Source organism: Pectinophora gossypiella, chromosome 4 (assembly GCF_024362695.1).
Source record: "Pectinophora gossypiella chromosome 4, ilPecGoss1.1, whole genome shotgun sequence".
NCBI lineage: Eukaryota > Metazoa > Arthropoda > Insecta > Lepidoptera > Gelechiidae > Pectinophora > Pectinophora gossypiella.
Window position 1 is genome coordinate 7,048,390 of NC_065407.1, and position 288,358 is coordinate 7,336,747.

Below are 288,358 nucleotides of genomic sequence, written 5' to 3' on the forward strand. Positions count from 1 at the left end.
TTAAATTGGTAATTCGTTGAAAAATGCGCATTCTTTTGTGAATGACGCGATTGTTTTGTGACGCACATTAAACCTGCGTTTTGGAGGGGGATTGAGAAGCGAATCGTGTGGTGAATTCAATATGCTGACACTATACCCACGAATGATCACGCAGCACAGCAAACACTCTATTGACTTATAGATGCTTTTAGTAAAAACCAAGTAAGCGCCTTTTTGACAAATCACATTCTCACGTGATTCTCTTCCACAAAACCTCGATTTCTTTCAATTTATTTTAATCCAGGTAAAAATTGAAAATTCAAAAAATCTATTGCAAGGGTGTTAACAAGAATCACATGAGAATGTGATTTTTCAAAATGGCGCCTACTTGGTTGACAAGTACGGCCACGAGCATTAATATGTATACACTTTGGTACCATGTCACATTAACTTTTTTGACAAATTGAACTGTTAAGTCTCACTAATTGGCAATTATATGTAAGTGTGATAGGGTTCTAAAGTGGGTACAGGTGATGCTCATTACTGTATGCCGGATCTCTATACACAAGTTTTTGAATGACCCAGTATTTTAACAATTAGATAAAATAAGGTGATAAGTAATTTAAATATATAAAATAAGTGCGATAAGAAAATAATAGTCATTATTTAGTTAAGTTACTACTTATTTTACTAGTTTGAAAGTAAGACGCTCTTTCAAAAGGGCAACTTAATAGTATATTGCTAAATGTGATATGAAATGTGTGTTGTATTGTTATATGAAGACAGTATTATAATAATGCTGATGTTATGTTTTGTGTCAATATGGGTTCCTGTTAGTATAATAATATTTCAAGGAATGCGTAGAGAATTAGTTTCATGGTAAATTAAAATACTTAGTTAATTATGAAGGTACTGATTACAAATTAAATAAATTATCATTAAACTCAAGTCTTTTATAGTTTTATGTGATTATTGCCCGACTATGGCGTAGCCAAATGGAGGGTTATGTGTTTGACTGATATGTATGCATGTACGCATGTTATTTATGTGCATATGCACGTATATTCCGGCCACGATTATTTTTTCTTTTTTCAAAAGTAACTTGGAGCGGTCTTTGTTTTATTTTATTCCAGTTTACTCCCTCAAAACTCTGATAACTTGCACTTTAAACAACTTCCAAAGCTTCTGAATCCATTCTCAGAATTGTGGCGTTGACAACGACACCCGAACGGCGATTCCCGCTACGGCGAGTTATAAAATAAGCTGGAAAGTTTCCAATAATATTATGAAATTAAAATGAACCAAAAATCCAAATATTTCAGTGGAAAAATTATTGTATGTAGCTTGATTAAAATTGTGTTTTGAAATGTACAAGCAAATGGCAGACGCGACGTCAAGCAACTAGCCGTAGCGGGAATCGCCGTTCGGGGAGTCGCTGTCAACGCCATAATTAAAACACATAATAACGGGTTTTTACCGCGTTAAAATCAGCACTTGAAACAGCGTCGAAATATCGGAAGTCTCATATCCCTGATTTAAACTCGGTAAAAACGGTTTTAATTATGATAATAATCGCGTAAACCTAAAACAACGCCATAATTCTCAAATTCCATCTAATTGGGATATCTCTCCGGTAGATAAGATCCTTTCTTGCCGTATTCCCAGCCACTTATCTATTCGAGAAGTGCATTCTGTCTCCAGTTTTCTCAGTCCGCCCATTGGATAACATTACCTTTGTACTAATGGTTCTCGAAGTCATATCACTTTAATGACCGATTGTCTTTTTATTTAACCTTGCGTTGTCCTGTTACAGGATAAATACCTGTTAGTTATAAGATACTAACTTTCTGCCCGCGACTCCGTACGCGTGGATTTATGCAACAGCAGCATGTTTATACCACCCTTAAATAATGTAAAAACTATCCTGTGTCCTATCTAAATGTCTAATATATCTCAATTTTATCTAAATCATTTCAGTAGTGTTGACGTGAAATCGCAACAGACAGACATTTATAATATTAGTATAGTACAGATAATAAGGATATGGAGAGTCTAACCCATGTTGAGGATCTTAAATGCGATCGAAACAATTGGCATCTCAATAAGGTAGACTCGAACGAGCGATTGTATGGCCATACAATCGGAAAGTCGGAACATTACTACACGAATTGAGCTATGATTGCTAGAGTACATTTTGCAAATAGATTATTACAAGGATCGTGAAGCTAAAGTATAAAAAACCGTCGGTAGAAAAGGAGGATACCGACGAAAAAATATTTTTTTTTTGGAAAATATATTCATATGTGAAAGAAAGGAAGAGAGGCCTTTGCCCTGCAGTGGGATGCCGAGGGCTATTAATAATAATTGATACATAAGTGAAGATAAATTTGGAAACCCAAATTGTAATTCGCTGTGAACTTTTTATTTTTAATTGATGAATTATAATCACTATTATGAAACATGTAAGGTAGATTTTGGTTTTGTTTACCTTAAAAATTGGGATACTATTTAGCGACATTACGCGCCAATGTTTTCTCATGGCGTCATCAGTATTTTTAAAATCAATAAATCAAAAATCAGCCTTATTAGTTTTGTAATTATGAATATTATTATAATTCCATAAAAAACTGAAAATGCTGACAGCGCATACGATTCCAAAGAATCCCTATCTGCTTGCACCGTTAAGCTCCGTGATAATAATTGCAAAACCTGAATGCTTAAAGCATTTCACACTGAATTAATTAAAACAGATCAATTGGAATTTATTAGCGGATTATTTCATTTATACATGCATTCTAGGGATAAAGTTTTGTGGTTACATAATTTGAACTGGTTTGTGTTTGTGTCGTTTTATCGATAATATAAATTATTTTAACAATATAGGCTCGCGATTGACCACAATCTCACCTGATGGTAAGTAACTATGTTGTCTAGAGTAGATCACGCTTGAAGATGGGAACAAATTCATAAAATTGAAACATCGAACTACATAGTAGGGTCTAGAACTCCGTTTAGAATGTCCGTTTTATCGTCTAGCAGTTACGGAAGCTTTCAAAGAATTAGTCTGTCCTAATTGGTAAGAGTTACGGCCGCGCCGTTTCAGACCACAGCTAAACAATTTGAAACTATGTGCGGTAATAAACACATTAACGACGCCTATTCTTCACTACTTACTATTTGTTTTTTTGACATGACTTATTGTAGATTTGATGGCATATAATCTACTTGGCCGGAGAAATGGGAAGCGTTGAAGGTTCTCCGGTATAAAATTTAAGACGACAGGCCTAAGGATGAGTTGGGTGATAACCTCGGCTCAGGGTGACGTCATTGAGGATTATAATTGAAAAATTCAATCGACCTAGTGGGTCGATAGCGGTAAGCGCTGAATTAGAGAAACCGTCCGCCACGCCGGCGGGGTCAGTATCGGGGTTCTGAAGTCTTTGATTTCGCGAGCTGATCGGCCGCTTATATGGCTGGAGTAACCGGGTCGCCGGTACACTATTTACTAGGTTTCTATAATATGTCCTAGTGTAGAACCACTTTGGTTATTATGAAAGCATACCTCAATTATTTTTCTTTTGTACGTTTTATACAACTGCATATATTGTTCTAGTGAAATAGGGCACTTTGCCTACTAAACCGGAAGTCCCGGAGTCAACTAGGCAAGCGAACTTTTTCAAATTGCCTCAGGTCTGAGGGTTGCCTTGCATTGAGACGTTACCGTCGCGTAACAGGGTAATCCCTGCGATTGTATTTCGCTGAAAAATAAATAAAATTTGTTGATAATTCTGACCAATTAACGCTTAGGTTGATATCATAACATATTTTGAAGTCAGATAATAACCCCTGTTCCAACATATCTAGGTATTATTAGCAAAACTTCGCTTATTTCAGCAAAAACCGTTCGTGTGGGAACGCTACACGCTAAACAATTTCGCTAGGGTTGCATTTCACATCGACATGTTTGCTTGCTACCTTAACTTTAATACCCTTACATTACAGTCGGAAATCCAGTGAATACTAGAACTTTGGATTTGGTTCAAAAAAGGCTGGAATATGTCGAGATCTGGAGATACGACGGCGATTGCGGTGAACTTGAAAATTGTATTGTGCTTAACGAAGATTTATCGTATTACTTTATTTGTAAACTGCCTTAACTGCAGCCGTACAAATTCGCGTATTTTTAGTTAGGTACATGGTATGGTCAGGGATTGAAAAGTTTTTTGTGTTTTTTCACTCTTTCTTTGCTTATTACCATAAGGATGACGAGCTTTTTATGAGAATTACATTTCACTTTTATATTTTTTCGCGGAAAACGTAGCTCAGTTGAAAAGAAGGGAGGGACTGTGCGTAGAAAGGGATTTTAAAGGTACGGTCTCAATAAAATACAACGAACGCCGAGTGAATAGCCGGGTACATTTGGCCGCGCACCCTTTCTACATGAATTTAGGTAAATTTTCTATTCTCCGACGTTTACAAATCGGAGGAACCCTTTTGATACATTTCGTGGGCTCTGCTGACATTAAATTGTTTAGCCATATTGGGCAGTTTGTCAATGACCAATAGGATCAGTGACATCTTTCAATCTAACCCCTTTCACTCGCTGAATGGTGGTTTATATCCAATTATTTGATGGTCTTTTAATAGCTTGTCAGTTTGTTTGCGTAAATATTTTTGTGTTTTGTCTTAATTCCTCTGGAGTACACGAGTGAATTAACCGTTGTTTGCACTTAAAGTCAAGTTTTCTGGAGTAAATAATGCTGCTTATCATCTCAAGCAAGTCTGTATGAGTCGGATAACAGATCGTGCGGCATGTCTGTATGAGTTATGTAACAGAAACGACGTGCTACCGGCACAGGCGAATGATGATGATAAATATGCATGAAGCAAGTTTTTTTTTTTGACGTAACTTGTTGCCGCATTAACTACTTGGTTGGCCGGACAAATGGGGAGCGCTGAAGGCTCTCACCCGGTACAACGTTTAAGACAACAGCCCTGAGGGTGCCCAGTTGGGCGCGAACCCCGGCTCAGGGCGTCGTCTGAGAGGAAGAATATTTGAAAGGATTAATGGACCCTAGTGGGTCGATAGCGATAAGCGCTGAATGAGGGAAATCGTCGACCACGCCGGCGGGGTCGGTATCGGGGTTCTGCATAAAGCAAGAAAAGTGCATCAATTCTATAGTATATAATTCCATTTGCTTCGGTTCTGATGCTTACCCCCACGGGAAATAGACGTGAGGTTATCTATGTATGAACGTATGTGAACTACCCTATTATACTCGATACCATTATGTCGTCTATCTTAAGACGCTAATACAAATATTGTATCTTTCTCGTAAAGGCACGTGGCCCTGCCCACGTTCATAGAAAATAATAGCTGATGTATTTGTGTTCAAATATAAATAAAACGTCAACATTAAAGGGTTTATTAGATAAGATGTTAGGTAATCGATATCATGTAGTTTCCAGGATTTGTGCCCGATTAATGGCAAAGGCTCGCCTTACATTACATGGAACTAAAACTTACCTGACGAGGAGTGGGTGTATACACTACACACATATTTCTACCCCTTCGGTATAGAAGCGTCATGATATAGCTACGAGTATTAACGATCGCAAAGAGCTTCTAACAATACACCAAATATCAGTAGGCAACTGAATAACTCGATACTTCAGGTACTTAAACGGCACATTTAGGGCACATTTCTTGCGTTCAAGAACCACGTCACGTAAGTAACAGTGAACTACGATCAATTTGTACGACGTTACTACGCCTTAGGATTCGACAGCCGTCCCTGTATGGATGTTACTGCCAAGGGAATTTATTGCACGCACCGGTATGATTGCTGGGGTAAATGTACAGGTGCTTTGGATTTGAACTATTTGAATCTTTTAGCTGTAGACTTGTAGAGACATGACCTAATAGATATGATTTTAAATAACTGTAGATTATCACTATCGACCAGCTAGAGACGATTAATTCTTTCAAATATTATTCTCTCAGACGACGCCGAGGTTGGCATCCCACTGGGCACTCTCAGGCTTTAGTCTTAAAATTTTGTACCGGATGAGGACCCTAGGCGCTCCTCATTTATCCGGCCAAGTAGTTGATTTTGCGGTCAAAAAATATTGATTGTCATAAACTTTTGCAACTTGGTTAAGGTCCTTGTACATTTTAATATAATGGCAGAAAATTATGCGCATCGGGCTTTAAAAAGAGACAATTGGCGTGTTTCTGATTTTATCATGCTATCAACTTATAAAAGCTACTCACGCCTTTGAATCGACTAATACAAACGTTGACGTCACAAAATATATCTTTATGACTGGCGTAATGTAGAAGGTCCGAGAATTATTATCATAGGCGCTTTCCGTCGTCATCAAGCACAGGGCCTTAGTCGCAAATAAACAAACTAATATCGCTGTACTAGCACAAACACACCCCAACGGGAACCATTGACCTTGCAAGGAACCCAGCAAGGTCAGGAAACAGAATGAATATTACAGACAGACAAAACCCAACGCTCCCCTATCGATTTCCAGTGTTAATTAACTCACTGCCCTATTCGTGGTACATTTACCCTGTGGAAACAGCGTCTTGGGATGAAATGAATTGGTTGAGATTGTTTTTGTTTAAGTATTTCATGAACATGAAATTAATTTTGAAAGTAGGGTATGTTACAGTAATGTGTAGTAAGGTCTGGGGGGTTAAAAAGGCCACATCGACGCAATTCATCTAAAAAAGCAAGATTGCTATTTGACTTTTGTTTGCATTGCGCACTTACTTTTATATGCGCAAATGTCAAAGTGCAATATTGCTTCGATGTGGCCTTTTCAACCCCCTAGAAATATAATATTGTTGTATTGGTATTGCAAATGAGGCGCGGCGCAATTGAAAGCATTTGTACGTTTATACAATCCGTGTCTACGTTTATAATTCAAAAACCAGCAAGTTAGCTAATTACCAAGTAATTTAAAAAGTAATGACATTTTCTGTGAACTCGCATCGTGCAATGCAATGTGCATCAAGTAAATGCTGTTTTGCGTGACACAAAATTGCCGCAACTTTCATTCCAGTTCCCAGACCGAGATGCGATATAGACGACACTTACATTTTTATTTAATATTTGTCCACCATCATCAGCCCATTAACGTCCCCACTGCTGGAGCACGGGCCTTCCCTATGGATGGATAGGGAGATCGGGCCTTAAACCATCACGCGGGCTCAGTGCGGATTGATGGTTATTAGCGACTGCTAATGCAGCCGGGACCAACGGCTTAACGTGCCTTCCGAAGCACGGAGGAACTCGAGCTGAACACTTTTTTTTTGTGGTCACCCATCCTATGACCGGCCTTTGCGAATGTTGCTTAACTTCAACAATAGCAGACCGAGCGCATTTACCGTTGCGCCACCGAGATCCTCTCCAATATTTGTCGAGTCAAATACCAAATAAAAATCACATCAAAAACTTACTTATTATTTTCCACAAATTTAAGTCGTAATTCAAATTCATTATAGATTGAAATACTTACCAAGTGAAATTAAAATTCAAATTCAAAAATATCTTTATTCAGTAGGTAACATAGTTAAACTTTAAATCGTCAATTTTTACATAACGAACGTCTCATCCGCTTAAAACTACTGGCTAGAAGCTATCTTTGGGTGACTTGTAGCTCTGGCCATCCTTAATAACAATGCAGCCACTTCTGATCGGAAATTCTAGAATGAATGTGATAAACCGTGGTGACAAGTGACTGATAAACCCTTGGTCCATATAGTCGCCTTACAGTGAAAATCACGTAGGCACCTTTTTGTTTTTTTTTTGATACCAAACCTCGCAGTGGGCAAGTTAGTTATCCAAGTAAAACAATGGGGCTACAATTTTTACTTGGATTGAAATTAGTTGAAAGAGATCGAGGTTTTTTAATGAAATTGCATTAGAATGTATTTTATTTAAAGCGCTTACGAGGTTTTAAAATGGAAACCCAATTGTTCAATTTCTCGATCAATCCCTTCGTTCAGCAGAGAAATTTGTTTGCCTCTAGGTTACCGGGTTTGACCGGGTTTATTAACCCGGTCATAACCTAGAGGCAAACAAACTACCTAACTTATTAGTACTACTACTTAACTTATTAGTTAATAAGATTATGTTAAGTACTTATATTTTCGCTCCTAACTTTGCACGGAACATCTTAAAGGGCAACGAGTCAAACTGTCTAGTAGCTTGTCAGTCTATGTTGGGCTTATAATGGCATTTTTGAATTTTATGGCTTTATGAGCTCTGGTACGGTAAATAATTTTATAACTATCTAAATTGAGTTAGCTAAGCATTGTTACTAAGAAGTTTATGTCTCTAATTGGCTCCTTATGAAATGTAATGAATATATTTTATAGTTTTCCTGATGGTAGGCCGTGATAAAATTTTATCACATTTTGAAGTGATTGATTACGCTTTTTAATAGCTCAAAAAATTTTCGTGTTCATATTGTGTAATGTGTTCCTTTATGTGTCGTGATCGTTTTAGATGGATATTTTAGGGTTTGTTCTGAATTCACTTTTATACATAATATAAATCAACAAACATAAACTCACGCCTATTTCCTACCGGGGTAAGCAGAGACTATGGAATTCCATTTGCTTCGATCCTGATACACTTCTCTTGCTTCCTCCACATTCGTGCTTCATCAATCGTTTCATACACGCACGCCGGTTCAGAGTAGATCGTACTAAACCTTTTCCAAGGACATCTCCAATTTAATATAAATCAAGAGTATGAGTATCTAACACATCAACTTTTCGAATGGACACTTACCGACTGCAGCGTAATTTTGCTGCAGCGCAATCTTTTTGCTTATCAAGTTTTCTTTTTCTGGCTTTTTGGACGTATGCTATATTTAAAATTTGAAATATGAATTTGTCTCCATGGTTTGTTTGTTTGTTTCTTGACATTTGAGAGATATTCTTTGTGGCTGACTATTGGTTTTCTTGTATTTTATCTGGAAAATCTAATTTAATGTTCTGTATGTGTTTTTAAATGTGCTGTTTTAATTGTGAAACGTAAAACGTAATTTCTGGTGATATAATTATAGTATTTCATTTTCCCTGGTAAGTTCGTGTTGGTTTGCTCTTCTTTCTTCTTTTTCTTTGATTCCTCTTTTCTATTTTATTATTTATCTTTGTAGATAAGGGAAATCCCCTTGGGTTTTGGTTTTTACCTGGAGCTACATCGTGTGCGAAGCCGCCCCATCCCCACGGATCCTATATATATGATTCGAGTTGCGACTGCGAAGTCGCTACGATCGCTCCGACTCTGCGGTTCCTGTCACTTGCCGTTACCCGTTTCCTGACCCGAAGCTGTATCGCTTCAACGGTCCCTACAAGACGGACGGATCGACGGAATAACTACGGCTGCGAAGAACCAAATTGCTTTTGTGTTTCTTTTTATATTCCTGAATGTTTTTTTAAATATTATTTCCGCTATTTGTAAATATTTATTTAGGAAGCCTTTTCAAAATTCTTAAAGCCCCGCGCGGCATCATTTCTGAGATTGGTATTCCATTTGGCATAATCTTTAAAACTTTCGTTGATCAACGGAGGTAGGTGAGGTTCGATTCCCATTTTTACCGTTGTTACCTTTTAACTATGTTCATGTTAATCTATAATAATTTAAATTACTTAAATTGCATTTCCTATTAAATTTATTTAATTGTTAGCGACTCCTCTTCTTTATCGCTACACTACCTAGGATTTTAACAGCTGAAAACCAATAGCATTTAACCAGGGTTCGATCTCAGGAAACCAGGGTGATAAGGTTGGTCATTCACCCGCACGAGAGAAGAAAAGTGATTAAAAGTATTTACAAAAATATCTAAAATGTTTTTGTTGTCTTGGCCGATAATTTTTCGTATAATTGTTTGTCTTATTCATATTATTATGTAAGTTTTCTTTATTTAGAAAAAATACTATCTTAATATTTTCTTGTACTTACTAAACAGTCTGATTGCATCAAAACACAATTTATTTCTCTCTAAATAAACACCAACACCCGACTTATCCGCACCACTTACCATCGAAGTATAACTTATTCGACCAAATCCATTGGTCGTGTGTCGTCACGCGAAGGTTCACTTAAGATTTTTTTACCATTCGCTCCGTTCCCCTAAAGAAAAGTATTTTACCGTAGCTATTTTATGGAATTCCTGACATGGCATCCGACCATTAGATTTTCGTTGATTGCCGCTTCTACGTGCGTAACAGTAATGCTACGAAACTTTCATGTACTTTGCTTACGTCAATTTTAGTTTTGCTACGAGTTCGTAGCTCGTAACTGTAGAAAATCAATTTTATAGTGAGGTTGGCAATGTATGTCATGGTCGAAACTAATCACTACCTTGACGTTCAAGTAGTAAAAGAACGAAACTATAATTTTGATTATATTAATACTGTGGAATTAGTACAGGTAATGGAGGCGCATCCAGTCATAGCATCGGCCTTTACTTATTAAACGTACGTATAACTAAGGAGAAGTGGAAAGGTTGCTTGAGCTAGAAGATTCAAAAATAGTACCTAAGTTTATATTTATGAGGCAAGCGTGCAGTGTACCTTTACATATAATCGATAATTTCCCAATACATTAATAATAATCATATATCCAGAAAGAAACGAAGCCCATAATATACCCTACTAAAATAGACCACTTGGCTTCATAATCTTCAAATAAACTATCTACAATAATAGTGATCATTTCGTCAAGTAACTGTGTCACTTCCCACGGCCTGTCCTCACCCCAGCTAGAAAGGAATACTCCAATAAAATATTCAAATATTACCTTGTCACTGTGAAACTGTACACGCAACATTGTGGCCAATCATAGGCAATAATATATTTAAAGAAACTTTTTTCTTAAGACGCCACATGACCCCCGGTACCGGACTTTCTCTAATGAGATATTCATTTATGTAAAGTCAACAGCCTCCGTGGTCTAGTGGTTAGAGCGTTAGGCTCAAGATCTGGAGGTCCGGGTTCGATTCCCGATGGGGACATTGTCGAAATCACTTTGTGAGACTGTCCTTTGTTTGGTAAGGACTTTTCAGGCTTGAATCACCTGACTGTCCGAAAAAGTAAGATGATTCCGTGCTTCGGAGGGCACGTTAAGCCGTTGGTCCTGGCTATTAGCCGTAAAAACACCTCCACCAACCCGCATTGGAGCAGCGTGGTGGAGTATGCTCCATACCCCCTCCGGTTGATTGAGGGGAGGCCTGTGCCCAGCAGTGGGACGTATATAGGCTATTTATGTTATATATGCAGTTTTAACTAACTCAGTTGGCTCGACCGTTATAGACGGCGATACGGCTCACCACTTATCACGTTGGTCTGACAGAAAACTCGGTGAGGTGTGGGTGGTTAGTTCATTTTGTGATAGATATACAAATAAAGAGCAAAAGTGTAGTCAGTGAGCGCAACGAATTATTTGTAAACAGTGGTGAAATTATGAACTATTGAAATTAAGATAATGAATGCATGAGATTAACTATCTGATAACCAATGTTAGGCAGCCAAATTACTGAATTGTATAACATTTTTTTTAAGAACGTCTTGGGCCTTGTGCCGAGCTTTTTCTTGCTGCTTCTTTTCCACGGCTACATAGGTTGTGAGAAGCTGCAATAATTTTAGGTGCATAGGACGTTCGTTATGTAAAACTTGAGATTCAAAGAGTAACTATGTTACTGACACCAGGGTTGATGAGGTTGGTAATTCACCTTACAACCCACACTAAGAAGAATACTATGTTACTCACTGAATAAATTTATTTTTGAATTTTAATTTTAATTCGGTATTATTATCGTTGGTCGAAATATATAATTAAGTAAGTTTTTCGAAGTAACAATCACAACAAGACATAAAATAATAGGTTTAAGCTAAATGTAATAGTAACGTTCCAAACTTGTTCTCTATTAAATAATAAATAAGCACGTCTAAGGAGTTGAGGGCAAGGAAATGAATTAATTATTAAACGCTAATCATAAAAAGAAAGAAAGTTTTAAATGAGAAATTACATTCCCTTTTAGTAGAGTTATTCATGAATTTTAATTAAGAATTACGTAACATTAAGTTAGATATTATAATTTTATAGCGTTATTTTTCTGACACAATAATAGTTTCATTAACATTTTAATTTAGTAAAAAGTTGTGATATTGGTCGGTAATTATTTGATTTATTTTACATAATTCACGCTCGTTATTCGAAGGAGGGTGGACAGAGCCAGAAGTTGCAAATATTATCCTACTCCTAGACGGATATAAATGACCTACATTTTAATAATTCACCTCATTTGGAGAGGACACAATCTGTCATAGAAGCAATTTGTTGCAGTCTAGCAGAGAAGCCGTCCACACTACACTAAGTACTTATTGCTCCCATACATAAACACGATACGTCGCGGCATAAGCTGAGTGAGGACCTCTTATTCGGGACACCATCCACTACACATGGGTAAGCCGACATGACATCACATTTAATTTAGGTATGTTTCCGACTTCGTTTTCAATGTTCCTATATAGTATCCTTTTTCATGTGTGCGTTGTCTTTTGATGTGAAGTAATTGTAATGTTTATTACTTAATAATGTAATACGCGTCTGTGGTGTTCTAAATAATAAATGTTTCTTTCTTTCATGCTTTTTTTCTTTCTTTTTTCTTCCTTTCTTTCTTTCTTTAGAAGCTAGGTACTGAAGCAGCTACTTATGTTATATTTTCATATAATAACGAACGCGTTCTATACTATTTTATTAGGATACTGTAGCAAAGCAATTACAAAATTCATCGCAATCAATCAAATAGTTAAAAGAAGACCGGCGTGAATTCAATAAAGGAGCCTATTAAGTGAAACAATGGCGGAAATACTTTTTCCATGCTATACCTATTATGTACGATCGCGTGATGCTCGTTATTTGGACGGTCAACGACCTTTGACGCGGGTTACTTTGGTAAGCCTATACTATACCATAGAGTAAACAGTAATACTACGTATAGAAGGGACACTCTCTGCCCCGCACCACTACGAGATTGGAATGAACTTGAATAACCTTAACCCCCGATCATTGTAGTCTATTTTAGACAAGCTCTTAACTAGTAAGGGAGCCCGCGCGAACTGATTGATTTTAGGGCTTTCAATTAGGTACAAATAGACTACTTTCCAACTAGTCAAATCAGTTGCTTTTTACTAAACGTCTTTTTTTTTTGACGTGACTTATTGTAGATTTGCCGCAGATGGCATTAACTACTTATCTGGACAAATGGGGAGCGCTGAAGGCAGTAAAGCGGTACAATGTTTAAGACAACAGGCCTGAGGGTACCCAGATGGGCGCGAACCTCGACTCAGGGCGTCGTCTGAGAGGAAAAATATTTGAAAGAATAAATCAACTTTAGTAACTAAACGTCAAAACACGAAATTACTATGGAATTTGTATGGAATTGCACACTGTGACGTCATAGAGAAACGTGATAAAATGTAAATGTAAATGACTTATTATTACTTTTTTTTCATAATTAAAATTCATAAATAAGATAAATAGAAAATGGAAATGTTTTTCGTTAAATCTTCTCGAATGGCGACCACGTGTCGGATGACGCTCAGTGGGTAGGCCCGCTATAAGGTGGACCGACTATCTGGTGAAGGTCGCGGGAAGCAGCTGGATGCGGGCAGCGCAGGACCGATCGTCGTGGAGATCCTTGGGGGAGGCCTATGCCCAGCAGTGGGCATCATACTCATGATGACTTTTAAATCTGTCTTTATTTAGTAATCAGAATTTCATAATTTATCTTGAACCTAGTACACGACCCAATTAGTCTTCAATTACCAGTTTCACACACAGCCTCCATGGTCCGGTGGTTGAGAAGTCTCACATCCCGGGGTTTGGGTCCCAGGTTCGAATCCCAGTGGGGTCATTTCACAAAGATCACCTTTTGATACCTGGTTTGATTAGGACATTACTGACTGATCACTTAATTATCCGTGCTTTGGAAGGCACGTTAAGCTGTTGGGTCCGGTTATTAGTTACTTACGTACATAGTCGTTATTATATGAGCCTTGTAAGGGAGTTATTGTGGCTCTATAATAACCTTGACACCAGGGTTGTTGAGGTTGGTAACAACCCACACGATAGAAGAGAAGCAGAATCCTAGTTACCAAATAACCAATAATTTGAGTTCTGATGGTAAGTGTTTCTGCCCATCCTTATAAGGATAGATGATCCATCTGTTTCGCCATAATAAGATTATTTATACTTTAGTTTACAATTTTCATCTAATTCATAATTTACCTCGTTCATAATTTTTTACAACCAAACATAACAGTTCTAAAGTTTTGCACGTTGCACACAATGGGGAGAACAGCTGATGAATTTTCATTGTGTTGTACGTAATATATTACGAGGTTGGGTTAGATTGCTTCATCTTGTATCTTGCATACGTACATTCTCGCATTCGTACAAATATGCGCATTACTCGTATATATTCGTACAAGTACGTTTTCGTATAATCTACCTTCTGCTTCAGTCGCAGCGATGTAATTTGCTTTTTCGTTAATTTGAAAATGTTGGTAAAATTTCTTTCATTTTTCCATCTTCACTTTAAGGTTCCCTTTTATTTTCGTAGGGCTATTCTGAGAAGCCACCAGCTTGTCACTCCATAGTCGATCGTATTAGTAAACCTGCCGGGTTAACATACGCACCATGATAAAATTATCGATCGATTCAATTTTTTTTTTTCGAAATCTAAGAGTTGCATTAGTTGTATATAGGAATATATATTGATTGTTGTAGTATATTTATATGTAAGTCTACTTAAATTTATTGTTTCTATTTAGTATTATTATTTTTTGTCTATATATTAGTAAGTACAATTGTTACAATACAATACAAATATACTTTATTGTACACAACATACAAAACAAATTTACACAAATGATGATAGATTAGATACAGTATAATCTGGCGGCCTTATTGCTAAGCAGCAATTTCTTCGAGGCAACTAGTTGCTGTTGTTTTTGTAATTTCATAAGATTTGTACGCGTATGTAGGTATGTCTATCTGTAGTATTCTCCTTATCACGTAGGTCAGCTGGAAGAAATCTCTTTCTTAGAGATAAGCTTACCTGTACTGTCTGTTTTCTTTGTGTTCTATGGTGTACAAATAAATAAAATAAGTATGTATTATTCCCTTAAATGCGTGTCACGTGATTTTGTTCGTATTTTGACAGATCAACGTGACTTATTTTGGTTCAAATATTAGCACCATAAACGACATAATATCGTCAGAATCGATAAAATGACCGTGAGAAATTTTTATTCACGTTGCGCGTGTTAGCTCTACAGGACATAATCTCTTAGTCAACTTATTGACTGTTCGGGTCGATTTTATGAGTGTAAGCTCATGTTTGGATCATAAATAATTAATATGACGTCGTTTCTCAGGATTTGTACCCATAATACATGGGACTTTAATATAGCTGGCTAGTAGTGGGTGGATGTGGGTTGATACACGTGTGATGCCATGTTATGTTGGGATGATAAGCAGGTGAACATATTGTTTTTCTTTTTTTTCTTTTTTACCCACGACGGAACGGAGCAGGTATATGCGTTTAGGGTGAGAGATGTTTGTGTGTGCGTTTGTGCAAAGTAATGTTACCACCTATCTTTTAAACTAATGATCCGATTTTGATGCGGTTTTCAATAACGGGATTGTGTTTGATGAGTTTATGTTCTTAGACAAATGTCATGGCTGTAACTCACTAGGGGGCGCCACAATATTAGTGCAAAACAATGTTGCAATATAATCAAAACGAAATGTCCGATTACAATTTTGTTTTCAGCAATGTGTACGTGGTAGCTTAATGCATGTTCCCAAATAATAAAAACTACGTCTTTAACTCACTAGAGGGCGCTACAATATTATTTTCATTAAATACGCTCAGCAAAGAAGTAAATTATTAAATCCACGTAGCAAACACCTTACAAAAGAACCATTCCAGAAAATCCCCCGGAACGTTCCCCAGTGTGTTGGCAAAGTGTGTACCTACGTATTTATTAAAAAACTTACACAGCAACCTGGAGTGTGCAAACAATCAGAAAAGTGTTCAAGAAAGTGCCCTATATACAAAACAATGTAAACACACGTTGGTTATGAGTTTGTTTTCGTTCAAGAAACAGGTTAGTAGGTAGAATTTGGCGCCATACAGATATTAGCAGTATGGCAGTTTCACTTCAAGCGTACGATTAGGTACTCATTTTTTTTCTTGATAATGGATGAGGCAAAAGAGGGCGTAATGTAAATTGAATGTCGTGTGAATAACCTAAATTGAGTGTCATCTTTTATTATAAATCCGTGTTCTATCTTTTTTATGTTTTTATGTTTATAAAATGCCTAGTCAAATAGAGCGGCTACTTGGTATATTCATATTATGTAAGTAGGTACCTACTTCATTTAAGAAACAATTATGTTTTACCTACGTGGTAAAAGCTTCTTCTTTCCCAGCACATTCTCAGCCAGCTCATTTTTTCGACCAAGTAGTTAGACAAATTATGTACCTACGCCAAAAAAGAAAAACAATATATATAAAGCACTTAATCAGAGTTTACTCCCAGTAAAAAAACTGGAACAAACATGTTTAAAAGGTATTCGGTTCCCAGGTGAGCGGAATCTCGATGCAGGAAGTTATTTACGACATACGGGCATTTCAACCCCTTTTATTGTATTGTAGAGACGTGTTGAAGATTAGCCTTCAAAGAATAAAGTAGATATATTGTCGGAAAATACTTGTCTAGTATGTTTTTATAAACTTACCAAACGCTTCTAATCTAATCTAATATAATCTAGCCTACAAGATCCCACTGCTGGGCAAAGGCCTCCCCTTCCTCTTTCCATTTTTCGCGGTCCTGTGCGTACTTCGGCCAGTCCCTCCGGCAAGCATCCAAGTCGTCACGCCATCTCTTTCGAGGTCTACCACGACGCCTGTACCCGTCATGAGGCACCAAACGTTTATGACTGATAATTGGAAAGTTGATTTGTTTTGCGTTAGGTAGCTTTCTGCTGAGCGAGAGAGAGATAGCTCAGGTTAAAAAGTTTTGTTAATTAGAAATTTTCCCATCTTGCGTTTGAGATTTGGGTTTATTTATTTTTTGGCGACGCATGGCACTGGAGATGAAATAGCCAGCAATGGCGTACAAGTCATTTATGGAATCTTGTCTCTGTTAACGTGAAGGCTGTAGTAGTTCGATAGTTGTAAAACTATCTCTGTCTCTTTCTTGAACTTATCGTTAAACAAGGATAACATTATTTTTAGAACTATAAAGTTGAGATAAGTTTGTGTCTACCAGTATATACCGATAAAGATAACTATAGTTATCTTAAGACAACAATAATACCTGCAAGTTGTCTTCTGACTGGTTGCCTTGTCTATCCCTGTCTTTGACGAGTTAAGGCCTTATACGAGGCCATTCTATATGCAAAGCTACCACACTGTTTATATTGAAGTTGTGTCTGCGGCGAACTTTCAATGTTTTTCTTATCGGCCGGATTATAATGTTAATGAGAGCCGAACACTGGTTTAATATGGCTGAAAGTCGTGCTTATATTTTACCTATGTTTCACTTTATACGCTTATGTTTTGCCTATTATATAAGCTTAGTTTTGGCACTAACCTAGAATTTTTTTTTTTTAGTAAAAGTAAATAGTTCATATTATGATCTCACTGTTCATATTGGCTTCTGTTGTCCAGTGGTTGAGCGTTGGACTCACGATCCGGAGGCCCCGGGTTCGAATCCCGGTGGGGACATATATCACAAAATTCACTTTGTGATCCCTAGTTTGGTTAGGACATTACAGGCTGATCACCTGATTGTCCGAAAGTAAGATGATCCGTGCTTCGGAAGGCACGTTAAGCAGTTGGTCCCGGTTACTACTTACTGATGTAAGTAAGTAGTCGTTACATGAGCCATGTCAGGGGCCTTTGGCGGCTCAATAATAACCCTGACACCAGGGTTGATGAGGCTAGTATTCCACCTCACAACCCACACGATAAGAAGAAGAAGACTGTTCATATAATTATGTAAGTACTTTTTACTCCATTTAACACAGCTTACCCTACTACTGTATGATTATATAGTAGACTAGCTTTTGCCCGCGACCTCGTCCGCGTGGCGTGTTATAAAAGAGAGATCTTTGTGTGTGTGGGTATCTGAGCATCTAACTTATGCAGTTTAGAATTTTTCATACAAATGTTTCTTCCTTCTTACTCCCGTTTCCGTGGGAATTTTGCAATATCCTGTTGCAACTAAGCTTTAAGTAAACTAAGGTACCTACATGCCAAATTTCAAGCGTCTAACTTAAGAGGTTTAGATTTTTCATACAAAAGGATTTTCCCGCTAATTCCCTTTCCCGTGGAAATTCCGGAAATTCCTTTCCTATAGCACCTCTACGGTACCGTTTAGGCTGTGCGTTGATATGTCAGTCAGTCAGTTTCTCCTTTTATATACATATTTAGATAAATTACAGAGTAAAGTCAACCACGCAAAACTTACTTAAATCTTATTACAACCAACATTAAACTAATTATTATATTTGTAATGTTGTTGTCTACGCCTTACTAAATTAATGTTACGTGTACTCATACGAAATTACATACTTATAATTAAATTCACGTTCGTAATCACTAATGGGGTGGGTTGAGCCACAACTAATAGGTAATCAGAATACAAGTTGCAGCTACTTTTGAATAGGAGTCTGGTGAAGCGTTGGTACTTAGGTCATCTCGCGGCGGATGTACATCTGACTACTCCAATGGGGTATATTCGGGACCTTATGTAGGAAAGTGAGAATACTATGGAAGGATAATTAATGGAAATTTGATTGTTTATGGTATGAAAGGAGGATGGTTAATGAATGGGACGTAAGGCAGTTTTAAAAAGTAAGAAAGGCGAGTCTATGGTGCGATGGCTGTCGGGTTAGAGGATTTTGTTAAAATATAAGGAGTAAAGATATTTAAAATATCTCGTGTTATTTCTATATCCCACACTTACGTTATGTTAGGTATAGTTATGTTATATATGGTGACAGCCTCCGTGGTCTAGTGGTAACAGCGTTAGGCTCACGATCTGGAGGTCCGGGTTCGATTCCCGATGGGGACATTGTCGAAATCACTTTGTGAGACTGTCCTTTGTTTGGTAAGGACTTTTCAGGCTTGAATCACCAGATTGTCCGAAAAAGTAAGTTGATTCCGTGCTTCGGAGGGCACGTTAAGCGGTTGGTCCCGGCTTTTAGCCGTAAAAACACCTCCACCAACCCGCAGTGGAGCAGCGTGGTGGAGTATGCTCCATACCCTCTCCGGTTGATTGAGTGGAGGCCTGTGCCCAGCAGTGGGACGTATGTAGGCTATTTATGTTATGTTATGTTAGATATAGTTATGTTATACATATATGGTGACAGGTAATTATTAGGTCCTCGTCGAATACATACTGCCACCAAGTTAGAACACAATCCTTCATAATTAGTCAATTATTACACATGCCAGGGAAACAAGCAACTGAACATGTTCTACATTTCTGCTTTTTATTCGTTGTCGGTCACGAACATGGGAAAAAGTTATCTCATTTTAGAAAAATATTATTATGTTTGACGAAAATATTGTGGTAGATCGATAGATGTTTCAAGGACTTTCACGCCATAATGAGCTTTATACTAATGCGTTAAAGGCCACCCGGAACCGCGGTCGGCTCTCGGGTCGGCTTAATCAAATTATTCAAATACGGTTCGCTTGAAGAAAAAATATTTTTCAAAAGTAAGTATAGGATGTTAGGGGACGCAATGGGGCAACAGTTTTGGCAGTATTAGAAGATTTTTTTGTCGTTTCGTCGTCGGCATTTTCATCGAATTTTGTTTCACCCGACTGCGGCAAAGCAAAAAGAAGGCTTGTGTATTACTAAATGTGATATTACAATGGTGCTAATTCCTGTAAATACCATCTAATTTTATTTTAAGTTATATCTGTCATTTTCTTATCCGCCGAAAAGGAATGGACAAGCATAAAATTTATGGACCACACGTCAATTTTAAGCACAAATCTAAACCAACCGTCTAAAAATTTTACATCCGTCAATAACCCGACACAGTTAAGTAGACAGCACGTCAAACGGATTGCATACCAGCGACGTACCTTTTGATTCGCCCGGGTTATTCATTCATTTACTCATTCTTCCTAAAATTAAGAGCTGTGAATCATCCGTCCCTTTCCTTTTCGACGGATATGAAAATGACGGATATAACTTAAAATAAAATTAGGCGGTGTCTGCAGGAATCGGGGCCATTATTAATTATATGACGATATTTGTCTCTTATCCATTTAAGAAGTGTTATTTTTTAATAACAAATCAAAAATGTTACAAAATTACTTCTGAAAGTTAATTTATAACCGTCACCCACCCAATTGACATCGTTGTTCCTTTAACGAGGAATACGAGGATCTATTTGTATGTGTTGAGCTGCAGTTCTTTTTGATCGTATATAAAAAAAAACGGTTTTATTGCTTTGGCTTTTTTGAGAATTTCGCTTATTGCATCCAGCAATATTTCCTCTTGAGAGCTTCTCATAGCCACCTTCCTAGCGAGACTTGTCCGCCCCGCCGGCGCCGGCATTCAACAAATACTTGTATTTGCCGGAGACAACTTGTTCGGATTGCAATCCTGGCTGTGTACGCAACTACGTTTGTTTATCTATTCCAACTGTTGTTATAGCTGTGTTTTTGTAGCCATCTATTGCCCATTATGCTTATTTTTGGTTAGGTTGTATCCTTTCCCGAAAAATATCATTTACAACATTTTAAGACCAAATTACCCCGTCATTCTTCGTTCGGAGAAAACTGGCCCAATTTCATGAGTTGATTACAAAAAAATATAAAAAGTGTAAGTGTTTTTGATTGAAGCGGGCGCCCGCAGTTTTCCCTTTAAAATCGTAATAACGAATTTCCTTTTAAATATAAACCCCATTGTTTCTGGAAATCTGTCTGGAAATCTCGACTTTAGGTGGTTAAGATAATGAAAAATTTCAAGCGTGTCGCAATTTGCATGTCGCGATTCTAGCACAAAGTTTAGAAAATCACGTGCACATCACACACAGTCGACATACAGTGTCAACAAAACAGGATGTGACCAATTGTCGTAATTTACAGTAGTATTATGGCCACAAACAACCACAATCTCAAAATACTATGAAGTGTGTCACAGAAATAACAAAATTAGACCCTTCGTCGTGAGTCGCGTTTTAAGTATAGTTTCGAATGTTATAATTCAGTATTGATGTGTGGTATATTGATTAGCATGCTCAACTCACACATTTACTTACCTACTTTACCTAAATTGGTTTATATCTCAGTAATTTTGTATCAGAACGTGTGATTTGAGTTACAGGTATTTCGAGACTTTTTATATGTATTAATGTGTATATCTAATTATATAATAGAGTCTGAATTTAGTGTGTTATTATTCTCTGCTACATTTTTAATACATAATATCTGGAGAAGATGTAGTAATTTAAGGCGGATAGGAAGTTTGATGAAAAATATAATTTACATAAAAATTGTCGATTCAAAGTGTAACGAATACCACGGTACATGTTACGTCATTTTATCGATTTCAAAATCCTGCGTAACTTATAACAACCCAATTATCTTATCAACTAAATTACCTCTCGGCGGCGCGCTTACTTAGACTTTTTAATAGACATCCCTTTAAAGTAACAACTCCCCATGCGACGATATAATAAATCATTTTGTCTCAAATTTCATGACCCCAAGTACGCGTAAATATTAAGAACATTTTAAAAGGGGAGCAGAGGTGATAAATATCAGTGCAAATAAAAATATACACAGCCATAAAATGAACAGTAACATTTCCTATCAGGGAAGTATGTGGGTAAGTTTATAGTTTGAGAGGGTAAGACATCGTGATAGGGTAAAATTTACCCGTGTTCATATTTTAGTGAATTGAAGCTTCGGGAATGTAAAAGGATTTTTACAAGTAAACTTTTTGATTTGTTTGTTTAAAAGTATGATGAAACTAGACACGCTTGATTTATTATTTCAAAAGTATATTGTGTGAAAATCTCTAAAAAAAGGCCTTTAAGTACTTGTTCCGGCAGACGTTTTCCCAATTTTCGGGGACTTCAGCGTCCATCGTAAGATACAATATTATGATTTTAATAAGAGTAGGTAACGGCATCCTAATTATTTTCTAATTAGGTACTGACTTGACTATTAATTATGTTTTTATATCCATAACATACCTACTTCAAAGAGCCGTGGAAGCCCAGTTGGTAGAACGCTTGCGTCTCACTTTGAGGTCGTAGGTTCGAATCCACCACAAGCCTAAACCAATGGTTGTCGATTTATTTTTCGAATTCATGTTTGGATCATAAATGATTATCAAGTGCTGAGCGGCGAAGGAAACCCACATTCCCGAGAAATGCATTTCCTGAGGTATGTGACTTAACCTGTATTGGGCTGGTTTTCAGTCGCTTCTGTAAAAAAACGGACCTGTCTAATCTTCAGGTTATAATGCTAGGGGGATGAGACATACCTACTTGAAAACTGTCTAGTAAAGTTAATGTAAAAAAAAATCTTGAATATAATGTAAAAGCCTCCGTGGTCTAGTGGTTAGAGCGTTAGGCTCACGATCTGGAGGTCCGGGTTCGATTCCCGATGGGGACATTGTCGAAATCACTTTGTGAGACTGTCCTTTGTTTGGTAAGGACTTTTCAGGCTTGAATCACCTGATTGTCCAAAAAAGTAAGATGATTCCGTGCTTCGGAGGGCACGTTAAGCCGTTGGTCCCGCCTATTAGCCGAAAAAAAAGCACCTCCACCAACCTGCATTGGAGCAGTGTGGTGGAGTATGCTCCGTACCTCCTCCGGTTGATTGAGGGGAGGCCTGTGCCCAGCAGTGGGACGTATATAGGCCGTTTATGTATGTTATAATGTAAGAACCTAAATTCTGAAGTCGCAAATATATACATAAGGTATGTACATAAGGGTCGATTTGAGAGCCTCCTTTCTTTGTCGTCGATTAGAAACTGAGTTGGCAGTCAATATCCTGAGCAGTATGAGATGCCATCACTTAGAAGAGTGCAATTTAAAATAAATAAAATAGATCCCAGTAGTAATATTGAAGCTTTTTCTTCCCCCGAGGATTGTCATCTCACACTTCAAGGGGTAAAACTTTAGTTATCCATAGTCGTTTGGCATACACCCCAATTTTTCTCGCTCAGCCTCCACGCTTTCCTTGAATCTCGTATTATTGCATACCCATATCTTGAACAATAACATCAGGCGCCCTTTGACCCTTCTTTGTCGTAATTTTATGTGAATACGTCTGAGTGTAATCTTAGATTTGATATTGGGGACGCTTTCTTGCGTAACTTTTGAATTTCTATGACATCCCCCTCTATTGTCACATTGAAATGGTTATTGGTGAAAAGATATAATGCGATAACGAAGTTATTGACGAGGGAAATCTAAATATATAAAAGGAGAAACTAACACACTAGCACAGCCTAAGCGGCTAAACGTAGGCACTTGAAATTTGAAAGGAACGTAGCTTAGGTACCGTAGAAGTGCACTAAAAAGGAATTCCCGAAATTCTTACGGGAACGGGAATTAGCGGGAAAATCCTTTTGTATGAAAAATCTAAACCGCTTAAGTTAGACGCTTGAAATTTGGCATGCAGGTACCTTAGTAAACTTAAAGCTTAGTTGCCTATTTTATGACACGCCACGCGGACGAATTCGCGGGCAAAAGCTAGTTAAGTATAACTGAGTACGTAAATGTTTGCTCTTATCAAATACTTAGATTGCCTTTCTTGTTTTTATAAGTACCTTTTATAAGTTTAAAGACACAAACATAATAATTATGACCCACATAATATGTGTCGTACATAATTATTACACTACTAAGTAGTGGAATCATACTCATTAAGTTTCTACTTCATTATTAATAGGCTTCGTAGTAACAAAGACAAAAAATCTCATATGTTCCATTTTACTTTCAAACGTGAATGGGTTTTACCAAAATGAATTATCTATGTTTTGTGTACTTATTTATGTTTTACTAACGTTTATATTTTTAAAAGGACAGGAGGAAGACCTGGTGCAATGGTTATAACGCCCGGCTTAATAAAAGGTGCGGGTTCAAGTCCCGTCCGAGGCAGAATTTTTTTTCTATTTAATTGTCTTTTTTTGAGTTTCCCTAAGTACGGGTGAGTATTATAAAATCAAAAATCATTTACAAAATAGCTAAGGTGTCATCTTTACGATAAGTTGAAATCTACATGTAACTGTAGATTTTATCGGTCTAAGTAATATTAGTACTCAATATTTTAGATAGATGGCGCCTGAAGGCGATACATAGAGCGAAAGAATTTCGCATGTACGGTCACGAGCACTTTGGTACCATGTCACATTAACTTTTTTGAGAAATTGAACTGTAAGTCTCACTAAATGTCAAATATGTTAGTGCGACATAGTCCTAAAGTGGGTATATTATATTGCTCATGACTGTACTGAAGGAGGACCCGGTGGTGTAATGGTTAACACGCTCGTCCCGGCTTGACAAGAGTTGCGGGTTCAAGTCATTTTCTCTTTGAAAGAGTTGATAAGTATGAAATATGGGTGACGTAACTAAATTAACGACAAACTTTGACATTTTGACTCAAAATTCAAAAATTCAGAAATATTTATTTTTCAAAATTGCCTTACAAGGTAGCGCTTTTTGAACGTCAAAAAAATTAAATTACATATTATGTAACTAGCTGTAAAACTACTGACACATCGGAATCTGTAACGCTGAGGGAAAGACGTAGCCAGAAAACCTCCCAGCACGGGGCCCTAGTCCTACTGTTTCATGTTTTCCTTTTTCTTTTTTTTTTTAATCCAGTTTGTATTACATAATTTATAGACTTAAATACAATGGTATTCTAAATACAGTCGGTGGAAGGAAAGTGAAAAATAAAGAGTTTATGTGACTTTTGTCCCGCTCATCAAGTTTTATATAAATTTATAACTATTGCCGGAAGTAATTGCTGTTCGTCATTATGTTAAAACGACCGTTATATCATGCCGCTTGTTTACCTACTTACACTACACAGTTCATCATAATTCATGTAAGAATTTCAGTATCAAGTGTAGCTTCTAGACTCTGTATGTACCTATTCAAATCAGCATAAGTAACTTCTTCTTATAAATTCAACTCATACATTAATTCGCTATCTCTAATCTGCCAACGGCAAAGGAAATGATTCCCAACAGAAACAAAAGACGTGCGCGTCAAATTATTTCGAGTTCAAACATTGCGACGCTCAATAAAGCAATCATTCCATCTTTGCTTCATAACAGCGAAGGGCGTTTTCACATTATTCGATTTTAAAATTTACCTTCAACGTGTAAAAGGAGAAAGTGGCTGGTTGTCACAGTAAATAAAATTACCTAAATAGGTGATTTTCTAAAAGTAATTTCAGCGCTATCCACATGGCTTAGACTGAAACGTTTATCACCTCCATACATTTTTGAACTGATATCCTCAACGCCAACGCAGTGTTACTACACCTCACTGCCTTAGAAAATCAAAACCCAATCGTAAGTAATCTGTTTCCCAGCTGACATTGCTATTTAAAATTACATAGTAGGTAATTTGATAAGGACACGTACAATTTTCAATCTTATTGTATGTGGAATTTTGTAATGGCCTTCCAATTTATATACTTTAGTTTTTGTAATACTATTAAGATACTGTAAATTTCCCAAATAAATAAAATAAATAAGTACTTAACTAAATTTTGATGATATTTTCCTACATACATATATAAACATCCCAATATACGTACGTCCCACTGCTGGGCACAGGCCTCCCCTCAATCAACCGGAGGGGGTATGGAGCATACTCCCCCACGCTGCTCCACTGCGGGTTGGTGGATATTTTCTTGATCCTTGCCACCTGGGTATGCTTAATTAACTCTATTCACTCTATTCATTCTTTTTTATAATGTAAGTAACTTTATATATGGCCCATTCTTACTAGGACTTACAAAACAACAGTCGATGTCGTGATCGCGTCGCCAAGTATAAAATTCCTACATCGTGGCCGTATAATACCCAGGGGAGTCAGGGGCAAACTGTACTTACGTCAGCAGAGATAAAGCCGTACGTTCCAGTTTGGGGAACGGAGCAAACAAAATTATATAGATGGCACTGCTATCGAGATTCAAGGGAATATCTTCTTACAAAGTTGTTTGGTATGTTCGGTACAGTCACATTCGTGTGTGTATAGCGATTGTTTGAGGAAAAGTCTAGCTTACTATCCGATTTCTTTTCATTTATCAACATTGCTTTCTAGGTGAAATTATGAAGCCGCGGTGGCTCAGTTGGTAGAACGCTTGCCCACTGTGAAGTCGCAGATTCGAATCCAGCACAGGCCTAAACCAATGATTGTCGAATTTTTTTAGAAGTCATGTTTGCATCAGAAATGATTATCACGTGCCCAGCGGTGAACGAAAACATCGTAAGGAAACCCACATTCCCGAGAAATGCATTTTCAGAGGTATGTGAACTAACCTGTATTGGGCTAGTTTTCCCTTCACGGGTTAGAAGGTCAGACAGACAGTCGTTTTCGTAAAAAACCGGACCTGACGAATCGTTAGGTTAGGTAAGCAGACCCTGTGAGAAACGAAATAATGGTAAGGAGAGGATGATGCTTTTTAAGTGAAATTATCGAATTACGAGTGAACTATTTTTATTAGACTACTAATGCTTCTGTGCTGGAGTGGGACTATTGGGAGGGAATAAGAAACATAATAATAAACAGTCGTTTATATATTCTTAAGTCTTACACCTACAGGTTTGCCTCAGATGGCAGTAACAAATAAATCATAGGTAGCATTAAGTTGGCACAGGAATAGGGTAGTTTTCAACTAGTCAAATCAGTTACTTTTTACTAAACGTCAAAACACGAAATTACTATAGAATTCGTATAAAAAAGTAACCTGTGATGAAAACGTGACAAAATGTCGCACTCTTTATTATTATTATTTTTATTGAAATTCATTAAATAGAAAAAAGAAAACGTTCTTTGTGTTTGTCAGCTTTAAATCTATCTTTATTTAGTAATCATAATTCATAATTTATCTTTGACCTGAGAAATTACCCGCTTACATTTGATGATCGCTTGTCTGACTCCTGACACTATGCGGATCATCAAATTCACATTAGGGTTTCATAACAACCTGCATGTCTATTGGTTTCTTGAGGTTCTGCCTATCTCGCTAAGAATTACCGACGTGATCTCTGTCTGTAAAGTAGCAACAGCACTCAATCTCAATCAATATCTGAGAATGAAAACGTATTTTGTAGACATTCCATCAGTGAGAACTAAAACAATGCTCGACTTCGTTGCGTTTCAAGTCCCAATGGATTTCCAAGGTTACGCTTCGAGGTTGAAAGAGAGTGCTCTAATACGAACTCATATTGTTCGTTTCCATCGTGTAATGTGGATTTTGTGTTAATGTCTAAGTGATTAGCAATTTGATTTCAAATCCCGGTGGGGACAAATCACTTTGTGATCCGTAGTTTGGTTAGGTTAGCTGATCACCTGATTGTCCGAAAGTAAGATGACCCGTCCTTCGAAAGGCAAGTTAAGCCGTTGGTCCCGGTTGCTACTTACTGATGTAAGTATAAAGTAATTACATGAGCCATCTCAGGGACCTTTGGCGGTTCAACAGTAACCATGGCACCAGGGTTAATGAGGTTGGTAATTCACCTCACAACCCACACGAGAGAACCTGATTGTCCGAAAGTAAGATGATCCGTGCTTCGGAAGGCACATTAAGCCGTTGGTCCCGGTTTTTACTTACTGATGTAAGTACCTATATATTAGTTACATGAGTCTGACACCAGGATTGTTGAGGTTGGTAATCCACCTCACAACCCACACGATAAGAAGAAGAAGACTGATTTGTAGGGTAAATCAATTTTATTTATAAATTGAGTCTTATATTTTAGAATCGGTGAAAATGATTAAATTTAAAAATTGCTTTTATTCCTATTAACATACATACATAAACAACCCTAATGTGTGAAGTGATTATTAATTCTTTCAAATTATATGCCCCACCAGGCACACTCAGTATTATTGTTTTTAAATTTATACCGGTGATAGCTCTCAGCACTCAAAAATGCTATATGGGACAAATTAATCTTTTTCAATAGTTCTGTAGAGAAACCGATTAATGTGGAACCCAAAAACTAAATGCTCCAATCCATCTTTGGGTCTGCTAGACCCAAAAGGGGTATAACATTTAAAAAAGTAAGTATTACGTAATCCAGTGGGGTCAAGGTTTGTCAGAGGTCAACTTATATTGGTAACCACTGGAAACGATCCGTCTGCCGAAGTAAATAAGTTGACACTTTAATTTGTGCAGTAAAAGGTTTTCTACGTTATTTATCTATTAATGGCTTCCGCAAAGAAATATTGGCATGCTCCATAAAGTTTTGTTGTTTAGAACTACAGAAATTGATAAAGTTTTGATTTAAACCCTTTAGGTGGTTTAGAACCACAAGTATTATAAGTGACTAAGTTTCAAATTGTCCACTCTTGGAAATAGGTGTTTGTTGAAAATTCCCGCTACGGGTAATGAGTATTTCTGGAAATAATTAGGTAAGTACTAAGTACTTCTGGGACTGTAAAGAGACACATTGAATGAAGGGTTATATGTTTGATCGCTATATATGTATGTATGTATGTCTGCGTGTAACAGCCTCCGTGGTCTAGTGGTTAGAGCGTCAGGCTCACGATCTGGAGGTCCGGGTTCGATTGCTGATGGGGACATGGTCGAAATCACTTTGTGAGACTGTCCTTTGTTTGGTAAGGACTTTTCAGGCTTGAATCACCTGATCGTCTGAAAAAGTAAGATGATTCCGTGCTTCGGAGGGCACGTAAAGCTGTGGTCCCGGTAATTAGCCGTAAAAACACCTTCACCAACCCGCAGTGGAGCAGCGTGGTGGAGTATGCTCCATATCCCCTCCGGTTGATGGAGGGGAGCCTGTGCCCAGCAGTGGAACGTATATAGGCTGTTTATGTTATGTTTATGTATGTCTGTGTGTATGCACGTCTGTTCCAACCTAAACCACCTGCCAGAATTTGACACATGAGGTGTCACTTAAAGCGTCTTAATTGTACGGTGCCTATAGGCTATGTGACGCCACTCTAAATTCAACGTGGCGCTCTCTAGAGGACGTTACCTGACGACGAAAAAAATATATTTTTTATAATAGTAGTGTCTTGGGTATCAAATGAATGGGCTTAATTTGCACATTTTAAACAATATCAAAATCAAATCATTTATTTTGCAAAATAAACAGTTATAAACCATGCAAAAACACACATTGTATACATTACTAGCTTTTATCCGAGGATTTGTTTGTATTTACTCGATAATTACGTTGACTTGGTACCATGTCTAATCAGACATTCCGGATAGCTTTCATCTCTAAATATCGCTCTAAATGTCAATGAAGACCCCAAAATAATATAATAAAAATATAAGTTCTTCTTCTATCGTGTGGATTGTGAGGTGGATTACCAACCCCATCAATTATTACTGAGCCGCCATAGGCCCCTGACATGACTCATGTAACGACTTGGTACTTACATTAGTATTACATTATCAGTTAATTTATCGGTTCTTATGAAACAAGAATATACCTATCCTATACCTATGGTCTATTTTCCTATGTTCTGCCTTTCATTAACACAATTTCTGCCCAAAATAAAACAATATTTACATAAAAAAGATATGAAATAAATTACGCCTCAGGTCGTTAGCAGAAGAACCATTTTCCCTACGCCCTTCATACAATTATTATTACAGACAAACCTACAAACATAAGAACGTTTATTATTTACTCTTCCAACAAAGTTTCGTTCACGAAGTCCTTTAGTTCTCGTACAATTTGTATAAAGCCTATGAGTCTTCACGTTTCAATAGTAGAGTTACACGCAAAGTCCCGCATTTATCGTATATTTTGTATGCAATGCTTGGGTCTTCGTGTAAGAAATTTGTTTAGTATACGCGTCACGTCGGAATAAGGTTCGACGGTTGTACTACGCTTTTATATTGTTTTTCCCGTTCCCCCTTTAATTAGTAAGAGTTGGCTGTTGGAATAATAAATAACAAAGGTGCTTTTACGCTTAAAATGTAGATCTTTTTGTTTAGCACGTCAGTTTTGTCAGTTAATCGATTTGTTAAAATAAAGTAAAGGTACGTACCTAATTCTATTTCAGAAGATAGGAATACGAACCAAATACTACTACTACTATTAATGAATTTTAAAGCATATCATGGTTAATACTTTATTCAAAAACTTGCAGTATTTGTATGTGTGACTCAATAATAATTATGATCCAGGTATATTTTACTTTCTCTTCTCATCTTCGAAACTTTGGTAGTCCTGGGGAAAGTGACCAATCGAGACCAGAGTGATCTCATAAGGGACATGTTTCTCCTTTAAAGGTCCGGAACCCTAATATATCTGCACGGACGCTTCTCATAGATTCAACATAAATCCTTTTTAATTCACGCAAGTCATATCTTTAAGTAAACCCTGATCTAGCTATAAGTGAGACTTTCTACCACATGAGTATAACTTGATTAGCCCGGGAACCGAACCGACGATCCATTAGCATAATGCCAACTGATGTCGTCTCAAACGGAAGGTCGCTATTTACATACAATTTGAATTTCCTTTCTGTAATAGTGAATGGGAAAAATTGTTTTTTTTTCCACTCGGCAAGAAATGATTGAAAGTTTCCGAGAAATAGTGAGCTTTTCTGAAGCAATTAGTTTTTGTTGAGTTACAATTTCGTAGCATTCTTTTGGTTGGCGGAAATGGAGGGAATGGTCGTTCGAAATTGGACAAAGTAGGTGTTCGAATTTTGGGTCATTCGCAGTTCTATGTGCCATTAGGACGAGAATAAAAACGGGCCATATTTCACTAAGACAACGCCACCACGGTTTTGCTACCAACTAAATATGCGCAGTTGACACCTGGGGGCTAAACGGGTCGCATTGAAGCAATTCATCTAAAAAACAATGTTTGACATTGCATTTTTAGATGAATTGCTTCTATGTGGCCTGTTTAGACCCCCTGATGAGGTAGCTTTTATGACGACATACCTTTTATTAATGGTGTCCTACAAGAGCCTTTAGAATATTTTGAGTTGCTAATCATCCAAACCACGGAATAGAAGATAGAAGTTGGAAGGGCCGAGGCCACGCGCACCATACAAATATGAGCAACTAGCTCATAAGTACTTCAACTTTGCACTCCACTCATCCGCAATCTTTACGACGCACGGAGTTTTGCGAAAATATATTCGGTCGTCTTGTGCATTATATTCTGCAGGGCACAGAGTCAAATATCGACTATCAAGCAAAGTGATTCTTTCTTACAGGAAGGGTAAAAACCGTATGATCGGCTATTTATCAAAAAATTACAAAAAGCAATGAGCTATGCATCTATAATAGTATCACATAAAATATACATTGGAATTTGAGACGTAGTGTTCTGTTAGTAAAAGAGCGTGGGGCGAACCGGCGACAGACGTTCTCATACAAAATCTGCGTTAGGGCCTTTCTAACCTTTTTCTTCTATTCCGTGATACAGACTATGTTGTCGAATAATGAAATATGTCTTCTGCAATACGACAGACTATATCCAAAACCGTGTGATGACAAGTTGCCAAAAGTGTCACGATTTTAGATAGAGGGGTCCAATCGGCTTCGGTCATATTTAGCATTGTGCATGAGATTCTGAGAGATTGATTCGGGAATATCATATTTTTAAGGGCATATTTTTCGTAAACTAATTAAATAGAACTCTAGCAATGAATCAATTCAACTGTAGCATTAAGACCTACCTTTTAATTGTATAAAGTAGTTTTTAACTGTTGTTGTGTCAATCTAATATGCGCGATAAAGATTTTTCTTATCGCTACAATGTACGAGGAAATCTTCCTAAAGCTCAGCAATAAAACAATAGCACTGAGTTTTCCTCTACCGATAGTTTAGCTCGCCTCCCAATGGAGTGTTAAATATTCACTAAACAATATAGAAGCTAGCTTTTTCAATTGTTCCGATAATCTGATTACTTCAGTGCGGTGGAGCGTTCGTAATCACGTTAGCATAGAGTCGAAAATCGTTAGTATTGTGGGTTTGGGGATATAAAGGGTAATGAGGCGACGGTAGTCACATTGGCTCATTACCTTTTCAGTGAGAGGTTTATGTGTTGTAGTCAAATCATCCATAACCCATTTTGGTGTCAAACTTAAATCAAAGATATTTAATTTAAAGTTAGATTTTATCGGATTACAGAAAACCTTGAAATGGTTCAGGGCTGGAAACTTAAAACAATCAATGGATTCCGACGGTGTTAGATTCTCTGATAGAAAGTTAGAAACTCAAGTTAATTTAGTGAGTATTAGGGTTGGGACGTGATGGTTTGTCGATATGTTGGGTACCTATTACATGGACGATGTTACATGAATACCTCAAGTAGCAACTACACTTGGTATTAAACTCTTACTAAAAATATTTTAAGGACTTTTTGTATACGCATAATTGGTGCGGGGCGCAGAGTGTCCGTACTATACGTAGAGTTATTCTTTGTATGGTGACGGACTAAGTATCTACATTGGTGATGGACTGGTACCCAGTCACTATATTTATATTTTGTTCGCGATGATTGACTTTCCTTTGTGGAGAATAACATTAGTGTGTAATTTGTGGTGATTAACAGTCTTATAAGTGAAATTCTGTTAGAATCTTCGTTATCCCCATTCATTGCGTGTGTTAGAGTAGGACTTAAATGTGTGACAGAGACAGAGAATCATGTGTGAAAAGGACCTGAAGAGCAGGATAGACTGCTATCTTGTGATTGGTAGAAAATAATTTAGAATAAGTTTGTTTTTGTATTATTTTGATACATTTTTTACTTAGAGTTGTAAGGTTTTTGTCTAATTATTATTGTTTACGATACTTGTTTACTTAAGATAATGTTGTAATACGTAGCTCTAAGTGTGTACTTTGAAATAAAACTTCCTATGTTCATGTCTTTTATTCTCCTGAGGAAATATAATTGAAAAGATGATCCATTTTAAGGAGCTTCACTCCAAATTAGTCCTGAAAAATGTAGATTAAAGAGACAATTTGGAAAGGAAACGCTATTTATGATGTGTTTTCATTAGAAAAGATGAGGATCATCAGTTTAGGATAGTTTTTGTTTATATATTCCTATTAGAGTACTAGATTTAAGAGGAACTATGTAAATCTCATAGTGAAAAATAAAGGATAGAGAAGTGAGGTACATCAAGGAGTTGAGTAGGTACATCATTGATAGATAAGGACGTCATTTTCGGAAATTCGTGTCAGTTGGCTCTATTCGCGCGCGCGTTCTCGTCGATTCCGGGTTCTCCTTCGGTGCCTCACTCCTCGCTCTAGAAGATTGTAAGAAGCATTTTTATTTCCTTGTTGCGGCGATCAGCCCCCCCCTCGGTGTAGGGCGTTCATGGGCCTTGGTCAGTTTCAGGCTGGCCATCTAGCTCATACGTCCAGCACACATTTCATGTCCATTTCGAAACTCCAATTTCAAAAGCAAGATGCTTTCTAACTAGTAGGTTACTTTACGTACCTACTAGATACGTTTTACCAGTAATCCCATCACTGTGCTGGTAAGTACGTGAGGTGATTGGTTTAAGCGGACTACGTGCGATTTGCTTAATAGTCGTTGGTAATGGAACTCTCTCGGTTGTAATCATGTTTAGACACAACTCAAACCTGTTACTATCGGGGTAGTCAGAAGCCGTGAGAAGATAACTTGCAACTATACTTCACATATTGGAGTGTTTAATGGATATGATGAAACGTTCCGTGACAGGTCACCAACCTATTGTCGGGAATAGCACCATGACCAGTGATCGGATAGGTATTTGGGCCATTTGCGAGATTTGTCTTAACATGGATATGCCTTGCAAATCTTGAATCTCAAAACACAATATTCAAATTCTTATAAAACATTTATTTTTATTTAGTGAATTATTTTATTAATTTATATCTTACTTATTTGTGTTGTATTTATTATTTGTTATTTATGTATTATATGATAATTGTTTGTCAGAATCAACAAAATTTCACAATATTTATAATTATTAGTAGGACTGAACTTATGATATTTAAAATAGTTTACTTTTATTTAATACCAAAAGAAAATAATATACAAATTTAACGTAAATATTAAAACAATAATTTGTATTTCATCATTTATTTTATTTACAAAATATTAATTCGCCAAGATCTACATTCAAATAAAAAATAAATAATAATTGTTTATTTAAATTCATATTTTTAATTTAACGTAATCTCGGAATCTCGAAAATCCCGTGGTTATATTATATACCTATCCCAATCACTGACTATTAATTATAGTGTTGGACTCATTTCGCCTTAATACAAAGCGAATATTAAAAATATTCTGCGAAAGAAGTCCCGCGGCCGCGGGTCGCAGATTCGCAGATGTCGCAGATTCAGTAGGTATAGAATTATTATGACTCGTTAATTAGTTCCATTAAAATCCGGGGAGTATACAACTTGGCATTATAATTAAGACTTCGTTTTGTAACAAGGTGGAATGTCTTTAAAATCATAAGTAACCAAATGCATCACAAGTAAGGAAATAATGAATTTATAACTGAAACCATGTAAAATATTAAATTACACTAAAATTCTTAACGATGTCAACGTGCTTTAACCACGGCTTTTACCAAAATTTAGTTAATAAACAAATACACGGAGTCCCTAGATCATTTAAACAAAGTAATAGAAACATTACGATTTGTTCCAATCCGTAATTACCATTTCAAACAATGACGGTGACTTTGCTTTTAACTAATTGTTGTTTAACTGTCCCATGACAATTACGTTTTCATGCGTATTTAATTATGTACCCTCAATTTTGTTTTGGATGTAGTCACGAAGACAGGGCTGCTTTGAGGACCGCAATTAATGTTATATAAAATATCATTACAGCGGCCATCAAGGAATTTTCTTTCCGCCATCAATCGAAATCCTTATTACGGGATAAATGTTATTATAATATAGACGATTTTTTAAGTGATCGTGACCTGCATACTTGACCTTCTTATTTATTATTTTAATTACTTAATTGTATTTTGTTAAATGAGTTGTATATATTTTTTTTAATTATTGTTTTTACTTGACATCTTTTATATCAACAATGCTATAAATAATTATTTGTGCATGCTAGTTTAATGAAATTTCTCTTTTTTTATAATACAATTACGATGTCAATTTGCGATGCCCTATTAGGGTTATGAACTGATACTGTTATTAACTTTAAGATCTTTTACATAATGTACATGATGTAAATAAATAAATGAAATGAAATGTTATTGTGTCATTATATTTTTTACACCATAAACGAGATAGTTATACTACAAAAGAAAAACATAAAATGAAGATATAAAAATAAAATTAAAAAAATATATATTTACAACGGTAAGTAATTACAATTAAGATAAGCCTTAGTCAAAAAGCCCACCCAAATTTTATCTGGCGCCAATGTATCCATAATGCTGGTTGCGTTTCCACATTGTATTATTAGCGATATGCGCTGCATCAGTACGATTCTGAGCGGGGATCCACATCACTAATAAAACAATTAAGGTGAGGACGGCTGTCGAATCGCTTCTGTAGAAAAAGACTTTTCAATAACATAAACATAACCTTTACCTTTCTCATTGCCACTATTCTGTGACGGCGTTATATCCAACTCACCTTTCAACTCGCATTTATACTCAAATATAAATAATTACAATTTGTGTCAATTATAAACTCAATATTAATAGGTTCACTGCCTTTTTTGTCTACCTTACAACGCCAAGACTGTAAAATGTCTACGACTTTGATTAGCATTAATACGTATTATTAAAAACCACAAACACAGTTATCAAAAGAATCAAAACCGCAATTAAACTTAAAATCAAGCTTCGCGCGAGTACGCGATGCAACAAGACATCGCATGGAGACATATTATATAATACATATTATAAAAAAAAAAAACAAAAAAAAATTGTCAGTTTCATATTTTTGGGACGGAAAATTGCGTTTGATATCAACTCAGTCGTGGTCTGAATCACTCCTCAAAGTTTTCGTTTCGATGTCACTAACACCCTGTATGTTATACGTGCGCAGCACATGCTCACATACATACATTGTGACGGATGCGGCACATGGCGTGCGGGGCACATGCCGTAATGTTTGTATTCCCCTGAAGATTTTTCAAACAGAAGCGTTATTTACTTATTTATTACCTACTTATTGGCGCCGATTCAAAACTTATTTTTTTAGTCTAACAACTTTAAAAATTGTGTTGTCTTTCACTTACGACGAGTAAAATACAGAAAAATATATTTTTACAACCGTCAAACTAAGTTAATATTAAGTTAGTGTGTGCCAGAATCAGCACTTTTCCCAAATAATAAGGAGATTTCATACATATTTATTTAGCCCCATTTTCTAAAAATATCTGTTATTATGTTCAACTTTCCGAACATTTATAAAACCTAACAATATCAAACTAGAGTAATCTCGAATTAGTACCTACTTAATGCAAATACTGATGAAAAGTTAAGTTAATTTTCTTCAATTCAAGTAGGTAGGTAGGTTTTTTTGCATTTAGTTCTGTGCAATAAAGTATACTTGATTTGATTTTGATTTGATTTTTGTTTTCCTCATATATTTGCAATAGTAGTTTTACGTAAGTTTGTATATTATAATATTATATGAAAAAATATTTTCGAATGCTCATTGATAGTTTACTAGGTAGTGAATGCCTATCACACTAGCTTTACATAGCTAGCGTCACATATACAAAAATCATTAAAACTGTAAGTAAATCTTTTACTCAAAGTTCAAAAGTTTCTTGCAAAGTAAATTAAAAACATTGGTCGTGGGTAATATATTTTTACGAAATGGCAAAGCAGTGTGGGATGTCTTGACCTTGAAATATTAGCTGTCACTTTTGAGCATACCTGGTTTTCTTATACCGTGGAGGTAAGTGGGGATTCTACGAAGAATACCTATGTATGAATGTCCGTACGTGTATACCTAGTATTATATGATCTGTGGTTGTATGACGTGAGGCATCTGTACGTTAGTATTATATGATCTGTGGTGTATACATATAGTTGTATAATTACTTTGACCTCAAATCAAAGTCGATAAAGACGTACCGATAATTTGAAGAAAGTATAAAAATATTCCAAATAAATCTAAGATGACAAGGGAAGTATGGGGAAACGAAAAAAAATCCCAAAGAAGTACGACCGACATGGAGGCAATTTGATATTATTTGAAACTCGAAATGATTTTTTCCTGTTGTTACATAAGAAGAAGAAGGAATGAAGGTACGCAGCAAGAAATTTTTATTTAGCTAAAAAATCATAATATTTAGAATGAAATATATTCTAAATTTTTATTGTATGTAGCGTCATTATAACAAACAAATGACAGACGCGTCGTAGAGCCACTTGCCGTAGCGGGAATGGACGTTAAGGAAGTCGCAGTCAACGCGATTTTGCTAGTTAAGTAGGTACTTTATTTATTCTGTTAAATTATAAGCGACTCAAGCCATCTTTGATTGGGAACAAAATACCCATTAGTCTTCTTGGGGAAGGCACGATCATAAAGCTACAGAAGACAGATTAAAATTTTATTTCTATACTATTTAGTATGTGTTAATATACTTGCATGGAGCGCATAATAAATTATATGTGTAATTACAAATAAGTCTTTTTTGTATATGGAAATCGAAAATTATAAAAAAAATGCAATCCTAGGACATAACGCTTACCGAGTTCTTCTAATAGCGTGATCAACATTTTTCAAATTAAAAAGAAATAAATATGTAACGTATCTGCTGTGTTTATGCTTATATAATTCCAAATACAACTGAAAATTTTGACAGCGCATACGATGCGCGAAAAAAATACGCATACCTTATTTACCTAAGAGAGAAGTTCATAATACTTATGTAGTAGGTACGAGAAAATACACATGAAAAATATAATTTGAGGAAGCAGTAATAAATCGCCTATTATAGCAAGTCACGCGGCCAATTTGGTGAAACGCTGATGATAAGAGGAAATTATGTTTGTACGATGTAACATGGGGTCAAAGTATTATAATAATGTCTATAAGAAAACTATCTTTTTATACTGGGTGTTAATGACATCGTAACTAACGAAAACTTTCAGGGATGATTCAGGTCATGATTCTGAGTTGATATCTAGTGCAATTTTCCGTCGCAAAAGTATGGAACGGAAAATAATTTTAAAAAGCACTAATATTTTCATGAATTTTCCAACGGAAAAAAATATTTGATATCAACTCAGAATTAGGAATGAATCATCCCCCTCAACATTATATAAACAGTATAATTATGGTAATGCTTCCCACCACTGGATACACGCTGTTCCATTGTCTGCTGTTGGTGAGGGATTATACATAAATTAAATATATTGATATATATATATATCGTTTCTTATATGTATTCACATATACTCACTCTTATGTATCTACTACATACGTTTGTGTACATTTCTCTCTCTCTCTCTCTTATATATGTACTCTTTTATTGGATCAACTTTACCTATGTGCGTAATATTATAATGGTGTTTAAAAATAGTTTTAACATATGTCATATAATATTAAAATTTATTTTATATTATTTCGAATGGCGTAAATCTGTTGATTGATTAACTGATTCAATTTCAGCTATTGTTTGTGTATTGAAAGTACGGAAGGCTTTTCGTATGTATTGAGGCTGGCAGGAAAGTTTTTCAATGAATTGTTTTGCGAAGATAAAAGTATTAAAATTAACTCATGTTTACATTATAACTTTGGTCGTGATTTTGTTAGTATTAGAGTTTAATATCAGCAAAAATTCTAGGCTCTAATCGACAGACGACAACTTGCAGTCACTTATGGCTTTGAAGTAAATAGGTAGATGGGTAGGTAATTATGAACTGCATGGTGACAGAAGATTCATTTTCATTCAGAGACAGATAGATAGTCATTATCTCAGCTCTCTAGCAATATCCCGTTGCTCCGAGATCCGCTTACCTAACCTGAAGATTTGACAGGCCTATGTTCTTACAGAAACGACTGCCTGTCTGACCTTCCAACCAGCGAATGCATACTTCCGAAACGCATTTCTCGAAAATGTGGGTTTCCTCTCGACGTTTTCCTTTACCGATGAGCACGTGATAATGATTTATGATCCAAACATGATTTTGAAAATCATTGCTTTTAGCCCGTGCTGTGACTTGAACCTGTAACCTCACAGTGAGACCCAAGCATCTTCCAACTGGGCTACCACGGCTCACAGCTCATTCATAGTGTTTTGCAACAATACCACTTATGAAAAAAAAAAACTGACCTAAAATTTCATGGAAACAAAAGCTTTACAACTACACAATGCGGATCGATAGCGTGTTATGACGTCACGGCGATTGTTCCAAATAATATTGTAAAGTTTCGGCCATTAATCACATTAAAATCGAGTCAATGAAGGAAAAATCATGACTGTCGCCATATCGTGACGTCATGGCCCGATGTGGTCAGAATTCCAAGCTTTTAACATGCTTGGGGCACGTGTTTGTTTACATTTTATCAGTAATGTAAGTCTACTGACTTTGGTTACGAAGACCGTCTTCATTTTGTTTTTTGCTTGACTTGTATAGACGGCGATACGGCTCACCACCAATCACGTTGGTCTAATCGAAAGCGACGTGAGGTGTTGGTACCTACTACATCATGACTTGTGATCAATGTGCCTACTTCTGACTACTTATACGTTTAATGTTATGTTATATTGTTTTTGAATAATTCCAAACTTGAACTTGATTTGTTTAAAACATATTATTATGATATAAAATAAGCTCACTAGTCAGAGGTCACTCACGCCTATCAGGTTGGTCTAACTGTTAGACTCTAACAGAAAGCTCGGCGAGGTAAGGGTAAGCACCCTTACCTGAACTAAGCAGTAGTGAACTAAGCAGTTCATATTGCGATGGATTTGTTTAAAACCTAAAGTCATTTTTGCAGCTCTCTCCCATTTACAAAGTCACATAATAATAAACAATATTTTCAACGAATTAAGTCTTAAGTAATATTTCAATTCGTATCAATGTCATAATATCGAACCCCACCTACAACTTGATGGAAACCTTTCGCACCCCTTCTATCGTGTGCCACTCTGTAATTTCACCGACCTAGTCGTGCGTGCAACAAATATTACTAAACAACAAATTTGTATTGACCTCCTACATTTCTTTAACCTTCAAAGTAGAATCTCTGACATTTTTTTTTTGTAAATATGCTAACAGTTGGCACAACTCTTAGTCATCTATATTCTGCTATACGCCATTTATATATTTCTTTTGTTTGATTAGGGATTCTCCAATCTAAGTAATTTCACTTTTTCGGGTAATGTGTTTTAATTTAGATATATTTTTAATTTAAATACTTATAGTCAATACGTTTCTGAAAAACATCTGATAACTGTATGCGTCATTATGACAATCATTTGTGCTTAAGTACATTTGAACCTAATAACCAAACAAAATTATGGATCTGAATCTTTTCACTGCGAATAACGGACTGGAAGAGGAAGGGGTGGCCTTTTCTACCGAGATATTTTGAAAAAAAAATAAAAGACAAAATTACTATCAACTGAGAAAATCGATCCAATACGCTAATGTACTGTAATTTTCACAGGCGACGCGAAATGGTAGGGGTCTTCCTTAACTGGCAGCTTAGATACGATAATGATAAAATACCCTACGTAAGCACCTGCGATTTTACTACACTTCCTTTGGGAGTAACCGAAATATCGTTCGTTAGCTTTGTTTAATGTTTGGTATGTTACTTCCTTACTCCTTAAAGACATGATTTTTTGTCTATTGCATATTCATGTTCATCATCACTAATTTAAGAGCTACGCTCTTGTCGGTGTAGTATTTTCCATGCTGCATTTTAGGGGAAAATAGGGCAGTGGTTTCCTTGACTTCCACCCCGCAGTACACAGTACGCAGTATATTCATGTTCATGGCAGCCTATATACGTCCTACTGCTGGGCACAAGCTTTCTTTCCATCAACCGGGTGAGGAGCACATGCGTGCTACTTAAGCCTGGTGGTGTTTACGGCTAATAGCTGGGACGGCCTTCCGAAACACGGCGTATTAAACTGTCCTAGAGATCATTTATGATATACATGGACGACATGACGCGCTCAACGTCTATAGTATTAAATAATCTGTGTCTATACCACAAAATTAGTAGCTGTTAGAAAAAAATACAACTTCAGGTCACTAAATTGGTATTAGTCCCTATTTCGGTACATACAAAAATAATGACAGCATGTTATTTTCTTCGTAAAAGGTTAGAGCTAAGAGGTATTTCATTATGCTTGTGCAATCTGCAAAATAAACCCGCCATTTTCTATCACTTGTCATTTAAATAAAGCTTCTTTGAATAATAGGAAATTTAATAATAAATACTTACTTACGGAAAATTTATCCAAACCAAAACCACACTCCCTGTCAAATTCAAATTCAAATTCAAAAATATCTTTATTCAGTAGGTAACATAGTTACACTTTGAATCGTCAATTTTTACATAACGAACGTCTCATCCGCCTAAAACTACTGCAGCTTCTCACAACCTGTATAGCCGGGGAAAAGAAGCTGCAAGAAAAACCTCGGCACAGGGCCCTAGACGTTCTTTAAAAAAAATAAACATAAAATATTGATATACAATTGAGTAATTTAGCTGCCTAATATCAGTTCTCAGACAGTTAATCCCATGCATTCATATCTTCTAAATAATCACTAACTTTATAATAACCTTTTTTGTAAAGTTTTTGTTTAACTACTGTCTTAAAGCAGTTGAAAGGCAAATTTTGAATGTCAATGGGTATCTTATTGTAAAAACCTCCTTTCCTTTATAACAACTTTTTATATAAAACGATTACAGTCTTTATTACGTGACGTCATTCCTAAAATCACTGATAACAATTTCTGTACATAGTTCCCGTTGGAATAGGCAGAGACCACGGAATACTACTTACACATCAATACATCCATTGACACGTCACTTTTTCTTCTTCTACTGTCATGTAAGAATTTATTATTGTAGTTTAAAAATTAATATGGAGAGAGGCGCTGATGGGTGCCATCGGTACGGCAATGCAGGACGGAAGGGGCAAGTCACAGGGACTGTAACCTGGAACCAGACAAGAGGGCAGCAGTAACTGTCAGTACTTCCTGACGACTAAGACTATTCAGGGCGCTATCCCACCCGCGTCAGACAGAGTACTGCGGGGCAGAAGGCAAGAGGGAAACCACTGCCCTATTTTACCCTAAAAAAGTAGCATGGAGAATTCAACACCGACAAGAGCGTGGCTTTTAAATAAGTGATGATGATGAAAGAGTTATATGTGCGTGGGTTTCATATATACCAAAAGTGCCTATTCCTATTATAATACACTGGGCTTTATATTTCCCTGTTTGTCTTCATTTTCCTTAAGGATCTGCCGCGTATTTGGTACTATTTGTCCGCAAACAAAAAGTTTCCCACTCACAAAATGAATCTGTTATGCATTGTTTGTTACATTTTTCCTGTCGTTTTGCCTCTTTGAATGAAAAACTTGCAATTGGACGCCCGTGTCTTAAGAAGTTTGATTTGGTCCACCCACTCACTTTGTCTTATGGTCTCAAGAAAAGTTATATTGTCGTAATAAATTAGCTGGTGTGTTATTTATTAAGTACGAGATATTTGCCCTTTATTTTCTGTTCTTTTTTTGAGTAATACGAAAAACAGAGATGAGAATTATTGTTATAACTGCTACTAACTCACAAAGGGTATGATTACTAACGGTTTACACTCGGTAGAAATAGAAATCACGCACGTCCTCGCTTTTTTTTTTATTAAAAGGTTTGAGTGCGTTTGGCCTCATTCCAGCCTGGTCTAAAGCAGCGATGTGGTCTAAGGTGGAGAACGCAAACTCAAGTCGTCTGATGAAGGAAAGATGCAGGCGGAATCAATGTCTTTTGTAGGACGCTAATGCCAGAGTAGCAACTAGGTGTTATTTTACATTCATCATCATCAGCCCATTAACGTCCCCACTGCTGGGGCACGGGTCTTCCCTATGGATGGATAGGGAGATCGGGCCTTACACCATCACGTGGGCCCAGTGCGGATTGATGATTATTAACGACTGCTAATGCAGCGTTTTACATTATATTCTACATTATATATATTAAGTCCTTTCAAACATGATGAATTACTGTTTGTTCATGATGTTCAATTTAGAACTTGTATAACCAATTGAGACTATTAATTGTCCATACTCTTTATACCTTGATTGTATAATACAGAACATTAATTATTATTATATATAAATATAATATTCCTAAAAAATATCGCTGAAAGAAAACACAAATATTTTTTTAAAACTTTATTGTTTCTTTATAATGTTTATTACACATGTAATTTATACCGTGCTCACCGCACCGTCAGTTACATACAACAAATTTTTATTTCTATTGTTACTTGTATACAATAATAAACTTTTGACATAATAATAACTGGTTATCATAATCAAGATCTGCTTCGATACCCTAATTCAAGTAAACACTTAAATGAAATAGATTTCGTTTCATTTACATGGAATAGCTGAGCGAATGTTGGACAGCACGAAATATTATTATACAACTTTAGTTTTCACTTTCTAATGTGTAAATGTTTTTTTTCTTTCCTTTGTTTTATTAATAAAAATAATTAAAACATTCTAAAATCCGATGATAGAAATACAATCTATGAGCGCGATGGTTGGTTGGCATTGTACAGTACTACAAGATAGTAAAAAGTATAAAATGTGCACATAAGGTACACACTTAAGGATTGATAAATCATTTTACCTCGACAGTAAGCCAAATTTCAAAAGTATATGCCATTGATATTAATAAGCTAAATCATACAATAGAAAAGAAGGCATGCAAAACATAGGTATGAAATAATGTAGTTAAAACAAAAATTAAATTGAACCATTGAAAAGTAAGAGCACAGTTAATTATAAAATATACTAAGTGGCATGCCATTGGTACCTATAAAAGTAATTCGAATAATACACGGTAATTCTGACGAAAATCATTTACACATTTAAGTGTCTCTTGAAACGTGAATACAGAATTTATTAAGTTTTTAACGACAGTATCTGTCTTAAAAGCACTTGAATATTATCTCATTTTATACAAGAAATATATTTTATGATTAAAATTATAGCGGGACGGGGAATGAGGCTAAGTTTTTACATCGAAATTATTATTTGATTAAAAAAATACATTTGCATAATGTTGAAATATAAGCTGTTATCTTTATCATTAACTTTCGTAATATCATATATATCAAAGTGTATGATATCATTACAAGATGTTAAATGAATCAAGAATCTGAGGATCAAGATGTGTCATCGAGACGTATAAGTAGGTCTTGATGATGAGTTTGTCAAAAACGCATCTTTGAAGATGGGTTTAAATATTTAGCTATCATAGCTTCTAGGTTTCTGTACTTATAAAGTATTTTTGTTTGTTCTATGGTTACTCCAGATATCAATAGGTATTAACGTGTTTAGTCATCATTGAATAGGATTCTGATTTTCAATCTTCGTACATTGTTACAATAGAAATAAAGATAACATCCTATATGAAAAACAACTAAATATATATGATTCTATGGACATGAAAAAAAGTTACGTATAGTTTTTCAAGGAGTTCAAAGAGTATGCTCCAAGGGAAGAACTTTTATATTATAAACGGCATATTATAATTTAAATCAGAATTCCTTTCTAACTAACCTGTAAAATTTATATCTTTCAATTCTAATTACTTTTATCTTATATCACTACCCTATTGTTATTAAATGTAATATAATATGTTTAATTACAATGAGGGCTTATGTCACATGTTTCTTTGTAGTAATAAAATAATATTTATCATCAAATGACAAAATATTAATGAATATATAAGTTATTTTTTAAATATTATAATATTTTATAGTAAAACAACGATAAAAGACTTAGATTTAAAACAAAAGTTATTAATTTAATTATATAATATATTTATATTACTATTATTATATTTAAAGATACACGTGCAACAAACCCTCTTAATACATTATTATTTACAATATTTTTAAACCTAGTTCCACAAATATTTACTGAAAACTTACAACATTTACATTCTTATACTAAAGATAAAATGATTCGTATATCTTTTAATCGTACAAGTATTTACAAATTCTTCTTTTCTAATCATCTGTGTTTTTAAATTTAACATAGTATTGTCAGCTGTTTTACATTCCTGTGTAACTATCTTTGTTATTCTCAATGGCTATATATATTTCGTCCTTTTTTGTTGCTAGTTTTCTAATTTCATCAAAGATGGCAAATGATTATTTAAAATCTAATTCAAATGTTTTTCTCGATAATATTTTCCATTGAATTTTCTACAGCGGGAATGACAACAGGTTTAGGAAGTACTGATTCAGATCTTTCGGAGATGAAACTTAAACAATAGTGATTCACTAACTTAAATTAACGGTGACTATTAGCTTTAAAGAATAAAAGTATGCCTTATGATACATTATATACATTCTATGAAACAAGCATTTAACTACTTGCCCAGGGAGTTATAAGGTATTTATATTGTACAAAACACAACCCACACTATAAAATAGCGAATAATTTAAACTGCCTTCATTTACATCTGCATGTCTAGATTAATTATTTTTTCTAAGTACCTCAAACCACTCTAAAGATCTTAATTATTCACCTTGACGTGCATAGATTCATCGCATTTCATTACAAGTTCTTCAGTTCACCTGCAAGAAGCTTGTTGCGCCTTCACGCGAAAATCTTGCAAACATAAATTGGTAGGTATTTCAACTTCTCAATTGATCTAGCTAAACGTAGGATCATTGTCTGAGAAAATTATCGTTACTTTTACTTGCCATGTTACTGCTATTAATTTTCATTGCTCCACGAAAAATATCGTAATCAAACACCTACCAAATTACATTGGCAAGACTTTTCGGTTATTCAAGTTATCACTTTCAATCACATCTCTTTCGACTTACGAGAATCTTTAGCTTTCGCCACTAGTTAGTACAGAAGGAAATGCAAGCAGTTCCATATAAAATTCTCTATTTACACATTTATTGTGGGTATATGTCAAGATAGAGTCAGGAATAGACACGTGGCCAGCACGATGCAATGCGTCGGTGACGTCGGGGCGAAGGCCTGGCCGCCACGTTGCATCGCCGCAGGGTACTCTCCTGACAAAGGAAAAATAGAATTTGCTTCTTTGGCAAACATTAAAACTGCCTCTTGATAAAACATGTAGGGATGTTCATAAAAAAATGTTAGAAGCAAAGGTTGTTTTTGAATTCGTGTAACGTAGCCCAGATAACATCTCTTGATTCTGAAACATGTAGATGTGCAAATGGAAAAATATTTTTGCTAATCCTGCTCTACTGCAAGTTTTTTATTCAACGAATCACAGCACCTCTTTGGATATCAGAATTTTTTACATAATATCATACATATATCATACATATAGCTAAGTACACTGGAATTGTATAAATAGTTAACATAAAATATAAACTCTGCAATCCCAAACTGTAGTCACTTGATTTATAGAGATCGTTGTTTTAATGATAATGGCCTTTATCCATTTTTATTCTCCGTGGGATTTTAAAAAATGTATATTATATTTCCTTTCTGCTATCTCACGGAGGTCGTTTATCAAGGAGTTTGGGATGCTTTTTACGAATAATGCTGTCAAGGGTTTAAATGATGGCGATTTTAAATTACTTCCAAGATGTTTCTTGAATATTTAGCCGCTTGGAAATCAGATTGAGCCATATGGGGCTCCGGTTTACCGAGCTCATCTGTAGATTTAATTTTATTTCTAAAATACAAAATAAAGAGACGGTTTGAAATAAATATTACATTGTTTTCGTCTAGCGAAGTTTTTTGTTCTGAAGCTACGACTATCGAAATTACTATTTGTGTAGAGATCGAAGGTCAACTCACCATTAAGCACATGTACCACGATGCTCTTGGACTGTGCGTTGCTCGGGTTGCATTGGTAGGTCCCCGAGTCTGATGGTCTTGCTTGCTGGATGAGCAGGAATGAGGTGGTCGTTTCCCCCTTTTCTGTCACTACTGACACGCCTCCTCTAGGCGAGTCGTAGCTGATAATCTGGTGGAGAATATGGGAATATGTAATTGGTGTAGGGCTGGGGAAAGCAAAGTGAAAATGTGAATTTTAATTATGCAAACCGACTAAACAAAGTTGAAACCTCACACGAGCGCGCACCCCCGCAAATCATCACTCACGCTTACACACACACTTATAGCAATTGCTGTGAAACTATGGTGGTCAACATTGTAAAAACAATATTAAGTATTTGGGCTTTTATCATTATGCATAATGCAAGTAGCAAAGACGTATTGGAATTATCTTGGTGCTCACTGCGAGTCTCCATGAGACGCCTGTACTGTCTGCGCCATTATTTCTCACACTATTAGGAATATTTCTGTCTCAAAACACACCACTTGGTCTTCAACTCTATTCGAATCATTATGATCACAGCTATTTTGGTCCCAGAATTCTAAGGTATCAAAATCGATTCCATTTCATCCTTACCGCATCATTATGATTCCAAAATATATAGGCCGGTGGCTCCGGCGAGTACAGAACTACACAGGTTAGGTTGATGGTACTGCCGCGGTCAATGTACAAATCCGGTCCACCGATGATCTCTGTTGTGGGTTCTGTGGACAAAGTTGAACGGTCATGCCAAATATGATGCACACACTCGATTTCCGTATTGAGTAGGATATAACCTAAGGTAAACTTATTTCAAATGTTTCAAATTAAAAAAAAAATAAATTTATATTCAGTAGGTTACACTTTTCACACTTTTCATAGTTCGTTATGACAAACATGTCATCCTCTCAAAACTACTGTAGCTTCTTATAACCTGTATAGCCAGAGAAAAAAGAAGCTGCAAGAAAAGCCTCGGCACAGGGGCCCTAAACGTTCTTTAAAGAAACATAAAATGTTGTCACACAATTTAGTAATTCGGCTACCTAATATCAGTTCCCAGACAGTTAATTCTATGCATTCATATCTTCTGAATAATCACTAACCTTATTTTACCTTTACCTTTATTTTTACAAAGTTTCTGTTTAATTACTGCCTTAAAACTGTTCAAACGTAGGGTAGTTTCCAACGGGTCAAATCAGTTAATTTTTACTAAACGTTAAGACACGAAATTACTTACTAGGGAATTTGTACGAAAAAGCAACCTGAGACGTCAAGGAAAAACGTGACAAAATGTCCAATTATTATTACATTTTTTAATTAAAATTTATAAATAAGTTAAATAGAAAAAAATGGAAACGTTTTTTGTTACCTTTAGATCTGTCTTTAATCAGAATTTCATAATTTATTTTTGACTTAGGAAACTACCCAATTCTAATAATAAAGTTAAGGTTGTTAGAATAATTTGATACACAGTGACATTATGAATATAGAACAGCAGCAACCCTAAACTTAATAAAATAAAGGTTCGAATACAATTATATTGCAAGACATCTTAGAGCTTTTTTATTATTTTCCGCCGTCCTTCTCAAGCCAGGAATGAAAAGTTAATGAGCGAATTTTTATAAGAGACAATCGCAATAAAATCACAGAGCACAGCCCTTTTTCTCATAGCAATTACTCCTTCTGCCAGAGACATTTTTTATTAGAAGCCATGCTATCTCTTGGACTTTTATTACGTTATAATAAACGTCTGTGATAAACATCTTTCCTTCATTAATTTGCCAAATTGAATTGCATGAGGCGACCAGCCACTGGGCAAGGGTAGACGGGTGAATAGTGGCGGTATTAGCATGCATTACATGCATAACTCACGCTAACAATCTCTATCGGAGTGGGCAGAGCGCCGTCAGAAAATTACTTGCAGCTATATTTGGAGTCTAGATAATGAACGGTTTTTATCTTGTTTTAATTTTGGACGCCAGTATAAACGTGACTGATAAGTACACTTGTTTTTAGGTATATGATATCACTTTCTAAGCATTTTACGTATGTTGTGTTTTTGTATTGATTCTTGAAATTATTACACAGGTAAAGGCCAAATTTGATCTTAGGTATAAAACTTGGCACTTCGCACTTCAATATAAGAACTCGCAGTCATGCGAGTAAATAAAATAAACTACTTAAACGATGAAAATAAAAGAAAAACTTAAATTATACAACTCTATATGAATCACGTTCAGTCTGTAATAATTCAGCCAATAAAACTCTGTGCAATAACGAGGTGCAAATGAAAACAGAGCAGATGATTCATACGAAAGTACCCATTAAGGAAACTTTCTCGAACTTTCGCAAAATTTCACCTTATGCCTTGTTTGGAATTGCAAAGAGTCCAAACTTGGGAATTAGGCGTTTGGTATCAAAACACCGCTTTGACGACTCTAACTTTAAACGAGCATTCTTTATTTGAATCATCATTTCTGTGCTAGTATAACCGTCTCGTAAGTTGATTACGGGTTTTGAAGCTTTATTGAGAGCTCTTAACCTTGTTACAATTTAACCGACTAAAAGTACTTATAAGATTGGTACTTAATACTTAAGTTTTTTCTGTTTTTATTTAGTCAGGTACATGACGCTTATGTGTCGGACTGTTTTTGGTGGAGTCTTAAATCTACTTTTGACTTTGGACAGCATTTTAATCTGTCGTTTTTTCTAACCATTACATATTCGAGGAATTTTCCCTTATGTCTTGGATTTGGAAAAGGTCCCAACTTTGAAAGGTATTTTATCTAAACTCCGCTTTATTGAGACAATTCTACTTTATAAACGGCCATAATTTCTGTGCCAGTAAAACAGTTTCGTAAGCTGATTTTACGTTTTTGAAGCAACTGAAAAAACTTTACCCTGTTACGGTTGTGGAGCAAAAATAACCAATTAAGTTTAGATACCCCATTACCTGTCTAGGGACACTAAGATTTTGGTAGACATTTTAAATGTAGTTTCGAAACTATTACGCATTTCGAATTCCTTCTTGATTTAGAGAACATGTTAAGCTGTCAGTCACAGTTTTAGCTCACGGCTTGCACTTATTGTGAGGTTGAATAAAGACTTGGCTACTATGGGATTTATTTTTTGTGTGTTGTAAAAGTTGACTGAGATATTTATCCTATACAATCTATACATGGTTGGTGATCTCTCATATTGGGATACAAGGAATATTCTGGTGAATTTTGGCTCTACATGCCTTTAAAGGAATTCCAAATTGTATTTTATGTTTGTGTAGAGTTTGATTTTCCACTACCACTTCAGCTCAGTAATAATAGTATATTCACCCGTAGCATAGCCACACTCAAGCTTACAAAACACGGACTTTCACAAACTATAAAAGTCAAAATAATTACTACCAAACAAACGTAGTAAATAGAATCGTTTATACTTTCGCGTGTATAAGTGAGGATAATAATTACTTCGTAACTCAGTCGGTTTCTGTTTTTCCTTCGCAAGTTGCGTGCGTGTCTTTAATATGCCTTACTTAATTAACCACGTTAAACGTAAATATTTTGTGTCGATGAACTTACTACTTGAACGTTCAGAATTTAGACAGGGTATTGTGAACTGGGGTAAATATTCGTTTTAGGGAAAGCTTGGTATTTTGGACAATGAAATTGTATGGGCAGTAACTAGTCCTGCACGTAAATCAAACCGAAGTGGACCACAGAGTAAAAAATAATACTTTATTATAGGTCGGACAATCTCCGCTCCGCACCGATTCGTTACGGTGCCGAGCTAGATATACCTTGCTGCACCCCCACTTTCTCGGTCTCCCTTTGGTCTAGATGGCTGTAAATCGATAAGGAGTAACAGAGCCCGGACTATCAGTCTCGCTCACACTTACGCGGGTAAAATGAGATTTTTGTAGTGTCCAGAGTGCGGCTGTAGTAAAATGAGAAGGAAAAGGAGTTGAACGTTGGTGGATATACCAATTTAAAATACACAGAATGTAATTTTTGTACGGAGTGTCTGGGCTGTGCTTACAGGTACAATTTGGCATCGAGGTCTTATAATGGTTACTATAATAAACCAGAGAAGTGATTCATAATCTTGCAAACAGATGAAGCATTAGGAAAGCTAAGCATATAAAAATATGAATAAGTAAGTACTTTATTGATTTATCATACTTACCGACAACATTCAAATGTATAAAATGGCTCATGTGAGGCGTGGTTGATATTTGACACTCGTAGATCCCCGAGTCCCTGTGCTGGGGATATTTTATCTGTAACAAAATTATTCAATTCAGTGCAGTCCGGAGTTGTTAGTGTTTATTCACTTATTCAGCTATTTCCGCTATATAAACATTGCATTGCATACTAATCCATCTGACTGACTATGTAGGGATAGTTATGCATCCATTTGTGATTTATTATCCTTCACATAATAGCTAGACAATAGCTAAAAATATACAGGGTATTAGTCACATCGTAACGAAAATTTTGAGGGATGAGTCAGACCGTGATTTTGAGTTGACGTTAAGTGGAATTTTCCGTCGCAAAAGTATGCACCTGAAAATAAATTAAAGATCATAAATAAAATTCATTTTCCGACAAGAAATTCCACTTGATATCAACTCAAAACGTTACAAGTCGTTTTTAATAATAACTCTTCATTTGGTACCTACTGTAGTTTTCAATTGTTTTTTTAAGTAAGTACATTAACTATTTACCATCATTTATCTTTTCTTTTTCTCTTAAATTTTGACAGAAGAATGTTTATTTAATCATCGCACTTAAGTTCATTGTAATAATACGATCTAATTTTATGGGCCGGTGAGAAAGGGATAAGTTTTTTTTTCTTGTTTAGGACTATGTAATAAAAACGGTAATTCAGGTAGAGTAGCGCTCTGAAAACATGGCACACGTAACATTAAGGTAAAATAAAAAATTACAGGGCCTAGGAAAATGGAGTTGCGTATTTTTTTCATAAAATATGATACGTTGGTAATGGCACAGGCTTATATTAAACAGCCAATTTCTCGCTCTCATACACTTTGTAGGTTATGTTAAAAAGCCTTGGATGGACGGAATTTACAGAGAGATTATCTCTTAACCAGATACCTGAGTGTTCTTTTCCAGACGTTGAGCATGAGTGCTTACGCTACTTTTTCAGGTTGGAATAAAAAAAAAACAATACTTACCAAAGAATGCATAAAGAACCTACTTGTACAAATAGTTTCTTCTCCTTTGAGCGTTGTATGGATTTTAATCTAAAATGACATGAGTGTTTGTATTTTAATATCAAGTCTTAGCCCAGCGCGGCCTACGCGTGACATCCCAACGGCCTAGGCGCCTCCGGCCAAGTAGTAAATGCTATTTGCGGCAAATCTACAATAAGTCACAAAAAAGACCTAGGCGCCAGCTTTGTGATATCGGCCTGTACCGCGACGGCTGTGTGCCCACGGCTTAGTTTTTATAGTGCGGAAGAATAGCCTGGTGAGTCGTCCAGCCTAATTCTCATAACGTTTCGGTTTACTCGTAAAGCTTACACAACCAAACGTCAGTTAGACTAGACTTCACTGAACTTTTATAACGTAAAGTACGTACGTAATAATTATATTTATAAATATTCTAAAATAAGATTTGTTTTTTAATTAAAACTAATACTAAACTGCCGACTCAAAGTTTAAATTACCTTTAGTATTTTCATAACAGTCGACATTTAAAATTTATGTTACCTTATAACAGAAGAGTTATGGATGAGTCTCTTCTCTTTTATGAATATTTTATCTACTTCATTACAATCAATTTATAACATTATTAATCCTGTTTTTCACAATAATCAGTGTCTCTATTTAGGCCGTTGCAGAGGCGGAGATGGGAGCTATTGGTACGGTTTTGAAATAGACTATTGTGGGCGTCAGACAGAGTACTGCGGGGCGGAAGGTAAGAGGGAAACCACTGCCCTATTTTTCCTTAAAAAGTAGCATGGACTTCTCCACGCTACACCGACAAGAGCGTGGCTCTTAAATTAATGATGAAGATGGAATTTTATTAAAAGAACCAGTTTTTAAGGTTATGATTACATTGAATTGGATATCAAAGGCTCTAATAAATACAATTTTATATTTTGTTTGCCTTTTCTTGTTAACAAAACAATGAAAAAAACTAAAAAAAGGAACGACAAAATTTGAAAGTTTATTTATTGGAAGGTTCCGGAATGGGGTATAACAACAAGTACCTATCTAGTAACACGTATAATTTTAAAAATATTCTAAAATATGTATTTATAATATCTACTGTGTGTTTTATAAGTTACTTCTTTCTTTTTCATCATGTTATAATTAGTTTTTTTGGCTGAAATGGCAAATAGGCTCACATAGTTATATTTATGTATTTTGACATGACTTATTGTACCTAAGTAGACACCTCATCATTTAGACTGGGACGAAAACAAAAAACATAGCAGCTTTTCGTTCCGGGCGTGTAGCCAAAGTCAACAAAAGGGTTGAGTCCAAAAAAAGCATCAAGTTTCGTCATACATAACTATCTATCTTTTGTATTAACTACCATACCGTGCGTTGTTAATACCTACCTACCGATAGATTATGGGTGTGAGTTATTTGTACTTGTATCATTTAAGATTTATAATATAAATTTTTACACACAAAATTGACGCGGAGCTGTACGAACTCTCACTTGGTTGCAGTGTATTTGTAAACGTCTTACTTCAGACAAAATGCTTTAGGTACCCTAAAGTCTTATTAAGGATCGCTTTACGTCACTCTTAAGCGGCTGGATTGTCTCCTCTGAGTTGGCCTATCAGTCAGTTGGGCTCTTCCAAATCCCAGATAATAAGGGAAAGAGAATTCCATTATTACAAGGCTGTATACAAACAGAATTTTGGGAGCTATCGTTATCATCAGGAGTTTCCATCTTTTAAATGGAACTTGGCGCAACCACTGTCACCAACAAAATATGATATGAGATTGACAAGTCACTTTATGTTCGTATCACAGGTTCATACATTTGTATCACTGTCACTTATCATAAACGTTAACGACCTCTGTGGTGCAGTGGTTGAGCGTTGGGCTCACGATCCGGAGGTCACGGGTTCGAATCCCGGTGGGGACACATCACAAAAATCACTTTATAATCCTTAGTTTGGTTAGGACATTACAGCCTAATCACCTGATTGTCCAAAACGTAACACGATCCGTGCTTCGGAAGGCACGTCAAGCCGTTGGTCCCGGCAACTACTTACTGATGTAAGTAAGTAGTCGTTACATGAGCCATGTCAGGGATCTATGGCGGTTCAGTAATAACCCTGACACCAGGGTTGATGGGGTTGGTAATTCACCTAACAACCCACACGATAGAAGAAGAAAATTATAAACTTTTGCAACTTGGCAAACGCCCCTTCTGTCTTGTTGATTGTGCAACCAACAAGCGTTGACAAAACTGTAACTATGTGTTGGTGGCGTGACCTTGGTGATGCCACCATAGAGTCCTAGTTATTGATCTATCCACCAATGATACATTTTTATCCTACCATGCAAATACCGTAAAAGGAAATTATAGTACAATTCAAAGAGTCACGCCAAAATACGTAAGAATTTATATCGCTTATAATTATCACTTATTTAACTTCGTTAATTAAATTATTATGAAAACGTGCGTGGCAATTGAATAGCTACATAATTATACTTATTAACAATACTTTGAGATTAAGTAAGGCGCCGCTGGTGGTTTAATAACCTTGATACTTGGGTTGGTAATGTTGATCAGTAGATTTTACATTGTAATGAAAATTGTTACCAATATCAGAAAAAAGTAATTTACCTGTAAAGTCCAATCCTCAGAGTGAGGCAAATGTATCGCCCTGAACCTCTGGTCGCTCGTGTAGGTGTACCGGCCGACGGTCAAAAGGTGAATATCCCGATGTCGTACCCACGAAACCTGCATGTTTAACTGCAACAAAATGAAGTGAATGTTAATTGGTGCATTTTTTATTCAGTCTAGCTGGTGTGAAAGGTCACTGAACGGAGTATGTGACGTCAATACCAGTGTTTATTTAGACTAGACGTGTTAAGGTAAGTAAACTAACTTGTAGGAGAAAGTAAATGCCTGTGTGATTACAAATAACTGGGCACTGACCTCTCTTTAGTAAATAGCTCTGCATTTAAGTATTTTACTAAAGTTTGTTCTTCTGAAAAGCGACCTTACCGCCCTTGGATTTGTGCCCCGTTAATGACAATAGGCTGGTCATAGTTTTCTTTCTAGGCTTATACTCTAAATGTGTGATGAAGATGGTACATGCTCATGTACTGCTGCAAGTAAATATATAATCGTCTTCGGTTGACACCCTCGCATAATTGGAATCAAACATCACTTAACAGGTAAGTTCGTTTGAGTCCTAATTATACGGGACTAATGAATAGCTGAGGTATACAGGCATGATGCCATGTATGTAGTAACTTTAGGATGACAATTCATCATCATCATCAGCCCATTAACGTCCCCAATGCTGGGGCAAGGGCCTTCCCTATGGATGGGTAAGGAAATCGGACCTTAAACCATCACGCGGGCCCAGTGTGGATTGATGGTTATTATCGACTGCTAATGCAGCCGGGACCAACGGCTTAACATGCCTTCCGAAGCACGGAAGAGCTCGAGATGAAAACTTTTTTTTTGTAGTCACCCATTCAATGACCGGCCTTTGCGAAAGTTGATTTTCTTAGCTGTCAGTCTCCTCAATATCATACAAGGTTTAAAAACAGTCTATAGCGAAATCCGTTTTTTTTTGTAAAACCGTGAAAGACGTTCATAAGTCAGACATTGTAAATAATCTATAACTATCACAAAAATAAGATGTTTTAAAAATAGTTAGCGAACTATAAAGTTACACCTCTTCAAAACTTGCAGACGTTTTCATTATCCATCTTCATTACCTAAAGGGCTCCTTCATTCAGTTTTTTAACAGATTTGACTTTGAATTCTTCACTTGGAAGCTTTTGTCAGCAACTATTAGATAGAAAATGCAATTAATACTGTTTTCTTTTTTTACAAAGAGAATATCAAATTTTGTGTTGAAAAATTAAATTAAATTAATATAAAGTGTGCAAGATATTCGTTATACATTGGTAAGTATATTAAGTTCTCATTAAATAATTATATTGTCTTGCACAATAAATATCCTTCACTCAGCCATGTAGTGTGCGAAGAATTAAACTATTTTGATAACATTAATACATTAAATAACATATTACAATGACGCGCGACGACTTCGCTTGATTGAACTAAGAACCCATGCTTTACTGAGGGTTTTTTTAAACAAATGTTATTAGTGGTGAATATATAATTATTATACTTTACCACTATTGTGAGGAGCTGGGTGGCGCCGCGGTTAATGCGCTCGGTCTGCGATTGTCGAAGTTAAGCAACTTTCGCAAAGGCCGGTCATAGGTTGGGTGACCACAAAAAAAAGTTTTCATCTCGACCTCCTCCGTGCTTCGGAAGGCACGTTAAGCCGTTGGTCCCTGCTGCATTAGCTGTCGTTAATAACCATCAATCCGCACTGGGCCCGCATGATGGTTTAAGGCCCGATATCCCTATCCATCCATAGGGAAGGCCCGTGCCCCTGCAGTGGGGACGTTAATGGGCTGATAATGATGATGACCACTATTGATGCAGTACTCCAAAAATAACTAGGTACATCAAACCAAGTAAAGGGAGTTTTAACACGTTCTCTGTGTAACTGAAAATTACATATCAGCGCCTCACATGCATTCTTATTTTTCGATAAACACATTGGAATTTATGATACTTACTCGTATAGACACACTATGGCGAGGAAAAAATTGCCCCACATATTATGGGACATGCACGTAAGTTATATGTAGTTCATACGCAGTGAACGTGTTAATCATTATTTTGTATCTATTTATTAAAATTATTATTTTTCGTATAGAGCTTTCCACTCAGTTTTATGAAAATACAACCACTCGTGATGCTGACAGATTCGGATTCGCTTCTTTTTTATCTTAAATCCTAAACAGGGGTAAAATTACTTTCCGAAAATTCACCAAACAAAACGGCAAATAAGTTGTCGAATTAACAGCCAATATTGACGAACTCCGTAGAAATCCGCTTATTTCAAACGAGAATTCGCTTCTGTATTCGCTTTTCGCCTGGCCAGGTGACTAATGAGACCGAGTCATCAAAACTCCTCAAGTAATTATTTCCAAAAGACAAGTTTATTTCGTTTCCAAAACAAACATCAGGAAGATATAATTTTGGCCTGAAATTTATTGCTGCAAATTCAATCAAAACTTCCACAGAGATCCTTGATTTATTAAGGTTATCAGTTTAGGAACTTAGAACCGCGGCTCTTAAGTCGAAATTTCAGTAACACATTTTTCATTCATTTCGGGTTTTAAATCGCTTGTAAGTTTATTAATATGTACATAAAAAGGATTCTTTGACAAACGGATGAAACGCTGATTGAATGAATCTTTGGTGAAATTAAATAAAATGGAGTTTTATTTTCATTTTAATACTATTACGTTTTTAATCAAAATGGACATGTTTATTCTCGTTTTTTACACCTTTTAATGGATATGAGTGCTCATGTTCGTTCTGTAATTTATTTTTACATACATGTATAAAAAATGCGTTGGAAACGTACCTTCTGGGTTAATTAAAAAAAAATGTTTTCAAAATAAGATATTTTTGTTTTACTACAGATTTTATATTTATATTTAAATTTTATTTTTAGCTTACTAGTGAAATATAAGTATTATATTTTGACACATAATTCTTAATTTTTTACTCTAGTCTAAATTTGAATAGTGCATGCACCAGCCAAGGAAAAATAAAGTAAGCAAGTCTTCTTACTGTTACTAGAATTTTTCCTTAAAAAGCGTTCTTTTTAAAACTAAACCTAGGGTTTTAAAAACGGAACGATTCTGTCTCGTTAGCCCCACACAATATGAGACTAAATGGTACCTTTAATGTGGGAAATGTGCAGTTTTTCCCATTTACACCCAGCTGAGCATTACCATACTGTTTCTAAGCTTTGAGTTCTCATTTGGCCAGAATTTAAAGCAGTTTAGGTTTCATTATGAAAAGAATTGAATGTTATTATTTAGCGAAATCTTGTAAATGTGAATGAAGGTAGGTACTTTGTTAAAATCATGCGTGTTGAAAGTCAATTAAATGCACCTTTTATGTATAAAAGGGTGGTTACACCCTATAGGGTGTAAGTGACATCGCAACAAAAACTTGAGGGATGGTTCAGACGATGTTTCTGAGTTGATATGAAGTGGAATTTTCCTTATTGTCATTAACTCAGGAACATGGTCTGAATCAACCCCTCAGTATTCGTTACGATATCACTAACATCCTGTATAATAAATGATATAAAGTTCATTTGATAAAAAAGTAACAAACAAACTTTTACAGTTTTTCATCCACAACGAACAATACCGTTGATATTTCCACGGCAAAAACCGTCCACTGTAACGTAGTCAATCCTTTTAGCGCGTCTCAAAGGCATTCGATACTGGAATTGACATATGACGATCGGAACAATACAATGAAACATGGCGCCGTTCACAATATGATACGCGATGATACATTGTATACGTATCACGTGAAGCTATGATACACGAATGTATCAGATTCATGAGCTCGACTGTGATAGGGAAACGCGTAGGAAAATATTGTGAGTTTATTTTATTGACGGAAGCAGAATGTAGTTATGTAAAGAAAATATTGGTTGAATGGTTTGTATGAATATGTTATAATAATAACATGAAGGGAAAATAAGGCTGGAGCAACGAATCTGCTTATTTATATAATACTTGTCGACAAATTAGCATCAACTCTATATTTCTATTATTATCTTTTTTTTAAAATATTAGGCTTTTTGTGACATAACGCCGAAGCATTACTGTTGAACATTAACAACATTACTTATTTTAATGACTTTAAAATGTATAAATTGCTCCTCATAAATATTCTATAAATTACAATTCCGCTCGTATTTTTTCTTTCTTTAACTCTTATTAATTGACTAGGTACACGCCGTAAGCAGAGACTATGGAATTCCATTTGCTTCGATCCTGACACACTTCTCTTGCTTCCTCCACATTCATCAATCTATTCAAGTAACTATGTTAGCTACTGAATAAAGATATTTTTTTTGAATTTATTGAATAAGTTACCTAACGAAACCTACCTTGTTACTACAGAAATGTAAACTGGCCTGAAATAATTTACATCTTGGTCCTAAAGACATGCAATGTTTTAATCCAAATTGCTTTATTAGTGTAGCGAGGGAGTAATTTTCATTCGTTTCTCGCATAGTAAGTCTTATTCAGGATTTTAGATAAAAGGGGAAAAATAATGTAAAAAAATTTAAATAAAAAAAAACAAAAAAAGAACTGACGTATGTCAGTGTTGACCGCATGGCGGACAAATGTCAGTGCCTTTGGCATGTTCGTTTTGTAATCATTGCACCACCCCCGCCGCTGTCGTTCCGTTTATTTGTGACCTAACATGAGTAGATACTTTGGGACTAATGAGAGCAATTACAGAGCACCACACTCCGCCTAATGTTGCCGGATTTTCTAGTTCAAAACTTTGGTGCAAAACTAAGTTTGTGACCAAATTACTAAGTTTTAGTGTAATTTTAACCGACCAAGTTAATATGTCTGACGACAGAAAAGCTCCAGTAACTAATAATCTACCTCTATTTCAAGGTAGCTTAGAGACTCGAAAGTATGCACTGTATTTACATAATTAGTATAAATACACTTTTAAGCAGCTAATTGTTTGTTTGAGAAAAACATAGCCCTAGAAACCATTATGTACGCTTCAAATCTATTTAATGCTTTTCCGTTTTTGCCGATGATTTATTGGGGTTAAATAAAAAAAACAATTATTAAGCTTGTAACTACTCGTTTTTTCCACCAAAAGTAGAGATTTAACTCTACCAAAAGCGTGAATATTCGGAAAACCAAGCCCAACATGAGTAGATACGTTTGAACTAATGAGACCAATTACAGTGCTCCACGCTCCGTACAATGCCGGCTCGGATTTCGTGGTTGCAAACTTTGGGTGCGAGCGGTAAAAAATAAAAATGGCTGCGATTTTTTTAATTTTCCACTAAAATATTTTTTTTAACGATTCGAGTTTTAATTTGAAATTCACATACACATATAAATTAGACTCAATCAACAAGAGCGTTTTTTTTGCACAATTATGATTACTAGTATTATTATTAATAATTACCATCACTTTAGCGAATGCAGTGCAACACCCTCTCAGGTATGAAGAGGAGAGAAACAGGATCAAAATTGGGACTTAAGCATACAGCAGAGATCATTGTGTATGTTTAACACTTAAAAAACCCGTCACATAAACACAACATACGGCTCACGCATGTGAGACACAATAATAGACCATTTAACGTCATAATAAATATTATTATGTCGAACAGCATACATATCAGCAGCAGCAGATGATCAATATTATAATAGTCCATAACAAAACTCCCTACAAAATTCAACAACAACACAGAATCTCATACACTTTTTCCGACCGTATGTTGTTAGCAACCGAGTCCAATTTACATCGCGGTCTACCGCAGTCCTGTTAAAATGAAACCCAACAATAGCACAATGCAACTTTAAAGTCCCCATTGTGTAACTTTATAAATAAAAGTCTCATTAGGACAGAGTCACATCTCCCGCATACATACGGGGCTAACGGGGTGTTGTTTGGAAACGGATTTTGTGCGAAGGGTTTTTGCTTAGCATACAACATGAGATGTTACTTTGGGATACTTACTTTCAAAACAGTGGGACGTCAATTTCTAAATTATATATTAGCCTCAGGAAGAGAGATAAATTACAACCACACTAGGTAATATGGTGAAGCATTTTATGATAATTGTTAACAGCATAGAGAAGCCGTGGTAGCCCAGTTGGTACAACGCTTGCCTCTCACTTTTAAGGTCGCAAGTTCGAATCCAGAATAGGCTTAAACCAATGATTGTCAAATTTGTTTTCGAATTCATGTTTGGATCATAACTGATTATCAGGTGCTCAGCAGTGAACGAATACATCGTGAGGAAACCCACATTCCCGAGAAATGCATTTTCGGAGGTACCTATGTGATCTAACCTGTATTATACATTGTTTTTACATTGTTTTAAGTTTACGCGGTTGTTATCATAATTAAAGCACATAATAACGGGTTCTAACCTGTATTGGGCTGGTTTTCCCATCGCGGGTTGGAAGATCAGACAGGCAGTCGCTTCTGTAAAAATCCGGACCTATCAAATCTTCAGGTTAGGTAAGCGGACCTTGTGAAAAACGGGATAATGCTAGGAAGATGATAGTTTATTAAGCCCATTACTCATAACATGTATGCAGTTCGCCTTGTTATTTTTTTCCTAATCTCGGTAACGCAGAGATATTCTTTCCAATTTCCTGTTTTCTACTTAAAGAATTCTCAATAACTGAAAAAGACAAAATGAAGAAAGCTTTAAACTGAAACAAAGACCGTTCAATTACAAACTATTCGTTTTACTACGGCGTACTTTCTTACAAAGATAAAGAGAGATGGAACCCATCTTGGAGAGATGAGAAGAGATATAAGCTATCTGCAATCGACTGATTCTCAGAGGAACCGGGTGGTTTAATCGATGTAAGAGGAGCGCTCAATGGTAAAGATTGAACTAATTTTCTCTACCCAGCTTCGATTTGTTAGTCACGTCAAAACAGATAATTCCGTTCCATTTTTACTGGGGCTTTTCCTATTAATCTTACTGGACGTTTTTACAAGAGAAAATAAGATGGAAAATAACATACATACATACATACATAAACTCACGCCCGTAATCTCTAATGGGGTGGGCAGAGCCACAAGTACTCAAAGACAACTTGCAGCCACTGTTGATGGAAAATAACATAGCAGAGGGAAATCGAAATCTAACACATACCTAACTTAAACTCTGTCATACAGGTACATTCATATGATGAACTAAGTACCCATACCTCACCGAGCTTTCTGTTAGACCAGTGTAGTGAGTCATATTGCGGTCTATTATAATTGTCAAACCAGCCGTGCCAAATCGAAAACAAGCATAAGAATATAGAAATTTTCACTATAGACTCTGTTAATAACACATTGGCATATCGTCATCTCCCTAGCATTATCCCGTTTTTCACAGGGTCCGCTTATCTAACCTGAAGATTTGATAGGTCCGGTTTATCACAGAAGCGACTGCCTGTCTGATCTTCCAACCCGCGAAGGGAAATCCAGCCCAATACAGGTTAGGTCACATACCTCCGAAAATGCATTTCTCGGGAATGTTTGTTTCCTCACGATGTTTTCCTTCACCGCTGAGCACGTGATAATCATTTATGATCCAAACATGAATTCGAAAACAAACTCGGCTATTATGGGTTTTGGTGTGCTGGATTTGAACCTGCGATCTCCAAGTGAGACGCAAGCGTTCTACCAACTGGGTTACCACGGCTCACACATTGGTAGGTATATCAATTAGCCGGAAATACAGGTTTCACCTTCAGAGGCATAAAAGAGCTAAAATTAACTCTACTAAAACGGTCAACACCATTTGTGTGAATCAAACTTCAAACAGTCATATTATGTTCATTCAAGCTTTCACCTGATTAGTAGGTATTATATCTATTTTAGTACCGTTTTAGTAGTACAACCTACACCCACAAAAACTATTGTCTTGAAATCATATGACGTCAGAATTGCTAAGTTGAGTAACGTCACTGGTACTAGGGGTAATTTATGAATGTGTGACTAGGATATACCTCGATTGACTTCAGTGTCGCCGCTAACGACTTCCGTGGTTCAGTGGTTGAGCGTTGGGCTTACAATCCGGAGGGCCCGGGTTGGATTCCCGGTGGGGACATATTATCACAAAAATTACTTTGTGGTTAGGACATTACTGGCTGATCACCAGATTGTCTGAAAGCTTCGGAAGGCACGTTAAGCCGTTGGGCCCGGTTACTACTTACTGATGTAAGTTAAATAGAAAAAAGAAAATGTTTTTCGTTAGTTTTAGAGCTGTATTTATTTAGTAATTCATAATTTATTTAGAACCTATTACAGGACCCAATTGTCCATGTTTTTTGTCTAAATATGCCAATTTATATCGACTGAAGGGGTGACTGGTATTAGGCGCAAAGATTCGTGCAGATAATTATGTACCTATGTATGAATACTTACAGTTTTATTTCCTAAATTCTTGACGCGACAGTTCAGGTACGCCGTTTTTCCTAGTAGCGCGGTCACGTTCTTCGATGCGGCCAGGTCGAAGTAGGGCCCAGTCCGCGGGGTCGGCCGCGGGGCGTCTATGACTGCCGGCCCCGCGCGGATGGCGTTATCCGCCGACCCCGCCGGAGGGGCGGTCGCGGACGCGTTTGTCGGCAACCCCTTCCCGAGTTCTCTTTGGGCTGATGATACTGTGGACAAGAAAGCAGGGTTAGCACTTAGTAACATGATTGGTCTTATTTTGACCTTAAATAATAGTGCCAATTCTGGCACATGCGAGTACGAACAGAATATAATTTGACATATTTTAAACTGGTGCCGTCCTTCACTTTCAATGTGTGCAAGAACGAGATGGAACAACTTTTAATCCTGTAAAATTAAATTAAAAAGTGGTTGGTTAAAGAACTAGTATTCCTCAAAAGTATAGGTAATGGTTGTCACCATTTCTTCTTCTTCTATCGTGTGGATTGTGAGGTGGATTACCAACCCCATCAACCTTGGTGGTAGGGTAATTACTGAGCCGCCATAGGCCATATAATCCATAGACTACGTACTTACATTAGTAATTATAGCCGAGACCAACGGCTTAACGTGCCTTCCGAAGCACGGATCATCTTACTTTTGGACTAGAAGGTGATCAGCCTGTAATGTCCTAACCAAACTTAGGATCAAAAAGTTATTTTTGTGATTTGTCCCCACCGGGATTCGAACCCGGGACCTTCGGATCGTGAGCACAACGCGCAACCACTGGACCACGGAGGCCGTCATGGTGATATTAGAAGCGTTTACACGCAAAAGCATTTTCACATGTGTTTGATATAGGTACCTGATGTACAGTCATGAGCAATATCATGTACCCACTTTAGAACCCTGTCGCACTGCCATTTTTTTTTTTTTTTTTTTTTTTTTTTTTTTTTTTTTTTTTTTTTTTTTTTTTTTTGCCATATTTAACATTTAATGAGACTTAAGGTTTAATTTGTCAAAAAAGGTAATGTGACATGGTTTCAAAGTGTATACATATTAGTAGTCGTGACCGTACTTGATGAACGAGGCCCAACACATTTACATCGCGATTGTCCTCTAATTATTCGATTGGACCGCAACGTCAACAAAACACCAAATACGAACAACCAAACCATACCTACTAGATAATTGTGTCCAAAATTGCATGTAAAACCTCTGTTTGTACCTAAAGCAATGGATCGTGAAATCGTTTGTACAGGTAACGAAGGAAAACACGAGATTATTATTAAAGTTGTTAGGGAAGTATTGTTAGGTTGACTTTCTTTTTGGGTTGGTAAGTCAAACAGGCAATCGCATCTGTAAAAAACCGGACCAGTCAAATCTTCAGGTGAGGTAAGCAGACCCCGGGGAAAACGCGACAACGCCAGGGTGATGATGACGACGAGGGAAGTGTTGTTAGGAGTAACTTGTGAAAAAAAGTTATACAATGACTGCCGCAAACTAAAGTGAATATTTTATATTGGGATGGTACCAGGTGAAAGCCCTAAGCGCTTTCGATTTGTCCGAGGCAAATCTACAAAAAGAAAAAAATGGCATGGACAAAATAACAAGTTGACGATTACGAATCGTCTTCATAATAATTAGATATGAGTAATGAAAACTTAATATATGTAAAAAAACATATAGGATTATTTGCAAAAAATAGCGATCGGCACATTGTTAATACCCGGAATAAAAATAAACTTACTTTACAAGTCAGTCGATTACATAAGATTACTAAATCTTTTAAGGGGCAATGTATACGTTTTTACAATAAGATTCCCATTGACATTCAGAATTTGCCTTTCAACTGCTTTAAAACAGTAGTTAAACAAAAACTTTACAAAAAAGGTTATTATAAAGTTAGTGATTATTTAGAAGATATGAATGCATGGGATTAACTGTCTGAGAACTGATATTAGGCAGCTAAATTACTCAATTGTATATCAATATTTTTTGTTTATTTTTATTTTTTTTAAAGAACGTCTAGGGCCCTGTGCCGAGGTTTTTCTTGCAGCTTCTTTTCCCCGGCTATACAGGTTGTGAGAAGCTGCAGTAGTTTTAGGCGGATGAAAGTGTAACTATGTTACCTACTGAATAAAGATATTTTTGAATTTGAATTTGAATAAAATACTACTGTATTTTCGCTACAAAAATAGAAAGAAATTTTTTTCATAATATTATAATCTATTTTTCTGCCATTGATTTTGTCCGTGTATTCTTACGATCATTGCGCGCAGCTCATTTTTTTATCTACCCCCATTTTCATTAAAAAAAAAATATTATGTTCTTTACTGGGTCTCTTATTAACGCAAAAAGGTACACGTGACATATAGAGTTATTTTTGCACCTATATTATTACTCTATGGATATTCTGTGCGTCCCGAAATCCAACGTTGAGTTCAATTGTCGCTCTATATAGGTAATATTGTTATGTTATTGTCCCTGTTTCCTCACTTGGAAACTCAACCAATCAAGTATGAGTTAACACTTCAGAGCCCGTGATGGCGCGTGATTTTCTTGCTCTACTTGTATTTATGTTACGGAATTTTAAAGATGAACTGACATGAAATAGAATTGTAGATAACGGAAGTAAGCATCCTTCTAATACCGCGTTCCATCCAAATGGAAGAACTTTGCGATGTTTTTTTTTCAACGAGATATATTATAGGTTTGACTCCGATGGCATTACCTACTTGGCCAGATTAACTACTTGACCGGATCTCTGCAATGTACATTAGTACCCCACTACTGAATCAGAGGGCCAAATTTCAATTCCCGCTCAATTCAATTAGGAATTTAAGAAGAAATTTTAAATCACAAAGACAAAACTTAATCGAAAATATCTGAATCGGCTGGGATTTGAACCCGCAGCTCTTGTCAAGCCGAGACGAGCGTATTAACCATTACACCACCGGGTCCTTCTTTTGGCCATGTCTCCTCCTATTCTTCGATCTACGCCGGCGCCGTCTATCTAGAATATTAGTACTCAATATTCTCGGCTTAATTTCGATTTCATTTTCTCTTTGTCAGTTTCCCTAAGCAAGGGTGAGTGCTATACAAAAAATCTTTTTATAATTTAATTTTTCAGCTCCTTAGGTCTATGTTTGTTAAACCTTACTTCACCGCACGCTGTAGTTTATCTATATAATGGCCCCAATTCCTGCAGACACCTCCTAATTTTACTTTAAGTTCATCATCAGCCCATTAACGACCCCACTGCTGGGGCACGGGCCTTCTCTATGGATGGATAGGGAGATCGGGCCTTAAACCATCACGCGGGCCCAGTGCGGATTGATGGTTATTAACGACTGCTAATGCAGCCGAGACCAACGGCTTAACGTGCCTTCCGAAGCACGGAGGAGCTCGAGATGAAAACTTTTTTTTGTGGTCACCCATCCTATGACCGGCCTTTGCGAAAGTTGCTTTACTTCAACAATCGCAGACCGAGCGCGTTAACCGCTGCGCCACCGAGCTCCTCGCTTTACTTTAAGTTATACTTGTCATTTTCTTATCCGCCGAAAAGGAAAGGGACGGATGATTGACAGCTCTTAATTTTAGAAAGAATGAGTAATTGAATGAGTAACCCGGGCGAATCAAAAAGGTATCTCGCTGGTATGCAAACCGTTTGACGTGTGCTGTCAACATAATTATGTCGAGTTATTGGCCAATGTAAAATTTTTAGACGGTTGTTTTAGATTTGTGCTTAAAATTGACGTATGTTCCATAAATTTTATGCTTGTCTATTACCTGTCCCTTTCCTTTTCGGCGGATAAGAAAATGACAGATATAACTTTAAATAAAATTAGATGGTGTTTACGGGAATTAGCACCAATAACATACTGCTTCTAGACATTTCTTTTAGTCACTGAAACCATATTCGCGAGACAACTTCCAACGCTTTTTGAGTATCAAACGGCATCTTCACGTGTCTCTAGGGACTGGGATACCTCAATAAACCTAGCCTCATACCGCTTTTTGCCCAAAAGGGGCCAAGAAAGGCCTAAAGCGCCGGGACGAAGCCAACTCACTCCCCAGGGGACAATAGGAACCTAGACATAACAGTGAACAACGTTAGACTAGCGATCACTTTGGGAGTAACTCTGAACTCTGAAACATTAGTTAGGGGATAGTGCCAGCTTCATAACACGCTAAAGATTATCTAAATATATAAAAGGAGAAACTGACTGACTGACATATCAACGCACAGCCTAAACGGCTAAACGTAGGCACTTGAAATTTGGAAGGGACGTAGCTTAGGCACCGTAGAGGTGCACTAAGAAAGAAATTTCCGAAATTCCCACGGGAACGGGAATTAGCGGGAAAATCCTTTTGTATGAAAAATCTAAACCACTTAAGTTAGACGCTTAAAATTTGGCATGCAGGTACCTTAGTAAACTTAAAGCTTAGTTGCAACAGGATATTGCAAAATTCCCATGGAAACGGGAGTTAGCGGGAAAAAACATTTGTATGAAAAATCTAAACCGCGTAAGATAGATCATACACGCCACGCGGACGAAGTCACGGGCAAAAGCTAGTGTACGTATATGTGCGTAAACTGATATGTGTAGTCGTCTTATACTTATAGTGAGAAACATTTTTGCGAAATTTACACTCGGATGTGATTTTTTTTTTAACAAAACCTTAATACGCACAGGCAAAATTTTGGTGTATCCCGTTCCAATTTAGCCAAACGTTTTGTGAACTTGTATAGTTAGGGCGTCAAGAGTTAGTCAGCCTAGCTAGTAGTTGGTAGTGAGGCTTGGCTCTACATGATATAAAGTGATAAAAAAGATGATTCCGTGCTTCGGAGGGCACGTTAAGCCATTGGTCCCGGCTATTAGCCGTAAAAACACCTCCACCAACCCGCATTGGTTGATTGAGGGGAGGCCTGTGCCCAGCAGTGGGACGTATATAGGCTGTTTTTGTTATGTCATGTCATGTCATGTCATGTCATGTCATGTCATGTCATGTCATGTCATGTCATGTCATGTCATGTTATGTTATGATCGATGTGATCTCTTCTTGGCGCCATTTTACACGAAAATGTTTTTGTTCTTTATATTATGAAAACAAACATGGAATGTTCCATTATACCGCGCTACGAATTATTATTAAATATTTTATACTTATTTAATAAAATAATACAATAACAATGTAGCATCACACCTCTATCTCTGAAGGGGTAGGCAGAGGTGTATTACAGCCACTCCTCGCTGTGAACATGCACGCATAGATGATGATGCTACATAAAATTTTCAGCTACCCATCTTATTAATCTTGCCCAGATTAATAAGACTTTAGTTAGGTTGTATGTCGTACCTTTGCAGCTCTTAATCTTCATTTAATCCTATTATGATAATGAGCTTTGAGCTAAATACATTTTGTACGTAGAGACACTCAAAAGTAAAACCCACACGCGATAATAAAACGCAATTTTATTCTAACAATTCCGGATTTATTACTTCCGTTATTAATTTATTATCGTAGATAAAAATAAAAATGTTAATAAGGGGAAGGCGTTATTTAGTAAACAGACATGAATACATTTAAAGAAATTGTAATGTAGGTAGAATTATGTATTATAATAAGTTGTGAACAAAGAGGGTAATAGTTTATAGTGTCAGTTCGGAATAAATCGTTGAACGAACTAGGCGCGTTTCATTGCTGTTCCCTGTCTGCCCCCAAAGGACTAGCTGGCGTTACCCAGGACATTACATTTGGCGACGAGTGTGTTTACCTACGTGTGTTGTGCGGTTACGGTATATCTGTGCGGATAAAATGTCGATCGGTAAATTGAGCGAGTACAATGTCAAGGTCGGCTCATGGTCGTCGTACGTTGAGCGGTTAAAAATGTACTACAAAGTGAACACAGTGAAGGACGATATGAAGCTGCCGATATTAATTGCTTCCATGGGTGACGAAGCATACGAATTGTTGGAAAACTTGTCAAGCCCGACGAAACCAGCCGATTTAACATTTGAGAAGGTAGATGAATTAATGAGACAACATCTGCAACCTACCCCCTCGGCACTAGCGGAACGGTATCGGTACAGACAAAGGAGACAGAATGCCGGAGAAAACATAGCTGTTTATGTGGCGGAGTTAAAAAGATTGTCTAAACACTGTAAGTTCGAGGCAAATCTATGTGAAAATCTGAGGGACCAGTTCGTGTGCGGCTTACGAAGTGACGTCATACGTCAACGGCTTTTTGCTGAGGACGACACGGTGACTTTTAACCAAGCGGTCAAACTAGCGACGTCATTGGAAGCAGCAGAAAGGGATTCAGCGGTAGTGGAGGAGAATCGAGCGACAGGTAGCGAAGCGGGCGCAGTGCATGCGATTGCGTCATCGCCAGCACGCGGTACGGCGCCGGCGGCTCGGCGTGCGGGCGGGCTCGCTGCGGGCGCAGCATGCCCGGTGGCGGTTGGCGGTGGAACAAAAACGCCAGAGCGACGCTTTTATGGCGGAGACAGGCGACATGGCAACGGTTGCGGTGCTTGTGGGGCTCAAAACCACAACTTTCCGACTTGTCGCTTTAGAGATTATGTGTGTAGCAAGTGCCAACGCACAGGACATTTGCGGCGGGTATGCCCGGAGTGGGGCGCACCGACTTCGCCGCGGGGACCGCCTCGTCGCGGAGCTGCGCGAGGCGGACTGCATTTTGGAGAAGCCGATCGCGAAACAAGCGAGGAGGTCGGCGGGGACATTGAGGAGGAATTGCATCACTTGAGTCTGAATGATTATAAATCTGTAAGTTTACCTGTATGTATAAATAGTACCGTTATTAAAATGGAAGTTGATACAGGAACGGCCATATCCTGCGTTAGTAAACAAACTTATGACAAATATTTTTCAAACATTACTATTGAGAGTGATAATACTATCTTAAAGTTTTATGATGGCTCACAAGTTAAGCCGTTAGGAATTATAAAACCAACTGTCAGTTATAATGGTCAACAGAAAGATTTAGAGTTATTTATTATAAAAGGCGGCACAACATCCTTGTTGGGTAGGCAGTGGTTGGCCGAACTTAAAATTGACATACCACAATTTTCATGTAATTTTGTGCTAGGTAAAAATAGTAAACAAGGGGATGAAGACATTCATTGTTTGATTGACAGGTTTAAGGAGTTATTCGAGGGAGGTCTGGGGCGATACAGGGGCGGTAAGGCGAGCTTGCGTGTGCGGGAGGGGGCGACGCCGGTGTTCCACCGCGCGCGGCCGCTGCCGTATGCGCTGCACGAGAGAGTGGACGCCGAGCTGGACGCCATGCTGCGCGCCGGCGTCATCGAGCCCGTTGACTGCTCCGACTGGGCCTCGCCTCTGGTACCTATTAATAAGCCTGATGGATCCCTTAGGATTTGCGCGGATTATAAAGCTACATTAAACCCGTCTTTGCTGGTCGACCGTTATCCATTGCCAAAAATTGAAGATGTATTGGTAAATTTAAACGGAAATATGTTTTTCAGCAAGATTGACCTCTCACAAGCGTACAATCAGATAGAATTGGATGAATCTAAAAAGTACACGGTGATAAACACGCATAAAGGTTTATTCCAATATAATAGATTAGTGTATGGATTAGCTTCAAGTGTAGGCATATTCCAACGTATCATGACTAATGTACTGAGCGGTATACCTAATGTGCAAGTATTTTTAGATGACGTAATAATTGGCGGTAAATCCCGAATGGAACATTTACAGGCCTTACAAATGGTTTTTCAACGTTTATTGGATAATGGAATGAAATTAAAGAAAAGTAAATGTGTATTTCTGGCCGAAGAGGTAACTTATCTCGGTTATGTGGTTTCTAGAGATGGCATAAAGCCGGACAGGTCAAAAATCGAAGCTATTGTGAAAATGGAACAACCAAGTAACGTATCCGAGTTAAGATCTTTTCTCGGCATGGTTAATTTCTTCGGAAGGTTTGTTAGGAATCTTAGTTCAACATTGTGTCCCTTATATCAATTGTTACGAAAAGGTGTGGAGTGGAATTGGAATGCGGATTGTGCGCGCAGCTACTCGGAGGTAAAACAATTACTTGTTAGCGTAAAAATTCTCGCTCATTACGACCCTAGTAAGCCATTGATAGCAACATGTGACGCGAGCGCGCGCGGGGTGGGGGCCGTGCTGACGCAGCCGGACGGGCCGCGCGGGGAGCGCCCGGTCGCCTTCGCATCTCGAACATTGACTAGCGCCGAACAGAATTATTCACAAATACACCGAGAAGCGCTTGCTATTATTTATTGCATAAAGAAATTCCATCAGTACTTGTACGGGAGGCATTTCATACTGCGTACGGATCACAAACCGCTCGTGTCGATTTTTGGTCCGAATACAGGCATACCTACTATGACGGCCAGTAGGATGCAGCGCTGGGCGATCATCATGTCCGCTTACCGTTATGATATTGAATATGTCAATACTAAGAGCAACTGTGCAGATAGTTTATCGAGATTACCTTTAAAGTCGGTTGAAAATAGTTACGGGAAAGTTCCGGAACAGACTTATTTGCATTTTGCGCAACAGGCGATGTTATTAGACTATAATGAAATTAAAAAGCAGACTCGTAGGGACAACATATTAAGTCGGGTACTTAATTACGTACGAGATGGCTGGCCCGAGCAGTGCGACATTGATGGCTTAAAACCGTATTTTAACAGGAAAACAGAGTTGTACGAGGAATTGGGTTGTCTTATGTGGGGCCATAGGGTGGTCATTCCCGAGGGTTGTCGAGGTAAAGTCTTAGATATATTACATGAGCCTCATATGGGCATTGTGAAGTCCAAGGCATTAGCACGTAGTTACGTGTGGTGGGCAGGCATAGACGAGGCGGTGGAGGGCGTGTGCCGCGCGTGCGCCGTGTGCGCCGCGCACGCGGCCGCGCCGCCGCAGCACGCGCCGCGGCCCTGGCCGTGGCCGGCCCGCCCATGGACTAGGCTACATTTGGACTTCATGGGGCCCATCTATGGTAAACTTTACTTAGTAGTTATTGATGCTATGTCTAAGTGGATGGAAGTTTTTCACGTTCCTAGCACGGCCGCTGGTACCACGGTTGGGAAGCTGAGGGAGTTGTGGGCCCGATGGGGTATACCTAAACAGGTAGTCAGCGATAATGGTCCACCATTTTCGAGTAGCGAATTCGAAGACTTTTTAAAAGCGGATGGAATTGAGCATATTTTTACGGCGCCTTATCATCCATCATCAAATGGGGCAGCTGAAAACGCTGTTAAAACTCTAAAAACAGTTATAAAAAAAGCTGTTTTAGAAGGTGTAGGAGTACAGGAGTCATTAAATACATTTTTAATGCACTATCGTAACACGGAACATTGCTCGACAGGGGAAAGTCCAGCTATGATGTTAACGGGAAGGCGTCTACGTACACGGTTAGATTTATTAAAACCTGATCGAGAATCTAAAGTACAACAAAATCAACGGCGTCAGGTAGACGCAGCGGGAGGATCCAATAGGCATTTTGAAGTAGGAGAGGACGTATGGTATCGACAATACTTAAAAAGGGAGAAATGGCAATCCGGTAAAGTTGCGCACAGGTTAGGTGGTACTGACTATAATGTTACCGACTGTAGTGGAAATGTGTTACATAGACATGTCGACCAGCTAAGGCGTAAGTCTAGGAATTCGTTAGTTTATCCATCAGGTACAGGAGACGTCAGACGAATTAATAACGGTTCGGATGACATTTCCTCGGTGGACAGAGAGGACGGGTCGCAGCAGTCAACGGAGGCGGCGCCCACGGCGTCAGCGGCGGTGACGCCGGTGGGCACAGAGGCCGAAGCGGAGGCGGGAGATGATGAACGTTTTCATACTCCAGAAAAGCAGTTTACTGCTGTAGAACAACCTGCCTCGCCTACCACCTCTGTCCCTGTATCACCTCGGACACGACCTCAGAGACAGTGTCGTTTAAATAAACCTCCTAGATATAAGTTTTGAATTGTAATAGTGTTAGATTAAGTTGTCAATTGTTATCTTAGTTTAAGCGGTTAATTAAGTGTGTTATCATAATTTTAGTAGGTATTAATAGTTAGTAATGATTTAGTGTGGAGGAGTGTAATGTAGGTAGAATTATGTATTATAATAAGTTGTGAACAAAGAGGGTAATAGTTTATAGTGTCAGTTCGGAATAAATCGTTGAACGAACTAGGCGCGTTTCATTGCTGTTCCCTGTCTGCCCCCAAAGGACTAGCTGGCGTTACCCAGGACATTACAGAAATAATAATACTTATTTATAAGTATATTTTTATATAAAATACATTTCACTGTGATTATGAAATGTTTATTCTTAGTAGCGAATGAAAAAGGGTTAATTTTATTAAAGTTTAAAGTTGATATTTCCTTTTGAAATGTAGGCATGCACTAGGAAAGTATTTTACGGATTCCTTGCAGAAGAGGTAGCGAAAATCAGCTAATAAAAAAAGGATAATACATAAGTAATTGTTATACGATCCTTTCGACCCGACATAAGAAAATAAGGGTAACGTAACTCGATATATTGAACGAGCTACTACCAGTATATTACCCTAAATATAATATTTGCTCAACTTTCGCTGGTCTCATAGGAAGTGCCAGCACTTAGGCCGAACAAATTTAGATTAATGTCCAAGAAATACTAGTATTTTTAGGGTAAAAAGGCACTTTACGAGCATTTGTTTATAGTGATATTTGTTTATATAATATCTTTTAGAGAAAGTGTAGAAAATATTTTAGGCAGGTACCTTAAAAACAATTTTAGGGAAGTTCTAGCATTAGAAAAAAATATATCAATCATTCTACCGCACCGCAGTACCGTATCATCAACCTACAGTATTGTAGTTTTTATTGTCAGACAACTACATTTTCGTATTTTACGAAATTCGCATCTATCTAACCTGCCCAATTGGGTCAACTTGTCACTTCGATGAAATACGACTGGGGTGCGTCCGTTCTGTCCTGATGCACCATTATTTGGAAAATAAACTGACCACTGATAACAGTGTCAGTTAGAAGATCTTGGCGTAAAACGCTAAATACGGAAGATTCGACAGAAGCCCTCCTACAACTATACGCTTAATTCTGCTGGTCAGATATTATGCGCGCCATGTGGCCGAACCTTCAAATCGAAGTTTGGTTTTGCTAGCCACATTAGAGCCTATCATGACAACGACCTGGGATAGACATTTAGGAGTCGCCGTCGCCGGACACGGCTTGGACGCGATGATGATGTATTATTATGCAAAATTGGGTGCAAGTTGTCTTCTTATACTTGTGACGCTGCTCACCCTATTAGTCTACGTAGTTATGCACGCGCTATGTACGCGTGTCTACTATCCCATTTCCGGAAAGTGTCATTTCGACTCGATCGACTAGGGTAGGAAGTACCTACTTCATCGTAGTTGACTTTCCTATTCAAACACGTTGAGAGAATGACGTCAATGGGACAGTTTATTTTAATGGTGGACAGACAGGTCGAAATTGAAAACGTATTTGTGAATCAATATGGATAAATAGAAGGTTAAATGGTGAATGTGAGAGAAATGAAAGGAATTATTGAATGGCTTTCGAATGGGAAAATAAATATCAATAAAGAAGTTAAATACAAAACACATAATACCGGGTTCTTTTATGTGACTCCTTAAGTCTCATGTCCGTGATTTTACCGTGATAAGTACCGGGTATTGGTGGTAATTCCTGTAAACACCATCTAATTTTATTTTAAGTTATATCTGTTTTCTTATCCACCGAAAAGGAAAGGGACGGGTAACCAATAGGCATCAAATTTAAGGCACACACGTCAATTTAGGCTAAAATTTAAAAATCCCACCCAAAATTTTATATTGGCCAATAACCCGACAGAATTAAGTTGTCAGCACACGCCAAACGGGTTGCATATCAGCGAGATGCCTATTTTATTCGCCCAGTTTATTCATTCATTTTAAAATTAACAATTGCCAATCATCCGTCTCTTTGCTTTTCGGCGGATTAGAAAATGACGGAAATAACTTAAAATAAAATTAGGAGGGGTCTGCATGAATCGAGGCAATTATGTGTTTTAATTATGATACAAACCGTGTAAACTACAAACTACATAATAAAAACAAAATTAATTGTTGAATTTTTTAGTTTTATTTACTTACCCTAATTCACTTTTGTAATTCTTACCGCGCATTGAGACGATTGTAAATTGTTCTTCTCTTCTTTTTACTTAAGAGCTGCGCTCTTGTATGTGGAGTAATCGCCTTCATTACTCCATAGATAGGGCGTGTAGAACGGTGGTTGCCTCAATCGCCTTCCGTTTCGCAGTACACCGACTAATTTCACAATCGGTGATGTTCTAGCTAGAGCCCTACCAGAATCCATTTCCTCGGCCTCCAAGCAGTACTGATACCGCTGCTGCCCGGCATCAGGGGTGCGGTTTTTAAGTAGCGGCGTCTACTCGCTACATCACAAGATTGTCATAGAACCTAAGTAGCATTTGTAGCGTTGAAATTGTTATCTTATTGAAATATAATCAATAATTGTACTGAACTAGTCGTTCTGTTTTAATACTAGATAGACACTAAATAGTTTCTGTTTCTATCTTAATAAGAATTACGGGCATGAGTAATTTCTGTCCTAGTCCTACTAAAACACAAAAAGTATGGATGTTAGTAAAAAGTAAGTGGAACCCAAGAGATGTAAGTGGTCTACTAAAAGCTTTGGGCAGAAGCCAAACTGCAAAAGTAGCGAACATAAATATACTGTGGCTGATATTGAATCTAAGGGTTAACTGTGGCAATTACTTTGCTCGAAAATTTTATTAGTTTTGGAAAGAAAAATATGCATTTTCAGCACGTGTGTTTTATGACTAGTCGGAGTGATGAAAATGTCTGTGTTGCAATTAATTTCATGTAAAAGACAATTTGTATCAGATCTCAGAGGTATCCGATTGCAGATCAATACCTACTATTTGGCAAATAATATTCTAGTTTTTCTACTCTGGTCATACTGAAATGATTTATATTACATACTGGATCTTACGATTCCGCTCAGACCTAAACCAAAATGATTGTCGAATTTGTTTTCTAATTCATGTTTGGATCATAAATGATTATCACGTGCATAGCAAGGGGAAAACATCGTGGGGAAATCCACAACCCCGAGAAATGCATTTTTGGAGGAATGTGACCTAACCTGTATTGGACTGGCTATCTCTTCGCGAGTTAGAATGTTAGACAGGCAGTCGCTTTTGTAAAAAACTGGACCTGTCAAATCTTCAGGTTCTTCAGGTTCGGTAAGCGGCCCCTGTGAAGAACGGGATAATGCTAAGGCGTAAGATCTCGAGCTTACTTAGTATAGGTAAGCCACCCAAGCCTGGCAGTGTAGCCGACCTTTTCTGTTTTATATAGCTAGCTGTCCCACACACAATTGCTTTTTTACTGAATGCGAGATCTCACCTGTTCCTATTATTATGTATAATTAAGTAGGTGGTTCATACCATGAGACCGAGGCAAAACTACAATATTATCTAGTATATCAAGACAAAATCAAATCCAATCAAATCAATTTATTGGCGAGAACACATAAAAATACAAAAAGGTAGTAAAATTATTTTCATAACAGGGTTGTGATGTACAAATATTAAAAAAAAAATGGTACATTGAAATAAAATTACTTATTGTTGTTGAAAAACAAATCAACGCAAGGGCTTAAATAAGATGTTTTATAATTTCTCACTCCACAAAATGAATTAATTAATCAACGTTAAAGTTTTGGATTTAGAAGACAATTAAAATTTTCACTAAAAACTGAAACTCCGAACTGAATAAAATGTCGTACAATAACAAGTTTGCCACTTTTTTTTTTTCACGTGACTTATTGTAGATTTGCCGCAGATGGCATTAACTACTTGGCCGGACAAATGGGGAGCGCTGAAGGCTCTCACCCGGTACAACGTTTAAGACAACAGGCCTGAGGGTGCCCAGTTTGCCACCAAAACGATCCGCCCACGCAGAGATCTCTCAACAATGAGTTAAAAAAAGTAAAATTATTCAAAAGGTTCGCGGTTCAAGGCTAGGGGTGCTGCTGAGAGATTTCAATTAAAATGTACCACAACGATTATCAGATATTATTCACTGAACTGAAAACCGTGAAAACATGAACCATTGTCACTTGTTTCCAATGAATTTATTATAATAAATTACATTTTAAATATTAAGGATCATTTTATGACGTAAATAAGAGAGGTAACGTCATTACCATAATTATAATTGTGACGTACCTACGGAGTCAAATCTTTTCGTGACTTCGATATTATGTGACTACGTATTAACACTGCTAAGTGCAGATAAATATAGAAATATAAAGCGTCGTAAACTCTCCAATCCTTGTGGCCTTGGCTGTGACGTCAGTCAGATTCTTGCAAATGGCTGGTATAGACTTCAAGTCAGTCGAAGTAAACCATTGCTTGTAAGCATCGACCGCAGCATTCATATACGTAACTACACCTCTAATTGTTACTTGTGTTACTCGATAAAGAGTTTATTTCATGAAGGCGTTTTCCGGAAAGATCTCTTGTCCTAAATATGCCTATTTTTACTTCCTTATCACTAATTTAAGAGCCACGCTCTTGTCGGTGTAGCATTCTCCATTCTTGTCTATCAAAAGCCAATTCCTTCACTATCCACCCTTCCGTTTCTTCTTCTATTTTTACTTAGGTATATGAGATAAATAGAGACTCAAGGACGTCAGTTCTTGAAATATTATCTACAGTCACTGTGGTCCTGTAATTCATCGCCTTGATTCTCAAACTCTACGATTTTGGACTATTATAGATGACGATACGGCTCACCAGCTATCACGCTGGTCTAACAGAAAGCTCGGTAAGATGTAAGTACTTTATTCATCTTACCAAGGTTTCCTCTGAATACCCCAATCGGGATAAAGTCGTTTTGTTATCTGGCTATCAAAACAATCTGCCTATGTGATATTAAGTTTCCAAAACATTTGAAGATCAATATTGTGATTTCCGTAAATGGGTCTATTTTCATCTTCCATTCAATGCAAATACACAGAGGATTCTATGATAAGGGAATTGCTGTACTGGAAGCAAGAAGCTAATAGCGATGCTTTATAATCTCCGCTAGTGGGTAGCTTAATGCTATTAAAATTTCACGTAAAGGAGTCGATAAAAATCCATTTCTACTGCTGTGCTTTATTAGTATATTTTTCAAGAAAAAAAGTAGAAATTTGAAAAAAAAAGTGAAAATAGAAAACGCGAACGAGATAAAAGTATTATAAACACACATTACGAGCCAATGTTGTTGTTTAAGACACTTTTTCAATTGCATCTTGGTACTAGCTAACGATTTGCTAACAGAAAGCAACTGACTTGCAGTGTCCAAACGACCTAAAAATGCCGATGTTGTTGACAGAAGTATTGAATAACACAAAATGGCCGACGTTGGAGGTTCAGATGGAACAAAAACAAGGATCGCTTGCAGAGAAATATGTGGAGTCGTACGTAACCCTAGCGTATTATTTTTATATTCCGTATCAAGGGTGGAATAACAAAGTGAAGTTTACTTTGTGCGATATAATATTCGTGGTTGTCGTGGAGTCAAAGAGGAAAGGTCAAGTGCGATAGCCATCTCAGACCGCTAATGGACCCGTGGTAACTGAAATTGTATTTATTGATTTGAAGCACGTGCAATGGGTATTACTTAGTACATGTACAGTCATGAGCAATATCATATACCCACTTTAGAACTCTGTCGCACTACCATATTTGACATTTAATGAGACTTACGGTTTAATTTGACATAAAAGTTAATGTGACATGGTTTCAATGTGTATATATTACCTATATTAGTACTCGTGACCGTACTGCTTCTAATACCGTATTAATGAATAGTTTCAAAAGAAACATGCTAGCGGTAACTTTTTTTATTCATATTAAATTACTACAGGGAGCATAAAAAGACCATACTTTTACAGATTATCAAAAAAGCAATATTGAAATTTGACGTTCATATTAAAAAAATATTTTTTTTTTCAGTTAAACTTTGAATCGCATTTTTTACATAACGAACGTCTCATCCGGCTAAAACTACTGCAGCTTCTCACAACCTGTATAGCCGCGGAAAAGAAGTAGACGTTCTTAAAAAGAGCATTAAAGTGAATATAAAAGTAAGTCCGCAATGTCATCAAATGGGAAAAAGCAATGTTTTTTTTAAATGAACTGTTTAAATATGGTAATTAATTAGTTAAATATTTATTTAAGAAACATATCTCCTTAGCAGGAAGGAAAAAGCCACATAACGCTAAAATGCCATTAAAATTAGTACCTAATCTTAAGATAATAGCGGACTATGATAATGGTGACATGTCAGGTTTCCAAACCATCGCCTTTAAAAAAATCTATCCACTGTATTAAGAATATAAATCAAAATAACACCAATAACGAATTCGATAACGGTAATTGCTTTCATATTTGAAAATGAATGAACGCATTCGAATTTCTATTGGTTGATTGAATGATTAAATACAAAGAGAGAGACACAAAGGCGATTGATGAAACCATATTGTACATAATTAGAATTCAATCTCTATGATCCTAGATAATACTTTGAAGCATCATTTATCCCTGAAGAGAAAGAAATGATTCTGATATTCTAGCTAAGTCTATGGGCCCCGAATTGTCACATCCTGAAGGGCTACTGCAGCCCATGAAGTTAAAATACAAAGTAGGTATTACAAAAAAAGTTGAACGTGACTCTTCTCTTTGCATGTGGATTGTGGTTGTGACCCCAGAAGCCAGGGAGTGACCTCATCAACTCAGCATGAAAATGAATGTGATGATGGTGTTCCAATATAATTATAATTACCAAAACGGTGTGCTCACGTGCCCTCACTGTGCGCGGGAGTTCACTGTAAAAATAGGCTACATAAGCCATCTTCGGGCGCATCAGCGTCGTGCCGACTAGGAGTCGAAGTGGTCGCCATGACCGAAATCGGTCGGAGAGATCATCATCATCATCATGATCATCATCATTATGCAGGTAAGAAATGACGTGAAACCTTTTAATATTTACTTTATTAAAAAATTTTGTGTAATAGAGTATATTTATAAACTTGCCTATATTGTAGACTGGACTATCAGGCACATTGTTATCACATTATATTTTTACCTAAATACTAGAATTTATGTTTGAATTATTGATTCATAAATTACCAAAGGCAAATGTGACCATGAAGAATGACAAATACCTTAATTTTCTCTACTAAACATTTACTGACTAATCGAATTTCGAACCTATTAACTTAGTTATAGCAACTAAACTTTCCGAAGAATCCAATTAATTTGATGGTTCTTGAGTAGTCATAACTAAAGAGCATGGAAGCAATTCTCGCCCAACTGCTGCTAGAGGCGAAAATTGACATTATTAATTAAGTAAATTAAGGCGGGATTGCTTACAAATTAGGCGAGGATCAGCTTATTTATAGAAAATGGGGGTGTGACGTAGGTGCCTACTGGAATAAGATTGTTGAGCCGATTTATAGGTTCACGTTCCCTGACACGCTATTCCAATAAGGGATGTAATGATCGGACCTCTTACTTTAGCCTGTCTTGTAATGGTCGAACGAGATTTTATTCCATGTTCTATGGGCATTTCAACTCCACGTGTAAGTTATTATAAATAACTCTTTAATCTTCGACAGCGATTAGAAATAATTTGTTGATTTAACTTGGAACAACTATTCGAATGGAAGTTCTTCTGTGTGTACATAGTTATCGAATTAAATATTGAACAAATAATAGGTATTTGTAAATATAATAATCTTGAAGCCTGCCTTATTATTAGATATCTGTTTTAATAGTAGTTTAGGGTAGAGGTAGATAAGGATCCCAAAAGTACCTAAGTTCTGATACAATCAGAGGTATGGTGAATTGGTGATAAATTATGAACTTACGCCAAAGGTGACGTAAATAAGTAAGTAAAAGAATAAAAAGGAGTTTTTTTTATTTATTTGAATTATTTTCAAGAATTAATAAATTTTATTTTATATTTGTTTTAAATACTTAATTGTAAATTAATTGAGTAAAAGAATTGGTTTCTGAATCGTAATAAATATAATAATGGGGTATTTGACTGGATCAAAGATAAATTATAAAATTCAAATCTAGAAATCGAAGCCAGTCTAAGATCAAAATTCAACCGACTTATTTTGAAATTTTATTTATGAATTAAGTAATAATGAGTACGACGTTTAAGCGCTTTTATTGATGACGTTACAGGTATGTTCACAAACTCTAAAGAAAACTTTCGTTTTGACGATTCGTAAAAAGTATCTCATTTGACTAGGTTGTCAAGTAGCCTGTACTGAAACGTAAAACTATAACCTAAAGCATTTAAAGGACAGCTACAGATGGAAAGAAAAAAATAAACCATCAGTATAAAAACCAATTAAAACAAATAACCAAAAGCCTTCAATAATGGTGCCGATGCGAAACATAAGGCGAACATTTACGAGTAACCGAATGAAATAAACGCCGCGGACGGATATTTGCAATAAAACTGACCATTACTGAAGCAAACAATATTAGGGGAAAGAGTCGTAGCGATAAATCCTAGCTTGAAATGCCTCGGTGGCGATAGCAAGCCAAAAATTGTGGTCGTAGGGATGTGCGGGACTATATTGTTTAGTCAACTCAGTAGGAGATCGGTGAGTCAGTTGATCTAATACCACGGTTAAGACTGAAAAATAACAAACTTAGTAGCAAGATTTTGTGTTTATCGATATAAGTAGGTTCTTCATTCAGTTTATAAACCTTTTTAGCGCAGTTCAGTTGAAAATCAGAACTGAAAATAAATATTGTTTGTTTATGAGGTCATCATCACTAATTTAAGAGCCACGCTCTTGTCGGTATAGCATCATCCATGCTACTTTTTAGGGAGAAATAGAGCAATGGTTTCCCTCTTGCCTTTTTCCCAAACAATGTGGAACGCTTCACGATTTTGCATGTCATCCTGTTTATGAGTTAGATGTAATAATTTCGAGTATTGTTCCATTTTGAACAGCCACTGATTAGATAACCTTCAGTGCTTTAGACGGTACCAATCAATGACTTACTCGCTGAACTAGTTCGAATACGAAGGTAACATGAAAGATAAATGTTAGCCTAGTTAGAGGGAAGAGTATTACGCAACCTATATTATTGTCGTAGATTTTTTCCAGCCAAGATAGCGGTTGTTTTTTTTTCTAAATGGAAATGTGCCGGCCCGGGATATCATTACCGAGGCGTGTGCATTCATTTTCTTTCCGGGGTATTATGTCTGCTGGACTACCTTGAAAACGGTTTTTCGGTCCGTCCGTGGCCTTCTCAGGAAAATATTTTTCGAACTAACAAGGAAAAGTATGAAATTATTTCTCATTATTGTTATATTTAGGTTCTTAGGTAGTAAAGTACTATAAGAAGAGAAGATATGTGCACCTATTTCAGATGAAATTATTGACGGTACTGTAAAAGCGAGTAACATTTTATTTAAGTATATTCTAAAACATAAAACACAAGTAGGTATTATTACTAATCTACACTACATAAAAAAACATGTTCGAAGTCAACTATTTGACGACCTAAGTCCTTTATCTATCATTGCCATAAAAATAAATACTGTCAGCCTCTAAAAATACCAAAATATTCAATTTAATGAAACAATACATAAAAGTATCAGTTCAATAAATGACTTTTCTTCTCAGAACTTATAAAATAGGCCAACGAGACATAAACAGACAAACAAAAAAGTGTAAATAGAATTCGTCGAAACAGCTGATGGCCGATATGTTATCAGATCAGGAGTATTGTAAACAACCATGTTAACGGGACCTCGTTTTACTTATCGTAAAATCTTTCCCCTTTCTCCTTTTTGATTAAAACGTTGATGCAATGTGAAAAAGGTGTTTGTTAAAAGGAAATGAATGAAAAAAAAACATTCAAAAGGAATAAGAGATTTATTGCGTGGTCGGCTTTGTCAATAATGATTACTCGTGCTAAAGAAAAATGTCTTATTCGAAATTTTTTTGATATATTTTCTCTCTTTGTAGGTTTCACATTATCTTGAAAACCAAACCGTGCCGACCCAATCAAACATTTTTTGACGAGATATTTTTTTCAACAAGATTTGGAAGACATTCAATGCTTGGTTGGACTTATGAAGCGCAAAAGACTCTTAACCTCTTAGCGTAAGGGTGCCCAGGTAAGCGTGAACCACGAATGATGACATTCTGAAGGGATTGTGTTGGACAGAAACGGCCCGAAATAGACCGATAGCGATTAGCGCTGGAAGAGGGAAACGAAAACCACGGCGGTGCGGCGGCAGAGGGGTTGGTATCAGGGTAATTACTCTTCTATCGTGTGGGTTGTCAGGTGGATTTCCAAACCCATCAACCCAGGTGTCAGGGTTATTAATCAATCGCCAAAGGCCCTGACATGACATGTAACGACTACTTACTTACATCAGTAAATAGTAACCGGGAAAAACGCTTAACGTGCCTTCCGAAGATCATCATGGAGAATCGAGTGGTCAGCCTGCAATTTTCTAACCAAACCAGGGCTCACAAAGTGATTTTTGTGATATGTCCCCATCGGGATTCGAACCCGGGATCTTCGGATCGTGAGCCCAATGCTCAATCACCTACTAAAATGTTTACTTTCGCGATCTGATTGTAGTAATCGGGTCGTCAGGGCCGTATAATATTACGTCCATCAGATATATGACATCAAGCGCTATTAACATACAATTCGAGCCAGACCCAAGTTATGATAGTTAATACGTGTACATTCTTTTGTTCTATTTTGTGTTATTTTGATTTAATGTTACCACTTCTTTTTCTTCACCGATTGAACCAATCAATCAGCCAATAATTGAACTACTTACTTTTAAAAGGCGTTAGCAACATCGTAACGAATACTGAGTGGGATGATTCAGATCATGATTTTGAGTTAAGATGAAGTGGAATTTTCCATCGGAAAAATATGGAACTGAAAATACTTTTAAAACCACTGTAATTTTCATTAATTTTCTGATAGGAAATTCCAATTGATATCAACTAAGAATCATAGTCTGAATTATCCCCCTCAGTATTTATTACGGTGTCTAATACCCATACCTACTTGTATGGTTACCAGTATACACTTTTAGTACTTGTACAATACTTATGTCATCATCATCAGCCGTACGACGCCCACTGCTGGGCATAGGCCTCCCCCAACTTATGTACTTGTATATATATAACGATAGGAATGCAAAGTTGAAGTATGAGCTATTTGTTCATCATTGTATGGCGCGCGTGGTGCGCTCCTGTGCCTCTCCCAACCTTTTTCTTTTATTCCGATAATATCCAACATAACAACATATGAAGCTATAGGCTTGACTACTTGGACGTAATATAGTTATATTATTGGCTTGTCCCAGTTCCGGGCATAGGGCTCCCTTCAACCTACCGAATTTGTATAGCTACTTAAAAAAACTTCATTTCTGTTGTAACTTATTTGTAATGGAGCAAGATATAGGTCACTACTAAAAACGGAATGGTGTTTTGGATTTTTTAAATCTAGTTTTATGCAGTCTTTACGAGATTAATGTTGAAAAATAAGGTTCAAATCTTTACAAAAATACGTTTTTTATACATGCTTAGACCACTATGATGGCAGTCTTTGTGACTCATCGTTTATCGCCAACAGTGGAAGAAACACGGTAAGGGGATTAAACTTTCCATTTGCCTGCCTTGACCTAAATTTGACTGAATTAATTTGCGGTGAGTGTTCAATATTGAGAGAGATTGATTACACGATATTTAAATTTACTCTGAGATCGTATGAAATTTCGATACAATTTTAATGAAACCCAAATTATGAGCATCTTATATTAGTTAGGCCGCGATCACACTAGAGTGACGGGCACGTTTGATGGACACTAAATTTCATGCGCGTTTTATGCAACTATGGGATCTCCAAAACATACCTTCCTCGTGATAAGCTCCATACAATAATGCATTGACGTGGACACGGGACTAGAGACGGGCCGAGTTCGGCTGACTCGAGTGCTGGCTTAAATATACCCAATTGAATCGAATAGTCGCGTATTCAAAAATACAAATTGTATATGGTAATTATATTGAAACACGATTAGGTATTTAATGAAAGCATTCAACACAAGATTCACGAGGTGAGGGTTAACCGCAACACAATTGTGTGAAGATTTTAGATTAATTAATTATACCCCCTCCGGTTGATTGAGGGGAGGCCTGTGCCAAGCAGTGGCACGTATACAGGCTGTTTATGTTATGTTTTTTAAATAAACAATATTCAAGCTTGTGGAAATAATAACGTAATTATATCATCTAACTCCACGGTTCATCATTATCCATCTTAGGACTATGGATCAAAAGTGGCTGCAAATAGTCTTCTGATTATTTGTGGCTCTGCCCACCCCTTCGGGGAACATGGTCGTGATTTTATGTGTGTATGTATGTATCATCTAACTCCGTCTGTATTGATCGAATCTAGCAAGGAATATGCCATGGTTGTGTACCATGAACATACGTACATAAAATGTACGTCGTATTTATGTTTCGTAATGTGTAATTATTTTTTTCAGTGATTGAGAAATTGGTCGGTGTGCTGCGGAACGGAAGGCGATTGGGGCAACCACCGTTCTACACGCCCTATCTATGGAGTAATGGCGTTTACTCCACCGACAAGAGCGCAGCTCTTAAATAGAGAGAGAGAGAGAGAGAATTATTTTTTGAAAAGCAACTGATTCGATTTGGTCTCTTATTATGTACTAAGTATTATATAAGTAATTCAATTAAGTAACTTTGTTTTTCAAGTACTCTGCAAATACTACGCTACATTAAGATTTTCGAGACAAGCATCAACACTTTTCATCACTTACTCAATTCGTTCAATACACTTGATTATCTTAATAAGTAATAAAACTTCAACACATAAATCAGAGACTTAAAAAACATAAAAGCTTTAACTTAATTTGGATGATTTTCATTAAATGCTTAGATTAATGAGTAACTTTAAAACTTTGAAGTAGATTACTTGGAACGGCGCGATAGAGACTTCAAAGTTACGAACGTAAACCTAAACTAAGTTATAATTGTATAATCAATATCTAGATCTAGATTTCTGTGGTAATTATATTAGACTAAAGACACAGATTAGGTAATAGCTACTAAGTAACTAAGGTAACTCTATCTACATCGGTATGAATGCATTATTAACTGATCTAACTGTGTATCTTATATCTTATAGTATGTCTAAAATTGAAATCTACTTAGAAAAGGTATGTCTTAAAATTAGTTAATTACCTATTAAACTTGAATTACGTACAAAAATAAGTTAGTTCTCTCGTGATATTATTTTTTAAATTTTGGTGATTTTTTTTTAATGGGTGCTATAGGTACCCAATTGCTGTATTAAACTTACAATAGTAAAGTTATATTAACTTGCACAAGTTAGATTTGTTCCATCTACATTCTCTTTGCATTTGCGGACAGAGAACTAGGGAACTATGCCCATCGCTTTGTTCGTGACCAAGTGCGGAAATATGCTTTAAATTTATTTTACAGTTTATGGGTATACATACAAAAGATCACGCCTATATCCCGTTAGGGTAGGCAGAGATCACGGAAAAACATTTACTACGATCCTGACACAACCCTTTCGCTTCTTCCACTCTCATCAAAGTCTTCATTCTTTTCTGAACAACAAGCTGTATTTGATCGCGGATCACGGGATTCGAATCCCGATGAGAACATATCACAAAAAATTACTTTGTGAAGACTGGTTTAATTAGTACGTTGCAGTCTGATCACCTGACTGTCCGAAAGTAAAATGATTCGTGCTTCGGAATACACGTTAAGTTGTGTTTGTTACATGAGTCATGTCAGGGGCTTTTGGCGGCTCAATAACAACCCTGGCTAAGGGTTGATTACATTTGTACCTCATAACCCGTACAAAGGAAGAAGATTTAAAATCTTCTCAAAATCAGTTCTCATTCAAACAGGAATCCCTTCTCGTCCAACTAGGCAGTACTACGTCGCAACTAATACTGGTTGTGTAATTCAGTGGAAGGTTGCGAGTCACGCAGAGACGCCGTCCCGCCCGGAGCGATTAACCAAATTGTAGGGAAAGGCTTACAGCACTGCGGCAGTCAACTTGCCTATTTAGTAAACACGCATATACTGCTCAGTAGGAATTGTACTTATAAATGTTTAGAAATGTTTCGTTACAATATAACTAGGTTCACTACGAAATTACTTGCACGGTACTGTTGTTCAAAACTGAAATCGTTTCGTGACACTTGTGATAGTGAAAGTTGACATAACATAAGTTTACAAATATATCCCAATTGGGGTAGTCAGAGGTACATTCATCGCAACATGAACTAAGAACCCACGTCTAGCCGAGCTTTCTGTTAAAGCAACGTGATAGGTGGTGAGCCGCGTCTATAATGGTCGAGTCAACTGTGTTAGTGAAAACTGTACTTCAGATAAATTAATGCTTAAGGTACAAGTCCGGAATAGTGGAAGTTTACTTGATGCATAATTCAGGAATCAATGAAATACTAACAATAATATACTAGAATAAAAAGCTAAAAATCAACTGGAAGTACTGTTGGTTAAATGTTGATTGCTGACCTTGAATACTATGGATAGTTTATATATTGTTTTCTCGCCATACAGCGCATTAGGTCACATACTTCCGAAAATGCATGCCATAATTGTCATGCTGTATGTACTTTCATAAATAAATAAAGTGATCGATAGTTCATTATGATTAATAAAATACTATCATTATACACATACTATTGATAATATTGCTTCTGATTATTGCATTTCGATACTATTGATAGCGTCTCTCCGGCCTGTTGATATTATTATTTTTTGTCAATAAGACACGACGAGTTTATAAAACATCATAGAAGGAAAGCTAAAAGAAAAGAGAGGAAGGGGAAGACCAAAGAAGAGCCATGTGAGCTCTTAACAGATCAAATATTAGATAGATGTCGTGTCTTATAAGGAAGTGAAGGAATTGGCCTTTGATATACAAGAATGGAGAATGCTACACCGACAAGAGCGTGGCTTTAAAATTAGTGATGATGCTCGACACTGGCGTATCTACAGGTAACAATAACTGGGAGACTTCCCCTTAATATCCAATATGCTAGTGAACTTTACACAACGCAGTGTCCAATTACAATTTGCGTTTTTTATTTTCATGAGAACATGTAAATTATTACTTTACAAATGTGCACTCACTCATTGTCATATTAACGTTGTGAAATATTGGAGGGAATTATAAACGACAAGAACAAAGAAATGTAAAGAACCAAGTTCGAATAACAGCGTTGTTATAACAGGAAAAAGTTCTTTTCTTTTTGTTTTTAATAATAATTTGAGTAATTTGTTGTAGCTAACGAGCTATGCCAGTGTCGTTTTATGCTTATGCAGATGATCGGGCCGTCAGTGCGTTGCATTTAGAATACTTAGTTTTATTATAATTAAAGCACATAATAACGGGTTCTTACCGCGTTTAAATGGGGATATGAGACTCCCGATATTATGTGCGGTAAGAACCCGTTATTATGTATAATAACCGCGTAAACTTAAAACAATGTTAGTTTTATTATTATTGTTTTTATGAATTTGGTTTGTTTTTCTTTTTTTTGGATGTATATATATATATATATATATTATTTTCTGTGTACTTATTGATTTCCGTGTGGTTTCTGTCCTGTGTTAAATGTAATGTACTGTCTGTCTGTGTCTGTGGTGTCCAGAAGTAATAAATGTTTCTTTCTTTCTATGTTTAGTATAAAATATGCCTTCTGCAGTTTATAATAACGGCCAAAATGTATAAAATAATATTTTGCAGAATATATAAAATGATTAATTGTGTGCAACCTTAAGTAGGTGTTTATGAGTAAGGTAAGAATTTAGTAGTAGGTATAACATCATCATCATCATTAATTTAAGAGCTACGCTCTTGTTGGTGCAACATTTTCCATGCTACTTTTTTAGGGAGAATTGGGCAGTGGTTTCCCCTCTTGCCTTCCGCCCAACAACAACATAACATAGGTATCCGAATTGGTTCTATTAAGTACTTCTTCATACAGACCGAATGAAATGGGATCAAATCCCAATGGAGAACATATCACAAAAATCACTTTGTGATCCCTTGTTTGATTACGACAATAGAGGTTGACTACCCGATTATCCGAAAGTAAGATGATTTGAGCTTCGGAAAGCATGCTAAGCCTTTGGTCCCGGTTACGACTTACTCATGTAAGTACCTACGTTAGTTGTTATATCAGCTATATTAGGAGTCTTTGGTGGCTCAATAATAACCCTGTTACCAGGGTTGGCGAGGTTGGTAATCCACCTGACAACCCTCGCTTTAGAAAAAGAAATGAAATAAATAGACTTATTTCAAAGTTAAACATTAATTTAACTTAAGTAAATTAATAAAGCTTGCTCTTAAATAAAGAGAGAGAGAGAAACTAATAAAATTAATAGCTTTTTTATTTAAATTAGAAGTGGAACGAAATAATAAATTAGGTATTATTTTACACTCAAATCTACGTTATGCATTACAGAGTTACGAGCGTAGCATAATCTGCTACGGCGTAGCGTCATGTAGACTTAAAAGTTAATTAGTCGTCTTCTCTATGCAATTTATTCGCAGTGTTCCAAGAACAGTATATACGTATTATAAAGTGTGACAAGGTTTCATCTATAAGCTGTTTAATTCCACATACAACCCTTTACTACTGGTCTACGTTGCAAAAAAAGGCTGCAGATCTGTTTCGAGTTGTGTACTGATTTGAAATGTAAGTTGTTTTTATTCTTTCTCTTCTCCTAACCCAAAACCCTTTTTTAAACTATCTAACTGAAGTTACTATTTAGAAATCTGTGACCTAGCTTAGAATCATTAAAATAATATTATCAAAGTAAGTCTTTGACAGGTTAACCATTGGTAATAACTTATTTTGGTCAAATACAATATTTTGAATCTTATCTTGGCAGTATACAATTGATCATTTTATAATGTAAGTAACAAAAATAATGTAGCAATTAGATGTAGCTAATTTAGTTCATAGTGGTATTTATATAAGGTGTTCGCCGGCAGCAGGTTATGTAAATACTCCAATTACAATTGCAGTTAAATAAGCAGTGACACGTGGAAGTCGTATGTTCTTGGTCTGGAATATAACAGCCTCCGTGGTCTAGTGGTCTTCATTATCTCATATGGGTTGTGAGGTGGATTACCAACCTCAGCAACCCTGGTGTCAGGGTCATTATTGAGCCACGAAAGGCCCCTGACATAGCTCATGTAACGATTACTCACTTATATCAGTAAGTGAGTAATCCGGTAACTGGTACCAACGGCTTAACGTGCCTTCCGAAGCACGGATCATCTTACTTTCGGACAATGCTGTAATGCCAGTAATGTCATAACCAAACTAGGGACCACAAAGTAATTTTTGTGATTTGTCCCCACCGGTAATCGTACCCGGGGCCTCCAGATCGTGAGCCCAACGCTTAACCACTGGACCACAGAGGCCGTTGGTTAGAGACTGTCTTTTGTATGGTAGGGACATTGCAGGCTTGAATCACCTGATTGTCCGAAAAAGTAAGATAATTTCGTGCTTCGGAGGGAACTTTATGCAGTTGATCCCGGCTATTAGCCGTAAAAACACCTCCACCAACTCGCAGTGGAGCAGCTTAGTGTAGCTCCGTACCGCCGGTTGATTGAGGAGGCCTGTGTCCACACCTCACCGAGCTTTATATTGGCCAATGCGATATGATATATATAAATATTATATATAATACATTGTTTTAAGTTTACACGGTTATTATCACAATTAAAGCACATAATAATGGGTTCTTACCGCGTTTAAATGGGGATATGGGAGTCTCATATCCCCATTTAAACGCGGTAAGAACCCATTATTATGTGCTTTAATTGTAAGAACCCGTTATTATGTGTTTTAATTATTATAATATGTAATAGACTACTAAAGTTCAATAATAAAAATAATGAGTACCTAAAATATGAGCAAAGGCATCCTAAGCCATATCCTAAAAGACCAGACCAGTCCTATCACAAGTCGAGACATGCACGCTCCGAAACGAAATTGATTGTCAAAAATGGTGATTAATAAAATATATAATTATATTTTTTAAAATAAAATATGCTCGCGTTTGACCACAATCTCATCTGATGGTAAGTGACGATGTGGTCTAGGGTGGACCACGCTTATCTAGTAAATGCCTATTCAACGAAAAATTAACAAAACAATTAAAATAACACTGCTAAACCCCTCACGGGTTTGTCTCGGTGCTATAATCCGCTTACAATTACATACTCGTAGTGCAATTACATATAAAAATAAATAGAAAAAAATATATATTAAAAACAAAAAAGATCGAAACGGTATAATAAAAAATAAATATTAACAGCGGAGGATGTGTGTGGATGTATTGCATGCCGACGTCTAGTTGTCCCTCGTTATATATTTATATAATATACAGAACAGTGTTTCACACAATATACCTATTTGAGTAGGAGCGATAGTTTGCATTCTCGAATGATTCGGTTTTATTATGATGGGTTTCTGAAAGCATTTTCATGTAAGGATTAGTTTGCAAACAAAGCGAATGTGCTGGCTCAATAACGGGTCAAAAAAGGCCTATCAGTGTTGCCAGATTGAGGATATTCGACCTATCGTTTATCTTAAACATCGTCTACAACATCGATAATATTATCTGGTGTGTGGCACGCAATAGATTAAATGTTCACGAATAGTCGATACTATCGACATTATTGTTCCTAACTCATCACCCTAGCGTTATGCCGTTTTCACAGAGTTCGCTTACCTAACCTGAAGATTTGACAGGTCTGGTTATTAAAGAAGCGACTACTTGTCTCACCTTTCAACCTGGCAAAGGAAAACCAGCCCAATACAGGTTAGGTCACATACCTCCGATACGCATTTCTCGGGCATGTGAGTTTACTAGCGATGTATTACTTCACCGCTGAGTTCGTGATAATTGAATATAAATTCGAATAACGATTTCGAAAATCAAAGGTGTAGGCCCGTGCTGGATTAGAACCTGCGACCTTATAGTTTTTTGAGTCAAGCGTTCTTCCAACTATGCTACCACGGCTGCCAAATTATTATTGTCGCTAACTAAACTATCGATAGTTCCAACATACTGTCGAAAGTAAAAAAGTAACTCGATGCTACTGCGTTTATTGGTATTTGGGTCTATCGTCTGGCAACACTAAATCGATTTAAATCCAGGTGCAAAAAACGCTAGATTTTTTTGTTTACGGATGATATACCTGGGGAGAGTTTGATATATTACAATACAGATTTTTTTATTGCCCAATCAGATATAGCAGTAGACGTAACGGAAAAGGCTTCTGTGCTTTAGCACCGTGGTTAAAGCGTTCGGTATTTGACTCAGAGGTGTTTGGTACGAATCCCAGAAGGGACACTGTCAATATTTACTTAACGTGAGCGCCCCTAGTTGGATTAGGTCAAAGCTTCTCCCAAGTGTATAAACCTGATTAGTTAAGAAGTCGGTAAAAAATAGGATAATTTCTACTGATTTGTAGGTACAACTTCAGAACCCCGATAACGACCCCGCCGGCGTGGTCGACGATTTCCCTCATTCAGCGCTTATCGCTTTCGACCCACTAAGGTCGATTAATTCTTTCAAAAATTTTCCTCTCAGACGACGTCCTGAACCAAGGTTCGCGCCTAACTGGGCACCCTCTGGCCTGTTGTCTTAAACAATGTACCAGGTGAGAGCTCTTTCGTCCAGCATAGCATAGCGTTCCGCATTCGTCCGGCCAAGTAGTTAATGCCGTTTGCGGCAAATCTACAATAAGTTACATTAAAAAATAACTTAGCTACAATATTTAAACAATACAACATAAGATGTTTATTCTACTATTACTCTGCACTTGTTATGGATTACTACATTTTTTAGTATTTTATACATTTTGTACTGTTATCCAAATATACTGCGTAGTTTCAATTATAACATATGGTCTCAGACAAATAAGTAGGTTTACACAAAAACTCAAAATAATACACTGAAAACATTACAAAATTGGGTTTCAAAGCCTCAGTCACCTCCACGTAAAGGTCACATATAAAGGTTATTTAAATCAGGTTTGATTCACCTTAAAAGGGTAAAGAGAAAGAAATAATAAATTTAGCTTGTTAACTAAAAGTCATTTGTTATTAAATCATAAAGTAAGTAGCACTTAGAAAAGCGAACAAATTCAATTTTAAAATCTACTAACTGATTTGGAATCCATAATTGATTTAAATTTTATTATCACGAGTAAGTAATACTTGCTTATATTGAGAGATTTTCTAGGCTACGTTTCTCAAAAATAATATAGAAGACGCTGTCGAGATTAAGAGACCCCCCACACTAGCGTCTTTCGAGCGTCGTCTTCGTGCCAGCGTCTGCGCGACGTCGACGCCGCGGAGACGCGTCGCCAGTTCATCGTTTTTTTGCGACAAGTACATTACACAACACAATCAATTGTAATAGTTCGTCAAATATTCGTTTTGGCATCCGTAAATAATCATAAAAGTTATTTTTATTATTTTTTTATAATGTTGAAAATACAATACGAAATAATCGCTTTCCTTAAATCTAACACTACACAGAGGATGTTCCCAATGTTGACGACGATGTTTCCTTTTTTGTTTACGTAATTTTTGGATCAGTAATATCTACAGCAGTGTTTTTTTCGTCGGAATCCATTTTCACACTGATTGTACGTGACAGGACCCGCAGATATGAGACGCCAGCGCCGCGCACGCTTAGCGTTTGGCATCCGGCCAGCGCTGGCGTCGCGTCGCCGCGGCGTCGACGTCGCGTCGACGTTGCCCTGACGCAGGCACGACGATGACGCTCGAAAGACGTTAGTGTGGGGGGTCTCTAAACGTAATAATTAACTGTTTTCTTATTTCTCGGGTACATAATTATTCAAAAAGCAATGTTACGGCAGAAGCATATATAAAAATAATTGTTTTCTACCTAGTTGTAATAACAAGAATCATCATTTATACTCAAAAACAAAGATAAAGGACGTATATTTCTGTTTTTCAGAAGGAAAATCTTTACAGCGCCATCTATATTGTTATTTTTTTTTTGAGGAAAGTAGCTTGGAAAGTCCCTCATTAAATAAGTTAAAAAAACTTAATCCGACTACGTAAAAAGTTGTCACTGAAAATTGCCTTTGACGGCTCAATAATCTCAATCGAAAATCATTTCATAGCCCATACGATAAAATAAAATGAGTATTTTTTTTATACCAGGGACTTAAAGTTTTTACTTCTCAAATACGATATCGGTCACGTACATTTATGAAAGAAATATAAGTACCCCGCACATTTGTTGAAGCCTATAATTGTCGTATTGCGTGAGCTTGCCCGTACCCATATTTTTAGTATGGCCTTAATTATATTTATTGGTCACAAGTTCTTTACGAGTAAGGTAATAAAGTGTAGAGGGCCCGACGTACACCGGGTCGTATTTGATGGTCATTTCTAGAGAAGGTCGCTTGATTTTGATAAATATATATTAGAAAGTTGAATGTTGTAAAGCTGTGATGATTTATTTGTTTAAATATGGAATCATGGAGTAGCTAAGAGATAATTTGCATATTGGCTACTTGATAACAATAAAATATGAAATATGTAGGATAATATAATTATGGTTGTTTATCATTTAATTATCCAATATATTTTTTATAAGATAATTTTTAAATATTTTATTTATTACAAAATTACAATGCCATGGGCGGCATTGAGCTTCATGGGACGTCACTGGGCAAAATGTCACGTGACCAAGCATTTTCGCGTGAAATTTGAAATTAATGAAGAAAAATATGTTTTTTTTCTATTAGGTATATAAATCTTTTTCGAGAACATAGTACTCAGACAACGCCGAGTCGAGACGATAGTTTCGAGTAATACAAAGTCACAACCCGTAATACATAAGCTCCCCTCGCTTCTAGTTCTTATTTACAACTGCGCAAGGTATTATAACTCGCACGATTTCCGAAAGTTATAACAGGCACTTCTGAAGTTGAACCCTACTAGTTTGTATCGGGCAGACTTATGTATACTCGTTTATTTTAAGTAAACATTACATACATACGAAACCGATGACAATGATCCTCAATAACAGTGTACGTGTGTACACACGTACACACACACGTACACACTTACACACTCACACATATACTTACATGTTCACACACCCACATAAAACCTAATACACATTCACCACATAATTAGCTTATATTTTATTTTATTTTTTCTTTTCTATTTTATTTTTCTTGTATAAAATGTTGTTTCTCGTTTAAAGTATTAGCTCGCTGTATGATCATATTATTATCTATTCCGTAATGTCCGAAGGTTGGGGCCTGGTGATCTGTAACACAGGCTTACGCCTATCACAGACACCAGTCTCTCGCCTGCTTTATTAATAAAGTGTGGGCAAAGGCAATGTACCCGAGAAATAACTTGCAGCCGCTTTTGATAATGTCTTAAGATGGACTGCGGACTGAAAATAATTTAAAAAAACACTAAAATTTTCATGACATACTTGAACGGAGCGAAAGTGACATCGTAACAAATATTGAGGGGGTGATTCAGCTCCTTATTCTGAGTTAATATCAAGTGGAATTTTCCATCGCCAAAGTATGGAATTAAAAAAAAAACTCCACTTAATATTAACTTAGAATCATGGTCTGAATCATCCCCCTCAGCATTCGTTACAATGTCACTAACACTCCGTATTATGACATTAACGTACGTATACACCTTTGACTATTCGAGGTATAAAGTTTCAAGCAATATTCGAGGCACTCAAAGCCTTTCAAAACCATCCACTTAAAAGTTTCAAAACCTCTGCCAAAGCATTTTACTTATAATTGAAAATAAACCAATTGGTATTAACGCGAATGCAAATTAATCATGGCAAATCTAATTTTATACTTATTTTATCGTTATTGAAAAGATAAAACTTATAGTTATAGGCAATTTTGACTTGGGCTCACCTTGATGAAGATTAAGTCATGAATTAAGACAGCCTTTTGAATATAAAAAAAGTAATTTCGTAAAACAATTTTTGAAATGTGTGATCAAAGCTAAAAATCGGATATATTACAATAAATCCATTTTCATTCAAATTATAATGAAAAGACAAAACTTCAATAATACTTATGTACTCAACGGCTGCAGAGGCGGAGATGGGAGCCATCTGTACGGCAATGCAGGACGGAAGGGGCATGTCACAGGGACTGTAACCTGGAACCTGACAGAGGGCAGCAGTAACTGTCAGTACTATTCAGAGGCAGAGGACAGGAGTCCTAGTATGGCTTTGTAATAGACTACTCTGGGCGCCATCCCACTCGCGTCAGACAGAGTACTGCGGGGCGGAAGGCAAGAGGGAAACCACTGCCCTATTTTTCCCTAAAAAAGTAGCATGGAGAGTATTTTACAGAAATGCTGCACCGACAAGAGCGTGGCTCTTAAATTGATGATGATGATGACTAGAAGATTTCTAAATTTAATAAAGCTTTAGTTTGAAACTCTTCTGTTGAATACTGAACGAATATTGAAAACAATAATATTGAGAAAGTCTGGTTGTCAAGGCTGGAGTTACGCCTAAAGAAATTAATTAAACTTAAGTTTTCTTTTATATTTTGTACATTTATTATTACAAAATATTAGTACAAACATTATTAATATAACTTCATTAAACCCCGAAAAAATTTGTCCCGACATCGTACCTACATTTTTTGACGTGAATTATTTTAGATTTGCCGAAGATAGCATTATCTACTTGGCCAGAAAAATGGGGAGTGCTGAGGGCTTTCACTCGGTACAAAATTGAAGACTTGAGGACGCTCAGTTGGGCGAGAACCTCGATTCAGGACGTCGTATGAGGAAAAAACAATATCGACTTCATGTTTTCTTGTTTTGTCTAGCCTAACACCTTATGCGAGACAAAACAACTTTCACTTCTGGACGTCCTTCCATTTCTTCCAGAATTATCTCTTTATTGCTTCCTCCCCGGCCAGCTTAAATAGCAGATAATTCTAATATGTCCTACAAATATACTCCCCAACCTACTTTTACATAATAATATAAACATAAATCCACTTCCGTGATGCTTTCCCGGACGGAGAGGAGAGAATCTTAAGTAATAAATAACCCAACTTGCAGCCACCTTATTTAAGCTCTCGAAATACATTTTGATCGTGGGTCTCACCAAACCAGTCCTTCTCAAAACCACCCCAAGTCTTATCTTTAAGTTAGAGTTAAGTTAAAGTGCCTTTAGGGTCGTTTACTTATTTATCTTGGCATGTAATGGTTCTCTTAGGAATAAGTATAATGAGTCCTTGAGCACAACCATGAGACGTAGTGTAGCATCTTCTAAGTAATTCTGAACTTAAGTCATAACAGGGTATATTACTTTATAGGTAAAGTTTAACACAGAATTCGTACAGCTGATTATCGTTATGGCCATATCGTTAAAGTCGACTAAGATTAGAATCAATCGATTTTTCTCAATCAATCCGGGTTTTTGAAATCGAAATAAGTAGTTTAAGTAAGAAATGATTTAGAATAAATTTGTCTTTGACGTTTTGTAGTAAATGACGAAATTATACTGTATCAAAACAAAACAGCTGTGAAGATGCAATTTAGCTCTACAAGCTGAAACTTAAATACTGTAGAACTAAGAACTAAAACCACATTCATTCAATGGGATAAGATAAGAATCCTCTCCACATTTTGTGCTGTAAACAAAAACAAACAAATACTTAACTGCAGACTTCAAGAACTCCTAAGGGTTATCCGGAGAATTCTCTCTCAGATTTTTCTTTTAGTTTTTTTCTCAGAGAGCCAGAAATTGATCCCACACTCCCACCGCACGTGGCTGGCTTAGAGGAATCCCGGGAGGTCGGTAATCCCGCGCACAGAGGTATCCCAGTAATATCCCGATTTTTATAGTGAAAAAAGCACTTTCAACCCTTTGAGTTATAATAAAGTGATAAAGGTTGACGTTTATAGGGAAAGGAGATGTTTCATAAAGGAGTAGATTTTCTATGTGACGAGATTTTTAAGAGGGGTTTGAATAACTCTCTACGCTTCCTTTTAGAATGTTTGTAGCTCGGCTTCAATCGGAAGATTCTTTACGGTGATCACCGTTTTCCTTACAAAATAAAGGTAAGCCTGTGCCTAGCAATTAGAAGTGTATTTAATATTAAAAACAAATAAGTACTTAATAAGTACATTAAGAAAACAAGAAGTCCAAATATTGATCGGAATGTAACAAAATTGTAAGGTTTATTACATTTACTGTACAATGTTCGCTAAATGTCTCACGTTTTGTTTATTTATTTCCTATTATGTACTCTTTACATTCTTGTGGTTGAAAGTAGAATAAATAATACTCAAAATATAATGAAAAAAATGCGTCACCTATTAAAAACAAAGAAGAAATCTTCCACAAATAATCGAAAAAATACTATTAAGTTTTCAATGTATACATCGGTTTACTGGTTAATCAATTTTCAATCTGGACTGTGACTTCATTCGCATCTTCTATCGTGTGGGTTGTGTGGTGGATTACCAAACTCATCAACCCTGGTGTTAGGGTTATTATTGAGCCGTCAAAAGCCCCTGACATGGCTCGTGTAAGAACTACATACATCAGTGAGTAGTAACCGGGATCAACGGCTTATTGTGCCTTCCGAAGCACGGATCATCTTACTTTCCTAACCAAACTAGGGAGCACAAAGTTTTTTTTTGTGATATGCAATATTTTTTTATATATCAGAAAAAGATGGACATATTTTTACCTGCTCATGGGATGTTCATGCGTATGGACAGCTTTTCCAGACAGTTTAAATTAAGTATTGAGCCATGGCAAGTCGTGACACGTACAGTGTGATTATTATTGCTTGAATAACCTTAGGGAACAAAACCCAATATAAGATCTTGTCCCTCTACTGCCAAAATTCTATCAACCCATACCCATAACAATACTTTGAATACAACGAAACTTATCAAGTTGTTAGGCCAATCAAACCTTTGAGACTTACATATTGAATAGCCTAGGCCTCCATAAAGGAAACTTCACACAAACAAACCGGCAAACTTGATAGTTTAGTAAACAAGGGAATAGAGAACAATATTAATACCTTCAGTTGGTTTGTTGAGCAGAGCACAAAACTAGAAATTATACTGTGAATAGAGTCACACAATCATCCGTTGTTATTCCCTTAATTAACATAGGAGAACGCACTTTGTTTTGCCAACATGCTGTAAAGGCCTTTGAGTTTCGTTAGTAATAATTAGGTAACAAAGGGTAACACACTCGTACATGCATAAACTCTTGAAACACCGTTAGGGTTACCACTTTTGTTACTAGCTACATGAAATTGAAACGACGAAATGCTCGTTCACATTTGAATTAGTGAATTCAAAAATGGAATGATTTAGAATTAATTAATAGCTTTTCACACAGTCAAGAAGTTTTCGTCATCGATAGCACGTCAAAGGGCCTGCTGTACCATGATCACAGTCTAAACCATGAAAGAAACGCTGAAGTTGTTTTTAAATAATTTAAATGATAATTTTTCGTATTATTTCCTATTTGAGTCGACCACTGAAGACACCACCCCCGATTACTCTAGCCATAGAGGCGGCCAATCAGCTCGCGACACCAAACACTTCAGAACCTCGATACCGACCCCGTCGGTGTGGTCGACGACGATTTTCCTCATTCAGCGCATATCGATATCGACCCGCAAGGGTCGATTAATTCTTTCAAATATTCTTCCTATCCCTGAGCCGAGATTCACGCCAAACTGGGCACCCTCAGGCCTGTTGTTTTGTACCGGGTGAGAGCCCTTAGCGCCCCCCATGTGTCCGGTCATGTAGTTAATGCCATCCGCGGCAAATCTACAATAATTCACGATAAAAAAAGACACCACAGAAATGCACAATCCATAGCTTACAACATTTTATCGAAGTTCATACAAGACCCACATTACTATTATACTCTTAATGAACATAGGCGAAAAATGTCAGCAAAAGCCTTTGAGGTTCGTTGTAAAAATTAGTAGAGTTATGTTCTTTATAAAAAACATAGTAACAATTATCGTCTTTTAGTAGTATAATATTTGAGTTTGGTAATTGTAATGTATTGTAAAAAATTTGTATTTGTAAAAATGTTTATTTTTCATAAGAAATACAGAAAATATTAGTACAATAAAAACCCCACAAAACCAATTCCTCGGTTTGTCTGTGGGAGTGGAGTTCGCTTAATGTTTAAGATACTTAAAGTTAACTTATAGCTAAGAGATCTTTTGCATGAGATGTTTAAATAAAGATTTTCTAAATTTATTTATATTGCACTCCTGACGTATGCCGACCGGCAGCATGTTGTACAGATACGGTATGCGTTTACGGAGTGTTCTGTCACCGAAGTAGTTGTTGACACGTGGTACAACATACCTACCCGTCGACATCGTCCGCGTACATTGGCCATGCTCAACAAGTTCTCTATGGTCTGGATTGCTATGGTTATTTAATATTAATAAATAGGTGTGCTTTAGACTAACAGGAAGTACATTACAAATCTTAAATAGTGTTGTATAATTTCCATTACACTTATTTTTTGTTTTCCTACTGACTAGTAATTTGAGAAATCTTATTTGAAGTGATTCTATTTTATTTATATGTGACTTAAAGGTTAAACCATAGCAATCCAGCCCATAGGACACTATGGAGTCAACCAAAGCCATATACATACATTTTAGTATATTAGTAGGAACTTTAAATCTGAGATGATAGAATTTATCAAGTAGTATTCTTAACTTATTACATATATAATCTATGTGGTAGGTCCAAGCAAAATGCTCGTCCACTCTCATACCCAAATAGGTCACAAATGGTACTCTTTCGATAGGTTTACAGTCACAAATATTATTATTACTATGAAGACAAGTGAAACTATGAGTAACTAAGTTACAACAAACGTTATCCGGTAATCTAGAATAAGGTGAATGAATAATTAATAATTTAGTTTTGTCAGTATTTAGTACAATGCCGTTATCATGAGACCATCTGACTACACTGTCGATATCCTGCTGCACGAGCCGCAGCATGGCGGTGAGGTCGGTGCCCGCGTGCAGCGTGCACAGGTCGTCTGCGAACATGTGAGCGGAACTATGTTTGAGCACGTTACATAGGCTGTTTACGTGCATCAAATAGCACACAGGTCCACACCCGGATCCCTGCGGAACGCCACAGCGTACATCCACCGGTATACTGTGCGCTTCTCCAACACGCACGGAGAAGGAACGCGCAGTGAGGTAGTCACGAAACCAGCGGTTCAGCGGCCCCCCCACCCCGCACTCCTCCATGGCTCGTAACAGCGTCTCATGCTGCAGGGTATCGAAGGCCTTTTTAAAATCATAAAATACAGCCAGAACTATGTTTTTATCATTTAAATAATTATTAACTTCATCTGTGAACTTTGACAGAAGTGTGCCCGTGCTTTTTCCTCTCTGAAAGCCGTGTTGACATTCGCTTAATACATTATTAGAGCGTAAAAAAGTTCCAATTTGATTAATAATACACTTCTCTATGATTTTATCAATACTGGATAAAATAGCTATTGGTCTATAATTAGAGTAGTTCTTTTTATCACCTTTCTTATGTATCGGACGCACTAATGCTTCTTTAAGTTTATCGGGAAACTTTGAATGTTTTACACATAAATTAGTCAACTTAGCAATAACGGGGCTAATTTGCTCTACCACAAGCTTCAAGTCCCGCATGCGTACGAGATCGCTACCAGCAGACTTATCGGCACTTAAGCTACTTATAACTTTAGCTACCTGCTTGCTGCTGACTGGTGACCATCTCATGCTCACGCTGGGCTTGCTTACATAAGTATCTCTATCCAACCACGTATCATTACAAATATGTTTTATATCTTCTATCTCATCAGAAAACGAAGCTGCAAAGTTGTTACATATATCCGTTAAATTACTCTGATTGTTCATACTTTTCGTAATAATATCATCTAAAGATTGTTTATCGTTACCCAAAAGTGAATTCAATTTATCCCATATTTTTTTAATATTTTTATTACAATCTAGAATACACTGTTTATCATATTCATTTCGACGCTTTAAACAAGTTTTCATACATTTATTTCTATAAGTCGTATAGTTAAGACGCTTTATCATATTTTTAGGCTCATTACTCCAAATTTTAAATAATCTATCTCTTTCTAACATCATTTTTTTCATATCTTCACTAATCCACTTATTATTACCTCTATTACTATTACTACTATTTTTAATATTTACACTTATATAACAACTCTCATAAATATTGGTAAATAAATTTCTAATAGCCTCATAAAGTTTGATAGGACAATCTATACGCATTAAATCATCAAAATTACTGCATAGCAACATTTCGCGTACCGCGCGGTTGTCAAGGACTCGTCGAGTTAAATTCCGGGAAACGGCCACTTGCGCGGGCGCGGAGGTCACGTGCGCGGGATTCGTAGAAATCGCGGGACGCTGAGGTACGGCCCCACCGCCATGAGCGGAGCGGGCGCGTACGCGGTTTGATGTTCGCGGCCGTGAGTTCCAATCTAAAGCTGCAGCTATACAGTAATGGTCTGAAATTTTATGTTCAATAACAGCAGAATTAATGGTTGCATTAGGTGCACGAATGTATATATGATCTAAACAAGATTCTACTAAATTTCCTTTTAAAATTTCCCTTCTAGTGATATTATGAATACACTTTGTAAATCCAAACTCAGCTAACAAGTTTTCGTAAATGATTACCGATGTATCTGACGAGTTTAATAAGTTAATATTAATATCTCCACAGAATATAATTTTGTTGTTTGATGGCAAATTTTCTAAAAGTAATCTAAATTCGTGAAGAAATTCTGTCACCTTGTCTTTTTTATTTATTCTAGGAGGTCTATAGATAGATATTATATAAGTGGGTTCTGTCCCATGATCAAACTTGACCATTACGTACTCTGCCGAGCGCATGTCCGCGGACAGTGGCGCTACACACGGCTGTGCGGCCAGCTGCGTTCGCGAGTATACCAACACCCCACCCCCGCGCCGCCCCGCGCGTGTCACGCTATTGCATTCAAATCCTTCAATTTTATACAAGTTTAGCATATTGAAATTGATATTAGGCTCAGTGATTACTATGACGTGTATTTTGGTTATATGATCTTTTAATAAGACTAATAGTTCGTTAACCCTTTATAGGGCATAAGCAAAATCAGTATGACGGTTGTAACCACCTCACAAGGTTTACCTTAAGGCCTATATTTCTTATAAGCTTCTATTGATAGTCGACCTTATGATTAAAATGAGTAGTCCCTAAACGAGCGCAAGCAACAAAAGAAACCACCAAAGTGAAGTTGGCCACGTGTCCATACTACAGTGCGAAAAAAAGGTGGTTACATTTGTACCTACCGTCTCATAAGCGTTTACGACACCGGACAGGTGAGTGTTTCTCGTAATTAATTACAATTCTTTTTGGTAAAATGCATTTTTTACTAGTTTTTATGTTAATCAGTAAATACTACAATTATCTAGCTTCAATTTCCTATATAAATCTTAGTCTAGACTTGTGCCTGTGAAGTAAAAAAACAATTTTAATTTCAGAAGTAGCTAGAAACGATATTTAGGTTAGAATTTGAACAAGTGCAGAAATTCGATTTTCATTTTTTTTATTTAAGTAATTAGTGTTATTACTGTCAACTTTTGCAAAATTAAATAATCACTTTTTAAAATTAAACACTTACTTTATTTAGATTTTTATGGACAAAGATGATATTTGATGCCTAAGTAAAGGTATGGAGGCCAGTGAGGTTTGTGCAATAAGTGAAATTTAAATATTTTTTTATATTGTGGTTTTTTCGCTTGTTTTAGATGCGTATACCAGTGTTAGATTTAGAAAAACTGCCCTACGAGGATTACATCGATATATCAAAAATAAATTCTGATGTTGGTGGAGACTCAGACACTGATGATGTTTTGCCACTCAATATTCTTTCGAGAAAATTGGCAACTGCTAACAATGTTTTGGGCACGTCTCCACTTAATTTGCCGGCTGCAGCTCCAATCGTTAGTGGTGACTCCGCGATACCGATATCACCAGGTTTATCACCACCACCGATGCCACCAATACTACCGAGCCGATGAAGAGGACGTGTTCGCACTAGAGGTGGCATTCAAAGAAAAACGCGAGGGCGATAGCTTTTTCGAGCACGAGGTTCTGTAAGACCACCTGGAAATGTTGGAAGAGGAGTCATGGCAGATTGTGCTGTTCTACCAACTGATGATGATGTGGATACTATCATGCATATCAGTGGGGATTTAGACTGCTAATTTGAGACTGTTGTCAAATGTTGAAATAGTATTTTATTGTGTTTATTCCATTGTGATTTCTAAGAGTTAAACTTTTGATTAAGACTTTTATTTATCAACGTGTAATATTAGATTTTGAAAGTCTTTAGTACATTTATAGGATTGTTCCTAAACATTGTGACTCCTAAGAGTTTAGACTGTTGAATTTTTATGATTATAAAAAAATTAAGTTACTGAAGGTATTTTGAAGAGTTTTATGTTTTTTGTTTTTATTTTGAATACCTAGTATGCCTTTTTGATTAATATTAAAGTTATACTATTTTGATCACTTCCAAGTTTTATTATAAAAATTATTCCCTAAACGGTCATGGTTACATATGAAACCACCATTTTTTTTCCCTAAACGGGCATGGCTACATACGTAACCTCCCCCTACAGCCTAATCTAAATAAATAAATTTAAAAATATCGGACTATTTCCAATCCTTAGGGACCCCATAACCCATGCCGACACAAAAAAATCAAATTCTTCAAAAAAAATTCTCTGACCTATAAAGGGTTAAAGTGTTTCTTAATAGAACGGATGTTTACATGTAAAATACAAAACTCTTTCAAATTACTAAAAGTTGAGAACCATGTTTGCAAGCTATCTACGGAGCTAGAAAAAGCCGTAGGACTCACAATAGAGTCTATATCTATATCTGTGAATGTTACGAAATAATGTTAAACATACAGAAAATAAAATAATAATACTTTGGTGTGTAATAATAATGTGGTGGCGAACTTCATAGCCCAAAAAAATTAAAAGCCCTGGAAGTCAGCTGAACGTATTTTAAGTTCCCAATGCCAGTATAGATTTATTTTTACTATGTACTTATTGATAATTTGATTTATAGTTTCACCAATTAGGCAAATAATTATGTTTCCTTACCTTATTAATTTTATACGTTACCTATCCGAACACTATTTTGTTGACTCGAAAACCTTTGGTAAAGGAATTTTCAGCAATAACAAAATCTAGGTAGAGTAAATCATAATAGCTAATACATAATTGAGTTTTCCAACTATTTAAATAGTAATATTTTATGAATTCACACGTTTATTTGTAGCTTTATTTATTATTGGGCTTGTTCGGAACGCTTTAGTGAAATAGTTTGGAAGTTAAGGTATGGTTACATTGTGCGCTACGTACGTACGTAACTATAGTTAATATTTATGTGGGAATGAAAGATTATTATTAACGTGATGTGTATGAGGTGAAGTTTATGAATGTATCCTGAGGGGGTGTGAGAGGGGGGGGGGGGGGGAAGGAAGATGGCGTCAGTTAGACGTTAGAAGCGAATGTTCTGGATTTTAATTATATAGTTATATATTTAATGAAAATATAAGAAAACATTACGAGTGATTTCATTTTTACTCCACCACTCTACATGTAGTAGTATACTCTATAGTATAGTATATATACATACGTTATAATCCCCATAAATGTATATAATTTCGCTGACAGATTTTTTTTTTTCATAAGAAAGGCACAGTGATTGCGCGTTAGTATTATCGACCATCGATAATTTTCATCTAAAACCAAGCATCCTATCGATAGGACTATCGATATACCTACTAAAGAAATAGACTGAGGTTGCCGGTGTCGGATACGACAAGGAGGAGGAAGTAATTCGATGCATGACAAAAATTTATCGACGCAGTGCAATACTATCCCTTGGCTACACTATTGCGCATTAGGATACTTTTGTATCGATCTAGTTCAACATAATTATTATTCGTATTTCTAGCCAACAGTTTTGTTAAAATGCCCTACCAAAATTACATTCAAAGAATTACCCTTTTATGTTACTATTAATAATGTTTTTCCAAATCGTTATAATCTGGGAGTCTTCAATACTAGAGTGAACATCGTCACTTAGCATCAGGTGAGATTGTGGTCAAAAGCGAGCTTATAATATATTATTAAAAAAAAAACATATAGCCGTGATTGAGAAATAGCCAATAGTGGCTAATATATCCATATATTAGAATATAAGTTCAAGATTAGGCCAGACCAATTACACCGACCTATACGCTTTTTTCTTACTCTAAACTAAGTACGTTCCTGGTTACTTTTCCGCTTATGCTTCCAATGAGTGAGCTACCTTAAATGCAATAAATTATTCGTTCCAATTGGAATGCAAATTGTTTCGATAGTTTCACATGATTGGCTAGAAGAATTTTATTTACATTTTTACAGTTGCAACAGCATCGAGCGTTTGGTAAACGATTCAATCATTTATACAGAAGTAAATATTTTATTTATTCTCTTTCATACGCTAATATTGTGTATTTTGTTAGAGAAATTGAAGTAAAAAAATAGAAGGCAGCGTAAGGTAAAGGTAAATGTTAGTATATTTCTGTATTGCTGCGTCCAAAGAAACATAAGTATGAAAATGAACAGGAGCTACATATATATATAATTACCTCTATAGTAATATCAACGTTTAAATGCAGATACAAACATTGCGAGGCCCGCACGACATGCGTCACTCGCCTCGCAATGTGTGTGTGGCTTAAAGACAATTTTCTTTTACCGGAAACAAAACCCCTATATGTTATAAAACTATGTTGCCATTTATGTACTGAATTCTAGTAATCTGTTGATCTTCTTCTTCTATCGTGTGGGTTGTGAGGTGAATTACCAACCCCATCAACCCTGGTGTCAGGGTTATTACTGAGCCGCCAAAGGCCCCTGACATGACTCATGTAACGACTACGTACTCACATCAGTAAGTAATAACCGGGACCAACGGCTTAACGTGCCTTCCGAAGCACGGAATAAATAGTAGGTAATCGGTTTCGGTAATCGGTTGATGAAGAAGTAGGTATTATGTTTTTGACATACTTTATATAATCACGTTGAAGATTGTAATCCGATAAATATAGACTACTAACATAACATACACAGCCTACATACGTCCCACTGCTGGGCACAGGCCTCCCCTCAATCAACCCGAGGGGGTATGGAGCATACTCCACCACGCTGCTCCACTGCGGGTTGGTGGAGGTGTTTTTACGGCTAATAGCCGGGACCAACGGCTTAACGTGCCCTCCGAAACGCGGAATCATCTTACTTTTTCGGACAATCAGGTGATTCAAGCCTGAAAAGTCCTTACCAAACAAAGGACAGTCTCACAAAGTGATTTCGACAATGTCCCCATCGGGAATCGAACCCGGACCTCCAGATCGTGAGCCTAATGCTCTAACCACTAGACCACGGAGGCTGTTATAAGTCTGTTATAAATATAGACTACTATTAGATACTATTAGATTTTATAGGTATAAAGAGATGCGATTGAATTAGCTAACTTTTCTGGTTGGACTTTCTGGTCGACAGCCCTCAGCCTTACCTCAAGGTCTATTGGCATATAAATTAGTAAAAGTTATATTTTCGCACAAAACAGATTTTTCTTAATACGTATAAGGAAAACTAAAAAAAGAAAGCAGTTAATTTGATAAATAACATACAAAAGGAAACGTTGCAACAAAGAGAAAATACCTTAAGAGGAGCATTTGATTTATTAATGTAACCTTTATGAAAGGTCACAAAGGTCAGGAAAGCCGGTACCTTTGTGAGCGAAATCTGACTGACCTAAACCTTAAGCGTAGGTTGGTCCTACAGTCCTGAAAGACACTTTAATGGAAACTGAATATTTTATAAGTAACAGAAATAAAGCTGCTGTTATTATGAATGTTTTTGTTCGATTGTTTTTGTAAGTAGGTAAGTACATCTTATTATTATTGTGTCGAACTAAAAATGGGAGACGTTCTAACAGTCAATATCATCGATTAGAACAGTGTTATGTCACTTTCCATTCGTATTTTTACCCGCGACGGCACGGAGACGGTATATGCGTTTAAGGTGAGAGGATGTTTACCTAATGACAACCCACGGCGGATTTTCTTGTTTTTTTCTTTTGTTGTTACAATATATTTTTATATTCGGGGTTTATAAATTACTTTATCCTTCTTCAATTACGTTTTATCCGTCGTAAGTTTGTCAATTTATTTTATTTAATAGTCACTAGTCAGAATTAATAAAATTGACGTCAAACCCTTTTCTAGGTAATTATAAAATAAACCTTGGTAATGATCACGCATATTTTTTTTTTCAACAAGTTTCATTATCTGCAAGTAGATATCTCAATATCTAACATGAATATTAACTAGGTTATAGTTAAAAGTTGCGAAACGATGGAATTTATATGGACTATTAGTTTACCTGCACTTTTATCGTTCAAGCAAATGGGCCTATAATTCAAAAGTATTTTGATGATTTAAAATATTATTAAATAGAATTAATATAAATTATTTATAATTGAAAATTTTATACAACTAATTAATTAATTTAAAAAGTAAGAAAACAGAAAAGGCGGGAACGGAAGTGAGAATTACGCGGCGAACGAAACAAATGAAGAACGGGGTTGGACTTCTTCCCCGATTTTTCTAGGAGACGTTGGTTGTGGAAAGAATTCGATGGAAATTAATATAAAGTAATCCAATTACAGTGTTTTCTTGAAACCTTGTCTAGTTAAAAGACGTTTTTTTGAGCTAATAATAAAAAGGAAAGACTCACCATATTCCGGGCATGTGATGCAGAAAGCGACTGCTAGGAAAAACCCGACCACTTCTCCACCAAAACCTTTTCCGGCCATTTTGTCCTTTTTCAACCCACACTGGCTTTCAACGACATTTTTTTTTTTTATTCTTTCACGTGCAATTTCACTGAGCGCGGTACATCGTCCTTTGTACGATAATCGGGTTCGCCGACATTGTTCCACAGTTCGACGTTTGGGAGGTCACATCTGAAACAAGAACAGGGGGGGATTAGATTGTGAAAATGTTTCCGAACAATGTTCGCTTCAGAATTTTGAGAGGACGTTGTGTTTTGTTGATTTTTTTAAGTATTGCATCGTTACAAAACTTTTCAGATAAAAAGTGTATCAGCTTAAATTTAAAATATCAATAAACAGTTCTACTAAAGCAGGGGCCTTAGCCAAAGTGCAAACGATCTTCTTCTTTGCGAAACAAAATTTTTGCTGACCAATAATTGGCCACGCTTACGGCATTGTTAGTGGCTTCGTAAAGGTCGCTGTCCTAAGTGCCCTAACTTTAGGACACAAAAGGTGTTGTTCGCCATGGTTTGTGGTGATACTCCACATTCGCAATCATCGCAACCATCAACCAGGTATCCCCACCTGCAGAGATTAGTGCAAACGATTATGAAAAGCGACAGTTTAATCTAAGAAAATGTGTGGGTTTGACACATTACCTTATGTCATACATTTTATTCGATTACATAGTCGGTTTTCGTATTTTTTGCAACTAGACTAAGGCCCCTGGTCACTTGTAACCGGAAGGTACATCTTAGGGGTTAAAAGGCCACATCAAAGCAGTTCATCTAAAAAGCAATATTGCAATTTGACAGCTGCGCTTATAAAAATAAGTGCGCCATATCAACAAATGTAAAATAGCAATGTTGCTTTTTTAAGTGAATTGCTTTGACCTTTTCAATGCCCCTGATCATTTCAGCCAATGAGACGAGTGTTTTGGTGACATATTATGCCATCCATCTACGTTCACTCTGAAGTGAAATGATGGTGTTTTTATTGATATGACTAATTGTAAATTTGCCCATGACATAGACAAAAGAGGTTAGAAGAGCCAAGTAAGCGCGACACGCGCTCTATAGCAAGTATAAGCAAATAGTTCATACTTCAACTTTGCTTCCCATTCGACCGCAAACTTTACGACACTCGGAGATCCGCGAAAATATATTAAAAGTTCATCTTGTGTAGCAGGGCAATAAGTCAAATCGGCTATCCTGCAAGGCGATCCTTCCTTATCACAGGAAAGCTAAAACCTTAGTATAATCGGCTATTTATCAAATAAATACTTTTGTAAACAGTATGATACGAAAAATAATGATAAAATTGTAGCATATCACATAATATATACATTGCCGGTAAAGTGGCTATAGAATAAGAGAAGCAGTAGAGCTGTCGTAGTTATCTGTTTGCAGGAGTAGTAGTAAAAAAGAGTCAAGAGTAAAATAGTTGAACCGCTTTCCTACCACTTTCTTCTTCTTCACGGATTTGCCGCATACGACATTAACTACCTGCCCGGAACCAAATTGGGAAGTTTCCTAGGTCAAAGATAAATTACGGAATTCTGATTATTTAATATAGACAGATCTAAATTTGTCAAAAAACATTTTCTTTTTTCTATTAACTTAACTTATTTATGAACTTTAATAAAGAAAAATGTAATAATAAGTGCGACATTTTGTCACATTTTTATGACGTCTCAGGTTGTTTTTTCCTACAAATTCCGTAATAATTTAGTGTTTTGACGTAAGTAACTGATTTGACTAGTTGGAGACTACCCTGTTATGGCGTAAATCTACTTTTACTCTACTTCTTGCGGTATTTCAGTATACAAGTTTTCTTCTAACGACACTCTAATTGATAAACGGCGTTTATAAAAGATACGTCATTCATATTAAAATAAGGTATTTAAAACAGTTTTGTTACTGCGCAGTTATTTGAATATTACGGCCTCACAGTAAAACGATCTATTGTTTGTTTAGGTTACACGTGCAATCATTATATTTCATATTTGAAATAAAATACACAAAACAATAAGGATATCGATGCCTAATAAAAATACCATCATATACAACTCTGTTATTATTATAACAACTTTAACAAATAGGTAAGCAATTACCTCTTTTAAAACGATTTCAATATATCTTCTCTATGAGTGCGTATTTTTTCATCAAACAATAAATAATAAACTCAAGAAAAAACACCCAATTATTAGAGAATAAATGGAACGAGACACCTTATAAAACGAGAAGAAAAAAATCATTTTTTGTATACTTCACCCTGACCTATATAAGGAATATATATACAGGGTGTTAGGGTGGATTCAGCTCATGATTCTGAGTTAGTATCAAGTGAAATTTTACGATGAAAAATTAACTCTGAATCATCCCCCTCAGTATTCGTTACGATGTCACTAACACCCTGTATAAAAGCGAGAGGTCATTCAGTAATACATTTATCGCAACTACAAGTACTGGCGTATCAAATATTACATGGGGGTTTCTTCTAAAACGGATTTTTTTGTGAAATTCAACGCCTAAGAGAGATAAAAAGGTAGGCAAAATTTGTATGAAACTTGTAGAGAATTTTTTTTTATATAACCACACATCAAAATTTTCAAACGATCAAAGTAGCAGGTAACAGCTATGTTATAAATACTTACATAAGTGTATACATGTGAGTTTGTTTGTTCCACTTTTCCTACTAATGAAATACATAGTTTGATGAAATACATTCACGTTTATTTACTTCATAGACAAAACCAGCGACTCGAACTGGCTTTGTCTGCGTACAATTTTTACTCTACAGTCTTCTTAGAGAAATGCAGATAACAACAGTAAAAACCGCATGCTAATTTGTTCAGTGGTTCACGAAATTAGCCCAAACGTACAACGGATTAAACTTCCTTTTATATTATGTACTAATTTTACTCTGATTGTATTTTTGCTGTGATTCACTTCATCGGGTATTATAATATATATATAATGAATGTTTAAATCGGCATATTTATTATCTCAGTAAATAGAAGTAGCTTTATGTATATTAAAAACAATCCCTTAATGTATATTTACGGTTCCTTTATTGTATATTATTATATACCTAAATCCTTAACAGAGTTTGTGCCCTGGGATCCGTAACAGATTCTGTTCAGTAGTAATTCAATTAAATAAAACCTTTCAACACAGGTCTAATGTAAGAATTCATAAGAATCCTTTTGTTGAGCACTCCGGCCTAGTATCATTTGTACTTATAACGTGGAATCGTTCGCAAAATACAATACCACGTATGTTCAAAGAGATGACATGTCATAAAAACATAACGAAATACAATAAGTAGACATAAATCTTTATAACACAATGATAGAAAAACATCACAATATATACTATAACAGTAATAAAGAGCAGAAAAGGCAGTTTTATTGCTAATTAGAAATCCCATCTAATATTAATGTGTTAGATGTGTTAGATATCGTGACGAATACTGAGGGGGATGATTCAGACTATGACTCTGAGTTGACAAAAAGTGATATTTTGTCTCCGAAATTAAAATATTAAGCTTATTTTAATATTTCCTGTTCCATACTTTTGTGACGGGAAATTCTGCTTGATATCACTCAGAATCATGGTCTGAATCGCGCATCAAAGCTTTCGTTACGATGTCAATAACATCCGGTATAATAGCTATCTAAAATAGTACGGAACGTGGCGTAATCTTTAAGATTTTGACTGACAAGTCAAGGAAAATTGAATCCAATTATCTTCTTGGTCAGCTACTTTACTGCTTGTTTATTTTTTATTGCTAAGGCGGTACACATACATTTAATCTATATACCAAGGCAACAGAAAACATAAAAGGCAAGACTATTAATATAATCGAGGCAAGAGAAATACCGGTACAATTAGTACCACTTCTATCAGCGTTCCGATACATTGACTCATTAATTAGCGGGATCCATTGTGGCACGTCCGTACCGAATTTATTATCCGGTCCCGAAATCAGGTTAATTATGTTCTCGTTTATAACGTCCATTAACCTGCACTTATCCCCTGACGGATTGCTGGAGACTGTCCGGAGCTGGTCGGAAGATAATTTGGATAATAAACTGCTGTGGAGTCAGACAGTGATATGCACAATTTTCATAGATTTCCTCGGTTGTTTTTTATAACTTGATTAGATAATTGAGAACCGCGGTCAAATCTCTTCTGTATTATAATACCTAAAGTTACTTACATAGCTTCTCTGATATCGTTACAAAATACTATAATAATATGTTTTCAAAAGTCACCAAAAAGTGAATAAAAGGCGTTACAAAGAATCCAAGCCAACATCCAAACCAACAGTCATAAACCAAAGCCAACATCATAAAGTGGCCAACAATACGTGTTACGCCGCTTCACGGCTCAATAAGAACAAAGCCACATCAAACACCGCTGAAAGCTATTAAAACAAACGTTTTTTCACACAATGGCCGTCACACAATAATTATTTGTTGTACGTGTTACTGTTAGTGACCTGAAAAGGACGTCGTACAAAGACGTCCCGGCGTGCTAACGCATGTCGACGTTGCCGCGTCCCTCTCGTCTCTTACGTCCTTCTCGTCCCCGCGTCCCCCGCGTCCCCAGCAGAAATGGTATTGTGTCCGAGAATGTCGCCTCTTTATGCGAGTGTCGCCTCTGTTTATGTATCTCTTTGTGTGTCACCTACTCAGGTGTATGTTTAGCGGCTTTCATTCTGCAACTCTTTGTTGCATAGGTTAGTTTACTCTGTTAATAGCTTAGCTTATTTGAAAAGCAGAAGTGGCCTTTCAGCTTTTGTTTAAATTGCGTTGTTTTACTTCGAGAAAATAAACATGTTTACACATTATAATGAGTACGGAATGACGTTAACCTTCTAAAATATTTTAATGGCGAGCTTGTCTGTCTTCATTTCAGTGCACGGGTATACGAAAAGAACTTACAGTTTCAAAATAAAAACATTCTTCTTATCGTGTGGGTTGTGAGGTGGAATACCAACCTCATCAACCCTACTGTCAGGGTTATTATTGAGCCGCCAAAGGTAAAACAAAACACATTTATGACATAAAAGACATAAGTAAATAAACTTACGCCTGTAATCCCTAATAGAGTTAAGTAGAGCCACAGGTAATCTGAAGACAACTTTTAACCATTTTTGATACTTAACCCTAAGATGAATATAACAAAGCGTATGACGATATATGATCAGCCCATAATATAAGATAAAGAATAATATCAAAAAGGAAACATTCCCTGTGTCGATTTTCACGACTTTCCCGGGAAAATAGGCAGCTGAACGTGTTCTATGATTTTCAGTCCAGCAAACTGTAGAACTCTGAGTATTTCGTGGTGTATAAATTAATTAAAAACTCACCGGTGTTTGTTTTTTGTCAGAATTTGCCAATAAACATTAGGTATTTTTCAATTCAAATCCCCCGTATTGTGTGGCTTCGGATTATAATATTGATCCGATTTTTATTTACAAGCCCTCTTTTGTTTGCGGGATTATGAAATATGGAAGTCGACCCAAACATTGGATAAACATTTTGCACAGATATTAATAAAAATAAAGAAAAAACATATATGGGCCAAATGTAACTGCATATTTTTAGTGTCTTCTATTGATAATATTATTTAAATATAATATTTCTGTTTTTGAAGTGCCTGCAAGTATATTTTTAAGTAACATTAAGCTTTACGGGTTTTAATGGATGTTGTATGTAGGTATAAACGTGTAATTCTTCATAACTACTAAATGGTGCCACCTACCGTCCTCTATTCATCCTTTAGCAAAAGTTTACTCGCTTGTTTTTTTTATTAATTATAATAATAACTTAAAATTTTATTCATAAGGCTGACTATAAAATTATTCGCATAAGTAATTTGTATATTAATTAAAGTAATGACAGACTTTGAAAAAGTTTGATGAAAATCTCTGCCACAGTCAAAACTAATGACAGTTCAGCAAACAAAAGAATATTATAATTAAATTAATCAAGTAAGTAGGTGGGTAAGTACTATTTTTTATTTTATTATTCCTTACCTTAAAACTTAGTAAATTGAAATTTGCGACAAAAGTGTCAGAGGTATCTACTACATAATATATACTGAAAAAAACAGCCTGTATTTATAATACCGGTATTGATAATACTGGTATCTCTCTATGGATCTATATCTCACTACTTACTGGACCCAGACTTACCGTCATAAGCCGAACATGACTTAACAATTTAAAGCAGTCTACCACAAAGGTCCACTGAGGGTTAGTGGAGGAAATTTTCGTAATCGTTCACTCGTAAAAGAAATTAATTATTTACTATTAAGTAACTAAAGGCCGCCTCTACTTACTTACATTTTGTTTATTTACTCTACACTATGTTTTTTTGTCATTTAGTAACGAGCAGTCATGCTTAAAAAATAGACGTTTTGTTAAGTACTTATGTACTTAAAAGGGCCACAACTCACCGAGACGTCGCGCCATGGCCACGTAGTCGCTAGCAACGCCGCCACACTATTTATATTGAAATGGCTTCGTCGCCAAAGCGGTGTCGGACGAGAGTGGTAGACAAAAAATCAATCAACATTTAAATTATGAATATTGACGACGGGCCATACTGAGGTTTGTATTGTGTTGTCGTGGTTGTTTTCTTTTATTTGCTATTTTGTGCAAGTTTTAAGTTTGATATTTTTGTAATGTGTGTGTGTGGCTTTTATAGTTAATAAAAAAAAAAACTTTCTTTGCCTTAGTACTAACCATTTCCCTAAAGCATGTCAAATCAAACTTTTACGATTTATTTTACGCATTTCTTCTTTTCTTATCTAACTAGTAAATCCGAGAATACTACTGACACAAATAAATAGGAAAATAAACAAACGTACCTACACGGACATCCGTCAATAGGGCTTTCCATTCAGCGGGTTGTATAAACGCGTAGTAAAGACAAGTTTTGTACGGGACATAAAACATTTTATGGGACACCGGAGATTGTTTTCCAACAAAGGGAACAGTGTGGTGTGGTATGTGCGATCAATACGTAACGGACTTGCTTTTTGAAATACATTGCAATACTATAGTGAATAGAAGTCATGATAGTCTAGACTTAATGGTCAATAAGTGCGTCTTCGGCTACGAAGGGATTTACTTCCAGGAATTGTATGAATTATAATAGAATGTAGAACATTGTAGAAAAACAATCACATATAATAATGCCGCCTTTTATGCTTATTTCATCAATTTGTATATGTTTTATGTGCAATAAAGAATTATTGAGCCATATCAGGGGCCTTTGGCAGTTCAATAGTAACCCTGACACCAGGGTTAATAGGGTTGGTAATCCACCTCACAACCCACACGATAGAAGAAGAAGAATTATTGATTGATTGAATGCTCACAAAATATCACGTATTAAACAGTTATATAATATAAACTCACAACTATGTCCTAATTGGGGCAGTCAGAGGTACATTCATCGCAAGAGGAACTAATTACCCACATCCCACCGAGCTTTCTGTAAAAACAACGTGGTAGGTGGTAAGCCGTATCGCCTTCTAATGGTCGAGCCAACTGTGCTAGTATAACTGCATTTAAGATTAATTCATAACTCATTTGGAAAATAATTCATAATAAGATAACACAAAATCTTTATTGAGAAACATAAGGTCAGAAGATCGGAAGGTCAAAGAGCTTATGTAGATCAGGAACTGCTAATAACTTCCGGCTTGGTAAGCCGACTCTGGGGCAATACAGGATAAAGAAGTAATATAATATATATTCCAATGATCTAATCAGCTTTTATCTATCCCACTCTTAGGGCCTTGAGGCTAAGGGTCTTAAGGCCCTGTGCCACTAGGACACCACGTTAACGCAACCACAGTAATGCCACCAACAAAATGTATGCTGTTGTATAAACGCTACTTTACCAGAGGCTGAGGCTAGTTTTAAACAATAGGCTAGTTTTTAACTAGTCTAATCAGTAACTTTTTACTAAACGTCAAAACGCGATAAAATATCGCACTTATTATTACATTTTTCTTTATTAAAATTCATAAATAAGTTAAATAGATAAATAGACACGTTTTTGTCACCTTTAGATCTATCTTTATTTAGTAATCAGAATATAATAATTTTAGATTTTTTTTTTTTACCACCGCCTTAAAGAGTAGTAAGGCCGCCTTCATTTTGCACCTCTTTTCAGGTCCAGCGGTAACCTTATCCACGGCTTTATTGCCGTTGCATCGAGATTTCTTATTGTACTCTCATACCACCATAATAAATACAAATTATGAACAGGCTAAAAAAACCCTTATAATCATAGCAAAAAAAAGCTTGCCCCGACTTACGTGCAACATGATTTCGGCAATCAAACATAACATCGTATTATATCGTATACTAGTATATTTTAAGTAAATAATTCATTTCATACAAAAAGAACAATAGCCTTTGTTCAGAGGTCAAATTCAAGGACGACAGAAATCCTTTCATATGATAATTCTCCCTTTCTTATCGAGACCACAATAAATCTTCCAAAGTGAATAACCTCAGATTTACGTAACATTTTCTTTTAAGATAAAGTGAAGCCTTTTTAATTATTTGTGAAATAGAAAACAAGCATGTTACTAACATAAGCAAAAAGATACCTAAATAATTATTTTCGGTTTTTTATTCTAAAGAGCAATGAAGAATATAAATGTCAAGTGCTCACTTATATTCGTTGGTTAAATTGGCTGATTGTTTGAAAGCGTGAAGAATGTTGTGTTTATGATATCCAGTTCATTTTGCCATGGATGTCTTCTGACTCACCTTTATCCGGCCAAGTAGTGAACGCCATCTGGCAAATCTAAAATAAATAAATCACGTAAAAAAAACTGATATGTCCCATTGGGAATATCTAGCCGTGAGCTTATGTTATATTTATTATATTTATATTATTATATTTATTATGTTATGGATTAAGCACACGCTTCGTCGTACTCCACATCAGGATTTTTAAACCAAATGTGTCTGCAAGTTATCTTCTGGTTGCAGGAACATAGTTCTGCCCAACTTACTATTAAGCCGGATACAAACATTGCGAGACATGTGACCCGCACGCCATGCGCCGAATGTCTCGCTTTGTGTGTACCTTCATATTACGTAGTAGCATCTGGCGTAGCATTCTCTACGCACGTATCACACATTGCATGCCACGAGGCGTACAACATGCGGAGCACATGCCTCCAAATGTTTGTATCCGCCCACAGCCATGAGTTATGGACTCGTATGTTTTACCTCTAAATTCGAAATTTGGACTTCTTAGACTACAGTCTCTAACTTTTACAAAGCAAACAAGATTACTCTGTCTTACTGTAAGCAAAAAGAAAAAAAATGTGTTTTACATTAACGTTTTAAGACAAATTGAAAAAAAGATTAAGGGCAGAGAAATGATAGGATTTTGCAGTCCCTTTGAGTAATCACAACCCCGCTTCTTTATTTCTTTGGAATTATTTTTATTACGTCATTAGGATTGTTTTAAATTGCAAATTTGCTTAAGTGAATTGCTAGTGTATTTGAATAACTGTTGCTTTCTGTCGCTTTCCCGTTTCCGCGAGATTTTCGTCGTGTTGTTTTGAGCACCATTTGAATATAGTAACAGCTTACCGTCCCCGATTTCGCTCGCGTGGAGGTCAGTTATAGTAAGTTGCAAGGAACATTAAGTCCGTTCCAAGAAAATGGGCACTCTTAAGCTCGTCTCTTTAAAGGTCCATCTATGGATTTAAATGTACCCTACTATGTACTAATTTTCATCCAAGTTAACACTGTGGTATACGATTCGAAAGGTAACATACATACATTGATCGCATTAGATAATATACTAAGTTGATGAGTAGTTGTCAAATAAATCTATCTAACTGACTGGTAAATGAAATATAAACTTTTATCACGTTGAATAAAGTAAAATTAATTTCACAAAGTGACAGGGCTCGATGAGAGTACATGATATTGGGGGCTTATCTTGTTAACGGGGGGCGTCAAATGTTACAATTTAACGCTCCAGTTACATTGACAGCCAAAGCTGAAGTCACTGAACATCCACTTTAAGTAAATGTGCTAACTTTTTGCTAATTCAAGTCAAGGGAGCCATTTCTTACGCACGGCCTATTTTGTAATGACGCGTGTAATGTGCTTGACGAAAAGATATAGTTGAAGAGGGTTCTTGAAATTTGATTTTAGAAATTTATATTGAGTACCTACTTAATTATTACATCTGTCTGGCTGGCTGTCACCTATTCTGTTTCTGATTAAATCTGGTATGAAGATGTTTGAAACTCAAGGAAGAACAAAATAGATTTTATTTCTTGAATCATCCCTTTAGAGCATGGAAAGGGACTTGAATCGAAAATCTACGTGGACGGAGTCACAGTCTGAAATGTGACATTTGACTACTTGGCCGGACAAATGGGGAACCTTGAATGCTATTACGAGACAAAACTTACGTCAATTAGCGGTCATGCTGCCACGAACCCAGCGTACGACTAGTTAAAGCAAGTCTACGAGGTTTAATTACAAGTATCTCCCAAGCACAGAAGTAAGATTAAACCTGTCATGTCTGTGCACAAACTGGCAAAGATTTAAAGGGACAACCCACAGAGTTAGCGAACTCATTTACATCACCAGTGTAACTGGGGATGCCAACCTTACTACGTCCTATGCCTACGTTTAATGTAAATGTACGTTCGTAAGCTTTAAGGCAAAGGGAACTCTACAGGGCGTTTAAAACGGCCACATTGAATTCATCTAAAAAAACATTATTGCCATTTGACATTTGTTGGCAAATGGAATTCCATAGACTGATTACACGGGGGGAAATAGGCGTGAGTTTATGTAGGTATGTATGTGATATTTGTTGAAATAGCGCGCTTACTTTTATATGCGCAAATGTCAATTTGCAGTAGGTATTGCTTTTTAGATAACTTGTTTTGATGTAGTTTTTTTAACCATGTTCCGGTTGTTATCCAGGCGATGTGTTGATTGGAAACAAGGTATAATACAAACTCAACCATAGCATTAAAGCATTCGAATTATTCAAGTGTAATCGACGATCAATAATAAGACCTGAACGTCTATAAATATACATATACCTAAATGAGCCTCCAACCCGATGAGTTCAAACATAGTGGCGATGGAATAATCTCTTCATAATTCATACATAGTCTTTTTTTCAAAGCTTTTAATTTAATGTTCTCAGTTTACCACCTAGCAGAAGAATGAAAACAATTGAACAATATTATTAATAGTTTACACTGTTACAAACTTCGTAGGTACCATTATATTTCTCGAAATTTATTGTTTCAAAAATTTGTTCAGACAACATTTATAAGATCCATAGGGCTTAATACCAACCTACTCCACAAAACATTCTGTCCAGCCACAGCCCTATAAAATGTTGATGTGAAAACTTTAAGAAACCCATCTAAATGGATTTATTAAACGCAATATCTTCCCCTTGCAAGTAATACAGTTTATGTTTTGTTGTTTATAAGAAAATTAAAGTTTCAGACCTTTTAAATTTCTTGAGGTTCATGAGGAAAACTTTCTTTTTGTCACAGATAACTTAATTCCTTACTTGATGTAAACTGACTTATTTATTTAAGTTTTTATGGTACACGGGGCAGAACAAAAAGACAAATCGTCGTTGGCAATTTAAAAGCTCTTATCAATCAATCAATCAATAATTCTTTATTGCACAAGAACATATATAAAGGACATAAACATACCAATAAAACATAAGCACAATAGGCGGCCTTATTGCTAAACAGCAATTTCTGTCAGGCAACCTTAGGGTGAAAGAAGATTATTCATTGGAGCACGGGCTGGTGCTTTGGAGTTGTGGCTTGTTATTGGAAGGTACATCGCCTACCTACCTTCAACGGAGCCCCACAGTGCAATAAACATATAATGATACCAACATAACAAAAAAAAAGAAAAAAGAATAATAATTAATATATACTTATCTAAAGAAATAATATAAATATATTTATGTTTCGCCCTCACCAAATTTATTTTTTGTCAGGATCGAATAGTGTTTTTCTCCTAAAACATTCAGTACAAACTCTTATAAATGTAAATATCAATTACTTTTTAATATTTTTAACACAGTCATACAAAAAAATACAGGCGGAAGCTTTTTTATTTCTGTAAAATTGACCCGATTGCACAAAATAGATTTTAAATCGGCAACGACGAAATTGATTGCTTAGAAATAGGTTACGTAATGTTACGGATAGATGGCACCGTCGTCGGCGTAATGACGATATAGATCGAAAAAGTCATCATCATCATCACCAGCCCATTAAAGTCCCCACTGCTGGAGCACGAGCATCGGGCCTTAAACCACCACGCGGGCCCAGTGCGGATTTTAGTTTTCGAAAAAATAGTTTAAAGAAAATGAGGATCCCAGCAGACATGCCAAGAGCTACGGGATCATATTCCACCCGTCCGAGTCAGACTTTTGGGTTTAATTTTCTATTTGTGAGTTTTCCTGATCACCTGGCAGAAAACAGCATGAAATCCAATAGGAATTACGAAAGTCAGCTGTCATAATCTAATGAGGTAAAATGTAACAAAATACCTATTTAAAGAGTTAATTTTAATTTTCAATCAACAGTTATAATTTTCAGTAAAACATTATACCATAAAACATATTTAGAATTGAGATACCTTCTATAAAACGTTTTATAATTCCTAGGATGAATCATGAATATATTAGCATAAAATAAGTACTAAAGTTTTTTTATAAACAAGTACATTATAATTTATTATGCTTTCATTTTAGGTAGGTGTTCTTATTTTCAAAAATGTACAAAATTTATGTGTTCTTTTATTATTCAACAACTGAGATGTACTGCCTACCTTACATTAGGGTTATAAGGTAAGTACTTAAAAAATAAACAACTCTATTTATTCAAACCGAATGCGACTTCATTTTTCTTTCTTTTGACATGATTTTATCGTTATACTTACGTTTGCCTCAGATATAACTATTTGGCCAAAAACTGTGACTTGAGAAATACGTCATCTAATGAGTAAAAAACCGTAAAACATAAAAAAACGTTTAAAAATTAAATCCGCAGTCGGTTTATAGTTTTTAAACTTATACTTTTATTTATTTGATTTTGGGGTTTTTGGGGATACAAGAAGTTAGGTTGGAACAGACGTGCATACACACATACGTACATATGCATACACAAATACATAGCGGTGAAACATATAACATTCCTTTTTGCTTCGCCGCAGTCGGGTAAAAGGGAAACTTAGATTCACATAGGTATTCCCGTAATCAAATGGATAGATGAACCACATGGTGACAGATGACCATCCCATTGCCTATCGTCCATATTACACTAGGATTCCATGTTGATGCCACCACCCTCGCGCTGTCAAGAAAATGTACGCAATTGACACCTGAGTCTTGGGTTGCGCAACTTCAAGACACCAGATAAGGTAGCGCATAACTGCGTACATGTTGTTAATGGTGCAACCTTGGTTGGTTACGCCACCATGGTGTGCTAGTGAGATAGGGCCAATGGAGCAACACGGACATCCGATAGGGCCGTATTATTATTACAAACTCAATCCTTTCGACTTTGAAGTGCTCAGAATGGCAATCAGCTGAATGCTGCCTACTTTTTTTACTCCTGTCCAGCAGATAACCAATGCACCCCACGAAACCAATACAACTACAAATTCTATTGGAATTCTAAGTCTATGAAATACTGCAATATTGTCTGCATTTTAGTCATTATATTCTCCAAGTTGCTGACTTAATAACACTGACTTAAACAAGCGTCGCTCTCGGCATCCAGCGAGCAAACTTATTAACTTCGCGAGACATTATGTTGTGGGACGTACCAACGAGCTTTATGATGCTAAAACGCATAGCAATGTTAGAGAAACACTGTTTGAGAAATGATCTTTCTGTTTGTGTATTTAGGTAGGTACTATGAATGTATATCTACCTGCTTCTTAAGTATGGAATGTTTTCATAATTAAAACAGATCCTTTTCTGGAACAACCGTGCATTATTTGAATCAAGATTGTCAGCCATTTTGTTGCCAAATAACGTCGACAAAATGGAGTCGCAACGCTTTAAATACAGTTTTTCATTTCCTTACTACGATAGAGTAATATTATAATTTTGAACTTTATCAAGTTATCTGTATAAAAATGCATTTTAGTAGTTTTAAAACTGCAATTTGGTAGGTACTTACACAAAAGTTGCAACCACAATGCACGAAGATTAGAGACACGTTTTGTTTACGCGTTTCAAATGGAAAGTGGAATGTATGAAAACAGTGAATACTAGTAGTTATCTACCAATAAAGAACTTGGTAGAAGGGTAGTAAAAAGAACATTTCCCAATAAAACTTGTTGGAACTGGAGTATTTACAAAGTCACTAACGAATATTTTTCCCTAAATAGGTACCATATATAGTTGATCTTTACTTCAGTTTTGAGAAAACTTACTCTAGCTTTATAAATAAACGACTTCACCATTGGAATCGACATTAATCGGGTACTCAAAAAGCTAGACATTCATCAGGCTAAAAACTAACACCATTCAAGGTTTTACAATGAGTCATGGCAAGATAAGGCTTGAAGTGCTGTATTGTCCGCACAGTTCTAAAAACGAAACCTTTGTATAGGTTTTCAGCGAAGAAAAAGATAACGAGGGTTGAAAGGCAAATGGGTTTAAGCGACATTTTGTGAACTTTACAGGAGAGCCGTTTAAAGTTTTATTTTTTCGAAAAAAATTCATATAAAAAAAACTACTGAATCAAAAGTGTTCAAAATGCTAAGAATTATTTTAAATTAAACGTTGCACAATTCTGTATTTATTTGGTTCGAAAAACACATGAATTATAGATTTTAGAAGTCGCTTAATACAAAATGCCACAATTGAACTAAATTACAGTTGAAGGAAAAACGGTTGATATCCACTAGAGCCAAATATTGGCTAAAAGCAAAATGCTTTAAGAGACCTCTCACTTATTAGTTTGACTAAAGCTAAATGAATTAAACGACTTCTTAAAAAAAGAAGACTAGAGGCAAATCAGCTTAACCTCCATAAAAGGTTATATGACAGGGAAGGAAAATATCTTAAGTGACCATCCGCTACTAATTTCAATTGTATGAAATCCAAATATTAGTAAGATCGGAAATAAAGTCGGTCCTTAAGCCGTTTTTCCTGGGAGAGATTTTAGTCGGGCAAGGCACTTACAGATATTTGTACCTTACAATATTAGGAAAAATCACGGCGGATATAATGAGTTAATCGATTTCCTTAAGAAACAGGATCTAGAATATAACCATAAAGATTGTTACACATGCTTAATTCGACTTTTTAAGTATATGGTAAACCGCGTATGATGGCGGATGACAGATGACTGTCACCAACTGAATGCGGGCAATAATAGTAACAAATAGCTTTGAAAAAGTCTTAATATGCTTATACTCTGTGCTGAGTTTAATCTCACTATCACAATCTGTTTCCGATTTACTGAAAAATTTAAGACCACGTGGCTGGATGCAAGTTCCAAGCACTGGCTCCTACTAGATGGTACGCGGTACTAGGACAGACTGCAGTGAAGTACTGATTGCTCTCATATTAAGAGGCGGCCAGGGGTGGATAGATCAGCGACTTGTTTGATCAAAATTTCTGTTACATTTGCGCCTAAGACCTCCACTTCGAGCTAGCCATAAGATACCGTCGAAGTTGACACACAATAACAGAACTCGATCATGCTTTTAAAGCCGAAAGCCGAGATTTTAGAGCCGACAGACACATCTGTCGATGAGATAATATAGATGATAATAATAATAAATAGATGGTGTTCCTTTGCCGAGCATTTTTATAGCTGTGCTCTGCTCTACCGAAGTTATTGGTTGGTAAACCAGACCGCAAAACTAAGATTGGTGCGATGGTTCTAACGTGAAAATCAGCTCGTGGGGAACTACAGGCGGGCTTTTCTGTCACCATATGTCTCAAAAACAAATGCCAGGTGGAATAAGCTTGTGAAATTCAGCTCTATTCTGATTCCTATCAATCCAGTTCCGGTAGATTTTCGACAGCTTCAAGACTTGTTTTCGGCCACAAACTTTGAAGAGAGTTTCAATCTACAACAAGGAAAAGACCCAACGCCTTACTGATCAGAAAGACTTATTTGCAGCGCTTTGGACACATTTTAACGATGTCTTAAATCCCAATAGTAATACCAGTGACTTGTTTGTTACAACACATCGGTCGAGTTTGTTACAACAAGGTCGGGGGTTTCGCTTAAGATCTAGCGCCACCCCCGACCTTTGAAGAACTTCTTACCGCGCTAAGAAGGATGACGAATACCAACACATCAAAAATACCACCTGAACTGTATAATATGCCTACACATTAATAACTGGTTATACAAACTCATCCTGAAGATAAGGGAGTCAGCTGCTGGAATGATTTTAGCCTTCTTCCTCTTTGCGAGTCGATGGCGATCGATATTAAATTTTAGCCTTAACGTTATTCTATCCCGTGATGCAGAAAAGGTACTTCCGGAAACCCAATGATGATTTTGTCCGGACAGAGATATGGGGGTACGGTTTTGTTATTAAACAGATTCAGGCCAAAAGGCTTGAACAACGTCGGCCTTTGTTATGTGCTGCGTGAGGCTTCACGCGGCTTGTGGATTGCTCTAAAGAAAACAGATTGTCCTGAAAAGTTATGACTTATCCTGATACGACAATATCATGACGACATGATGACGACAGTTTGATTTAGAAGTAACTTTTCAGAGCTATTCGTCGTTACCTACGGCGCGAAACAAGGCTATGTCATATCACATGGAGCCATGGTTCGTAGTCTATTTTCTTTATATATCGCTTCTGTATGTGGGATACTCTGTGATATTATTAAGTGGGATTATTGATATTAAGTGGGATACTCTGTGGAATTGTTATTTATAGCTTAATTGAAATTAAGGCTAAAATGAATAAGATCATTTTTGATCTCTCACGTCTCACATCTATGCGTCAGTTAACCAAACTTGCCGAGGAATGGCCGACTCAATTAAGTCACACACCAGAATATTTATAGTTTTGTGCAAAACCCTTTTAAAATAACCATCCAGAGGATGCTCCGGGGATGTAGTTTCTTCCAATGTTGCTTTAAAGGGCGCTGAGCTGGAGGAAGTTTCAAAATTAAAATATTTGGGTTCTCAAATATGAAATGACTCCAAAGTCATCGGAGTTGCCAGCCCGGATAACAGGTGCGGTGGCAGCCTTTGGAAAACTTAAAATATTAGTGTACAAAGTCTCAGCGGCGTACTTGATACGTAACACTTTAAATGTCTAAGGTCCATCCTTCGCATAAAGCGGCAAGATGGTTTTCCAATAACAGAAGTATTACGTTGTTCTGGCATATTCGGAATAGAAGCTCTCATCATAAAACATCACCTACGATGGTGCGGTCACGTCATGCGAATGGATGACAGAAAGGTTTTCTTTTTCGAGGTGTCTAGAAGGAACTGTAAACAAGGTGGACAATACCTGCGGTACAAAGACGTACTCAAGCGCAACCATGTGGCTTTCAACATGCCAACTGATAGTTGGGATGAGTGTGTCTGAACCTGGAATAGCGCGTGATAATTATAGTCCTCGAAAATCTTAGTCCAAGACGGCAAATACGGAAAACTCAACGGAAACCTTCCTACAATTACACGGTAAACTCGGCTGGCCAGCTTGATTGTATGCCATGTGACCAGATCTTCAATTCGAAGTTCGGTTCCGCTAGCCACGTCAAAGTCTACCACAACAACGACTTGGGATAGACACAAATAGAAGTCACCATCAACGGATACGGCTTGGGTGACATGATGACACGCACACTCCCGGTCTTCCGAATCGTAATTTTTAGCTGTGTGAACCGCCCAACCAGGACCTGCCCATACTTATTTTGATATGTTGAAGTGATGCGGGCACAAGGTTTCATACAAAATTGCGATGACTGAAATGTTAACATTATTTCTTTTTTGTTTTGGAAAAACGTTTTAAGTCCTTTCAAAAGAAAATGATAGTTGTTTTATACGACAAAAAATTTAAAAAAATGTAGCATAAATAGCTGAAGTCAAATTCTATGAATATTTTCGGTAAAGGCAAAACAGTTCAAGTGCCAATTTTACTTTTAAACTGTCGAAGGCAAAACGGTTGAAGCGACAATATTTATAAAATCTGGATTAAAGCAAAAAGATTTAAGCGCCAAATCTATTTTCGTTTCGTCTAAGGACAAATGATTTAACCGACTTATCTATAACAAAACACTGTCAGGGAAAACGCTTTAACAGACTTCGAATCATGAAAATGAAAAGACATAACAGCTTATGTGACCGACTCATATCCCGGAATACGACTGATATGCCACCCGCTCAGAATTTTGTGCATTTTTTTGTCGGTTAAAACACGGGTTTTTAAAAATGTACCCAAAGTGCTAATTGGTTGAAGCGCCAAAAAGTAGCTTCGATTGATCTGAAACCAAGATCAGTCGACGCGGAAAAAATCGCTGATTCCGAATATATATATAAGTCAATTTCGCCCAAAATGTCGCTTAAACCCATTTGCCTTTCAACCCTCGATAAAATTATGCTTAATTCAGAAGAGGTATCGCCAGAGTTGCGGTAAGCAGCTTTTAGTTAGTTTGACAATCGATATTGAAACAAAAACTAAAAGTATCGATATATAATATATATATATATATATATATATATATATATCACTATTTCTATCTCTATCTATGTGACTAACTATAATCCTTGCAATACTATCGATAGTATAGATGATAGAGATAGGCTATCGATACTTTTGGTTTTTGTTTAAATATCGATAGTCAACAACACACCTATCTCAACCGACAAACCTCGCACTTGAAGAAACATATTTCCTACAACACGAAATACAATTCTCTCATAAACTATTTTACAAAACTCCAGATTTACATATGAAAATATTTATCTAAGAAACAAGACGTGCACAAGTTTTACGTAACACTACGCGCGATAAAAATTCCGAAAGGCATAGTCAAACCGGAAATATATCAAGCAGGGTACAGTCGGACGTGACGAGCCAATTCTTGCTCGAAAATCAGGATACTACCGGTACGGAATACAAAATGGCTTCTAGCTCCTGCGTTGACATATCGGATGGCACATGCACGAAATCTTATTGCAATTTCTTTGCAAACGTAAAGGTTTGAAATATGACAAGGCCAAAGATGCCGTGAGACGAAATATTGTAAAGTGTGTCGAGATGGTAGATTTTGTTCTGTGATATTTTATTTGTACTGTATGAAACAACTAATATCGAAGTCTTTGGTATAAATGTTTTAGCAACCGTGTCATATAGTCATCATCTTCTCCCTAGCATAACCCCGATTTTCACAGGACCCGCTTACCTAACCTGAAGATTTGACAGGTCCGGTTTTTTACAAAAGCGACTGCCTATCTGACATTCCAACTCGCAAAGGGAAAACCAGCCCAATACAGGTTAAGTCACATACCTTCGAAATTGCATTTCTTTAGAATGTGTGTTTCCTTACGATGTTTTCCTTCACCCCTGACCACGTGATAATCACTTTTGATCCAAATATGAATTCGAAAACAAATCCGACAATCATTGGTGCCTAAGCTGGATTCAAACTTACGACCTCAAAGTGAGAGACATACAGTATCAACTCAAAATAATTAAATCAACCAAGTACATTAAATAACCAACCAACAGAATATTCAACAAAATTCAATTGAAGAACGTCAAGTTACCTTCAAAAGCTCCTAAAGGGTCATGAGAAAATATATTTTTTAAGTGCTGAATAACAACCATCGTATTTATTATAAGGGGCGACATAATATTCGACATGGATGGAATGAGAGACAAACAAAAGTATCACATTATTATGTATATATACGCTGGGACATGACAGCTATTGACATTACCCGCGCATTACATTATAAGATCAGGTAAATTGATACAGATGATATTTTTCTCCAGACAATATTTAAAATTAGCTGTACGAAGAAAATATATAATGTAACTGTATAGGCTTATCGTTTCTACGGCTTTATATATACGTGATAGGTTTTGATTCCCTTTAAATATATTTCTTCTTGTTCTACTCTCATGTGGGCTGTGCGATCCATATCCACCTCATCAACCCTGGTGTCAGGGCTATTATTGAGCCGCCAAACGCCGTAACTCATCATCATCAGCCCATTAACGTCCCCACTGCTGGGGCACGGGCCTTCCCTATGGATGGATAGGGAGATCGGGCCTTAAACCATCACGCGGGCCCAGTGCGGATTGATGGTTATTAATGACTGCTAATGCAGCCGGGACCAACGGCTTAACGTGCCTTCCGAAGCACAGAGAAGCTCGAGATGAAAACTTTTTTTTTTGTGGTCACCCATCCTATGACCGGCCTTTGCGAAAGTTGCTTAACTTCAACAATCGCAGACCGAGCGCGTTTACCGCTGCGCCACCGAGCTCCTCCAGGCCGTAACTAAAATGATATATTTTTATTTGGATGCCTAATAAAATAAGTCTTTCTACTCCAAGTCTTTCACGGTGCAAGCTGTCCGTTTGTGGAATTCTCTGCCTGAAAGCATTAGGAGAGCTTCGTCATTGGAGTCCTTTAAAGGGCAAGTCAAGGCGCATTTCCTTACCTCTATTTCCTCTTCATCTTCATAATCTATCTACTCCTTTTCTTCCATAGTATATGTGGTAGTTTAAGTAGTGATATTTATTTATTATAACAATTATAATTATGTGTATTATTATTATGTAGTTTATGTAGTCGAAAGTGTATTTATTTTTATATGTTCAAGTATTCCCATGCTGCACTATCCCGCTATATTAAATAATATTCAATATCTCCTATACTTAAAGGTTGCCTGGAAGAGATTGCTACTTAGCAATAAGGCCGCCTATTGTACTAATTCTATTTCTCTTTTGTTTTGTATTTTGTTTTTTCCTGTTTGTGCAATAAAGTATTTGTTATGTTATGTTATAAGTCTTATAACTACCACTAGCGAAGGAACAAAACACCCGTAATTCAAAATAATATATTGCATCCTAGCTTACCTAGCAAGCATAAAGTGACGCAAAATTAATAAAATGAATAAAACATCAAAAATCCACGTCATGACAAGTCAACTGCCGAATTAGTGCTGGAACGAGAAACGCAAGGAATTATGCTAAAACAAGTCATTATAATAAAACATTGTAATGTTTATTCTGTGCATCAATACTGGCTGTATAACTGTAAGATTACTCCGCCAGGGAGATTCAAATGATTGTCATTACTCAAGACGACGCTTACCCTACTTTTTCTTTTTTTTGCATTTGAGAAGATTAGGGTGGGTTGTTAAATCAGCGAGAGGAACTATAGACGGAAAACTTATCACAAAAAGAAAACACAAACAAAATAAACTACTGTAACCATCGCTTTAGACAAATAATTAATACAAGTAAAAATGCTTCAAAAGACTAGTAGTAGTAGATTTGGAATGGTAGACGATGGAGAAATGGATAATTTCTCATCGGTTTAAACATGTTATAATAAAAATAAAATTAATTTTCTTTCCATTTTCTTAACCAAAAATACTTTATTTTTATTTATTTATTGCCCCTTCCTTCTATATTTGTTTCCAAAACGTCTACCAAGACTGCTTTGTGTCTCCATTTTGAAATTAAAATCAGAACCTTCAGAATTTTCGTATAAATTTTCTTTTACAACGTAATTTCGCTGGCAGCGCCTTTCTAATAGATGATAAGCTTGTCAAATAACCTTATTAATTATAAGCGTCGTAGTAAGTAAAGATTGTTTTTTTTTTGGCTAAATTTAAACAAGGTTACTATTTTAAGAATCAAAAGAAAATTGATATTATTTTTAGTATAATGTATTTAAACTGGTGGGAAATAATGAATAATGGATTTGTTTTCGAATTAATGTTAGGATCATAAATGATTATCACGTGCTCTGTAGTTAAGGAAACCATCGTGAGGAAACCCACATTCCCGAGAAATGCATTTTCGGAGGTATGCAACCAAATCTTCAGATTAGGTAAGCGGACCCCGTGAAAAACGGGATAATGGGTATGGTGATGACGTTTAAACTGATGGGAAAAAATACGTCTAACATACCAAAATATCAAGTTTGAATTAAGTAATGTGTATTAACTGAAAATTAGACATGGATCCCTCTCATGTAACATTGCATTTTTTCGATAAATATAGTGTGGTCAATGTGGGGAAGACCGTCTGGGCTAAAAGACCGTATATTGCAAATAACTTCTAAATTTGAATAACTAGCGCCTTACGTCTCTGTCGATAAAACAGTCCCTAAAGAGCCGGTCCGAACTAAAAACCGTAGACGGCGCTAGTATGATTAGTTTGGACAATATCGGTCCTGCAATTTTTTTTACCATTTTGCGCTTCAGAATGCAGTGGCCAGTGGCGGATTTTTGATCAAAAAAAGTGGCAAATCGGAGGATTTTCAGAAGTTTTTCTGATCACTTAGGTTATTTATTGATCCATTAATATATTCGGTAAACATAATGCAGTAATATAGCTTTTATTTACAATTTATACCCATGTGAAATTTTAAATTAGAAAATATAATAGTTCGGAAGACCGTCTACATTAAGAGAGGGAACTCCGTCATATGCCGATCTTGCCTCAATCCAGACATTGTCAACTATTACAGCAGAGTGTATTTTATGCAAGACTAGTGAGATAGCATTTTGTGTCCCATTCTGTTAATATTTTGTGTTTGTGTGTGTTCACATTATAAATCTTACTGACTTATACCTAATATTAAGTAATATGTGTACGTCACATAGTCTACCACTAGACAATCAAGACGTTTTTTAGTGACACCTCATTTGTTTAACTCTGATAAGTGCTTCAGGGGTTGGGAGGGAACAAACGTGTATACACACATACATACATACATAGCGCACAACCCTCTCTTTGCTTCACCGCAGTCGGGTAAACAATTTGACGAAATGTTTACAACCACTGTCACCAAAGATATGCCGGTCTTGCCTTGTTTTACAAAATAATCATTTATCTGTGTAATGAAAGCCTTATTCATAAATCGGTAAAGTACGTATCAGAATGGCATTGCTGGTTCACCGCCTGAAAGTATTTTCATACGTCTAGGCCTACGATTTCTTACTAATAATGCGTTTTTTCTTTTGTGGACGGACTTGCCTCACACTGCATTGGAAGACCGTCTACTTGGCATGTTTTAAAAAAACGATTGTATATCAAAAGATTACGGCGCTTTCTCTTATATTTAGACTTATAAACATAGCCAAGTAAATTATCTATCATATCCGATCATATAACTTGATCTACAAATGATATCTTCTTCAATAAACTTAGTCAAACTCAAATTTTAGAACAGTATGCCGGTCTTCCCCACATTGACCTTATATTTATGTACACACTAGGGCAAGAAAAAAACAATCTGAAAAGCCTCTCGTCGGATTTTCTAATTTTACCTAGTGGCCCCTATTAGACATTGATTGGATTAGTTTATCCTGTAAATGTCTTGTAAATTTGTGTGCAATAAAGTGTTCTTATTATTATTATTATTGTATGCCGTTTCCATACCTCGGGCCTATGGAGTTCCGGACTTTTGGAAGGCGTGTGTGGAGCCGAACCCAACTCGTAGAGGCCCCTTAAAATCGGCGGTTATCCCTGTATGCACTATGGGAGTGCACCCAAATACAATCCCCGGTTCGTGTAGGACTATTGCAGATTATGGTAACAAAGGGAACTGGGCTATTGGGTTGGGGAATTATTATTATTACCTATTGGACGTGTCCACGAAAAATGGAAAGAGGAAGGGGAGGCCTTTGCCCAGCAGTGGGATCTTATAGGCTAGATTAGATTGGACGTGTACGTATGACTTTCAAATTCATCGCCTCATATGTAGTTCATACACAGTGAACGTGTTAAAGTAACATGGTGCCGAATTATTTTGATAGCCTTTTGAACGACCCGCAACATTTCTTAATTCATGTTAGTAGTTTTAATAAAGATAAAACTTATGTACCATTTCATGAGTCAGTAAACGGTTTGTGATGCAGACAATCATGCAAACATATAGGTTTAAAATCGATTACAGAACCTTAAAAAGGAGAGACTTCTTAAAAAGTTGACAAAAGCATTTGAAACAAGTACCTTGTCAGTTTTTAAAATCTGCTCTGAAGGCCTCCGACTTTTCTTATTCGCTAAAGAACTTACAAGGAATGTTAAAAATGAAGACTGACCACAAAACTGCTTTCAACTGGAGTTTTTCTTTAAACAGTTTCTCTTATACTTTAGCATGTCCCGCTGCAATGTTAAAAGGAGTTATTGATCTTATTTTTCGTTTTAAAAGCGCTGTTTAGCGACAGGCCACAGAGGACAGAAAAGAACAGAGAAGAACTTTGTGTAATACAATTCTTAACAATGGAAACACGACTCGGAGTTTGTTTGCAGCTTTGTGTTCGGTTTCAAATAGTTACATTTCTACGTCTTGCTGTTACTGTACATTTATTTTGCAACGCGATTCTCTAAAAGAAACGTCACTGTCCGTTCGTCGACGCACGATCAGCCTCAAAGAGAAAGATCAAAATTACTAGTAGTGCCAGGTTATGCGCTGCGAGCGCTGAATGCCGATCCCATAATCTTATGGTGCTCCCACACTGCCGTTAGAAAATGTTTAATAACGTTAGTAAACATTTGTTAGCAAACATTTAATCACAAATGTTAAAATATATTTTCATGTTAGAAAATGTTTAGTAATGTTAGTAAAAAAAAGTGAGCAAATAAATAAATATTTTTTTTATGAGCAAATCTTCTTCTATTTTCGTGTAGACGTCCTCGGCCCTCAGAAGGCGAAACCAAACTGCGAGCCAATACTAGATGTTATAAAATGTTTAAACATTTTCCATCAATTTAACATGTAACAGTTTCTAACAAAATGCAACAATTGTTAACATTTGTTAGTAAATGTTTTGGTGTTATAAAATGTTTACAAACATTTTCTAACGGCAAGTGTGGGAGCACCTTTACGCCGCATATTATTATATGGTGGATGCCAGTATATTGGAGAATCACACTTACATAATAAGCACATAAACATTTTAAAATACTTCCCAATTAAAACTGGGTGTCATCGGCGGCGGGGAACAGGGGGATTAAAAACGCCACATCAAAGCAATTCATCCAAAAAAGCAATATTGCAATTTGACATAAGCGCATATAAATGTAAATGCGCAATGTCAACAAATATTGCTTTTTATATGAATGCTTTGATGTGGCCTTTATAAAACCCCTAGACCCTTACTAGATTCAATCGCGGTAATCTGATACCTGCTTCTAATATAAACAATAATAGAAAACATATTATTGACATCTTAACGACAACTTAAGATGAACGATTCTAAGTTGATATCAAGTGGAATTTTCCGTCGCAAAAGTATGGAACTGAAACTAAATAAAAAAAAACAGTAAAATTTTCATGAATTTCCCGACAGGAAATTCCACCTGATATCAACTCAGAATCATGGTCTGAATCATCCCCCTCAGTACTCTTTACGATGTCACTAACAACTCTAATTCCTGTCGAACATTATTTTTATCATTTGGCTTCAAAACTCCAGACAATAAATGTCTTCTACAAAGGCCGTTGTACTGCGATATTTTTTGTTTACATATACGTAGCTCAGAGGCTTTTGTCAGACCTAGATTTGCCTAAACATCAGTTATCTCGTGGGCGAAGACAATGGAGACAGTGTTATGCGGGTCAGGGCAATGACCCTTGACGTGACTTTAAGATAATGATCTTGTACATGATTTGTGTTGTTGGTACTGTATTAGTTTATAACAGTACTCCACTTTAAATATGTTTTTTTTTTTAATGAAGATGGGTTTGCTCTTGAACCCATTCTTCCACGAGGTAAAGAAGGAGTCGACGGTGGTGCGAGCTTACCCAGAAGATGCCTTGAAGGACCTCAGGTTTCAAGATGCAGGAACAATCGACGCCGGCAGCAAATATAAATTCTTCTTGGGTTGTGAGGTGTCAGGGTTTTTATTAAGCCGGCCCTTGATGGCATACATCAGCAAGTAGTAGAAGTATATCATTTTAATTGTTACGTATACAAGTACATTCCGTCCAAAGGTTGCCTGGTAAACATGCTGCTTAGCAATAAGGCTGCCCATGGTGCTCTTCATTTCTCTTTATTTTTCCGTATGACGTCCGTTTTGCTTTTTTGTGATTGTTTTGTAAAAAAAATAAGTGATGTTATTATCTTGTTTTTTGTGTGTGGCGTCCTTTTATTATAAACAATTTCTATTCTATTCTAAACACACGCGTATTACGCGGTAAGCAGAGACTATAGATTTCCATTTAAGTACTTTGATTTTGAGATGATGTTTTTGGTGTAATATCGTTTTCTCTTATCCGACTTGTGGTACAAAGATAAAATGCTATAAATAAATTAATCTACATTCTAAATAAGATGCCGTCTTAAGCAAAATAAACCGATAGACATTTATCATTACGATAAAATGAAATGTTCAAGAATAGAACCCTGCCTGGGCATTGTTAACAAAAACACACCCTATATCACACGTCCAAAACATCTCCATACAAAACCTCACCCAACAGCGTTAATATTAACCAAATGAATAATAATGTCATTTGATACAATACAACAGATCACAAAAGAAGGTCTATGTTATTTATAATCGTATTGTATATAGAGACCCCTAGCATATCCAAACCAAGGCTTGCCTGAGGCGGCGCGTGTTAACTCCCCAAAATTCCTTTATTTAAAAAGGATCCTCATCTGTAGCATTCGTGCACAGGCACTGTATGTAAACACATCCATGATGGGGGATCTTTAGATCTTTTGGTGTAATAAAATTAAAAAAATAATATTTAATTGGAATTGGTTCGGAGGGATTTTCACATCCGTGTAAAAAATCCCGTCCTCGTCGTGTAAAAATCCTTGTATCGAAGTTTAACTCAACCCCAATTCTTAATTATAATAGAATATATTTTTTTATGTAATAAACAATATTAAGTAATAAAAAATATTTATTTATATTATTACATCCCAACAGGGGAGAGAAGGATTAGAAAAGGAGAGATTTATATTATAAAAATGTGGTTTCTGTCCTGTGTTAAATGTAATGTACCTGTCTGTCTGTGTCTGTGGTGTCCGGAAGTAATAAATGTTTCTTTCTTTCTTTCTTTCTTTCTATAAATGTGAAAAAAATGTGTTCCAATATTAAGCTGAATGTTGTTGTGTTAACCTTATCCACCCTAGTTAATGCTATCTGAAGCAAATCCATAATATCATAGGTCATGTTGAAAAACAAAGGTACTTATTTAATATTTGTCTTATGTATTTTATATATTCAGTGAGTACTCGGTTACTTCGTTTAGTGATTTTTGGAATAAGTATATTATTTTTTGGAATTTACTTATTTGGAATAAGTATATTCCAAAAATAATTACAATGGAAGTAATCACTAAAAATAAATACTTCACTTACTTCTGCTTTTGATCAATTCTCTATAGAGAAAGTTAAAGAATGCCCATATAAATCGACGTTATTCATACCTGAAACAAAAATATTGAATTAATTATTACTTACACTTTAATAGACATAATTTATAGATTAAAAAATAGATTATAATTTGCACAAAGTGCAATCTTAGACAACTTCAAAATTTATGACACATTGTGACACGTATTAAGTAAAATCCCACAGTTTAACGTAGGCAAGATCTATCTGAATTTAAGTCTATATATTACTTTTCACTACCGGTACGGCTCTGTATATAAATACCATAATAATCTACCATATCCTCCTACCTTTCAAAATGACGTAGCATCCTATATTTCTAACCTTACACTTTAACTTGTACTACAACAACATAAAGTTCAAAATACAGTCGTAAGCACAAAACATTAGTGACTTCACCAAGACAATGCCCGATTCATTTTGATTTAGTATCATTTAGTTAGCCTTAGAATTGGTCCCCAAATAGCTCTTGTACCGAAACTAACCTAAATTTTCAACTATTAATATAAATTACACTAATTTACCATCCCTCTGGGCCGTAATTGTATAGTTATTTTCCTAGTATTACTATTACTTTAACAGTTTTCGTGGTCTGGTGGTTAGAGCGTTAAGCTCACGATCTGGAGGTCCGGGTTCGATTGCCGATGGGCCATTGTTGAAATCACTATGTAAGAGCACGTAAAGCCATTAGTCTCCCAACACCTGCTCTAACCCGCAGTGGAGCATCGTAGTGGGGTGGCTTGCGGCTGTTTATGTTTATGTCTTATGTTATTATTATTTTACAACAATTTCACCGTTAACGTATTCTGACATCAATTTTAATTAGAATGTTGTTTAATTAACTCTGTGTTTTACGCTGGATTTGTTCAACAAAGTAAGTGCCTACCTTTGAGTTATTCAAAGCATTATTGCTTAATTAAAATTTAATTACAAATAGCATTTTCGAATATTTTGATTAATACACGACGCTACGAATAAATAAGACGCCTTCCTTTTTACAAACTTTGTAATAAATTAGTCTTCTAAAAGAACATGTTTTAAAACTTCTCTTTTATAATTTATATCTGCTTGGCTGGTCATATGGGGGAACCATGGTTTGGTGCAAACAGAAAAAAAAACTTTTTTGATTTGACCTTATCACCAGTGGCCAGCAACAAGCAACACACACGCTTTTTCATACATTTTGTTCAAAACATAGACGCATTCCTATGGTTGCAAGTCTTAGGGCGTTATCTCAGCGAGTTCCGTCTCAAAGAAAATCTCTTTAAAGTAAGAATAGGACAAGCGTTGAAAATGACCGTCGACCGGAACTCTCGCGGTCTTGATCTTTTACTCAACTTCCACCAAGTCCTAAAAATATGATACAAAAAACGTGGAAACAAACGAAAAGGAAATATCCACGTTAAAAAATCCGCTTCGCCTTGCCAAATGCGTTATCAGTAGGAAAAAGCTGCGTTCAAATGATTGTTTATCGGATGAGAAAGCCTAGCTAACTTAAGTACTTAAATAAAAAAAAATGATCAGCATTTAAATAAATCTATTTCGTTTCTAATTCTGCTATTTTATTTACTACCTATATATCCGATACGAATCTCCACAAATTCGCTAGACATTTTACTTTTCATCGAAAATGTTGTTAAAATGAAGTCCTGGATTTTCCTTATAGGTAGAAAGTTTAGGATCAGCGACTATAAAAGCAGCTTTATTCCTTGTAAGTAAGAACTATAGTTGAATGAGAGGGAATAGTTTTATCGTTTTTCTCTGGCTTGAATTTAGCTGATGCGTGCGATTCTGTAAACGTAGTCATTTTACGAGAACTGATAGCTCTTAGGTCAAACCAAAAGCGCTTTCGTCCCTGCTTCTAGTGTTTCTGCTGATTTTGAATTATGACCTGACATTTCTATTGATATCCCCGAAAATTGCTTCTTCATTTCTTGAGATCCACTACATACAAAATCACGCCTCATATTTCTGTATTCCACTTGCTATGACTCGTGCACACATACCACTTTCCCATGATTCACTGTTATGAAATGGAATAATTAGTAAGAGTACGTACTAGATTCATACTTTTACGTTACGTCGAATTATTTGAATAGTCCATTATGTTGCAGAGGTAAAACTATTACCTACTTATATTTTTTCCGACCATGATTCTGAGTTGATATCAACTGGAATTTCCTATCAAAAAAATCATGAACTGCAGTTTTTATTATCATTATTTTCAGTTCCATAGTTTCAGTTCAGTTCAGTGACACTTGATATCAACTCAGAATCATGATCTGAATCATCCTTCAAAGTTTTCGTTACGATGTCACCAACCTCCTTACACGTCCCACAGCAGTCACAAGCCTCCCCTCAATCCACCGGAGGAGGTATGGAGCATACTCCTCCACCCTAGTCCACTACGGGTTGATGGAGGTGTTTTTACTGCTAATAGCCGGGACCAGCGACTTAACCTGCCGAGATACCAGACACAATAAATTTCACATTGTGTCTGGTCCAGATCTGCGTTCCGCCATTCGGAAGGTTAACGTGCCCTCCGAAGCACGGAAACATCTTACTTTTTCTGTCAATCAAACAAACAAAGTACAGTCTCACAAACTGATTTCGACCATATCCCCATTGGGAATCGAACCCGGATCTCCAGATCGTGAGCCTAACGATCTAACCACTAGACCGAGGCTATGTGGCTTATTATATAACCTAACCTTTTTCAATAAAAGGGTGAATGTCCGATAACCTACCCGGGCTGGAAGCCAAAGCATTGCGGTTCAGAATGCCGAATGCCTCCTCTGAAATATTGCGACCAGCCTGCGCCATTTTGTTCTTATTACAAAGATAGGATTTAAATGCTTGGCATTTGTCTGATTCCGTAGCTGAACTAACTTCTCTTCGAGCTATGTGGTATATCTATACTTCCAGAAGTACACACCTGTTGACAATAACGGCAACCATAAAACACCTTTTAAAAGGTAAAAAACTATTTATGATGTTTCATATTATTTTCAAACTGTGAGTTTGTATGCGGTGGCGGTGTTTTCTTATTGTAATGTAACATACACAAAGTAGATCAACCAACCAGCTTTTATTATAAATAATCTACTTATATTATACAGTTTACGGAGGGTAATGAAAGTTTAATAGTACCTAAACCAAACTGCATAGCAGTATATAAAGCAAAGGTGGTAGGGCTGGCAGACGAAGACCTAGAAGGACGTACATTGACCAAGTTAGAGATGTCCTTAGAAAAGGTTCACTAAGGTACGACTTACTCTGAACCGGCGTGCGTGTATGAAACGATTGATGAATTTTGGAGTAAGCAAGAGAAGTATGTCAGGATCGAAGCAAATGGAATTTCATAGTCTCTGCTAACCCCGGTGGGAAATAGGCGTGAGTTTATATACACACCAAACTGGCAGCCAAATTTTACAATATTTGTAACAAGATTCCTTTGAAACAGGAAAAGATCAATTTGAAACATCAAACTTGCCTGATTATAAATGGTTTCAAATTTCAGTTCGGTCAAACCTGCAACCGGTCCATCCCTAGTGGAACTATATCGCGGTCTGTGCTTAAATATACTAATCTAGTGTGGAAAACCGCAGTCAAAATACATTAAAATTTCTCCATACCATGCATTAGTAATACAAATAAAACCACTAAAACGCTATCGAGATACAATTCAGTCTGATGCACAATTTTCAACGGTCCATTTGTCAGTGAACTAAGTTTAATTACTTAGTGCTGGCAAGTAAAAGATGTCCGCTTCGTGACCATTCTTGTCTATCAAAGACCAATATTCTTTCACTTCCTTATAAGTCACGACGTTCACCTTCTCTTTAATCTGTTCTATGTAAGCTCTTCTTGGTCTTCGCCTTCCTCTCTTTCCTTGTAGCTTCCATTTTATGATGTTTTTAATAAATTCATCGTGTCTTATAAAGTATCATATTTTAGTTCTTCTGTCCTCAATAACTCTCAATATTTGCCTCTTTTCCCTTACTCTTACTAGCACTTCCTCATAAGTAACCCTTTCTGTCCAACTAATTCTTTCCTCTAGTACCACATTTCAAAGGCATTGAGTCTCTCTTGTCTTTCTGTGTCAGTGTTCAAGTTTTACATCCACAGAAACTTATTATATCTTAAAAAACACTCACTATTTTATAAATAATAACCAAACCAATATTTAATTTCATAAGCCCCAGAAAGACAGTCAGAAATCATATCCATAATCTCTATCGAGATGGATAGCCGTCGTCACATCCCGGACACTCCACACAAAAAGTAAAATCCAGAGGGGGTGAGGTAAATCTAGCTCGGAGACTGATACGAAATGGTGCGGGGCGGAGTATTACCGCACTATACGCAGTATTGTTCTTTATATACCCTCGCATAACTTTAGACAACTTGCAGCCACACGAAGATCCTCTGATGACCTTACATGTCATTATCAAAGGAGACAAACATTATCCATATAGGTATTTACTCAGCACTAGCCAAAGTACGAGTATTTGTTCATACTGTGGCGCATTGGCGGCTATCCAATGTCAACCACTTAACTTTTGACACTAAGCCCGGCTTAACTCCGGTCGATCAAGTCCACTTTCGTAAACTTGTATTTTGCGCCCGATCTTGTTTTTAGAGTGGAGATGTTACACCATTCTGACTCAGGATTATTGGTTTCAAAGTAGTGTTATATTGTGGTATTGGCAATTTAGAACTTTGCGTGTTGTGGTTTAATTTGGTTAGCAATAGCATCGCAACTATGTTTTGTTTTCGAAACTGATGAACTATTAATTTTTTGGATGATTAGTTTTCGCTTGTCGCCCTACGATTATCCCACTAGCTACAAATATCACTTTTAGCTATGGGTGACTTTTCTACTTTTTAATGACTTATGTTTCTACCCACCCCTATAAGAGTTGTACTTACAGACGTGTCGTGTCAATTATGTACTATGTAGTATCGTACTTTGGAAGTTATATGAGAGCAAACTGCTGAACTGAGATTACTTCGACTCTTAAAAAAACAGTTAAAATATTCATCTATAATAATATCTGCGACAATCTTTATTAATCTTTCCCACAAAACAGCTAAGTACATCTGTGGCATGTTAACTGGCGTATCAAAGGCACTAAAGGCTCTGTGCAACGAATCTCTTTCAAAATCCTTCCTATATTTATCTCAAAGGCCTGGCAAAAACGTCGGACATTCACGAAGGTAATCACGACTACAGGACGAAGCGACCCATTTCTGACCGACATGTACAGTCTGCAGAAAGGCGTTTCAGTTTTTAAATAGATGTACAGTCAAGAGTACCCTATATACGGCTTAAAATCATGTTGCATTTTATTTGGAAAATTTTATATTTGGTATTATAGGTGAATGGTCGCGGTGACAAAACATCTCAATATATTTACACATTTTCCAGGGAAAATTTAAGAAGATCGCTTCAAACTACAAGGCCTGATTGCTTTCTGCAAACGCCATGTCCACGTCGCCAGCAACGTCGCCAAACAACTTATATTCAAATATTTTTTTTTTTTTTTTTTTTTTTTTTTTTTTGACGTGACTTATTGTAGATTTGCCGCAGATGGCATTAACTACTTGGCCGGACAAATGGGGAGCGCTGAAGGCTCTCACCCGGTACAACGTTTAAGACAACAGGCCTGAGGGTGCCCAGTTGGGCGCGAACCTCGGCTCAGGGCGTCGTCTGAGAGGAAAAATATTTGAAAGAATTAATCGACCCTAGTGGGTCGATAGCGATAAGCGCTGAATGAGGGAAATCGTCGACCACGCCGGCGGGGTCGGTATCGGGGTCCTGAAGTGTTTGGTGTCGCGAGCTGATTGGCTGCCTCTATGGCTAGGGTAATCGGGTCGTCGGGATCGTATATTACGTCCTTCGGACGCCGATACTTTTCAGTACCGTCCCTAAGCGGGATGTATTCGGAAGCCGCAACTACCAGGGGATTTGGGTGGTGCGGAGCAGAATCGAAAAAACGTTTGGAAGCTAATTTGAGCCATTGGGCAATGGTTGGCAGACCTAGGTCAATGTGCAGATTTTCATTGCGAAGGAACCACGGAGCTCCCGTGGCTTTCCGCATGAAACGATTTTGTATTACCTGTAGACGGTGAATTTGAGAGGGGCTCGCGTGAGCGAAAACTACCCCTGCATAGGTCATGATCGGACGGATGCAAGTCGTGTAGATTTTCACCTTATTCCTAAGGGACAATTTACTTCGTTGCCAAAACGTCGCCAAGTGAGTAACCTGCCCTACATATTATTATGATTATTGTAGGCGACTGTCGCTCTTATTGATGCTTTTGTATATTACTTTACTTATTCTGGTGCCAAAAAAGAATTTCGTATTGTAGGACATAAAAATAGAATGTCACGCGTGCCTAATGGAACCAATATGGATAGGAATAACGTTTTGTCTGTCCATACACAAGCCTACTATGTCAACTCATCTCAGAGCAAATATGTGCATGGTCGTATAGGCGCCCCAGTTACTAAGGCCTCAACAAATCCACTTTACAAGCCTTTCAATAACTATACACACAATTCTCTTTGACTTGCAATCTTTTATCACGATATTTTAAACACCGACATACAATTTTATTAGGGTGTAGTTAGGAAATAATTGTAATAGTATAAAATGACTAAATTAAGAAGCAAAGGGGTGAGTTAAATCTAGCTCGTCCGCTGGTGGGGAGCGTAGATTTACAGTTCTATTCGTAGACGTAATTATGTTTTTTTTTTGAAGCGCTATAGCCTCTCACCCGGTACAAAATTTTAGACAACAGGCCTGAGGGTGCGTTGTTGGGCGCAAACCTCGGTTCAGGGCGTCGGATATCGTCGACTACGCCGACGGGTTAGGTATCGGGGTCCTTTGGCCGTCTCTATAGCTAGAGTGATCGGGTCGTCAGGATCGTATATAACGTCCCTAAGCGGGATGTATTGGAAGTCGCAACTATTCAAATTTAGTGTGACGCACTTTGTACCATACTTCATTGGTATTACAACACGCGCGGACACGCACTCAAACTGCAGTGCTTATGACCTACTTCTGTTGTACGAAGCCTTATAATATAAATGAGCACAAGACTTCCCCAGTACTTATGTAACTCTAACACCAAATGAAAGTTAACGAACCGTTGGCTGATCTTGCTAAAGGCTGTCCCACACGACATTCCATGAACTGTAATCCTATTTTACTAGGTACTTAGATTCTTCGGTAAATGTGGTACTGTAGGTATGTACTGGAGTTGCATTGAAAACGGACGTCAAATAAATTTGCATCGTACTTATTTTCTACAATTATTATTGTGACATTTTATAAGTCTTCGACGACTCTAGACTACTGCTAAAGATATAAAATGAAATTGTTAACATTTCTCAGATACGTTTTAATGTTGTCTTTGATTTTAGTTCAGTTTAAGGATTACGACTTTTTTGTTTTCTCAGCGGATTAGAAAATAACGGAACGCGGTCCTTAACGTATTTTATTTTTGAAATGTTGCCATTATTAAGTACCTTCTTAGAAATATTAGCATAAGTATTAACTTGCTTTGCAAAGGTCACTCACATATATAGCTGTTCTATTATAATGTCTATGTAAGATACAACGATATTTTTTGGAACTTGGCTTAAGTAGGGCTTCGCTACAGCCCCGCTTAACATTTTAATTACGAGCGCTTAGGATTATTGCCTTAATGTTTTACGATTTTTAAGTGTCTCTGCACTTTTAAAATGTTGGTGACAATTCATTAAAAAAAATATTACTTTGTGTGTGTACCAAAGATATTATGATAATGTAAAACATTATAAACAACATCTACTGATATCGCTAAAGAATGAAATCCTTTTCCGTTCTCTTTACTGAGTGTTGTCAAGAAATTAGCTACTTAGCGACTGTTATTATAAAGTCTTTCTTAATAGATCTTAAATATTCTGTTGTCGCCTAGCTTATTTTTACAAAAAATAAATCAGGATTACTAAAAGTAAAACGCTATATTCAGCAATGAAAGTTATGACATTTGAGTAGTTCATTTTCCTCCTTTCAATCTTAAAGCAAAATTAAGACTAAAAGGATTTCTATTGGTAATATTTCGTTTTTTAATCCTATAATATCTATGTGCAAGAGTCAGACAGGCAGTCGCTTCAGAAAAAAACGGGCCTGTCAAATCCTCAGGTTAGGTAAGCGGACTCTGTGAAAAACGGGATCATCCAATAGTGCAAAAGATTTTTTTTTAATGAATGTCGTATACAGCTAAGAGATTAATATGCATACTTTAAAATGTTCAGCGACAATTAATACCATTAATCAAATCTACATAGTTAATATAAACGTCCCGTCATAGTGAAAGTCACGATATTGTCTAGTGGAATTACCGTGTGACACGGCATACACATGTCTCGTGACGTATGTACGTGTCCATTAGTACAGATTGGTAATCAGTGTTAATGGATACTCCCAGGGCAAAAACAAAGGGTTAGAGGGCTACGGAGATTGGGAGTTCCTGGAATTATACTTACACAGGAACTGCTAAAAGCCAATTTGTCTAGCAATTTTTGCTTTGCCCTGAGCGAAATCGACTTCGAATCGTATTTCTCGTGTCATTGCAGTATCAAAGTGTCAATATTGCTTAGAATATGATGTGGCAAATTTGATCCACTGGTCCATCTTAACTCTGTAATCAATGCCTGCTGTACCTATGGCATTAACAGAAAATATTCGTGTTTGGTTTTTAGAGACAATAGGTAATTAGAACGAAAGCTGACTGTTTTTGTCTTATTATATAATACAGATAATTAGAATCATTTAAGAATGTGACAACCTCTTTAAGTATATCCGTAGTTCGCTTCTAGCAACGACTTAACTAATATTTTTTCCGTGCTCTGTGGGGTGGGTGGTGACCGCTTTCGGATGGGTGACCGCGTTTGGGTGGGGTTTGTTACGATTATGACGCAACTTCAAAGTGCTGTTTGAATGATTTGTATCTGTATTACAGCATTAATGATCATCCAATTATAATCATATTTATAGGTAACTACTATACCTATATAACATATAATATATGTTTCGCTTTTTTGCCTGCACAAAATGAACGAGTTCGGGAAAAGTCAAATAGCAGCGATTTTGTGAATTTATGTGTAGAGTTGAGTAGACACATTTTTATTCATTCAAAATAATTCTAAAAGTATGTGTCAAAATTAATAACGACCGAAGCCTAAATTTAATAAACATGACAGCTTATACTGGATCTCATATCGCTTACAACACACTGATAATTTTAGCAACAATGTTCTCCATTTACCAAGTTTTACGACATACTCAACAAGGTGATAAACAACATCGCTCATTCTAACTTTACGGCGACTCAGATCATGCGTGAAACAACTAAAACAATATTCAACACCTATATTTACAAGTACGGTGTGAACTTTAACTTCCAAATGCCATTTATATTCATAATTTCATTGATATGTTACTAAAGTTTGAATAAAATCACCAAAATTATTCCTTTGTAAACTAATGTTTCTTCTTTTTTTAATTCTTATTTTGAAACATTAATATTTACAAATAAAAATAAAATGCTTTTAAAACGTTGTTTTGTAACAACATTCTTTATTCAATTTTTAAATTATATACGTCAGAGTTCTATACGCAAGTTGAAATTTCGACCAATAGCAGAGTACTTGACAACGCACTGATATGTTCCGTCCAATCATAAGGCAGGATTGGAATGAAGATGCGGCGATTGTGGCGCCTCTGGTGGTGACTTAAAGGCTAAGTCACTCCGCCGGGTTTCTGAGGGCAATACGATATGCCCATATTTTCAAAGATTTCTTTGAAAATACGTAACACTTACGCGAGTGGCAAAAGTAACAGATTACTATTATAATTAGAGGTATAAATAAGTGGTGCAGTGCGAACCATTCAATGGAACTATCTAATTTCCTGCTGGAGCACGTGCCCGGAGCAGGGCGATGATCACTGGTTCCGGATAGAACGATCGTTCGTAGTATGCTAAAAGGTAGGATTTGACAATATTTTAGTTTTTTTTTTAAGGCATTGCAGCTTTTCTTTCTTTTACGTAGATGACCCGAAAAGTGAATCGGCCTTGTCGGTACAAATAAAATTACTGCTACCCTTCCAAATATATTCTTGAAGATAAAGCAATTGGTACATAAAAGAGCGATAAATGGTTGGTAGAGTTTCTCATATAGTCAAACAGTTGGACTTCCAGAAACTAAGGGGTCATTATTGTCTATAGGTCCCTAACCTAACAAACGGGAAGCAAAAACAATACCTACACTATACAAAGTAAACATGTTTTACGTGTAAAACAGACGAAGATATTATAATAACGACCCTTTGACTGAACAACCCTTATAGTATTATCCTTGCGTACTTAACAATCTGACTGTCTATAAATAGATCAGACAATTTCGGTTGTTATTGAATATGTCTGTGAAACAAACATTTTATGGGTGAAGTAGCTAGCTAGATAACAAAACCCCGCTATTAAAATGAAATAGCTATTAAGAAATAGCTATTCCCCATCTTATTATATCACACAAAAATTCTGAACTTTGCATTTTTTACTCACGTCATCACGTGCCTTATATCAAGGCTATGGCCCATCAAATTTTCTCCTCGAAAAGGTTTCAAATGCTGAAGCGAGGCAATTTCCGAGAACCAAGTTTCATGAGCTATACATTTCAAGTATCACGTTGTTTTACCTAAACGTGCTAAGAGGCTTTCGCATTAACTGCTCGTTAGGTCGCGTGGCGAATTTTGGATTAAATATTTTTTAAATTATTATGTTGCTGCCATGGTTTTATAGTAGGGAAAGTTTATATATAGGAAGTGACAGCGACTGCTTTGTTTATGACCTCCATGGCCCTTAGCCGTGCATTTTTAGAATAAAATCTTTTTTTTTTTAAATACAAAACACTAGCTTGCTAAAGAAAACAAAATTCGTTAAATACCTTCTCTATAATGGTTTTTTAGCAGGCAAGTTTTAAAACGAAGGGTGATCATCGTGTCTTATAAGGAAGTGAAAGAATTGGCCTTTGATAGACAAGAATGGAGAATTCTTACAGACAAGAGCGTGACTCTTAAATATTCGAGTTTTAATAGACTATTTCACTTGATGTTAAGTAACGGGTGATCGATGGAAGGCCAGCGCCAACAGTATTTAATTCTGGTTGATAAATAACGAAGAAGTTGCCATGGTGGAATAATTAGCAACTGAAGGCATTTTTATTCTCCAAGACCAACTGAGAAGTAATCAATCCAAAAAGAGCATTAAGTACACCAAATTGATGGCTTAGGATAATGCCTTAAAATAAATTAAATTGTAGATACGTGTCTATATGCAAATAAGAGAATTTTCTTCCTCATTCGAGAGTCAGAGCTCGAACGCTTCAATACGGAATACATAACTCACATCTACATTATCTATAGGTTAATGTTAACGTAAGAATAAATACATAATAATGGGAATATTAATGGCGAATTGAGCATCAGAGAATCAAAATAACGTATGTATGTTGAACACATGCAAATACAAAACAAACATTGTAAAATTATTACGCTCATTTTTGGCGTTTAGGTGAATGGTAATTTGAATCGGTTGTGTTGCCAGCTTGTTGATCTTTGATGTTTCTACAAGTTTATATGTATTAATTGAATTTGTTTTGTTCGTAGGTATTCGTTCCTATGGTTATCCATGAAGGTTTCTATACTTCCGTCTTTCTGCCTTTGTAGACAGAGAGTTACCCATAGCTCACTTAACATTTGACGCCTAACCACTTGATTTATAAAACATTTAACATACATAACATAAATAACCTATATACGTCCCACTGCTGGGCACCGGCCACCCCTCAATCAACCGGAGGGGGTATGGAGCATACTCCACCACGCTGCTCCACTGTAGTTAAAACATTTATACTACACCAAAAAGACAATTTTTCTACATTTCATTACGAGGCTTGAGAAGTTTGTCGACAATATCAGCTTATAATAAACATAACAGAAGACATAATATTATAATATAAACTCACAACTATATTCCGAAATTAAAGTAGTCAGATGTAGTTAGAATCGCATGATGAACTAAGTACCCACTCTCTACCGACTTATTACATAATAATATATTTACTTACTATAAATGGTATTTATATTTGAGGAGCTCGGTGGCGCAGCGGTTAACGCGCTCGGTCTGCGATTGTTGAAGTTAAGCAACTTTCGCAAAGGCCGGTCATAAGATGGGTGACCAAAAAAAAACTTTTCATCTCGAGCTCCTCCGTGCTTCGGAAAGCACGTTAAGCCGTTGGTCCCGGCTGCATTAGCAGTCGTTAATAACCACCAATCCGCACTGGGCCCGCGTGATGGTTTAAGGCTCGATCTCCCTATCCATCCATAGGGAAGGCCCGTGCCCCAGCAGTGGGGACGTTAATGGGCTGGTGATGATGATGAGGAGTATTTATATTTATGTACACCAAGCGCAATTTATACCTACTGAGCTATTCTCGTCGTTACCGCGAGTACGACCGCGACGCTTTTCGCTTAGCCTGACGTCACACTTACGCATTTTCAGTAAGTATTCACTGATGTAAACATAACGATTTCGTTGAGCATAACCGCCACTTAAATAAATGCGTCATTATACAAAAGGATATTACGTACTTGCTTATGCCATCAGTGGTAATGTTGTTGAATATTTTATAACTTTGTCTGCCATCTTGTTTTTCTTGGTTTTCATGAGGACACTATAGTTTATTCACCCGAGGAAAAACGGGCGTGTTCTTTCTAGTTTTATTCAAATGACAGGTTCTAAAGGTATTTTGAAGAGACGAAGCTCTTCTCGTCGTACTTTTATGAGTAAAATATTACATTGTGTAAAACAAAAGTAAGATATTTTTTCTTTAGGATCTTTTCCCTATTATGTAAATTGTCCTTAGTTTTGGATATACCCAGTTATTTCCAAGAAATGTTTAGCTGCTTGCCTGACAAAAACTTAACCTAACCTAGCCAAATTGTTAACATACAGGCAGAACTAATTTAAGTTTTCTTAGCAACATAAATAAATAAATAATTTATTCATGTACAACAGTTACAAATTTTTGACATGGCATTTTATTACAGGTTGTACTTAATTCTAACATAAAGTTGGACCATCGGTCAATTCCCAAACTAGGTGTAAATCTGTACAATAGGAATCGATGATGTTCCTCCGCAAATTTTGTCATTAGTGAAACATAGATGGATAATTGAAAGTCAACATGAATAAAATATTATCAAAGGGTACTAAAATGATCCGTACTTCAGAGGGAACATTAAGCAGTTGATCCAGACCACTATTTACTTATGTACGTACGCATAACGTATCGTATGATAGCCCAATAGTAATCCTGACACCAGGGTTGATGAGGTCGGCCACTTATCTCACAACCCACACGAGAGAATTAAAAAAGAGATTAACTAAATACTCTACTCTGTCTAACAAATAACTCATCGAGAAGGTTCCTTCTCGAAACCGATTTTCAATGAGGCAATAAAAGGACCTAACAAGTAAACAAATAATCGTCATTACATCTTTAACTTGTTGCTTACACCCTTGTAATAAGGTATTTAATGAATGTCGCTTAACTACACCACGAACCAGCCATTGGGTTAGCAATTGACCCCTTCTAATCTATTTATATATATTGGGTTTGCAAGAAAGGAGCCCTTCGAGTGACGGCCCTACAATTATACCTACAATAATATGCCTCCCCTACACTCTGATAACCTTTAGGCATATACTACATATATGCTAATAATATATTATTATGCCATCGTCACCAAGAAGATATTTAGGCAATCTAGGTATTTTTATCCTTAACAGAGTATCGATAGGTTGAAGTCTATTCACTCAGTCAGTTGAAATGCGTTCAGCTACTTATCATCTCGAACGTGTCATAACGCAACCATCTAGGACCTTGCATAAATTATTTACGCAATTTTTCCAATATAGTACTTTTATAGTTAATTTACAATACGGACGTACTTCCACGCGTGTTTAAATCCATAAAATAATTAAATGCTCTCCAAACAAACATGAAAAAGTATTTATTCTTGTAATATAAAAAAAACTATGCACTCAAATAAAATAGATAAATAAAATAGAGGTAAATTGTTTGTATTTATAAAAACGTTGACCCGGTAATCTGTCATCAAAGGATTTCGATTTCCATCTTGGGATGCCAATAACGTGTGTAGCTATGAATTTTCTTCTGTATGTGCAGTGCACCGTTATATGCAGACCGTGTTCCATGTCGTGTTAAAAAGGGGCACAAAGAAACATCACGATATCCAATCGAAACGAATAGCAACCCAGAATTAAACACTTGACGTTTGCTTCACAACCGGAGTTCGAGTTTTCAATTTCATTGTACCGTTCCGGACTAATTCTTCGAGGTAGAAAAAGCCATGAAATTGACGGTAGCATTGGCTGGGAACGAATTCTAGTCGATACAAACACCAACAATCCTAATGGAGAACTAAATTGGAAAATGGAACAGGTAGCGCGAATAGCGCAGCCGAATATTCAACCGTTCGAAAAAAATGGTTATAGACGGTAACTTTTTGGAATTAGATATACGTATTAAATATTTTATATTTGGAAATAGTTTTGACGATTTAAATGCAAGTGCCGTAGTTAAATAAAGGGGCCATTTTCTTACTTTAATGATCGATGTAATTTGATAAATTTACTTTATGTCTGAATCTATTTTTACTCGATAACTACATTTAGATAATACGCAATTTTAGTTTGAAATTAACACATTACGTTCTTAATAGATACAAAATAATTAACAACAAATTGATCAACATCAAAATTCTTAATAATTAGGTATAAAAGTACTCAAAAAAGTAGCCACTTACTGGAGTTAAAATGTTTAAGTGTTTCTGGAACCATGAATGTCTACGATTTTTCGTTTTAGACAATAAGTACTTCGATACAATTCAAACGACGCAAATCGAATTCCAGAATGACATAGCAAAACGTTTATTCCGTAACTTCTTTTTTTATCTGCAACGTCACGAAAGATTTAAAATCGAAAACTGTTCGCCTTGCATGGCTGAAAAAGTGGATAAATGTAAGAATTATTCGAACGATTTGAAAATTGAGCTGTAGGATGACAAAGCGGAACCGGTGCCACGATAAAAATTATACTTTATATATTTATTTATAAATAAAATCAGTAATGTAACTACGTCCAGTACGAACTATGCATTTTCGGAGGTGTATTGCTAACCTGTATTGGGCTGATTTTCCCTTCGCGGGTTGCAAGGTCAGACATAGGCAGTCGCTTCTATAAAAAACGGAACCTGTCAAATCACCAGGTTAGGTAAGCGGACCCTGTCAAAAACGGGATAAAGCTAGGGGGGTTGATGAATGATGAATATAACTACGTCACGACTTTGCAGCAATAAACACCGGCGACACCAATAGAACACATAATAATAAAAAGAACAGTATAATGGTTTCGAACCACCAGTACTGTACTCTCCTACCCTGTGGTATATTTTATTAAGTTTCAACACAGGTTATTAGTTTTGACAGAAATAAATAAACATTAATTTGTTCTTGATTAAACTGTTTATGTATTTACCCTTGAACTAGTCTGGGAAGATCTTTTTCTCTCTTTCGGAAGGTCGATGTTCAATTAAGAGGCCTAATAATAACAGAGTGGAAGTATTTGTGTTATTTTTCTTTTTTGTTACAAAATATTTAATTACAATTTATTGATGCATAAAATAGAGAAACTGGGTATAGCAATATTGTCCTGCGGCCTAGATTTTTACACGGGGTTTGGTTTTTAAATGGATTTTGACCCTATGGATCATATTTAGTTAAGTCAAAATACTATTCTTATTTTGTGCATGTGAAAGATCGAACTAATTCATAAATAAATAAATTCTTTACTTAGTGCTATTTCACTGGCCGTCTTTATACGTGGTGGCGCCGCCCTGTATAGCATAGTATCTGCAAAGTCACGTTACATCACTGTTCGCGCGAACACCAATTTTTTTGTTTGAAAAAATGGAAATTAGGTTTTCAGGCGTGCTGGAATGTTTTATCAAAATTTAACGCTTACAATATGGATGAGCGACCGTGATTTTGAAATTTGCATGTTGGTTCAAAGTCTTATATTATTAACACGTTCAGACCGGGGTGTACCACCGGTGGAGCACGGAGTACTAGCTGACAGGGCGGGGTGTACCACTGGTGGCCACGTAACACCTGACTTTTAATGTACTAGCAAATTCGTGCCGCCGTGAAGAAGAGTATTATTATTACCATTCCCGTCCTGTAAAATCGACCAAGTTTCATATTGTAGCTCAGGAGATGGATATTGTTTCGGGAAGTAAAGAAAAAACAGGATTGAAAAATGGTATTTATTAGGAACAAAATATGGCACAGTCACGATAAATGGTACGAAATGCAGCTTATTTCTGCTGGATCACAAAAATGTTTTTTTTTTTATATAAAAACTAAATGAAACATAAAAAAAATATAAAGACATTGATGGTAAATAAGAAAATTATTTTTGATGAATCATATTGAAACAATCCAAACACATTGGTTTGTTGTCACATGCAGAGCAAAAAGTATTCACGCGTTTGGATTTTTTCCGCAGATTCAGCCGTTGTAATACGATCGTAACAAGGCCTGCATCTCTTTCGGGTATTTCTAAGCATTCCTTCGGTTTTTTCTAACTTATGTTTTGGCTTCCGTTGAACAATCGGCTCACCTTCACCTGCAGCGTCATCTGATTGATTATCAGAGCTAGATTTGCTGATCATCTGTTTTATAATTTGTTCCCGGAATTCTAAAATGCTAAGTTTCTTTCCGTCTCCAAATTTCTGGTGAATAACCCAAGCATTTACTAACATTGTGCCACAAACAATCTCGATGATAAGTTTGCGGTACCACTTTAGGGTTTTTCGCGCGGTACTGAGTGGTAAGACAAAACAATTATCCTATTATAGGAATCTTCCAATGACCGTTAAAAAGAGAGAGAATGCATAATTTCGCGCGTAATCGTTAGCCGTGTCCACCGGTGGCGCACCCCGCCTGGCAGGTTTTTTGGTTTATGGGGCGGTGATGTACCATCGGTGGCCACATGAAGATTTGCCCCGTTGGATACCAAATACAGTTCATGAGGTCCCGATCTGAACGTGTTAATTATGTGAATTTCACTTTCAATAGATGATAATTCGTTTGCCAATTCTCTTCCAGATAGGAAAAACCATCTTCTCTTGAATTATATTGTATTATTCTCATTCTAACCTCCATCTACTACCATTTTCAGGTACCAGGGTAACACGGCGTGCTAGGAAGGTATAAATAAGCTTTTGTTTGAAGCGTGCTGGCGCATGGCGCAAGAACGTTAGAAATAATGACACCCGAGGGCAACGTAGCGCGTGAAATCGTGTTCGTGACTGGACAGCTACATCTGCTTTGCAATGCTACCCTGGTACTTGCTCCTTGTCTTGTTGTATTCTCTATTGCAAGCTTAGTGTGATTAATTTCTGCAGCTTAATGCAAGGAGCGTCTACGTTTAAACGAACATATTCAAGATATTTTAGTTTTAGTAGCGCTTACCCGAAATAGACGATGATTGTAACGGAAATTCACAATGAATGTAAACTATTTATTTATCATTCAAAGTTTAATCATTGTAAAAGTTTTAATAGTTTATTATTCAGTATATCAGTAAATGCATGAGTAACTCACAATACGGTGAATCCCTATTTCTAAATCAGAGTTAGTTTTCCAAACAAAACAATAATATATTACCCAGATAGTTTGAATACATTTCAAAACGCGAATTTAACTCGAATCCACTTCAATCGTGGCAGTTAAAATATTTATTTAGTGAATATAATTTGAAAGGATAAAAGGTCAGTGAAATTTCACATAACTTTGATTATGCCTGTACATTGGCATACTGGCAAACCGTGCATAATGTGTACAAAATAATATTATTCGAATGTTTGTATTTTCATACCAGCATAGGTACTTATGGAAATAACCACCTACCTATTAAAATTAACACAAATGTGATTTATTTATACATTTGTTTGCGGTTTTTAGACCCATATTTCAAACTGGCAACATTTAGTTTTATACGTGGATTGTTTTGACAAGTAATATCTATCTACCTTAAGAATTAGAGTGGACCCAACATTAGTCCTTGTGGTACGACTATTAATTACGAAACAGAAAAGTCTCCTTTGCTTTAGTCCTTAAAGAACCGAATACATATTGTAAAGTATGCCTGCTAAATATGGTTATTTTTTTGTTCACAGGTACATTTTTAACTAATTTGAAATGCAAACTCTTATGATCTACAAAATCAAATGTCTTTGATTATTCGCCGCAGACAGTAATAGCTTTTATTGAAACTGTTTAAACACTTCGTGCCTGTCATAATTACACTACCATGAATCTATATGAACCATAATGGCACGTTAATTGCTAACCGAGCAAAGTTCACTCACGTCCCTTGCACAACAGAATACGAGAGCGGTACACTAAATATTACACACTTCCATTACATTTAATTAGTATCAAGTTCCAACAGCGCAATTATGTAATAGTTACATCAACTAACATATTACCGTCGTGCGACACATCGAGATAGCATCTTGATGAATAAATTAGTGTTTGCGTTTGTGAGCGTAAGCGACACACTACCACTGTTTAAAGGGGACGCAAAGTGTTTAAGATGACAAGCCTGAGACAGACAGTTTTCGTGAGACACTATACATGGAGAAAATATAACTGTCTGTATGTATATTAAGAACTATTTATAAACTAGACAAATTTCTGTATTGAAGAGGAAACAGAGTGTGAAGTGTGTGTGAGTGCGTGTGAGTTACTTTACGTATGTGAGAATTTATGTGTTTAAGATAATTCTTTAGACAAGAATTTAATTGTAATTCAATATAATTATTGACGAAATAAAAATATTCTTACTTCATTATGTAGCTATGAATTTTGCCACTGCAGAAGATAGATTGGCCCTATGATTGTAAATATTATATTTACTACTACAAAATATTACGAATTATTTTTCCCGTTACTGGTTTAGAATAAAAGTCTTATATTTTGTATTCAGGAACAATTCATCGGTATTTCGTCAATTGTAATTAAAAAGTTTATTAAGCTACGTATATCGATTGACCCCTTCGTTATTTTTATGATCCACTGCTAGCTGTATTTTTATTAGACATAAGTAGTGGCAACTTAAAATTGTTACACCATTTATAAATAGTCTTCCTAACCAATTCAATGCCTAAAAGATGGTTGATAGTTAGGACACTATTTACATTTATAACCTTTTTAAGAAAAACTGTATTGAGCCAGTGATTTATTAAACCCAATTCCATTTCGCAGTCAATTTCACTCGCTCAATGTGACATTTATGTTCAATATCATTATATTCCATATTTTCTATAGCGACTACGATTCTGACAAAGCAATCGCTAAAGTAACTATTCACAGAAAACTCAAAAACCTTTTCGGGATTGTTACGAAATTACGGACTTTTGTGTCTTTTGAGTGTTTGAGATGTAATAAAAGTCGTGGACAAGAGACTTGTGGACTCATTTGTGCTCCGGTAACATCTTATTTTACAAGTGTAACACCTGTGGCTTCATGTATATAATCTATATTGTTTTAAAGTATTTCACAGTTAAAAGATATTAAGTAAATTAAATTTTGTCACCTATCACCGTAAAGTTCATTAGGTTTATCTATCTTGGAACGAATATCAGGAGTGGTTGCAAATTGTCTTACTGATTCGTGGCGGTGCCCACCCATACGTGATTAGGGTACAAGATAATTATAGTAGGTAAGGGCTACGTTTCCTTTTTCAAAATAAAGTCACCTTATTTACTGAGCTAACTTATTTCGAGATATATTCACCAATATCGAGATTTTTGCACGTATCCGTATATTATTCTTCTTCTAAACTTGTTATAGAAGAAGAAAATATTTTGTGTTTCCTAGTTAAAAGACTAGTTAAAAGAAATACTTATTCATTGAATTTTATACAAAAAAAATATACTATCAGGCAGGAGTAACTTTGATTGATATTCTTAAGCCGTAACTCATACTAGTACGGTAATTTCGAAAGTAGCTAGCCTAAAATTAGTTCATCACTTTAGATACGACAAGATCCTAATTTCAGAGATCTGTTCACTTAAATGTACCTACGTATTTTTTTCTATGGATAGGGCGTCAATAAAAACAGCACGCGTTTGTCTGTTTGTCTTGCCAGGCTTATCGTGAAACTAGCTGAAGGATAATGCCCATTCCAACATGGCGAACTGTTATCGCTGTCCACGGTCTGTTCAGCTGTTACCTACCATACCATTAATCATATATTCTGTTTCTTTTTATCATTGTCTTCTTGTGGATTACTTGTGGCTCTCCCCACTATATTATGGTATGAACGTGAATTTATATATTATGCATGTATATGTTTATTCTGCCGGAAATTACCGGGGCGGGCTTCTTCACAAGTTTATAAATATGCACATATCCATATGGATATGTATCTTGTTAAAAGTTTCACGTACCGCAGGTTTCCCGTTCAAAGGGATAAAATTATCCTCCCTCATAACCTCCCCAAGGGTGGCTGGAGGGTAAAATGGTGCAGAGGCAGCGTTTCGAGGCCTCTTGCAAAAATAAACCAGTCTGCAATTAATTTTAGAATGTGCGAAGCGTAAAGTGGACCACTAAAATGACGTTGCTTTCACAAGTTTTCACGAAAGTTTGAATACACTCGGGTTTTGGTAATAAAAATATTTTTATACCTGTGTTTAAATACCCAATTGTTTTCTTTATTATTAAAACATTCGAATAATGTTTATGTATTGTTGTATTTATATTGTGTGCGCAAAAAGTGTTTTGTATCTTATAGAATTTGAGATATTGAACTCAAAGATGCATTGTCTGATAATCTCGTTTCTATAACAATAAAAGAAAACATAAAACCTGCGGCCAACAACAATAATTCCCAAAATATTGGAAGGTATTCAATTTTTAAGTTTTAAACACTGCAATGAACCTAGATGGTAAAGTATGTTTCAAACTCGCACCACGTAAAGCGCATTACAAATAAAATCAATGCTGCCAACACTAAAAACTTTCCAGCGACGTTTGCCCCTATTAGATCGTCCACTAACATAAATACCCAGTTTCCTCATTCGTCCACTTTCTGAAAGAGTCGCTATCTCATCGGGCGACGCCAACTTATGTTTTGTCCCATTCTCCGTAATAGCTTTGTCCCACTTCTCGGTGAATGCCGGGGACGTGACCGCTTCAGCGCTCACTGCATCTGATATTTGAACTTTTGCACCGATGTTTTTTATGCTTGTGTTAAGGAAATTACTTAGTTAGCAAGAATTTCTAAGAGCTAACGGTATTGCGATAATCAGATGTTGATAATCAATACTTACTGTATGATATTATTTTCCATATTTCTCCTTATGAAAAGATGTTATCTGTATATTTACGTCTTCTATACTTACGGTTAAAAATATACTTCTCTTTTCTTTCTAGGTTGTATACTTCCAGTTTACGGTTACTTCAGTCGAGTTTTGGGATGATAACCATTCGGCATCCTACGCTTATTCGTTACTTTCAGCCTACTCAAGCCATATAAGAAAATATATATCATAGCTTATACTTGTACTTTTCTATTATGGTACAGTATGTCCATGGCTTAACTCGACCTAGCCTTGTCCTCCCCAACTGCACCCCTCCATCTATTTTGATCTTTATCTCGGGGCGATATTAACTTCTACAATATTAACTTGGCCAATTTATCGTCTCACATAAAATATTGCTCGCAAATATATCGTTGGTCATTTTCCAATATTTGAGGTAGAGCTATTCATCATTTCTGTTTGAAGATTTTGGAGGTTTAGTTTTCTTAGAAATGGATAGGGTTTAAGTAAGACCATTATAAAATACATAATTATATTATACCAAGTGTATGCATCATAACTTTTGATGAATTATGGCTCTGTAACCCGTGATAATTATATAAAAGCGTTTGTATGTTTTGTTTGTGTTCAATAAAGTATATTTGATTGATTGAATGCTCAATTACTTAGTTGTAACTTCAAGCTAATACAATTTTTACGACCGTGATTTTTGTCTGTATGTGTTATGGTTCATTTTTCTGCCTGATTATTTAAACTAAGTACATGAAAGTTGTAAACTTTCAAATCGCTACCATAGCGTTTCCTGTACAAACAGCATGTCATTACAAATTCAGAACGCGCTCTCATCTACTCGCGAAGAATAACAGACATTTATTCGACCCCACCCGCCTTCGTGTGAATAAAACAAAATAATGAGACTGTCTGACTGTTGCTGGATAGAGATCCAAGCTGCTACTTGACAATAAAATAGTCACTTTAATGTCAGAATTGTTAAAAATGTACAAACAGAACGTCTTCTATCCCTGGAGGGATAGGCAAAGGTATTCATGGTACTTATATAAATGTAACAAGTTCCATGTAATAGGACGCGAGCGCATTGCCATTAAGTGTCTCTAAGTTATGCTTCTTTTTCTATTGTGTGGGTTGTGAGGTGAATTACCAACCTCATCAACCCTGGTGCCAGGGTTATTATTGAGCCGCTAAAGGCCCATGACATGGCTCATTTAACGACTACTTACTTACATCAGTAAGCAGTAACCGGGACCAACGGCTTAACGTGCCTTCCGAAGCACGGATCATCTTACTTTTTGGATTAGCATGTAATGTCCTAACCAAAGTGATTTTTGTGATATGTCCCCATCGGAATTCTAACCCGAGACCTCCGGATCGTGAGCTCAAAGCTCAACCACTGGACCACGGAGGTCGAGGTTAAGTTATGCTGAGAAACCACAAGTATTTACACAGCGTAAGCGGAGTCCATAATGAAAATAAAAAAACAGGGTTAGGTAATTAATACACACATACACATACATAAACTCACGTCCGTAATCCCTAACGGGGTGGACAGAGCCACAAGTAATCAAAGACAACCAGGTAATGTAATGATATAATATATCAACATTACATTTACAAAGTAACAGTCATTACCATCCATAGATCTTCAACTATTTATGAATATCTTTCCGTATACCTCATATATTCCGTATGACTTACGCGATATACCTACTTAGTAATTTTCGACTAAAGACGAAAGAACGAAAATTACGAGTTCATTTATCATAACCCATTTATTTACATAATTAACCTAACACTGCGACATTTTAGCTACGTATATTTCGGAAGATGACGAAGAGAGATCATTAAACATCTCGCTTAAAGAGTCTTTCATTCTATGTTTTGAAGACACAACTCACACTCATCTCTATCGTTAACAGAGGCACAAGTAATGTAAACTATCGATATCTATTATAATTCGATAGTATCGAAAACAATCGATAAAAATAGAATAAAAAAATCTATAAAGACACAAAAATAATCAATAACATAAAAACATAAATAGCCTATTTACGACCCGGCAGGCTTCCTCTCAATTAACCGGAGAAGGTATGGAGCATACTCCACACGCTGCTCCACTGCGGGTTTGTGGAGGTATTTTTACGGCTAATAGCCGGAACTAACGGCATAGAATAAGGAATAATAAGTACGTCGAACGGCTTAACGTGCCCTCCAAAGCACGGAATCAACTTATTTTTCAGACAATCAGGTGATTCAAGTCTGTTAATCCTTACCAAACAAAGGATAGTCTCAAAAAGTGATTTCGTCAATGTCCCCATCGGGAATCGAACCCGGACCTCCAGACGGTGAGCCTAACGCTCTGACCACTAGACCACGGAGGCTGTTGACACAGACACAAAAATAATCGATGATTATAAAATAATCACTATAGCAACAACACCAGGTACAAATTCTGTTTTAAATTCTGATTTAGAAGACTTTTCTTACAGAGTAGGTACCGTTATTTTTTTTTTCATAGTTAAGTAAAGATCAAGTCGAACTGGATATGACCTTTCGCCTTTCAACATACATCACAAAATTCATATATTTCACCCCACATGGCTTACAATTCTCTCCACATGAGTATAATACCTACACGCACGGGAATAAGAGAACTCTTATATTTTATGAATGCTTTCCAAGTTTAACAGGTTTGGTTTGGCAAATGGAAATATATTACCTACAAGGAAAAAGATGTTTAATTTTACGCTTATATTCGGGTCAGTGGGTACACGCTGCACACGTGACTAAGGAAGGGAAATATAAGAAAACAAAATGTATTTCGTTTAGTTATATATAATATAAAAAAATATATGCCCGATTAAGTTCCTTTTAAAGATTCACGCACCTTAAACGCAATACACACCAAAAAACCCGGCTTTAAAATTTTAATGTCGCAGGGCAACTGAACGCATATCCACATTTTGGACACTTCAAATCATGCGATATCATACACACGCATCTGTATTTGTGACTTCTGACGCTCATACTATTGAAAACTGAAGTAAGACAGTATTATTCCTTATTCTGTGCTTATGAGCTAGGTTTACACCTATCTCAGCTGCTGGTGGGAGTTGCCGTTCTATACATAATCATCATCACCAGCCCTTTAACGTCCCCACTGCTGGAGCATGGGCCTTCCCTATGGATGGATAGGGAGATCGGGCCTTAAACCATCACGCGGGCCCAGTGCGGATTGATGGTTATTAACGACTGCTAATGCAGCCGGGACCAACGGCTTAACGTGCCTTCCGAAGCACGGAGGAGCTCGAGATGAAATCATTTTTTATCTGTGGTCACCCATCCTATGACCGGCCTTTGCGAAAGTTGTTTTACTTCAACGCGTTAACCGCTGCGCCACCGAACTCCTCAATACATAATATTATTCCTTATTCTGTGGCACAACATATCTACGCAAGCCGCCAATACATCGCCAAAGTCTGTCGGCGGGTGCATGTTAACGACCCGATGATTTTTACATAGGACACCGGGTTGTGTCCGCGATAAAATATACCTTATGCCTACCGGTTATTAGTGACTCATTCAACTGTCACCTGCGTTTAACCCCAGGATTTAAATTTCGAATGCCTAGGTACCCATCTCAGTGAGCGCCTAGAAACCAAAAGAAGTACAAAAGTATAAGTATGACATACTTTGTAGTAGGAATATTTGACGCGTCAGATCAATTACTCAGTGAGTGGTTTCTACCTTCACGTAGTCAGTCATATAGACATAAAGATATAAAACGTTCATTTCCACACTTTCCCTATCAGATTTTAAATCACTTCATTTCCCCAGCGTCTATGTAAAATACCTATTACATAAAGCCACAGTTTCCCTATACATTTTCGTAAATAACACACCAAGGCGATGGTGACTAGGCATAAATTCACTCCATGCAAACTCCAAGTCATCACATTATCGAAGGCATTACAATATGTACAGAACCAAATTCTATTACAGTTGTACATGGAAGCGAGTTCACTGTGAAAGCTACAGGAAGTATTTCGAAGATTGAAAAGATTTCGCCTTCGTTTATATTATCGTTATTATTTTTATTATAAAGTGCACAGAAGGTGTACGTACCGTACATTCAAGTTTTTCAAATTAATTGCAAAAGGAAAATTGGTGTAAAAGACATATCACAGAAAAATAAGGAAAATTCCAACGCCGTACAGAAATTTCTAGAGGTCGTAGAGCCATGAATAATGGAGCCAATGAAGGGTTTCACTTCTAACTTGCCAGGGACAGGTCTGATTTTGATGTTTTTTTTCTTTTGTAATCGTTGCATACGATAAATGGCAGATTTGTACAAGTGTAAAAGCCATCCTAAGTAGAACTGATTTAGACGTCCGACCCAATACCAATTTATAGACTATAATAAGCTTATGACAAGGTCAAGGCTCACTGGTGGTACGTGGTGAAAAGGTTTCGGTATTTTTTTGCAGATGTATATTTCTTGCAAGTTTAGCATAATTTATGAACAGGCACTTTATTCATAAATTGACACCAGGAAGACTGAAAAAGATACATAGTACTACATTATTTTAGTAGCTACTCTAAATTTTAATGACATTTACACTTCAGTTTTATCTCAAATAACATTTTTCCTTAATATTTTCCTAAGAAAAGCTGTTGGTTAAACTCAAGTAAAGTAAATCTAAAGCGCGGCTGTTTTGATTGACTTTTGCACTTTACTGCCGCAAAAGAAATCTTGTTCCTCGGAGATTTGCACTCCCAATTGTGATTTTCAGCTGAATAAGTAATGACGTCACACTTCGAGTTTGTGATTTCGTGATAATCCTTCGGTTGAGAGTTTCGAAACATTTACATGAATGATGGTTGTTGCTGAAATACGTCTTAATCTATTAGCGGTAAGGTTGTCCTTTTACGTTGTCGTAAAAGTGACGTACGGTTTTACGTCCTATTTTAAAGTCCATCAAAGTAGCATGTGGAGTTAAATTTAGAATTCTCAAATCGCTATTCACTTGCTGTTCTCGTAGGTTTATTCTTTTCTTAATGTATCTGTGGCACACCATACACTAAAGACGCATTTTTGTAAATAAGTACATAATACATACGATCACGCTTATGTCCAGTGGAGTTGGCGGAGACCACGGTATTCCACTTATTACACAAGTACTACCCTGACACCACTTCCGCATTTTCCACTCTCATCAAATTATTATGTAATATAGTAATTTTTCAAATTCTTAATTAATTAATATAATAAATAATTCCATTTGCTTCGATCCTGACACACTTCTCTTGTTTCCTCCACATTCATCAATAATAGTTTCATACACGCACGCCGGATCAGAGTAGATCACACTAAACCTTTACTATGGACATCTCCAATTTGGTCAATTTACCTTCTAGGTCTTCTTCTGCCAGCCCTGCCACCAACTTTAGATTTTATAGGACTTTCGTAATCCCAATAACCTTCATCCGCTCTACTTGTCCAAACCAACTCTAAACAAAGACCTGTCAATATTCTAAGACTATTGATAAACATGAAAATATTGATTTCTTTTCACATTTCTTAAAGTGTCTGACCCCGCTGACCTATCATTAGTCTGGCATGACATGAAACACCCATTAGAGAAGCCTTGAAGTTGACATGAGTCGAAGACAATATATTATATAACCAATATTTTTCCATACGTGTCGCTAACCAGTTATTACTCTATGATCGTTTTAAACAGAAGAACAAATTAATTTACCAAATATAATATGTATATTGAATTGACTCAATCGGAATACGAATTTCTGATATCTGCCATATGAAAATAATGTAATACTGAAGGGACACTCTACGCCCCGCACCAATATGAGCGAACTTGAATTACCTCACCCCCCAATGGGAGTTACTTTAGTCGTAAGTCGTTAAAAAGTAAGGGAGCGCACGAGGACTCTATGTTTCTCGCACACACGTGGCGGAATAAGGCAGCACAAGGTAAAAGGAAATTTTTTATGAGTTTTTCGCCGCGCGGCAGAAAAAAGCAGCGGCATAATGTCGCACTGTAACACAAACACAAACAGTTTCAAATTGTTTTGCGCGCACTTGACTTATGCGCACTTATTACAGTGCGACATTATGCCGCTGCTCTTTTCTGCCACGCGACGAAAAACTCGGAGTGCGCGCCTGGCCTTATACCTCTGATAGTCATACAATCCTTAGGTTTTCACACCATCGTTGATTATTTATAAAATAAAAGGAAGCATATAAATCCTACGCTTTAAAAATGGATGTGTAAACAAGTGGATAATATATATGTGGTAATAAGCATAGTGACTAAGATTGAGAAGGGAATGGTAAGTTGGTTTGGACGCAGAGCGAATGAAGGATAATAGGATTACGAAAGCAGTATATAAAGCGAAGGTTGGTGGTAGGGCTGGCAGAGGAAGACCTAGAAGGACGTACATTGGCCAAATGTGAGATGTCCTTGGAAAAGGTTCAGTAAGACCTACTATGAGCCGGCGTTCGTGTATGAAACGATTGATGAATGTAAAGGAAGCAAGAGAAACCAAATGGAAATCCATAGTCTTTGCTTACCCCGCTGGCAAATAGGCGTGAGTTTATATATTTATGTAATAAGCATCTAATTATACCATCATAATTATCGTATAACAGTTCCTTCATGCTTGAACAACCCACGTTCACATCATGTTACATTTACCTTGGAACGTTATTTTGCCCGAAAATTAATGAATTTACATTAACCTACATTGAGACACCTCTACCTGCGTATTATAATCAATGGAGCGTAAACATCATATCGGATTACCTTCAAGCTCACATCCCCAACCCCTACTGTCTTCATTCACCCTCATAATAGTATAGAACATTAAGGAATTCTTCCTTATTGCCTTTAGATAACTTGTTTAACGTTTTGATTGGTAGTGACCTACATAATACTCATGCTCGTAATGCTTATGCAGGTAGACAACTCAACTAAAAGTACATTAAACCACGTGTATTTCCCGCTGAGGTAAGCAGGAAATTCCACTTACTACAATCATAGAGTACGATCGGCTGCTTGTTGTGACGATATGTCACACCCTAGACATTCCATACAGAAAAATATTCTCACAGTGTGTCGCCTAATGCGTATGTACCCACTGACATATACCTCTATATATGCATATACAAAAATTGTGAGATAGGGCATGAAGGAAACGATCATTCTTTCTTTACCTTTGTTTATTTTACACGTTTAATTTTTTTTACGTTTTCTCTTACTTAAGCAACCGTCCGCCATTTACCTGTCATTCCGCAATTCTCTCCTCTTTCTCGCTCACTCTTCGCTCTCTCTTTCACACACTATTGCGTTACGTTTCATTCATCCTACCATTCCTACACTCGGCCATCCTGCTCTCAGTTTGTCCTCAGACTGACACATTCTGGTATTACATTTACTTAGTAAAAGGAACTAATTGAAAGTTACACCATTGTAAACAAAACATTTATTACTAAAGTTTCTAGTTTCTTTCTCCTTTTTTGTACTCTCTTCTCTTATGTTTTATCTGCTTATTCATAATTAAGCATGGCAAATCCCTTACTTTAGCTGTACACCGCCATTATATTCAATAGTGTATCATTTTACTAATCTGTGGTTAACGGTGCTGGTGACACGATTATTATCTCCTGTTAATTATATTATTTAAGTTTTTATTGTGAACACTGTTTGTGGACCATAATAAAAAAAGTATGTGCGAGCGAGAAAGAGATTTCGCCTCCTTACTCCTTACAACCATTTAAGAAAGTAAGACCCCAGAGGGGGTGAATTCGGGGCCGGGGACGAACTGGTGCGGGCGGAGAATTACCGTTTTGTACGTAGTAATTTCTTTATTCTAATTCATCGTGAAAGTCGAGTACGGCTATATTAGAATACATGGAGCTATATTTTATGGTCTTCTTCTTCTATCGTGTGGGTTGTGAGGTGGATTACCAACCTCATCAACCCTGGTGTCAGGGTTACTATTGAGCCGCCAAAGGCCCTGACATGACTCATGTAACGACTACGTACTTACATCAGTAAGTAGTAACCGGGACCAATGGCTTAACGTGCCTTCCGAAGCACGGATCGTCTTACTTTCAGACAATCAGGTGATCAGCCTGTAATGTCCTAACCAAACTAGGGATCACAAAGTGATTTTTGTGATATGTCCCCACCGGGATTCAAACCCAGCACCTCCGGATCGTGAGCCCAACGCTCAACCACTGGACCACGGAGGCTATTTATGGTATATACTAATATTATGTTTCACAGCTTCATTCTTTGCGATTTATTATTAACGTGTTGTAGTAGTGTTTCTACGCATCAGTCTTGCACGGTATTCAGAGACTTTATTTTATTATTTTTGTAGGGTAGACGAAAAAATACCAGTCGCATACTACCTACCGGCCGCCACACTACCGGTATTGGTACCGACCGAGCTTCATTCCGTGTTTCCGTGCTCAAGTCTTCGCACGTGTTGTTTCGTATTGAAAAATACTTAGTGAATATATTTTTTTTATAGCTCAAGTTTGCTTATTTTCCATTCTATCAACGATGGGAAAGAAGAGAAAACATGCAGATAGTGATGAAGATTATATTAGGCGAAAAATACGACGGTTGGAAGAAAAATTGATAAACAAAGCAAAACGTAACCGCGTTATTTACTCCTCAGACGACGATTTAAGCAGTAAGTACCCATAAATATTAAATAGTCTGCTATGATTTTGACCAGTGAATCACTCTTTAGCGATGTGAGTTTCCGATTTAAAGGTTATCTCTGTCGTGACAGTTAATAAAAAGCGTTGTGGGCCTCCGCCTTAGAGGTTGTTCCCTTCGTAAACAAAAAACATTAACATGACCGCGTGTCCACCACAGGTCAGTCTTCAGATTCGCCGCCGCCAATGGAGGCAGAGTGCGAATCGCCGTTACCAGTGATTGTGCACGCGCCTGCGTCTCCTCCGTCCCAGCCGGAGTCGCCGCCGCCGCCAGACTCGCCGCCGCCGCCGCCGCCGTCACCGCTCCTGCCGCCGCCGAAGCCGCCGTTACCACCTCCGACAGCATCGATAATAGCAGATCATAATGCGACCGCAGAAACAATCGTTGCAGAAGAACTCGAAGGAGATATTTTACAACTTCTCGGTGACGCACCTAGATGTGAAACTGCTCTGGGGCCACCAATTCACAAAGATGTAGCGAGTAGATGGCAAGAGATACTCGTTAAAGGTCTGCTTAAAGACACTAAAGAAAAATTGCTGGAAGAATATCTGGTTCCTAGCAACTGCAATTTGTTAATAGCACCTAACCTCAACCCTGAGGCAAAGGCAGCCCTTTCCGATCCGTTGGTGAAAAGAGACACTTTTCTAATGCAAAAACAAAAACAAATTGGCATAGCCCTGTCCGCCTTGGCTTCGGCTACATCTCTGATTCTCTCCAACGAAACATCCAAGCAAAAGTTACTCAAACCGATTAGTGACGCTTGCCGCATCTTATGCGACAATCATTTTATGGAGACAAAATCCCGAAGAAATATGGTTATCTCTTCAACCAACATGCAACTTAAGGACACTTTAATGGAATCGGTCAGAGATCAATCTTGGTTATTTGGCGAAAATATATCTGAAAAAGTAAAAGCTGCAAAATCAATACAAAGATCCGGGGACGATTTGAAAAATCAACCGAAACAAACTCCTAAAAATAGCAGAGGTCGTTTAAACTTCAAGCCCCAGCACCGCAAAGTAGACCACAAGCCAGCGAGCAGCAGCGACAGCGGCCGCGGCCGCCCGCACCAGGCAGCGGCGCGGGGCTCAGCGCGCGGCGCGCATCACCGGCCCGGCCAGCGCTCGCCGCCACCGCGTCGCTCTTACCACAAGTAAACTGTGAGGTAGGTTTCGCTGGCAGACTTCAGCACTTTAAACGTAATTGGTCTGATATAACTACAGACCCTACAATATTATCATGGATACGAGGCTACAAAATACCCTTTACAAGTATACCAAACTGTACTGATAGCCCTAATTGTTTACCGAAAAACCATCAAGAACATACCGATTTTATGGATTCTATAAATAAGTTATTAGAAGCTAATGCTATATCTCGATGTGAACCTGTACCAGGACAATTTATTTCAAAAGTATTTCTAGTACCTAAGCCAAATGGTGAAAAAAGATTTATATTAAATTTAAAGTCCCTAAATAAATTCATTGAAACCAAACATTTTAAAATGGAGGACTATCGCACTGCCTCTAAATTAGTAAACAAAAATTATCACATGTCGTCAATAGATTTAAAGGATGCATATTTTTTGGTTGCGATAGATAAATCACATAGGAAATATTTACGATTTCAATATAATAGTATTTTGTATGAATTTAATTGTTTACCATTCGGTTTATGCACTGCACCGTATGTTTTTACAAAGTTACTAAAACCCGTGGCCCAATGCTTACGTTTACAACGTTTTATGTCGGTTATTTATTTAGACGATATTCTTTGTATAGGTAAAACATTTTCAGAATGTAAGACTAATGTCTGTGAAACTATACAATTATTAGAAAGCTTGGGATTTGTTATAAACACTAAGAAGAGTTGCTTGGTTCCCAATACTAAATGCAAATTTTTAGGTTTCGTCTTTAATACTAAAGATATGACTCTTACTTTGCCAATAGAAAAGAAAACAAAAATTAAGGAACGTATAGTTTATTTTCTGACAGATATACACAGATGTAAATTACGAAACTTCGCAAGACTTCTTGGCTTGCTTATTTCCGCTTGCCCCGCAATTAAATATTCGTACCTTTACACAAAAGAATTTGAAAGTTATAAATATCGATGCTTAATTAAAAATCCTTCCTATGAACAAATTATTTCTTTACCTGAATGGCTAAAAGCTGATTTGTTTTGGTGGTTAGACCACATTGATTCGGGTTATACACCGCTAGGTTCTAATAGTTACCATCTAGAAATATTTACTGACGCATCTCAATCTGGCTGGGGAGCTTTCAGCAATGGTGAAGAATGCTTTGGACATTGGAAAAGTGATGAGTCAGATTTGCATATAAATGAACTGGAACTGAAAGCAGCTTTTCTAGGTCTCAAATGTTTCGCAAAAGAATTATATAACGTATCAATTTTATTACGTATTGATAACGTCACTGCAATTTCATGTCTTAATAGAATGGGTAGTATTCAGTACAGGCACTTGAATAAAATTACTAGATCATTCTGGGAATGGTGTGAACAGCGTAGAATAACTGTCTTCGCGTCATATATAAACACAAAAGATAACAGTAACGCTGATCTTTTATCTCGCAAACGATTTCAAGATACCGAATGGGAATTAAACGACAATGCGTTTAAAGAAATAGTTGATCGATTAGGTTGTCCTCAGATAGATTTGTTTGCTAGTAGATGCAATGCCAAGTGTCCTGTTTATGTAACTTGGAAAATGGATCCTGAAGCAAAAGCAATAGATGCGTTCACTATATCGTGGCAAGGCATTTATTTCTACGCGTTTCCACCATTCGCTCTACTTACTAAGTTACTTCAAAAGATTATTGATGATAAGGCAGAAGGTATTGTTGTGGCACCATATTGGCCTACCCAGCCCTGGTATCCGTTGTTTCAAAAATTGATGATTTCCGTTGCCGTAGTTTTTGAACCTAACATTGACCTATTGAAATCTCCTTTCAGGAACACACACCAGCTCCACAAAACCCTAAAATTGGTTGCCGCGAAGCTTTCCGGCAAACATTATTAAAGAAATCTTTAGCTCCTCAGACTATAGAAATCATGTAAGCATCGTTAACTGAGTCAACTTATAGTCAATATGATGGATGTGTTAGAGAATGGATACAGTACTGTAATAGCAAAAATTTTGATTATACAAATGTATCAATTAACGATATACTGGATTTTTTGACAATTGTTTACAACAAAGGAGCTAGATACGGGACAATCAATTCGTTTAAATCTGCCTTATCATTGTTATTCGGATATAAATTAGATGATGAAAGAGTTCGAAGATTTATGAAAGGAGTTTCTAAACTGAGGCCTCCAAATCCTAGATACAATGCCACTTGGGATCCTGCTGTAGTTCTAAATTACTTAGCACAACATTGGCCAAATGAAAACCTCAGTTTAGAAAAACTTTCAAAAAAGACATTGACATTATTGGCTTTAGTGACTGCGCACCGTGTGCAAACATTTTCACTCGTCAAATTACCTAACGTTATCCAACAGACTAATTCTGTATCTATAAAAATTCCTGATCTTATAAAAACATCAAAGTTAAACGCTTCACAACCACTATTGAGATTACCATACTTTAATTTACGCCCAGAAATATGCCCCGCTCGATGTCTAGTTTCCTATATAAATAAAACCCAATCATTACGAAAAGATCATGAATATTTATTTATAAGTTATAAAAAACCGTTTTCCAAAGTCACAAAACAAACACTTAGTCGTTGGATCAAAGATACGCTAGCTCGCAGTGGAATAGATACATCAATTTTCAGTGGACACAGCACACGGCACGCAGCCACATCTGCAGCCGGTCGGCTCGGCGTCAGCATTGACTTGATTAGAAAGACAGCAGGGTGGACTGAATCTTCTTCCGTCTTCGCTAAATTTTATAATAATAGAGATTTAGTGTCGGACCCAAATCAATTTGCCAACACCATACTCTCTATAAATTAAACACATGTCAGTTAAAACTAAATTGTTGATTACTTACCTGTGTAATTAAAGAAAATAAAATTATGTATACAAACTTGATTGTCTTTGCTTACCGTATTTCACATTAATTCCAAATGCTCTAAACATCCTACAACACGTTAATAATAAATCGCAAAGAATGAAGCTGTGAAACATAATTGACAATCAAACGAACTTGCAAAGTGAAGTTCGATGATAATTATGTGAACAGCTTCATTCGAAGCGATTTACATACTCCCTCCCAACAGTTTTAGAACTACGTTGATCGAGATCAACCCCACCCTAAAAATGTGAAATACTTCTTTGAACTGAATGAAGCTCGGTCGGTACCAATACCGGTAGTGTGGCGGCCGGTAGGTAGTATGCGACTGGTATTTTTTCGTCTACCCTACAAAAATAATAAAATAAAGTCTCTGAATACCGTGCAAGACTGATGCGTAGAAACACTACTACAACACGTTAATAATAAATCGCTTCGAATGAAGCTGTTCACATAATTATCATCGAACTTCACTTTGCAAGTTCGTTTGATTGTCAATTATGGTTACCGTTATTAAACGATGTAATTGTATCGATTTTACAGTACAAAGTGCTACTGAATATTGCCTGTAAGCGCGAATGTTTGTAGGCTCGCGTGTGTATTCAAACGGGAGAAATAGTCAAATAATAGTCAAATAATTAAATGTCACAAAAGTCAATGTAAAGAGATGCTGTAATCGCGGATGCCATACAAACTTCGAAACACTGATCATTAAAATCTACACATAGTTGCAAGAAATCGATTAAATGTGCACACACAGCTCTTTGCCGACAGTTTCAAAGGTTATTACATTACATTATCTCAAACTAGGTCGAAACAAATGTACTTTTGTAAGGCGCGGTATTAATTGAGTAGGTGTTTGATTAAAATATTAGAATGTCATTTGACTAATTCGGTTGTCCGAGCGAACGAGGGAATCGAGTGGTGGGGATGTGAATTCGTAAGGCAACGATTCGTGGCGGTCAGTTGGTAACGGGCCGTCATTGAGAGTGGTCGTCTACCTTTGAAGTGCAGTTGCAATAATCATTACTACTATATATCTAGTTGGAGAATTGTAAAAGGTGTGGTGATAGAAGATTAAAAGTGTGTGCTCATCAAAGGGAGTTTTATTATACTTCAGAAGTGGTAAGTCCTTCCCTACATTTTCATTTTGCATGAACGTACATCTTACAAGAGATTAGTATTCAAGAATTTTGAGCGAAAGAAAATGTGAAAACCATTACAAACCATTTTAGTCGATTTAAATTATGTGCGGGAATTTGTGATTTTACGTGGTTAATCATCAAGTGCAAAAAAAAAAGTATTATCGTACCGTGCTGTACATATTACATAACGATACCAAAAGTTACGAACAAAGAAAATATATTTTGAAGTGATAGATAACCGTTACTGGTTTGAATTATGTGGCAAAGGTTATGAATCTTATTTTTATTTTCCTATTTATCATAAAACATAACTGACGTACCTCTTCAGGAATGCAGGCTTGATGAGGTTATGTTTTACTTTTAACTAATTAACTGGTTGATATTATAATATCTTATTATCAACGATTTCACATTTTTAACACTTAACAAACTGTTAGACTTCAATGTGTGGCTAGATGGCAGTAATCATTATATACTTACAATCTACCCACTTGCCTACGGGGCTTACATAATAGTATAAGTTACATACGTAGTTCAGTAGTTCTGTGATATTGGGAATTAACATAATAATGTATAAAATGATATGTTTAATAAGTATTGATAAAAAAAAAAAAGAAAATTAAGATAGCTCGTGTAATTCCCTTATTATAACTTTCCATGTAGTACTGTGGGCTTTCGATAAAAATAAAGAAAAAAAAAATGACTGAATTTATTTAATAGGACAAATCTAAACACTGTGTTTTTACGTGCGAGTTTCAGATAATGCCCAGTGACAAAGAAAGCACGCATCGGCGCCTAGCAACGCCTACTCCTGGGACGTCGGCGTCGCGCCGTGAGGAGACGGACAGGCGCAGCCGCAGTCGCAGCCGCCGTGATGTCCAGAGTCGGAGCAGTCACGGCGAGCGGGATCGCGGCCGCAGCCACAGCTACCGAGATCGGGAGAAGGAATTGAAGCTGCAGCAAGAGCGGGTTCGTAGGCTTGAGATAGAACTTGATAGGGAAAGAAGCATGCGACAGTCGCGTCAGCGCTCGCGCCGGACCTCGCCACGACAATCCCGGCAGCGCTCCCGCAACTCTGTGCGGCCGCGTGCTCGTGTGTCGGATTCACCTAGAGATACTTCCGCGCGTCGTAGTTCTTATCGACACGATGATAACATTCCGAGACGAGAACCTTACAGCTTGGGACGGTCACGATCTCGATCACGTAAAGACACACGACATGACACGCGAGCTACGCCGCCGCAACGCGCTCGTACCCCTTCTTTCACAGCCGGTGATGTAGCTGATATTATAAATTCATTAAGGCAGTCCAAGCCTCAGTCGTCGCCAGCGCACTCTGCCGTTTTAAATACTAATCAAACAAATACCAAAAACATTTTGCCGGACTTTGATCCTTCATCAAAGAATCAAAGAGTGGATGTATGGCTTAAGAAGGTAAACGAGAGTGCTGCTGTTTACGGCTGGGACGAAAGGACCACGGTATACTTTGCCATGCAAAAACTCCAGGGACTGGCCAAGGTCTGGTACGAGGGGTTAAATTCTATATTATTCAGCTGGGCTGAATGGCAAACAAAATTAATTAACGCTTTCCCTTGTGAACAGAACTATGGCCAGGCCCTGGAAGATATGTTAAAGAGGAAAAGTAGATATAATGAACCCGTTGAATTGTACTATTATGAGAAGCTAGCTCTAGTGAACCGATGTGACATCGACGGCAAGCGGGCAGTAGACTGCATCATTCATGGCTTAAGCGATAAAACTATTAAGACAGGCGCGTTGGCTTTGAGGTGTACGAATCCCGAACAACTGTTACAATTTCTTATGAGCAATAAGGAAACTCATTCTTTTATGGACCGCAATATGGGTCAGAGAAACAAAATTAATGAAAATCAAAGTAATAATTCAAATAGTCGTCCGCCACTGAACAAGACTGAAAAATCTCAATTCACTTCCTCGTGTTTCAATTGCAAGGAACGTGGTCACCCTTTCTTTAAGTGTCCTAAACCTCTTATTAAATGCACTCAGTGCGACAGATTTGGTCACACTGCCGACAAATGCAATTTCATAGGATCTCAGAACAACAAAGGAGGTCCACCTTCAAAAACGATGTGCATAACCACATCTACCCCTAATTCCAAATTTATCAAGGATGTTTTTCTAAACAACGCACCATTGAAGGGTTTTATAGACTTCGGCAGTGAAGTCTCGTTGATAGCCAAGTCGATCCTTCCCGTGTTAGGCGTGGAGCATAACAATACCACGACTGTCTTGAAGGGCTTTGGGAACGAATTAGTTCACACATTGGGTTCAGTAACGACTAAACTAACGATAGATGATGTATCTGCTTTGGTGACCTGCCAAGTAGTTGATGACAAGTTCCTGGACTTGCCCCTTTTAGTGGGTCAGTCTTTTACTGAACAGCCGCACGTAACTGTTTATAAGACGGCGGATGAACTGAAGTTCATTGATTCGGGAAATGGAATGCTATATCCTCTGGTTGAAGAAAATGATCAAAGTCCTGTCAAAATCATGGCCTCCGCTGATGCCCAAGTATGTGGCCCAGCTATGATTAGGTGTTATACGGACTCGTGTACCGACGGTAGTATATTGTTGGACAGTAAGGTGATTGGCAAACCAACTCATCCATACATGATTTATGGTGGCATCTATCAGGTCAAGGATTGTTCAGTGAATGTATGTATTGGGCCGATATCTTCTGATTGTAAAATCTTCTCACATGACGTTTTGGCCCGAGGTCTAAAAGTTCAAGTAGTTAATCGTATAATCTCACATAATGAAGAGGGGTTTCAGCAGCACAATAAGGTTGACTTGAGTAAAATCCGAATCGGTAGTAGCGTTACTGAGGAGCAGAAGCGGAAGTTGACTGATTTACTAGAACGGTTTAGTCATTGTTTCGCGTCAAATTTACAACAGTTAGGATGCACTACTGCCGCTGAAATGAATATAGATTTGAGTAGCAATAAACCGGTGGTTTATAGGCCGTATCGATTGTCTCACAAGGAGAGGGAACGCGTAAGGGAGATGGTTGATGAAATGATCGAAGCCGACATTATAAGGGAATCTGTTTCAGAGTATGCGAGCCCAGTCATATTAGTGCGCAAAAAGGATGGAAACCTTAGGATGTGCATCGACTACCGCATGCTCAACTCAATAACAGTGAAGGAACGCTATCCCATGCCTGTTATTGAGGATGAGATAGCACGACTATCCGGGCAGGCCTATTTCATCACATTAGATTTGGCATCTGGTTATTACCAGGTACCAATATCGGAACGATCTAAGCCACTGACAGCGTTTGTTACGCCAGACGGACAGTACGAATTTAATCGTATGCCGTTTGGCCTAGCAAACGCGCCGGCGATCTTTCAAAGAATGATGAACAAGGTTCTGGGGTCGGCTCGGTACACTAAAGCAACAGCGTATATAGACGACGTGCTAATATATGGCAGAAATGTAGAGGAATGCCTAGACAGGCTTGCAGACGTCCTAGGACTATTAGAAAAAGCGAATTTAACACTTAACCTTTCCAAGTGCGACTTCCTGAAAGATAGCATAGACTATCTGGGTTACGAAGTAAGCGCTTCAGGCATTCGACCTGGCGATAAGAAAGTCCAATGTGTTCTGGATTTTCCTCGGCCCCTGAATGTGCACTCAGTACGGCAGTTCTTAGGACTAGTTGGGTACTTTCGTAAATTCATACGGGATTTTGCTAGATTATCAAACCCACTAAGTAAATTATTAAAAAAGAACGCAACCTGGATCTGGGATGCCGAGCAAGAAGAATCATTCAGGGAACTGAAGGGCAGGCTTGTTGACAGGCCTATTTTGGCAATATACGACCCTAATGCCGAAACGGAACTACACACCGATGCCAGTAAGTTAGGCATCGGTGGTATCCTGATGCAACGCTCCAGAAATGATGAGAGTTTTAAACCAGTGGCATACTACAGCCGACAAACGTCTCCAGAAGAGAAAAACTTTCATGCCTATGAGTTGGAGACGTTGGCTGTGGTATGCTCGCTGAAGAAGTTCAGGATTTATCTGTTAGGACAAAATTTTAAGATTGTGACCGACTGTAGCGCACTACGTTCGACATTTTCCAAGCGCGATATCATTCCACGCATAGCCCGATGGTGGCTCTTGCTACAGGAGTTTCATTGCTCTGTGGAATATCGCCCCGGAACAAAAATGTGTCACGTCGATGCGTTGTCACGAAATCCTGTGGCTGATGCTAACACGACTAACGATGATAATGAGGCGAATGACCACTACCCTGCTGTCATGTCGATTAGTAACGAAGATTGGTTACAGACATTGCAGTTGGGTGACCCAGAACTATGTCGAATACGCGATGTGCTTAATTCAGATCTAGACGCAGAAGGGCTCAAACATATTAAGGACAACTACCTCATCAAAGATAACAGGCTTTATAAATATCTAGATGGTGACAAAATGAACATTCGTTGGGTCGTCCCTAAGGGAGCTAGGTGGCAACTGTGTCAGAAAAATCACGATGCTATTGGACATTTCGGGGTAGAGAAAACCTTGGAACGTATCAAGAAGGCGTACTGGTTCCCAAAAATGTCTAGGTTTATAAAAAAATATGTTGAGGCGTGTATGGAGTGCGCGTATTCGAAGAAATCCTCCACCTCGAAAGAGGGTCATTTGCACACAATTGAGAAGAAGGACATCCCGTTTCATACGGTCCACATCGACCATCTCGGACCATTCGTCAGATCAAAGAAGGGTAATTCCTATCTCCTAGTTTTAGTGGATTCTTTCACTAAGTTTACGTTTGCTAAGCCAGTCCGAAACACTAAAACCATAAACGTCATACGGGTTTTAGATGACATCTTCTATACGTTTCGCACTCCTGACAGGATTGTTAGTGACCGTGGTGCGTGTTTTACCTCCCATGCCTTTAAGAGATTCTGTCTCGACAAGGGCATAAAGCACGTGTTAAATGCTGTTGCCAGTCCCCGCTCGAATGGTCAGGTTGAGCGCTATAATCGAACTATATTAAGTTCATTAACTGCGCTCAATCTGAACCGAGACGAGAGGGACTGGGACGAGAACACCGGGAAGATTCAATGGGGGTTAAATAATACTCGACAGAAAACCACCGGTAGGACCCCTTCGGAAATTATGTTTGGTACTAGTATGGATGCAGAAATAGACCCCCGACTTAATGAAATACGTGAAGAAACTCGCGAAACTGATGATTTGACTTCTATTCGACAACAGGTTAAAGAAAGGATTGACTCGGAACAAGTGAAACAAAAGGAAGCTTACGATAAAAACAGACGTCCTGCTAAGAATTATAAGGTAGGTGATCTTGTGAGAATCACAAAAACATGCTTTAATAACGACGGTAAGAGTAAAAAGCTCCTTCCACAATATATAGGTCCCTACCGTGTTGTGGCTGTTATCGGTAACGACCGATATAGGGTTACAGCAATTCCTGGCTTAACTAGTTCAAGAAATAAACGAAAAACCACTGTCGCTGCCGACAGAATGTTACCATGGGTTCACTTAGCTGCTTTAGAGGTTAATAGTGATGATGACTCTGTCGATGTAGATATTGAATCCGCAAACGAAGACGAAGAGACATAACATCGCTTAGTTCTAAAATGTGTTTCTTTGTTTTCTTTTCTTTTAGCGATTATTATACAAGTTATTCAATTGTCGATTAATCAAGAAGAATTTTGGTTATGTATTTAGATGTAAGTGATTAGATCTTATTAGAAATGTCTGAAAGTTAATGAATAAGTTTATTTACCTCCTCTTATACTGTTTCTCATCCGTGGCATCTTTTATATGAATTCGATGAAGGCCTTGCTTAATTAAGTCGACAAATGTATATATATATGGAGTAATGATGATGATTATAAAATTTTGCGAGAAATGAATGGTTCGCAATTTTGATTGTCTGTGAGAAATGAAGGGTTCACATGACAATCAATTTTAAGTTAGATATGACCTTGCGATAAATGAATGACTCGTTTTGGTCAGGTAGAGATGTGAGAAAAGAAGGGTTCACATATTATGTTCTTGCGAGAAATGAAGGGTTCGTGAGAATATAAACTTCATTGATTACGAAAAGTTATTAGTGTTAAAGATGAAGATAATGTTATTACAAGAATATCCCATTAGAGAAGATGTCATAACGGACTATGTACATGTTAAGGTGATAATTATATACGTATGCTTATTAATAAGAATTAAGGTTGTTGTTAAGTTTCCTAATAGATTTATACTACATATATTTTATTTTATATCTACCTAACTGCGTCACGAATCGTTCACCGAATGTAAGGCACGAGACCTGTGTATGAGGACATACACCAGGTCAGGATGGACGAATGTAAGGCGCGGTATTAATTGAGTAGGTGTTTGATTAAAATATTAGAATGTCATTTGACTAATTCGGTTGTCCGAGCGAACGAGGGAATCGAGTGGTGGGGATGTGAATTCGTAAGGCAACGATTCGTGGCGGTCAGTTGGTAACGGGCCGTCATTGAGAGTGGTCGTCTACCTTTGAAGTGCAGTTGCAATAATCATTACTACTATATATCTAGTTGGAGAATTGTAAAAGGTGTGGTGATAGAAGATTAAAAGTGTGTGCTCATCAAAGGGAGTTTTATTATACTTTGTACATTGCCTTTCTACCCCGAAAGGGCTTACAGGTGTGAGTTGTGCCTATTTTTTTCACTTTTCGCGGATAACTGCCTTTGAATAAGGTGACCACACTTCCATTTACACTTGTTAAACTTGTTGCTTATTGTCCTAAGTATCTGACAATAACAAATACCAACATTTAACGATTCTCGCTTAATTACTCCTACTCCACAGCCCATTTGGTTTGCGTGTTAACCCTTTTCCATTGAGTATTTGGCGATTGTTGTAACGATTGCCTGAATGTTTACAGATTATTTTGGTTTAACGGTAACCGGGATTTGTTGTGCAGCGGTAGCCCAGTTGGTAGAACCCTTGCCTTTCACTTTGAGGTCGCAGGTTCGAATCCAGCTCAGGCGTAAACCAATGATTGTCGAATTTGTTTTCGAATTCATGTTTAGGTCATAAATGATTATCACGTGCTCAGCAGTGAAGGAAAACATCGTAAGGAAACCCACACTCCTGAGAAGTGCATTTTCCGAGGTATGTGACCTAACCTGTAGTGGGCTGGTTTTCCCTTGCGGGTTGTAAGGTCAGACAGGCAGTTGCTCTTCGCATCTTCAGGTTAGGTAAGCGGACCCTGTAAACAACGGGATAATACTAAGGAGATGATGGTAACCGGAGGTGGTGCAGCGGTAATCGCGCTCGGTCTGCGATTGTTGAAGTTAAGCAACTTTCGCAAAGGCCGGTCATAGGATGGGTGACCACAAAGAGCTCGAGCTCCTTCGTGCTTCGGAAGGCACGTTAAGCCGTTGGACCCGGCTGAATTAGCAGTCGTTAATAACCATCAATCCGCACTGGGCCCGCGTGATGGTTTAAGGCCCGATCTCCCTATCCATCCATAGGGAAGGCCCGTGCCCTAGCAGTGGGGACGTTAATGGGCTGATGATGTGATGTGTGATGGTAACCGGGATTTGTTATATCCAAAGACAGACACAGATACAACTAACGCCTGTACGTGTTACCTCATAAGGCCGAGATTACCAGACATAAAGGAGGTACACGATCTGAAGGATATTTTTGTATAGTGTCCTAGGTGTAAAAACAATAGGGTTTGGATTTTGGCACCTGTCACGTTGGTCTTATAGAAAGTTCGGTGAGGTGTACTCACACCTATACGCACAATTAAGTAACCACTTAGTTCGACTTGCGATGTATGTACAGTCATGTTATTTGTTTCATAAATGTTATCCTAGGTCTACCCCTTCCTCTCTTCCCTTCAAAAGTTTTTTTTTTTTGAAGGTGCAGGTCGTGTCGTATCGGGAGATGAAGGTTTTGGCGGGAAGAAGAGAGGAATGGCGGTTACTCCACCGACAAGAGCGCACCTCTTAAATAGAGAGAGAGAGAGACAGTTCAATTTGTCAAAAAAGTTAATGTGACATGGTACCAAAGTGTATACATATTAATGCTCGTGACTGTACCTCAAACTAACCTATGTAGTCGAGAGCTTATGTTACTCTTATTTTTTCTGTTAGACGTAATTATCACAAATGCTCCATGGTACATTACCAATAGCAGATTACACAAAGAGCTGGGAATTCGAACAGTATAATGAAGAGTTAAAAAATGTAAGCTGCTCCTACAAAAACAAAATAACAGCCCATCCTTATATTCTGGCCAGGCCGCTCATGGATGAGCGAGCACACACAACTAAGACTAAGAAGGAGGCTGCCGCAGCGTCTAGCCAACTAAGGCCCAAAATAGGAAGCGACACTGGTCGCTTACCTAAAATGATACCTATACACCACAAGAAGTGCTTATTATCCAAATGTGATGATAGATTTCGCGCAAAAGGGAATAACAAAAAATGTTATTTACTCTTATTTTTCTGTTAGACGTAACAAATACAGGAAAGTGTAGGAACGTGTACATGTTAAATGTAAACATACGTTAATGCACTTTAATAAAAAAATATTTGTTTCTTCTATTGAGGGACTTTTTACAGCCTCTGCGGTCCAGTGGTTGAGCGGTGAGCTCATGATCCGGAGGTTCCGGGTTCGAATCCCGATGGGACATATCACTTTGAGAGCCCTTGTTTGGTTACGACGTAGTCGTTACTAGAGCCATGTCAGGGGCATTTCGTCAATCAGGATGGTAATTCACCTCATAACCGACACAATAAAAGAAGAATAAAAAATTGTAACATTAGAATAATAAAGATCATAAAATGTGCTTCGCGAATGTTACATACGCATAGAAACTTAAACAGCTTAATAAGAACTCATACACAAGGCCTCTAAAGAAAATGTATTCAAGAATATCTTCACCGAATTAAAATTGAGAACAATATAAAAGTATTTCTGCTCGAGTATTATTTCTACACAAACTGAAGAAAATACTTGAAGAAAGTTATGATAAAGTAGCGGAGTGTTGGTTCAGAAATAACTACACAATCATCTTGTCAAAATCAGGTGGTTGAAATGAAACTTTAATATTTATTCGTAGAAAATTATTATTGTACGTAACGTACTTAGTTTTAGACATTATTTCCAGATAAAGTTTTGGTTGTGTTATTAAACAAGTTTAATATTGCACACATACCTACTTACAGAATTCTTGCATTTAATTTTATTCGATTTTTGTAACTTTAAATAACATTTCTTTTTGAACTTCTAATAAATACAACAAATATAATTCACGGTGTCCTATAAGTACGTACTTATCAAACAGTTAGATTAGGGTTAAAAAGCCATATTAAAGCAATTAATCTAAAAAGCAGTATTGCGATTTGACATGTCAATATACTTTTTAGATGAATTGATTCAATATGGCCATTTAGTTAGTCTTTCAGAAGACAACTTGCTGGTATTGGTATTGGAATCCTAAGATGGTTATGCTGAAAACCATTGCTACACGTCACCAGTAAGTACGCTCTGCACGACAACCGCGCCGAGCGCGACGCGAATAATATTCGAATTATAAGCATTCGACCTTTAGCCGTTTGAAGTCTATCTACGTAGGAAGCATTCGTATCGTTTATTGGTCGAAGTGCTCGATATAATTCTCATGCAGACCCGGCTGCTCATCGTACATTATAAAGTAGGTATCTACCTACTTTCTTATTTGAGAGGGCATAATCCTTATGACTTCCAATCTTCCTAAATTAAGGACTTAGTCGGGATATATTCGGAATGAATATCAGCTTAAAGCTTAGAAGCTTTCTTATCACTGGTATACTAGAGTATACCAGTGATAAGAATGGAATTATATTAGGAGTTATTATACCTACATTACCCTACATCGAAGTGACTTTTAAATGACTTTATAATTTCCTTCCATTGTAATCTACAAAGAATGTGTCGTGAACCAAAGTTGCTAATTATAAAGCAAAAACTTGCGATTTTACGAACTAAGTTACTATGTTAAAGTTATTAAAAAACTTGTTTACATAACAGATGTTATCGTAGTATACACGCGATTGGCTTATAAAACGCTAAAGTCTTAAATCTATTAAAACTTTTACAATTTAACGTGGAAATAAATTGATTTTGATAATATCACCCCTTATGTCTAAGCCTATGATGAGGTATAGATTTGTGTTCTATTTTTACGTTTATTGAACCTTTTGGAAACCAAAGAAAACCACAGATGCCAAATCCCACAGATTCAAGGACAAGACAGACATGTGACTTGCATTTTTTAAATTCAAAATATTTATTTGTTGGTCTACGATTCTTGATTAGTGACAATGCGGTGTAAAATGAAAGACACTTACCCAACCAACCTATTGTAATTCTTGCTTGATAACCCCAAGAAACACAAACTTCGTCAAGTTATTCCAGTCATAACATAAGCTCACGGCTATAATATTTCCAATTGGGCTAGTCAAAGGTACATCTATCGCAAGATGAACTGTGTACAGTCATGAGCAATATAATGTACCCACTTTAGGACCCTGTCGCACTAACATATTTAACATTTAGTGAGACTTACAGTTCAATTTGTCAAAAAAGTTAATGTGACATGGCACCAAAGTGTATAATATTATTAATGCTCGTGACCGTACCTACGCTTTACCGAGAAAAACGAAGTACGAGACAAAACGTTTTTAGATAACACCTGCTAAATCATTTCGAGACTCAAATCCTATTCTTTCAAGATCCTCCCAACCAAAGGCAAAATGATAAAGAACATCCACTTGATTTCATATCCCGGCTCAAATTAATGAATTATTCAAAATTTTGCCAATATTTTCATGAATAAGTAATTATTATGACAGGCTTTTCTGCAAAGAATAACAATTATAATTTATACTATTCAGCGTTCTAGTTACATGAATTAAATAAAGTCAGTGAAAAGAAAAATACAATTAAGTACCTACTTACTAATTGTAAGTTTAAAATAAATTTAAGTTTGTGTATGTTTTGAGTCTAGTGTTTTTGTATTGGTAAATTTCCACCATAAGGTGGGAGTCCTTTTCATAATAAATTAATTATTTCTTTTTTAAATGTATTTTAGTCTTGTAAGTAACTGAGAAGCTTTTAACAGTAAGTCAAGAACATTTTCTAGTGGTTAAGACAAAGTTCTATTGCGTTCCGTCCGATACAACTTTGTGAAAGTCAATCCTATCATCTCAAATTGCTACCACAAGATTCCATCGTTTTCAACCCGACTCGAAGTTACAAAAGAGCTATTAGAAATAATGGAACCTTTTCACAATAATGTTAAGTTCCTAGTTCATCACTAACATAGAACATTGTCTCAATTACCTAGTAAGCTGTAGGGAATAATGATACTTAAGATTGTTCTAGGAATTTTGCTGCGACATGGTTCCGTAGCAATTCTAATTCCACTTCTATTGAGTAAGATATCACAATACCATTACAATATGACAACACGTAATCTATTCTAAGATTGTTCAAGGTGATAAGTCCTTTATGGCTTTTGTTTTAGGGTGGGACTTGGCTGTCCCTTGATTTGGGTACAAGGATTCGAAATACAGATTATATTTTGTACCTCAATTTCACAGGTCACTCGTAATGTTAATAATAACAATATTGCCTGGTTTTGAATGGAACTTACGATTTTAATCAAAAGATTAAACCATATTTGTCATATTATAAAAGTTAAAATTCCGTTACCTTTTCTATAAATAATATTATTATTATAAATATGTGATGTAGTTGTATTTTAATAAATAAGAATGCCAATGTTGCTTGATTAATGAAAAGTTAGATTCTATAGAAGTAAAGAATTTATTATTAAATAAAATTAGTAAATATAGTATTAATAATAATTTATATTCAGAAAAGAAGAAAACATTTGTATTGGTTTTAGTCTTGTAGCAATTTAGTAACTAAAATTTCGTAATTTATTTTTGACCTAGTAAAACTACCCAATTAAAAGTGAATCGTTTATTCAAATTACATTAAAATTAACATCAGTAATCTCCTATAAGGGTAAATGGGACCGAAAATACTTTTATAATTATATGAGTCTCCTTCTTAGAATTATGCTACTAATAATGGCTCTTATGACTTTTGGCTCTGAGTAGCATCTGTCTAATTTAAAGCGCCACTCAACACTATTCAGAACTACTATATAGTCCTCCTTATCGTGTCCGATAACGGCGACCTTAGACATGTCTATTATGTGTTATGTGGCTGGCGAAACCGAACTTCGCTTTAAACACACGATCACATCGAGTTTAGTAAAGCTGTCCGTCACTGTTGTACAGTCATGAGCAATATCATGTACCCACTTTAAAACCCTGTCGCACTATCATATTTGACATTTAATGAGTCTTGCGGTTTAATTTGTCAAAAAAGTTAATGTGACATGGTTTCAAAGTGTATACATATTAGTACTCGTGACCGTACGTGTAGGTGTGAGAGGGCTTGGGATGAGTCTTCCTTATGTGACGCTTCTCATCCAGGGCTACTAGTCGAGCTTCTTCGAAACTTTCTGCGCCTTTTCGGACTGTAGATCGCCATTCCGGCCTCATCTTTGCAAGTTCCTCCCAACAATCGGTGGATATGTCACAGGCAGTCAAGTTACGCTTGAGCACGTCCTTGTAGCGAACTACTAACCTGACCTCTTCACAGGAAAAACCCGTTGTACGAAACGTGTATTGAATAATATTCCGCTCTAACTTTATATTCTATTAAAATTCTTAATCCTACATACATGTTCTGGGTCTCGACTCCTCTCGTAACTTGTACAAATTGGCATATAGCCCAGCCCGGGTTGGTGGTTCCGAATGTACTAGACGTGTTCTGTGCTTTGCGAAATGTTATATAAATTTCAGAGTTCCTTCTGTTGGAAAATACTGCGCCTTGAAAAATTTGAAAAATTTCCTGTAAATAAAAATAGATCCTAAAAGTAAGTGGGTCAGTCTCAAGAGGAAGGCCTAGCCGAACACAGCGTATAGTAATCAAATAACAGAATGCTTTAAAAAAACGCCAGATTGTTTTACTCAAAGTGACAATGGAATTAGCTGAAGTGGTGTTTTCAGGATACGTTAGAAGCAAGTGAAGATCAACTTACTTAATAGGAAGTAAGCGTAATCTTATGTTTGAATTAGTATATGAGTATTATGCTCATCCTATTCGACAAAGTTGGTATGTATAACTCACTAGGTGTCATATAATATAATAATAATATAATAAAAAAATATAATTATAGTCTCAAGACCATCTCAAGACTCCAACGCTAACGTTGTTACAGTTCCTCTTGTCGCGTCTCTCCATTACTACTGGTTGAAGATCAGCTTAGGAATGTGTGCCTGTCACTGGCCGTACGGAAGAACTTTTCTACCGTCGCCACTTTCGTCGTTTTGATGTTATCTAACTAGGTTATTCTCAGTACAGTACGAACCAACACTCACTGTACTACTCTTTGAACAGAGCACGCTCCAGAAAATATATTTTTTTATTTTAATATTAACACTTTCACTGTGTATGAACCACATATGAGGCAATTCATTTGAACACATACATACGTGGATGACCCATATGTGGGTCACATTTTTCTTGCCATAGTGTTTCTATTACATAAAATCCAACGTGTTTATCGAAATATTATATTGCACGTGAGGAATTGATACATTTCTAACTTTCAGTTATATAGTGAACGTGATAAATTGAGTGGCGTCCGCCACACACAATACTATTACAAAAACATCAGACTCAATAACTTAAACAAATCGTCAAAATAACAAACAATGATGATTCAGTATTTATCTGTTTTTTATAAGAACGTCTATGGCCCTGTGTCGAGGTTTTTCTAGCAACTACTTTTCCTCGGATATTACAGGTTTTAAGAATTTTATATTTTACAAACTGAGACTAATTAAAACGAAGTATTTCAACTGTTTCTTACAAAGAAACCATCTATTGTGTTGTTCCACAGCACCAGTTAATTACTAACTAATGAACAAAGAAACGAATGAAGCTGTTCATCACTTTCAATTAAGTACATACATTAAAACAATCAGTCTACGTGCATGAATTACAAACGCGACACAAAACAGAAAGAACAATTAAATAGTATATAAATAACGTAAACAACGCAAAATTTAAATGGAAACGCGCTAAAAAATTTGCATAACGATCTTGGTAATGAGCCATTCATTTCAGCTTACACTTTTATACATTTCGAATTAAAATACTTACCAATGGTAATCGCGCTTTGTAGAATTATTAACTTAAACAGCTTATAATATTATCTTTCCCGACATGAAGTGAATTCTATTTGAGGTGGAGAAAAAAGGAAGTTCACCAAGATGAAAGAACATCCAGATACTTTAGAATCGTACGCGCTGTCAGAATTTTCAGTTTTTAGTTGTCAGCCGTGCAAGTCTTTGACATTACGGGCCGAATTTTTCAAAAATAAACATCGACCTTATCTGTTTTATGTGGTTTTGTTGTACAAGTGTACTATATCCTCTGCCGAAGGTTGCTTGCAAGGGTTCGCTCTTAGCGATAAGGCCGCCTTTGCCCACCTTAGAATAAGATATTTGTGTAAATGTCTCGTTGTGTGCAATAAAGTGTTTTATTATTAATATTGATTATAATTTCATATACTTAGTTAAAGGCTGCCTGCTTGAAATGGGACTGGGCTGGACATGTTGCCCGAATGCTCGATGACCTCTGGACCAAAAAATCTTCTGAGTGTTCCTGCAAATGCTGCCAGACGTCGGGGAAGGCCACGAAAAAGATGGCGCGACGAGTTGGACCGCTTTTCGAAACGGTGGCACGAATAAGCTGGGGTCAGGGAGGAGTGGAAGAAGGGAAGAGAGGCCTTTGCCCTGCAGTGGGACATTGCGGGCTATTAATAGTAGTAGTAGTATACTTAGTTACAATAAAAAATGCTGACAGAACGAACTAGTTCACCATTAACAGATACTGGAATACCACCACTTTGAATCTCGAACACCAAGGTTTCTTTCCCCTGCTTTCCTTAAGCATTTCAATATTCATACAGGAATTTTGTTCGTGATTCGAACCATTGCCCATAGAATGCAAGAAAAGCATTTTTAATTAATAAAAGTTGCGTCACTTTTTTGAACATTCCCAATTAAGGAATATTATCTACTGAGCTACCATAGCTTCATTAGTATTCCGCCAATTAAGAAATGTTGAGGAATCAAATTGGTTTGCTAAACTTTGTTCCTTTGGGCTTTGATAACTTCATGTCAGCGGATTCTTGGGAGAAGATACATCATTTAGTATAATTTTAGGTTGAGGTTAGTTATGAAGAAAGTTATACTTGGTAAACGGTGAGTTAAATGCGCAGGTTATGTAGGAACCACAGAGATACGAACATAAGTTACTTATGGCTAAATTTCTTAGTTCATGAACACATACTCTGTACTTCTGCCTACCACACGCGTGATGCCATATTAAGTTGTGATCTTTTGATCATAGAGTTTTTTTTCTATCGTGTGCGTTGTGAGGTGGAGTACCAACCTCATCTACCCTGGTGTTAGAGTTACTATTAAGCCGCCAAAGGCCCCTGATAGAGTTATTTTTTTGGTATTGTTACGAATACTTTCATAGGTGAATGTAACTCACGCCCATTATCGCTAAAGAGGTAGGCAGAACCACTTTAGATATGAAGTACGAATATGGTATTGTAACGTATGGTTATAGGTGATGCCATGCCCGGGATGGTAAGCAGGTAAACACATTCTTATGGTTTTACACCGTGACAAAAAATAACTTAAGTATCATTAAACAATATTTATTTCTTTCACAAGTGATTTGTTGTAAAATTCGAAGGTATGTTAAAAACCTAAACTAGGAAACAATTTAGAATTGAAATTTTATCCCGCGTTTCTTGTTAAGACAATTTAAATCTACTCATAAAATAGTACTTTAAGCCTTACTTATAAATAGAAGTCATTTAATAGCCTGGTCTAAATAAACGGAATTATCTAACTTTGGTCACGCCAGACATAACATCCTTTTTTCTTAAGTTCCAACCTATCGAACCAACAATTTGCCTATTTTTATAAACGACCTAAACGTAATATCTGTTACAAAGTTTTTTTTAAGTACTTGCTTACGTCTGAGAGCGTCAGTAGCTAGTCGTTTTACTGAAAAACTGAAATTGTATTAGGTAAGTAATTATAAGTTTTCATCGTCAATTTGACGTAATAGCAATAGAACTAACTAAAAAGGCTAAAAGTGAGTAAGTAAATAATTACTTAAGTTAGAAAAAAATAATTTCATTTTGTATTTCAAGAAAACTAGGCTATCTGAATAGTGCAGATATTTAAATGGCAGTTAAAATTCTGATTTTAAAATGGTTTAACTATCACCGTTTACATTTAGAAAGATCTATCCAATTTATGCCACTCAATATCGTAAGTACTTATTATGTAAAATATTTTTTCGTCTCTTTCGCCATTTTGTATTTTAGGTACGGCCGCCATTTTGAATTTATGAGATCAAATTCTGGGTTCTTTGGAGACACTTTATTCATTAATATCCAGCCGTTTAACATAAGATACTGACGCGTGGAACACATAACCCTTCAGGGCTTAGGTATATACCACTACATGCGGAGAAACTCAGAAGCATTCCTGATGCCATGACAGTAATGTCCGCGTCACTAACATGTCCAGCTTAGTATCGGAATATCTGCCTTGTGACTGCATAGTATTATAACAAATGGTACCGTTTGCCGCAAAAAGCTCATATTTTGCCTTAACTCGATGTTCTCTTGTCGCAGTTGTCGCTGGTTTTGGGAATACGAATAAGTCTGAACCGGTGTCAATTAGGAATTCAACTTTTGTCTTGTGACGAAAAGACGGCCGTTACAAACAAGGCAGTCATTTCCCGCGACTATTGGCTGCCGTTGGAGTTTTCCGACTTGAACTGACATGGTCAGGTGCATTTCCAGGCGTTATTGCGTGTATTTAAAAGCGTTATTATAACTTTCAACTTGTTCCATTAAAATTCCCGGTACTCGTAACATCTTGGTTTCAACATAGCGAATCCTTATACGATTACAAAGTGCCTCTTGCTTTCATTTATCATTCATTGATCAGACTAGTAGTGTTATCTATATTAAGCGTTTTGTTGAAGATTAGACCTAAATACGTAATAATTTAAAGTGGCTAATGACACGAATAGCCTGTTTACAAGTTTCCCGATGGTTTGAATAATTTACAAGTCGAGAACCAGTAGACCAGAGCATATATTGATCTTGTTTAAAAATAAGCTTTTGCATATTATATCACTACTGGGAAGATAGTCTGATTTGTTGGCATTCAAATTCATTCAAATTAATTCGTGGTAAAATAGATAACCAATATATACTAAGTGCGATTGGAATAAAAGTTCCAAACATTATATAGACTTTAACGACAGCCGCGGGACACAGCATTGGTAACGCCAAGACATAGGACTAACATCCTTAAGCATGCACCATTCAATTCGCTTACTGAATTCTTAACGCAGTTTCCAAACATGTAGATTTGTTCCACTGTACCTTCATTGTTTTACTTAAGTAAGGTGTAAATACTATTTATTTTATAAGAAAAAGTAGTAAGTTTGTATTATCAAGAAGTAAGATAACATCACCGATTTAGTATAGTCTTTTGTAAGGGTGATGTTGTTCACTATATAAAAAACTATATAAATAAATACATTATTATGACTTGCAGGCTCTGCACGACAACCGTTCCGCGGCGCGAATTACATCCAGGGTTTCGACTAATAGACACAGTGAATGCTATCTACGTGAATACACGTCAAACGGCTACTAGTCAGAACCCTCGATATAAATCGCGCCGCGCGCGACGCTGTTGCCGCGCCGCGACAGCAACAATTCGACATAAGGCCTGCAGCGACGATACACTATCAAGTTTATCAGCCCATCGCCTATAATTGTCCGACCTCTCCATAAAGAAATAAGACGACATAATCTTCTATCCGTCCTTTTCACTTAATATTTCTCTCATCTCAGCATATCTTGGTTATTCCCAAGACTAAGCGTTATTAAGAGATGAAAAAATAATCCGCAGATTTCTATTACTCGGAGAATTAACTGGGACACTTTTATTCCGGTTTTTCTTAAGATAAACTCCTTATACTGACTCCTATTTATAATCAAAAATACATAAAAGCATACCCGTTTAGTAACGGGTCGAGTCATAAATTGACAAAAGACAAGATTAACATACATTTAATTTACTTACATTATGTAATCCCTATTTGTATGTGTTTACAGTTTGTAGAATTTATACCTATAGGTAGATATCACGTTGAAATAATATAAATATTCAACATTTATGATCGGGTTGATATGAACCAGAAACTGTATGTATTTACGAGTACCAATATAAAATATAGAAATAATATTTTATTTTGATACTCGTAAATACATACAATTCCCACGGCACGGGATTTCGAGGAGTTACATCGAAAGCTTGTACCACGTTTATCCACGTAGATAGGATTTACTGCGTTCATAGGTCCAAGCCCTCGATATAATATATCCCTCAAAATCAACATAACTAAAAATAAATACAACGAACCTTTTTTACCACCGCCTACACAAGTAAACTTAAACAATCCTAGGTATTTTGATACCGTTTGTTAGTCTGTTCATATTTTTTATTTCGCTTTTTAAACCCAGAAATGATTTTTTCCGATCCAGAAATGGGGTAACTGAATCATCATCATCATCATCAGCCGTACGACGCCCACTGCTGGGCATAGCTGAATATTTACTTACAATAGAATCTTGAATTATCTACTTACCCAATGTATAATAGTAAATAGAGTTTACAATTAACTTTTGTGAATCTAATTCATTTTTTAAGGAATGTATACGTAGTATTACTAATTATTTATTTATTTAATAATAAACACACGTAACAGGTTACAGACACAAATCTTATGAAATAATACACTAATAATATAAAAAATACAATTAATAATAATAATATAATTATTATTATAACTTAATAAGAGACGAAAATAAGATCTTGTCTTGCTTTTAGTACTAATACTTGGACGCGTTTGGCTAGTAAGGCGCTAGTATATATTATTGACAACGTCCTCCGTGGTCCAGTGGTTGAGCGTTATACTCACGATACGGAGGTCCCGGGTTCGTATCCCGGTGGGGACAAATCACAATAATCACTTGGTGATCCCTAGTTTAGTTAGGACAATAAAGTAAAGCAAGTGCTTCGGAAGCCACGTTAAGCCATTGGTTCAGGTTATTACTTCTGATGTAAGTACGTAGTCATCACAATATGAGTCATGTCAGGGGCCTACGGCGGATCAGTAGTACCCCTGACACCAGAGTTGATGGGGTTGGTAATACACCTCACAATCCACACAATAGAAGAAGAGAAAAAGAAGATTGACATCTAGGTGTTTCCTAAATTATAGCCCTACACAACCTGATAGATTAGGGGCGTAATTGTATTTATGCATATTTAATAGGTACCATGTTACTTTAACCCCTAATCCATATACCGTTTATATCTACGCCTACGCCTGTCGAAAATGGTTTTTAGCTTTATCATTCTCTGCTGACTTATGACATTTGAATACAGTCAGACAACCATCGAAATTATAGGTACCTGTAATATGTTTCATTTAATCAAATTCATTATTAAATTTCCCATTATTAGTCAATTATGTAGTTTCTTTAAACTTGCTTCGATTTAGTAAAGCAATTATTAAAGTTAGTATCAAACTTATAATTATATGTTTAAGGCAATTAATTTGTAACTTAGAGAAGTTAGGAACGGAATTGTTTTGAAACAATATTGTATATTATATTATGTATGTTTGGGGGCAAGACAGGAGTCATCCCGAACGACGTACCATATACTATTTTTATCATCAAATATATATACGTCCCACTGGTGGGCACAGACTTTCCCTTAAACAACCGGAGAGGATATGGGGTGGATGATACTCTACCACACTGCTACAGAGCTGGTTATTGAAGGTGATTAGACTATTAGCTCGGGAGCAACGGCTGAACAGCCTTCGTGGTATATTGGTTAGAGAGTAGGTTCACGATCGTTCGATTTTCAATTTTCAATTAGATGTTGTTGTTGTACTTTATGCGAATGTCTTGTGTGTGTGTGTGTGTGTGTGTGTGTGTGTGTGTGTGTGTGTGTGTGCGTGTGTTGTTGCTTTATGTTTGATTAGGACATTGCAGGCCGAAGCACCTGATATTCCGAAAAGTTTTGTGATTCAGAGTGATATACTGAAGTATATTATAGTATTACATAAGTACCTCCGCTTCCTCTCTTCAAATCAAATCATACGTATTTAATATCTTATGACGTCGCGTATTTAACTACGACAAGCTAAATTGCAGAGAATCTGATATGCCCTCGAAATGAAGATTTCATTACTTATACACGTTATTGCATGCCCAAAAATGCATACATAAGGTAACGCCTATTTACTGTTGGGGTAGGCAGATACCATGGAACTCCACGTTCGCTTCTATCTTGCTGAAGAACGTACCGGTATATAAATTCCTATTTCTCTCTCTTTATTTAAGAGCTGCGCTCTTGTCGGTGGAGTAATCGCCATTACTCCATAGATAGGGCGTGTAGAACTGTGGTTGCCCCGATCGCCTTCCGTTCCGCAGCACACCGACTAATTTCTCAATCGGTGATGTTCTGGCTAGAGCCCTACCAGAATCCATTTCCTCGGCCTCCAACCAGTACTGATACCGCTACTGCCCGGCATCAGGGGTGCGCTTTTGAAGTAGCGGCGCCTACTCGCTACGTCACAAGATCATCATAGAACCTAAGTAGCATTTTATAGGTTAGCCCGTCCCAGTGAGCTACCCACTACGTTCCTATTTACTGTTTCATAATTTAAGCAATACCAAGTGAGGCTGCAAGTTGTCTTGTATTGTCTGGGAACAGTGGGTGTAAGTTGTCTGTCGAAAGCCTATCGTAACGCAATTTACTGTACATCGTGATTAATGAAGAAACCGCACGGCAAATTTCCGATTTCCTTTGAATGTCTTTTGAGTGTATAAAGGTTTCCACACTCCGACAAATTTAAGGTATACCTGTAATTCCTAGGTGCACGCACCTTATTTCTGTTTATCACAGACCCACAGAAAAAAAACATTTTCCGTAAAAAAGCCTTGGATGAATTATGGATACAAAACCGACTGAAGATTCATAATTAGTAATTCAACCTATCTGCCTACCATATTGCATATAAATATAATGCGCAGTATCTTAAATGTATAAAAATCCCCCTAGAGTTTTTTTTTTAAGTATGTACTAACGTGCCTCTCGACTCGTAGAATCGTAGTCATAAATTATGGCAATCGATTCCTGACAATGGCACGTCCATTTAGTAGATGATGACATATACGGTCTATACCTGAAGGGCCCTATCTCACGACGACACCAATGCGCAACGAAGGAATTGCCGGCAACAAATTGGTTGCGCAACCTGTGACCTTTATAAAATTGCATACATTTTGTTAATGGAGCAATCGTTGAAGCACCACCGCAGTGACTTAGTGAAATAGAGCCCAAAGCGACTTCACCTATGACATTTTCCGAAAGGTTTCCTGGAAGAAAATGATATGACGACGCAATTATCATCAATTATCAATAATAGACCCGGTTGTTTATTATTTAATTACTGCTGTATTTGCTATTGATTTTAAAATAAGTGGCGTTCATATTTACGGCGCGGTATAAGTGTAACATCTATGTTATGAAATCTCTATGGAGTAATAATAAAGTAAAAATGTCTTATTAGTTTCATGTTTAGGTTGCTAAGCTTACCGTAGCTTTCACGTAATATTATTTTTATTGAGTGTTCTATCTATATTTGGTCGTTAAGGTTTATTGCTCACCAAACGACTAATCAAAATTTCAGATGTCTTCGTAAACATTCCATACTTAAAGGGCCCGTTAAACATCGGAATTACATCTGAAGTTACAGCATTTCAAGTTCTACTTAAACTTGGAATTCCATTTCCGAACGGCAATTAACTATTAATTGCTTCATACTAATTACGTGATGTCAAAACCCGGTTCAAAACATGATTAATGAGCATCAAAGCTTGCCGTTGAATTACCAAGCACTAGGTCACCGGACACAAGATTATAGCCACAATCCTGTTACTATGCAAATTATATTGCAGAAAACACCAGGACTTACCGGAAACAATCCGTTAGTACCACGGGAGAACTCGAACGAAACTCACTTTCCAACACAAAATTTGTCACCACTCAGTCGCGAAAAAACCTTCGCTTATGATAGTTGCATGGGTATTATGCATTCATTTTTTAATGGCACAGCACGTCACACATTCAGCCTTTAGTTTTTTTTAACAGCACTGGGTAGGACATGTATTTGCCTCGCTGCCGCAGCCTCGACTGGCTGGGGCGACTCTACCGCGCGTGTCCGAACCCCTCCCTCCCCTCGCTCCTCGCACCAGCAAATAGAAATAAAGTATGCGCGGCGAGGATGGAACGTGAAAAAACGGGCCTTTGCCTACAGGGTGGGTTAGATACTTCTACTCAGATACTAAGATAGTACCGACAACTTATTTAGCCAGATCCGATGAGTATCCCACTACTTAATTAACTATTTGTGCCTTACATCGAACGAGAAATGGCGCAGTACGATTATTAAGAACTGGGGTGTTTAATGGAGTTGTTTAATTTTTAATTTGTTTTAAGCTCGCTACTTAGTTGCCTCTGAAAAATTTAAACGGTTTTTATGACAGTATTATAAATATGCTCAGTAGCTCAATTATGAGGTTTACTTTACAATATGCATGTCTACAGAGTAAGAATTTTACTTTTCTATTTTTGATTATTGTTTTCTTAAACTTTTTAGAACAATGCTTAAGTAAATCATAGTTCATTGCAAGTTGAAATTCATTTGAATAATGGTGCAAAGACTGAAGATGGTTTCTTCTCATAATTTAAAAAAAACATTTATAGTATCGTAAAATATAATGTAATACACCTGGACATGACTCCACCGCAATCAACCGAATGGGGTTTGGCACATACTCCACCACGCCCCTTCATTGCGGATGGGAAGAGATGTTCTATCAACCAACCCATTTACTAGCCATCTGAAGACACCCTTCTGTTAGAACATTCTGTTCCCGATCTAGAGCTCTTAGGTTCGATTTCTGTTAATTATTTATTATTATATCATTATACATGATTTTGAGCTTCAAAAGCGGAGTAACGGCCTCCGTGGTCCAGCGGTTGAGCGTTGTGCTCACGACCCGAATATCCCGGGTTCAAACCCCGGTGGGGACAAGTCACAAAAATCACTTTGTGATCCCTAGTCTGGTTAGGACATTATAGGCTCATCACCTGATTGTCCAAAAAGTAAAATGATCCGTGCTTCGGAAGGCACGTTAATTTTTATTTTATTTTTTATTTTATTTTATTCGGGTAGCTTACAGCCTCTTTTACAAAGTAGATATTTATATGTGTAAACAAACGCCAATTACAAAGCTACCACAGGTGAATAATTAATCCATTGATTCCGATTATTACTTACTGATGTAAGTACGTAGTCGTTACATGAGTCATGTCAGGGGCCTATGGCGGCTCAGTAATAACCCTGACACTAGGGTTGATGGAGTTGGTAATCCACCTCACAATCCATATGATAGAAGAACAAGCTTTAAAAGGAATTTATCAATATTAGTTCCAGTTAGTATTTACTTATTTAACTACGTAACGTTGAGTCATGTCAGGAGCCATCGGCAGCTCCATAATGATATTGACATAACGGTTAAGACGAATTCAAATTGTCACAGTGTCCTACAAATTTACATTCGCCCCGTCAACCATCATTTAGAGTCCGCGGTCAAACCGTTGACTACGCTTCGCGTGTCCACGTTACGAACGGTTACGTAAATCACGCTACGTGCTACGCCGTAGCATCGTAGCGGTTGCCCGTTTACTATCTCTCAGTTCGGTGCTCTCATTACATTTACTATGGATAGATCTAGAATCCAAATATGTATTATTATTGTAATATAAAATCACGCCCATAATTCGTATGTGTGTGGGCAGAGTTTTAAGTTCCCAGAAGAACCCGCGGCTACAGTAGACATTGATATTTGTAAATTGATCCGTCACAAAGGTTAAAAATAAGCCATCATATTGAGGTGAAATTAACGACGTTCCATTAATAATGGTTATTAAATTAACATTGAAAAGTGTTTGGTCCATTTCATTCCCATTCGATTTGATATCTTTATTGGCTCAATCTTTTCCTGTTGTATGGGATAATGACTTTGACCTATATGATGAATGGAGTTCGTTTTAAATAAACAAAGCTGCAATTGATGTACTTAGTTGCCTGTAGTGAATATATAAATATTTTTTTATCCAAACTCACACCCATGGCCTCGGTGGTCCAGTGGTGAGCGTTGGGCTCTGGAGATTTGGATGACACAAAAGAAATTAATATACTGACTTTTGCAAGTCAATATATTTATGAAAACATTATGTATGTCCTTAAAAATGTATCTCTCCTTCCGAGAAACTGTGAAAGACATGTATTTCTTTCACAGATTCTCGGAAGGAGAGATACATTTTTTGAATTTTGGATAACAATTTTATTTTTGTTCCTTGTGTTCTATTGTAAAATTCTACGCTAAATAAATTAAATTCATCTTTTTTGGGGTAAAGTATACGTTTTTACAATAAAATACCAGAAAATATTTTGAATTTGTCAGAAAATAAATTTAAAGCTCATGTGACGCTTACTTTATGTACTTAAATCTAAATGATAAAAATGGGACATAAAATATAGACTGCTTATGTTGATGTTATGTCAAATTGATGATACGCATAACTCTCAACTTAGAGCTACAATTTATACGAAGAGCGAAAATTACAAAAACATACGTCTTAATTTTCGTTATTGGTATAAATTGTAGCTCTAAGTTGAGAGTTATGCGTATCAATTTGACATAACATCACGCCTGTATCCCCGAAGGGGTAGGCAAAGGGGTTTAGTATAAGAAGAGTTTGGTGTGAGGTGTAAGATTACAATCGATATAATGAACCGCGGAGTGAGAGATGACCAACCCATAAACCATTTTTAATGGTCCATTATAATGAAGCGGTCCATCAAAACAAAGAACAATGTGCGGTCTTATGTCCAAATGACTAGAAATTTCTTCCAGGCAACCTTAAGAAGAAGTAGTTAAAAATAGCAATCGGCAGATAAACCTATACATAACAACATTATACTGTATATTATTCTATACACAGGTTGTTAGTGACATCGTAAAGAATACTGAGGGAGATAATTCAGACCAAGATTATGAGTTCATATCAAGTGGAATTTTCCATAGCAAAAGTATAAAATTGAAAATAATTCAAAAACACAAAAAATATGAACTTTGTGTTAAGTACATTTGTATGTACTTAACTTCGGTACTTGTGTACCGACAAGAGCGCAGCTCTTAAATAAAGAGAGAGAGACATACAAGTATGTTTGACTGTTAGTGACACCATAACGAATACTGAGGGGGATGACTCAGACCATGATTCTGACTTAGTATCAAGTGGAATTTCTTGAGTGGTTTTTGTTAATTATTCTCTGTTCCATACTTTTGCGACGAAAAATTCCATTTGATATTAATTCAGAATCATGGTCTGAATCATCCATCAAAGTTTATATATTATATTATATTAGTTAGTAATCGCTATACTAAACGCAAAAATACATACGACAAACGAAATTCATCGTTCGAGTTAGTCACACGTGTCAATAAAAGACAAAATTGATCTCCGAACAGGCTGTCAAAGAGCGCGTTAGTCCGGGTATAATACGGGGAAGTTCCCAACTTATATCCCGGAGGAGCCCTCTCCAACAACTTCAGTCACGGACGTCACGGCAAATGGTTCGGCCGCCACTTTTCCTTTTGTATAAAAGGTGTCATAATTATCACTGCTATTTACTGCACTGCGAACTATTCTCTTTATCTTCTACTTGAGTAAGATTGTAAACGACCGATTAAAGGATGAAAAACTCCAGTCTTATAAGGGCAGTTTTTATCTGGTACCGGAGAAGTGAGTTATATTTTCTCACATTATTCAGTTATGATGTTTAACCGAACTGTTGAGACTTGTTCTAAAGTTCGGTTGATGATGTATCTAAAAACTACTTTTCATAAAATTTATAGGGTCGTAGCTCATCACCTCCCTATCATTATCCCGTTTCTCACAAGGTCCGGTTCTCAAAATTACTTAACCTGAAGATTTGATAGGACCAGTTTTTTACAGAAGGGACTGCCTGTCTGACCTTTCAACCCGCGAAATGAAAACCAGCCCTATACAGGTTAGGTCACATACTTCCGAAAATGCATTTCTCGGGAATATGGGTTTCCTCAGGATGTTTTCCTTCACCGCCGAGCACGAGATAATCATTTATGGTCCAAACTTGAATTCGAAAGAAGGCCTTTGCTGGATTCAATCCTGCGACCTTAATGTGAGAGGCAAGCGTTCTACCAACTGGGCTACCACTGCTCTCTAAAGGGTCGTAGCTCTAACGAGATAAGATTATTGTTAGATAACGGTCACAGATTACTCAACAGGTACTACGTAAGTAATAAGCCATGTTCTTATGGCCGTCTGTAATGGTCCAGCCGTTCGTAAGATAAATTAATAACTCATTAATGCAGGTTAAGTTCCAGGAATCGAACCGGTGCTTTGTAAATACTAATTACGGGGCTCATTAACAATTAGGAAAACCTCCGTACCCGAATAAATATTAGACAAACCTTTCTGGAAATATGTTTCTGCTCGTGGAGCGAAGGTTGTGTTTAAAAATTAAATAACTTCCTTTTGTTATTACAGGAGTAAATATTTGTAGTTTGTTTACTTAAATCAACAACCTTGCTCATTGCAGACATTATGTTTTAAATTAGCCCCTGAAACACCCCGGACATTGCATATAAAAATGTGCCGCCTGACAAGTAAGTGCGAGACAGATAATCCCGCCCCCCTCCTTTCACTTTTTTTTCTTACAGCCGTTTAAGACCAAAGTAACACCCAGAAGGGGTGTCGGCGCCCGATACGATACGATGGTACGGGGCGGAGAGTTACCGAGTGTTAGGGCGTCTATTCTATGCCTGTCGACTTCTATGACATACTGAGATGAGATTCTACGTCTTATGTAGTAGGTAGGAAGAACGGTAATCGTACCCCGCCACACTGAATAAAAATACGTTCAGAATAATATAATTTTCACGAAATGTTTCTTCAAAGTCCTAGAAAATTTGAGCAAACGTGAATAATTAAAAGCAAAGAAACATGTAATTTATTTTGGGTCAGTGACCTTTAACTGAAGATCTTAGGCACACTGTGATGTAATACCTACATAGTGACGTAACTGTGACGTGAAATAATAATGGTACCTACCTAATAATTGTAAAATATATTCAATGTCAGACTAAAATAACTTCCATTCAACAGGGTGGAGATCTATCTGTTACCTTCATCTATCTTTGGAAGGCTGGTGAGACTCCTCAGGGCAGGTGAATGGGCCAAAGATAAATTATACCTAACGTGCTAATCTATAAATAGAATCCAATCCAATCCAGATTAAAAATCAATCCAATTCTTCTTTTTCACTGATTTGTCAACTTCACTTTCTCTATATCATTGTATCTCTCTGACATTTATTATTCCCGTCTGATGGTGGGGTCTACCTTCTTCGTATTTCTTTTCTACTTCGCTCTATCGGATGTGACATCTCTGAAAAGTTACAAGAGAGCAGGCTTCGTTGTTTTGGGCACGTAAAAAGACCGCATGATTATATGGGTAATGTTACACCCAATCTAAATAGACCAAAAACAAAATGGGCGGATGTGGTCAAAAAGGACCTGTGCTCGTGCAATGTCACTGACTTAACAATTTCAATCAAGAATTTTATAAAAAAGAGCACGTTTATTGATGATGGCATACAAATTCCATAAAAATGTATAATGTTGACGTTTCATAATAAGCCTCTAATTTAACTAAGTTATCCTCTTGCCTGTTATCTGACCAAGTAGTGAAGTAATAATTAAAAGAAGTAATAAACCTAAAATATGTTATATCAAAAAAGGGACTTTAGGAAAAAAGATGGATTATGATGAACCGTATGGTACACGATATAATAAGGAAAAAAGTTGTCGTATGAATGAAACCCCATTACCTACGAATATTTGTTTCCTGACGTAGTTGAGCTGCTTGGTACAAACTGGATGCATTTTTGAGCACTGAATGTCAATATCATTCGTGTCACCGCAAAAATATCCTAGCAAGCTTTTGTATTTTTACAAATATCGGATTAGACATTTTGTATGTAACCAAATTATGAATTAACTTCAGAAATCAGAAATCAGAATCATTTATTCAACGTAATTATCATGGATAAACTTGTTGAAGGTCAATGTAACATTTTTGAATTTACGTCATTTCGCAAGGTGTTATGGCTGAGGAGAAGAAATGACAAGAAACTGCAACAGCAACACATCTTTTAAAAACCAATGAGGATATACATTACAAGTTATTTAATAACTAGAGGAACACATTCAATACCAGACATTTTTATCATTTAGGTAGTCATTAATCTTATAATAAGCTTTTTTACATAAAGTAAGCTTCACGTGAGCTTTAAATTTATTTTCTGACAAATTTAAAATATTATCTGGTATTTTATTGTAAAAACGTATACATAACCCCAAAAAAGATGAATTTAATTTACTTAATCTAGAATTTTGAATAGCAATTTTATGTTTATTTCTTGTATTGTAAGTATGCCTTTCACAGTTTCTCGGAAGGAGAGATAAGTTTTTACGTACATACATAATGTTTTCATATATATATTGACTTGCGACCGTCAGTATATTTATTTCTTTAAACAGCTCCCTCAAAGAGTCCCGACAACGCAGCTTATAAATAGCGCGAACTGCTCTTTTTTGAATGATGAAAATAGTTTCTACATCAGCGGCTCGACCCCACAGCAAAATACCGTAAGACATTATGCTGTGGAAGTAGCTGAAGTAGACAAGTCTAGCAGTGGGTACATCTGTGAGTTGTCGGATCCTTCTGACGGCATATGCTGCTGAACTTAGCTTGCCCGCTAGTGATACAATATGTGGGCCCCATTGAAGTTTTGAATCTACAGTAATTCCTAAGAAAACTGTGTGTTCAACAAAATCTAGTTTCTCATCGTTAATTTTAATGTTATTATTTACTTTCTTTACGTTTGGTAGAACAAATTTAATACACTTCGTTTTCTTAGCATTTAGAACTAGGTTATTTACTGTAAACCAACTTAGAACCTGCGACACAGCGCTGTTTGCTTCGTCAAATTCCTCTAACTTTCTGTCGATTTTAAATATAAGAGAAGTGTCATCCGCGAACAGCACAATGTCAGCTTGGTTCTGTACTACATAAGGTAAATCATTTATGTACACTAAAAAAAGAAACGGACCCAAAATGGATCCTTGAGGAACTCCCATTTGAACATGAGAGCCCGAAGAAGTTGTACTATTGATTTGTACCTTTTGTATCCTACCACCTAGATATGAATTTAACAAACTGAGAGCTCCATTATTTAGTCCATAGTGCCTCAATTTCAAAAGCAAGGTCTCGTGATCCACGCAGTCGAACGCCTTAGACAAGTCACAGAATACTCCTACGGCATTCTGCGACTTCTCCCAAGCATCGAAAATGTGTCGAACAAATGTCACACTCGCGTCTGTTGTAGACCGACCCTTAGTAAAACCAAACTGCTGGCTGTGGAGTAAGTTATTTAAATTAAAATGACATAGCAGTTGGTCGAGAATAATTCTCTCGAAAATTTTACTAAGTACTGGTAGAATAGAAACCGGTCTATAATTCGTGGGGTCTGATTTTGTGCCCGATTTAAAAAGAGGTATAACTTTACTGATTTTCATTAAATTTGGAAAAGTGCCATTTTCAACACTCATATTAAAAATGTAAGCTAGATATGGTGCTAAGATATCAATAACAGAGCTCATCAATTTGACAGACAATCCCCATAAATCTTTCGAGGTTTTAAGTTTCAGCTGTTTGAATACTTTAACAATACTACTCGGATCAACGCGTTTAAAATCAAATAATTCAGTGCAAGCAGTAACATTACTTTTTAATAATATATCAGCTTGAACAGGAGAGGACCTGAGAGATTCTGTAGTTTTTACAGGGATGTTCGTGAAGAATTTATCAAAAACTTCAGCTACATCTTTATCTTGTTTTACTAACCCAGTGCCCGATTCTATATTGTATTCTAATTCACGCGGTTTAGAAGCCTTTATTTCACTATTTATTACTTGCCAAACTGCCTTTATTTTATTATCCGCGGTCTTTATTTTACTACTAATATGCATCTGTTTGGCTGTATAACACACTCTTCGAAATATTTTAGAATAATTTTTGACGTAGCTTTTGAAACTATCAGCGTGTGTATACGTTTTTTCCTCATATAAAGAATAAAGAGTATTTCTACTTTTGCGAATGCCTACGGTAGCCCAGTCACTGAACTTGAATGATTGACTGTTGGTAACTACCTTTTGAGGAAAATTATTTTCAAATTCTTTATGGATAATAGTGAAGAAATCCCTGTAAAAATCGTCAGGATTGTCTGTATCAAAGTTTGGACAAGGTAAGTTACTAATAAGACTATTTCGATATTTCTCTATCCGATTATCAGTGATGGGTCGAGTACTAAATTTAATTTTTTGCACATTTTTAAGTACTGGAAAACTAACCAACTGCCCACTGTGATCAGACTTAAAACAGTTAAGGATACTGTTATCTTGGAAATCACAATTGCAAAAAATGTTATCTAAACATGAGGCAGTTGTTTCTGTAATTCTAGTTGGCTCCATAAATATATTAACAAGGTTAAATGATGTAAACAAACTTAGAAATCTAGTTGTAATTGAATCTACTTCATATAAATCAACGTTAAAATCTCCACACACTATAATGGATTTATTACTTTTGGATATGACCTTCAGTACATTTTCCATCACTGATTCAAAAACTGTGAAGTTAGCACTGTATGGGGGTCTGTATACGGCCACAACAATATGTTTCTCTGTTTCTATACATGAAATCTCCATAGTGCCCTCTATCGAAAGTCCAGTAATATCTTTGCGTTCTTTATATTTTAAACTATTTCTGATAAAAATAAGGGAGCCACCACGTATTTTGATCTTTCGACAGAAAGCGCTAGCCAAATGATAATTTTCAAAACCGAATAACAATTCATAATCCTTAAACCAATGCTCAGTAATACATAAAATGTCAATAAAAAATGTCTCTAAAAATAATTCTATGTCCAATTCTTTGCCAGAGAAGCCTTGAATATTTTGGTGAACTAGTTTTAATATTCCAGGCTTCTCTTTTGTCTTATTGTCTAGTTTAAAGATGAAGTACCATTCGTGGTACATGGCTGACTACCGTCAATAAAAGGTTTTGTACTGTAGAAGACAGTACAGTCAATAAGTTTACTGCCTGGTCTGGCAGAAATGTCTGTAATATAAAAAACATAGTACTGAACATATAATTTTTTTAAAGTACTTAGATAGATATATTCTATCTGTCGTTATTAAACAATTTTGAATAAACTTATTCAAATCTAAATAAATAATATTACTGTGATGACAGGTTCTGTTGTAAAGGTGTTGGTTGAGAGAAAATATATAATTATTTTCCTCACTAGCTAATGAATTTGAGTATGGAAACGAACAAATAATTAAGTTTCCACACTCAACAGTCATTAGCGACCTATGATACTTAGTTAACTGCTGTTTTGTGAGCCCTGTACTATTGCCTACTAAAAGAATAACGGTAGTGTTCGCATCATATTTACACTGGAATAGTTTTGTGATGATTTGTGAATATGACGCGCCAGGCATGCACACATTAATAATGTCATGATCAAAAGAGTTTTTTAAAAGTGGTCCTAAACCTATGCCTATATCGTCCGAGAACACAACAGTCTTTTTCGTTAGTCGGACAAAGTCTTTCTGGGGCGCGACGTTGTCCGGCAATGCGGTCGCGACCTTTCCGGGCCCTCGCAGCGCCCCACCTGGCGGCGCAGCGGGCGGGGGCGCCGCAGGCGCTTGCGCCGCGGAAGGCGGCACTGCCGCTGACGCCCCGCGCCTCGAGGCTCCGCGGACTCTGACCCTCCGCGGCTCGGCTCCCGGCGGCACATCACCGGCCGGCGCGACACTCAGCAGCGCGGCACACGGCGGCTCGTTGTTGGGCGGTGCGGTGTCGCACATCACTGCGGACAGCGGCGCACCGTCGGGGAGCACGACACCGCGTTTCGCAGCTCTTCGCGGTGTGGCCCTTGCCGGCGCAGCACTAGGCAACGCGGCAATAGGCGGCGCGGCTCTGCGTGTCGCAACCCTACGCGATGTGGCCCTTGCCGGCGCAGCACTAGGCGACGCGGCACTGGGCGGCGCGGCTCTGCGTGTCGCAGCCCTACGCGATGCAGTCCTGGCCGGCGCAGCAATAGGCGACGTGGCGATGGGCGGTGCGGCTCTGCGTGTCGCAGCCCTACGCGATGCAGCCCTGGCCGGCGCAGCAATAGGCGACGCAGCACTGGGCAGCGCGGCTCTGCGTCTCGCAGCCCTACGGGGCGCGGTACCTCGCGGAGCGGTCTCGCGCAGCGTGGTACATGCGGCGCTAGTGGACGGTGAGGCTCCAGAAATTACGACCAACCCCCCGCGCTGCAAATCCTCGCTAGACTCGCTGCTTGTTTTGGCGCGGAGTGTTTCCAGCTCCAGGTTTCGGTCGTGCACCAGAGACTCAAGCCGTTCCGTATTAATAACCAGGGACTCTGTTGCCTTGATGTGTTCAGTGATTTCCTTCTGTGCATTCCCATATAATTGCTGTAAACGTGCTAATTGGCGTTGGAGCTCACAATTTTCTTGTCTCAATTTATGTGTTTCTTCACAACCTTCATCATCATCACTATATTTATCACTCATTGAGGTAAGATCTATGGTCATGGACTCATTATTTTGGCAATTTTCTCCACGGACTAACTCATTGTATAACGCCATAGTTTGTTGTGACTCGTTGATGGAATGTTCGTCCTCATGAGCTTTTATTGTATTGTAGGCTATAGCAACCTGTTGCTCTAGTTCTCTGATACGATTTAGAGCAGCCTCATGGTTGTTTCGACATTCATCCTGTGAGTTGATCACGGATTGTAAGTAGTCCCGTTGGTGTTGCAAGTCCTTATACCGACCATCTAACTCGGTGAGCTCGTTCTTTAAAGACAGTATTCTATTATTTACATTAATTACTTCTGCCTCACTCTCTTCATGTTCTTCTAGAAGCTTCTTGCATTCTTCTTGAGACGCCTGTAGTTCAAGAAGGGCTTGCTTCAGTTTTTGTTCTAAGTCCTTTTTGCTGCAGGGAGCCATACTAGACAGAATCTGAAATAATAAAGGAAAGGCAGCAGTAACTATTCCAAGAAAAATAGAAAATACCTATAATATTGTTAATAATATTTTACTTAGCAATCTGCAATAAGTACCTACATAACAAAATGCTTTGTGTACGTTATTTACGGTTTAAGAAATTTATTTCTCCAAAAGAATACAATTCACTTAACTAGAGAAATACAATATACCTTAAATTAAAATTATGTTAGTGTACGTTATTTATGTCTAATTTGTGGAGTAAAAAAGTTATGTTTTACACTGCTACAATATACAATATAATGCCAACAATATAATGTTATTGTAAGTGTGTAAATAAATAGAAAAGCATTGTGTGTTTCCGTTTTTTTTTTGTCGTCAACTATGTTTCTACTTAACGTCAAAACAAAGCGAGACTACAACGGCGCCGGGTGTGAGGTTGGACTTTAATCTCTGGTGTGATCTGTGTACTGTTATGTTATAGCAATAATATTTATCGCTAGCTAATGTAATAATATGGAACAAAGCAATACTCCCCAGGTTTTAGTCCGTATTTTCGAATTTGTAACGTCGGTGTCCGTTGGTCTCCGTACGACAATCAGCTGATTTGAATTTACACCAATATTTCCACTTCAAATACACAAATTTCTATTTTACACACTTTATATACTAAAATTAACACAAATACAAGTAAATTAGTCGACTAAAAACTATGATTATAATAAAAATACGAAATTAAAACTAAGATACGCGTCTTGACGTTTACGCGTCAGTGTTGCCAAATCCACCCGACTATTGACTGGGGTGGAATTTCTCTTCTCCTTCCATCGAGAAGCTTCTTGTTGTTTAATAAACATTTCTCCGCTCGTCTCGACTCCGCTTTGGTGGAGTCACTTACGCATTAGGCGCCAAACGGTAAGAGTGAGATTTTATATGGATCGTATCTGAGGTAAACCTATCATCAACAAATATTTCGTAACCGTTACAGTCCTCGTAACTATTACAGAAATACCAGTCGCATCACATCCCTGCGTTGGTGTAGCCGAGGCTTATTCAGGCTTCGCCTATTTGCCCAACTTATAGGGATTATAATTCAACGTTATCTCAGCTGTTCAAGGATTTTACCCGTGTTAAGTCCAAGCCCTACTTACGGAACTTATTAATTTTTCAAGTGCAACCTTGGAATTTATTAAAGGCGATAGAAAGATTATCGGTTCTGAATAATTTGATAATCTTTCAACGTTCAATATAGATGAGCGTCTGATTAGTAATTTTTAGCGGAATTAATTTTTATAAGGAAGTTTCTGTCATAATTTGCGTCGGAGCATGAGAATTCAATTCATAAGTAATTAAGATTGAAGTCAATCAATATCTAGATATTTATATATTTTAAATGGCGACCTTCGTGCCATCTTCAGACCTTGACAAACAGACCTTCTGGTCTTATGGTTTTTTTTTTTGTCTTTTTGTATTTATTTTTATTTTGGTGCAATAATTGTATTGTATTGTATTGTATTGATTTCCAGTCGCGGCAATTTTTAAATCTAAATTAGATGCAGAAGTAGTGTCTGGGTATTTCTCCATTTAGCGTATAATGTGACGATGATGATGTACTCCCAGTGGTCCGTCGACGGCGACACCCTTAGCTAGTGTTAGCCTGGGCTCTTGCATGGGCGCGAGCGTGACTAGAAAAACCAAATTTTGTTTTCAAAGTCCTGTTGCAAGAAGCATAATAGAAAGATCCCGTCCCCGTCCCGTCCCGTCTTCCCGTCTTGAAGATCTTGAGGCCAAACGCCAGATCCGAATAACTCATCATATAGTGTACAAGCGTAGTGAGGTATGATCCTTACTTCGTCGAAACTATGAAGGAAAATAATTGTTCATTTACTAACAAAGGTTTGTTTGGGCATATCGTATAGCTGATAAGACTATAAATATAACTATCGGCGTCAGATCTGGCAACCCCCGTTGCTTAAGTTTGTTTTATATATGGCGCATAACCACGGGTGTTACAAGGTCTTTTTTATAATATTATACTTACGAATAATAATTTTGTGTTTTTCTACTCTTTATTGTATTCATACTGAGTTAGATCTTATGTGACATATAATAGAGGTTGAGCCATTCACAGTGCATAAATCCTGGAAACCACATTTTGAAACTCATAAAGTCGTAAGGACTAACACGGAAAAGACTAAGTCCCATAAATTACAATCCGAATATAAAAATTAATGTGTGGATCATCAGATAACGCTTATGTCAAATCCTCTAAAATGAAACACGAAGGTGGGTTACCAGGTTAAAGTAATTTGATCCCAATCAGCGCTTGATCAGAGTTCAATCTACGATCAATCGATTCCATTTCATTAACTCGGGGAAAAGCATTGCGTGATGCGTGTAATTCTTTGAACTGGGACGCAAAATGAACGACCTACGTGCGGCCAACAAAATTACACATGATCACTTTTCACGTAAATAACAATAACAAACTCATTCGATGATACGCAATTTCATGTAATGATTGATTACCATTTTGAAATCGGTCCATAATAGGAATTAAAAACTTATGTTTACTTATTTATTGCTATAAAATATCGTTGCTATAAAACCGAATTATTTTTTGTCGAAGAATTTTAATTATTACGTAATTATTATTTTATGGTATTCAGAGAAATCCAATTGAACTTGGAACCGATATACTCGTAATCCACTCAGACAACGCCATGGACTGTTTGCAGCCACCTAGGTAACAGAATATTAACCTTATTGATTTTTTGGCAACAAGTATGACATCCCGTGATCATGGCACTTGCAACAGTGTCGAAATATCGGGAGTCTCATATCCCCATTTAACCCGTTATTATGTGCTTTAATTAAGTATGACTATAGCGGAGTTAAAGCAGTCTCCGACGAAGTCGACATCGGCTGGATCGCAAGTATGAATAAAAAAAGAAAACGAGTAACATCGATTTCTTCTAACGATAATTAAAGAAGGTCTCCAATAAAACAAATGTACGTGGTATACCGGCAGCCACTTGTCATTGTCCCGAAACAGTATACTTACCTACGGAATGTAAAGCAAGATTGATGCTCCCACAAAGGGATTTTAAACTTCTTGATCACAACACTGTAGTGCGGTTGGAACGGGTTAGAAGAGGCAGCGTTTCATTTATCTTTTTTTTTGTTAACCCTCTGTGAACTAGGTTATAGGATTTGGTTGAATGAGGCTTGATAAATTACATAAATCAGGAGTGGAATAAGATCTAGTGGTTCAAAAAATGTGCACTAGATGGCGCTGTCCGTGACAATTTCGATTACATTAAGTACTTGACTGTAGTTTTGGATGTCAACAGATGACAGCTGCTCGACTGTCAATGACAAGAGTGCTCAACACCTTGAAGAGGATGTCCTGTCGACCTAAATAACTATCGAATTTTCGACCAATTACATTTTATTCCTGCCTTATTGTGTATTTTCTTCAAATGTGATACTGGCAAAATTGTGATCACACAAAAGCCATTCATCAAGAATTGAATTGGCTGTAGTTTTATACTACAGTGGTAAACTCACACTCGTGACTTCCATAGAAGTAAGCGACTCCAAAAATCACCAGAAGACAACTTGCAGTCACAGTTGGCATTGAAGTCTCAAGATGGAAATGGGTCATTCAATTATATCTTAGCACTTCATGAGGTTAGGTAAGTTGACCTTTACGCCTGAACTGATACGCACCTAAACGTATTCTAAATTTCTTCTTTACAGTCTAACAGTAAATATTTAATACAAAAGTAATACACCGCACACAGTAACACAAAAACAACATACTTACACACAGCAACAGCAAGTATTTTTATTTAATTTTACGGTTAGTCTAGCAGCGAAGATTTATCTATGTAAATCTTTATATCGTCAATCGTTCGCACCTTAAACCATTATAAGAGCTTCGTGCCGCACAATATCGGCTCGGAAATAGCAGTGGAAAGGAAGATGGACGGCGAAACACGGTTAATGGCGACGATAGCCAGATTTATATCCGATCAGTTATTATTGACAGCAGACAACGAGCTCCATCTGTTTCCAGCCTTCTTTGAAGGGGATGAATAGGCAATGTCTTTGTGATGGTTATATAGGGTCGTGAAAACAGACAACAACTTGCAGAAATGTTGCAAAGTTTCTTGTGAAATTTATATTTCCCTACATAACTAAGGGTAAAGAAAAAGAACTATCTAATTAATGGACTGGTAACCTGTCAGAATAAAGTTCATCATCACAGGCATGAGTATAATGTATTTCTGTATGTATAAATCTTACGACAGCGTTTAAATTGGGCCTATGTAGAATTCACTTACACTTGCATGACCCAGAAAGCGAGTATAGAACTCCTGAACAATTGAAAATGGTATAAAGCTGAACTACATGAATAAGGCCGCAACGAATAGCGATCAGCGGGGCGACAGCAGTAGCGATGGAGGCGCGACTAGGCAAGTACATAAACTATCGACCTCGAGTACACAAACGTGACTTTCGTCACGTCATTAATGCCACGATTCGATAGCTGGTTTCAAGGATGCATGGAAGGGTTAATCGCATCGCCCCGCATTGTAACGCCCCGCTGTCGCTAACGACCCGCTGTCGCCAACGCTCCGCTGTCGCCAACGCCCCGCTCGTCGCCATCGCTGTCACTAACGTCCTGTTTGCGCCCCTTATACACGTCTAAGCGCCCTCTCAAATACGCGCTCTCGAGACAAGCGATTTCTTTCTGTCTTTATTAATATTTCATCGCAAGGACTTCGTGTGTCAATAACACCTTCAGAGACCGAATTTGGAGCGAAAAGAATTCATTTTCGCACACATTTGGTACTAGGTTTTGCATCGCAACTTCAGATAAACTCCAGTTATGGGAGTGGTCTTTAGTTATCATGGTAATTGCTCTAAGTTTGTTTGTTTCTGGAAAATGCCAACTCTAAGCTCGTCTCTGGAAAATAACCGACATAAAAATTTGCCTAGTGATTTAGCAGTAAAAGGTAACAAACAGACTGACGTAGAGAGTTTATTTCATATTTATAGGGTTTGGTAGACAGTCAAATTATATTGATTGTAAAGTGAGTCTAACCATCATCATCATCAGCCGTATGACGCCCACTGCAGGGCATAAGCCTCCCCCAAGGATCTCCACGACGATCGGTCCTACGCTGCCCGCATCCAGCGGCTTCCGCTTGCTTCCATTTACTTAAGTGAGTATGTAGCCGTTACTTAAGTCATATCAGGGGCCTTTGGCGGCGCAAAAGTAACCCTGATGGGGTTGATGAGGTTGATCATTAGTTCTGTAACCCACACGAGAGAAGGATGACTCCTTCGAAAGTCGAAATTAGGTATATTTCAGTTGTATCAAACAGCCTATCATCATCATGATAGGCATCGACCGTCTACTAAAGACAATGTGCGCAGTGTGTATGGCGCATTTTCGTCAAGCACACACTACAAACAATACACACACAGCGAATCACTTATCAAGACATCGTAAGGTGTTATGACTGAGGTGAAAAAGCGAGGTAAAAATCTCCACAATCACACAAATACTAGACATGCACAAACGGCTTATAATACTGACATGCCTAGACTCATCTATCGTAGAGAAACTGAGCATACTCCGCACTCACGTACTAGACGGCTGGATGATGGAGAAACATTTAGACTTAAAAAGTTCGCTCGCTAAACGCACTTCCTAGTTTTGTGGTTATGGCAGCCCTAGGTCTATTGACATAGATATCTTTTGTTGTGTCAATTTCGATGTCAAACAGTCCAGTGTATCCTTTTCGCATATTACATAATCACTGTCATCTTTATGCCCAAGTAGAATGGCGTAAGGATGCCTACAAGTATGGCGAATGCGCTTGGTGGGATAATAAGAAAATTTGCAGCCAGTTTTAACTAGTGATGACTGGTTGCCAACAACCCTTCGCTTATATTAATAGTCACTTTATTTGGACACAACAGACCTCGGACACTTCATCCATATCGTATGCCGTCTTACTGCGGGCGTCCGAATAAGCAGACAGTCCGCGCGCGCTGACTTACGGCTAAATAGACTAATATAACGGGGAAGGGGGTTACACCTAGATCGCCGCTGATAAGAATTGGTGCAGGACGGAGAGTGTCCATTCCATACGTAATATTATTCTTTATTCTATGATTTAAGTATGATTTTAAGGGTTTAAACGTACACATACCTACATTAAAATTGGTCATTTTAAAGCTCGCACAGAACCGGGATACTGCTCAGCAGTGGGATCATATAGGCTAATAATAACCCCCAACCCAATAGCCCAGTTCCCTTTGTTCCCATAATCTGCAATAGTCCTACACGAACCGGGGATTGTCTTTGGGTGCACTCCCATAGTGCATACAGGGATAATCGCCGGTTGGTGTCACACCACATTTAGATTAAACTGTCTTAAGGGGCCTCTACGTGTTGGCTTCGGCCCCACTTCCTTCCAAAAGTCCGGGCCTCCATAGGCCCGAGATGTGAAAAAGACATACAATAATAATAATAATAATAAAGCAGCTTCAGTCTATCATCACAAAAAGATCAAGAGGTACCTAAACACCAGAAAATTCAGTGCGATTTAAATCAATCCCGCGGATCGGAACGCCATTAACTCAGTTTCAGCCGTTTTTCTCGCAATTCCAATATTAAACTAGTTCCATTAATGCTTCCAGTCTATTGACGGTCCTACTGCTAGGAATCTGAGGCATTTAGTGTGCCATGCTTTTCTAGCTACATTTAAAAGCGTTGAATTTGTTACATTCCCACCATTTTTAGATTCTAATGAATAAATTCTGTTTCTAATTCGCATTCAGTTAAATATTTTGCATAAAACCAAATGTGCTGGACTGGGCGTTTGGGAGGAAAGAAAGATCGACCAAGTGCAATTTAGACTGGGGCACCGCGGGTTCCTTACCATACATACATACATAACTCACGCCTATTTCCCACCAGGTTAAGCAGAGATTATGCAATTCCATTTGCTTCAATATGGTATTACCTACATACAATCATTCTTGGTTCCTTATCATCGCAATATATTCTTTCATTAGATTACCAATGTTCCTTTATTTAAACCATAAACAAATCTGTAATTTTTTTACATTACAAAACAAATCTTCGGCTAAAATATCTTTACAAATAATAATAATATAAAAAAGCACAGCACAATAAAACATAATAATAATAAAGGACATTCAATAACACGTTGAGTGCCATACTAGAAACCATGTTTAGTCCAGTGAGCCGCAGCGGATACCATGTGACCGCCAGTATGTCGGGTCCAGGAGGCCGCGTCGGCCACGGTGTGTCCGCATGCCCACGATCACTTCGAAAGCCTCTAGGCGGCCGTCGGCCAGCGTTTCGACTGTTTTTACTACGGCAAGTGACCCGCGTGGCCTCACGGTACAATCTGACTCCTTGGCACTTAAAAAAACTAAGTGACTTAGAATTTATGGACTTTTCATGAAGATGTTTTCAAAAATGTTGTTGGTTCATAAAGAAAGTATTTTATATCGTTCAATAGTATGAGGTTTAGTAAGACATTATTTTTTGGTCTTTACTCTGTTAAATGGATAATAAAACATTACTTATTTTATTTTAACTACTTGTAAATAGTATATCAGGGGGACCGACAGCGTTGTCCGCTCGGCGTCGGCGCAAGAACATACGGTTGGACGTTCGCGCAGGCCGCGACGGACACTGGTGTCTGCCATATGTCATCTCGGAAAATAATAAGTAAATCGTCGTTTCTGTAAGGCGCCCGTAATTTTTGAGTTATTTCCTGACAATATTTGCGAAAAAACTCCTCAACGTTTTTTGAATAATTCTCGATTTATTAGTGATGCGTCAGGGGAAAGTATGCTGTCAGACACATGGTGTCCGTTATGGCACTCAACGTGTTAAGTACATTTTTGTCAAAATAATTTCGAATTTTTTTTTCAAACTGTTATTCTACCTTACCATACATAAAGTAACACATAATCGGGAGGGCATACCACTTGCAGCCGCTCTTATATAAGCTCCCTTGGGACTTTTGAACTGTAAAAACCTTACAAGAATACAACCAAAGGCGTCTCTCAAGGTAACAGCGGAATAGCATGGTATGTGTCCACGATACTATGACGTATAATGTCGAGTACTGAGTATTCTGTTAGACGTCACTGATATCAAATTTCGTTAGCTACCAAGGTTTCTAAAGCCTTACAGGTGAAACATTATTATCAAGATATTGTTGCTTGGATTTTAGCTATTATTACCGGCCAGTAATTATAGCAATATCATGTACTAACTTTAGAAGTAAGTAAATGTTTATTTTTCATAAAAATACAGAAAATATTGGTACAATAAAAACCCCACAAAACCAATTCCTCGATTTGTTTGTGGGAGTGGAGTTCGCTTAAAGAAACCTGTCGCACTGACATTATTTGACATTTAGTGATACTTTCCGTTTAACTGAATTAACTTGTTGATGTTAGTTGATAGTCCTTACATAAGCCATATCAGGGGCCTTTGGCGGCAGACACCAGGGTTGATGGGGTTGGTAATCCAACTCACAACCTACACGACAGAAGAAGTTTAATTTGACAAGGAAACTAATGTGTGACATGGTACCAAAGTGCATACGTACATAATTAATGCATGTGACCGTATTATACTATTAGCGAATATATTTTGATTGCAACAGGACGCCCTTATTGCTAAAAGGTAATTTCTTCCAGGCAACATTAGAATTAAAAAGCTGTGTTATAATAGTCGGAGGTGGTGCAATATGATTTTTAATACTCAACACACATACATACATAAACTCACGCCAACAGACACGTAAGCAGAGACTATAGAATTCCATTTGCTTCGATCCTGACACACTTCTCTTGTTTTCTCCACATGCATCAATCGCTTCACACACGCGCCGGTTCAGAGTAGATCGTACTAAACCTTTTCTAAGGATATCTCCAATTTGGTCAATGTAAATCCTTCTAGGTCTTCCTCTGCCAGACCTACCATTAACTTTTGCTTTATATACCGCTTTCGCAATCTTTCATCCGCTCTACATGTCCAAAGACACCTAACATTCCCTCCTCAATCTTTGTCGCTATATCGTCTTTTACACCACATCTCTGTCTTATCACACTGTTTCTCTCTCTATCACTCAACTTAACATCGCAGATGCTTCGCAAAGACCTCAATGCTTAAATGGTAGACAAAATAATACGCAAGAACCAACGTTTTATATAAATCTAAGCCTACACACTATAATACTGTACCTAACGAATAAAGTAGATCAATTCCGCGGTATTTCAAGAAATAACTTTATTCTACCTATTATTACGCAACAGAACATTCTAGAAAATGTTGAAAATGTTACCGTCTGGCGCATTCTGTCCAAGGTATGTTTAGGTGGCCGTAATACACAGAAATACATAGAATTACATGTGATCCGAAACATCTGTGTCATTTCCTCAATATCCAAGCACTGCGGCCTATGAACGCGATTGGGGTGCGCAGTTAGTAGAAGGATACGGCGAGTGGCGGAAATAAAAGAAAGAATATAGGTATTTAGGTATTTCAGTCTTTCGTCCGTACACGTGCTCTTAAAGTATACATATTTTTAGTCTATTCTAGTTGAGTTATTATTGTTATTCTCTCTCTCTATTTAAGAGCTGCGCTCTTTTCGGTGGAGTAATCGCCATTCCTCTCTTCTTCCCGCCAAAACATTCACCTTCCGATACGACACGACCTGCATCTTCTCTTTTTTCTGTTTCATAAATGTTCTCCTAGGTCTACCCCTTCCTCTCTTCCCTTAAATTTTTCCTATTATTCTTATTAATACTTATCTAAAGATATAAAAATATTTTTTGCCACATGATGGACCCCCGGGAAGTCATGGAGCTTTGTCCCAAAAAGACGTTGGATCTCTCCGAACGGATCGGTCTAGAGGAGGATTTTCAAATGTAGGGATTTAGGTCACAATAGATCTGACAAGGTCGCAGTGATCTCGTGGGCTGTATTTAATCCGACCCTCACAATTCTCAAATAATAATAATAATGACAGCGTCAACATTCTAACGCTGTAACGGGCCCACGTTAAAAAATTAAAGTATCCGCTACCCGCTTCATGTAGCTACACTGTATGCATCACACAAGGAATGTAGTATAACAGGTCGCAAACTGGTGGAAGACGTAATAATACCGCGGCAGCGCTCAGCCGATACTAGCGGAAATTAACAGCTTCTAGCTCACGGCCGTACTACGGTACTGCTGGCTGCAGTGACGCTTGGATACGACACTCGGTTGAATACTCTGGCAATAAAAACATACGTGTTCATACAACTTCCGCCTGTAATCTCTATTAGACAGGCAGGTTAAAGTCGCCAGAAGATAAACCTGCAGTAACTTCAGGTTAGCCTTTTTTTATGTGAATTTTTGACGAATCTCAAGTTACGGCATGTCTGGAGAAATTAGTAGGAGGGAGATCCGGGCAATAGTACTATGCATATGCTGATCACAGTGCACTGGTATACGCACTGCTGGACCAATAACGTAATACCGAAGTATTGATCAATGGGGCGAACCCCATTGCTTTCTCCCTGCCTAGTCACTGTTCTTGAAAACTGGAGTGAATAGGCATTTACTAGGTAAGCCTCTACCGCTTTAGGCCACATCTTCACTTACTATCAGATGAGATTATGGTCAAACGTAAGCCTATTTTATAATAAAAACCACTTGGCCGGTATATTGTCCTACCTATAATTAAGAAATCAGAATTATTTATTAAAGGTCAATTTAACATTTCTGAATCTACGTTATTTCGCAACGTGTTATAAGCTAAGGAGAAGAAATAATAAGATACTGCAACAGCAACACATCTTTCATGTAATATTACTATGATGATTTTCTCGATAAATAAGTATCTACAAGACAAGAGGCAAGAGGGAAACCACTGCCCTATTTTTCCCTAAAAAAGTAACATGGAGAATATTACACCGACAACAGCGGGGCTTTTAGATTAATGACGATCAATTATCAACATTCACTGAATTAACATAAATTTAATTAATTAATTAAATCAAATTAATTAATTAATTAATAACCTAACCTAACCCATACCTAACCTAACCTACCTAACCTTATTAATTAATTAATTTATTAATTTAATTTAATTTATTATTAAATATACGGGCTTATTAAACCACTAATTGGGTAGTGGTTGCTTTTTAGGCATTGACCACGGTAGACGTTACTTAAGCCATGTTAAGAGTCCTTGGCGGCTCAATAATAAAGCTGATGCCAAGTTTGGCGAAGTCTGTCGTGAATTTAATATCCCCACAACTTACAAGAAGAAGACCGCAGTAGCGAGAGATTTACCTACTGTAGAATAGGTAATTGTAAACACTGCCAAAATTTCAAACAGACCATACGTGTCTTGTCTGTTCTTCTTCGTACTCTTTGCCAACTCTGTGTTCATCGGTAGGAGCACGGTGGCGGAATTGCAGCTCGATTTATCGAAACGTTTCTACGTTTATCGCTTCTCAATATACTGCTGTCATTAATTGTACTTTAATTCTAATAGCTTTGGTAATACATATCTTTGAACATGATTTGTTATGTGAATGATATGTCTAACATGATGGATTGGACGATACAACACCTTGTAACTCAGCGTTTATTGCTATAAGTCTGCTTTAGGCTGTTTCTCTAACCGACATAATACCAGTAAACAACAACCTAAGGCGAGGTTCGTGCCTATTTGGACCCCTCACGATCAAATCTTATATAATTGTTATGTACCAAGCGGAAGCTCTCATTTGTCTACGAATGTAGCTAGTGAATGCAGAGAAGTACCTTCTTCTTCTAAATCTAAATTCTTATATTTTTTTAATTCTAAATTTTTGCTCACCAATAATTGGCCACGCTTACGGCATTGTCAGTGGCTTCGTAAAGGTCTTTAATAGCCAAGTACCTAAACTAATTAAATATGTACCTAATAAAATACTCTTAATTTTCATGCTACGCGTACCCCACCACATTATACCCACAAAAAAGGTTCTTAATACAAACCGAATTCGTAAAACAAAGGAATTTTATTTGGCACTACATTCTGAGCACGTTGGTACTGGCTCTGCATAAATCGTAAGTTTTTGGCGCCCATTTATCTACCATTGTTTGTCCCATTCCAAATTCTCCTTTATTTATATTTTCCTTAACGCCCCAAAAATTAAAACTAAAAGCTTTTAATTTACTCTATAGGTTGTTTGTTTACTTTACGTGACAATTTTTGAATTTGTTAGCTTGATGTTTTATTACATTTTGGTTTTATTCTATTTTAACAATCTGTTTTTTGAAAGGAAACGGGCAATAGTCCTTTGCAAATAAACATAAATAAAATACTTATAAAAATAAAGAAAACCTCTTTGCTCCGAAGTGGAACAGTATTGGCCAGTTAGATAATAAAAAAGAGACACGTGGTCTGAAGTGTAATATCCTCCTTGGATTTATGAGTAGACCTTGAGCTACAACGTCAAATATTTGTTTGTAATCCGAGATTCATATAATATTACTAGCAAAAAGAATGTAATCATGCTAGGTAATATAGTCTGAGACTTTGTCCATGTAGAAATGTAGCTGATTTTTATTTATTTTTACGTCACAATTCAAGTTAGGTATTACTTACATTGAATGTCTTAATTTGATCAAACAATAAAGCTATAGAGGTTACAAACCACACAATTTCCATATATCCGTCTTTTCATTACTTGGAAGTAAGTACCGTAAACGTTCTTAGTTAAACACAGAAGTTAAACAAACATAAACAACATATTAATATATTTGCGTCCATTGTGCTCAATAAAGTATTTTATCTATCTATAACTTAACCTAGTATCACGCCTGGTAGATAGGTAGAGGTATGTAACTACATAATTCTTATTTTTTGGGGTATGTATTAGTATGTACACACATAAAGTATATTTTCTAGTAATTATAGCGATCTCCGAAGTCGACCCGGACGAAGCGAATTCTTAATAAATACATATATATATGTAGATGTGACCTTTACCTTACCAGATTAAAATGACACACACTCAGATATTGAAAGGATTTAAAAAAACGGTTACTTCACCAGAAGACTTGTCCTTGTAAAGAGATGAGAAATTATTCAATACTAACAAACGAGAGTTGCTAAACGAGTGTGTGTTTAAACTGTCCGTGTTTAGACTCATATCACTTTGTTGTCACATTGTCTCTGTGTGCCTTCACTAAGTACATTATGTAAATTTAATACTGGGAGTAAGGAGATAGGTTTAATGTAGAGCAGACGATGTTTTCAGGCTTAAAAACGTAGTATGATAATAAAAAAATGTAGCTAATTTGTAACAGTGTCAGTACATCAAAAATAGATCGACAAAATCACCATTTTACAACCGTAAACCATAGTTTCTGTGTTCGTTTTCCATGTTTCTATATAGAAAATACTTCGTGTGTGCGTTGACTTTTGATGTGATGTCATTATAATGTTCATATATGTAATCCGTGTCTGTGGTGTCCGAAATAATAAATGCTTTTTTCTTTCTTTGTTTGTTTAAAATTCGAAATTAATTACAGATATTTTGGTATTTCCATTAATGGGGGGTTATTAACGTGGTCCTTACATTGAAACAATTCATCTAATAAAGTAATATTATTATTTGACTTACTTTTATGTGCGCAAAATGTCAAATTGCATTTTGTTCTTTTCAAATGAATTGTTTCAATGTGGCTTTTTGAACCCCCTGATTAATATAAATACCATCTGGAAGAGCAATGTGTTCCGAGTTTTATAACTATTAATTCTGTTTATTTTTAACTCAGTTTCTTTTATAATACAGGTTGTTACTGTCATCGTAACGAATACTGAATTCGCAAAATGAATGATTTCAGTTTTTCAGATTCTATACTTTTGTGCGGAAAATTCCACTTAATATTAACTCAGAATAATAAGCTGAATCATTCCTCTCAGTATTACAAATACATACAAGTAGGTATGGGTGTTAGTGACACCGTAACGAATACTGAGTGGGATGGTTCAGACCATGATTCTGAGCTGATATCAAGTGTGTTTTTGTAATTATTTTCAATTCTATACTTTTGCGACGGAAAATACGACTCGATATTAAATCAGAATCATGGTTTGACTCATCCCTCAAAGTTTTCGTTACGATGTCCCTAACACCCTGAATATAAATTAAAAGAAATCTATAGGTATGTTTTTAACAACATTCATGAAGAATGCATTCGCACCCAGTCCGGCTAGCATTTTATTTCAAATATGTTTTTTTTCTTTGTATAACGAATTATAATATAATCTGTATAAGTTAGTAGCCAGGTAGACGTTGATACACTGAGCAAGTTTTAATCCGCGCCGCGGGCAATTGAGCGATAAGTCGTTTTAAATTAAACTTGGCGATCCATTGGAGGATTTAGATGAAAGTTTGGGCCTAAAAAGAAAAGTTACGTGCCTCCAGCTGTGGCTGAAGAGCAACTTGATGTAAGTACAATATTGAAAATTAATGTACTAAAGTTAATAGAACAAAAGAGGTGTCTCAAGTTCGTAGCTAGTGGGCATTTTTGTTCCTTGTCTACCTATGAAAAAAACTCACGTGTTTCTAGGGACATATATTATGATTAGAACCTGCCGGCGTGGTTGTCGATTTCCCTGTCAACGCATGTTGCTATCGACCTACTATAGGGTCGATTCATTCTTTCAAATATGATCCTAAAGTAAAAGTAAGTGTAAGTATTTTATCTATCTATCTATCTATCCTCTCAGACGACGACGCCCTGAGGTGAGGTTCGCTCCCGACGGCCTGAACCCTCAGGCTTGCTGTTTTAAATTTTGTTCCGGTAGAGCGCTCTCAGCGCTCCCAATTTGTCCGGCCGATAAACCACATAAAAAAGGGACACATAGTGAATTATTATTATTATTTATTATTTATGTGGGTGTGTTGTGACGTAACGCGGTGATGAGTTTACATTAAATCTTAATGGCCATGCCACACGAGACCTCGTAGCACAAACAAAGAAGTGCATTAATTGGATAGTTTCCCAGGTCAAACGTATATTATGAAATTCTGATTACTAAATAAAGACAGATCTAAAGATGACAAAAAACATTTTCTTTTTCTACCAAGTTTTTAATTCTGTCTGATTCTATGAGCTCTCTTCAAGCTGTTTCTTTTTCTATTCAACTTATTTATGAATTTACAAAGAAAAATGTAATAATAGCTGCGACATTTTATCACGTTTTTCTATGACGTCACAGGTTGCTTTTTCATGCATATTCCATACTAATTTTGTGTTTTGACGTTTAGTAAAAAATGTAACTGATTTGACTTGGTGGAAACTACCCTATTCCCGGTTGCATACAAACAAGGCTTGTTTATTTTTTATAAACGAACTTTACAGGCTCAGAATCATGTCACTGAGTTGTAAATAGGTTAGCAAAAAACAAAAGACGACGTTGAGTCATTTATGTGAAAGTACTCAAATATTACAAAACGATGGAGTTTAGATAGATAGATAGATAAAATACTTTATTGAGCACAATGGGCACAAAATACAGAGATAAGGACAACATATACAGAAAAGCACAACAGGCGGCCTTATTGCTCATGCAGCAATTTCTTCCAGGTAACCTTTGGGTACAGGAAAGTTTTGTACAAATATAATAATAACGGGATAGTGCGTTTAGCTACTGAACCTAAACCCAACTTAATAAATAAAATAAATTTATAAAGTTATTTGTTTATTTTTTAATCAAGGACTGTATTTTTTCGTTTTTTAAATAAAAATAGATCATTTGCAGATAGTGCACATGGTTCGGTTCTGTTTTCATTTTACGTAGTTTCGTTTTTACGTGTTTTGTTCTTTCGAAGGGGGCGGCAGGGTTCCAGGAGTACACTGACAAGAGTATAATATACACTTTCCACCTTTCATATAATTCTCCAACAAACATAACTCTTCGCAAGCCAATTCAGTGCAGTTCAAAATGCGTGTATAGGCTAAAAATTTAAATACTCCGTTATTACATCATCAGCCCATTAACGTCCCCTCTGCTGGGGCACGGGCCTTCCCTATGGATGGGTAGGGAGATCGGGCCTTAAACCATCACGCGGGCTCAGTGCGGATTGACGGTTATTAAGACTGCTAATGCAGCCGGGACCAACAGCTTAACATGCCTTCCAAAGCACGGAGGAGCTCGAGATGAAAACTTTTTTTTTGTGGTCACCCATCCTATGACCGGCCTTTGCGAAAGTTGCTTAACTTCTACAATCGCAGACCGAGCACCGAGCTCCTCCATTCCGTTATTAAGGTCGATTAATTCTTTTCAAATACAATCCAATCAGACGACGCCCTAAATTCGTGCCCAACTGGGCATCCTCAGGTCTATCGTCTTAAATTTTGTACCAGTTGACAGCCCTCAGCACTCCCCATTTGTCCGGCTAAGTAGTTAATACCATTTGCGGAAAATCTATAAGTCACATAAAAAACCTTAAATTGACATGTCAACTTTATCATACTTTGTCACCATAATAATTATTATCACTGTCAATGTCGCTTTTCATAATCTACTGCAACTTGTATAAAGACCCTGTCTGGATAAGAGTTATTATTCACCCACGGAATATTACTTATAGACGTTGCTGTTAATGTCTCTCTCTCTCTTGGGTCGGTCCCTCATATCTGAGGATCGTGGTCAGCATCAGGGTTGCAAGGACCCTTCATGCTGTTAATGTAGCCGTCACCAATAATGGTTCATTCCGAAAAAAAAAACACCCATTTTTCAGACATCAGGCTCTTGACCGTAAATCGCAGGTCGTGAGTTGGGATAAATTTAAAAGACGGGAAGATCACATCCATATCCCACTCGGGTAGGCAGATACCAGGGAAGTTAAATAAAAAAAATATACTCGTACGTAAACGTAAATATGTACGTCTCACTGCTGGGCACAGGCCTCCTCTCAATCAACCGGTGAGGGTATGGAAGGGTAAGGGTAAGGTTAGGGTTAGTAAACCGGGACTTCACGTGCCTTCTGAAGCACAGAATCAACTTACTTTTTCGGACAATCAGTTGATTCAGCCTGCAATGTCTTAAAATATCATCACTAATTTAAGAGCCACGCTCTTTTCGGTATAACATTCTCCATACTGTATTTTAGGGAACACAGGGCAGTGGTGAAAAAGATAAAAAAAGATATACTTACAATAGTTAGCATATATCTGTGGATGAGGATTTACTTCAATTATAATAAATTGATAAACAGTTATCGCAGTGAATAATACACATATTAAAATTTTCATTATTGCGAAGCATCAATAGTACTACACAAGTATGTCTATTACTTATTACATTCGATCAATATCTATGACTGCATAAATAATGTCTTCTAATCAAATGCAAAGGATGATACAAAGTGATCAATAATAACTTTGTTTTAATCTAAGTGTAAGTAACTTTTTATTATTTGTTTGAATTGTATTTGAATCTAATTGAATTTATTCATTTATTTTGTTTTCTAGATTAGGATTCGTGTAAAATCTCGACTAAGGGATTGTATACACTCTAACATTATGATCTATTAGAAAAGGGACGATTGACTGGTTACCTGTAACCATAAACTATAGACCCAATTTAATTTAGTTCCCATAAATAGCCATAAATTATTCAACGGTTTATCAAAGATGCACTTGTTGTAAGTGAATTTTACATTAAAAACAATGTAACATTAACTTTCTATAAGTTTACCTTTGCTAATCTGGGGGCACGGGAGTGCCCCCGCCAAGACGAGCGAAGCAAAGCGCGAAGGTGTCTTTGACAGATCTCAGTTGTTCGCCAAAGCTGTCAAAAGTTACAGAAGAGGCTTACTAACGTGGTTGCAAGTTGCCTTCTGATTAATCCACCTTCTGTCCACCTTGACTTTATGCTTGTCTTTAATGCTTGAAATAAAATATTGACGTTTTTATTTATTCATTTTATTTTTGCTTTTCAATCTTATTCATTACTCTTTAATCATACTTCCTGTATACAAGACTGTTATCAATTTCAGACTATGCTTGAATCAATTATTCTAACAAGATAACTGCACACGCGAGACTGATCAATAATCAAAAAAAAAAAAATAGATTTGTCAACTACCGCAAGTTAGTTTAGTTTCCTTAGAAATCAGGTATTTTTCAGCCGGGATCTCTGGTGTGAGCTTGTTGGACACAGAACTGGGAATGCGGGAAACCGGCCCGCAGCGCAAGATGATGTTGGAGGTTTCATACAAAATCATGCATTGCGCATTCTGTCTCCCATGTTCCGCTTTCCGGGCTATGTGTGCAGTAAATAGTAGCGGTCGTGGTGTCACACCCCAGGCACTCCATGTAGAAATCTCATTTTTACCGTGTGCCGCTGATCGCGGAAGTGCAAGCGAGATGGACAGTCCTCGCGCTCTTCCTCTTACGCCTTAACACTTTCACGGACAGAGACCGTGGGTCATTGATGGTTCATAATAGGTAATAATTATGACACTTAGGGATCGGAATGTCATTAGACGTTCTGTCCTTAAAAGTGATAATTAACCCAGAGGGGGTGAGTTTAATCTAGCTGGGCCAGCTCAGCGCCCGATACAAATTCGAAAAGTTTCCTAGGCCAACGATAAATTATGATGCTTACCAAATAAAGACCGATCTAAAAGTATCGAAAAAAGTTTTCATTTATTTTTTTACTTATTTATGAATTTTTATAAAGAAAAACTTTATAATAAGTACGACATTTTGTCACGTTTATCTATGACGCCACAGGTTGCATTTTCATTCAAATTCCATAGTAGGTAATTTCGTGTTTTGACGTTAAATAAAAAGTAACTGATTTGACTAGTTGAAAACTAGCCTATAGGTGCGGGGCGGAAATATTTTGGTTGTATCTAACTTCCGTTAAACCAAATGCTACAAATTCATAAACTATATACCTATGTATTTATGGTAACCCAGACAAAATACAGAGCAGGGCAAATTGTTCCACTCTAAAATATAGCTTGTGCACTGTCGCGTACGGCCAGTATTGATTTTACCACCTGTCAGAATATTGTATCGTGTAAAATACTATTATGTACAAAGCCTTATATCCGACAATGTATTATCTACTGTGGCGTGCATGCGTGTTAGGGATGGGATTGCGTATAATAAAACTGTTAATGCGTTCCTTGCATTGTCTGTGGGATAGAAAGAACTTCCAATGTTTCTTGCTACTTTTAAGCTCTGTTTTTATGTGATGATAAAACTTTCCTTTATTGAATTTGAGTTTATGATTTGGTTACAAACACTTTGTTGTATAAATTCATGATTTCTGTCTTTCTCGGTAGTTTATTCTTCATCTTTTTATATTTAATAGGTTTTTATTGATGCCGGCCTAAAATTATTCTGTAAGGTTTGCATATTCGCCCTGATTCCTGCAGACACCTCCTGAATTTATTTTAAGCTATACTTACCCGTCATTTTCTTATATATCCGCCGAAAAGGAAAGGGACAGATGATTGACAACTGTTAATTTTAAAATGAATGAAAAACGCGGAGGAATAAAATAGTCATCTTGCTGTGATTTCCATTTCACGTGTGATGTCAACTTAATTCCGTCGAATTATTGGCTAATATATTTTTTTTGGAGGGGTTTTTTTAATTTGTGTCTAAAATTGACGCGTGTAAAATAAATTTTATGCCAGTTCACTAAAAATATGACAAGTAGAACTTGAAATAAACGTAGATGGTGTGTACTGGAATCGGCACCATTGTCGGTAGCATCTTTAGGTCACGTGTCGATTTTGGCAAGACACCTTAACGACCAATCGTGGTCAAGGTTAATACTAGTTGGTGGTTGGTTGGTTGGTTGGTTCTGTTTTTTTTAATGAAGTATGTTGTAGTGCTATTCACATTCTGAAGCTCTTGAGTTGCTTATTAGGTATTAGGTATTTTGTATGCACTATTTACTATTTATATAAGTAGGTATATATGTTAGGTTATGTATATAGGTTAGGTATATATATGTGTAAGTATGTTATATATTTATTTGCATGTATTTATTGGTAAGTTGTACTTATAATTTGTACCCGCAATCTTTCAATTTTTTAAAATTTTTCCACACCTTATGGTTGTCTGAAGAAATCTTTAAGCGATAAGGCCGCCATTTGCCATTTACTTAGTTAAGAGTCTTATTGTAATTATTTCGTTTTATTTTGGTGCAATAAAGTGTATTTGTATTGTATTGTAGTACTTACATAATAACTGCTACTTAAAATAACAAAGATCTGGACCGGTGACAGCACTACAACAAAGCGTATTGGAAATTTGATTTATCATGTGCATCGTACCCGAAACTCTCCGAGTTTACAGGGTGCAGAACCCGAACTATTTTCTAAAATGGAAACCAAATAATGCTACGAAAACGACGTACGCATAAAGTAAATTTTAATGGCTGGCCACACTATTGGCATCAAACATAAACAGTATACGGTCACGAGTACTAATATGTATACACTTTGAAACCATCTCACATTAACTTTTCCGACAAATTAATCCGTAAGTCTCATTAAATGTCAAATATGATAGTGCGAGAGGGTTCTAAAGTAGGTACATGATATTGCTCATGACTGTACATCCCACTGCTAAGCTCAAACCGTATCTCATACTCTACTGCATAACTTTAAATAAGCAGAGAAACAGACAAATTCGGCTGAATTAAAAAAAAAATCCTCGACCGTCTGGGATCCATAATATTTGTTGTAAAAGTGAAATCAATACCAACTAGATTTAAGTATACAAGTTCTATACTCTACGAGCTACAATATGTCTGCGATCATAACTTGTTACTGAAAGGTCGATACATAGTCTTTCCGAGAAATAACGTACAAAACAAACATCTTTCACTCTACTTCATAACATAAACAGGTTGGCAACAGAAAATAATATTCGTTCAGCGGTTACTTAGCAGACGACCGCAGTGTAGTATAGTAAACACATAAACATAGAGAGATAGCTGTCTATCTGGGTATAGAGTGGTCAGGACAGAATAGGAAACAAAATTTTCCTAAAAGGTCTGGGTGTTTTTTTTTTACCTTGCAGCAGTATACTTGCTGTATGACGGGGGTAGGAAATGCAATCCCGATCTCGCGAAATCTCGTCAAATTTTTCGGGATCAATCCCGAAGCAAAATATGACAGGATCTCGTTCGAGATTGACGGGATTGGGCGAATCTCCTTGAGTTATACTTTTTATTGTGATTATGCTGATTTCCAAACAAAACTTTTTACTGTGTCTGTGTTGATTTTACTAAAAAGTTTTTCAAAAGTGTAAACATCGTTAGGCGAACGTTTATCAAATGTCAATTTATTATCGTTTAATTACTGCATCAGATTTTATTAAACATTTTCATAATTAGGCGCATGTAAATAGTAAAGTCTGGAGAGGAAGGTAGAATGGGGTTTTAGCAAATATACCGTTTGTAATTAAATTCTACTCATTGTAGCTATGATTACTACGAGTAGCCTAGTAATTTGGTAGAAATAAAGATAGATTATGGAAAAATTAAACGAAAGCGATAATAATATTTTAATTTATTTGCTCTTTCCAAAAAAAATAGGCATTCGCACCGCCATATTTAACGGCCTCCGTGGTCAAGTGGTTGAGCGTTGTGCTCACGATCCGCAGGTCCCCGGTTCGAATTCCGGTGGGATAAATCACAAAAAACACTTTATGATCCCTAGTTTGGCTAGGACATTACAGGCTGATCACCTGATTGTCCAAAAAGTAAGATGATCCATGCTTCGGAAGGCACGTTAAGCCGTCGGTCCCAGTTACTACTACGTAGCCGTTACATGAGTCATGTCAGGGGCCTATGGCATGGCGGCTCAATAATAACCCTGACACCAGGGTTGATGGGGTTGGTAATCCACCTCACAGTCCACACGACAGAAGAATACCGCCATATCAAAAAAATGCGTCTAAAAATTATTATTTATTATAATTATTTTTAACAATATAACTTTTCCTTTAATCTTCCGGAGGCTTGAAGCGAACAGGAAAGTTGTAGTAGACTAAATTTTCTACAAATTTAGCCGTTCTTGAGATACAACGCGGAGAACGGACTCTTTGAGGGAGCTGTTTAAAGAAATAAATATACTGACGGTCGCAAGTCAATATATATATGAAAACATTATGTATGTACGTAAAAACTTATCTCTCCTTCCGAGAAACTGTGAAAGGCATACTTACAATACAAGAAATAAACATAAAATTGCTATTCAAAATTCTAGATTAAGTAAATTAAATTCATCTTTTTTGGGGTTATGTATACGTTTTTACAATAAAATACCAGATAATATTTTAAATTTGTCAGAAAATAAATTTAAAGCTAACGTGAAGCTTACTTTATGTAAAAAAGCTTATTATAAGATTAATGACTACCTAAATGATAAAAATGTCTGGTATTGAATGTGTTCCTCTAGTTATTAAATAACTTGTAATGTATATCCTCATTGGTTTTTAAAAGATGTGTTGCTGTTGCAGTTTCTTGTCATTTCTTCTCCTCAGCCATAACACCTTGCGAAATGACGTAAATTCAAAAATGTTACATTGACCTTCAACAAGTTTATCCATGATAATTACGTTGAATAAATGATTCTGATTTCTGATTTCTGATTTCTGAACGAAGCGCGTATAGCCGTTTGTAAGAAAAACATTGAAGAGTTGTGACATTTTTTGTATTTTATTTTTTACAGAATATGTATCATTATAGCGGACAAGCAATTAAAAGTTAATGATCAATGTAAATCTTACTTTAACTGCATTTTACTACTTAACCAGAAAAATGCACTGAAAATAAATCCCATTTTGATATAAGAGTACTTTCTCGGACAATATACCTACTGTTATCTCCAGTCCCGAACCTAATTTTCCAAACAATTTATAAATCATATTTCCAACATAAACTGAAGCTATAAGTTTTCCAATAATAGGTTTGCCCAAATTATTGACACGGACCAATCGATATATATCGCGGACTTGACAAATCGTCGCGATAAATTTTGCAAATGGCCGCCGGGTTAGGCGATAAATTTACAAATATGCTCCCCGAACAAATGGTTTGACGATTCTGTGAAGTGGGTTCTGTACAATTATTTTGCATTGCCGTCATTGAAACGAAAATTGAGAACGGAAATAGGTTTTTCCCTATTTAGTTATTATTACTCGCACGTGGGAAGTGTTAAAAGCGCGCATAACATAAAGAAAAATTAACAACAAATATTATATTTATAATTTACAAAAACTCACCTCAATAGTCGCTATCACGAATATACGTAGATAAACTTTATAGAATATCACAATAAGGTGTACTAAAAGAACCAGTGGTATGTGAAAAGCCAAATTCAAATTTAAATATTTGTAAAACCGAAAATTCTGACGGAGCGTACAATGCGGAAGAATTTAGATTTGCTTTTAATTTTAGCAATGATAATAATAATTAAAATGATCATTAGTAGATTTTTAGGCACCTTCGCGACGTTCAGTTTTCTCTTAGGGCACTATAGTGAAGTTTCTCAGCCCATACTCTAACATTATTCAGATTTTAACGATCTTTCGGGTTGACAAGCAGTTGGGAGCATCCTATATTTAATCTCCACTCCTAGTCCAACAGAGACGTAACAATGTTTAACAAAGTAACAGGGAGCCGTTTTCATTTCCTCAGTAATTGTTAATCAAGTTATTTTTCCATCAGTCTGTGCGCAATTAATTGTTTCAGGACAATTTGTTACTCCTAATAATACCTTTTTGACGAGGGTCGCGATGTTAGAATGATTTCCATTTGCTGGCTGATTTGTTGTGACGCGTTAATATGGTGAACAATAATTGAATTCATGTTTATTTTGTCTGTTTGTTTCGGATTTCGGGTAAAAGACTTAGAGTGATATTTTTTTCAAAACAACTTATTTTTGACGTGTTTTCATAGACGTAATTCCACAATTCCCATTAGATGTGTAACACAAATCATCAGAAAAGTTTGCAGTCACACTGAGCATTGAAAATTTAAGCTATTTATTAGAATACATAGAGGTTAGGAGAACATTTCTGAAACATATAAAAGAGAAGGTGCAGGTCGTGTCGTATCGGGAGGTAAAGGTTTTGACGGGAAGAAGAGAGGAATGGCGATTACTCCACCGACAAGAGCTCAGCTCTTAAATAGAGAGAGAGAGAGGTAATATAACACTTTAAGTAACAATAAGAATTGCAATTATAAATTACCCCGGGTTAACATATGAAACGTGAAACGATTACTTAGTTTTCAAGTAACAACGTAAGAAATTTTCGACAGGTATAATGTCACGATCGAAGTAGGAAACAAACAAAAAATATGCCTCATATTTACGCAATGTTGGAGGCGGTCTTGGCTCCGGTAAATAAAACTCCTTCGAGATGATGTTTAAGTGGACTATAATGAATGAACACAAGAAAATTACTTACAAAAGTAATGCAGACAAGAAAGACATACCTTGTCGGCAAAGTCCATGCGTAAGTCATGTAATATTTTCAGAGCAAATAATATTACAGTCAAAAATATATGACTTTGATGCCAACAATGTTGGTCACCATTCCTCATGAATAATCGTACCTAAGCAATGAATGTTGTTATTTTATTATAGTACATTACATAATGTACATCAGATATGATATAGCTATATAGCTATATATACAGAGAGCAGCATTAACTGTCAGTACTATTCAGAGGCGGAGGACAGGAGTCCTAGTATGGCTTTGTAATAGACAACTCTGGGCGCCAACTCACTTGGGTCAAAAAGAGTACTGCGAGGCGGAAGGCAAGAGGGACCCCACTGCCCTATTGTTCCCTAAAAAACTAGCATGGAAAATGCTGCACCGACAAGAGTGTAGCTCTTAAATTGATGATGATGAATATTATGATGAACCGTATGGAGAAAGGAAAATATTCCCATTCAATCAACAATTGTTAAGTCTATTCTGTTACAGTACTTATCTGTGTATATTTTATAAGGCTTAGTGTCTTGCATCGACTGATCATAGATTGTCCACTACTTACCAAACACCCTATATACCTCAAATATACAAGGCACCTACTTAGTAATTAGGCAGTAAAACTATGATAATCTAGTGGACAGAATGTGCATATTCAAATGTGAAAGATCTGTTGATATATATAAGTAGATACATAACATTGAATCAATTTGTATTATAAAATTGATAACATGATACAACTGAAATATTTGTGAATGAATTAAGGAAAAAAACGCGTAAGTTTTGATCGGGCAAGTGATGAAATTCGTCTCAAGTTGTACCGATAACTACGCAAAGCAGCGTGCCTACACTAGTTTTTATTCATTCGAACTAACGAGGCTCTAATAAAAGGTAATTATTGTTAGAGGCAATCACAATCTCATAACAATGGCAAAAGAATAATTACAAACAGAATTGGAATAGAAGTGAATCTTACTATTTTGTGTATGAAGAAACAAATTAAGGGTATAGGGACCCTAGTCTAGTTTCTACCCGTTACCTAGATGGCGTACGTGTAACGCATTCTGTGTAAAACGTAAGCAATTTAGTCTTTTTCTAAGTTACCATTATTTCTGAGGCTTCATTTTATTTGTGCCACAACAGATTAAATAATAATGTATTTTCTTTAAATTATTCATTGAATATACATTCCCATACAAAATTATTTACTAAGTTTCTGTATTTTTGTTACAAATAAACCTCTACAAAACTTTTTATATGTAGTTTCTAATAAAAAGAACATTTAAATAGGAAGTTGTCAAGAACTTCAGACCCAGAGAAAATACGGTTTATATTTTTTTTTATTGTTTGCAGGTTCTCTCGACCTTCAAGTAGTAGCAAAAAGGTGTAGAGCACATTTAGCTTAGTTTACCTATGACAAATATAATAATTTAAATCACACATGAATAATTCAGCGCTTAATATTAAACAACGCATACTACCCAATATGCTCATCCGAACGATTCGGAAAAATCTGTTTGTTTTCAGTGTCAAACGAAGTCAAACGTTTTGGTTTTGTTTTGGACAGGATTATCTGTTGAACCAGCTGCTATTCGACCCGGCCTAGTTCGGCTACAATTTTCACCCTAAATATTTTTTCGTGAAATGTAAAACAAACTCTTAAGATTAACCCAACAGACTTTCTTCTAAATCATATTATATTGATACAACAATATGAAATCTACAGCCCGCTGTAACGTAAACACAGTCGAAGTCAAAAGCATTAATTACTCTAATAATAGGATTGTTTAATATTATAACATATATTAAATAATTGGCATTCCAGAAGACGTTCCACACGTGTTAATGCCGAGTGCTTTCAAACCAAGTAGGTTGAGTAGGATCTCTTTAAACAACGATGCTTCTAATTATCAGAATTGATAACACCGAGGCTTAAACCCAGATTACAGGATAAATGTAATTATTCAAAGTAATTTACGAGAGTAATTATTAGATATATCTAAGAGTTTGTGTGTATTAGTAAATTGTTTGATAAAGTTAGTTGTGTTGTGAGGAATGAATTATCTGTGCTGCAAGGTTTTCAAACTATTGGTTGCTTCACTTTAAGCGTGTGGTGGTGCCATGCACCTCAACTTACTTCCTGGCCTAACTAACAAATCCAAAACAAGAATTACTTTGAATAAATAGGTAACTGTTTCAAATACCGGATAACAAATAAAATTTTCACTAAATAATGAGTGTGCTAACATTGAATCAGATCTAATTCTTTGCCACTGCCGAAATACCCTCGAGACCTCATTCCACCCATAATTCAGGCAACACGAAAGCCATTAGGTTATCACATGGCAATTTTGCCACAAAACGAGGCATAAAATTGTCCGTACCCAAGATCAGAACAGTTTCTGTGAAGAAAACTAAACGGTGGTGAAATATTGCTTCAGCATTTAACGAATTTATGAGCCGAGAGCAATTCTTGAATAAAGGATGGATGTAGAGACGTGAAGCGATTTGTGACTCAAGTTAGTGAGGCAGCTCATACCTAAATGATTTATATGCGTCGTTTCCATCAACATGTTTCTTTATCATTGGCTATATTAAACACTTTATAAAAATAACTAGCTTTTCACCCGCGTGTACGTCTGTGCCGGATTCGGATAATGCTATTAGAATTGTATTTTTAACATAAGGTCTATATTCTACGTGTAAATTCTAGGTTTACAGGTAAGTAGGTACTTTATTACCAACAAATTCTTGTGCAGTTACTTATTTACTTGCTCAATTTTATGTCTAATTCAACAGTTTTACATTTGACTTTTGTTTGTCAAAACGAAAACACAGGCATCGAAAATACAATTTATTGCTTTAAATTCAGTCTTGAGTAAACTCACGAACTTTTTCTGATTCGTTGAATACAACACTAGATGGAAGTAAGAATTTTATTGCAGGGGAGCTCATTCCACAGAATTATACTTTTTTTAAGAAATCTTTGGACTTTTTTAACTGCTACGGGTGCGAAATTTCTTTGTTGAGTTCATTGTACTTTTAATTTGAATTAATGCAGTCGGAAGTGAAGCAAGTTTTACATCAGTGAGTTTTTCGTTCTGAAAACTCTTCGGTGGACTATTTTGGATCTTAAGGCCCTATTTCACTAGGACACCATGGTTGTGCTACCAGAGAGTAATTTCGGGATTCAGATGCCGGCATGTTGCGCTACCTGGTGAAGCAACCTTTATACAACTGCATATACTTTGTGGGTGGCGTGACTCTGGTGGTACCCTAGAGTCTTTAATTTTAGAGTGAATTAAATATTTACTTAACAGGCTGTCCTGTATGTCATTTTATTTTGTCATGATTCGATTTATTAAAACCCCGTTGCTCTGCAGCACAAGTGAAAATATCGGGAAAAGACTTAAGTTTAAAAAAATACTTGTTATTTTTTTTTATTTCGCGATTTTGCTTATAGTCCATTGGTGATTTATGCTAAGTCAGATCTCATCAAACTATATAATATATTGCCCTTCACATAACTACTTGCTTTATGGAGATATTTTTTAATATTTTTCATGTTTGCTCCATAATCCTTCTTGAGTTATGCATAAAAATGCACAGTCACAACAAAATTAATTAAAACACTTAGTTTCAGTTTAAGAAGTTAATAAAACATTTTAGTTAAGCGTGTTTCTTTGTTCAGAGAAAAAGAATACTTATTTAACGTCTAGACTTTAGACTCTTGATAAAAGCTGCATTTATTTTAACTTTCAGAAAAAAATGGCCGCTGTTAACGTTTTTATTTTTTAATATGCAAATGTCCTTAGATGATTGAATTAAGTAGTGTATCCCTTACTCACACTTCATCACTAATTTAAGAGCCACGCTTGCCGGTGTAGTATTCTCCGAGCTTCTTTTTTAGAGAAAAATAGGGCAGTGGTTTCCCTCTAAGCCGCAAAAATATGGAACTTTCCATGAATTTTCCGACAAGAAATTTTGCTTGATATCAACTCAGAATCATGGTTTGAATCATCCCCCTAAGTATTCGTTACGATGCCAATAAAAATAATCTGGAAAAGATGTATGAGCCTTGACGATGATGATACTTTATCAAATCAAATCGAAATCAAATGTACTTTATTACACACAACATACAAAACAAATCCCAAATCCTAATCCTAATTTGATTTTATGTAAATCATTGCAAAAGTTTTGTTATTATTATAATTTGTCGGAATACTAGTGGTTCTTTCTGTCCATTGCATACCGTAGTACATAAGTTTATGTATAAAGGTACATTATACCTACTTCCTTATTGTATTCAAATGTAAAATGTTGGTACCAAATTCCCGTAAATCATAAAATTCTATATTAAGGCTATTTCTTATTTAAAATAATGATGTGTTCTCTGTAACTTCATTTCCTAGTTTATAGACTCTAAAACTGGGACAATGGTATCGTTTAGCGACTTAAAACGGCGACCAACAAAGTTGCCATGTAGTAAAGCTGAAACTAGATTTCAACAAAACTTTTGAATATTAAAATGGGTATTTTATGTTTGTTTACTTTATTAGAGAAATAAACTTGAAAATTTATTGTTTTTTTCTACCGATATTAAATAAGGTAAACGCTCCTATTAACGCCACCCAAAAATCGACATCGTTTACCGCCACCTTTTTTAAATTGCGGATATTTTGAATTGTGTCCGAGATAGAAAATTGATTCAAATGTCAAAAGATACATGTATTAATTGACTATGAAACGAACATACCCCTGAGCGTGGGCAACAACAGTCTAATTTGTGATTGGTCTGTAAGTGTGCAGTGTCCGCGCAAGCAACGCGCTCCATACAAGCCACTACTGAAATGCATAAGCATACAACATTTTTTTCTTAAGGTTTTGTGTCCGATGAAACATAATTTTTCTTCATTTTAGTAATTATAACTACTTGTTAATACGTTTAAGAACTGAGGAAGCATGCTATATTTGATATTTGTGTTAGTTTTAAATGATTAATTTGAGTTTTAAAATGTGGCGGTGATAGAAGCATACATTTGCAGTTTGGTTACTATTACCGCCACCTATGGCGGCGATCGATATTTGTATGATATTTGTATTTTTTAGTTATTTAAGGTAACATGCCCAATCATTCATAATGTTATCATCTTATTTTATAGTATGGTTCATGAACTATATTAAAATCTATTAACGCCACACATTTGGTGGAATTCAAGTATCCTGTGCTGCATATAAGTTAATGTATTTTTTTAAGAAATGTATGAACAAGTATTTGAAGTAATTATGAATTTCTAATTTAAATACTTTAGATATTTATTAAAATATGCTTTGAAACTGGTAATTACATACGTAGCTCTCATTTTGAATATTTATTTGTTTTCTTAAGGCTAATTTTTATGTGGCGGAAATTGAAACACAGAAATTACATACATGTTTCTATTACCGCCACCATAGATTCCCTCTTATGATTTATAGACAGGGTGATGCATTATTCTTCGGACTGACAGAGACGGACGGACAGACCGAAACGGACGGTCAGATAGAGACAGACGGACGGACAGACCGAAACGAACGGACAGATAGAGACAGAAGAACAGACAGAGACAGAAGGACAGGCAGAGACAGACGGACGGACAGAGACAGACGGATAGACAGAGACAGAAGGACAGACAGAGACAGGCGGACGGACAGAGACAGACGGACGGACAGAGATAGACGGATGGACAGACGGACGGACAGAGACAGACGGATAGACAGAGACAGACGGACCGGCAGAGACAGACGGATGGACAGACGGACGGACAGAGACAGACGGATGGACAGAGACAGACGTCAATTATGTATATAAATCTATGAAACCAAAAGATTTTTCTGTAGTTTATGTCATAATTCATTTAATAAAAAAATAACAATAATAATAAAGTTTATTGAAAACTCCTCATACAGAATCATTTCGTCGACTCCCGAAATCCTGAGGGAGATTGGGAGTTTCTATAGACAGCTATATTCCACGAAAACATCCGGCGAAAGCATGGCTCGAGACCCTCGAGCCAAGCTTAACCGACACTACACTGAAGATATCCCGGACGTCAGCCTGTACGAGATTAGGATGGCCCTCAAACAGCTCAAAAACAGCAAAGCGGCAGGAGATGACAGAATCACAGCAGAACTTCTGAGAGCGGGCGGAACGCCAATACTCAAAGCCCTCCAGAGGCTCTTCAATTCCGTCATATTTCAGGGCAAAACGCAGAGGGCATAGAGCGGAAGCGAGGTGGTCCTGTTCTTCAAGAAAGGTGATAAAGCCCTACTGAAGAACTACAGACCTATCTCGCTTCTGAGCCATGTCTACAAGTTGTTTTCGAGGGTCATTCGTCTCGCTTGCAGATTTGACGACTTCCCGAACAAGCCGGTTTCCGAAAAGGCTTTATCACCATAGACCAAATCCATACGCTGCGGCAGGTTATACAGAAGACCGAAGAGTATAATCTGCCACTTTGCTTGGCGTTTGTGGACTATGAGAAAGCCTTTGATTTGATCGAGACCTGAGCGGTGTTGCAGTCTCTTCAGAGGTGCCAAGTGGACCATAGGTATAGCGAAAAGCTAAGGGACCTCTACCAAAATGCCACTATGTCAGTTCGAGTACAGAACCAGAGCTCTAATCCGATCCAACTGCAGCGAGGAGTGAGACAGGGAGATGTCATCTCTCCGAAACTGTTCACTGCTGCATTGGAGGATATTTTTAAGCTTCTGGACTGGAAAGGATTTGGCAACAACATCAACGGTGAGTTCCCGACGAATCCCGACGCACCTTCGATTTGCCAATGATATAGTCCTAATGGCTGAGACCCTGGAAGAACTGAACACCATGCTCGAGCATCTCAGTAACGCATCCCAACGAGTGGGTCTTAGCATGAACATGGCAAAAACAAAAATTATGTCCAACGACCATGTCGCACCCACTCCAGTTCAGGTTGGGAACGTTACACTCGAGGTTGTAGACCAGTACATTTACCTAGGACAAATAATCCAGTTAGGTAAGTCCAACTTCGAGAAAGAGATCTTTCGTCGGATCCAACTCGGATGGGCAGCGTTCGGGAAGCTGCGGAACATCTTCTCGTCCAAAATACCAGTGTCTCAAGACGAAAGTCTTTGACCAGCGCGTGTTGCCAGTGATGACCTACGGCAGTGAGACGTGGCCGCATACTATGGGTCTCGTGAGGAGGCTCGGTGTCGCTCAGCGGGCAATGGAGAGAGCTATGCTCGGTATTTCCCTGCTTGATCGAATCAGAAATGAGGAGATCCGCAGGAGAACTAAAGTCACCGACATAGCTCGGAGAATTGCAAAACTCAAGTGGCAGTGGGCAGGACACATAGCAAGGAGAACCGATGGCCGCTGGGGCGGAAAGGTTCTTGTGTGGCGACCACGTGTCGGACGACGCTCAGTGGGTAGGCCCGCTACAAGGTGGACCGACGATCTGGTGAAGGTGGCGGGAAGCCGCTGGATGCGGGCAGCGCAGGACCGATCGTTGTGGAGATCCTTGGGGGAGGCCTATGCCCAGCAGTGGGCGTCATACGGCTGTTGATGATGATGATTATTGAAAACAATTCGTTTACAGTTTTTGTTGGAACGCTGTCTTTCAAACTAGGTGAACCTGTATTTTAAGAGACAGTGCCTTCCCAATTTATGTATCTATTAACTACATTAACAGTGGTAAAAACAACTTTTTTTTTAAATAAAGTATTTTATTGTACCTGAATAGTTGGTTAGATATCTCGTTGGCGGTATTCGATGCAGCAAAGGCGGTAATAGAAAAAACCGCAATTTATGTGGCGGTAATAGAGGAAAGTGAGTTTTCGGACATAAAATAATTTTTTATCCAAAATATTTACTCAAAATTAAAAATTCTTGATGTATTTAGCAGAAGACAGTCATAACAATACAAATAAAATAAATAAGCTGCACTAGCAAATACAGAAGTACTTAATTTCTGAGCGGTAATCAGAGCATAGCTTAACCTGGCGGTAATAGGAGCGTTTACCTTAATTACCTTTTTTCTTCGTGGTTTGCAGGATTTGTGCCCCGTTTAATAGCAATAGGCTGACCCCTATTACATGGGACTTCAAAATAGGTGACGAGGAGTGGGTATAGGTATGCGTAAGTACAGTCACGAGCATTATTAATATGTATATACTTTGGTACAATGTCACAGTAACTTTTTTGATAAATTGAACTGTAAGTCTCACTAAATGTCAAATATGTTAGTGCGCCAGAGTCCTAAAGTGGGAACATTATAATATTATTATTGCTCATGACTACCTGACCTTTGGAATATGGGTTTTAGGATATAATGACGTTAAGGGTTTTCATTTCGACTAACATGATTTTTAAAGTTTTAGTTTTACTAGTTACGGATTCTACTTATATTTTTTTTTACTTTTTATATTATTTTCATAATTATGTCAATTTTATATTATATTTTCTAGTCATTATATGAATTAACGTTTTAGCAAGTCTGTAATGGATTTCAAAATTAGGTGTTAATATAAGGAGTTCCGTGTAGTTATATGGTTATGTAAATTGATACACTTTGTATCTAATTTTCTCACTGTAACTGTGTACATTTTACACTACAGACGGACACTCTTCTAGTTAACTGTATTTCCTTTATAAGAGTACAATGTGTTTCTTTGAATGCACTACGTAGCGCTCGCTGTAAGAAACAGTCGCTTGCTTTATTTGTCGTCTCTACTGCCTTTGTAATGGTATCTTTATTTTATAGGACATTGTGCACTGAATAAGGTTTGTACGTCCTACAAACAGACACAAGGCGAGGCAATGACTATTTAATTTTCGCCCTACGATGGTTGCCAAAATATAAAGTTACGGCCACGGTTCGGAAAGCGATAGGCAGATATGCAAGTAATCAGAAATTAGATAGCATCCACTCTCAATACGCAGTGTAAGGCCGAGTTTTCACTGACGCGGAGATGGGCGGAGATGTGCGGAGATGTGCGGATTTCACCAATCACAGCGTTGGAGAGAGCGAAAAACGAAGACGCTCTGTCACTCTCTCCCTCAAGGTGATTGGTCGATTCCTACACACCTCCGCTCCTCTCCGCACAGCTCCACGTCAATGGAAACGCAGCCTTAAGGCTGCCTATCCACTGCGGCGGAACAAGGCAGCGGAACGGAGAAACGGAGAAATATTAACCATTACAGGGAGTTCCGAAATAGTTTGTGCAATCCTATTGGTTAATATGTCTCCGTTGCTTCCCTCCGCTGTCTCGCTCCGCTCCGGTGGACAGGCAGCCTAAGACGTATCACGATTCGTACAACAACTGGTGGTAGACAGTCCTCCGCCTATTAAACTATACATCGTTGACTAAAGTCTTCAGTCTGTTTTTAAGACATGCCTTAGAAAGAAAACGCGTTCTAATTTTTTATTCACTTGGATCTATTAGTGTGTATTATTGCTTCTTACTTATAGGTATAGATAACCGTGGTCGTGTGACGTGGTAAGCAAACTCTTAGGACAGATTGCCATTCGACCACGGCTGACTCCTAAATATCATTACTTGGTAGAATAAAAAAAACACTTTTTTTATTTGTTTTTTTTTGCGATTGATGAATGTGGAGGAAGCAAGAGAAGTGTGTCAGGATCGAAGCAAATGGAATACTATAGTCTTTGTCTACCCCGGTGGGAAATAGGCGTGAGTTTATATATGTATGTGTATGTGGAGGAATATCAGAAAACACAATACCTATTTTCTTGTATCATACTTTTTAGAGACTTTTTGGAGCTTAGTTTTTAAACTTTTATTTTGTTTAGAAAAAAACGTGACGTCAAATGAAGGACATGGGGTAACGACTAATTTAAAAACACAATTTATTAACCCACAGTACTTGACAGGTGACACGATATTATTAATTTGCCTGAATTTATTATACTATTTTGTAATAGTACATAATGACCGGTCTGTATCAATAATGCCCGCATATCAAATTGTCCACAACGTAAATACCGGTATACATTACGTACCCTACAACAATTCTGTTCAGGGTTAAAAAGTAACACGTGTTTTCAATCTGAACAAGAAATATTGCTCTGCCATAGTCATTTGTTACGAGCACAGAAAAAAGAAGCGATATCGTCTGCAGGTAATAGCTAAAATATAGCATGTGTACAAAGCTTATAAGACGATACATACAGGTTGGGTTTAGGGAAATAAATTACTGTAAGTATATCTTAAGATATTTCTGTTGTACATTTTTCATTAAATTCTTTCAGCTGCTTGGCATTGTATCTATCTATCTGTATCCATCCACTACTTTTAAGCTGGTCGTAACGGCCTCCGTGGTCCAATGGTTGAGCGTGGGGATCACGATCCGGGGCCTCGGGTTCGAATCCCGGTGGGGACATATCACAAAAATCACTTTGTGATCCCTAGTTTGATAAGGACAATACAGGCTGATCATCTGAAAGTAAGATGATCCGTGATTCGGAAGGCACGTTAAGCCGTTGGTCCCGGTTATTACTTACTGATGTAAGTATGTAGTCGTTACATTAACCATGTCAGGGGCCTTTAGCGGCTTAGTAATAACCCTGAAATTAGGGTAGATGAGGTTAGTATTCCACCTCAGAGTGTCCGAGGTGGTCCTAGTTTTTTTACTAACTAGGTATAATGGGAAATACATTGGAACCATGCCATCACTAGGTTCACTATTATTAGGACTTCAAATAATACGGAGAGTGGCTATATTTGATAAACGACACACAACCTTTCTGTACTGTGACCACCGTTTCGACAATCCACCAAGCTTCGGTCTCCTCAATAAAATCCTATCTCACAATAATTTCACCTACCCAATATTTCAAGTCGCAATCGAACGTTAGCATCACCCTATACGCCTACTTTATATGAAAATCGTGGCGATACTCACAAATCGCTCCTCTTTTTTCACACAGCTATAAATTGTAAGGAATCGCCGTAATATATCCCGTGGTTGCTTCAGTACGTGCGGTAGACCAAAATGTGCGCAAGTTCATTTTGCCCTTGGGAATGAAAAAGGACGAAGGTCGTATAGGTCAGGTTTGTAACCTGTGTCCCTTCTAGCGTGCCTAGGGAGTAAACTGGATGGAAGTTTGTTGTGTTACTTGGGTACTGGTCCTGTTATGGACTTACATAGATATAAGGCCTCTGGAGTCGCTTTTAAAGTGCGTACGCCAACGTAAAGCAACTTGACAACCTTTATGATCTTTTCTTCTTCTGACGATAAAACGTGGGCTGAAATCCCACCCCTATTCTACCAGCACGTACGAAGCGTTTCGCTTCTTCGATTATAATATGAATGGCTAAGATTTGGAATACTCAGCCCACGAAGCTGTTTCCAGAAAAGTACAATCTGGGCCTCTTCAAGGCAAGAGTGTTTGCATGCCCTTATTATCTTCAGCCACATTGGTCACTTACCATCAGGTCAGATTGTAATCAAATGCTCGCCTATTATGCTTAAAATTAATCTAGTAGGATTGCTAGCGGTAGTGTTGTTAATCTCCGCACTGTGTAAACAGAATAAAAACTAATTATTACGTTTACAAGACCATTCATAAAAAAGCCATTAAGATGTTTTCACAGAGTTGAAAATTACATTAAAATCCGGTACAACCAAGTCTCGTCATATCATTAGTCTAAACTCGGTACTAAACGTAAACAAACACTAAAGTGTTTGTTAGATAATTACAAAAGGTTTCCAGTTCCACCGTATTACGGAAGATTTAATTTTGTTTACCTAATATACTCATAACAAAGGACATATTAATTAATTGAGATAGGTACACACATTTTGTATGATATACATAATATAGGCCCCGATTCCTGCAGACACCTAATTTTATTTTAAGTTATACCCGTCATTTTCTTATCCACCGAAAAGGAAAGGGACGGATGATTGACAACTGTTAATTTTAAAACAAATGAAGTAATGAATGAATAACCCGAACGAATCAAATAGGTATCCTGCTGGTATGCAACCCGTTTGACGTGTGCAAGTTGACAGCACGCAATTCTGTCGGGTTATCGATCGATGTAAAAATCGATGTAAAAACAAGACCCGAACAGTGTACAGGAATTACTTAGCACCATTAACAACCCAATTAATAATTGATTCACTACAGGCTTACTGGGCTTATATAATTGCTGTGCTACAGGGCACATGCCTCCCTTTCTCGATTAATCTAAAACAAAATACTGTTACTTAAGTTTACTAATGGCATTGATGCAGTGCTCCAGTCGCACGACGGCCGCGACAAATTTGAAAGCACCTTAATGCCATAACATACATACATAAATTCACGCTCGTAATCCCTAATGGGGTGGGCTTCATAGACTTCTTATCACCAGACAGTTTGGTTGAACTCAAACTCAGAATAATCTATGCAAGGACAGCTTTACAAAGTAATTTGTAACATGATCCCCCATCGGAAATCGAACGCATGACCTCCGCATCGTAAGCCGAACGCCCTTCACGGAGGCTGTTGAAATTGAATAATTAAATTATGTGTAGATGTTTTAAGTTACTTTCTTTTAAAGTACCTACTTAACCAAAGCGGATTATGCATGTAGATATACTGACTTATTGCAAGTACATAAATCTTTTGCGTTTATATATTTGCATTAATATTTTAATGTTAATGCAAAAGATGTTTAATGTAAATTTAAAATAATCAGGAATTAAATGAAAGCAATTAAGATACCGTACCCGCTCTTGTTTAAATTTCCTCCCTGTGGATTATGCGGTTGGCATTAAAGAACTCATTTTCACTGGGTTTAAAGTGCATCCTTAATCGCATTCAGAGAGGATTGAGTGAATGGAATTTCATGGCTGAAAACTTTCAGTTGTATTTTCTTTTTGTAGATTATAAACATAATCTATACATGTAAAAGCAAAAAAAATAAACACTCAGTGATTAACCACGAAATCTTAGAAACTACAAGTACTAGCAGTTACAAATTTTGCATGGGGGTTCCTTTTAGATGTAGATCATCTATCTCTATTCAATATATTCAATACTTTTGCGATGGAAAAATTCCACTTATTTGAACTAATCATCCCCCTCAGTATTCGTTATGATGTCACTTAAACCATGTACAAATACTTAAGCCATACGGGTATATGTGGGTGTTAATGCCATCGTAACGAAAACTTTGGTGGATGATTCAGACCATGATTCTGAGTTGGTATCAAGTGGAATTTGAATTTTGCCCGAAAGTTCATAAAAAGCAGTTAATAGTTTTTTTATTTATTTTCGTTCCATACTTGCATATTTGCGACGCGAAATTTCACTTGATATCAACTCAGAATCATTATCTGAATCATTCCTCAAACACTTTGTACTTATACTAAAATAATCCCCACTGCACATCACATCAACAGACTCTATATTAGACAAGGAGTGAATAGAAAATATAGAAGAATACTCTCAACTGCTTGTCTTCCCGGGCGTATCGTAAAACCCGACAGCAGAATTGTATTTGTATCCTTTCTAACATGTTGGACAATTGATAACGGCGCCCGATATATACATATAGACCGATCCCTTGTCACCATAAGGTTCATCATATTATACATCTTAGGCCTTCGTATCTACAGTTCCTGCAAATCGTCATTGATTGCTCGTGCCTCTTCCCACTCCATTAGGATCACGGGCGTGAGTTTATGTTTGGAGCTTTAGACTTTTGATATAAATCACCTGTAATCCGTATCGTGGTAGACAAATACACAATTCACCCGCTTTTAGTAGCCGTACCAATCAATCAATCAATCTATAATACTTCATTCCGTAAATAACATAAGGACAGGTACAAACGGATAAATGAGCACAATAGGCGGCCTTATTGCTAAAGAGCAATTTCTCCCAGGCAACTTTAGAGTTACAGTCTATGTTTTGAGCGCAGGCTGGTGCAATGGGGTGTACCTTTGCCCTTCAATTCAATTTTTGATGAATGGCTTTTGTGTGGCCACAATTCTGCCAGTACCTCGTTTGAACCCTTGCCCTTAAAGTTTAACAACTAATGGTTTGTATGTATTGTAGATTTGCCTTAAATGGCCAGTGTTCATGTCCAACGGGTTCTCACTCGTCTTTCTGTAGAAGTTAGTTGCACCCAGGAAGATCAATCACTGAATAGATACAGTTCTTCTATCTTCTATCATACTCCACCTGCACCTTTTCACTATCGGACGACATTCGAGATTCCATTCGAACTTCGAACCGCTAAAGTCGCTTCCTCCTTCATTAATTGAATTCTCTTCCTACGTCATTGTTTCCCGATACACACAATTTAGGGATTATCATGGCAAGAGTGAATAGGCACTATTTCAATTAGCGTGCTCCACCTTACTCCTCATCGTTGCTTTAGACCAACTGGAACGTGGTCAAGCGTACTCAAATCTTTTTATAAAAAAAAAATACTGTCTCTTGACAATCATCGCATTTCCAAATATCAAGGATCATCAATTATTAGATTTATCGTGTAGGTACTTATCAAAAATGTCCGTACGTTGTGTGTACTTTTCTTGTATTTGTTCGTATTCGGAAATGCGATTGTTTTCTGAGGGTCATTAAGATAATAGAAGCATTGTAGGTACCGTCGGTCGTGTTTGAAACTTTTACATACTCGTTTTATCAATTTGCTTCCTGCGATATCTTCTCCATACAAAAACGATAACTGCGTTCAAATTTATATAGGTCGGAGATAAAAATGTCGATGTGGCTTACCGGCTTCCCTTCAGATCGTAAATACCACGCGATCCTGATAAACCAAGCTAAAAGAAAAAAGTCATTCTGAGAAAAAACTTCTACTTAGAAGTAAGGAAGTTACTCTCCTTATTACGTCTCACTTTGCGTTTCAACGTAATCGAGCATTTAAATTGGTATTTGCGTTTTATTGTCGTTTTGGAGAAGCCGATTTTGGTTTTGGTTCCGGTTTTGGTTCGGCCTAATGACGGAGCGGTATAGGCATGGTGGTGGCGAGTTCCTTTCGTAGCAGGTACCGCTCTCGATAATCTTAATCGAAATTGAGTAAGTTTACCCAATTACATTTCTAGTGTTAAAATTACAGTCATAATTTTTACAAATGTAGTTTTTCCAACTTTCTTCTTTAGTAGCCTTTGCGTTCGGAGAACACGTGACTTACATTGTAGTGTCTCTGGTTCGGGCTTTTTGGCGGGAAACGGGAACGGGACAGTTGCTTTCTTCATTGAATAATCTAAATAATTAATACGAAGTGGTGTTTTGTGGTTAATGCTCGCATTAAGTTAGTCGGAAGACATTCGCGAGTGTTATTATATCGGAGTATTCAATAAACAAAGTGTATCTGCCTATTTTCGCTTCGTGCCAAGAAGCCGCTTCATAACTCGAAAATTTATACGGACTTTTGAGTTAATTCGTTTGGGGTTTGGAGTAGGAGTCTACTCCTAGGGTGGGGGCTTAGGTTTCATCATCATCAACCTTCATCATTTCATCAATCATCAAGAATAAAAATACGTAAGACATGGCTGTATGGGCATAGATCCCTTTGCCTTACCCTTCGGGTAAAACCAAAACAAAAAAAAAATGTCTCTGGTTCGAAGCCCAGTTTGGACTCAAAGCCTCGAATTCAGAGGAGATTTTTGTGAGTTTGAGTTCATGTATTTTTATTTATTTATTTATTTTTAGGGAAATTTACAGCAAAATTACACAAAATATACACAACTCTAAGAAGCTACATGCCAACAAAAAATTTCCACATATATGAATGGATCATAGATAATATATATCACGTGGTTTCCAGGATTTGTGCCTTGATAATGGTAATGGTCTCGCCTCCTATTACGTGGGTCATAACCCTTTCACAGACAGAGACCATGGCTCATTGATGGTTTATAATAGGTAGTATGACACCTTGGAATCGGAACGTCCGTAGACATTCTGTCCTTAAAACTGTTAAACATCCGAGTGAGTGTACTATGATCACTTCTCCCTACCCTTTCGGAAATACAGACGCAATGATATGTTTTTCGCATTTGACCATAATCTCACTTAATGTTAAACAAAGACGTGGGCTAAGGGTGGAAAATGTGAACCTACATAGTAATTGCGTATTCACTTAAGTCTTGAAAATTCCAAGATTGTAATGAAGGATAAAACCAGTACAAACAGGTTATTCTTGTCGTATGCTGTTTCTACAAAGCATTGTAGTTATACAGGATTTTTGTTTTTGTAGCACTCACCTGCTCGCAATTTATTATTAACCCCACCTTTCCTCCTTTCTTTCATTTACATACCATCATTCGTTTATAAATAGGCAAACTGATATCCTCTTTTAAGTATACGTATAATGGTCCCGATTCCTGCAGACACCTCCTAATTTTACTTTAAGTTATACCTGTCATTTTCTTATCCACCGAAAAGGAAAGGGACGGATGATTCACAGCTTAATTTTAGGAAGAATGGGTAAATGAATGAATAACCCGGGAGAATCAGAAATATATCTCGCTGGTATGCAAACCGTTTGACGTGTGCTGTCAACTTAATTCTGTCGGGTTATTTATTAGCTAATGCAAATTTTTTATAGAGTTAGGAATTTGGGCTGAAAATTTACGTTGTTCCATACATTTTATGCTTTTCGATTACCCGTCCCTCTCCTTTTCGGTGGATAAGAAAATGACAGATATAACTTAAAATAAAATTAGATGGTGTTTACAGGAATTAGCACCAATATGTAAGTATAATGTAATATAAATACATATATTATACATACATACATAAACAGTCTAAATACGTCCCACTACTGGGCACAGGCCTCCCCGCAATCAACCAGAATGGCTTATGGAGCATACTCTACCACGCTCCACCGCGGGTTGGTGAAGGTATTTTACCAACGGTTTAGGAAATCTACCTTTACTCGTACGTTCATTACATCCCAGTTTCAAATCTGTTTATGTTAATAATGTTAAAACATATTTTCAGAAATCGTATTACGGTAAACGTAAATGGAAGTCCATAGTTTCTGCTTACCCCGCTGGGAAATATGTATGTGTCTGTAAAAAAGGAGACGCAATCAAAAAATATCATTACTCCCTCCTGCCCCGCGGCACGGCATAGCATCGAGGTGCGTATAATGTTAATAAAACCTAATACAACGTTATGCACACGAGATGATATAGGGTATGTAGCTTGCTATCTAACACTGGAATTTAATTAAATCACACTAATACTGTTGATAATGTTAAGGGATTATCTCCAATCGAACGTGACGAACTAATTACAGATGCTGGGCTGTGTAATGTGAATTCATTTTAGTTTAGTGTAGATTTTCCGCAGATAGCGTTAACTACTTGTCCGGACAAATGAGAGGTGCTGACGGCTCTCACCTAATATAAATTCTAAGACAACAGGTCGTGAGTTACTTTACAAATCGTATTCTTCTTCTATCGTGTGGGTTGTGAGGTGGATTACCAACCCCATCAACCCTAGTAGGGTTACTATTGAGCCGCTAAAGGCTGACATGGCTCATGTAACGACTACTAACTTACATCATTAAGTAGTAACCGGGAACAACGGCTTAACGTGCCTTCCGAAGCACGAATCATCTTTCTTTCTTTAGGGATCACAAAGTGATTTTCGTGATATGTCCCCACCGGGATTTGAACCCGAGACCTTCGGATCGTGAGCCCAACGCTCAAACTACTGGACCACGGAGGCCGTTAAATAATCGTGGGCTATCTATATGCGAGTATCTGACATCATAATGGTTCATAATAATATTATTTACCCAAAATTCTGTCCAACCCGATGCCTATTAAGGCCGTGAATTGTGTGCGTACATGCGTGCGTGCATGCGTGCGTGCGTGCATGCGTGCGTGAGTGCGCGCATGCGTGCGTGTGCGTGTAGAAGGCGGTATTGTAAGAAAAACACGGGTACATATATATTGCAGCCAGCCAACTACCTACAGCATCCAACGTAGAAGTATGTTCTGTTTCTAATTTACATAACACGCTCGCTGGATTTCCTTTTCAAAGGTGCGTCTTTTGTCAGAAGGGAAACAAAGGCAACAGAACACGGTAGGTATGAGCAAAAAGGTCGATTGTACTAAGTCGGGAGTCGTATTAAATGTTAACTGAGTCAAGTGTGTACTATGAAAGAAATGTTTTACTGCCAACAGATAAGAGTGGCTTTGTGCGAGTGGCGTGAGATATACAGTTAGTACTGTGTGGTATAATTTTCAGGTATATACAGGTATTTTGTTATTATTCCATTAATGATTACAGCCAAAAGTGGATTGCTTACTCACCGGGCGCAGTCGTGCTTAAATCAGCTTTTGCTTCGAGCGTTACATTACATGTAATGTACATACACTACACAAGTTGCAGACACTTTATATTAGAAATTCGAAGATTGTCTTCTTCTTATCGTGTGTTTTGTGGAATACCAACCTCATCAACCCTGGTGTCAGGGTTGTTACTGAGCCGCCAAATGCCCCTGACATCATGTAACGACTACATACTTACATCAGTAACTAGTTACCGAGACCAACGGCTTAACATGCCTTCCGAAGCATATCATCATCATCATCAGATCATCTTACTTTCGGAGCTCTGCTCCTTGCTCCAATCAGGGAGCCTGTAATTTTCTAACCGAACTAGGGATCACAAAGTGATTTTATGTGATATTTCCCCACAGGGATTTGAACCCGGGTCCTCCGGATCGTGAGCCCAACGCTTTTTAACATAAGGTAACAGAAAATCACGCGTGTTACCCCGAAGGGGTAGATACAAGTACAATGCCCGCCAGCTATGTTTAACTCCTACGTGTTTCGTTTTTTTTGCTCCCACTCCATAGCAGATTAAATTATTAATTTATCTCGACAATATTAAATTATTTTTTTTCATCTTTGTTCTTCCGTAGCGTATTCAATGCAAATATGGACGGATTTTGGTTGACGTTAAATGAATTATTCGGACATTTTCACATGGATCGTGATGAAACTGTATTGTTAGCAGTTAAACAGTCTGAAAAGCTGAAAGCAGAGATTTTTTTTTAAATATTCATGTTTTTTAACGATCCATACATAAAACATCTCGTTCAATACAAAAGTATTTTGATAGGTACCGTACTTCTGTATTATTTTGTTTTATCTATTTATTAGATGATGATAATGAACCTGGAACCTGACAGGTGCAGTAACTGTCAGCACTATTCAGAGGCAGAGGACAGGAGTCCTAGTACGGCTTTGAAATAGACTACTCTGGGCGCCATCCCGCTCGCGTCAGATAGAGTACTGCGGGGCGGAGGCAAGAGGGAAACCACTGCCCTATCTTTCCCTAAAAAGTAGCATGGAGAATGCTACACTGACAAGATCTTATGTATCTTATAACCTGGAGTCCTTTAAATGACGGGGAATAGGCATCTTCTGGGTAAGCTCGTTCCACCGTCGACCTCTTCTTCTCCTCGTGGAAGAACGAAGTCAAGAGCTAACCCATCTTAATAAAAAAGAGCGTAGCTCTTAAATTAGTGATGACTCTATTTAACCTAAATAACACGTAAAATAATACTTACATATTATTCAATAAATGAAGCAACTACAAGTCTATTACGGTTCAAAACATAACAGGCAACGGTGCAACGCAGATTTACTTGGGAGTCCCGTATCAGATCGGATCGGAAAGCCGAAAAAAAAAAGTTAGTAAATATTGTAATAAAATCAAAAAACAAATCAGACCCATTTTCCCCTTATAAAAGAACAAAGAAACCTCTTACAAAAAATGTGATTACTTCAACGACCGTAACTATTTACCGCGCCCGCGCCCCGTCCTGAGCTAAGAACTTGCAAAATATCATCAGAGTAAATTGTGCTCCAAATGACTGCGATTAACTTAAAGCTATTTCACCAAGTTTAATGGCGACTCAACTTGGCCGATTGTGGGTATACTGCGCCGCTGTACCTGCCGAAAGTTAATCTTCCTAGTATTGTTCGAAATTTAGTCTGTATGTAAGTAATTCTTTTTTAGTTTTTTTAATAAAATACAATCATAATGCATAATATGCATTTTAGCATAGTAGGTACGCTCGGCGGGCGGGCTCGCTTTCTGGAGGGCTTTTTGACTGATATGCTTTACTATATCTTTTTTTTATTATTTTGGTGTATCAAATTCGTAATGATATTTAAATATATATATATTGATTTTTAACTGCTTATCATCCGGGGCCTCTAAATACCGGCTAAGAAATTGCGGTCCTTCCAAAACAGTGTACAATACTCCAAAAAAATTAAAAAGTCAATTACTTCATTACAAGAAGATACTTAAGTATCAAGTCCAATTTAAATCAACGTAAAAGTTGTTGATACTAAAAAAAATATTGCTTAATCCGAAACTTTTTAGCTGTACAATCATAAATTAAAAGCGAAGCCACGGACAAAAGTGAGTGAATGTATAATTTTGTGAACTCAATGGCTTTGAGTAGATATGGGAGAAGATAGCCGCTTAAATAGGAGATGATTGCCTATCTGGAATATTTGGAAATAATATCGTTTTCCAGTTAGTTATCATTATCGTTGTACAGTCATAAGCAATATCACCTACCCACTTTAGAACCCTGTCGCACTATCATATTTGACATTTAATGAGTCTTACGGTTTAATTTGTCAAAAAAGTTAATGTGACATGGTTTCAAAGTGTATATACATATTAGTACTCGTGACGGTACTCAGCCACTCTATTGTGATATTTTGCGCCTATCAAAATGTTTCTAATTTTAAAATATGATTTTTCTAATTTTAAAATATGATTTTTAAAATTAGAATTATGATTATGATTTAAATGATATAGAAGACTACCGCTTAAAATAAAAAAAAAAACATCAAAATCAGACCTGTCCCTGGCAAGTTAGAAGTGAAACCCTTCATTGACTCCACTAAAGAAACTGATTGGTCATTTGCAGCTGATAGTACCTCTGACTACCCGAATTGGTATAGAGCTTATATTATGTTATGTATGAAAAATGTTCCGCTAGTTGTGTGTGTGTGTGTTGAACGAATACGTCTTGCAGACAATACTCACTTATTTCGACAAATACATCCCAATGATGTTGTTATAAATTTTTGATTCGCATACAAACATAGTTTGTTCTGTTTACGTTGTTTGTGTAATACCTTGTGTAAACTTTGAAATAGAGTTGGTTTTGTTATCTGAAGTTGTTACTGTTAGTTTGAGCTAGAATAAACGTTTGTTTATTCAACATTCTGCGGAGAACTTTAAAAAGAATTGAATCAGTTTTACACGACTCAAATGCTGCAAGGATAATCTCTGCAGGTGGGGATACCTGGTTGATGGTTGCGATGAGCGGGAGGTGGAGTATCACCACAAACTATGGCTGACCTTTTATGATGTCCTAAGTGCCCTAACACCTGTACTATTAAAGACCTTCACGAAGCCACTGACAATGCCGTAAGCGTGGTCAATTGATGGTCAGCAAAAATTAAGTATCGATCGTCATCGACTCGCAAAAAAGAGGAGAAAACGACTCAAAAGATTGTTTTTTTTTTTGTTAGGCGTAATTTAAGATGACCATAAGGGCGTTTAGAACAGATTTACATTAACGTAATACTTAGTAAGTGTCAGGGTTTGAATCCCGGTCAGGACATTACAGACCCGCGCTACGGAAGGCATGTTAAACCATGTTAGAAAGAACATAATTCTTCCTAGAAAAATAAAAATAAATAAAGAAATGTCCAACAACCGCCGCCAGTCTCCATACTTTAATAAAGTTGAGACCACAAATTGATTAAACAAGCTATGCATCGAATTCTCTGAGGCCAGTGATATAGCGACGATAGCGCTCCAACGGCTAAACTTTAAATTATGCCCGTCTTACAGAGCTTAGCTGGGATAAACTGCAATTCTGTCCACTTAAAAACCGTCACCACGGCTTTGAACGCCTTTGGTGAATGAAAACTTTAGCGACGCTCGGAAAAGATGTTTAGAAAATGTCAATTTCTATTTGTTGGATAAAATAATATCTTCTCCTTTTTATTATTTATAAATTAATATTATCCTTAATAGTGATCCTTGAGGAGCTCGGTGGCGCAGCGGTAAACGCGCTCGGTCTGCGATTGTTGAAGTTAAGTAACTTTCGCAAAGGCTGGTCAAAGGATGGGTGACCACAAATAAAAAGTTTTCATCTCGAGCTCCTCCGTGCTTCAGAAGGCACGTTAAGCCCTTGGTCCCAGCTGCTTTAGCAGTCGTTAATAACCACCAATCCGCACTGGGCCCGCCTGGTGGTTTAAGGCCCGTGCCCCAGCAGTGGGGACGTTAATGGGGTGATGATGAGTGATCCTTAGTAGTTTAGTGGAATTCCGTGGTCTATCCTATCCCAATGAGAAATAGGCGAGATCTTATATACGTAAGTATGTGATATTATCCGCCCCTGGGATGTAATGGTCCAATAACAAATTTCAATTTTTTCGTGGACTTTCGCGCCTCTCCCATGATGAAGACGCCATTCGATTCAGGAGATGAAATCCTTACTTATCCTAAAACAAGAACTAGATATTTTTAAGTTTATCCAATGCTTATCTTAAATATATTCTAAATATATTAGATATTATAAAAAAAAAAAAACATTTATTTCAGGCGATGCCCATAAAAAAGTTACACACAGACAACATAATTACATTACACACGGACAAAAAAAAACACACCAATTAAGAAAAACAAACAATTAAAACAATTAAAAGGCCACGTGGATCGCATTCCAGTGCCTCCAAAAAGGGCAATCTGGCTTATCTGATAATGCCTTCAGAATGCCGTTCGGGCTACATCTCACTCTGCACATCAGGGAAGCGATTCGTTTGCGAATGATGGCGTGAAAGCCATCAACACGCGCCGCCGCAAACATCCCTGACGCGCTACAGTACCTAGGAAGACCCACGAGAATCCTGAAAGCATTATTATACTGGACGCGCAGAGAGTTGATGGCACGCTGCTTATAGTATAATAAATAAGTTGTGCTACTTATCCTAAATAATCTCATTATCTAATCAAAGAGATAACTTGTATGATGTTTTTGGTATTTATAATAATGTTGAAGGGATGACAAACAATTATATAGGTACGTTGTTGTCGACTAATGGTGAAAAATCACTTTAAACAAAAGCTCGATTTCTTCTTTTCAATTAAATTCAAATTCAATCAAATTCAGCTGAACATCGGTCGTGAGCGGACGCATCCAAGCATTTAATTTCTTGTGCTTTGTTATTGTTTTTGGATCCGGAGTGTACAGAGATTTGTGCTTCCGTGTTTGATCATCGGTGCCTCCTCTTTCCTCTTGAGTGCCTTCTCGTTGAGTGCGGCGGCCATTGTTGCTAAGCATCGGATCTCTCGTTCGTGCATCGTGACGTCACTGGCCCGCTATCGGTGCCTCCTGTTTCTTCTTAAGAGTGTTTCCGTAAGATGCGGCGGCCATTGCATTTCTGACTCGGACCTCTCATCCAGCCGACGATGCAGCGGGTGAAACGTCATTGAGTGAGTGGTGCTCTTTTTGAAAATTTTTGGTGGATTAGATCCCGCGCCTGCGGCGATCTTGCGCCGAGTTGTGTGCCACTAGACCAGCGAGCGCATGACGCATCGCTGCGAAATAAGTCATCGCCTGGGTCGTAGCAACAAAACAGTTGCCGAGTATAATACCTACCCAAAGGAGCTTACCTATAAGTGTGGAGCTGTCCGGTATCTCCAAGTTATCGTGTTAAGTTTAGTTGTCATTTGGTAGGATTGTGATTTATTTGAGTATTAGTCTTTTCTTAAATATTTTTACTTTGACAATAAGGCACCTTTACATGCCTTATGTTTTTTTTTTTTAGGTTTTGATTCAAACTTTATAATTAATGTCGAATTTAGAGTATAGCTAGCTGTATTTGTAAGAAAATATTTACTTTGACTTATTTTTTTTTGTAACATAATATTTTATATTTATTTGTTTGTTCTCCCTGAAGCCTGCACATACCCACTTATTATTATTATTATTTTGGAACGCAACTTGGGTTTTTTTTATTTATATTAATGTGTTTAGGTTTGATTTGGGCTGTGATGTTTTTGTTTGAGTAGTTTGATCGTAGTTTGATCATAATTTGCAAAATTATGTTTTCTTTTTAATTGATAATTTTTGGTTCGTAATTTAGGGTTTAATATATATATATATATATATATATATATATATATATATATACTGTCATCATACCTACGTATCTAGTGTTGATTTGGATTGGAGTTTGTTTTGTATTAGTAGTTTGATTGTGATTTATACTAATTTTTGTTTCCCCTTTTAATTGATTGTTGTGAATTTGAAATTATTCGAATCTTTTTAACTGTGATAATTATGATTTGCACTGTGATATTGTGTATAGTTTTAATGTGATAGTTGATTTTTAATTGAATATTTCGTAGGAATTTGAATTTTTTTTTTTTTTTGAATTGTTCTTTAATATTTTATATGTACCTTCTATGTTTATGATTATTTATCTTCATTAACTTATTGAATTAATTATTTTTATTTTACTTAATTGTATTTCCTTAAGTGAGAAACATGAGTGATTTGCCTGTCCGCCTATATTGTCCTCACTGCCCAAGGTCAACTCGGACCTTCACTACACATGGTCTTAAGATCCACATTGGTCGTAAGCATAAGGACATTCGTCATCCTATTGCCGCCTCACAAGCTCATCCGACTGACACACCTGTCGCCTCTGCGAGCCAAGTACCACCTTCATTAGCACCGAGCCGGTCTCCCCTTGATAGGCTGGTCTGCTTGAGGGAGTGTAATCCGGTCCTCCGGCACATTCCCAAGGGTGCCCGTAATTTGGCTGCCGGCAAGTTATGTGAATTGATCGATTCTTGTGTGGATACTAACGAGGTGGAGAATTGGGCTGCGCTGCTTTCTTTTGCGTATGTTGGGTTGAAGGTGCCAGCCAGTGATTCCCCGGGCAATATGACGACAAAGGTCAAGAACAACATCACGTCTTTTGACACAAATGTCTTTGGCGTTTGTGAGGGTCTTGGTACGAATCGCAGAGTGCGCTCGGCTAGGAAAATAATTGAGGCTAAGGTATTTGAAGGGGATTTTAAGGGGGCTGTGCGACTTTTGCTGTCTGAGGACTCATACGCACAGCAGGACCCCAACACTCTGGCAGGTTTAAGAGAGAAGCACCCGGCCCCATCCCGCCCTCTTGGGGTCCCACCTGATCCAGGAATTTCTTTTATCCCGGAGTCGGTGGCTATAGAGGAGGTAGTGTCCGGGCTTAATTCGTTTTATAGTGGCTCTGCGGGGGGTTTGGATGGATTGCGTCCCAACCACCTCAAGGAATTAACGTCTGTGTCGGCTGGGGAAAATGGGTGCCGTCTTCTGGGATGCTTGGTGAAACTCACAAATTTTTTGCTTAGTGGGCAAGTGAATCCCCAAGTATGCCCTTATCTGTACGGCGCCTCCTTATGCGCGTTGGCCAAAAAAGACGGCGGTATAAGGCCTATAGCTGTCGGCAGCGTTTTTCGCCGTTTGGCTGCCAAATTAGCGTGTCGCGCCGTAAAAAATGACATGGCCGGTTATTTACAGCCACACCAGTTGGGTTTTGGGACGCGTCTGGGTTGTGAGGCGGCCATCCACGCAACGCGGTCGTTCGTAATGGAACCATCGAACTCGGACAGCATTGTACTGAAGCTTGATATTTGCAACGCGTTTAATACTTTGGAAAGAGACGTTCTATTGAGTGAGGTTAAAGAAAAAGTTCCTTCTCTCTATCCTTTCCTTCATCAGGTTTATAAATCTCCGTCGAAGCTTTTCTATGGTGACAACCTCATCCTTTCGCAAGTGGGAGCTCAGCAGGGGGATCCGCTCGGGCCGTTAGTCTTCAGTCTGGCCATACACAAAATCATAGTCGAACTCAAATCGACCCTGAATGTATGGTATTTGGATGATGGCACAATAGGAGGGAAACCAGAAGACGTTCTTCAGGATCTTGAGACCCTTATTCCTCGTCTCAAAGAACTAGGTCTAGTGGTGAATCCCTCCAAATGCGAATTTTTCCCCTGCAGTACAGAGGCTCGTTCACACTTCACTTGTTTCTGTTCGATTCTGCCAGGCCTTAAGGAACTTTCGGTTTCTGATTTCACCCTTTTGGGGTCTCCAATTTTTCTTGATGGAGTTCCTGGGGCCCTTTCTTCTCGCACTCGCCTTCTCTGTGTCACTCAGGAACGTCTTAAAGACCTTTCCGCGCACGTGGCAATTGTTCTGTTGCGGATGTGCTTTGCTGTTCCGAAGATTACGTACCTGCTACGGACTACCCCCACCTGGAAGTGTCCGGGTGATGTGGCTTCATTTGATGAGGCCCTAAAATTTACGGTTGAGTCTGTTTTAAACGTCTCCTTTGATGAAAATCAATGGGTGCAGGCGACTCTCCCGATCCGGTATGGGGGGTTAGGGGTGCGATTATCTCGTGATGTGGGCTTGCCGGCTTTCTTGGCGTCGGCGCATGGGGTTGCTGACCTTGTCGCTACTATCCTCCAATCTAATGGCGGCGGGGAAAGTTTGCCTTATGTGTCCGATGCCTTGTCAGCATGGGGGGCCCTCAACGCGGGAGAGTCAATCCCTGTTGAGTCTGATTTTCAGCGTGCGTGGGATGATGTCGGGGCGAAGCGGATCCAGGGTCAACTTATGTCTCGTGCCGATGGGGCATCTTTGGCCAGACTCCGAGCGGTTTCCCAACCTGAATCTGGGGCATGGTTGCACGCGTTACCCTCCCCTCACTTGGGCACCTTATTAGACGACGACTCTTTGCGTGTGGCGGTGGCTTTTCGCCTGGGTTGCAAGGTGTGTGAACCCCACGTATGCACCTGCGGTTCCATGGTGGAAGCTGATGGCCATCACTCACTGAGTTGTCGACGTTGCGCGGGGAGGTTTTCGCGTCACCATGCACTCAACGATATTATCCGGAGGGCCTTAGTGTCAGCGAGCGTACCCTGTGTGCTTGAGCCCCCGGGCCTGTGTAGGTCTGACGGGAGGAGACCGGATGGTTTGACTTTGGTGCCTTGGAAAAATGGCAAGTGCCTGGTTTGGGACGCTACTTGTGTCAGCACTGTTGCCGCTAGCCACCTTGGTCGAACCATCCACTCACCGGCAGCAGCGGCTGAGGATGCTGCTGAGAAGAAGAGGGAGAAGTATGCAGCTCTATTGCCTGCATATAACTTCGTGCCCGTTGCCGTGGAGACCTTTGGTAGCTGGGGGGCGGACACCAAAATCTTTGTGTCAGAATTGGGTCTCAGGCTCAGGGAGAAAACCGGTGACTCCCGCTCCGGCTCGTTCCTGGTCCAAAGGCTTGCCATTGCCATTCAACGCGGTAATGCGGCTAGTGTTGTGGGCACCTTTGCTCCGGGAACAGTGAGGGGCGGGTTATTTAATGACTAGTTTTAAGTTTGTTTTTGTGACGTATTGTTATATTAATATTTACAATTAAGTAACTTAATAATAAATTTGAATTTGATTTAAAATTTTAAAAAAAAAATTAAATTCATACCGGGTAAAAATCACATCCGAAATTTTCAAAATGACGATTATGTACGTGGTTTCACTATAAGTCAACGATATGCTAACAGTAGGTGAGGGATAATTCCACATAATAACTTGTATAATCATCCAAGTGTGCTATTTTCATCTAATGAAAGCTTGAACAAGACATAGTCCAATTTGCGTGTGCATCCATTATCTTGGTAATTCAAAGTTAGAATTCAGTATAAGGTCGCCGTGGCAAAGATATGCCGTCTGCAGATTCGTCCGAATTTATTCCAAGACGCCTATAAAACGGGAATGAAATCGTCGACATTCGGATATCGCGGAGCACTCCCATACCATCGGGCTGATATACGTTATTGGACTCCAAATTGTTTGCGTCAAACATGTTTTCTTCGACAATTTTTGGTATAAAATTGTTAATAAAATATTTTTAATTTTATTTTACATATTAAAATTAGTTAATTTCGCGCCGAACAACAAAAATTACAATTTGATAACGAGAAGACAAACAAAACCCTGAAATTAAATGAATTACCAGTAGACCTACTCTTTATAGAGAAAAAAATAAGTTGAAAATTTCTATTCTGACCTTAATTATTGTCGCACTATTTAGCAAAAGAGTAGTAATGGACTAAATCATCTCTATCGCTATAGGTTAGTGTCGAAAGTTCTACGTTAAACGGACTGAGAACCAATTAAAAAATATTTTAATTATAAGAAAAAGTGGAGTCCTATAAAGTAATCTTGACTCCATGCAAACCATTGGTATCTTACGCAACGTAGAGTTAGCCTCGTAAAAAATAGGCGATCGAGGTAAAAAATATGGGGTAAAATTACCCGACGGGGTAAAAAAAACCTATAAATATTCAGCAGAATTTGAAATGCTTTAGAGTTTGTTTACCTTTCGTACTGCAAAATCGTTTGACTCATTTCGTTAGGTCCGTATTTCAAAAGGTTTTAAGGAAATGGTTCAAGAAGGGTAAAAATAAATTGATGATTGATTTAAAAAGTATTTGTCGGTTCTTTGAACCTCAGGTAGGAAATTAAAAGAAAACAACCATTACTTAGATACTCCACGAAGTGGTATTCTTATTATTTTATTATTAAACTTTTTAAGTTTAAAATAAAGTGCGTTTTAGGTTGCTGTTCTAGTTTCTTTGAGTACCTTGAGTAACTTGTTAAGAAGAAGATAATTTTATTATGAAGATAGTGTCGGTTAGCGAACTAATCGTTTTCTTCAGTTTATAAAGTATGCGTATGCGAATAATAATTTATTTATTTGTATCTAGTACATGAAAGGCGTGTAATAGGTATTAGCAATAAAAATAAGTGCTCCTCAGGTGTTCCTGTTATTCCTGAATAATCGCAGCCAGACTTGTAACCTGCTAATATTTATTATTTGTATGTGCACAGTTACAACACTAAAATAATCATGAAATCAAAGTTCTAATCTAATCTAGTCTACAAGATCCCACTGCTGGGCAAAGGCCACCCCTCCCTTGCCCCTCGCTTGCCGGAGGACAAATGGAAATCAAAGTTAAAATTATTAAAATCAAAACTAAATGTACCTAAAATTTTAATCATAATTATTAAAATGAAACTTATTAAAATCAAAAATTAATTAATATTAACATAAAACTAAAAGTAAAATAATAAAATCCATTTGTAAACAAGTCGGTCCCACGAGAACACATTTTACCATTTACTTAGAGAAAATTTTAAAGAAAATGTTCCTTACCTACTACGTACAGTACTGTTTCAGTAAACACATAGGTGGAACAAAATATCCTATCACACTAACGAAACCAATTCAATACATTGCAAGAACCCAAGAAACAGGACATTATTTCCGGCAGAGCACCGAGGCGTTACAATAAACCAAATCCCACAATAGCAGTGCGCACACGCCCAATGGAACCACTGCATTCTCTCCATCTGTGGTCACAGGTCGTGTTCTTAACAGATTAGTGGCATAAAGCTGACCACTCACCAGTGCGATCCGGTTCAAACTCGCTTAAACCGGTCCACTGCACTTAAGGAGCGCTCACTTGATACGAAGACTACACAATCTATTTTACTGCAATTGTGGCAAAGAGAGTATTTTAAAAATATAAGTTTGAAAACTAAAACCCGACTATGAAATAATCACGCTCTAAAAAGCGAAACAATAAAATAGGTACCTATATATATTTCACTGAAATTCTAATAGTTTACGTTCTTACGATGCGTGTTTTATGCAAGATTTGGGGATAAAACCTATTTGGAAGATGTCTGAGCTGTCATGTAATAAATTCAACGTAGGTAATTATCGAATAAATACTAGAAAACCCGCAAATAAAAGCAAATAATATGTACATATCTGATACCCACACACTACCATTCGAAAAATATATTTTTTGTCCTCACTTTATATCCTCTAGGGGGCGTCACATTGAATTTAGCGTGACGTCATATAGCCTGTAACCATCGGACGATCATGGTGCTTCTAGTGACGTCTCATTTGTTAAATTCTGACAATTGGTTTAGAAGTTAAGGTGGAACAGACGCGCATACGCACATACATACTTACATCCATACAAATATAGCTATCAAACACATAACCCTCATTTTTGCTTCGCCGCAGCCGGGTAAAAATAGGGAAAGCTTGAACGGTTTGTTAGCGTTAATCTTTGTGATGGCAGTGATAGTTTGTCAATCATTTGAGTCATGCTGTTGCACAAACTGCTGGGTACTCTGCCACTATACCGTCCATTACATGTAATCATAATTTAAAGTATGATTACCAAGAATGGCTGCAGATTTTATTCTAAAGACTTTTAACCCTGGACTGTGATCACGGTGCTGTGTGTTGATACGGACGGGCGGGCGACGGTGAAGGTGAAGTGACGTGTGTGGCGTCCTTTTATAATCAATAATTTATTTCTTTCTATCTTCATATCAGTATATATACCCAACCCTCGGCAGCTGTGTAGGTAGATATCTCTAATTAAATACTTACCTACTAGATTCAACGCACTCATAACCCAATATCCCCGAATTTCCATTTCCAATAATTTATTATTAAAATAGATACCCACAGTACATTTAATTACAGAAACGCAAAACGCGGAAAGTATCCGTTTTTCACGGTTCATTTGGGGCCGAACGGAGGTTGGGTGGGACGCGACAGCCTGAAAGAGAGATATGGCCCCGCCGAAACGTAAACAATAATTTGTAATAAAATTACAAGGGAATTTTGTTCCAACCCAACGCGATTGTATTATATTTCCGAAAAGGTATTTTGATATTTTCTTCCTCAGTAGGATTGCGGTGTGAGAGGAGAGCGTCTGCAGAACGGTCGAAGCTGGCCTTGACAATCATGATCTGGAAATCGTCCACTGATAGACAGAAGCCTCCTCCAAGGCTGACGACAATGACCTCTCTGCTGCCACACACGTTCATAAATAAACTCACCCTCGGTAACCTTGATGGGGTAGGCAGAGCCACAAAGATAACCTGCAGCAACTATTGATACGAAGTCCTAAGGTGGATATGATGAACTTTATAGTAACAACTGATCAGCCTATCCATCTATCCAACTTAAAACTTCGATATACATTTTCTTCCAATGACTTAAGCCCAAAATGACAATAACGCCCTTAATGACTTAAGCTTAATACCTTAAGCTGCCCAGCCCGAAATAGCTTACGAGCATGAGGTGTGTCTGTAGAGAACACCGAACTTTTACAATAAAACCCATTAATAAAAGTAGAACGGCGTTTTGCTCAAAAAACCAAATCAGATGAAGCGTTTATCAAAAGATTCGCATCACGTAAATCGATGAAAGCACCCTTTGAACAGATAACCTGACATTAAGTTCAACTAAGGATAAATGCGAAAAGAAGGTATTAACTCCGTTACCTACATAAATTCTGCAAATTGGTATTCCAATCACGTACAAATCGAAGTACTTTACAAAATTGATATAAAATGCAGAGCAGCTTTAATAATTTAAGTTTAAATGCACTAGCACCTTATTAATATTAAAGAAGGTTTCCTACCGGATTGTTTGAACGTTAACAAATAGTACCTTAATGTAGAAAGGATATGTACAGTACACGTTTTTTGCAATAAGAATCCCATTGAAATTTACCTTTGGATAGCTTTAAATTTAAAACCGTAGTCAGGCAGAAACTTTGTAGGTAAAAAAGGATACTGCAAGGTTAGTGACCACTTAGGAGGCAGGAATGCTCGAATAACCGTCTGTGAACCAATTAGGCAGCCAAATTAGTAAAATTATATTGCAACGTTTTTCAGGAACGCGTGCCCTGTGTCGAGGTTTCTCTTATAACTAATTTTCCTCGGTTACACAGTTTTAGAAGCTGCAGTAGTTTTAGGCGGATGACTAAAAAAATTTAGTCCTTCACGATTCAAAGTGTTACATAGTTAATGTTACCAACTGAATAAAGATATTGTTTTAAGTTTACGCGGTTATTATCATAATAATAATTAACAATTCATTCAATTTCGCGGTTATTATTAATTAATTCATAGTACTTGCAATAGTGTCGAAATATCGGGAGACTCATATCTCCATTTAAACGCGGTAAGAACCCGTTATTATGTGCTTTAATTATGAATAAAGATATTTTTTGAGATAATCTTGGTTTTCGTCCTGGGTATTTGGATTGTGTTTGTATTCTTTCGAATGGACTTTATATACCTAATGTAATCTATGGGATTTATTCGCTTCCAACTCAACGGATCACGCCCACTATTTTTGGTTTGGTTAGACACTGTTTGTTTGACTCATAAAACCGGTTATATATTTTTTGCATTCAATTATTCGTATTTTTTTTCGTCTACAATTATACAATTGTGATAATACTAAATCACAATCCGGCTTTATTATAAGCCTTCGGGACAGAAAATAAGGCACGTCACGTAAAAAAGGCAATTTAATCTTGTGGATAATAAAAGGAACATCACACTGAAATAATAACCTGAAAGAATATGAATAGTCGTGGCATAAAGTGCATTTTCCGGTGATATTGGCTCGTGGGCCATTGCGTCGGTCGTATCGCGGCTCCGCCACAGCAATACTGCGGTTTTGGAACTATTCTCACATCACTCGAATATTCTACAAATTTCTTGATGTAATAACCTTGACTCCCTTTTTGCAGATTCTTTTTCTTCTATCGTGTAGGTTGTGAGGTGGATAACCAACCTCATCAGCCCTGATATCATGGTTGTTTATGAGCCGCTAAAGGCCCCTGACGTGACTCAAGGAATTACTACGTATTTACATCAGTTAGTAGTATCCGGGACCAACGGCTCAACGTGCCTTCCGAAACACGGATCATCTTACTTCTGGACAATCAGGTGATCGCCTGCAATGTCCTACCTAAGCTAGGGATCACAAAGTGATTTTTGTGATTTGCCCCCATCGGGATTCGAACCCGGGACCTCCGGAACGTGAGCACAGCCCTCAACCTTTGGACCAGGGAGACCGTTATTAGCAGATTACGTAGTGGTCAGTGTAGCATTATCCATGCTACTTTTTAGGGAAAAATAGGGCAGTGGTTTCCCTCTTGCCTTCCGCCCCGCAGTACTCTGTTTGACGCGAGTGGGATTCGGCCAGAATAGTCTATTTCAAAGCCGTACTAGAACTCCTGTCCTCCGCTTCTGAACAGTACTGACAGTTACTGCTGCCCTCTAGGTTCCTGGTTACAGTCGCTGTGACGCGCCCCTTTCGTCCTCCATCGCCGTACCAATAGCTCCCATTTCCGCCTCTGCAATCGTTTCTGAGGTCTTCACCCGTATCCCTGGGCAAGACTTCTACGTTATACCCCGTACGGTATGCCCTTTCTCTGTGCTTACCAATATTTGTTTACTTATTTGATAATAATAACTATTTTATTATTTTAGGCCAAATAACAATAAATAATAATAAAAAGTGCATAATAAGTAATAAATAAGCAAAATTGACCTTAAATACCACTCTATAACAGTATATCTAACTCTATAACAGTTGGTCAAAATTAAATTAGGTTTAAAATCAGTTGGCAAATCTACCGTCAGAGGTTTCAAAATATACAAGTGATTTACCAACGCTTGTAGGTAAGATTGTCCCTTTAGATTTACTAAAAGTTTTAATTCAATAACTAACTTTGGAAACCTTGGCCTAGAGCTAATTGTATAATTGAGTTGTTGACAGTTATCGTCAGTTTCTTAACAAATGTTCTAAAGTTAAGCTATCAGTTTGTTTACTACTGTCGTATTTTATAGAAACAAATGTGAAAAGGGTCTGTTTGAGTGAAGTCACCTTCCAGGTAGGTACATCTGACGCACTGTCGGCTGTCGACCTTGGAGAAACATCAAGACAAATCACGCTGAATTAATATGACACTGACTCAAGAAGCACATTTCTTTATCCAACCCTTGAACTTAACAATGTATTGTTTAGGAGGCCAATCGTGAAATCCAACACAAAAGCTTCCTAATATCGACCCCGCCAGCGGCTGCCTGTTACCTAAGCACTTATCGCTATCGTCCCACTCTGGGCCGTGTCTCTCAAACCTTTTCAGACATTGCTATGAGCGGATGTTCGCGTCCACCTGGGGGGTTGCAAACGATTTCGAAAAGCGACAGTGACAATTGGGTAATTTCCTAGGTCAAAGATAAATTATGAAATTCTGATTACTAAATAAAGACAAATCTAAAGGTGACTAAAACTTTTTTTTATGAATTTTAACAATGTTTTAAAAAAATTTAGTGTGTCATTTTATCACGTTTTTCTATGACGTCCCAAAGTTGCTTTTTCATATTTAAATTCCATAGTATTTTTGTGTTTTGACGTTTAGTAAAATGTAACTGATTTGACTATTTGGAAACTACCTAGGTTGGTTGTTGACATAAGTCAATCTCATATATTTGTATCACTTTCACTGTCTCTTTACCGGATGAGAGTCTTCAGCGCTCCCCATTTGTCCGGACAAGTAGTTAATGCAATTTGCGGCAAATCTACAATAAGTGACGTCATCGGTTTTTCGAGCTAAGGCGCCTTGGCACCCTTATGCATCACACAGCTTGTGTACCATTTATCCGGCTAAATTCAAACACCTTTTACAATTATTTTAAGAAAATGCAATCGCGTCAGAATGCGTCAATACCTATATCGTTCTCTATTACACTCACTTCTTTTAATTAAGTGCATTCTCATAACAAAGATGGCACAGTCTCCATCCCTTCACCTATCTCCACTTAAAAATCACGTCAATTCGGCGCTCAGTTTTGCCGTGAAAGACAGACAAACAAGCAGACACATACACTTTCCTATTTTAAATATTAGTATAGATATAAAAAAATATATAAGCTAGTAGAGCACAATACGCGAAAACTGGAGAATAGCCCCCAATTATTCATGCGGAAACAACTGCTGACAAAATGTGTGACCTACAAAATATTGTCGGTTGCAACTTATTCGCGCACGGCATTTGTTTGTTCACATAATTATATTATTCCGAGCCGGGATTCCCTTGCTTTGTCTCTTTTGTTTGCTTACGTTTTTAATTGTATCATAAATAATATAACATGTCTACGCATACACCGTATATAAACGTGCCTTCTATGTTTTGTCTACTGAAGTAGGAGCTGTGGTGGCTACCGCAAGCATTCTACTAACTGGGCTCAGTTAGTAGAATGCTTGACTAACTGGGCTCAGTTAGTAGAATGCTTGACTCTCACTTTGAGGTCGCAGGTTCGAATCCCAGCATAGGCCTAAACCAATGATTTTCGAATTTGTTTTCGAATTCGTTTGGATCATAAATGATTATCACGTGCTCAGCAGTGAAGAATACATCGTGAGGAAACCCACACTCCCGGGAAATGCATTTCGATGATTTATGACTACATTGGGCTGATTTTCCCTTCGCGGATTGGAAAGTCAGACAGGCAGTCGCTTCTGTAAAAACAGCACCTGTCAAATCTTCAGATTAGGTAAGCGGACCCTGTAAAAACGGGATAACGCTAGATGATGATGACTGAACCAGGTTTTCATGCTGAAGAATAATCATTAAGTAAGTCTTGATACAGCATCTTTTTGTTTTGTGTTTAGGTTACAGTGACAATTTACCACGTCCGCAAACCTTTCGGGGTAGGCAGAACCAAAACTGACTAACACATCTAACTGCCATTTTCGGTATTGAAAAGCCTCAGAACAGATATGATAAATATTAGAGAGGTCATAATCTCTAGTCAACTTTTACGAAATGCTGTGATTGAGAAGCAGCTGAACATGCTAATTGTATGCGTTATGTTTGTATGAATTTCGTCATAACATTAAATACTTACTGTTAACAGCCACTTCGGTATGAAAAATAGTTTTTATCTGGTTTTCCATTATCCACCCGCGCCATTCCATCTGCGGGCAACCAGACGTCGGCAGGCATTTCACCCTTTTGTTGTGGATATACCACCAATCCGCATTAAACGCTTCGCTTCTCCCTTTTTAATGCGAACTGCCAAGGAGTGGAATAGTTTGCCGCAGTCTGTGTTTCCCGAACACTTTAATCTTTGAGTCTTCAAGGCTAAGAAAGTGGAGGCATTTTCTTTGTTAAGTATTTTTCACCTTAAGCCGCTTACTGAGTCGAGGTTCGCATACACGTGAGACACTATTATTACCCTAATGAGAAACCATCGCCACGTTGTTAAATACATATTGAGCAGTTTATTGACTTAGTGATGCTTTGGCAGCGTCGCATTTCAATACCAACTGTTTGTCAAAGTTTCTTGGTGAAATTAATAGCAGCTAAAGACTAAGCTTTTATTTTTTACCGAGTGACAGCTTCTGGTCGGCAGGCGAAGTAGTAATGCCGTCTTAAGTTATAATAAGGCCACATCAAAGTAATTCATCAAAAAAAGTAATAATGCTATTTTACACTTGATGCCTTGCGCACTTACTTTTATATGCGCAAATGTCAAATTGTAATAGATGAATTGCTTCGATTTTAACTCTCCAAGTAATTGCTTATTCAGTCGTGTGTACAACCCTATTTCAAGACACCTATTCTTATTTAAAATCATTATACGAGTAAGTATATTTGAAGAATGAATTCAAAGTAACGTAATACAGGACTAAATATTAATTACTTTTGACATTCATGAAACACTCGAGTTCGAGTTTTTCCTTATCATTAATATAAGTCTGTAATAAGTAATCAGAAGACGCTTCATAATATCACTGCCGTGCAACTTCGCATCGTTTGTGACAGACAAAATTATTCTATTAAGAACTTTTGATGAAGCGAAATTATGAATAACTACCATACTTCATAAGTCAAAGTCCTTAGAAGTTTAGATCCTCGTGTCTCGTTTCTAGAAGCCATGTGGGCGCTACGGACCGTCAAATTTCGTACTGACTGAGTATCACGAAAAATGCCACGTATTGTATTATAGTCTCTGTGATTCGCAATGTAGGACGACGGGGCGTCACCGCCTCATAAAGCGATTTTGAAAATGTTCTCACATGAAATCAAACCTTGGACCTCCAGATAAATCCGAGCACTCTGATCGGTAAACCACAAAAACTTTACAGACACTGTTAATTAATTACGGTATACATACAAACACATACATAAAATCACGCTTATTTACCTTTACGGTCGAGACGCACTACCTTCACTTACTTAACTGTCATCAAAAGACATCATGCATGCTATCTGGTTTAGAGCCTTTGGCCTTCATTTAAGACATGAGTCGTAGTTTATGTTGTACGGTCACGAGCATTAATATGTACCTTGGTACCATGTCACATTAAGTTTTTTGACAAATTGAACTGTAAGTCTCACTAAATGTCAAATACGTTAGTGCGACAGAGTCCTAAAGTGGCTACATTATGTTGCTCATGACTGTACCGCAATAATAACAATACTTTACTGTACACTCATTCACAAGACTTTTACAGACTGCTTGAAATAAACATTGTTCTTGCAAATCCTACCGCATTTATAAATTCTTAGAGAGAACATGGACAGATCCAATACAGATTCTTACCCTAGTCTATCTTTCTAGTCTATCACAGACTGGAAGAGTAGTACTCAAGCCCTCTAGAGAATTTGAAGGAACGACGCAAAGGACTAGCGGATAGAAAATAGAAACCAGTTTTTGAAAGTTAGATTCTATTTCTCTTCAACTTTGTCTCGCAAATAGATTTTGGCATCTAGAAACTGAATTTAGTATGGTAAAACCAAAATATGTAATTATGTACATATTTATATATATTATACTAGATTGCTATTCGTTATAAAACGAACCTATCTACCGTTTTATAAATTCACGCAGGTACTTTTAAAAAGTTGTAAAGAAGTTTTCATGAGACCAAGTTTGAAATGATAAGCAGTAACGCAATAATATATTTCGATGCAAGTATATCCCTTGCCCAGGGATACGGGTGAAGACCTCAACGGTTTGCAGCGGCGGAGATGGGAGCCATCGGTCCGGCAATACAGGATGGAAGAGGCGAGTCACAGGAACTGTAACCTGGAACCTGACAGAGGGCAGCAGAACTGTTAATACTATTCAGAGGCGGAGGACATGAGTCCTAGTACGGCTTTGATTGAGATTGATATGGGACTACTCTGGGCGCTATCCCCATCGCGTCAGACAGAGTACTGCAGGGCGGAAGGCAAGAGGGAAACCACTGCCCTATTTTTCCCTAAAAAGTAACATGGACTTATCCATGTTACTTTTTAGCTACAGCGACAAGAGAGTGGCTCTTAAATTAGTGATGATGATGATTTATACATCTCTATCCTTATTGGTGAAAAAACACTCAGCCGCAAGTCAATATAAGTAAGTCAAGAAAAAAACGCATAAAAAATGGGTATAGCATGTTTGGCATAGAGTTCCTCGTGACGGGTACAGGCGTCGTAGTAGACCTCGAAAGAGATGGCGCAACGACTTGGATGTTTGCCGGAGGGACTGGACGGATTACGCACAGGACCGAGAAAAATGGAAAGAGGAAGGGGAAGTCTTTGCCCAGCAGTGGGATCTTGTAGGCTAGATTAGATTAAAATAGATGCTTCTTAATAAGATCCGACTGGGATTTGAATCAGGAGTCTCTGATCATGGCGTCAAGCTATTACACCACATAATGTAGATCGCTGTTATTAACTGTTATATGTATGTTGAAAAATGTTGCATGTATAAAGACGTGCACCACACAATGTCGGCTACCACAAGTTTCAGCCCAGTTCAGACTTGCAGTTAATATTAAAACTTGCTACCTACTTCCAAAGGTAATTTCCTGGACTTCCTACTCAAACTTTATATTCACGCTGTATTCGAGCTCCTGAATAATATATATTGGGCAGAAAAAGAACTTTTGTCTGAGGCAATCCTTCAAGCGACAATTTTATTCACATAATGTAATTTCGCCGAAAGGGTTGCGGTAACAAAATTAAGGCGATGCTGGTGAATTATTCAACGGCTGTGGAGGATGTTAAATGTAGGTGGAAACATGATTTTGAATTATTGACGATAGTAAGTGCTTCCCGAGTTTAATCTGTAGCGATACCACATAATAAGTATGTTAGATATTCTACCACTACAAACATTCAGAACAAACAATGTAGTAAATCGATCATTTAGGCATTTCTCTTATATCATTTAACAGTAATTATTCATTCTTGTATTATTATCAAGTTACGCTTTTTGTTTGAAAGGTACTTACTAATCAACAAAAATAAATACTTATTGTCAGATACAGTTATTGGATGGGCAACTTTTGGGCAACTTTCATTACCATCGTTCTCGGCTATTGAAGCACATTAATGAATCTCCGCTGTATTTGCAATTTTTCGCTAAAGTGGTTTATATCTTATTGACCATTCTAAAAAGTGCAAATAAGTTTCGCCAAATATTTCATATACGTCAATTCGCAAGATAAGAGGCGAAATATTTCAAGTATGATGCCTACAGGTGGCTCCAAAACTCAAGCAGCTGGATACGCTACTAACCCAAACATCTCTTCAAACCCGCTATATGGCAGGAAGAAAAAAGCCTCCATAAAATCATAAGTGACCACTTTAACCGAAACATCAAGCACAACATGCTAAACACCCCTTCATTAAGAGAAGAGTTGAAGCAATTATCCTAAGCTAAGCGCAGGAGCACTCTGGGGTCACGTTTACAGCGTAAACCCATTCCGTATGCATAAAGTTGCATAAGTCCAGAACGGGCGAGCTCCGACCGGCACAAGTGTTTTTAAGTACACTACGTTATGTGCTTAGTTTTAAGATTTATTTTAGACTTAAATACTCGTATTATAGAAACACGTGTTGTTGAGGCGGAGATAAAAATGGAAGGTGCTTTCCGAAATTTATGTGGAAAACAACGCGTGGTTAAAGGGGAAATATTATGCTTGTGGTGTTTCGTAACAGATGTAGTGATTCTGGGGAGCGTTGTGTAATGTAATCTTGGTACTTTCTATGAGAGAATAAGTAAAGAGTTGTGTTGTTGTTCATAATAAGAAAATAGAAAATTTCGAACCTTCTAGGTTTTCAGCAGGCAGGGGAACAGGTATATTAATTTATAATAATGAAGAATTAATCAAAAATAATAATATACTGTAGTTGAACGGAATAGAAGAACTAGGTTGGAAAGGCCAAGGGAGCGAGAAACGCGCGCCATACAAGTATGAGCAAATAGTTTTTTACTTCAATTTTGCACGCCACTCTTGCGCAAACTTTACGAGATACGGAGCTCCGCGATAGTATATTAAAAGGTCGTTTTGTGTATTATTTATAAACTTCAGAGAAATAAGTCGAATATTGAGTTATCACAGGAAAGCTAATAAAAAATATTTTTGTATTCAGTATCTTACGAAAAGTAATGATAAAATGCTATCACATAATATATATATAGGTACATTGCCGGTAAAGTGGATATGCAATTTTAGAAGAAATAGAGTTTTCATACAACATGCCCTAACGAGCATTTTCATCCTCTTTCTTCGATTCCGTAAATAAATTCGTCTTGGCTTGCAAGAATCATGTCTTCGAATCCCATTCGAGTCCAGATTTTTTAACAGATATTATCTCTTTTTGTTCTGATAGTATCTAGTAAGATACTCTAGTTACTGTTTTTGGGGATGGATTTTGAAGATTAATTAATTTATTCAAAATAAGCCTATCAAATCAAATAAAAAAAATCAAAGATCAAAGAACTATCGACCATTTTGTTATCATCATCATCAGCCGTACGACGCCCACTGCTGGGCTTAGACCTCCCCCAAGGATCTCCGCAAACTATAATTTCTTGGTACTTACTAGTATCTCTTTAACCATACAAAGCTTGCAACTGACATGTCACATAAAATAATAATGACCAAATTGAAGGAATGTTCAAGTAATATACGTATACGTTCACAAACAGTTAAAACAAGTGAAGTCATCAACGAACAAACAGTTCCTCTATTAGATCAGTAAACACTGGGCCTACATAAAGAGATCCAGATAAGATGGTGTTACATATTACTATTCACTTACGCGGCTTATCGCCGACGTTGGTATCAGACCGCTTCCTTCTGCCGTCAGCGCCTGCTATTATGTACTACACACGGCCTGGGAATCCGTTGAGTATGAAAATAATAGATACCTGTGAAAAAGTTAGTTAATAATATTTGACAACTCTCCTGATATAACATAACATACCTAAGCTTCCGACAACACCATACGGCATCATAGAAGGAAAAAAATAAGTAAAGAAATTTAGGGGGTAGATCTAGGAGAACATTTATAAAACAAATAAAAGAGAAGGTGCAGGTCGTGCCGTATCAGAAGGTGAAGGATTTGGCAGGGGGAAGAGAGGAATGACAATTACTCCACCGAGAGCGCAGCTCCCATATCCCATTGGCGTTGTCAGAGATACATTAATCGTAAGATGAACTAAGTACCCACTACGCACTGAAGATACTGCCTTATTATATATCGCCAGGAACAATGCAGGGTTTCTCCTGTTAGTTTTTGGTACTTCGTTTGAAGGTATATGAAAAACGTTTCAGTCTTGATTTTTGATGCTGCTACTATAAAAGCGAAGTAGTAATACAGCGATATCAAGCCTGTCTTCCTCTTCTTCGCTTTCTGTACAATTCGCTTCTGTTTCTAGACATACATACATAAATTTACGCCTATTACCCATCTTGGTAAGCAGAGACTATGGAATTCCATTTGCTTCGATCCTGACATAACGTTGGTTCATAGTAGATTGTAGTAAACATTTTCTAAGGACATCCCCAATTTCATCAATGTACGTCCTTCTAGGTCTTCCTTAGCCAGACCAACTCAACATTCGCTTTTCAATCTTAGTCACTTTAACATCTTCTTTTTCACCACATCTCTCATTTCAGTTGAGCAGATTTTTTGTTAGCACATAGTTATGCAAGTTTTATACACAGAATAAAATTAGTTTGTAAATCTTTGTAAGTCTTTTGTGTGACCCAGTCATCTATCACATTCGGTGAGTATTCGATGACTATTGTTTACTGCGAGTTTTCTAAACTTACCATCAGTATGTAACAAATGCAAAGATTCGCATAACGACGTAATACGCCGGCCACCCTCGCGTCCACGCTAAAGACTTCCTGCACACTGTAAACAAGAGATGTCTCCTTATCTCACACTGTAAACTGTTACGCCACTGTCCAACTATTTAACTCCCCGTTAAATTTAAACTACTGAGCTAATTTTAGTTCGCTTTGATGGCGTCTTTTGTTGCTACTGGTTGAAGCTTATTTAGTGTGTAGTGATTACTGCGGCGTTGATGTATTTTGATGAGCTTTAATGCCTATAAGGCTGTTTTACATTAACTCTACCGCCAGGGTCGCCAACCTTAGATTTTTTTTCCTCGTACATAAATATTTGTATAATCTGCTATTAAAAGCGTGTCACAAAACTACTTACGTCAAATTCTCGTACATATTTGTACGAGGCTGGTCGTGCCGTCGTACCTTGTATAGGAGACTACGAATTTCAGATAATTATGAACGAGGAACCCCATACGCTTGACAACCCTGCCTGCCATAGAGAAAGCTCTATGAATGGTTAATTCCATACGACTTCATTATACATCCGCCTCAGTTACAGCGCTTTGATCATTTGTGCTATCAAAATTTTGTGTTCATAATTAACATTTACAATATTGAACGAACGGTTTCCACGTGCTAAGTAGTGTCAAGACAGCGAAATAAGGAAAGCCTTTCAAATAAAAAATATTTTACTTTCACTTTATTTCCTTATTCCGAAACAACATTTAATGCTCGACAGTTACAATTAAATTGCTTAGGTATCTGTTCTATTTTTTCCGTTGGTATTTATTTTTCCAACTCTCATGGTACCTAATCAACTTTCACAACATTCTCGGGCTGATAATATCCCATCAGTCCTCTACTAGAAACAAATTTATATTAAATAGATAATAAATGTGACTAGTAATCGATTTCTAAGTCATCCCTATACCAACCCCGCTGGCGCGGTCGGCGTGGTCCCTTATCCAGCGCTTAACGGTATGAACCCACTAGGGTCGATTAATTCTTTCAAATATTCTTCCGCTCAGTCGACGCCCTAAGCCGAGGTTCGCGCCCAACTAAGCACCCTCAGGCCTGTTGTCTTAAATTTTGTACCTATCGGGTGAGGACCCTAAGCGCTCCCCATTTGACCGGCCAAGTAGTTAATACTATCTGCAGCAAATCTACAATATGTCGAAAAAAAATATATTTCTATGACGTCCCCGAAATTTATAAAGTGCATAAAATGACTATGGCAGTATTCTTCATCCTTGTAATCTGTATCTATAGACGTAAGCTTATTTTAAATATGTTTTAAGAATTAAATGTTTAAAAGAACCTCATTTCTCCCACGAGAGGTCTGAAATCCCCTGTCTACTCTTTCTGGGATACAGGCGTGACGCCGTGTATGTCTGTTGGTCTGAAATAAAAACGCAAACGTCAACTACAAGTGTCTAAAATACCAGGAAACGTAGGGACTATCAAGTCGCGTCATTAAGCCACGAGTTAGAGAGCCCTTATCTCCAAACATTGCGGGCTTATATCGCTAATGACACGGTTACAAACCCCAAGCCCCCATCTAAGTTCTTCAAGTTGATTTTTATACACAAATATTTTTAGTTAATTATAAAGGTTAGTCATTATTTAAAAGATATAAATGCATGGGATTAACTGTCTGAGAACTGATTAGATTAGGCAGCTAAATTACTAAATTGTATATCAATATTTTGTTTTTTTTTTTTTTTTTTAAAGAACGTCAAGGGCCCTTTGCCGAGGTTTTTCTTGCAGCTTTTTTTCCCCGGCTATACAGGTTGTGAGAAGCTGTAGTAGTTTTATGCGGATGAGACGTTCGTTATGTAAAAATTGACGATTGAAAGTGTAACTATGTTACCTATTGAATAAAGATATTTTTTAATTTGAATTGAATTTGAATAAAAAAATTTGTTTTGTTTCACAATTTCATGTCACTCAGAAGCAAAAACTGAATTCAATTTAATATATCGAATTAAATTTTCCAGTGTCGAATTGAATTTTGGCCATATGACTAGTCTGTTTCATCATCATCAGCCGTACGACGCCCACTGCAGGGCATTTTTTTTTTTTGGTTCTGTTTACTGCGATAGAAATAAAGATCGTCTGGAATGACTGTCTAGAACAATAAATATAAATAATAACGCAAGTGGTTACGTAATATAATTATTATACCATTAACATGATATTGAATTCGGTGTAAAGTCATTCGTATTCCACCACAATGGGACTTCCTACATTTTTTTACGCAGGTAAGTACCTAACATAGATTTGCCGCATATGACTACTTGTCCAGACAAACTAATGTTTATGTTAGTACACTTTGTACTCGTATATACGTACTGGGTGTTAATGACATCGTAACGAATATTGAGGTAGATATTTCATACCTTGATTCTGGGTTGATATCAAGTGGAAATTTTCCGTCGCTAAAATCATGTTTTTTTTCCAATTCTAAACTTTTGCGATAGAAAATTCAATTTGATATTAACTCAAAATAATCATCTGATTACGATGTCACTTACACCTCGACAAGTACATACATGTAGGAATGGGTGTTAATGATACAGTAGGGAATACTGAGAGGATGATTCAGACCATGATTCTGAGTTGATATCCAGTGGAATTTCCTGTCGGAAAATTCATGAAAATTTTTGTGTTTTTTTAATTATTTTCAAATCCATACTTTTGAGATGGAAAATTCCACTTGATATCAATTCAGAATCATAGTCTGAATCATCTCTCAGTTTTTGTTATGACGTCAGTAACACCCTGAATTTCCATGAGTGTCCGACGAATGCTAGTCGTATTTCGGCAACTGTACACAACATTATACTAACTGTTAACTCTATTTTTACATTGAGTGAAATAAAGTCAGCCAGCCCTTTGAAAACAAGTAACAATCCTATGAACGATCCGGAAAGTTTTATATTCAAAGAGATTAGTCAATAATTATACACAAAGGGACAGAACCATTGTATAAATGATATCTAAATTACAAAGTTGTTGAAATATTTCTCTACTGAAAAGAAATAATAAAGTAAGATTCGTTGTACTGGATTATCCTGCAGGAGTGAAACAATCATAAGAAAATCCAGAAGATAACTATACTTGTGATACTTAAGGTTTTCGCAAGTTACAAACGGTTAAAGCAATCGACAATGACAGTGACAAAAATGTTAGAAATAGATATAAGGTAACACGTCAATCCCATACCTTTATTTTTATCACTGTCACTATCGATTGTCATAATGGTTTCGTAGTTGCTGAAGCACCAGGGGGTTCGAATTTTTAAGATGTATATAATATAGGTACTAACACGTCATCGACCATTTTGTATAGCTCATCAATAGTGCTAAATTCCAGTATAGACCGTCTAATTTTATTTTAAGTTATATACCTGTCATTTTCTTGCCAGTCGAAAAAGAAAGGGACGATTAATCGGCAGACATAAAAGTTATGAAACACACGTCAATTTTAAACAGAAATTTAAAAAAGCATTACCAAAATTTTATATTGGGCAATAACCCAACAGACTTAAGTTGACAGCACACGTCAAACGGGTTGCTTATCAGCGAGATGCCTATTTGCTTCACCCGGGTTATTCATTCATTTTAAAATTAACAGTTGACAACTAATTATCCGCCTCTTTCCTTTTCGTATAAAAAAATAACGAGTATAACTTAAAATAAAATTAGGAGGAGTCTGCAGGAATCGGGGCCACTAGAGTAATTATTTTCCTTAAAGACAATTTAAAGGACACGTGACGCGTCCCACAGAACTTTTAGCATGTCTGGCGGCGTATACAAATACAATTATGACGATTTAATCAACGTTCACGCAAACGCGTTGTCATGCGTGTTTGATTGATACATAGTGACACGATCACGCACGCGCGTACTGCTCAAAGCCACACGTCTTCATGAGCAATATCGAAGATGTTAATGTAGCTCGCGTCTTTAGGTTCATTCAGTACTCATCACTAAAGGCCCACTAGGGTCGATTGATTCTGTCAAATGTATTCCTGTCAGGCATCCTCAGGCCTGTTGTCTTAAATTTTTGTATCGGTTGAAAGCCCTCAGCGCTCCCCATGTGTCCAGCTAAAGTACTTATTGCCATCTGAAGCAAACTTACAATAAATCACGTTAAAAATGACCTTAGGATACCTTTGAGTACTTGTGACCCTCTGGCCCAGATATTGTGATGGTATTAAATAAATAATATCTAAATTACAAAGCCGTAGAAATACCAATTTAACAAACTTCTAGTTGGAGACCACAAAAAATGCCATCTAGATAATGATTGAAAACATAAAGCTATGTGAAAGCTGAATTTACAGAGTTATTATAATAAATTGAGATTTTCTCAAAACAAAGGAGTAATAGATTAAAGAAAGCGACAGGCTTTTTAAAATTTTCTTCTTTAATAATTCGAGTAGATTTACAAAGACAAGCCAGACAAGAGCGGCTTGAAATTTGACCAAGCGAAAACTTTAAGAAGGCAACTATGAAAAGTAGAACAGTGTAGTCTAGTATTGGTATGTTTATTTTCGTGTAATTACTAACAATTCTAACAGTTACATTGTCGAAATCACTTTGTGACTAACCATTATTTGGCTAGGACTTAGTTTGGAAGGCGTCAAGCTACTGGTCCCGGATCTTATTTACTTAAGCAAATAGGTACATTTAATAATATATTTACCCATATACCAGGATTGGCGAGTTTGGTTCATGAGCCACATGAGAGAAGAAGAACTAGAGTCTCGTATTTATCTCCAGCCCAAACCACACTCCGAACAATTCATACAAAAACCTCATTCTTACCGTTTGCTCCCTAACACGAAGTCTTCTTCTATCGTGTGGGTTGTGAGGTGGATTACTAACCCCATCAACCCTAGTATCAGGGTTACTATTGAGCTACTAAACGCCCCTGACATGGCTCATGTAACGGCTACTTACTTATATCAGTAAGTAGTAACCGGGATCAACGGCTTAACGTGCCTTCCGAAGCATTGGTCTTCTTACTTTCAGACAATCAGCCTGTAATGTCCTAACCAAACTAGGGATAACAACACAACGTGATTTTTGTGAATTGTTCCCACCGGGATTTGAAACCGGGACCTCCGGATCGTGAGCCCAATGTTCAAACCACTGGACTACGGATGCCGTTAACACGTAAGTGCTAGAGAGACATAGTACGCTCGCTCTTCTCCTACTCTACAGCGGCTTAGCGCAATTCAAAACGAAAGACCCAGAGGGAGTGAGGTCGGCACCAGATACGAATTGGCGCGGGGCGGAGAATTACCTTTCTATACATAGTATTATTCCTTATTCTATGCCAAAGCGCGCAGTACGTAAGGACATAAGTACCTACGTACATAGAAAAGTTTACATCGTGCAAAAACCGCAGCAGAACAGTCCCAGCAATAATTCGTAGCTACCGAAAGTTTCAAATTTCAGAATTTACAATTTAGTGAGAGATGTTTTGTATTAAATTATGAACAATGGAATTTGAAATGGCGTAGTTTGAAAGGTTTCATAAAATATTTGTTAGGTTTTTTTCGTATGGATAAAAATAGCAGTGTACATTATGTTTAATGGCCCAAAAGCTAGAAAGTTAGTAATTTTTTTGACAATGATGAATATTTAATAAAGTTAGCTTACGCCAATAGAACTTCAATATATAAATATTGGTTGACTGGCTTCGTAATTAACAGCTATTGAATTTGGCAGCGCGTAATGGTGATCGTGTTAAGATAGGTTAAAATTTTAATGTAATATTAATTTACTGTAGGTAACTAACTAGTTGAGGAGAAAATACATTAAAGTGGAATTAGCATAATGGGTTTTGATGAACTTATCAGTGATACAATTACAGTGTACGTACATAGTGTAGAAGCCTTTTAGTGTTAAAACGCTGTTTTAAACAGAATTATTATTGAGCCGTTAAAGGCCTCTGACATACCTAGCTCACATTCAAATTCAAATTCAAAAAAAATCGTCAATTTATACCTACTGAATAAAGATATTTTTGTAAAAATTGACGATTCGTCAATTGACGATTCGTCGATAGCGAACGTCTCATCCGCCTAAAACTACTGCAGCTTCTCACAACCTGTAGAGTCGGGGAAAAGAAGCTGCAAGAAAAACCTCGGCACAGGGCCCTAGACGTTCTTTAAAAACTAAGTTTTACTAAGTACCTACACGAGTAAGTGAATAGTAGCCTTCCATGAGTTTATTATCAAAATCTTCAGCGTTAATTTATTTTGTCGGTGTAGCATTCTCCATTTTTTCTATCAAAGGCCTTTTTTCTTTAATCTGTTCCATGTAAGCTCTTCTTGGTCTTCTCCTTCCTCTATTTCCTTGTAGCTTCCCTTCTACGATGTTTTTAATAAATTCGTCTTGTCCTATCAAGTGTCCAATCACCTTGCCTCTTCTGTCTCTTAACTCAATATTTGCCCCTTTTCCCGTACTCTTACTAGCACTTCCTCATTAGTAATCGTTTCTGTTCAACTTATTCTTTCCATCCTCCTCCAACATCACATTTCAAATTTTGAACTAGTAATGTTTATTAACCTTGTTCGGTGCGTTGTCTTATGTTAGTGCCTTAAAGAATCACAACCCAACACCACAAAAAAAGGTTTTACCGACACTAAATAACAGAAACAGGACATTCTCACAATATTGCCTACGTGTTTCCCAGCATTACGTTGCAATTAGTTTCGACTTTGAATTTGCAGATGTTTCGTAAGCAAACTCGCGCTATTAAATTTAGCTTGAATTGAAATTGGAGATGGAGGTAATCAGTCATATCTTCACTAGCAGAGACTTGTTACCGAGTTATTAATGTAGGATTTAAACTGTTGGCGTGATGCCCGATCTTCTCATATATATCACAGGTATAAGTATGGGTATTAACGCCAACGAGATTCCATTTTTAAGAGGCAAGACTTGGATGTATAAATGCATATCATCATAGATCATAAACATCAGAATGACATTCCCTCAGGACCTCGATATTGACTGCTGGTGTGGTCGACGATTTCATCATTCAGCGTCTTTTGCTCTCGGCCAGCTGTGTCAATTAATTCTTTCAAATATAATCAATCCTCTCAGGCGACGCCATGAGCCGGGGTTCGTGCCCAACTGGCCCCCTTTAGGCCTTTTTATCTTAAATTTTGTATCGGATGAGAGCCCTCAGCGCTCCCCATTTGTCCGACTTGTAGTGAAATAGTAATAATCTTTCAATAACATTTCTGTAATGATAGGTACTCCAATATTTCATTAAAATGTACAACCGATGAAATTAAAAAAGATGTCTGCGACAATCAATTAACTCGAAAAACACATTTTGCCTTCCAAATATGCGAATCTAGTAACATTTAAATATCACTGGCCAAGCGACGCTAATATTAGTATATACCTCTACGTAAAGATATGCTTAGGTACCTACGTTTAGGTAAGCTTTGAAATACGTGAGTAGTCCAAAGTAATAATTCGGACATAATTGCAGTTGGTAGATATAGCATTTCAGATTGAGAAAGGTTTTCTACATTTCAATACAAATTTATTATAAAACAGGCTTGTTGTCCTAAATTGTTATACTGTGTGAGAGACCTCAACGCTTGCCAGACATGTCTAAAAAAATAACTAAAAAAAAAATAAAGCGACCTCAAAATATGTCACATAATAAAACCTAAGAAATTATATTTTATTGTATACAATGTTATTTATAATGATTCGACAGTCGTCGCAAATAGAAAGACGGTCGATCTGCATGTTTCACCCGCCGCCATAAGTACACGTAACCACGGTGGAACATTTCCAGGGTTTGCAAGCAATGAAGGTTGCTGGTTGCGCCGACTTCAGAATTCATATTCTTATTTTTTATTTGACAGATTTTAAAATCAGTTTATCATTTTTAATTACTTTTACTTGAAGGCGGGTAAAAAAAAATCATGACATCGAGCCTGCTACCTGGATCGGCTAACTAACATAAACATAAAGGTTTCATTCAGTTTTGTAACTCGTGATTCAATACTTGGGTAATCTCAATACATTTACATTGACAAGATATAAGGCTCTAGCTACAAGTTCCAGTTTATGAACAATTTGCAATTTGGTAATAGCGCTCTTAGAACTAAATTACGTTGAACAATTAATGTGTAATTAAAGCACTACTACATTACGAAATGTTCACTTCAATTATGCAGGCAGAATACCTACTGAAAACAAATTCTTATTTCTTCTTTCTGTACAAACGGAAACAGAGGTGTTGTGTAATTGAGTTTCTATCTAACAGATGGAATCCTGTTCTGTGATTGGCTAAAATATCAATGAAATTACAGTCGTCACTTTCAACCAATCACAGGATAGGATTTCTATATACCAATGTAGAAGCTGAGTTACGGAGCATTCACTCTGAGTTGGTGAAGAAACAGACAGATGCGAGTCAGTATAAAAATATGTTTGGTTAATTATCCTGATTAGAAATAGAACCTCTGGTTTGGGTGTCAAGATGTCTATCTAATTCATTACTTCAAAAAAAAATCGTGATACTGTTATTTCTTTTTACGTGACTTCTTTTTTAAGTTTTATCTGGGCATATAATAACGAATAATACAAAACAAATGGCGTTGTACAGCTTTAACTTGATAATTACGTATTTTCTCATACTCAGGTACCTACATAATTAATCCAAAATACAATTCAAATTCAAATTCAAATTCAAAAATATCTTTATTCAGTAGGTAACATAGTTACACTTTGAATCGTCAATTTTACATAACGAACGTCTCATCCGCCTAAAACTACTGCAGCTTCTCCAATGTAATGACAGAAGCATATCGTCCCTTAGCTTACAACACCGCTCAAGTCGAAAATTGGCGGTTTTTACATTTCATTGGATGAAGAAGAAAACAAAGGTTAAAATAAAGTAAATCGTCAAAATAAGTACTTATAAATAATTATTTATTAACCGCTAACTAGACTATGTATTAAGTAGCAATAAAAAAATCTACAGATATTTTAAATAAGACATTTTTTTTCGTCTCCTGTAAAGTTGGTAAAAATGACTTAAGCGGTGTTGTAAGCTAAGGGACGATATATAAAACTAATTGTTGCTTGATATTTGGATCATATTATGTATAAAATTATGTTGCTTCTCTTTATTTTGATCAGAATAATAATGGGTGGAAGATGTAATTATCTTATCTTATCTAGCCTAAAGTGTCCCACTGCTGGGCAAAGCAAAACGCAAACTCGTGGACATGTGCATTCTCCCAATATTAACCTATGGAGCTCAGACTTGGTCTTTGTCAAAGGCTCAAAGTTCCAAACTTCAGGTCTACCAGCGAGCAATGGAACGCAGCATGTTGGGAAGATGTAATTGTGACCTGTAAAATCAGACCTGTGCATTCGGACCTGACAAATCTTCAGGTTAGGTAAGCGGACCCTGTGAAAAATGGGATAATGCTAGAGATATGATGGAAGATATAATTGCGCCTAGGTGTAATAAAAAGGGTCATCATTTATACCCAAAAACAAAGATAAAAGATGCATATGTCTGTTATCCATGAAATGAGAAGATTAAACGAGGAAAAATCTGTACAGCGCTATCTATATTTTTTTGAGGAACGTATTCTGGAAAGGCCCTCATTCGTATCGGGCACCGAACTAGACTTACTTCACTCCCTCTGGGTCTTACTTTAGCCTATCTCGCTCGTACTTACACGGTAAAGCTGCGCATGGTAAGGTTAAGATTTTTGTATGAAGTGTCCGAGGTGTGATCTGATTTAGACGTTGACTGACCTATTATTATTAGCTTGTGTGATCCCACTGCTGGTCAAAGGCCATGTCTTTCCAAGTATCCCGGTTCTACGCGAGCTCTATCCAGTCTTTTCGATAACCATCGAGGTCATCGCGCCACAGTTCCCGGGGTTCCCACGTCTACGGTGTCCGTCCTGTGGTACCCAGTTCATGATGATCTTTGCCCATCGTACCGGATGCGTGCGGCACACGTACCTATATGAAATTACAAATCCTCAAAGAAGTAGAAACTCCCCAAAAAACAAACATGTAAATGTGCCCGGTACCTTTGAGTATAGTGATCGATTCGGCCGGAGCACATTTATCACCTGACACCGAATGCGACCGCTGCTATAACTCTGCCATAGCATCAATATGGCTACAAGACCGGAGGGTTGAGGAAGTGGAGGCGGTAGCGGAATAGATACTACTCACCTTTTCTGTATGAGAACGGCAGACGATTGGAATGACCTGACGCGGTATGTGTTTTCTCCTCTTTACAATCATAAAATCTTAAAAATTTAAGACATATTACTAATTAAGCGTGTACCATTAGGCTACTTGTTTAAGACTATTTGTAACAAAATAACGTATACAGGGTGTGAGTGACACCGTAACGAAAACTTTAAGGGATGTTCAGATCATGACTCTGAGTTGTTATCAAGTGGATTTTTTTACTTTATTACCTACTTACATATAATGTCCTACATATAATGTGGAGCTGAGGTAGCCAAGTTCTAAGAACGCTTGACTCTCACTGTAAGGTCGCAGGATCGAATCCAACACGGGCCTAAACTTATGATTTTTAAATTCACGTTTGGATCATAAATGATTATCACGTATGTATTCAACGGTAAAAGAAACCCACATACACATACGTTTCGAAGGTATGTGACCTAACCTGTATTGGCCTGGTTTTCCTTTCGCGGGTTGGAAGGTCAGATAGGCAGTCGTTTCTGTTAAAAATCGGACTTGTCAAATCTTTAGGTTAGGTAAGCGGACGCTCTGAAAACGTGTGCCATAAATAATATAATGTCATTTAAAAATCTAAACCCCATTGTTTAACTTTTGTGTCTGGAAATCTCAACCGCAAGATGTTTAAATATCTAAAATCACATGGTCATCCGCCAATTTTCAGGCCCCGGGCATCTCCTAGCAAATGTAAGCCCCCGACGGCAAGCCGTCTGTCATCCCTTCGGAAACTTTTGATGTCACCGCTGGCTTTGTTCTTTTGTAGTTTTGTCCTCTACTTGTTCGACACATGAATTTAAACTGGAAATAGATAAGTTGATATTTTAAGTTCGGTATATTTTCCTTTGCTAGATATTTTAGATAACAAGTTTAAGACACAAGTAAATCTTTTTTAACATTATTATTTACGTAGGCACTACCTACTCCAAACAATGTGTCTCTCACTTCATCATCATCCATCAGTACGACGCCCACTGCTGGGCATAAGCCTCCCCCAAGGATCTCCACGACGATCGGTCCTGCGCTGCCTGCATCCAGTGGCTTCTCGCGATTTTCGGTCCACCTCGTAGCAGGCCTACCCACTAAGCGTCTCTCACTTATTTGCCATATATTACAATATGCCCAGAAATAACTCTGTCCATTACAAGCATTACGGGCATGATTTACGTCTTTCTGTCTGTTTTTGTTGGTTCATATCTACCTGTCTTTTTACCTATCCACTAATCACACATCTGTTTAGTAATATTACATTTTTACTCCATCGTTACTTAGAAACGAGCGCGCAAGCATTGACTAGTTGCAACTTTGTTGCCCAAACGCCGAAACTAAGTAAATAAAACGTGTTTAATACTTTAAGCACACTTATAAAACCTTCATTGTAATAAACTTACTTACTTCAAACAACCATAGCAAAAAGAGAACAGTAGGTTAAATTCATAGATGCACCTGAGAAGCTCACATACTACGACTGAGATAATAGGACTGACTACTCTATAATTCTTGTCATCTCGGTCAATTGACTCGTCACTACAAGGACATAAGCTTCTCTAATATAATAACCTGTCAACCCTGACAACTTTTTCCTTTCTTCAACGCTTATTGCCATCGGACCGCTTTTCTCCAACAATAGCCTGTCAAATAATACTCTCTGTACATGGTTCAAACCCACCTGTGCACGCTCAAGCACGTTATCTAAAACTTTTACCAATTTAGATATAGACTTTGTATTCAGTGCCAACGTTCTTGTATGCAGTTAAATGACTGCTCTCATTTTGCTATATCACAGTTCCGCAGAAATCGTAACATTATCTTAGGGGATGTCTTCAAAGTGTAATATAGGTGAAAGGAGGAGATAAGGACACTTCAGGAAAGGATCCACAAAAGACAGCGCAGCACTGCATTCAAAATAACTAGAGAATTTTGAAGATATGTATGTAAATTTTAAATCCGTTATACCGTATACTATCTTGCACATAAGGAGGAAACTTGGAATGTGTAGAATTTGAAAACTGTCGTAGAAGTCTGTTTGAACGCAAACTAGACGCCACCGGGCACATGAGTGGCGCGAGGATCGCTTGTTCTTGTTAGTCTCTCCGCTTCGCTAGCGTGCAGAACAGTTCCATAAGAAACGATGTTCCATAAGAACTGCGGCACGATGGATGGGGATGGAGCCGACGTGCCGGCACAGTAGTAGCAGGAGAGTGGGATGATCAGTAATAACGACAAAAAATAGTAACACCAACAGGAATACCCAGTTTCTTAATTATCACTTCATAAAGAAATTATAACGATGCTATATAAGATACAGTGAAGAATTTATGATCACAATCCAAAATTAGAGGGCACGGCCAGAGCTAAGCAGTATAATAATATGTTGCTCTCATGAAGGTTAGAGATGCAATGCGTCAGCGAAAAATAAAAGGAAATGCGGAATGAAAAGAGTATTTCGAAATTTAAAATGATTGCCTTCTGACCGGCAATCATCATCAAAAAAATGATTGCCGGTCCAAAGGAAAGGCTAGTATGGGCAGAGTTTGTACTATACTACAGTCTCTCCGCTTCGCTACCGTCCAGAACAGTTCCATAAGAACTTGTGCGTTTGAGCTAATCGCACCTCCACCGCGGTTGCTATCGTTTATGCCTCCGTGTCTCCTGATCTAAGTTCGCGTTTTATATATCTTCTTCTGTTTCAACCTCTAGACTAGTGTGTTGTTATTTTTTCAGTTCAATATTAGAACATTCTTTCGTAGTTTTCGTTTAAGTTTCGTGGCTTTTTTAGAGTGAAATCTATCTGAGTAACTGATTAATATAATACAAACAGCCTACTTACTACTTATGTACCTAACAGAAATAATTGAATGTACATCTGTACGACTCTTTATATCTTTGTATATTTTTTGTAAAATTTATAGACTTTCTTTTAGGTAATTATCTGCCTAATTTTGTATTTTACATTTATTATTCAGTATATTTTGAAAATTTTCTAACCGTACCTACAAACCTAAAGTTCGTTATGTATGTCGGTGTAAAACTTTCGCATATAAATTTGAACAACTAAATGCCTTGTTCGTAATTCACAAAACCTAGTCAACTATAGGTTTGTATCCTAGATATTGTCCCAGGATAGCAAGTGGCAATATTACATTATAGGTTTCATTCTTCGTGTCAGTAAAACCAATATTTCTTCAGGCAAAATATGCAACTTTATTTAGATTTAAAATATTGCTTCCCCGAGTAAGATTAGAGGCTGTAGTTTCCAGCAAGTTTGAGGGTAATGTATTCAACTCAGATAAATCATTTTGCTCCCCAGAGTGCGTACGGAGAAAACACTTTGTTGCCCTGTCTAATATTTTAGTTTGCTTTTTCTTTTTTGCTAGTTGAATTTTTGTGCTCGCATTATAATTCTGTGGTTTTTTAAATGGCACTGTGTGAATTTTTCAACGTTTTATTTATTAACTGAAATTTAATGAATTTATTAGACAACGTTTCAGTGGACGAAAATTGAGACTACACCTTCAAATTAATTCGCATTTGAAATTCGCTGATAGGTTTAGCTCTATTTTCTCTTCTACACAATTTCCTTTAAAATCTGTACAAATAATCCACACAGACATACAGACATACATACACATATACACACACACACACTACACATACACACATACTAGACACATCATATAAACATCGCGATAAATACAACGAACGATAAAATACCTAAGCTTATTTAACCCACCGGATCAACGCGGTTCCCTTTCACAAATTAAAAACAACAAAGTGGGAGCTTTTAAAATTATTACATGAGCCTGACACGTACGGGATTCCTTCAGACTGGTCTCGTTTGTCCTCGAATCATTTGTGATCACCTCCGTTATTGAGTTAAAATTAAGAGGCTTCATGGACACTGAGCATAATATCACAGGCTTCAAAAATTTTACTTAAAATCATTCAAAACCGACTGAGACCTAAAGCTGAGGGATGTCTGGGAGATGACCAGTATGGGTTCAGGGAAAAGAAAGGTACAAGAGAAGCAATATTAGCTTTAAGACTGATAATTGACAGGAGATTGGATTTAAGCATGGATACCAGCGTGGCTTTTATAGACCTTGAAAAGGCTTTTGACAAGGTAAACTGGAGGAAAGTGATGAGGGGGTTGAAGGAAGTAGGAATGGATTATAGAGACCGAAGGATAATATACGAACTATATAAACACCAGGAAACTGTCGTAGAAATAGGAGAAGTGAAGAGAAAAGCTAGAGTATGGCAAGGTGTAAGACAGGGCTGTTCCTTATCTCCACTAATATTTAACATTTTCATAGAGGGTGCCATGAAGGAAATAGCTAAAATCAGTAACGGAATAACAATAAATGGACAGAATATAATTAGTATCAGATTAAAGACGATATTGCGGCACTGGCCAGTAATAAAGAAGACCTAGAAACCCTACTTAACACAATGAACACAGTTTTTGAAAAATACGACCTTAAAATTAATATATGTAAAACCAAAATTCTAACAATTTCCAAAACTCCAAAAATAGACAGCCAAATAATTAAGTTAAATAATATCCCGATTAAAAATGTAAAGAACTTTAAGTATCTAGGCAGCATAATAACGAATGACTCAAGATGTACTTAAGACGTTAAAACCAGAATAGCAATGGCAAAACAAGCTTTCCATAACAAAGGGTGCATATTCAAGGCTAGGATTGCCAAAACTATCAGAAAAAGATGTGTCAAAACC

At 37.0% G+C, this 288,358-nt stretch overlaps 5 protein-coding genes and 1 long non-coding RNA gene across 7 annotated transcripts in view; 4 read left to right on the plus strand and 2 right to left on the minus strand.

The window, feature by feature from the left end:
- Window positions 1-1,038, plus strand: part of LOC126366237 (nose resistant to fluoxetine protein 6-like) — an 8,294-nt gene extending 7,256 nt beyond the window's left edge. The window contains exon 12 of the mRNA XM_050009287.1: window positions 1-1,038. This exon is cut by the window's left edge and continues 339 nt beyond it. The gene's annotated coding sequence lies outside the window, so the exon portion shown is untranslated.
- Window positions 1,039-46,130: 45,092 nt separating this feature from the next.
- LOC126366313 (T-lymphocyte activation antigen CD86-like) lies at window positions 46,131-195,490 on the minus strand. Of its 2 annotated transcripts, none has more exons than XM_050009415.1 (8): window positions 195,279-195,490; window positions 109,779-110,007; window positions 63,581-63,816; window positions 55,148-55,276; window positions 51,495-51,588; window positions 47,913-48,040; window positions 47,297-47,465; window positions 46,131-46,536 (listed from the first exon to the last, which is right to left on the minus strand). In XM_050009415.1, the coding sequence occupies exons 2-8, from the start codon at window positions 109,855-109,857 to the stop codon at window positions 46,433-46,435; spliced, it is 939 nt and encodes a 312-aa protein (XP_049865372.1). In that variant the 5' UTR covers window positions 109,858-110,007; window positions 195,279-195,490; the 3' UTR covers window positions 46,131-46,432. The 2 variants fall into 2 exon arrangements, with proteins under 2 accessions (XP_049865372.1, XP_049865371.1); XM_050009414.1 differs by having other exon boundaries at window positions 46,131-46,563.
- Window positions 69,234-71,339, plus strand: LOC126366309 (uncharacterized). Its single transcript, XM_050009405.1, has 2 exons — window positions 69,234-70,381; window positions 70,753-71,339. The coding sequence occupies exons 1-2, from the start codon at window positions 69,410-69,412 to the stop codon at window positions 70,756-70,758; spliced, it is 978 nt and encodes a 325-aa protein (XP_049865362.1). The 5' UTR covers window positions 69,234-69,409; the 3' UTR covers window positions 70,759-71,339.
- On the plus strand, window positions 81,358-86,612 carry LOC126366378 (uncharacterized). The gene is made up of 3 exons (XR_007566347.1): window positions 81,358-81,597; window positions 83,711-83,862; window positions 86,266-86,612. It is a non-coding gene; the product is annotated as an uncharacterized LOC126366378 (long non-coding RNA).
- On the minus strand, window positions 100,974-104,033 carry LOC126366206 (uncharacterized). The gene has a single exon (XM_050009218.1). The coding sequence runs from the start codon at window positions 103,956-103,958 to the stop codon at window positions 101,091-101,093; it is 2,868 nt and encodes a 955-aa protein (XP_049865175.1). The 5' UTR covers window positions 103,959-104,033; the 3' UTR covers window positions 100,974-101,090.
- On the plus strand, window positions 167,617-168,935 carry LOC126366425 (H/ACA ribonucleoprotein complex non-core subunit NAF1-like). The gene is made up of 2 exons (XM_050009534.1): window positions 167,617-167,749; window positions 167,938-168,935. The coding sequence occupies exons 1-2, from the start codon at window positions 167,617-167,619 to the stop codon at window positions 168,933-168,935; spliced, it is 1,131 nt and encodes a 376-aa protein (XP_049865491.1).
- Window positions 195,491-288,358: the final 92,868 nt, after the last annotated feature.

Excerpts from the sequence above, each read along its gene's own strand:
- LOC126366309 (XM_050009405.1), top strand. The coding sequence starts at position 69,410 with ATGTCGATCGGTAAATTGAGCGAGTACAATGTCAAGGTCGGCTCATGG.
- LOC126366206 (XM_050009218.1), bottom strand. The coding sequence starts at position 103,958 with ATGCTAAACTTGTATAAAATTGAAGGATTTGAATGCAATAGCGTGACA.
- LOC126366313 (XM_050009414.1), bottom strand. The coding sequence starts at position 109,857 with ATGGCCGGAAAAGGTTTTGGTGGAGAAGTGGTCGGGTTTTTCCTAGCA. Across the intron at positions 51,589-55,147 it reads CTGAGGATTGGACTTTACAG|ATAAAATATCCCCAGCACAG; the intron begins GTAAATTACTTT and ends ATTTTGTTACAG. Across the intron at positions 48,041-51,494 it reads TATACATTTGAATGTTGTCG|AACCCACAACAGAGATCATC; the intron begins GTAAGTATGATA and ends CTTTGTCCACAG.
- LOC126366425 (XM_050009534.1), top strand. The coding sequence starts at position 167,617 with ATGGGAAAGAAGAGAAAACATGCAGATAGTGATGAAGATTATATTAGG. Across the intron at positions 167,750-167,937 it reads CTCAGACGACGATTTAAGCA|GTCAGTCTTCAGATTCGCCG; the intron begins GTAAGTACCCAT and ends TGTCCACCACAG.